The sequence below is a fragment of the Neofelis nebulosa genome, chromosome 8, assembly GCF_028018385.1.
Source record: "Neofelis nebulosa isolate mNeoNeb1 chromosome 8, mNeoNeb1.pri, whole genome shotgun sequence".
NCBI lineage: Eukaryota > Metazoa > Chordata > Mammalia > Carnivora > Felidae > Neofelis > Neofelis nebulosa.
The window spans coordinates 18,955,673-19,244,030 of NC_080789.1; the positions used below are offsets into that span (position 1 = coordinate 18,955,673).

The 288,358-nt window shown below is 43.0% G+C and overlaps 2 protein-coding genes and 2 long non-coding RNA genes across 6 annotated transcripts; 1 reads left to right on the forward strand and 3 right to left on the reverse strand.

The window, feature by feature from the left end:
• Positions 1-33,503: 33,503 nt before the first annotated feature.
• On the reverse strand, positions 33,504-37,027 carry LOC131483938 (uncharacterized). The gene is made up of 3 exons (XR_009247947.1): positions 36,945-37,027; positions 35,232-35,429; positions 33,504-34,191 (listed from the first exon to the last, which is right to left on the reverse strand). It is a non-coding gene; the product is annotated as an uncharacterized LOC131483938 (long non-coding RNA).
• A 48,491-nt stretch (positions 37,028-85,518) lies between these two features.
• ASCL1 (achaete-scute family bHLH transcription factor 1) lies at positions 85,519-87,840 on the reverse strand. 2 transcript variants are annotated; one of them, XM_058741590.1, is made up of 2 exons: positions 87,034-87,840; positions 85,519-86,669 (listed from the first exon to the last, which is right to left on the reverse strand). In XM_058741590.1, exon 1 carries the CDS (start codon positions 87,838-87,840, stop codon positions 87,082-87,084), a length of 759 nt encoding a protein of 252 aa, XP_058597573.1. In that variant the 3' UTR covers positions 85,519-86,669; positions 87,034-87,081. The 2 variants fall into 2 exon arrangements, with proteins under 2 accessions (XP_058597573.1, XP_058597571.1); XM_058741588.1 differs by having other exon boundaries at positions 85,519-86,675.
• On the forward strand, positions 87,777-188,921 carry PAH (phenylalanine hydroxylase). 2 transcript variants are annotated; one of them, XM_058741586.1, is made up of 16 exons: positions 87,777-87,890; positions 106,423-106,498; positions 107,210-107,329; positions 118,554-118,702; positions 124,949-125,056; positions 141,746-141,929; positions 155,766-155,854; positions 167,361-167,428; positions 174,053-174,249; positions 176,406-176,541; positions 177,843-177,912; positions 180,122-180,178; positions 181,498-181,593; positions 182,372-182,505; positions 186,230-186,345; positions 188,379-188,921. In XM_058741586.1, exons 4-16 carry the CDS (start codon positions 118,646-118,648, stop codon positions 188,420-188,422), a joined length of 1,356 nt encoding a protein of 451 aa, XP_058597569.1. In that variant the 5' UTR covers positions 87,777-87,890; positions 106,423-106,498; positions 107,210-107,329; positions 118,554-118,645; the 3' UTR covers positions 188,423-188,921. The 2 variants fall into 2 exon arrangements, with proteins under 2 accessions (XP_058597569.1, XP_058597570.1); XM_058741587.1 differs by lacking the exon at positions 107,210-107,329.
• Positions 188,922-254,830: 65,909 nt separating this feature from the next.
• Positions 254,831-263,831, reverse strand: LOC131483939 (uncharacterized). The gene is made up of 3 exons (XR_009247948.1): positions 263,435-263,831; positions 256,360-256,410; positions 254,831-255,022 (listed from the first exon to the last, which is right to left on the reverse strand). It is a non-coding gene; the product is annotated as an uncharacterized LOC131483939 (long non-coding RNA).
• Between the last annotated feature and the right edge of the window lie 24,527 nt (positions 263,832-288,358).

A 288,358-nucleotide genomic window follows, 5' to 3' on the forward strand; every position in this document is an offset into this window, starting at 1 on the left:
TCTCTTTAGCCAAAGCACCAGGAAAAGGACAACTTAGCAAGACAGGAAACTTTTACACAATAACTTCTCTACATCACCCAAATACAAAAGATTAAACTGGGACCCCAATCTCACCAACAGCAACAAAGACTAAGAAGGAAACTTGCCGAGCTTTCTACCCATACTCGGCTGTTAGTGAGTTGCCTTGATCATCCTGCCCCATAACTTGGGGTTGTGCCAGAGAAGATTAGCTGGCTGGCTGTCTCCCCAGTTTCAGTGGAGATCATATGGGAAACTTGGACTTCCCTTCTACCTAGCAGTAATGAGGGTTCCTACTTACTTTTCCAGTTGGACAGTGCCAAAGGAGGCCAATGGAAAGCCAGGACCTTCACCACTAACCGGCAGTAAAGAGGGCATCTCTATCCATGGGGTCAGTTGAAGCAATACGGGGAGCAGTAATAAGACACACCTACTTCCCCCAGCAAAGGAAGTATCAGTGGAGGCCTACTGGGGAGCCAAAACTCTCATCACCACCTACCAGAAACCAGGAGCACCCCCCTCAAGTATTAACAGAGGATTAGAAAAATATGCAAAGAGGGACACCTGGGTGGCTCTGTTGGCTAAGTGTCCTACTTCAACTCAGGTCATGATCCCACGGTCCATGAGTTTGAGCCCTGCGTTGGGCTCTGTGCTGAGAGCTTGGAGCCTGGAGCCTGGAGCCTGCTTCAGATTCTGTGTCTCCCTCTCTCTCTACCCCTCTCCCACTCACACTCTGTCTCTCTCTCCCTCAAAAATAAGTAAACACTTAAAAAGTTTAAAAAAAAAGGAAAAGAAAAATATGCAAAGAAATGATGAAGAAAAATTCTAAACTTTGGCAAAAAACATAAGCCAAAAAACATTCAAGAAGTTGAACATAATCTATACATGATAAACTTAAAAGAAATTCCATCCAAAGCACATTATAGTCCATCTTTTGAAAACTAAAGACAGACAAAATATCTTGAATGCAATGAGAGAGAAATGACACCTTACCTACAGCAATAAAACAATGTAGATGACAGAGTATTTCTCATCAGAAACCACAGTGGCCAGAAATGGCACATTTTTCAAATGATAAAAGAAAAGATGACATCACAACCCTGCATGTGCATGTCCCAAACAAAGAGCCGCAAAATATGAGAAGCAAAAATTGCTTGAAGAGAAAGGATAAATAGTCAAGTCCACAATTAGAATTGAAGACTTTAACATACTTCTCTCTACACAAAAAATTAACAACACCATCACCAATAAGATCTAATGGACATTGACAAGACACTTGAACCAACAAAGCACAATACAGATTATTTCCAGTGTCCACAGAATATCTATCAATATCTATCAAGATATCCCATATCCTGAGCTATAAAACAAACTTCAACAAATTTAAAAGAATTAGAATCATTCAGAAAGTGCTTTCCAACCATGATGTAATCAAAACTAGAAATCAATGACAGAAAGATAATGAGAAAATCTCCAAACACTTGGAAACTAAAGAACAAGAGTCTAAATATTCAATGGGTTAAAGAAGTTTCAAGGGGAATTTAAAAATCCATTTAACTGGGGGCGCCTGGGTGGCGCAGTCGGTTAAGCGTCCGACTTCAGCCAGGTCACGATCTCACGGTCTGTGAGTTCGAGCCCCGCGTCAGGCTCTGGGCTGATGGCTCAGAGCCTGGAGCCTGTTTCCGATTCTGTGTCTCCCTCTCTCTCTGTCCCTCCCCCGTTCATGCTCTGTCTCTCTCTGTCCCAAAAAATAAAATAAACGTTGAAAAAAAAAAATCCATTTAACTGAATAAAAGTGCAGCATAATACAACTTCTGGGAGATAGCTAAAATGGTATTGAAAGGGAAATTTATAGCACATTAAATTCACACATTAGAAATTTATAGCACAATAAATTCACACATTAGAAAAGAGGAAAAATCTCAAATTAATAACCTAAGCTCCTCCTAAAATGCCCACATAGAGAAGAGCAAATAAGCCAAAAAACAAGCAGAAGGGAGAAAATGATAAAGTTAAGTGTAGAAATAAATGAAATTGAAAACAGAAGAACAATATAGAAAAACAACGAAACAAAGAACTGGTTTGAAAAGATCAACGACATTGACAAACCTCAAGCAGGACTGACACAATTTGCCAATATTAGGAATGAAATAGGAGGTATTACTACAGACCCTGCAGACATCAAAGAGGTAATAAGGATAGCGATGAGAAGCCCTGCATACATCCATTTTACAACTTAGATGGAATGGACCAAAAAGAAAGGATTTTTAAAAAGAATTAACCATAAAAGGCACAACTGATAAATTGGATTTAATAAAATTTAAGAACTTTTGTTTCTCATAAAATACCATGATGATAGTGCAGAGAAAAGCCACAGAGAGATTTCATAGTGTACATATTTGACAAAGGACTAATATCCAGAATATATAAATAACTCCATTGAATCAGGAAAAAAGACATTCAGACAACTGAGTAAAAGATGGACAAATGCCTTGAACAGGCTTTTTGGAGAAAAGGATTCTAAATGAGTGACAACCTATGCAAAGATGCTAAAGATCATTAGTTATCAGAGAGATGCAGACAAAACCACTACATATCCATCAGAGTGTCTAAAATAAAACACGTGGAAATACCAAGAATTGGTAAGGATTTAGGTCACCTGAACTCTTCACAGACTGCTGGCAGGAATATAAATTGCTGAAGCCACCTTGAAAAATCGCTTGGCAGCCTCCATAAAACCAATGATATGCAGACCCTGTGATGAGAACATTCACTGTTGGTATGAACCCAAGAGAAATATGTATTTAGGTATGCAAAAATATGTACCAAGCATTCATCGCAGCGTCATTTTTTCATAACCTAAAACTGAAAACAGCAAAAGTCCATGCACAAGAAAATGGAGAAACTGTAAATGTTTATAAATGAGATATTATAAAGCAATCAAAGAAATACATTACTGCTACACACAACATGATAAATGTCACACACCAGATGTTGAGGGCAAGAAGCCCCAGTCTCACCAGAATATGTACTATGTAATTCCATTTAATAAAGTTTAGAGACAGACAAAACTAGAGCCACATTTTGTAACTTGATTAACGACCGGGAAGAAGAAGGAAGGAAACTTCCAGGATACTGCTAATCCCCTGGGTTGTGGCTACATGGATGTGTATACTTCTTAAAATTCATTGACATGCTCGCTTTAGACTTGTAAACTTTTCTGCATGTACGTTATACTTGAATAAAAATGTTTTCAAAAATTATAGGGATTTGGCCATTCGTTGGATGCAGGCAGTAAGGAGAAGTGGCCATTGGTCTCTGGCATGAACAAGTGGGGCAATGGAAAAGTCGTCCAATGTACAAAGCAGGCTGGGAGGCAACACTGCTTAGTGGTTCACCGCATGGGCTCCAGAGCTACAACGCCTTGGTTTGAATCCTGGTTCTGTTACGAATTCTAGGAGTTTAGGTGAGTTGTATAACCTCTTTTGCCTCTGTTTCTGCAACTGTGAAAAGGTAAGGCTAATAGTAGCACTTATTCCATTCATTGGCTTAGTGTGATGATTAAATTATTCAATATTGGTATGGTACTTAAGTTAGTGCTTTACAGAAGTATATTTTATATATGTATTTTTTTTTTTATTTTAGAAAGAGAGCAGGGAAAGGGGGCAGAGAGAGAGAGAGAATGTCAAGCAGGCTCCATGCTCAGGGCAGAGTCCAACCTGGCGCTCGATCCCATGACTCTGGGATCATGACCTGAGCTGAAATCAAGAGTCAGACGCTCAGCTGACTGGGCCACCCAGGCACCCCTATATATGTATTTTTTTTTAATAAAATAAACATTCAGGGGTCCAGTTTAGGAAGGAATTAGGGAATTCAGTTTTGGACAAGTTGAGTTGGAAACATATCTCTCTCTCTCTATATATGGATACATATGACAGAGATCGTGGGGATACAGGTGTTGACTGAAACCCTATGAACGCACAAGAGTCCTCCAGGAAAAGCATATATTAGAACTACTGACAGAAAGAGGATAGAGCCATGGACAAGAATTACCCATGATGTGGAGGAAGAACGGAAAGACAGCTTCACGGACAGTCAGAAGTGCATGGTTTCTCGGGAGCCAAGGAAATAAGGCACGTCCTGCAGGGAGAAGAAAAATATAATTGGACTGTTGGTTAGAAAGTCAAGGGTTACCTTAGCAAGATTCGTATCACTCCAGCAGGGGGGTGGAAGGCAGCTCAGAGGGGCTCACGCAGGAACAGAAAGTGAGGAAGTGGGGAAATAAAACAGGTGTGACTTCACTTAGGAAAAGCTTGGAAGAGAAAGAGAAAGAAACTGGAGAGAAGTTGGTGTGGCCTCTAGGCTTGGGGAAGGAGCAAAGCTGTCTGCAGGAGGCTCAGGAGACAAGAGAGGGAGAGGAGGCCGGGGGGCTGGGTGGGGGGGGGGGGGGCGCTGTCTAGAAGGGGCAGACAGAAATGAGGTCAGGGCTTGCATTCACTGAAGCCCTTCTCACCGATGAGCGGGTGTCCTCATCCGACACCAGACTCAGGAAGCCAGCCTGCTCACACTAAATGCTGATGGCTTTTTATGATTGCTTTTGGCAGATCTTCAGTGGTGCTTGAATATAAATATCTCTAAAAGAAGAATATTTGTCTGTTAGGCGGCAATATCTGTGTCCTAAAAGGGAACAGAGGGAGCCGCAAAGAGTAAAATGGATGATGTGTTTCTGGATCTCCTGGGACAGGTTGCTGGGATGGTTGTCATTACCTCTCCTGAGGTCACCTCTCCAGAGCCTCAGCCTGTCCTGGCCTGCAAAGAGATAAAGAGGAGGGAGGTTCATCGGTTCCTTAAGGCGTGTAGACCGTCCAAGCCTTGAACGCCAACTACTCCAAGGGAGGGATGCCGGTGCCTTTGGCAAACACGTCCTCGGATCACCGCCTAAGCTCAGAGGTTTTACCACCCAGGAGTGTGGCTGACATCTAATCCCTGCCCTGTTCGTTCATCACAATCACCTATGGTTAATTGAGTATCTGGCCCCTTTTAGCACAAACCTGCTGGAGGTTTTTGTTTGTTTGTTGTTTGTTTTTGTTTTCTTGGTTGTTTTTTGGTTTTCCTCAGATTTGCTCACTTCATCCCTTCACTGGTCATTATGGGACACTTCTGGTTTTATCTTCTTTCAGGAAATCATGTTCTTCAGGCCTCTGAAGGAGCTCCACTAAAGGAAATACAACCAAGGGGCCATTCAGAAATGTACAGAAAATATTTGACTGTCGGTACAGGAAGCAGAGCTGGGTAAGTGGGAAAGGCAGTGAGAGCAGAGTAGTTTTTAAGCCTGTCGCTTCCGATGCTATGTGTAGGACATGAATAATAATGCTTCTTCTACTAATTTTGGAAACTGGAGGAATTCACATAAATTGATTTTTTTAGAGTCTTAAAGCTTCCTCATGTAAGATTCGAAAATGAGTTTCTATAAAATTTTGACCATTTGGTATGAAAACCTTTCGGAAACATATTACATTTCCTTTTCTTGATGCCTCGTGTCACGAGACCTCCGGCCTTTACTGAACGGCTGAGTTTTGTTTCTCCAGGTCTCCACAGACAGACAGCTGCCGAGGTACCTGCGACCGCTTGCCGCGGCACTCGGTGACCTCAGGTGGCCATGCTCTCTCCATCCTTGTGGCTATTCTGTGTAGGATTTATCTCTCATATACAGCCATGAGGACACAATCAAAACATTTACTCTCATTTTAAACATAATTAAAATTACGCAGTCATCTGGATTTCTAGCCCGCAACAGATAAGAAGCCGGGGCTGTCCCAGTGTCTGTTTCTGGCAGCAATCCCATCTAAATCTCTGCTCGAAACCCATGTGGGCTAAATACAGGCGCCGTGATAAACACAACAATAAAGGTAGTAGTGTCTTAGGATTGTGTAACGTTTTATACAAACACACCCTGTTTCTTCATTCAATACACTATTTGGTCCTAACAAAGACCCTGGGAGAAATAAAATAGCATTTGTGGAACATCTGCTGTGTACCAGGAACAGAGTTAAGCTTGTTGCATTCGTTATTTCATTTCTTCACTCGGTAAATTTTCACTGATTGGCTACTCTGTGCCAGGCACTGCTCTAGGCCCAGGGAACACTGCAGGGAACAAAACAACCAAAGTCCCTACCCTTGTGTAGCTCATATTTTAGTGGAGTGACAGATAACAACTAACCAGCCAAATAAATACATATGTGGTGCATCAGATGGAAAGAGTGCTCTGGAGAAAAATAAAGCAGGGACAGAGGTAAAGGATTCAAGAGAGGGGGGACAGGAGCCATTCTGAGCAGGGGGATTGGGAAGGACTCACTAGAAGGGAACATCTGAGCAAAGAACTGATGGAGATCAGGGAATCATCCAAGGAGAGTATCTAGGGAAAAAACATCCTGGTCAGAGGAAAACAGCAAGTGCAAAGGTCCTGTGGTGGGAATGAGATTTGTGCCCCAGGAGTAACAAGGAGCCAGTGTGACTGAAATAGAGTAAACAAGAAAAAGAATAGTAAGAGATGATTATAAAGGGTCATTGAGAGAACTTTGGCTTTTCTTCCGAAAAAGAAGGGGAAGCATTGGAGAGTTTTTGAGCAGAAGAGGAGTTAAGACCTGACTATATTTAAATAAGATCATACTGATTTCCGTGATGAACTCTGAAGATATAGACTCAAGGGGGATTATTGATGAATCAGATGTGGGATTTGAGAATCAAGGCCCACTCCTACGTTGGTGGCCTGATCAATCAAAAGAATAGTTTTGCTCTTCCTAGAAATGTCAAAGATAAGGGGAGGGGAGGAGAAGATCTGGGGGGGAAAGCATAAGATCTTTGTTCTGGACATGCTCCTTTTGAGATGGCTTTCCCACATTCAAATGGGAATATCAAGGAGACAGTGGCTGTATGCATTTTATTGGCGTTTATTTTTTTTCAAATCAGAGGCGGATGCGAGAAGATTGGATCGAGAGTAGGCAGGGAGAAGTTAGCTTTGGAGAAAGAGCATTTCTTTTTCCCTTGAGATACTTGCTAGTTGAGATAGTTGAGAAGCTCGGTGAAGACAGAAGGAAATAAGGAAGTAGAGTGTAAGTCAGAGAGCTCATTCAGGTGGCCTCAGACTTCAAATGAAAGAATAGGCAAGTGTAAGAAACATACCATAACCTCTCAGGAAGGACTTGCAAACATGTAGCGAATGTGCAACCAGGGTCTGTTCTAGCCCTCGAGGAAGACATCACTAATCGACCACAGCGCTCTTTCCTGCTGATCTGGGAAGCAGCCTCCATCAGATCTGGCTCTACCCTTAGCTCTACCCTTGCCAGTCCCAGCACAGCACTTAGGTCTTGAAACTAGACCAATTGCCAAACCTACTCCAGAGTGAGCTCCAGGCTTTCCCCTCTACTCACTCCATCCCGAAAAAGAAGCAGTTTGGATAAGAGTCAAGTATGAACTGGAGTTGTCGTGGACACAAAATTAGGTTTCCTTAGTAAAGGGTGACATTTGCTGTCGGAAGATGGAAGGTGTTGGAACAGAACCGGATGGCAGCTCTTTTCCTCAGTATCTTGCCCATCCTGCTCTCTACTGGAGAGACGCAGACATATCGCCTCCCCTTGGAAGGCCAACGGAGAACTTCTTCTTCATTATTTTCTTGAAATTTTGCCCCTGCTGTAAGTAGACCCACTTTACTGTAAGTACCATTTATCCTTGGGCATATAACAACCTGGAGTTAGAAGAGGCAGAGAATTCTTCTGGGCCACTCAAGAAGGGCTTCCTGGAGGAAGAATATTTTGAGCACTTGTTCATTAGGTGGACCAATGAGAAAGGAAAAGTCTAGACAGGGAGGATGCATGTAAGACTGTGTGTGAGGACGGGGCACAAGCAAAGAGGCATCAAGGAATGGTGGACCCATCACCATTCGTGAGCGGCAAGGTGATGTTGGAAGGGAATGTGAGGACGTGAAGGCAGCAAAAGCACAATTAAACAGGAAGGTTGTAGTCAGACTACTAAAAACACTGATGCTCGAACAGGATGCTGTAACTTCTACAAAGCTGAAGAATAGCGAAAGGGGGTTTCATTTTCTTATAATACAAATATCCACCCATTTAAAGCCTTCCTAGAAACTATGGGCTTCACAGACATTACTCATTTCATTCTGCAACAACCCTGTGAGGTAGGGAGTTAGTATACCCATTTTACAGATGAGAAAACAGAGGCACAGAAAGGTTATGTGATCCAAGGTAACACAGTTAGGAACTGATTGAATCAGAATTTATAGCTGAATCATCTAGCTCTTTAAATTCCTTGGGACAAGACCCATGTTGGGTGTTATTATTTTTTAATACCCCCCCCCCCCCCACTTCCTGATGTGGGCAAAAAAATCCATCATGGTACCTGGTATATCTCAGGCACTCAGTAACCTTTGCTGATATCAGCCAGAGACCTCTCTGTCTTACCTTCACATAGTCTTCCTCCCCCATAACCTAAGAGAGCCTCAGAGCACCATTTTATAATGAAGACTGGCAATTCTAGCAAATGTGGCTGAGTTCGGTGCATGACTCAAGTGGCAGTGTAACAGCCCTATGCGTTAGCCACCGTCTCCAGCTGAGGCTCAGCAAGGCTAAATAACTTACCCGGAGTCACACAGTAAGTTGCAAGGATCCTGAGGGATCTGGCCACCTCTAGCACCCACTCCCCACCGCCTCCCCCCACCTGCCTCCCTTCCCACCTCGTCCCAGTAGAAATGAGCCTGCCTCGGCAGGCCCCAAAGACAGCTCGCTTCCTGACGGTCCCCCACAGTGGAGGATGGATTTGCTAGGCTCTGGCTGGGCTGTTTTGTGCAGTGACCAAGGGCACACATTTTGTTAGACATTCGGCCTGAATGAGGGGCTCAGGCCTTTAGTTTGTGGCTGTGGAACAGAGAAAAGCCAACTGACCCAGAAGGGGATTGAACTTGTGACCCAGATTTCAGAGCACCGGGCTCTAACCGCTGGGCTGCAGACACAGCACCTCCAGAGCGAGGTTTTTAAGGGAGACCTGCCTTGCATTTTAAATCCCGTGCCCTTCTCTCCAATGCCCCCGCCTCGGCGCTGAAGATTAAGAAACTGAGGTTCATGCGAGAGCAGAGCGAGAAGAAAATAAATCGTGATTTAAATTCATGCCCCTGGACGCGTAGCTTAGCCCGCTGAACCCCTCTCGCTTCATCTCTGCCACCTCCATTCTGTGATTTATTTCAGGCGATGGCCCTCTGTGTATGTGTAAAAATCCCCCTGAATGCTTTCCCCTGAGGGCAGTCAATGCGTCTCTCTGAAGTTTAGCGCCAATGCTGATGTGTGCAAAGGGATGAAAAACGTACATTTTCAAGTCTCCCCAAAGCTTCGAGCCAAAAGAAAAAAAAAAGAAAAAGAAAAAAAAAAGTTGTCCATTCCCCTTTTTCAGCCCTCGCACTTCAAATGCTAATGAAAAGTGTGTTGTCTTGGGCCGTGAATAGGTCTAAAATGCTCTGGTTTGGAAGTATTTGCATACCCTCCTGAATAGGGAGGCAGCCAGCAGACAGGATTAGCTCTACACATCAACTCCTCCGAAAAGGAGCTGACAGGGCTGAAGAAAATTGAGTGTCGGCAAAAGCCTGACTGGAAGGTGGGGTGGGGGAGACAAGTATCTTCTCCGGAGACTCATCCTTTCCTTCTTTCTCTCTCTCCAAAAAAAAAAAAAAAAAAGGGGGGGGTGGAGTGGGGGAAATACACCGAGTAGGTGAACTATTCCAAGTAAAGGAATTTGGAAAAAAGGGGGGGGGGGGATCTTAACCCATCACTCAAAAACAATTGGCAACTTCTTAATTTTGCAGTTCACCACATGCATGCAGTTTTTATTTTTATGTCTTTATGTTTCTTTCATTGAAGCGTAGTTGACATACAGCATGCGGTTTTTAAATAGCTGCAACTGTTTTGCATTTCTGATGTTCATTTGATATCATGCCTTCTTCCGGTTTTCCTATCTATGTAGCTCTGTAAAGTGTTTTTATTGGCCGCTTAGTCTTCCTTTGTTGTGTAATGCGTTCCTCTTCCTTAATTACAGTAAGTGTCCTCTTGCTGATCACGCTTGATTCTGATGAGATGTGTCTTTAGAATTAATCTCTCCAGGGTTTTTTCAGGCCCAAATGGCATGAACATCTTCATAATTTTTCTCCTCTTATTGATTTGTGAATTACTGACTCAGGGTGGTATCAGAAGTGTGTGAATTTCCCAGTTTCCCTTCAAACGTGCAATCTGTCCCAATGATCATTCTTATTGAATGTTAGAGTTCCTAAGATCTCCACTTTGATATGCTTTAGCGTCTCTGAGTTGGTATCTTTTTCCTATCCATCTCTTTAATACCTATCTCTTTGATCACTAACAAGAATTAAAATGTTTTCATTTGCGCGTTTCCTATGTGTATTTTCTCTTGGAGGAATTACCTGGTTTTTGCTCATTTATCAAATGGGATGTGGACTTCTTTTATAAACCTGAATTGGTCTTTGCAAATATTAATACGAGCACTTTAGATGCAAATAAATAGTTCCAGTCTGCTGCTTTGTTGATGTTTTGTTCTTTAGCATGGTATAAGCACATTTGAGACTTTATATATTCCAACTAAACTGTCCTGTTGTTTGTGGTTTCTACAAATATTTTGTATAGAACACTGAGCTGCAGCCTAAATGCAAGACAACGTGCCAACTTACACTGTAGCTGAAGGTGGAGAGAGTAGTGAAGGACACGGGACAGCTCTGAGCTGAGAATTAAATGAAGCACATCTCCAAGCCCGATATCCTGGATTCTATGACATACCTGCCCTTCTTTGTCCATCTATGGAACCCAGTGATCAACAGCCATTGGACGATTGCAGGACAGTCTGATGTGAGCTCTCAGGGATTCCTGCTTTCCAGACAAGGATGGCCAGGGCTCATTTCTCTGGCCACTGTTTTGTTAGCATCACAGTACAAAAGAAATTAACCATACTGCACCAAAAACTTACTTCTTGTTAGTACTGAACCACAGATTAATTCATTAAAGACATTTTTGCTCTTCGTATCTAACATAAAGGCTATGAGCTTGCCTGAAAAATGCACTAGATTTATGACAACTTTTTGTCATTAGAGCATTAGAGGTGAATCAAAAACTGTCAGACTCTAAGGAGCAGGTGAATTCGGCATCTGCCTTTGACTTTGTTGAGTTTTGGAGTTAAATTTTCTATCAAGGAAGCTCAGAAGATGCAAAAAATTCATCTTCCTCCTTACAAGAATGGCATACAGGGTTGTATTAAAGAAACATTATGCACAACGGAAACACTTACTGGGAGTTTTTAAATCTCTGTCCCAAGAGATCTTTAGAAGCAAGACACTACAAACAAGTTTGCTGATGTGCAGGTGCAACTCTTCGTTTTAAAAGAACTTATTTAAAAGGTTTCTAAAACTATTATTTTGTGTTTTTGTGTCTATCATAAACATTATGCTCTGTAATAGTTATCCTCATTTTGAAAACTTTTTAAAGAAGCGTTTTTATTTCCTTGTTAAAAACTCTCAAGGGGCGCCTGGGTGGCGCAGTCGGTTAAGCGTCCGACTTCAGCCAGGTCACGATCTCACGGCCTGTGAGTTCGAGCCCCGCGTCAGGCCCTGGGCTGATGGCTCGGAGCCTGGAGCCTGTTTCCGATTCTGTGTCTCCCTCTCTCTCTGCCCCTCCCCCGTTCATGCTCTGTCTCTCTCTGTCCCAAAAAATAAATAAAAAGCATTGAAAAAAAAAAAATTAAAAAATAAATAAATAAATAAAATAAAAACTCTCAAAACTTTGAGCCAAGTAGGCATATAAACTTTGAGCCAAGAAGGGATATAAAAGGGAAAATAATGCAAATGTGTGTGTGCGTGCGTGCGTGCGTGCGTGTTTAATAAAGTTCTACCTACCTATCTACTTCCCTCCCTCTCTCCCTTCCTACCTCCCTACCTTCCTACCTATCATCTACCTATCAGATGTGTGCACATCAGCACACATTCTTTCATTGAGCATCTAACCAATACAGTGTTTTTTCTCCTAGGTATTTCAAGGACACGGATAGAGATCACTTGCTTTCATGAAAATGAAGATAAATCACAATAAATGATCATATATGCTACATACTAAATTTGTGGCAATATGTAGCTCATGCCAGTCCCCAGAGTGTTCCGGTCTGAGGTGATACAAATACAGAAATGGAGACTCTGCATTTAGAAACTTTCATAGAAATTTGACAAGGTGATTTTATGTTTGTTGAGTCTCGTAATTATGTATCTGGCCTTGTATTTCATATGGCTTTGGGTTTTTTTATTCCTTTATTCTAGTTGTTTATTTTTATTATATTTTGCAAAAACAGAAGTCTGTGAATGGTAATTTTATTTTTTTATTTAAAAAAATTTTTTTTTAATGTTTATTTATTTTTGAGACAGGGAGAGACAGCATGAATGGGGGAGGGTCAGAGAGAGAAGGAGACACAGAATCAGAAACAGGCTCCGGCTCTGAGCTGTCAGCACAGAGCCTGATGTGGGGCTCGAACTCACGGACTGCGAGATCATGGCCTGAGCTGAAGTCGGATGCTTAACCGACTGAGCCACCCAGGCACCCCTGTGAATGGTAATTTTAAAAACAAAGCTTGGTCCTTCACTCTGAATAGCACTGAGACAGAACATATGCACTTACATATCCACGCACGGCTAAGTGTCCTGTCTGCAGGAGAGAAATACCCTGTGGGGGAGTGTGCATGTGAGTTTCCCTTGTCCTCAGTTGTGGTCAGAAAAGGAAGTTCTTGGGGAGCCTGGGTGAGTCAGTCGGTTGAGCGTCCAACTTCGAGTCAGGTCATGATTTCATGGTTCGTGGGTTCGAGCCCCACATCAGGCTCTGTGCTCACAGTGCAGAGCCTGCTTGGGATTCTCTCTCTCCCTCTCTCTCTCTTTCTCTCTCTCTCTCTCTCTCTCTCAAAATAAATAAACTTTTTTTAAAGGTGAAATTTTTAAAAAGATAAAAAGAAAAGAAAAGGAAATTCTTTCTTTGAAACTCTACCTCTTCTTTCTGTCCCCTAAGAAATCTTTCTCTACCTTTGTATCTTCAGAAGCTGTTATCTTTCAAGATAATGATTATCACCATATGGTCTTGATGGTTTAGTACCAAAGAATGAAGGTCACATTTCCTGCTGAAACACAAGTATCTGGATGAAGTCCCAATGGTTTACTTTTGCTTTTGTTTCCCTTGCCTCAGGAGACATAATCTAGTAAGACGTTGCTACGGCTCATGTCAGAGAAGTTACTGCCTGTGTTCTCCTCTAGGATTTCAGTGGTTCCATTTCTCAAATTTAGGTCTTTAATCTATTTTCAATTTATTTTTTTGTAAGAAAAACAGTTTCTTTTGCTTGTTGCTGTCCAATTTTCCCAACACCATTTGTCGAAGAGATTTTTTTTTCCCATTGGATATTCTTTCCTGATTTTTCAAGGATTACTTGACCGTATAGTTGTGGGTTCATTTCTGGGATTTCTATTCTGTCCCATTGACCTATGTGTCTATTTTTGTGCCAGGACCATACTGTCTTGATCACTACAGCTTTGTAATATAGCTTGAAGTTAGTAATTGTGATGCCTCCAGCTTTGCTTTTCTTTTTCAAGGTTGCTTTGGCTATTTGGGGTCTTTTGGTTTTATAATTTAAAAAAATTTTTTTAATGTTTATTTATTTTTGATAGAGAGAGAGAGAGAGAGAGCATGAGCAGGGGAGGGGCAGAGAGAGGGAGACACAGAATCCGAAGCAGGCTCCAGGCTCTGAGCTGTCAGCGCAGAGCCCAACCCAAGGCTCAAACTCATGAACCATGAGATCACGACCTGAGCCAAAGTGGGGCCCTTAACTGACTGAGCCACCCAGGTGTCCCTATTTGGGGTCTTTTGTGGTTCCATACAAATATTAGGATTGTTTGTTCTAGTTCTGTGAAAAAATACTGTTGGTATTTTGACAGGGATTGCATTAAATGTAGCATAGATTGCTTTGGGTACAAACATTTTAACAATATTTGCTCTTCAGATTCATGAGCAGGGAATGACTTTCCATCTCTTTGTGCCATCTTCAGTTTCTTTCATCACCATGTGATGGTTTTCAGAGTACGGGTCTTTCACCTCTTTAGTTAGGTTTATTCCTTAGGTATCTTGTAATTTTTGGTGCAGTTGTAAATGGTATTGATTCCTTGATTTCTCTTTCTGTTACTTCATTATTTATGTACAGAAATACAGCAGACTTTTGTACCTTGATTTTCTGTCCTGCAACTTTACTGAATTTGTGTATCAGTCCTAGCAGTGTTTTGGTGGAGTCATTCTAGTTTTCTATGTATAGTATCATGTTATCTGTGAATAATGAAAGTTTGACTTCTTCCTTGCCAATGTGAATGCCTTTTATTTCTTTTTGTTGTCTGATTGCTGTGGCTAGAACTTCTAGCACTATGTTAAATAATTGTGGTGAGAGTGGACATCCTTGTCTTGTTCCTGACCTTAGAGGGAAAGCTCTCAGTTTTTCCCCCAATCAAGAGGATATTAGCTGTAGGTTTTTCATATCTGGCCTTTATTATGTTGAGTTATGTTCCCTCTAAACCTACTTTGTTGAGGGTTTTTTATCATGAATGGATGTTGCACTTTGTCAAATGCTTTTTCTACATCTATTAAAAGGATCATATGGCTCTTATCCTTTCTTTTATTAATGTGGTGTATCACATTGATTGATTTGCCAATACTGAACCACTCTTGCAACTCAGGAATATATCCCATTTGATCATGGGAAATGAAACTTATAATGTATCATTGGATTTGGTTTCTTAGTATTTTATTGGAAATTTTTGCATCCATGGTCATCAAGGATATTGGCCTGTAGTTCTCTTTTGTCGTAGAGTCTTTATCTGGTTTTGGTATCAGGGTAATAATAGCCTCATAGAATGAATTTGGAAGTATTCTTTCTTTCTCTCTCCATTTTTTTGGAATAGGTTGAAAAGAATATGTATTAACTCTTCTTTAAATGTTTGGTAGGATTCACCTGTGAAACCACCTGGCCTTGGACTTTTGTATGTTGGGAGATTTTTTTTTTATTATTATTACTGATTCAGTTTCTTTGCTTGTTACTGGTCTGTTCAAGTTTTCTATTTCATCAAAATAAAAAGCCTGTGCACAGTGAAGGAAACAATCAATAAAACTAAAAAGCAACCTATGGAATGGGAGAAGATATTTGCAAATGACATATCTGATAAAGGGTTAGTATCCAAAATCTATAACTTATAATACTGAACACCAAAATACAAATAATCCAATTAAACATGGGCAGAAGACATGAATAGACAATTTTCCAAAGAATATACACAGATGGTCAACAGACACATGAAAAGATGCTCAACATCACTCATCATCAGGGAAATGCAAATCAAAACTACAGTGAGATATCACCTTACACTGTCAGCATGGCTAAAACCAACAACACGGGGAACAACAGGTGTTGGCGAGGATGTGGAGAAAAGGGGACCCTCCTATACTGTTGGTAGAAGTGCAAACTAGTGTAACCACTGGGGAAAACAGTGTGAAGTTTCCTCAAAAAGTTAAAAATAGAACTACTCTATGATCCAGCAATTGCACTACTAGGGATTTACCCAAAGAAGACAAAAATACTGATTCAAAGGGATTCGTGCACCCTGGTGTTTATAGCAGCAACATCTACAATAGGCAAACTATGGAAATAGCCCAAGTGTCCCTTCGACTGATGAATGGATAAAGAAGATATGGCGCATATATACAACGGAGTATTACTCAGCCATAAAAAAGAATGAAATCTTGCCATTTGCAACAACATGGACGAAGCTAGGGAGTATTAGGCTAAGTGAAATAAATCAGTTGGAGAAAGACAACTAGCATAGGATTTCGCCCACATGTGGTATTTAAGAAACGAGACAGATGAGCCTAGAGGGGCAAAAAGAGAGAGAGTAAGAGGCAAACCAAGAAACAGACTCTTAACTCTAGATAACAAACTGCTGGTTACCAGAGGGGAGGTGGGTGGGGGGATGCGTGAAAGAGGTGATGGGGATTCAGGGGGGCACTAGTTGTGATGAGCAGCAGGTGTTATATGCAAGTATTGAATCACCGTGTTGTGCACCCGAAACTAATATTACCCTGTACCTTAACTATCTGGCATTTAAATAAAAACTTTAAAAAACCCACACAAGCATCTTACAAAAGCCTTAAGATAAAGAAAGCTAGAAGAAAGCTGGAAGAAAAATTTAAAAGATATCCTGTCAAAGTCTGTCATGTGATTTTTCCAACTTATTTGGGTTTTCAAAAGGAAAATTTCCATTTGCATATCTGCCTGACAAACTTCCTATAAAGCTAAGGGAAAATGATTAAAAGCCTATACCTTTATAAGCTAAAGATATCTTTATGCATATATATTATAGGTTTTTATGTATGTTAAGTATTATATATTCTTTTATACAGGCTTTATATTATTATTATATACTATAAATATGTAACATACATTGATTATATTACACATATAATATTTTATAATACATGGACTATATGTAACAAAAGCATAATTAGTTATATAATTTTACAGATGGCTAATATTGATACAAGCACAGATGTATGAAAATCTGGAATTGAAGGAAATCTTAAAGGTTCTGCCAGGTATTTTACAAAATACGTTACATGGAAATATTGTGAATGGTCATGCTGAGGGAAAAAGGCTTCTGTGCTTAAATAAGTTTGGATACTTTTGAGTTAAATAAGAAGTTACCACTGCTGGATTTCTCAGAGCCTGTAGTAAAATTTTCTGAACAAAGGGTCCCTGCATTTCTGTTTTGCACTGAGTCCCACAGATTATGTAGCCAGTCCCACTGGGAAGGCTGAACCACGAAGGGAACTTTTGCACAAAAATGTGAGGGAGGCATGAAGGAATGTGTGCAGCTATGGGGGGAGGGGGGGCGGGGAGCATCCTGGGCAGACGGAAGGGCAAGTACAAAGCCTCTGAGTGGAAACATGCCCAGTGTGTTGTAGGCACAGCAAGGGGAACAGAAAAAATGACCAAAAGAGAGAGGAGAATCAGCTGAGGTCATAGTGGTTTGAGTCGGGGGAAGAGGGGCTGGGACTCGGGTAGGGCCCCGGAAGGCCACTGGGAAGATATTCAGCTTTTCTCTGAGTGAGAAAGAAACACAGGAGAGGAAGGTTTTGAGCAGAGACTTGACATGATCTGATCTACCTTTAAATAGGACCACCTTTGCTACAGGGTTGAAGGTGGATTCCAACGGGGATGTGAGGGTGGGGAACGGGCAGGGACAACATTAAAGGCAAAGCAGGGACACCACTTCAGAGGCCCTGCAATGGTCCTGGCAAGACCTGATGGTGGCTGGGAGGTATTCTTAGAGGGTCACAAACAGTCCGAGCCAAACGGTTGGCTGTGGATGTCAGAGAGGGTCAAGATGACCACAGGGGTTTGGGCTTGCAGCAAACAGAAGAATGGAAGCAAAAATAAGATAAAAAGAGAGAGGCAAACTGTAAGAGACTCTGAAATACAGAAACAGACTCAGCATTGCTGGAGGGGAGATGGATAGGGGATGGGCTAAATAGGCAATGGGCATTAAGGAGGGCACTTTTTGGTATGAGCGCTGGGTGTTATATGTAAGTGATCACTAAATTCTATCGCTGAAACCATTATTATACTCTATGTTAACTAACTTGGATTTAAAATAAAAATAAAATAACATAAAATAAAAGGTGGGGGAAAGGGATTGTTAGTGCTTAGTATAAAAATAAGTGAATTTCTTTCAAAAATTAAAAAAAATTTAAAAAATTTTTGAAAAAGAATGGAATTGCCAATAATAAGGATATGTTATTATTAAGCATTAGGACTTAAGCATTAGGACTCAGGCAAGATGGTGTGGCTGAAAAATATCAATTTGAAAGTAGTCAATTTATAGATTGTATATAAAGTTATGGGACTGGATGTGATTCTAAGGGAGGGGGAACTGACCAAGTCAAGGAGAGCCCAGATATGAACCTTGGGATACATGAAAAGTAAAGTGACCAGGGAGATGAACACATTCTTGCCTAGAAAAGGCTTAGAGTTTTCAGGAATATCCTGGATTTGCATCTTTTCAATCATCCTTATGCTTTTTTGATACCCATAATATTATAATAGGTACTTTGTAAGGATTTCATGGCATTATTTGGATATTTAAAACAATCTCTGGCCTGCAGTAAGATTCAATAAATCATCGATATTTATTATTATTTAAGGATTGCTCTTTTTTTTTTTTTTTTTTTAATTCATTCATTTCTTTGGAGAGAAAGAGTGCCCACGCGAGTAGGACAGGGGCAGAAAGAGAGGGAGAGAGAGAATCCCAAGCAGCCTCCACGTCGTCAGTGCAGAGCCCGACACAGGTCTTAATCCCATGGACCCATGTGATCACAACCTGAGCTAAAACCAAGAATTGGACACTTAACCCACTGAGCCACCCAGGAGCCCCAGGGTTGCTCTTGTTATTTCACCAATGAGGAAACTGAGGTTTAGTGATTCCCAGAAGTTTCCTGGGCTAACGATTGGCAGAACCAGAGTTACATCCAAGTCCTTGGGTCTCCACAAATCTATGCCTTTTTCCACTGCTTGTCCTATATGACTTTGCTCCCAAATATTTTTACCTAAGGGGCGCCTGGGTGGCTCAGTCGGTTGGGCGTCCGACTTCGGCTCAGGTCACGACCTCGTGGTCCGCGAGTTCGAGCCCCACGTCGGGCTCTGGGCTGATGGCTCGGAGCCTGGAGCTTGCTTCCGATTCTGTCTCCCTCTCTCTCTGCCCCTCCCCCATTCATGCTGTGTCTCTCTCTGTCTCAAAAATAAATAAGCATTAAAAAAAATTAAAAAAAAAAACAAAAACAAATGCTGAAAGCTATTTTCCCTCTTCATCTTTTTCCACAACCTAACCGAAAGAATAAAGAAAACAGGTACTACCGTAGGTCTTTCGTAAAAGCAAACTGGCATAAGGCAAACTTTCGGAAAGCAGGGAATACCTGTACGGCAGCTTGCCTATTTATGTGATCTGTGCTACCCTGGAAGCCCCAGAAGGGCTGGGACCAGGCTTTTCAATAACTAAAAGCCTTGTTTGGAAAAATAGTGAGGAGCCCAGTAAATGGGTAATACAGCAGAGTGGTTAAGAAAGTGGGGTCTGCGGATTGAATGCAAAAGATTGAACTGGGGGCGGGGGGGGCATGCCTGGGTGGCTCAGTCGGTTGAGCGCCTGACTTCAGCTCGGGTCATGATCTCACAGTTTGTGAGTTTGAGCCCCGCGTTGGGCTCTGTGTTGAGAGCTTAGAGCCTGGAGCCTGCTTCGGATTCTGTGTCTCCCTCTCTCTCTGCCCTTCCCCTACTCACACTCTGTTTCTCCCTCTCTCAAAAACAAATAAACATTAAAAAAAATTAAAAAAAAAAAGATTGAACTGGGTTCTGTCACTTACCAGCTTTATGACCATGGACAAATCATTTAACCTCCCTGAGCCTCGGTTTCCACATCTCTAAAAAAGAGATAATAGAACCTCTTCTTCCGGGTTATTAGGAACTGACGCATGTGGCACATGATGCTAATCCCTCTTCCTGAAACACTTTCCCCAGGTGGCTGCAAGGCAAATTGCCTTGTCTCCTTCAAGAATCTGGACACCATCTTTGCAGCGAGCGATATCCTGACCATCCTATTGAAATTACAATGCCCTCTGTCCCTTGCTTGGTCTCCCAATTCCCTTGTGACGATTGTACTTATTGTGTAGCATGTATCATTTTCTGACATACTGTGTGGTTTACATGTTCACTATGGGCTATGTTCTAAGCTGGAAATTCAGTAGGTGGGACCTAAGGAACTTCCAGTCTAAAACAGCTCTGCCTGATTACATGTCTGACCCCTTCCTGAAGTGTGACATTAGCATGCAATGCTTACGGTTGGCTTCATTTGAAGTAAGTCCTTGAACACTAAACCTTCTTAGTATTTGTTCCTGAGAAACTAAAGGAATACTCTCCTGGATGTTTGTGGGCAGGATTATGTACAAATGTTAGTCTCAAACATTCCAACTAGCCTGCCCTTTTGGCCGTGGCTGGGTAGTTCCTTTAGGACTGACTGTCCTACACATATCAGTATAAAGTCTGGAAAGAATATAAGAAACAATTGCCTGAAGGCCCCGGAAAGTTACCTCAAATGGGCAGATTCTGGATGGAGGGGAATTGATAATTGGAAAAAGGGAGTGGCACTGGATGAGTTCCTGTTCTTACAGCAGTCCGTGGTGTTACTGGTCTGAGGCAGCAGAGGACAGATTTCAGAGCAATTACAGGAAGAAGAGAGATTCTCTGGATGAACACGACAGAGACAGAGCCATAAATTCTGCATATAAACTTTGCTTACATCCCTGGCTGATCTCTACACTGTACGTAGGGAAGTTAGTGGCAAACTCCTAAAGGCTCATCCAAAGCAAGAGAGAACTGAATTAAAATCTTAGCTACTGCTCACTGTAGGGAGACAAAAGTTTGCAGCCGAGCTCAGCCAAATTAACTGCTTGATAGATCAAACAAACATCAATACTCCTCGTAGGAATATAACACTATCAAGTGTCCAGACAATGTATCAATTACAATTTCCAGGACACAACCTCAAATTATTTGACACTGAAAGAAACAGGAAAACGTGATTCACAGGGAAGAGACAGTCCATGAAGACTGACTTTGAGATGACCCAGAATTTGGAATTATTGGATAACAATTTTAAATCATCTGTGATACTCATAACCAGCTAAAGACAGAAAATATCAACAAAAAAAATAGAAATCATAAAATTCAAATGGAAATTTCATGACTGGGAAATGTAATGTAGGTAACAAAAAGTCACTGGATAGATTGAAGATGAAAAATAGTTGATCAGTTTAAAGATAAATCCATAGAGATATTCCAACAAAAGAATGGCAATTTAAAAAACCAGGACTCATTGGTGGGGGCGGGGGTTATTTGTTTGCGGACTACGGCCAGGCAGTCTGGAGCCCTATTATGGGGCCCTTTCAGAACCTACAGTCTGAATTTGGTGGGTTTACCTGCAGGGGCTCTGAGACCACAGCTGAAAGGAGCTGGAGCCAGTTCACAGGCCACTTAAGGGTCCACAGCCTGGATGGAATTCTGTATGCTTATTACTCAATGCACAGGTAGTTGTGGTTCCTGAGTCCCTTGGCATACGTTGCTGGTGACAGCAGCAAGCCCAATGGGGCTATAGCTGAGTCCCCAGGGTATGGAGTTGTTCCTAGGTCTGTAGCTAAGACCACAGCCACGGTCGGCAACCTGGGTGCGGGCCTGTGTTCTCATAATGGCTTACCTCAGTCTTAGACTACACCAGGGTTTCATGATCTCCTACCTGGATCCCAACGCCCCCATAAAAGCACGTTGTCTATGGACGGATGTCACGTTACTATTGCTCAGAGGGAATGTGAGAGGGGGACATCTTAGTCGACCATCTTGCTGTCATCACTCTCTGCAATCTTGGCTTTTGATCTAGCCTTTTCTATGGTGTATTAGTTAGGTCTTCCCACAGACATAAAACCAATAGGATATGTACATAGAGAGAAAGAGATTTATTTTAAGAAATTGTCTCACTCAGTCATGAAGGATGGCAAGCCCAAATCTTCAGTGTGAGCCAGGAGGCTCAGGAAAGTTGATGGTGCAGAGGAGATCTAAATCGAAAGCAGTCTGATAGAGAATTTCTTCTTGGTCTAGAAAGCTGATATTTTGGTTCTATTTGGACCTTCAGCTGACTGGATGAGGCCCACCCACATTATAGAGGGTGATCTGCCTACCCAAAATTCACCAATTTAAATGTTGATCCCATCCAAAAACATCATCCAGGTTGACATGTCAAAGTAACCACCATAGATGACAGCCTATAGCTTCACTGTGTTTAAGAGTCTTAGTGTCACCCAGTAATAATGTTTACATTATCCTGAAGTCTGATAGCAGTGTAAGGGAAGAAACTCTTCAACCCGGTTCTCATCAAATCATAATTCTCATTTCCCTGATGTTAGTTATACAAAATGACCATCCATCCCGAGATGATTATGGCCACATTGACAAAATCACGTGGAGATTTAAGGTATTATCTGATCAATTTTATCAATTTCAGCAGCTGGCACAGTTCATTAGAGCAAGAAGAAAACCTCTTCTTTTTCTCAAAGGTATGTCTTTTGGTTTAAATAGTTCATGTCACAGCTTTACAGCTTCCCTTTGCTTGATGGATACACCTATTTTTTCTTAAGCCACAGATCTTATTACCTAGATAGCTCAATAACTTTTTAACTTTAGCCACCATTTTTACTGGGAAGAACATTTTCATGGGTAAAATTATTCATTCTAGGGAATACAAGGCCAAAATTGAATCTGGCATTTTACCCTATGAGACCAGAGTTTATATGGAAGAGATCTATATACTATGCAAATTGTTTTTTGTTTTTCCGTGTAATCTTCATAAAGCTTGCTCCCCCTACTCTTAAATAATATGCTTGGGTTTGAGATAGGTTAATTCACTGCAAGGTCTCCTTTCTTTTCTGAGAGCATGTGACACACTCACTCAGAGGGGCCCAATGCTGCTGTGTTATTGACACATAATCTGACTCATTTATCAGTTTTTGCTCTGTAATCTGACTCATTTATCAGTTTTTGCTCAGGAGGACCTGGAACAGAGCTAATGTAGAGACTGAATTATCTCTGGCCCTCAGAACCAGATGGCAAGTTCCTGTGAAGGTGGGAAATATTGCGTCCAGCCATTATTGGAAAGTAATCTCCACACCTGCCGTAGCCTATAGAGCAGACTGATAAAAACAGAACATTCTACATGCCTCCCGCCAACCCACGGCCCCAAACAAACACTTCTCAGTAGCCAGAATCAACTTCAGCATGAAATGTAGAAGTTATCAGTCCCTTTGCTTCTAAGTCCCATTTGACCTAAACTCTCTCAAACACTGACTCTATGTTTTCAAGCATAAAACTTGGGTTAGCTATCACTTTCCATCCAGGTGCTTAAGTAAGTCTTTTCTTCTTCTCGTCGTTATGAAACAACATGGTCAAAGGCAAAGGAGAATGAAGAATGGGGAAAACACTCATGTGTAGGTTTACAGGAGTATTATTAAAGAGAAGGAATTACTTTGCTTCAAAGGAAGAGATTTACAACACCTGTATAATGTTTCTAAAAGGGATAATGGAAGGTTTGACCAGAGTTTTACTTTTTGCACTGATGGGTTTTTTGACCTGCGTGTGCATATTCAGACACACACACACACACACACACACACACACTTCTGTGTGATATGTGGATTCTGTATATTCTTCCTGCCTCAAAAGCCCATGTTCTCCCTTGCCTCTAGGAACTTTCCTTATCTTTCCTTATTAACTTAATACATACAGCCAGAGGAACATAATAAGAAACATTCATGCTGAAAATGATAAAATGTTGTGGGTAGACTACAAAAAACCCTGAAAAATGTCAACTCAACTTGTTACTATAAACCATAATGCCTCTTGGCATTATTAAGAAAGCGATTCACTCATTTTCTCACTTAATAACTCTGTTTGAGGGCAGCGATGCAAACATGGAGAAGACACGGTCTAGTTTCTGAAGGAATCCATCTTGGAAAAAGGATTAGATCATGTAATAATACGGATAGTCATTAATATTATTTAAGAAAGTTGCTATTGTGCTAATACTAATATTATTTAAGAAAGTTGTTATTGTGCTAATACGTTTTCATAGTTGGAGGCCTTTTATTTTCATCTAGAAATGCCAAATATGGGCATGTTCAGAATTATTGGAGTAAAATGGTTTATAGTAACATGTGAGTTGACATTTTTCATGGGTTTTCGTAGTCCACCCACAACATTTTATCATTTTCAACATGCATGTTTCTTATTATGTTCCTTTGGCTGTATTAAGACAATAAAGAAACGTTCCTAGAGGCAAGGGAGAACTTGGGCTTTTGAGCTAGTAAGACCTGTCATTGACTCTTAGTTTCACCAGTGAGTCACTGGGTGACTTTGGGAAAATCACATAAACTCTGACCTTTATTGTCCTCATAGGGATAACAATCGTTAATTCTCAAAGTGTTTTTTTTATAAGAGTTATATATGATTCCGTATTTAAAAAGCACCAAAGAGAGTAAGTGTTTCTATAAATGGCAAAAGTAAATGGTGGCCAGATTTTGTTTCATATAAAACCTGATTATTATAATATGACAAATTAATTGAAGACCTCAAAGTCATACCTTTCCCAACCCAACTCTAGGGAATCATCTCAAGGAGGTCTTAAAAAATTGTTAAAGCCATCTATGACTGTCCTAAGAGATTTTTGCCATAATAAATAAAGAAGTCTAGAAAGTCATTCATATGACATCCTTCTCAGCCTGCTAGAGTAAAATAAAATGCTAAATCCAAAAAGGGGATGAGGACTTCAGGCTGCTGCTTTTTTTTTCCTTCCAAGAGGGATAGCTCTTAATCAGAGTGCATTCTCCATTCAAAATAATCTGTGAAGACTGGCATGAAAATGCAGATTCCTAATTGAACAAAGACAATTATTTCCAGATTGAAGTACAGTGGTGAATAGCTCTGTGCTCTAATTATCGTCAGACTTTTATTTCAAATGGGAGGCTGAAATCACAGATGAGTTAGCCTTAATTGGGAGAAATGGCTGCAATTGTACTTTTAATACCCTACTGTAACATCGTCTATGTAGGTCACCTTTTCTCATGTATGCACAACAGTGCCCTGCTTATGTCCATTTGGGGCAGCAAACTGTAATGGCAAAAGGGATAGCCTTCTCTCAAACAAAGGTAAAAGCATGCAGAAGTTACTCAGAGCCATAAAACTGTAAGGATTTTGAATAAAGGAATCGAAGAGCACATTATTATTATAGCTATGTGTAAAACCAGACTGATGTGAAAACCTAACTCAAGATAGTATTCGTTCAAGCAACATTTTCCTTGATCCTGACTATTGTTTCATAATATAGCCATTTCAAGCTATCAGAGGTACCCCAGTTGTGAATGTATGCCTCCCCCCAAAATTAAGGCAGGTCTAACAGATGAAGAAAAGATGACTGAAAAAAGAAATTTAATGAAAAGGGTATACAGAGTCCATGCTTCTCAAACAACCCGTGAACATTAATGGAGTGTCTGCCTCATGGCCGAGTTGGAAGTGGTGGTAGGTTGGGAGAGATGAGGGTGTAGAAACTGTGTTAGTCAAGATTCTTCTTCTTAGGTTCTTCTTTCACGCCAGCTGGGTACTCTAGACTCGGACATGTGCGGCCATGTCACCAAAACACCATGGATCGTTTGTATTTGTGTAGACATCCCCAGTTTCCAATGGGATTTCACAAACTGCATTTCATTCGATCCTCAGCCCTCCAAGCTAGGTGTGGTGGATATCATCATCTCATTCTATGAATGAAGAAACAGGCCCAGATCCTTGCTGAGGGTTTCAGAATGAATGAGTGCAGAGCTGGGATTAGGACCCAGCCTTTGATTAATGACAACTATCCCAAGGTGTAACATGTCACTTGAGGAACTGTAAATGACTTCAACACATTAACATGGGGACCACAACATGCCACTATTTATCAGGCCATAGATACAACAATAAAGGAGAGCCACCAACAAAAGATACCTGGGTGGCTCAGTCGGCTGAGCGTCTCACTCTTGATTTCAGCTCAGGTCGTGGTTCCAGAGTTGTGGGATCAAGCCCTGCATTGGGATCTGTGCTGAGCATGGAGCCTACTTAAGATTCTCTAGAAAGAAAAGAAAGAAAGAAAGAAAGAAAGAAAGAAAGAAAGAAAGAAAGAAAGAAAGACACCTGTGCTGTCTATTGCCTTACATTCATTAGCATTTATAATTAACAAGATATTACGATCCCCATTTTGCAGATGTGGCTACTGGGACACACAAAGATTAAGTGACTCTTCCAAAGTCACAACTATTTAAGTGCTGGAGCTAGATGCAAACCCAGACTCACTGACCCAGTTTTTTACCTCCAGCCCTTCTGCTACTATTCACAGAATGTATTCATTCATTCAACAAAAATCACAGCAGTAGACAAAACAGAGCCAAACCTCTGCCCCTATAGAGCTTACATCCTAGTAAGAGAGACAGACAATATACAAAGCAAGTAAAAAGATATTGTGTATTTGATGATGGTAAGTGCTATAGAGAAAAATAAGGCTGAAAAGGATTTGCTGGGGACAGAGAAGTTCCCACTTTAGGTTGGGTGGCTCATGGAGGCCTTTCTGAAAGGTGACATTCGAGCAAAGACTTGACGAAGGGAGGGAGTGAACCTCCAGGTGTCTGCATTTCAAGCAGAGGGAGGGGGAAGCAATCCTGAGGTCACACTTGCCTGGCTTATTCAAGGAATAGCACAAAAGCTAATGTGGCTGGTGCTGAGCAGACAAGGGGCAAAGTAGTAACCGAGGAGGTCCTAGGAGGTCAAAAAGAGCCAGACTTCAGGCCAACATGAGGTCTTTTCTGGGCAAAATAGAAACTCTTAGAGGGTTTTGAATAAAGGATTATCATCAGTGGACACGTCAAAAAAATAGCTGTAGGTCTGTGCAGAGAACGGATTGAACCAAGTTCAGGTCAGAAGCAGGAAAATCAATGAGGAGACAAATAATAAAAAACAGGCAAAAGCTGACACTTGGCTCAGCTCAGGGAGATGGTGAGAAATGTTCAGAAAGATGAAAAATAGGTCTGACTCAACCCCTGTGCTGCCTGTTTACCTTGGTGGCTAAGTATCCTGGAGATCCTGAGTAGGAAAAAGCCCTCACAGGAAAATGCTGTGGTCACAGCTGAGGGAGTAGGTGCTCAGATCTTTCTTCAAGAGAGAACCTGGTGTGAGAAGTGGAGGTAGCTGAGGGCGCCCAGCTGCTGAGCCTTCAAGATCCACTAAGAGGGCTCGCTCCCTGGGGCTGAATTCTCCCCAGGCTGCTCCCAGCCAGTGATGGAACCCAGTGGAGGCAAAGGAGCCAGGTTCCTGCCAGAGGCAGGGGTCTTCTCACAGATAATCCTTGCTGTGGACGGAGACTTCCTCAAGGCTGCATTGCAGTTCCAGATTCTTCCTGTCTAATCCTCCTCGTCTCCTCTCTCCCTTCACAGACATCACACCTGCGATGTGCTCTGAAGGTCCTCCCACCTATTCCTGTTCCCTCTCCCCTTAATCCTTCCTACGGATTCCACCCCCCCCCCAATAAATGTCTTGCACTTCAAATTCCACCTGGCATCTGCCTCTCAGGGGACCCCAACTGACACACAAGGCCTCTCTCATCAGCCCTAAACTTCAGTAGTTCTGTCTTTCTCTGTGCCGAGGTTCTTGGAGCCCCAAATAGCATATCCAATTGTTTGTTCTAGCCAATAACAAAAATGATACTAATAATAATCGTGAATATTAAATTGAGCTCTTACTATGTGCCAAAAACTGTGCTAAGTGCTTTACGTGGAATATATGTTGTTAATCTTTATTACAATTTAATGAGGAATGTACTATTTTATGGATGAGAAACTTTGTCTAGAAAGGGTAATGGATTTGTCCAAATTCAAACAGCTGGTAAGTGAAGGATTTTCCATGAAGTTGGTCAACTTAGGTATAGAATCTAAACTCTTGCTACTGTATCAACCTCAGGACAGGGTCTTCCCAATGCGGAGACCCATTGGCTTCTTGGCTATGTGATGCCAGTCTCCAAATATCAACATAAGATTTTAATTAAACCTGTCCCTGGTAGTCAGCAAGAAATCAGAGCACCACCCTAATGGCTAGGCTTCTAACCAACTTCCCAGGAGTATACAATTCCACCTCTCTAGGAGAGAACTATTCTCATTTCTCTGCAAATATTAGTCTGATGCCTGGCTGATGTATTTGTTACCATATTTCATTTATCCTTTATTAATATCAAGTCACTACTTTATAAACTGTCATGAGGTGTGGGAAGAAGCACTAAATTGGGGTGTGAAGACCTGAATTATAGTCCCAATACCAACACTAAGATAGTTCAAGACTTTTTCAGTTGCAAGTCACAAAACTCCATCTGAAGTAGCCAAAGCAAAAGGGGAAGTTCAAAAGGTACCCTAACTCCATACATGACTATCAGGGATTGAAATAACAGCATTAGGACTCTGTCTCAGTGCATTGATCACCTCTGTCTGCCATTTGTTTTGGCTTTATTCTTAGTAGACCCATCTTGTTTGACCGTAAACATGGCTCCCCTTAATTCCATACTACATTTTCTTTCACACTGCAGATTGCAAAAGAAGAGAAACTGTCTCCCAGTATCCGTAAAAATCCCCAAATAAGGACTTGATTGGGCCTGTGTGGGCCGGTGCTTGACCATGAACTGGTTATTGGTTCCAGGGTAATGACGTACTCTCATGCACCAGCCTGAATCATGAGTGCATCTTTGCAGTGGGGAATGAGGGACCAAGTGATGAGACAACCCATGAGTGGAAAACATTTCTTTCTGCAAAAAAAAAAAAAATAAATAAAAAGGATGCTAAGCAAGTAAATGTAACAAGTCTATCAACAACCCCCAAGGCTCTTCCAAATATAAAACCCACGCATGCCCCTCCCCAAGGCAGGCAACCCCAAACCTCATCTATATGCCACATCCAGCTCAAAGACCCAAACTTCTGGCTGATATGCAGTCTTCTTCATCAGGTCCAGATATAAAACTAAAAATAAGTTATCTGACCCCATGTATGCCTTCCCCCACATGCACATACATATAAAACACTCAGTATACAATGGTGAAAGAGGGACAGGCTACTTGCGGCAAAAAGCCTTCATTCCAGACAGAGAGGGATGGTGAACTAGCAACCTCTAGTCTGCAGCTGGGAGGAAACCCTTGCTCTGGTGTCAGAAGAAGTTCTTTTATTTGATCCTGGAGATAAGCTCTAGGATCTATTTGCCTTCAGCCAGTTCTAAGTGTCAGTAACCAAACCCAGAGTTCTTTCCTAGACTTGTCCTTAAAGCCTGCTTTATTTATTTGCTTTCTCACCTTCCACCTCTCTCTTCCTGTCAGCTCAACATTGGCCAACTGGAGGCCAAATCAAACAATAACCAAGGCTAGGAAGGCAATGCAATCTGAATTCTGCTACAAACCCAAATCCTTTAACTGCAGAAATCTCTAGGGTCTTTGTCATTTAACATCTTTCTGTTATTTCCTGCCATTTAGGTCAAGAAGTAGATGACTCTTCACCTCTATGGGGCTTTCTATTTCTAGATCTTTTTTCTGTTTTCTTTCTTGTCTTTGCAATTCTTTCCTGAGGGCGTTTAATTCTTGGAGTCCTTGGAATATACCCAGAATCATCTGGCTCTTCCAAATTCTTCATGTAACGATATAGACTCCAAAAGTATTTCTTCTGCCTTCCAATTGCTGCAGACGGCAGTTTTATCAAGTGTTTTTCTTTAGCATTAGATCTCTGGTCTCTGGGACCTCTGTTTTCTCAACATCTGACAGCCAAATACTAAACCATTGCCATATATTTTAGGTTTTAATTACAACATAACACCACTTCAAGTATTAATTAGTAAAGCAAGATACATGGCTGTGACAAATACATCTAAAATAAATATATAGAGATTTATTTCTCATTTATATGCCAGTCTGGGAGTCAATCGTCCTAGCTTTTGGGTGGCTCTTCTCCATGTTGTCATTCAGGGACCCAGGTTCTTTAGATTATTTTCATCTCACAGATCCATTATCCCCTAAAGCTCTGTTGTCATCTTTATTCAGTCAACAGAATGGGGGGTGGGGAAAGAGCATAAAGGACCTACATACTTCTTAAAAACTTTGGCTCAGACATGGCACATGTTGCTTCAACTCACATTCCATTGACTAAAACTTAGGACTCACTTAACTGCAAAAGAGACTGGAAAATGTAGTCTAGATGTATGGCCAGGAAGAAAAGGAAACAGATTATTGGTAAACAACTAGGAGTCTCCTTTGTGTTAAGTAAAGAAAAAGTGTGTCTAAAGAGAGGGAGTGTTTAACTCTGCCAGATGAAGCTTAGGGCCTGCAGATTACACACACACACACACATATATATCTATCTATATCTATATATAGACATATATATCATTACCCCTCTCTCTCTCTCTCTCATATATATATATATATATATATATATATATATATAATCCCTTGGGATTTTCTGAGCAATTAAGAATAATAGAAGTACCTTTTGTTATAATATTTGGTCTCTTGACCTCAGTTTATGGCTCTATTTATGGCTTCAGAGCCATAAAGATGAAATGGATGTCTTGTTATTCATAACCCCTTCCCACCACAGCCGGGTTTATATTGATGAATTTAATTTTGGAAAGCACCTAAAAATGGGGGCTGTTTGCCAGGGGAACCAACCAACCATGATTAGAGGGTTGGAACTTTCAATCCCAACCCCTGATTTCTCGGGAGGAGAGAAGGGCTAGAGGTTCAATCAAACACCAATGACCGAGTTAGTCAAGCATCTGTAATAAAGTCTTTCATAAAAACCCAAAAGGATGGGGTTTGGGGTGCTCTCGGGTTGTGAACATGTGGAAATGTTGGGGAAATGGCACTGAGAAATGTCCCAGGGGAGATGGAAGTGCCCAGAAAAGGTCCATATAAAATGGAAGTGATTTTTCTAGGATCATGCTGCCTGGGGATTGCAAGGAGATACTCATAAGCAGGGATCCTCTTGTCCCCTAGGGCTGTCCCTGAAATTGCATGGGTTGCTGCTGGATTCTCCAATCATTTGTGCAGTGCCCTAAAAACCTCTCTCTACTGACCAACCAAGAGCTGCTTGGCTTATAAACAGCAGTTCCAAGGTGAGTGGATAACGTCCTGTTTGGAAGTCCACCGCTTCTAAATCAAAGAAGGTAAAAAAAAAAAAAAAAAAAAAAAAAAAAAAAAAATCAGCTCAGCGGGCTGAATTGCATGCTGTTTTTCCTAGCATTGGTGGAGAAACTGAACAGCGGTGAAAGCCTCCATGTTTGGATTTTTCCTGACTTGTAGGCAGTAGCCACTAACCTGCCTCCCTGGCAGGAGGGCAATGGAAGCCTGTTCTGTTACAGGGATGCCTGGGTGGGGCACAACCCGATGGAAATTTGAGGGTGCTTTAAAATGGAACACGCCAGTGCCCACAAGAACCCTTTCCAGGTTTGGAAGGTGATCAGAGCAAGCAAGCAGATATCCTTGTGTGCGTGCTTGAGGTGGCCCCCTGGGTCCATGAAGTGAGTGAACACTGGGGGTCCGTGGCAATACAGGGATGGGCTGAGTCTAGACATTCCTCTTGCACCCCCTTGGTCTGAAACGCCAGTAAGAACTGTTCTGTCTGCCAACAGATAGAGAGTAAAGATGTGGCAGATTCCCTGCTGGGAAAGCCCTAAACACAGCTGGCAAGTGAGACTGCTGGTAGCTGGTGGACCACAAAAAGGTCTTGACAAGAACAGACACTGACTCTGGACTGGGCTCTGCTTACCTGGTGATGGATGCAAATACTCAGAATGTTACAGAATACTGTACGAAACAAAACAAAACAGCCAGAAGAGAAGATATTGTTCCTGTTTGAATCGCTTTTGCACTGCCGGTTTTTCAGAACAAGGAGTACATTTTACAGCCCAAAATATCAGGCAATGGACAGAGATAATCTCCTCAGGGTACTAGTCTGATAAAGAACTGGAATGGGTCATTGCAAGATTGGTTGTCTAAAGCGGGGCGGGGGGAAATAAAGGCATGAAGGACTGGCTTACACACCTTCGTATGTGTATGCACACACTTAACGTGAGTGTCCCCACTGGCGAGATTTCCATGTATTCCTGGTGGATCTGGGGAAAAGGACATGGGAAGGGTGCTGGTAGTCTTTCCAGCCCACGTCACTTCAATTTTTCTCCCTACCTGATGAAGCGATCATGGGACCCGCGCTGCAACTACAAGGGGTGTAAACAAGGATGTTTCCCAAGCAAGAACCTGTAACTGTGATTTAAGCTTCATGTAAGAATTTCTAAGGACCTGAGGGGGCGGGATGTGCCTTCACTTCATCGGCCAAAGGGAGGCTAACAACGAATGCTGAATTGCCTGGTGGTAAAGACAGGCTTGTAGTCCAGCACCTATGTAACCCGATCTTGATCTTACCTAAATAGAAGTGGATGAGGCAGAGACACTTGCTAGACTATTATTGCTGTCTGTGATCTAGAGCAGCACAATGACCAAACCTCATGTGCCTTTCAAAGGTGGAAGAGGTTGGGTATAATGGAGAGGAAATGAGAGAAGTAGCTGAATAAATGGGTTACGTAATGAGGGAAATTAACACCTCGAAAGAGGCTCAAAGCAAAGGATGGTATTGTCTGTTAGCTCAATTACACCAGATCTCTCAAAAGGTGAAGTCATTTTTTGCCAAGACCACTCTTGCTTTTAGAATCTGACAAGATCAAATGGAAGCCTGTCGATCTAACCTAAGCGCACGCCGGGCGACCTATTCATGTGCTATGGCGATGAACTAGATAGTTTGCAATGACTGAACGGGATTCCAGTAATGTGCCAGTAGCCTTAGACTTTTATGAATGTTTTGCTATAAGGGATCAATGTTTGAAGGCCAGGGGATGGACTATGATATTGTAATTTATTATAAATTATATTATAATAAATAAAAATTTATTATAAAAAATTATTATAATTTATTATCGTATTTGCCTTTTGCCCATGTTTCTGGCACATAGCTCCCAAAACCCTTGGAATTTCTTAAGTGTTTAAAGTGATAAACGCATCTTTTGTCATGTTAATTAGGTGACTTTGAGGAGGGGTGGGGGAAAGCCCCCAAGAATGGAGGATGGTTGCCAATCCTGTGATGAGAAGGTTGGAACTTTCCATCCCACCCTCTGGACTCTGGAGAAGGGAGAAGGGCTGGAGATGGAGTTGTCACCAAGGGTGGGTGACTTAATCAGTCATGCCTATGTAATGAAGCCTCCATAAAAACCTAAAAGGATAGGGTTCGGAGAGCTTCTGGGTGGGTGAACCCATGGAGATCTGTGGAGAGTAGTGCATTCGGAGAGGGCCTGGAAGCCCTGCTCTTTCCCCATACCTCGTCCTATGTGTCTCTTCCATCGGCCTGTTCTGAGCTTTTATAATAAACTGGTTATCTAGTGAATTCTCACAGAACTCTGGAGTTCTGGGAGCTGCTCTGGCAAATTAATCAAACCCAAGGAGGGGGCCCTGGGAACCTCTGATTTACAGCCAGTTGGTCGGAAGAACAGGTAACAACCTAGACTTGCAACTGGCGTCTGAAGTTCAAAGAGGGTATTGTCAAAACCCCCAATCTATACAGCACAGGTGAGAACCTGGGTTTGCAACTAGCATCTCAAGTTTGTGAATAGGGGGAGCAGTCTCTTAAGACCAAGTGGAATCTGATTCAATATCCAGTAGTAGTGTCGGAATTGAGTCGAATTATAGGACATCTGGTGTCAGAGCATTGTTTGTTGTATGTGTGAGGAATCCCCACCCCCAAATCGGAATTGGTCAGAACCTATTTAGGGATCAAATAAGCTAAGAGCTGGTTTACAACCAATTTGGATAGTGGTGATTTGAATGAGAGTTTCCACGCAATTAATAAGATACTAGCTGGCTTGCCAATGGCTGAGAAATGAGAAATAAAGTAATGAAGGCAGCAAATGTAGTCAACCCTTTCAAGACCCCTGGTTAAGAAGGGCAGGAAAAAGCTGGATAAGGTGGGGTGGGAGTAGGCAGAGGATTTTCATTTTTTTTTAACTGAGAAGAATCAAGTATGTGTAAATACTGACCGAGAGGCTACCAACAGAGAGGTAGGTGTTTGTAATTCAGCAAAAAAGGGGTAATAACAGATGGTGTAGGAACCCCAAAAAGGCAGGAATAGGCTTCTAGAGCAGGAATCATCTCGCTTGCTTACTCTTACTTTCCTTCCCATTCTCACACTTGCTTTCTCTTCTATGCATTTTCCTTGCAGTCTTCCCTCTTGTCAGATGAGAAAAGAATGAAAATAACGGTCGTTTTCACTTTGCAAATGTTTGCAACAAATTTGTTACTGGCTCTTCCTCCTGCAAAAACATGCAACAAACAGGAAAATCAGATGAGCACTTGTTAAAGATGTCATGTTACAGGATAAGAATCCCTTTCATCGAGTACTTGCTATACTGTATGCAAGGTGCAAAGCTAAACAATGTCTCATGGACCCCAATAATTCCATAAGGAGGTTATTATTAGCTCTAATTTTTACAGATGGGGGAACTTAGGCTTCAATGAGTTAAATATAGGATCAGTCATCAATCAGTACAGGAACAGAACCCTCTTAGTTATCTTAAGCAGAAAGAGATTTCATTTAGGGATCTGATTACTTAATAAATCACTTAGTATATCAGTTGAAGAAGAGAACTTTAGGCTGGGCCTCCAGGACTGACTCCCAGAAAACTGCGTGCCAAAGAAGTGGCAACGTTTGCCACATTCTCTGGAATTGTTGATTCAAGAACACACAGTGGTGGTTATGCAGGGGAAAACAAGAGCCCAGCGATGCCACCACAATTTAACATCCAGAAGCTAAATTAGACATTGGGATATTGCTTCAGGAGAAAATTTTTTAAAAACACAGGATTTTTTTTTTTTTTGCCGCCAACAAAAACACGGGCCCTGCCTCACTTTCACATTCTAAATCTCACACATCTAAATGGTGGAATTTAATTTGCATCCAAAAAAAGGGTTTCAAGGGAGTCTGAGAAACATAGTGTTTAGCTTTCCAGTCTCTACATTATCAGGAAGTCCAGAGCATAAGGTTGAAATGGATGCTGGGAGCCAATTCACTGTTAACAACAGAGATGGTTGTCAATAGCCTAGGATTCACACAAAACCTTTCTACTACTTTCAGGTTTTCCCTAAGTAAGTCCATGGAAGAATTTCCCAATCTGAAGTTGTGCAACATTGTTCTGCAGGATGTTAATTGTTATGCCAGAAAAATACATTTGGGAAGCCCTAGCTTATCCCAAGTAAAAATATGTTTCTTGGAAACATGGACTTCCATGGACTTCTTAGAACCTTTGATACGCATGTAGGTTATCTATTACCACAACAATGTTAAGTAACTCACCTCATAACTTGATGGTTTAAAACAACACCATCTATTATTGCTGATAAGGCTACCAGGTGGCTAGATGGTACCACAGATTTTGACTGGGCTTGCTCACGTGTCTGGGAACCGGCCGGTGGTTGACTTCTCTAGCATGGCCTCTGTCATGATGACATCAGCTTGGTCCTGCTCCACGTACTGCGTTTTCCAACAGCCTAGCTGGAAGAGAAAAGCAAGGAGCAAACATGGAGTAGAAAAGCACAGCACATCGAATCTGCTAACATCACGTTATCCAAAGTGAGTCACAGAGCCAAACAAGGGATGGATCAAGGGGCAGGGGAGCGTACTCTACCTTTTGATGGAAGGACCTACAAAGTTCCATTGTAAAGGACACGGATGTAGGGAGAACTGAATATGTGGGGGCAGTGACGCAATCACTCTACCATGATAGGCTAACATGCATCGAATGTCTTTAAAAGAGGGATAATTGTAGAGCACTTTCCAAATGTATTTGACTAGGGAATACTCTTATGGAGAGTCTCCTAGAAACATCAATTGTGGAAAAACAAAACTATTGCACAGTTACCTTGTACACATTTATTTATATATCATACCCCTTTCCCCAAACACATATCTACATTTTAAGAAAAACTGTTTCCTTTAAATGATTTACATTACATTCTTTGGACTTGGAGGGTATAATGTCAGGGAGGCACCCTATCTGCTACTAAGCAGTAGCACACATTCTAGGTAAAAGGCATTTCCTGTAGTAAAGGGTTAAATCAAGGGATCAGAGGCTTTTAGACCAGGAAATAAAGTATCTATTGTAGAGGCATGTTATGGGTTGAATTGTGTCCCCCCCGAAAAAGATAGGTTGGAGTCCTAACCCCCAACACCTAAGAGTGTAACTGTGTTTGGAAAGTGTCTTTACAGAGGTAATCAAGTTAAAATGAAGTCATCGGAGTGTGCCCTGTCTCATTACAGGTTCTCCATAAGAAGAGGATACTTGGACAAACATATATATAGGGAGAATGCCAAGTGAACACAAAGATGACCATCTATAAGTCAAGGAGAAAGGCTTGAAACAGGTCCTTCTCTCACAGTCCTTGGTTTCTGGGAAGAAACCAACCCTTACTGACACTTTCAATTTCAGACTTTGAGTCTCCAGAACTCAGACAATAAATTTTTGTTTGTTTGAGCCCCCAGTTTGCAGTAGTTTGTTACAGCAGCCCTTGAAAAAGAGTACCAGGTGTCTATTGTTTTTGTCTGCCTGTCATCCATTCCTCCTGTGGTTCTTCTGGGGACCCTCTCCTTCATGCCTCTCAGTCTGGATCTGATCCAATCCATAGTTCCAGGAGTTAGCACAATCAATCCAGGCGCCCACAGTGATTGGTTAGTGAAGACAGGCAGGGATTTTTGCCAAAATCTTTATCAGGAGGTGCTATACTGATAAGATGCAGGCCTGGAGCTAGCAGTGGTCACCTTGCTAACAGGAGGGGACAACCTTTTTGAGAGTGCAGCCAATGCAGAGAAAAGCCAGTTGAGGAGAGGGGGATAAAAAGAGTTCTGATAACATATAATTTGAGCACCTGGATACAACTATTCCTGATGCTGCATACTCTTCTACTTTGTCATATACGACCAACAGCTTCTCTTTTCTTTGGATTTGATTTGGGTTTCTTTCACTAGCAAGTGAAATAGTTCTGATTAAATGATACAGCTAGTTATTCCTACCTGCATCCAACTGCCTCTTTACTTTCTCTAGTCACATTTTCCTTTGCTTCTTAACCCCATCCTGAATTCTCCAGGCAGGAGGTGTACTTTAGTACTTTAGTACAGAGGTGAGAGTTAAGGAACCTCTATACACTTCCTATCTTCTTTAGTCTACATGAAACTTGAAAGAAAACATAATCCTAATCCATTCTTTGGATACTCCCCTCTTCCCTACATTCCCCATTAAGCACACATTCAAACTCAGAGAAAGTTTTGCTTTAAAGTGTCAAGAACATTTTGCAGGAAGGATATAAGAAAAATCTAATCTTGGTTAATTTTATCATTCATTGCTGAGTAACATCAAGTGAGTAAAATTGAGAATGGAATACCAAAAATGAATGAAAGTAAGATTAACTAAAGATCTACTGTCCCCAAACATGTGTTGTTCTTTTAGAGTAAAAATATAGCTTTGAAAATAGAGATTGTACAAGCAGACTGCATATATAATTTTACTTTTGATCATGAAATGAAGCATATTGGGCAGAAGGTGGACCTAAAATATTCTGAGCTGTCTGTGGTCCTGAAAATGGTTATTAAAAACATGGATACTCTTTATTATTTATTCTTATTGCAAGTAATAATGAGGCCTTTCCCCATAAATACAAAATGATCCTTAAAGATTTCTGAATACAGGCAGAAAATTTAATTCCATTTTCATTGACTTTACTCCTAATCACATAAATTAATGGAGCAAATTGCTTTTCTTATTCTGGCAGAGAGTTTTAAATTACAATAATGTACAACTACAATATAATAATAAATACAAACAGAAAAAAAAATCACTAAACAGGAACTAGAATGCCTAATCTTCTTGGTCTTAATTATGTTTTTCTTGCAAAGAAAAACGTCCAACTCTCATCAGAGCTTAAATATTGCCACATAATCTTTGTTAGATTTTTTCTTTCTAATATTTATAAACAAGAGCCCTTTCGCAATTATGTTTTTTCTTTCTATCATGAATAGTCCAAAAAATAAACGTAGTTATATATTCTTGATGTTCTTCCTATTTGCAACACATTTTAGGGTTTGGTTTGTTGTATTTTGGGTTTGGTATTGTTTGGTTTGGTTATTGTTAAGGTTAGAGGGCAAAGAATTATTTCTGCAATGTAACTGTCCATCTAGGCCACTAATCTTTCTATAATATGGCTTCCCACAGGGTGGAGGGCAGAAGTGTGTCTGTGAAGAAGGTATTACCCACTCAAATTATCACTGAGGAAAGCTGAGATTCAGAGCACCTAACACTAAATAAGTAGCGGGATCTGTACTTAACGCTGTCTGCCTTCATGTCTGCGATTAGCCTTCCTCAAGCAGTCTTCCTGCTAATTTACTGATATACTATGCTCTTGGTTACTTTGCACTTTGTGGTTCTTTTCCATCATTGTAAGGGTGTGTTTTGTCTCCAGAGCCAGATGGGAAGCTCCTAAAGACCTCAACTTCTGTTGCATCTTCTTTGATGAAGATAAGCCATGCAGCCTGTGGCTCCAAGCATGGGTTTTGCAACTGGACAGGCCAGCTTTCAAAGCTTGGATTGCTAGACCTCTCTGAGCCTCATTTTCCTCATTTGTGAAACAAAGTTAACAGTACCTGCCTTGTACAAATGTGTACGAAGAGTTTTAGCAAAATATCTGATGCATCATAATGTTCAACAAATGTTAACTTTTCTGTACGTTACATATGCGTAAGATATAAAGATGGATGGATGCAGTAATGGATACTTGGCACAAAGCTTGAATTTTTAGTAAGCAAACAAACAAAAAAGAATCTTTTTTGGGCGTTGTGGAAAATACATTATATGATGACTTAGGTACTCGAGTAATATCAAATGCCAATAAAGGAAAGTATAATGGTCTCTCTAGTTCCCAGTAAGGACTCAATATATTTTTGTTGAATTTGACTTAAAGATTGGTTTGCATCCATACACTTTTCTTTGCCTCATCTCTGCCCTATCTCTTGGCAATTTCTTTTATTCCTGGGAGTCAGCAGTGATTTTTAGGTGTATTTATAAACCAGAAAGGTTATTGTCCTTAGAGCTCTGGACCTGTGTGCCACACTGCCTAATAGACTCTTCTGTGCCTCAAGGTCAGCATGTCCCAAAATGAGCTCATTCTCATTCTTCCCCCACCCATTGTACTTCAAACCCATTCCTTAACCCAGGATATGAGACTTCAGTTGACTTACTAGAAACCCCAATTCTTCCTTACCCTTCCATCCAATCAGCCCCCAACTGCTATTAATACTACCTACAGAATACCTCTTCCTCCACATCCCTTCTCTTTCTCCACTCAAATCCACCACTGCCACTGCTTTCCATTCACACTCTGCCAATAATCCCTTTCCTCCGGGATAGATCCTAACCTCTTTAGTTGGCCTTGACATTTAGAGGGACTAAAAATTCGTATCCATGTTATTTGCTCAGCTGAAAGGAACCAAAAACAGAGATACAAATGTCAGCTTTATTAATGAAAATACAGCCGAAGAACCAGACTCAGGTCTGGGGGAAATGATAGCTTCGTAATACTATACCCCTAAATTAGATCACCTAACAGGGGACATCCATGGATATTCTCACCCTGTAAGGACAGACTCCTTTTGCAGTGTGGCCAAGAACAGATCAGAAGGACTGCCCTGTATAGGATCAAAGAAATGGAGCTGAACTCCCTGCTCCTGAACAGGAGTGAGTGAGGAGGCAGAGAGCCCTGGGGAGTAATGCTAATAGAGGTCTCCCTACACATGGAAATAAGAAGCCAGGAGAAATAAGGTTCCTTCTCATCACACCATCTTTGAGAGTAGCCACATCAACAAAGCCCTTTATGTTGTTGCCCCCCAATTACTTCTCCAACACCTCTCTCCCAGCTCCTTTCTCTGACTTCCATACCCTGAAGCCATTCTTGTTGAAGGACTTGCAGGGGCTGGAACACACCAAGCCTTCTCTTGCTGCCATGCCTTTGTACATATCCCCCTCTAGGTCTCTGTCCAGGAAAATTTTCTCTGGTACCCATCCTTCAAGTCACAGGCATCTCTTCTTGAAGTCTCCTTTGCCCTTCCCATTCACAATTGCACCAAGAAGCATAAAATACCTAGGAATAAATCTAACCAAAGATGTAAAAGATCTGTATGCTGAAAACTATAGAAAGCTTATGCAGGTAATTGAAGAAGATTGAAGTCTCCTTTGCCTTACTCCCGCAGAGCCCTTCTCTGGTCCTCCCATTGTATATTGTACACATGCCCACCTGCCTGCCCCTAGGTCTGGGAATCTCTCCCTTGCAAGGTTGGAAGTTTTTTTTTGAGGACAGAGACTGGCACTTTGATCTTTGAATTCCCAGGACCTAGGACAGTGCTTGACCTACAGAGTAACCTCCAATACACATGCAACAATTGAAAAATGTATAGTGTGTGCTTCCATTACTTTGCTTGTTCAGCATCCCATTCTCCTTTCTTATAGAAACAGCAGCTTGGCTTTCCTTTGGAGAGCTAACACCCTCCTCCCCTGTCCCATACAGGAGCCCAACAGACCCAATTTGAATCTTGAGCTTTGGGACACAAAAATTGAAAAAGACCAGAGTTTACTCACTTTCACAATGGTGCCCAAGTGCACCTAGTTGATAATGAATGATGAATGTTGGTTCAAGGAAGGAAGAAGAGAGAAAAAGGGAGAGAAGAAGGGAGGGATGGAAGGAGGGAAGGAAGGGGAGGGAGGGGAAAGAGGGAAGGAAGGAAGGAAGGAAGGAAGGAAGGAAGGAAGGAAGAAGGGAGGGAAGGAGGGAAGGAGGAATAGCTAGAAAGAATCAGCCTAGCTGAGCTACAGACAGGGAGCTGTAAACCCTGGGGACTGGAAGCCTCCTACCTTCTCTACTAAAGGACTCTGTATTTAAACCACCGCTTCCTCCCCTGGACTATTTTGGTACATCTATTATTGGCTCCCATTTAGTGTCTGTTTATTTAAATCTGCTTTCAACTAGAACATAATTCTCTTGATTATCAGTTGATGCTGCGACACAGTAGGAATACAGATAATTGTCACTGTGCACATTCTGCTGGAAATATAAAATTATTCTCTTTAGAGCCGTTGAGTAGGGTGTTTGAGCATAGACGTTATGCAGTGCAGGCACGTGGGATTTGTAGAGCGCTAATTTGCTGGCTCCTTTGCCTTCCTCCCGGGCTGTCATCTGAGCCTCCCCAGAAACTCAAGCAGACACGCAGCCCCTCAGCCTCCTGCGAGGAGAGAGCAGGAGTGCAGTCTCCCCTCACTCAGAAAGTTGGGGCTTCCTTCACGGTGATCAGGGACCAAGGGGCCGGAGACACAGACCCTGGGTGCCGGTCACTGCCTCAGGCTCCACTGCCTTTTTGGGATTGCCTGACCCAGGGCACAAAATCTGAGCAGAGGGGGCAGCTGCACAGCCTACATAAGGCTCCAGAGCGGCCTGGAGGCCGTTGTTACAGCAGGGAGTCGGCTGTGGCTCTGGGTTCCATCCCTCCGCTCCTCACTTGCCTCCTCTGCCCCTCAATCACTCCCCACCTCACCCCTACCCCTCACCTGCTCCCTTTCTCCCCCCACCCTCTGCCCCACGCACCTACCTCCAGCCCACAGCTCCCCACCCCAAGCGGGCTGCCTCTTCATTTACAAGCGGCATCACTAATTGCTTTTTAGGGTCCCTTTTCTGCTCTCTGTTCAAAATTCACGGGGCGTTCCCCAGCCCCTTTTATGCTACTTTTCTGAACCTTTTCAGCCTCTTTTACAAACTTAGCACTTTCTGTGCCTCTTTTAGTCTTTGCGAGAAGAAAGAGACTTGAGAGGGTTTTTTTTTTTTTTGGCAGTAAAGCTCCTTCTCCCGTACTCCCTCCCCCGCCCGCTCCCCACTCCCCGTCTCCACACCCCCCCCCCCAAAAGCACACGCATTGGCCCTCCTCCCACTGAATGGGGCTTTGTGCAGGGAATTTCCGGAACATAGCCCAGTGCCCAGGCCTCTGTGTGAGGAGAGGAGGGGCCCAGCCGGGCAAGGAGACCCTTAAGCCCACCCCATTACCACGGTCACTGTTTGCCCTGGATTCTCTAAAAGGCCTATTGTTGCCGGTTGCCAGGTATTCCTTAGCAACACTTAAGCCAAGCTGCCTACCCTATTTAGGCCCAAAACTTTTCAATGGCCTCCAAAACCCGTGCTTGTCAGCGCTGCAGACCGCTCCTCAAACAGCCTCGGAGGGGAGGGAGAAGCCACACCACTGCCCTCCCCCCCCCACCCCCCCGCACCCCAGCCGACTCTGCCTTTCAAATATCTGTGTTTGAGGCAGCTTGAAGGCTTCTTGTCATTTGCCTAGGATCAGCAGGCCAAACAATCGCAATTAAAATTTCTCTCTCCCCAACCCTGGCATCTCCCTTCTCTCTCCAGCCCCCACCGCCGGTGGCAGACAGACCTCTAACTTAATATTCGGCTGGGACTGGGTTTCATCATTTTCCGCAAGGGCCCCCTGACTTTTCTTCTCAACCATTTCAAAGGAAATTGCTTTATCATTTTAGGAGAGTTTCGGTGAGCTTGCATGCAGGGTTTTATACTCTTCCCCATCTCTGGTGAGGAGGAAAATAATAGAATCACAGAGTCTGTACTCTAGAAGGAATCTTAATGATGGTCCAACAGATGAGGGTCTGGGAATGGACTTGCCCAGGTCACAGAGTTATTTAGTAACAGATGGGGCTCTGGAGCCCAGCGTCCCTGGCCACCAATCCTGTGCTATTCCCTACTACACAGCTCCAAGTTAACATAAGAGGCAGACTGGCAGACTAAGAAAAAACACAGTCTGTGCATCTCAAAACTCGAAAGTGGAAGGAAAGCACATTCTGATTTCAGAAGAAGATAGTGTCCTGGGTTCTTTCCACTCCTTTCTTTCCAGAAGAAACATAAATTTGTCCGAGTCCAGTGATGAGCATTCTTGGAGTGTAGGAGTTTTATTTGCCGCCTTACTCACTGTAGAGATTTGAGGCATCTCTCCCAGGTCCTGAATTAGATGGGGCTGGACTTAACTAGAACATGACGGCCTTTCAGTTGCTTCGTGTGAATCCTGCTGCCCCAGGCTTGCCTTTTGAGAGAAATTGAATGACCCGCCCATCATCACACAGCACTTAGAATAAAATCAAGATGACTCGCCCATCGTCACACAGCACTTAGAATCAAATCAAGCTCCTTCACACCGCCTGCATTGCCCTGCTTGCTCAGGCCCACCCAGTCTCCCGCCTCATCCTCCACCTCTGCCCACTGACTCGGTTTATTCCAGCCACATCTACCCACCCTCTGCCCCTCTGCACAGCAAGGTCACTCCTGCCTTGAGATCATCCTTACTCTTCTCTCTGCCTGGAAAGCTCTGCCCTCAGATCTTTGTGGGGCCAACTCTTCTTACCATTCAACACTCAGCTTCTATGTCTCCATCTCAGGAAGACCATCTCTGTTCACACTCTGCCAGCTTAACTTTTCCTGTTTTCCTTTTTAAATTCCTTTATAGCAGGTTCTAGTATACATTTTTACAATTGATTATTTGCTATAAAATGTCTATTATATTTACCATCATCATTATTATTGATAGACATCTGGGCTTATTCATTATCTGTTCCATTCCCAAACAGAAACTGTATCAGACCTCTACGCTTTGTTTATCATTATACTTCTAGGGTCTAGTACAGTGCCCGGAGCATAGACAGTTCTAAGAAAATATTTAATGAATAGATAAAAGAATGAATGTGCTCATGAGTGGTAGACAGGAAAATCAGAACGCAAGTCTCTTTGCTCCCACTGTGATATTCTTTTGTTTGGGGCACTATGAGGCTGAGTGAGTGTATTTTTAAGCACTTCCTTATAACCCAGTGTAATAGTTTTTTTAAAAAACTATTGTTATTTTGCTCCACTAAGGAGCCTTTTTAGGCACTTTTTTGCCTAATTGGCCTCCATGAAATTTTCAAAGCTATACTGTATATATATTTGTGTTCTGTGGTCCTTTGAAAGGCTACAAACCACCATAATGTCCAAGATTCTCCCATGCCAAGAACCAATTTTTACCTCCTGGAGAGTGACATAACCTCCTTTGAGAATGTGAGTGATAGCCAATACAGTCAGTCAGAGTAAAAGCATACGGATTTCTAATGGTGCTATAAAACCAGGGGATGAATTCTGTCCCAGATAGAAATGGAGGAGAGCTGTCTCAGAGCTTAGGTGTAGAAGAATTCTAAACATAGAAAATGACAAAAATGGGCAAAAAAGATGGTGTACGTGTTCACTTTGGGCTTAGCTCAGCCTTCATATTACATACTTCACAAAGGTTTTTTGCTTTTTGGTTTTTTTAAAGATCTTTAGAAAAACCCTTTTCAGCTTAGGTAAATGTGTTAAACCACTAATCGTTACCCCTTGCCTCTTCTTATTCAGCTCTTAATCAGATTACACAAAAGCTTTCAGATGTTCTTGGTTTCCAAAGCCAGTGTGTGAGGCTGAAGTAGTTTCTAAAATGCTGGCTTGGAAGTTGGAATTTTAAACTTTTACTACTGGATGTAGGTCCGCAAAATAAATCCTTCATTAGAGGAAACTCAGTATCTCCTCCTAAAAGCACTCATAGAGTAAGGGCTGACATAACTATATTCAGTGTTTTCATTTATGCATTCATTAATTCAACAAATGTTCGTTGAGTCCTTCCTGTGTGCCAATCGTCACGCTAGGACCCACAGAGATGTGTTTTCACAGCATTTATACGTGAGTGCCAGGTACTAGGGAATGAAGTCTATTCTTTGTAGGCTGTATAATTGAAGGCATGATCATTATGTGGCCTCTCATATTGATTGCCTATGCATAGAATTCTTAACGATGCTACATGAATTCCATGATCTCCTTAGTAGAAAAGTTAGGCATCTATTCCCAGTTTAGTGGACATCTGTTTTGTGGCCTTTCTGTCTTATAGTTATAATAACCCCCTGTCATTAAGGGAACTAAGCTCCCTTTTCCATGTGGTTCTGGAACTATTGCAATTCAGAGTATCCCTCTCTGCACCTGGGTGGAAGGCAGATAACCTAGGTACAGATATTCCCTGACCCGTTGATTGCCCCAGAGATGGAACACATGGCCCCAAATTAATCAAGAAGGGCCTTTCTCTGGATGCTTGTATGTTTTAAAGATAGGAAATCCCAAATGACCACTTCAGATCCCATGCATCTACCATTTCTTACTGAGGGGAGGAAAATACCAATTCTAGAAGTTGAAGGTACCTAGAGGTCTTGAAGGGTGTTGTTACTCACTGTAGCCACATTGAAAAAAAGAATGAAACCTGAAGTCAGATGAACCTCAATCCCAAAAAGGAAGGTCAAGGACCACATTCCTGAAAATCAAGTCTCGATTTAGACCTAGGAGTCAAGCCAGGAGTTTAGAGCTGATTATGGAAGGCTTGGAGAGCAAATAAATCAGAAACTGGCAAATGGGGCCTGGATGATTGCACCCTACACCATTTGGTCTTTTTGTTGACTTTGTAGGCCAGCAAGGTGAACCTAGTGACTGGCACGTTTACAGGAACCAAGGCAGAGAAGACTCTTAGAGGGTTTTAATTCCTCAGTTTAAAAATTCCTTGATCCAGGGGTGCCTGGGTGGCTCAGTCAGTTAAGCATCTGACTTTGGCTCAGGTCATGATCTCACAGTTCATGGGTTCAAGCCCTGCATCGGGCTCTGTGCTGACAGCTCAAGGCCTGGATCCTACTCCAGATTCTGTGTCTCCCTTTCTCTCTGCCCCTGCCCTGCTCACACTCTGTCTCTCTCTCATACAAATAAATAAACATTTAAAAAATTAAAAAAAAAAAGAAATTTCTTGATCCATTGACTTCTCAGAAACATTTATTATCCAGGGATCTTCCTTCCTCTTTCTGCATAAAAATTCCCCAGATTTTTACATTCAGTTCTTCTCTTTCCTCATTCCACCAGACTTTCCTCATCTATCCCTATAGTAGGCTGCACAATGCCCCTCCTCCAAAGATATCCATGACCTAATCCTTGGAAGCTATGAGTATGTTACCTTCCATGGCAATTCTGCATTTACCTTAAATGAGATTCTGCAGTATGATTAAGTTAAATATCTTGGAATAAGAGGATGATCTTGGATTATCTAGATTGGCCGGCAGGTCAGATTCAGAGAAGGAGACGTGACAGTGGAAACATAGGTTGGTGATACACTTTGAAAATGGAGGAAGGGGCCATGAGCCAAGGAATGAAGCAGCTTCTAGAAGCTGGAAAGGGTAAGGAAACAAATGTCTTCCCTTGAAACCTCCAGAAAAAACACGGCCCTGCTCACACCTTGATTTCAGTCCTGAAAACTCATTTCAGACTTCTGAAAGATAATAAATCGGTGTGGTGTTAAGTCCCTAAGTTGGTGGTACTTTTTTATAGCAGCACTAGGAAGCTAACATAATCCCATTTTCTAAGGATTCCCAGATCGATTACCCTTCCATTCTGACCCCTGTCCTGAGCTCCAGTAGTCATTTGTAACCGACAACTTGCACATCTCCACCTTAGCGTTTTCTAGGTTCTTTAAAGTCAACACATGAGGATCTTCTCCCCTCTTGCTTCTCTACCTGTGCACTCTCACAGTGCACAGTAGGTGGTGATGTTAGCAGTATCACCACCTACCTGGGAGAGGCTCATTCAGGAAACTTTAAGAATTCTTTGGTTCTTCTTTTAGTCCTTCTTTTCTATGAAACATTGTTCCATCATGTTCTCTATACATACCTGTCACTCCCAAATACCCTAGTTCAGATCTCCGAAAAGTAGATTATCCTGACACCCACGTGTCTCTCTGCCCCCGTCTCTCCCCAAGAAGTCATGCTCAGCAATGCCCACAAGGTTATCTCTGATAACGGAACATATCATGATCCTCCTTGAGATGTTAATCTCAACACATCTACAAACTGAAGCCTGAAGTTATTAGCACATCCAAATATCTTTGGCATCTTGCTCTACCTGTTTGAGTCTCATCCCTTACCACTCTTTCGCCCATCAAATGCACACATGCACACACACACATACACATGCGCTCTAGTCATGGTAGACCACATACAGTTCCCCATTTAAAGAAAATATCTGGTTTTCTGTACCTCACATGCCCTTTACCCTCACTCTTCTTTGACAGCAGACTTTTAATCTTTCACTGCCAATACAAGTGTGGAGCCTTCCCCAAACCCTCTGCATTCCCAGCCAGAATGAAGGGTTTTTTTCTGTGATCCCACACCATTTGCTTTATGCCCTGTTATGGTATTTATCACCTTGTGTCATGGTCTTTCCTTTATACACCTGTGTTTTCCCTACTAACAGGTGAGCTCCTCAGTACAGGGACTGTGTCTCATTTCATTTCTCTAGTCTTTAACACCTGAATCCCAGTACACTGCATTACCAGGCCTGTCCCTGCACAAGACTGAAGGAGTGAAATGGGCCAGCAGTGGGCGTATTTCTTATTTCTGGAAAGCATGAGGGCATATAATCTAAGAATAATGGGTAAAGCAAAGGAACCCACTTTTCTGCCTGACAATAAAGCTTTCTGACTCCATGGCAAAAGGTACTTTGCAAGTTATAAAACCATTAGATAAATATTTTGTTCCTCATTTTGGGTTTAGGGTTCTGGCGCTGAGAATTAATGTCTGTCCTTCTGAAGTACATTTATGTACTTAATGAAATGGGTTAATGTTTACATGCAAAATATAAAAGAGAATAAATAGGTGTGACTATAATCTTCACTGATGGGGAGATCTCAACGGAGACTAGACCTGGGAGGTTTCTACAATTTTCTGTACAGCTGAGAGCCCCAAACACCCTTAGTCCAGTCTCATTGGCAGAATTGAGGGTGTGAAAAGCCATCAATATATGTCCAAATAATTCTCCATCTTACACACATCTCATCTAGAGTGTGACTTAAGCAGAATAATATGAAATTGAGGAAACAGACTACAGAAAGAAGGAATGTCGGAGGCTAGGATCCCTTCTGGAGTGTAGAGTAGAAGTTCACATTAGCGAGGTTAGAAAAAACAGGTTATTTGGGAGAGAATAAAAACTGAGAATACGAAAGCCAAATTAAAATCTTCAGATGTGTCTACTTTTAGATGGCTTTAACACCATGGTTAGCACGTAATAAATGTCACACAAATAGTTTTTGAATTTCAGAAGTGAAGGACTTGGTGTTTTATATGCTTTCCCTTGGACTCTGGGAAAGTCATAATTATCATACAGCTTTTATATTTCTCCTTCCAACATTATAATTTTCTCTAATTACTCCTCAACTATTCATTAAGGGAAGCCATAATCACTGCTGCAGCTTGTGTGGAGTGATGCTGGGAGGTTAAAGGGGCAGGACAGTTAGGGAGGAGAGTGGCCGGCCCTCACCCATTTCTCTGTGCTTTTCCACAGTAAATCAAACAGTGACCCGGGGTGGAACTGGGAGTGACAGAGAAAATAAGACACTGAGAAGCAGATTCCGAGACTCAGTTTTAGTGAAACGTAAGAGGAAAACTCCCACTGTTCCAACTACATACTCCAAGATGGCCCTAGAAAGGCGGGTTGGGGGAGTGGTAGGTAAAACATAATGGGGCATTGGAGTTGGCTGATACTGGCTTACAAAGAGCCAATTGCTAAATTTTCCTAAATTTTGTAAGCCGGTTTTTAAACATAGCCATTATGAAACATTAAATAAACTTAAACCAAATTAATTATATTAAAAACAAATATGGGGCACCTGGGTGGCTCAGTCAGTTAAGCATCCGCTCTTGATTTAGGCTCAAGTCATGATCTCATGGTCATGAGATCAAGCCCTGTGACTGGCTCTGTGCATGGAGCCTGCATAAGATTCTCTCTCTCTCTCTCTCTCTCTCTCTCTCTCTCTCCCTCTGCTCCTCCTCCCCTCAAAAAAACAACAAAAATAATGGTAACCAAAACTCATCACATCTCATTTTACTTCATCTTATTATTATCTATGCTCTTGAGGTGATCAGCATGTATTGTATCTGAATCTGTATGATGGAAATCTTGTATAACAGTGTGTTACTATTCATTTCTTCCCAAGTCTATGTTCAGTGATGTCATACTGATTGCTTGAAGTCAGCTGGGGTGGAGTTTTCACTCAGATAATGGCAAATACTACCAATCAGGTGCCTTTCCCCCCCTGTAGAGCCGGTTGTTAAATACTTTGCAGTATATTCTCAGTGAATCCTGACTACAGTGCTATAGAAACATTGACTGGAATCATTACTATGAATGAGAGAAAAGTTAACTCATTTTGTGAAAACCATACTGTGTTAAGGCACTAATATATACTTTTGGTAAAGGATGACATTTAATAATCCTCCATAACCCAATGCTATTCTCTCCCTTTTAATAGACTAGGAAACTGAGATTCAGAGATGTTTCCTAAAAAGTTGCCCATGTCACTCAGCTACTTACTGCTTTTAGTTGCCAAGAGAGACACAAAGAAGTTATATCTGGTCCTTGACCTATAGAAGTTAGGCTTTAAGTGAGAAGTTAAGTGCATACGAGTAGAAAAAGTTTAGTCTAAACTTTTATCCTCAGTTGAACGTCAAGAGATAAAAACTACAATGCTTCAGGTAAAAATAAAAACACTGCTAGGATTAATAGCAAACTAGACACTGAAGATTACTGAAATTGAAGACAGCAGTAGAAACTGTCTAAAATGAGATGAGAGGGAAAAAGACTATTAAAAGTGAATAGAATATCAATGAGCTGTGAGGCAACGTACACGTCCATGGATGTGTAACTGGAGTCCCCAGATTGCAAGGGTTTGTGTGTGAGTAGGACAGTGTCTAGAGAAAAATATTTAAATAAAGAATGGCTAACATTTTTCCAAATTCGAAGAAAACTACAAACTCAAAATTCTAGAATCTCAAGTGCCAAGTCAAGAAAAATGAAGAAAAGTATACCAAGGCACATCATGATCAAACTGCCTAAAATCAGTTATGAGAAGAAAATCTTAAAATCAGAGGAGAAAGAAATGTGTACAGAGGTACAAAGGTTAGGATTCCAGCACACACCTCAGCAGAAAGGGACATAAATGAGAAGATAACGGGGCACTATCATCAGAAAACTGGAAAAAGAAAACAACCTGCCAACCTAGAATTTTGCCCTTGGTAAAAATATTATTCAGAAACAAAGATGAAATAAAGAACTTTTCAGGCATACAAATAGAAAAGATGTATCACCAGAAAAAAAAAAAGTTAAAAGGAATGCTAAAGTGGAAGGACAGTGGTACCAGGTGACAATCTGGATTTGCCAAAGGAATTGAGCATCAGAAATGGTAGCTATGAGGGAAGAGTAAATGCATTGAAAGGGTTTCAGAAGTCTTGCGTATAGACTTCTTCTTTCCTCTACCACCGGATCAGGTTATGTAGGGCATACATAATCTTCACAACTCAAACTACCACTAACATTGTGCAAGCATCTCAGTACAAGAAAACCAAAAGCCTGTTGATGGTGGGCTTCTTCTGCAGTTGACTGGTCACATAAACACATCCTAGTTCTGTGGGCTGACCAGGCTTTAACCATTGAAACCCCCAGGATCCACTGAAACCCCACTGAAATCCTGAGTCCAATCATCAGCACTTAAAACTGCTGACAATCTGGGGCGCCTGGGTGGCTCAGTTGGTTAAGCGTCCACCTTCGGCTCAGGTCATGATCTTGCAGTTTGTGAGTTGGAGCCCCGCATCCGGCTCTGTGCTGACAGCTCAGCCTGGAGCCTGCTTCGGATTCTGTGTCTCCCTTTCTCTCTGCCCCTCCCCTGCTCACACTGTCTCTCTGTCTCAAAAATAAAGAAACATTAAAAAAAAAAAAACTGCTGACAATCTGATATACCCTGTTATGAAATAACTCACCCAAGGTTGCAAAATAGGATTAGCCAAGAGTTAGCATCTCTGGAGACAAGCATGTGGTCAATCCAGACCAGCTGAAATTAATCCATTATATATAGCCCTATCAATTAAAGAAATTGATTTTGTAGTTAGGAAATACTTCCTACACAGAAAACTCTGAATCCAGATGGTTTCACTCATATGAAATAGTTAAGAAAACAATGTTTATTCTGCCCAAAACTCCCAGAAAAGTGAAAATCAGAGAAAACGGAATATTCACCAACTCATTCTTTCAGGCCAGCATTATTTTGATACCAAAATCAGACAAGGACGTTACAAGAAAACTGTAGATCAACATCTCCAAAATTTAAAGATGATAAATGTATCATGACCAAGTGGGATTTATCCCAGAAATGCAAGGTGGGTTTAACACCTTAAACTTTATCAATGTAATTAACCGTATTAACAGACTAAAATTGTAAAAAATATGATAATCTTATTAGATGGAAAAAAGCATTTGGCAAAATTTAACATTCATTCCCGATTAAAAAAAAAAAAACTCTCAGAAACCTGGAAATAAGAGGAACTTCCTAAACTTGATAAATGGCATCTATAAAACACTTTCAACTGATGTCACACTTAAGGAGGAAAAACTACATGCTTTTTCACTAAGATCAGAAAAAAAGCGGGGCACCTGGGTGGCTCAGTCAGTTGGGTGGCCGACTACAGCTCAGGTCATGATCTCGCGGTCTGTGAGTTCGAGCCCCGCGTCGGGCTCTGTCCTGAGCGCTCAGAGCCTGGAGCTTGCTTCCTATTCTGGGTCTCCCTCTCTCTCTGCCCCTTCCTTGCTTGCTCTCTGTCTCTCTGTCTCTCTCACTCTCAAAAATAATAAACAATAAACAAATTTTTAAAAAAGTTTTCTATTCAACACTGTACTGTAATTTCTAGCAAGTGCACTAAAGCAAGAAGAAAAAAGACATCTACATTAAGAAGGGTAAGATAAAACTGCTATTATTTGAAGATGACACGATCATCAGTGAAGAAAACCTATGTGGAAAATTAAATGGAATTTGCAACATAGCAACTAGAACTATTAAGTGGCAGAATGTAAGATCAAAATACAGAAATCAATTTTATTTCCACATATGAGCGATGAACAATTGGAAATTGACATTTTTACAGAATCAATACCATTTATAATCCTATAAAAATTGTATCAACAGATACAATGATTATAGAACAGAGTAGTAGTGAGCACAAGTCAGAAACCTGTGGACTAATAACAAAGATCCAATATTTACATCATTATAGTGCCAGAAGAAAAGGAGAAAAAGAGGGAACTGAAACAGGATTTGAAGAAATATTCACTGAAAATGTCCCAAAAGACACAAAACTACAGATCCAAGAAACCTAGTGAACTCCAAAGAGAATAATCCCAAAGAATCCCATGCTGAGACACAACATAATTCAACTTTGGAAAACTAAAGACAAAGGAAAAAAAAATTGAAATGACACACTGTCTCTAGGGAATAGAACTTGAATGGCCAATCTGAATGACAATGGCTTTCTCATCTGAAACCACTGAGGCCAGGAGGAAGTGACACAACATTTCTCAAGTGCTGAAAGGAAAAAAAAACTGTCAAGTATGAATTCTGAACTCTAGAATAGGTGAAATGATCTTGATAAAGAAGAATAAAATAGAAATTACCACTCTACCCAGTAGTAAGTTTCACTATTTACCTACAGTAATCAAGACAGTGTGGTACTGATGGATCACTACATAGTTAAATGGAACAGAAGAGAGAACCCAGAAATAGTTTCACATAAATATGCCAGACTAATTTTTGACAAGGGCGCAAAAACAACACAAGGGAGAAAAGAACTTCGCAACAAATGATGCTAGAGCAATTAGATGTCCATCGTCACAAGAATGAACTTCAATCTAAGATAAAAACAGAGAGGGAAGCAAACTATGAGACTCTTAAATACAGAAAACAAACTGAGGGTTGCTGGAGGGGAGGTGGGTGGGGGGATGGGCTAAATGGGTGATGGGCATTAAGGAGGGCACTTTTCAGGGTGAGCACTGGGTGTCATATGCAAGAGATAAATCACTGGGTTCTACTCTTGAAGCCAAGACTACACTGTATGTTAACTAACTTGAATATAAATTAAAAAAAAAAGAATATATGAAAAAAAGAATGAACTTCAACCTATACCGTACGCTTTATAGAAAAATTAACTCAAAATAGATCATGAACTTAAACATAAAATGTAAAACTGTAAAACTTTTTAGAATAAAAATAAGAGAAAACTTTGGGGACCTAAGGCTAGGCAAGGAGTTCTTAGATCTGTACAAGGAAAGATTAATAAATAAAACTGCAACAATATTAGACATTTTTACTTTGTGAAAGTCTATGTGAAGAGAAGGAAAAGATAAGCTACGGCTTGGGAGAAAAATCTTTGCAAAACCACACACCTGACAAAAGATAAGTACCTAGACTATATAAGCAACTTCCAAAACTTAACAGGAAAGAAAAATTTAAATTAGAAGGCAAGAGATATGAACAGACATTTCACAGAAAAGGATATGTATATGGCAAATAAGCCCATGGGAAAACAGTCCACATAATTAGCCATCGGAAGATGAGTGTTAAAACCATCATGGGATATCACCGCATACCTATTAGGATGGCTAAAATTTAATTTTTTTTTTATGTTTTATTTTATTTTTGAGACAGAGAGAGACAGAGCATGAGTGGGGGAGGGTCAGAGAGAGAGGGAGACACAGAATCCGAAACAGGCTCCAGGCTCTGGGCTGTCAGCACAGAGCCCGACGCGGGGCTCGAACTCACAGAGGGTGAGATCATGACCTGGGCCGAAGTCGGAAGCGCAACCGACTGAGCCACCCAGGCGCCCCTAGGATGGCTAAAATTGAAAATAGTTAAAACACCAAATGATGGTGAGGGTGTGGAGAAACTGGTTAACTCATGCGTTGCTTGTGGGAATATAAGATGGTCCAGCCACTCAGGAAAGGAATTATTTATTTTAGTTTCTAATAAAGCTAAACATTCAATTATGACACAATCCAGCATTGTACTTTTGGGGATTTACCCCAGAGAAATAAAAACCTACGTCTACACACACACACACACACACACACACACACACACAACCTGTATACAAATGTTCATAGCAGCTTTATTTATAACAGCCAACGACTGAAATAAGATTGCATGTCCTTCAACAGGTGAATGGTTAAATGGGTGTGGTACATATACACTATGGAATACAACCCAGCAATAAACAAAGAGCAGGCTACCGGTACACAGAACAACGTGGACAAATCTTCAGGGAAGTATACTGATTGGGAAAAAAGAAAGCCAAGCCAAAAAGATTAGATTCTACACAATTGCATTTACATAACTTCTTTAAAAATTACAAAATTGTATAACTGAAGGGACAATTTATAGCTACCAGGGATTAGGGATGTAGGGAAAGAGGAGGGTCTATAAAGGGCAACAAGAGAGATACTTGTGGTGATGTGACCAGTCAGTATCTTGACTGTGGTAGTGGATACAAAATCCTGCACAGGGGATAAGATTGCACAGAATTAAAGACACACAGAACTGAATATGAGAATAATCACACTCATAAATGAGTGCATTGAATAAGATTGGTGGATTATAGCAATGTCAATATCCTGGTTGTGATATTATACTATAGTTTTGTAAAAGGTTACCATTTGTGCAAACTGGGAAGAGCATACATGGGATCTCTATTATTATTTACAACCACAAGTCAATCTACCACCATCTCAGTAAAAATTTCAATTAAAAATCAAACCAAATCATACACTTACCCTACAATCCAACCGTTCACTTCTCAGGTATTTGCCCAAGAGAATTGAAAGCGTTTGTCATACAAAGACTTTTACATCAATATTTATACCAGTCACAGTCAAAAGCTGTTAACAACTTCAATGTCCATCAACAGGTGAATGGATAAACAGAGCTATGTTGCATCCGTACAATGGGAAACTACTCAGAACTGAAAAAGAATGAGCTACTGATATACACAACAACACGGATGAATCTCAAAATAATTATGCTGAGTGGAAGAACCCAAACAAACAAACAAGATGAATACATGCCGTATGTTTCCATTTCACAAAAATTCTAGGAAATGTAAACTAGTCTACACTGACAGAGAGCAGATCAACTGTTGCCTGGGGAGGGAAGAGGGGTTGAGGTAAAAACAAAAACAAAACAAAACAAAAAAAAACAACAACAAAAAAAAAAACAAAAAAAAAGGAGGACTTACAAAAAGGCCCCAGGAAACTTTTCTGGGTGATAGATCTGTTCATTACCTTAACTGTGATGATAGTTCACAGCTGTACATATATGTCAAGCTTATTCTATTATCCACATTACACACATGTAATTCATTGTATATCAATTATTCCTGAATGAAGGTGTTTTAAAAAGATGATTTAGGAAAAGGGAAGCGAGGAAGAGATTATTATTTCCATTAGCCTAAGAACCGAGGCTCAAAGAGGTTTCCCCCAAAGTCCCACAGCTAGTAAATATTTGGAATTCAGGATGCTAAACTAAGTCTATCTTATTCACAAATCTATATTATTTCCATGGCATCTTATTGAATGGCAAGATGTACGCATGAGTTATCACCACGATAATTCTGTGTAACAAACCATCCCCAAATTAAACATATATCCTTGCTCATTCATCGGCAAGTCAGCTGGAGGTCTGCTGATCCAGGTTAAGTTCAACTGGGCTTGGCTCCTAGGTGCAAGTTTCATGCAGGTGGGTTCCACAGAAGGTGCTGTCTTCCAGGCAATGTCAGCAGGGCAAGTGTACAAAGCCCAGCTGCTTAAGCATGACTCAAGCCCCTGCTTCTATCCCATCCCATTGCTGGAAGCAAGTCACCTCCACAGGAGGGGCAGGAAACACGCTCCACCTCAAGTGGGAGGAGCTGGAAAGCCACATGGCAAAAGCAGTTGATACAAAAAGTACAAAGGGAATGAGAACAATAATGCAATCTACCCGGGCGCCTGGGTGGCTCAGTTGGTTAAGCCTCCGGCTTCGGCTCAGAGCCTGATCCCACAGTTGGTGGATTCAAGCCCCGTGTCCAGGCTCTGTGCTGCCAGCTCAGAGCCTGGAGCCTGCTTGGGCTTCTGTGTCCCCCTCTCTCTCTGCCCCTCCCCTGCTCACACTCTGTCTCTCAAAAATAAAGAAATGTTAAAAAAAAAAAAAATTCATTAATTAATTAAAAAATAACGCAATCCCAACGCTTGATCAATAAAAGGAAGAAAAAATGAATACCATTTCAAGATAGAGGCAACACTGGAGTGGATCAAGGAGGACCACTTCTGTGATGGTGACCTCAGGTGCTGGGGGGTGGCAGCAGGAACCGGAAGCCAGGGTCGGGAGCCTGACACAGCCATACCTGAAAGGACGAGATGACTATTTCTTTTTTCCCTACAAGCATCCAGCCGGCCCATACTTCAGTTATAAAGAAGCCTAATTTCCATCAAACGAAATTTCCTTCCACTCCCTCTCGGCAAGTAGGGCCACGGCAACGCATTCAGACTATCTCTGTGATGCTTTAACTCTTGAGTGGAGTGAGGTCCCAGTCTTGCCGGACTCACCGCAGCAGAGAACCCAGGAGGCCCTTGCGTCCTGGCCCTCAAAGATGTCTCTCCCCTGCTCTCCACCAAACCTGCTTCTTTGACTGTTCTCTAGTTTTATGAGCCTCCCCACAGCTTTCCAACGCGTTTCCTTTTTCCTCACGTCATCAGAGTTAACTGGCTTGCAGCCCAAAGAACAGAGTAACAGAGTCCACGTTCCTGTTTGCGGTGCCCCAAAGACCACAAGGTCTGAATCAAGTCTCCGGTGGTTCCACAGCCACGGTAGCAACTGCCCCCTCAGATGGTCTTCATCACAACTCCTCTGTACTCAGGACTCAGTCCCTCTCTCTGCCTCCACTCCACCTTCTCCTCCAGACGGGCCTTCCCTCCACCAGTCAGCTGATTCCCCTTCCTGGTCCATATTTCCCTTAGGGTGTCTCTAGTCCGACGTCCTCAAAAGAGAAGAGCTGTCTGGGCGCTGAGGTCACCAAGAGGCACTGAGCCCCCTTGCTGGCCAGAAGTCATAAGCCACCGCCCTCCTTCTTAGGCTGCCTATAGATGGCTTCTCCTGGGGCAGACACCTGTGGTCAAAGTCGTGCGGCTAGAAAGCATCAAGACTTACGCATAAAGTGACCTCCCTCGGGAAGGGCTGTAGGCACGCCAGCACCGGGAGCCCTGCCCACGTACCAGCCTTTGTCTGAGTGATGAAGCAGCTAGCGCGAGATGCGGGGAAGGGATGAGAAGGGGAGCTAGAAGGCTAACGTTACAAATGAGGGATCCCCAGGGGTGTGGGCGAGGGAGCCAGGCAAGAGTTTTCGCGGCCCATTAGAATACCCCGGTGAAGACCTTGACAGAGGTTCTGTCTTGCCCCCAGCTGCTCGAGCTGAAACAGGTCTAGGGAAGCCAGCCGCGCGGCAGCTCGGAGCCACCTCTGAGCCACGCTCTGATGCGCGCTGTCGGGTCACGGAGTGTGCAGACGAGGATGAGCTAATGAGGGATGTGTCAAGAGACCCTGAGATCTTACAGAGCCTAAACCAGGCTGCTGGCGCTCCCCCTATTTGGGGAGTGGTGCATCCAGGAACTCTTGTCCCGCTCCCTGCTCCCTCGTGGTGGGAGCTTTTGTCCTCCCTCCCTAGTGGCAAATCTCCAGCCAAGAGAGTGGCTCTGCCTTTAGGGCTGCGCGGAGGCTTAATTACAGCTGGGGTCAGACCTGGGTGATGTTCAGTTGGAAAAAAAAACAGGGAAATCACCCTGCCTTTTGAGAGCACCTGATGCAAATCAGCCCCAAAATAAAATGCAATTTTAATAACTGGCATTAATTAAAACTTTGCACTTCAGAAAATGCTTTTAAATACCTAACTATAGATCATCTTTGAGGTCTCGCTTACTATTGGCAGATACGGAGCTAAATGTGTTAAATATATAATCTTATTCAATCTTTTCAATAAATCCTTAAAGTAGAGGATATTATCTCCCTTTTACAGATAAAAAAAAAAAAAATCAAGGGCTTGGGAAGCTTATACAATATGCCCAGAATCACACAGAGCCAAGACTCTAACTTAAGGTCGTTTAAACCCAAAACCTAGCCCTTACCACTACATTCTACTTCAATTTTCTAGAGACTCATAAAAATCAGTGAAGATGACATTTATTAGCTCCATTTTAAAGAGGAGAGATTTCAGCAAAATTAAGAGATCGAGAGACTTACTCCAGGTCACATCACTTAGTAGAAAATGGATCAGGACTAGACCCTGGGTCTGACACCAAAGACAATGCACCAGGTACAGTAGAAAGATCATGTGCTTGAAATCAGACAGACTTGATTCAAATGTTTGTTGCAGAATGTATTTACTGTGTGACGTAGGCAAATTTCTCGACATCTCTGAGTTATAAGACAGAATTTTTATACCTACACCAAAGGGGAATTGTAAGGATTCAATGAGGTAACTTACATGCTATCAATGTTAGCTTCCTTTTTCCTCTCCAAAATGATATAATCTCCCTTGGTGATCTTTTCACCAAGCTGGTAAAAAATGGCATACTCCCAGCTTAAACCCACAAATATATTCATAAAAACTAGAAGCTTAACTTATCAATGATGGTATTCAAAAGATTCCTTTAGCAGGTATTATTTAGAACCCTGGATGGATTTTCCAATAGAAGTAATTCAACAGTGGGTTAAATTGTGTCTCCCCAAAAAGATACATTGAAACTTCTACCCCTGAAACCTGTGAATGCGACCTCACTGGAAATAGAGTTTTTGAAGATGTAATTAAGATGAGGTTGTACTGGATTGAGGTGGATCTTAATTCAATGTCTGGGGTTCTTCTAAGATGAGGGAAGTTTAGAGGCACAGAGAAGAGAACACCATGTGGTGACACAGGCAGACCCGGGGCGGAGGGGGGGGTGGGGAGACAATGCATCCACAAAGCCAAGGAACATCAAGGATTGCAGGTAAGGATCAGAAGCTAGGAAACCCGGCAGGAAACAGATTGTCCCTCAGCATCTCCAGAAAACACGAACTCGCCAATTTCAGACTCCTAGTCTCCAGAATAGCAGAGAATAAATTTCTGTTGTTTTAAGCCACCTTGCATATGCTACATTGTTACAGAAGCCCTAGGAGAGAACACAGTATGTTACATGGAGTGTCAGCTTCTGCTGCCTAAAATATAAAACCAGCATGAAGCTTCCTGGCCTAAAGCAACAGGTATTTATGTAGCCCATGCTTAGTGAGTCAGCAATTTAGACTGGGTTCTGCCGAGCAGTTCTTCTGGTGCTGGCTGGGCTTTTTCATGCATCTGCTGTCAGCAGGGAAGTCAGCCCGGAAACAGCTGATCTCTGTTCCAGCCACCGCTGGGATGGCTGGCTTGCCTGGCTACTTCTGATGGGGGCAGGACAACGTTCTAGAGGTGCACAGGGTAGAAACATACAAAGCCTTTTGGGACCTAGATTTGGAATTGGTACACCACTCTTGCCATATTTGGCCATATTTGGCCAAACAAGTCATAACTCCAGTCCAGATTCAAACTGGGGAAAGAAACTCTATCTGTTGGTGGGAGATCTGAAAGTCAAGCATCAAGGGGGCTTGGTCACCTGGAGGGGAATAATGGTGGCCATTTTTACCAACAACTCCCCTGAAAGGCAGAGAAAGCCACTATCCCCACTCAGGAGGAATCCCTAGTAGGTTCTGATGAGGACCTCTCCTCCTAACAAGTTACAGGACAAGGGGATTTTCCTTTGCCTTCCCCCTTCCCGCAGTAGCTCTGTTGGGCATCTGAGGCCTCACCCTCCCTCTCTCGGGTTTACAAGCATCCTGGGATACCTGGGAGAGAGCTGTCCTGATAGATGGGCAAGATGGGAATGGAGAAAGTCTTGGGACACAGCTCTCTCCCCACTGCCCCACCTGTGCAATGCAAGGTGCTGGGGCTATAGAAAGGATGTCCACGTCAGAGGCTGACCATAAAATAAGCTCTCTCGGTCTTGGGACACCGAGGATGGCAGATAATGCTCACTCATGGGAGGGCTTGGCAGGCTATAGGTGATTCCATTTCTGGGTACTCCATAGAGGCCCTGCATCTCTAATTCCTGAATGCATGGTATTAGGGTCCCATTGACCTTTGTCACTCTTCTAAACATTTCATTTTACCCAGAATTTCCTCCGTTACTGAATGTGCAGGTGGGTGGAAATGAGTCAATTGGACCAGGTAGGGGCTGTGGCCCACAGGGGACCCTGTCTCTGCCATGTGGGAGGGTAGGCCGTTGTACCCAGACTATCCAAGTTTTTAACGTTTATTTATTTTGAGACAGAGAGAGACAGAGCATGAACAGGGGAGGGGCAGAGAGAGAGCGAGACACAGAATCGGAAGCAGGCTCCAGGCTCTGGGCCATCAGCCCAGAGCCCAACGCGGGGCTCGAACTCAAGGACCGCGAGATCGTGACCTGAGCTGAAGTCGGACGCCCAACCGACTGAGCCACCCAGGCGCCCCTATCCAAGTTTTTAAAAGAAGACAGCAATCTGAATTTGTATGTGAAATCCAACTATTTTTACATATTAAAACAGTTAAAATTCTAAGCATGTGTTAATATAAAATTCTAAGATGTGTTAATTGGAACCTATCTTCAGGATAGATTTGGCCTGAGGGGCACCAGATTGTGAAATTTCAGAAAGGAATATTCCTTTACTTCTGTTTCCAGTCTTCTCAATCCTTTCCCTGAGGCGGAGTACAGAACTGACTCTCTTTTTCACTAAGACCTGATGGGGGCTGGAGGGGAACAGGGGATGTTGGAAAATTGTGGACCATGAGGACCAAAGCATATGATATTATCACTGGTGAAGCCTAGTGTGAAGTCAGCCTGTGGGAGTTGAAGGCATGGCCCAACCCCCTTCAGAACCTGGCATCTGGCAAGTGGATTGATCCCTTGTTAATCAAAGTGTGGTCCAGGAACCAGCAGAATCAGCACCATCTGGGAGCTTGTTAGAAATCTCAAGCCCAACCTAGCTAGGCCTACTGAACAGGAACCCACATTTAAAAAAAAATCCTTGATTCTTATGCACATTAAAGTTTGAGAAGGACTGAATTAATACATCTAAGTCTCAGGCTCCCATTAATAAAATGGGGAGAACCATAGTAGCCTCATAGGATATAGAAAGATTGAATGAGTTAATGAGTGTAAAACATTCAGCGCAATGCCTTGCAAACACCACACGCTCAGTCATCTTAAACAAACAAGGCTTAGATTTCTAGACCTCCGTAAAATGAATGATAAGAATGATAAAAAGAGTCATATGTGAGAAGCTAACTCCACCGCCCCACCCCCCACCATTGCCAATGTTTTTTGGTATTCTGAATTCTGGCTGAGAACACAGGGATTTGTCTTTTTCTTCCCTTCTCTGTGTGGCAGCCCCAGGTCCCACCAGAGAGGACCTAGCAGAGGGGGCCCCTGGATAGGACTGCAGTGGGGGTTCAGCAGCCAAAGTGAAATACTGTTTACCAAGTGCCCAACATCCTGCCTGGCACATAAAGGGTGCTCAATAAATGGCATTTTTATATCCCATCATTAACTTCCTATGAATGAATCTGTGAATCAAACCCAGCTTTATTCTGGGCTTTGTGAGTCAAAAAAAAACCCCAGACTCTGAAAAAGTACTTATTCCCTAAATCATTTATGATGCATACTGGGGAGTAGGGAAGGAGGGAAAGGGAGGTTGCTTGTTTGTCTACCTGTTGCTAGATTTCATACCATTTGCATTTTCCTGTTTATATAAATAAAATGCACTCTCACATAGGAAATGCTTAAAAAGATAATTAAAACCATTTGAAATCCTGCTACCCAGGAATGTTAGCATGCTGTTTCTTTTCTTTTCTACTCTCTCTGGGTGGTTGTATATACCATATTTATACAGTTGGGTGGGGGACGTACTGAATATGCAGTTTCTGGATCCCTCTTTTCACGTTTCACTTCACATTTTATTGTGATCATCTCCATGTTAATAAATAGACTTCAAACAAACACTTTTTTTTAACATTTACTTATTTTTGAGAGACAGAGAGAGACAGAGCAGGAGTAGGGCAGAGTCAGAGAAAGGAGACACAGAATCCAAAGCAGGCTCCAGGCTCTGAGCTGTCAGCACAGAGCCCGACGTGGGGCTCAAACCCATGAACTGTGAGATCATGACCTGAGCCAAAGTCCAACGCTTAACCGACCCAGCCACCCAGGCGTCCAAAACAAACACTTTTTGATGGAGACCCTAATAGTTCTCGTTATGGCTCCACCATCATTTATGTTACGATTCCTCTGTTGTTGGTCACTGAGCTTATTTCCAGGTTTTTGCTATGACAAACAGTCCTTCAATTATGGTCTTTATAGATAAATCTTTGGCTGTATTTCTGATTGTTTCTTTCTGATTGTTTTCTTGGATGTTAATCCCAATGAATGGTATTTCTGTTTTACAGGGTATGAGATTGTCAAAATACTTTTTTTAAATATTTACATTTATTTTGAGAAAGAGAGAGAGAGAATACACATGTGTGAGCAGGGGAGGAACAGAGAGAGGGAGAGAACCCCAAGCAGGCTCTGAACTGTCAGCTCAGAGCCCAATCGGGGCTCCATCTCACAAACCATGAGATCATGATCTGAGCTGATATCAAGAGTCATCTTGACCAACTGAGGCACCCCAATTGTCAAAATTCTTGAATGTGTGTTGTAAAATTACTTTCCAAAGGGCTACATCAACTTGGATTCCCACTTGCTGTTGTGAAATATTTATTCCCATGGGCTGAATTGAGTCTTACCAGTTTTTTAAACTTTATATTTTAGGGGTGCCTGGGTAGCTCAGTGGGTTGAATGTGTCCTTTATCTATTTTCTGTTGTAAATTTTTGGTAGTCTATTGGTTTATAAAAACTCTTTTCCTTGGACAGAAGACATAAATAGACATTTTCCCAAAGAAGACATCCAGATGGCTAACAGACACGTGAAAAGATGCTCAACATCACTCATCATCAGGGAAATACAAATCAAAACCACTGTGAGAAACCACCTCACACCTGTCAGAGTGGCTAAAATTAACAACACAAGAAACAGCAGGTGTTGGTGACGATACAAAGAAAGGGGAACCCTCTTGCCCTGCTGATGGGATTGCAAACTGGTGCAGCCACTCTGGAAAACAGTATGGCGGTCCCTCAAGAGACTGAAAATAGAACTACCCTACAATCCAGCAATTGCACTATTAGGTATTTACCCAAAGGATACAAAAATACAGACTTGAAGGGGTACACGCACCCCAATGTTTATAGCAACATTATCAACAATAGCCAAACTGTGGAGAGAGCCCAAATGTCCATCGACTGATGAACAGATAAAGAAGAGATGGTGTATATACTTGCAGTGGAATATTGCTCAGTCATCCAAAAGAATGAAATCCTGCCATTGCAATGACGTGGATGGACCTAGATGGCCCATGTAGGATGGACATGTTTCACTTACTAAGTGAAATAAGTCAATCAGAGTTAAGACCATACCATATGATTCCACTCATATGTGGAATTTAAGAAACGAAACAGATGAACATATGGGAAGGGGGAAAGAAAGAAGAGAGAAGGAAAAAAACCCGCAAGAGACTCTTAAGTATAGAGAACAAACTGAGGGTTGACAGAGGAAGGCTGGTGGAAATGGGTTAGGTGGGTGAGGGGTACTAAGGAGGGCACTGATTGTGATGAGCACTGGGTGTTGTAAGTAAGTGATGAATCACTGAATTCCATTCCTGAAACCAATATTGCACTGTATGTTAACTAGCTAGAATTTAAATTTAAAAAGCTCTTTTCTTATTGAAAGTACCAAATATTTATAATATGCGTTGCAAATGTTTTTTCCAGATTGTCTTTCACTTTTTAATGTGATGATGACAATTTAATATACTGAATTTTAAATTGTCCTTACAGTCTAATTTATTTATTTTTGTCTCATGTGTTTTCTTTTCGTCTTTGTGCTGAAAAATGTCTTCACATTCCACAAATCAATTAAATGAGGATGTACTTTGTCTTTTAATTATTCACGGCTCTATTTTTTTTTTATATTCCCTCCAGTCCCTCGCCCAAGCCAGATTTTATTGCGTTATAGAGTAAGTAAGGTCAGAAGGTCACTTACTGTTTTCTCCTCAGCCAATTTTACCATCATATGTTGAATAAAGCATCCATTCCCAACTGATTTATAGTGTTCCACTATCTCATACTACTTTCTTTTTTGAAATATTGTTTCAAGATGCTGTATTCCATTCCACTGATTCATTTGTTAACTTGTGGATTATTACCATACTGTTTTCATTATTGTAGCTTTCCAAGAATCTTTAACTTCTGGCGGTTGCACTCAGACTTTTGATATAATTACTCAGTTAGAACTTCTAAACATTCTGGTAACACATGAAAAATAACCACTAACCATCAACTCCGACATATAAGAGCCCTTGTGTCTTAACTCGCTAAACAGACAAGTTTATTCATGTAAAAAAAAAAAAAAAGCTGAAATAACTTGCCCAAGATTTCTGAGCTCACTAGAAGCAGGGCTAGAATTTGACCCCAGGCTGCTACAACCAGTCTAGAGTACTTTCCACCAGTTCATACGATGTTTTGCTTTTATGAGGCATCAACAAAATGCAATATTGAATGGTTTCAGTTCAGCCAGAGTGAGCGTTAAGCAAGATGCAAGCACTGTAATATGGTTCCTGACGCCGGAAGCCCTACTATTCTACAAGTTTCTTCAATAAAGTATCCAAGTGTGGGAAGTGTTGAAGGAAGGGTAGAGAGAGAGGGAGAGAGTCATTCCAGCTGGAGGTTGGAGGTTTCCAACAAGGGATGGCCTCTGTATGGAGGCTCGAAGGATGGGTGGGACTGAGATAGAAAGGAGACAATGAACAGTACAGAATGGACGAAAGCATAAAGCATAAAGCAACAGGATTTTCGGGGGCTCTTTTATTCTGTTCCCTCACCCTAACGCCACTCAGCCAGTCCATGAGCTCCACTGATGACTCCACTTTCAAAGTAAATCCTGTGCCAGCTCATCATCATGTTAGTGATCATCTCAGATAATTGTGTTCCTTCAAAATGAGGGGCGCCTGGGTGGCTTTGTCGGTTGAGCGTCCGACTTGGGCTCAGGTCACGATCTCATGGTCCGTGGGTTCGAGCCCGGCATCGGGCTCTGTGCTGACAGCTCGGTGCCCAAAGCCTGCTTCCGATTCTGTGTCTCCCTCTTTCTCTGACCCTCCCCCGCTCACGCTCTGTCTCTCTTTCTCTCAAAAATAAATAAACATCAAAATGCTGCTTATCCCTGTGGTCCTGTCTGGCTGCTGAGCTCCCAGAGCTGCCTCCCTGCATCCTCCACCTTTCCTCTTTACCTCGTTATTCCAATAAGCTTTCATTTTTGCATCTGAAAAAAAAAAGAAAAGAAAAGAAAAGATCTTCACTTCTCTCAGGAAACCCATTCTCTGCAGAATCAACCGTTTGGGATAATAAGAGTGTATTTCATTAATGACCCAATGAGGCTTTTAAATTAAGTACAGCAGGTGACAATGCTTACTCGTAATGTAATTTTCCAAACCATCCATTTTGTCAGATTCTTGAGCCCGCTTTTCCAATTCACCAGCTTACATGACAGCAAAATGAGACAACATATATGAGAACACTTCTTAAAACATAAGTGGCTGTAGAGATGTGAACTGCGATTGTTCCACGGTTGTGAAAATCCTGTGCAACGGCCCTTTTGACATGTACAGCAAGCCATTGTCTATCAACATCTGATCTCGCTTTCTCTTTCATAGTAATGGAACCATTGTTGGTGGGTTTTTGTAGCTGAATGCTTGACTATATTAAAAAACAAAACAGCTCAACATTTCCCAGACACCTTTGCAGATAGATGTGGCCACGTGACTAAATTTTGTGCATGAGCAGCGAATGTGACTTCAGGGTGCATGCTCCTCCTGTCCTTGGCTGGAAGGTGGATGTGGCCATGGGCCATCTTGGACAAGATGGAACAAGACAACACCTTAAGACAAGTGAAGTAAGATAAAAGGCTCTGCGTTCCTACCACGATGGATCTTCAGAGCCACCCCTGGACTTATTACATATTGATAGTTATGTGTGAGAACTCATTTTCCAAACTTAGTTTAGCCACTATTATTTTGGATCCCGGTTCTCCACCCTAAGTGATGCAACATGGATGGGCCAGAGGTTTTACAGTTTCTGTCATTTTCAACCCCTTAGTCTGAAATGCTGGACCTCTGCTTAGCTCAGTTGGTCAAAGCACAGTGCTCAAGTAAGAAGTACCACCCCTGCCTGGGTCAGGTAATTCCACAGTTTCCAACCACCTCTAACGGACTTCTCCTGTGTTGGAAATGAGAGTGTGGATAGATCTAGGCAAATATATCCCTTCCATCGTGGGTGAGAAGATTTCAATGAATACAGCACCTACAAACAGTAGTACTCTGAAAGACACAACCAAGAAATGGTACATGATCCTATAGTCTGGTATAAGTTGGTTAGGTTATTGAGGAGGCTAATTTGGCAGTATTTATTAAAATTAAAATGCTGATGCCCTGTAACCCAGTAATTTCACTTTTCAGTAGCTATCCCAGAGACAGACTCGTTGATGTATGACAAAGAGGTATGCAAAGTATTTTCATGGACAGTCAGGCAACATTGACAGACGACGGATGTCTTTAGAATGTAGATGCATACTTTGAAACTCTGTGCAGCCATTTCTTGAATCAGGTGATTCATGTATACCAATTTCACAGATATTATTGATTAGGGCTAGAGTAAAGTAAGAATTTAAACAAAAGGCATGAGTCCATTTTACACATCTGTGGCAAATATAATGAAGTCATAATTTGAATGAGTTATGTTTGTGATAGATACACTGACAGTCAGCATCCCACAACAGGCTTTACTATTCTGTGCCGAGCTCAGTGTCTGAAGAATGGTTATCATGTGTCTTGTCTCCCCAACGGCACAGACCTTGCTCTCCTTTGCATGGCCACTGCTGTGCATATAGCCTGTGCACAGAGAGCTCTTAATGAGATATTGCCTTTGAACCAAGTGACAGCTAGTTGCTTCCATATTGTAAATTGTAAGATGGCTTTCCTCAGTGACAAACAGCCCCTGGGAGGGTTATGTTGGGGCTGACCTGCTTGCTGTAGGTCAGCAGTTCTTGACCTTGAATGCACATAAGAAACACCTGTGGAGGTTTGTAATCTCTCCATGCCTAGGCTGCACCCCAGACCAATTAAATCAGAATCTCTGGCCAGGGGGACGAGGCCTCTGTACTTTTGTAGTTCCCAGGGGACTTTTGACATGTAGCCAAACTTGAAAACCACGAATCTGTGATAAAGCTGCCACCAGCTAGCTCAGTGACTGAAGGACAGTTGATCTTAAAGAAAATGACGGGCCTCAATAGATTCTTAGACTGTGAAGGACTTCACTGTAGGATGTTCTCTCTGCTAGAATGCTTTGCCTTTGTATAAATGCGTCGCTGACTCTCTCATTTCCTAAAGGTCGCCACCAAATCCCACTTTCTCACTGAGACTTACTCTGACCACCATATTTCATACTTCAGTCTGCCTCCAACCCCACCCCGTGGGGTTCCTGTGCCCCTTATTCTGCCCTCCTCTTTCTTTATTACCTTATAAAATGTACACTTTACTCATTAATTGCTTTTATTGCTTATGATTGGCTCATCCCTCTAGGATATAAGCTTCTGGGGCACAGGGATCTTTGTCTGCTTTCTTCCCTACATATCTCAAGAGTCTGGAAGAGTGCTGTGTACATGGTGGGCACTCAGTAAATATTTGCTAACTGAACAAAACTCAGAGCCAGCAAAGGCCTGTGAGATCGTTTGCTCAACCCAACCTTCTCATTGAACTGATAATAAAACCGCTGCCCAGAGAAGGGAAGAAAATGCATCCAGGGCCACAGAGCAAGGCAGTGGCCGAACTGGGACTGGACCCCAGTCCCATGATGCCCAGCCCAATCCTCCCTCAATCCAGTAAGCAGATTTTCTGTTTATAAGTGTGCATGCAGGTGCACCTGGGTGGCTCTGCCGGTTAAGTATCAGACTCTTGGTTTCAGCTCGGGTAACAACTCACTGTGAGTTTGAGCCCCACATTGGGCTCTGCACTGACAGCAAGGAGACTGCTTGGAATTCTCTCTCCCTCTCTCTCTGCCCCTTCCCGGATCTCTCTCTCTCTCTCTCTCTCTCTCTCTCTCTCTCAAAATAAATAAATAAACACTAAAAAATTTTTAAATAAATAAAAGGACGTGTGCATGCGAACAAGTTCCAAACTGTGAACCATGAAGAGAAGGCTTTGTTTCTGCCAGCATTTGCAAAAATCTCTTTGCTTTGAGAGGGCATCATTGGCATTAGGCCTTGATGAATGTGATTCAAAATTTGGGAACACCACTGTATGCTGTCTATGTAATCACTCAGAACCTAGAGACCGTATAGACAGATTGGTTTTTACCAGGCTTTTCTCCCTCCCTCCCTTCCTTCCTTCCTTCCTTCCTTCCTTCCTTCCTTCCTTCCTTCCTTCCTTCCTTCCTTCCTCTTTCTTTCTTTCTTTCTTTCTTTCTTTCTTTCTTTCTTTCTTTCTTTCTTTCTTTCTCTCCTCTCCTCTCCTCTCCTCTCCTCTCCTCTCCTCTCCTCTCCTCTCCTCTCCTCTCCTCTCCTCTCCTTTCTTTTGTGATTTTTGTTTGTTTTTTGTTTTCCCTAATCTGGGCTGAAATAAAGAAGCCCTGAGATCTGCTCTTTGGATGTTGTAAATGAGCCCGCCGCTCATCGCACTTTCCAGCAAGATAAGGCACAAATGGCATTTGCAGAAATGCTTCGCTATCTCTCAAGCAATCCGGCTCCAGTGTGGGCCCCTTGGTAACAGCTTGGCAAATCCGCAAAAGGAATGCGACTATATAGTTTGTGTGTGGACTGCGGAGTTATTATGGCTTCCAAATTGCCTAGCAGGTCATTAATCATAGGCCAAGATAGGCCATCGCCGCGGCAGTGGAGTGAAAGCGTCCAGCATAATGCCAGCGAAATCATGTTTAACATGCAGCTCTTGGCGGTGTAGATATGGAAGGGGGAGAGGCAAGGAAAAAAATCACTCCCCTTTTAGGAAAGAAAACTTCTACTTATCTTTGATTTGCATTCAGTCTTCCCTCAATAGTCCTTAAGCCTGTTATTTAATTCATTTTGGTGCCAGGGTTCATCACAAAGCAAAAACCCTAAGCGAGACCTATGCAGTCTGTGACCTCCAAACCCCCTGTCTTTTCTTGTCAGTTCTATGTCATTTGTGCAGTTGAACTCCACCAATTTGAAATGCTGACCTCTTCCATAGACAACCTTATTCTCCTCCAGTGAAAGAAAGGCCCAGGGCCGACAAACCACTCAAGCGGAGATGGCAAGAAAAGAGAAAAGTGGTTGACTCGTAAATCAATTTCCACAGCCCACCCAAAACCCACACACACATTGAATTTGTATAAATTAAAAAAAAAAAATTGCTGAATGGATCTATAAAGAAGAGGGCTCCAAGAACAAAATAAAAAAAATTATGAATCAGGGCCAGAAAGAATGGGAGTCGGATCCCCGCTCCCCGTGGGCCCAAACAGCACTGAGCCTCCCCCCACCCCCACTTCTTTTACACCTGGACTTCCTTCCTGAGGTTGTTTGAAAAGAAAAGTTGAAAATAAAATGCAGGAATAAAGTTCCATGTCACTGGCAAAGGCAACAAAAGAAAGGGGGTGGGGAAAGTGCTGGAAAAACAGAACTTGAGTTGTGGAACCCAGAACTGCTAGGCACAAGACCTGGGAAGTGCGTACGGCCCCCGTGCACCGTGTTCCATGTATGCACAGGTAAGACAAATTCCCCAGGGCTGTGCACGGGTCCTGTCTACCCACAAACACAGAACTAGATCATCCCCTGTGGCCTGTGATTTTGCACAGCCAGTGTTTTTGGGTTTTTTTTCTTGCCATGTCTACCACTTCCTTTAGATTTTAGATCTTTTCCCATCAAAACCAATCACCAGCTAGATAATGTTATTTAATTACAATCGGCACTTACTGAGCACAGACTGTGTTTCTGCAGTAGGCATTGAGGATATAAACCACAGTTGCTTTCCCAAATATCCAACAATCTATTGCGAAAACAAAATTCAAAAGCCCCTCTTATGGGAAAAAAATATTATGAGAATAGAAATATGAGTTTCTCTTTTAACATGTGAATCCGTTTTTCGTAGATTCTTTCCATACCCCCCATATTCTTGCTACCTGGATTTTTTAGGCTGAGAAGAAAAGCCCAAAGTCAGTTTGCATTTTGCTACAGACTGTTCTTTCTGCTCTCTTCTGACACTTAAAGAGAAAAAAAGAAAGAATGAACGAACGAACGAAAGAAAGAAAGAAAGGAAAGGAAAAGGAAAAAAATAGTTATCTTCTTGTGTTCTGAAAATTGAGGGTTTCTCCCTAATTTGAAGCACACACTAATACCCCTTATATTCAGCTACTTTTAAAACTTGTGAAGCATTGGTAGACAATTAATGAGGGTTCACAAATTGTTATAGTTGAGAAGCATCATGGAGTTTCCTGGCTCCTTTTCTTAAGAGCTATTGTTCTCAGAGCTACAAAATGCTCATTGTAACTCCTGGTGGTCAATATGAAAATTGTCATCATTTCCCTTGTTGATACAGCAGAGTCTACTTAATAAAAGTGATTAAGGCAGTTTTTCTGAATTTTAAACACAATTCAAAGTCCTTTTGTTTTAATCATTTCTTTACCAAAAAAAAAAAAAAAGGGAAGATCCATAGTCAAATAAAGGAGGGAACATTGTGATAAGGGCAACTAAATAACAACAGCATATGTAAGAGTTCCAGAGAAAAAGTGATTCATCTGTGTAAGGTGAGGTCAAGGAAAGCTTCCTGGAGGAGGCAGTGTCTGAGCTGGAACGTAAAGGGTAAACGAATACACCAGACTAACAAAGAGGGCATGTGCAAAGGTAGTGAGAGGAGAAAAAGCAGGAGCATGCAAGGGATCAGAAACTGATTGGTGCTGCTGGGGTTTCAAGGTCCACGGGGATGACTGGAGATCTGGATGGGGCTGCAGGCAGAAGCAAGGTTTATCAACCATTCATAAGTGAGGCACTATCATGGGCAGAGGGAAAACCATAGAAGTGTCTTAAACAAGAAAGATACATGGTCACACTTCAGAATGGTCACTTCGGTGGCAGGGGTGTGGTCTGCATATTATGTTTAAAGTACTCAGTTGTGCACAGTACTGATTGGATGTGACACAACAAGGGGTGAGGCAGAGACCCAGGGAGAAAAGAGAAGGTCTTAAACAAAGGTAGGAGCAATGGGGCTGGGAAAGCAGGAGCTGAATCGAAGAGATCAATCTAGGGTGTCTAAAAAGTCTGGAAACGGAGAAAAAAAATTATGTCTAAACAATAGATTTGCTACATTTTCAAATAACATGCTCTGTATGTTTCCTTCAACTGCTAGATGCCTTTACAGGCAAAATATCTCTAAATTAAAGCCTAATGGGTCTAACTTTTAATCTGAGGAGTTCAATAACAATTCGGGTATGTTCCCTGTTTTTATAGATCTTTCAGATATTATATAGCATCTTTTGGATTTAGTGATGCTCCCTGGGTGCCAGTTGGAGAGAATGTGAGAGAGAGTCTTGCAAATGACTCTTGGGTTTCCAGTGGAAGACACGGGGTGTGTGGCAATATCAGCCACGCAGATTTGGAAACTAAGTTCCGTATGTTCTTTCAATGAACATATTCAAACCTCCTAAACACCTAATGACCCTTAGAGGCTCTAGGAATGGAAAAAAATAGGAAGAACTGAACATGGAGTTCCAAACATCAAGGTCAGTGCCATGGGCTTAAACGTAGAATCCAGCAGCAAAAGGAACTAGTTAGAAAAGACGCCAGCTGGTCTTGATGGTTTGAGATTCTTGCCATCTTGAAATCTGAGAACATGACCCTTTGAAAGGATATACCTGGCATTCTGTCCATGTGTTCTAATCTTGGAAATACTCTTTCCTAGCTGTGTGGTGTCAGGCAAGTCAGTATCTCTGGGCCTCCGTTTCATCATCTGTAGCTCACAGGACTGAAAGAGGACACCTTCAAATATTCAGTGACTCCACAAATGAAATTGGTGATGCTGTATCGAGAAATCTGATCTAGTTTCCAACTTAAAAGTAGAGACAAATAAGGGAGGCTGAAAGGACTGAGAACAGATGCGTGCTTGGCGTGGGCCCCAGGAATCAGTAAAAAGCGACTCTTGGGGTAGAATCTACTGTAGAGGGACCTTGAGTGCCTTTGAGACCCAATGGGCCCCAGGAATCAGTAAAAAGCGACTCTTGGGGTAGAATCTACTGTAGAGGGACCTTGAGTGCCTTTGAGACCCAATGTTCAGCCTCGTCTTGTTGGTTAACAGAATCCCATTTGTGTTTGAAGCAGCCACATTCCCGGCTTAAAAAGTTGATTTCTGGCTTTTTTTTTTTTCTCCCATTCCATAAGCCATTTGATATAGTTCTGGCCAAAGGGATAAAATCGGGGCTATGAGAAGAGGTTTCAGGAAAGTACTTCAGAGGAGAACAGCTTCGGTGGGCACAGCCCTCCTTCTCCTTACGCTCCCCTCTGCTTGCCTTAGAAAGCAGACATGATCTGGAGGTGGAAGGGCCATCCTGGGGCCACAGGGCACCGAGCCAAATGCTAAGTAAGGATGGAAAGGTAGTCAGCACGGGTGGCCTGGGAGCACCATGAACTATCACCCCAACCCTAATTCCAACAGCCAGACTTCTTGCTCAGAGAGAAAGGAAAGGAGGGAGGGAAGGAGGAAGGAAGGGAGGGAAGGTGGGAGGGAGGGAGGCAGAGGAAGGGAGGGAGGGGCAAGCCCCTCGTGTCTGGCTCACCATCATGGGTTGGCTATTTTGCACATATGCTGCCAAACCTACTTCTGATAAAAGTGACGCCTGAGCTCCCTCCTATCGTGATGAATAAGCGCATTTCCCTGCAGCATTTAGTAGGCTTGGGAGACCCAGATATAATAAATGACTGCTTCTGGAAAAGAGCTTGCTTATAAAGATAAAACTAATTGCAATCCTCCAGGACAGAGACGCTATTTTATTCATCTTTACAGCCCCAGTGCCCAATGTGGACATGACATACTTTAGGATCACAGTCCCCGAGTTAAATGAATGATGAAGAGGAGACGATCTTTTTCCATCAAGGAGTTATTCTATCTATATGACAGCAAACATTCCCCTGTGATGATTTGTCAGTGAGTCCATGGCACTGACTTTCAGGCCCCCCACCCTCCAGGTCACATAAACCAGCCTATGGGAATGTCACGTAGAAAATATAAGAAGCTATTGATTTTTTTCGCCAGTGTGGTTGACAAGCCTCAGGAAGAAATGAATCTCTAGGCTCCTGGAGTAAACTAAAGGCTCTTCTGGTACCATCATGGCAAGCAATGATGACGCTTGCCCTAAAAGATGTAGCAGAGCTGCAGAGAGAAGCACCTGGGAGAGCCAGGGGGCCCCTGGGGTGACCGTGCAGGAAGGCAGAGACAAAGAAGGCTCTTCTTTTGCTGCCTCTCCTCTGCCACACTCCTCACCTGGACAGTGTCTCATCTAAGGCTTAGATCTGAACTTCAATTCTATTCAGATGCAAACCGTTTCTGTGTTTTTAACCCCCCAAACTAGGAAACAATTTTCAGAGAAACCAACAGTTTCCAGTGGCAGAGGCACCGATTGAGGGGAGATATCCTGCGAGAGCACGATGTAAATATTGCTCCTCTCTCCACCTGCATCCATTTCCAGCCAGGACCCGAAGGACAGTTTCTAAAGTTACCCTAGTTGTCACCATCAGCATCGCTCTAGAGCAAGTAGCTGCAAAGTATGATCTGAAAGCCAAATCCCGTCTTTGCAAATAAAGTTTTATTGGAACACAGCCACCTTTTCATTTCCATATTGTTCCTGCTGCTCTTAAACTGCGATTGCAGAACCCATCTGCTTGTTACTCTTTACAGATAGTTTCATGATCCCTGCCCTAAAAGCTGTTTGTTGGTTTTTATTGTTACTTTTTGTTTGTTTGCCGGTTTGTTCTTTTGTTTTTTTGGTCTTTGTGTTGTGCTACCCAGCATCTGAGTGTCCTTCCTTGCATGCTGTTAAGCATTTTGGTCGAAAGCAAAGCCTATCTGCTGCTCTAAAAGCTGGCGAGGCCAGACGCTGCCTTCCTGTCTCCCCTGCATCTAGGTCTCAACCAATCAGAAGCTCCTACTCCAGCTGTGGACTTGACAGCTAGTGGCACAAAGAAGCAGGGCCGGCAGAGAATTCATCTTTATCACAATCGCAGCTGGGGCTATGGCCGCGGCCGGCCAATTTCACAACCAATATCTAGCGCCGGAGATGGTGTCAGCATCAATGGTGGTATCCAGAGGCTGGAGGCAGAAGGGGCTGCCGCTTTACCCAACTATTATGGAGAAATACGTTGGCCATGATCTTGACTTCTGTCAGCCTCATTTTCTGACCCCCGGAATCAGCCTTTCCAATAACTCTGTGAACAACTGAGAGCCTTTCAGTAAATTTCTTTTCAGTGTAAGCCACCCAATGCATCTCTGTAGCTTGCAACTGAGAGCTCTGACCAATGAAACCATCTTGGGTATTTTGGGGTTTTTTTTTTTACACTAGTAGAGCCACTAGCAGATTACAAATCACCATCACATAACCTGTTTTGTTCTTAAGACAATCCTGTGAAGTGTGTTTTTATGCCCTCTTCACAAATGAAGAAACTGAGGCTAGGTGAGGTCAAGCAATCTCTTTGAGTCAGTCGACCCTTGGAATCCCTTTTGCTGCAATCTCTTTCTATTGTGCAAAGCAGGCAGAGCTGTTTTATAACATCAGGGACATGCTCATTGGTTATACTTACAAATTAAACAAGTCGCATCTCAGCCTCAAAGGGCACAGAGGGTTGAAAGCTCTGTTAATCTTGTCAACTTTTGCCTCCTTTATTCCAGTCCAGGTGGCTTTATTTTTGCATTTGAAAATGTCATCACTGCGTCATTAGCAATGCACTGTTACCTGGCAGTAGGAAGAAGCATCCTGGGCCATATGGCTGAGTTTAATCTACATGGTCACGGTGTAATCCCGTTGAAATGGCTTCCCTTTGCAATCAAAACCGAATTTCACACTTTACCAAGATGGGGACAGCTCTTGTCTTCCCCAGAGTAATATAGATCTCCCCAGGCAGCCAAGGCCAATGGAAATGGCTTTCTTCTCTAGGCCAGCAGCAGGTGGGGAGCAGGGCTGGGAGGTCAGCATGAATGGGAAGAAGCTGGAAAGGAGAGAGGTGGGAACACTTGGGGAGTCAGAATCCAAAGTAATCCTTCACGTTCCCCACCTATGGATTACCATTGGGAACATGCAATCTCTGGAACTTCAGAAAAGTAATTTTGGGATATAAATCACTTTTATGCTATTGGTGGTTTTATCCCATTCACCGTTGTCATTTCTAATGTTGGTTCTCTGACTTACCTCCCCAGGAGGGCTCTAACATTAAAATCACTGTCCACAAACAGGCCTTATATCAGAATCATTTAGTTCATCAGAATCTCCAGGAATATGTATGTTAGGCAGATATGCCCCCATTTCTTATAATGCAGCTTCATTATAATGCAGTCTAGTATATGAGAAACACTGGTGTAAATAAATATGGAAAAAAATTGAATGTCACTAATGATGTAAGACAAGCAGAATGCAAGAAAGAGATGTTGCTTTAAAAAAAGCAATTGGTAAGGTTGTTTGTTTGTTTGTTTGTTTGTTTAAAATATAATAATATCTAGTGAGGTCATGGTATTCATCATTGCTGGTGAAATTGCAACTGATTCAGCCTTTCTGAAGGCAATTATGTAACATGAATCCAAAAGTCTTCAGAAAACACATTTCCTTTAACAGAACCATTCTCCTTCCCATATGTCCTGAGGATATAATTATGTTTGGTTATAAAGTTTTTCATCACAGGATTTAGTCACACATGGCAAAAATAAAAAAATAAAATAAAATAAAGAAAAAGAAATCTCTTTGTGTAAAATTACACAGATTAGTTAAGATGTTATGGGACATTCAGTCAATATTTGAAATGATGTTGTGGAAGACTGTGATGAATCAGAAATATGTAACTACAAGATTTTTTTCATGTCTTTCTTACCGCGCAGACTGTAAGGGCTGGGGTCATGTTGGTCTCTCATTATGGTATCCTGAGGGTCTAGAATAGGGCGTGGGAAAATACGTGTGGAATTAATAGCTAAACTGATTAACGTTCATATTTTAAGTAAAAGTGTGAATTATATGAAACCACTTTGCCAAAGAATATATAGATAATTGTACATTGACTGGTTTTCTCTGGCTGGTAAAAGTATAGATGATGGCTATTCGTTTTACTTACAAGATAGTTATATCACGGATTTACCAACCTACATAAATTTCCTAAATATATATCACTATTTACAATTCTGCACAATATACTATCGTAGAATCCTACCAATATGTATTTGAACCAAAACTCCAACATAAAAGTTTTGGGTTGTTTTAAATTCTTCAACACTATAAAAAAATAATAATACTACTACAACACTCTTTGCTGTGTGTCTTTTGAGCATATCTGATTTTTTTTTTCCTTAGGAAAAGTACCTAGAATTAAAATTAGCCTGTTTTTTTTTTTTTCATCTCTAGAGGATCTCTGTCAACATATAAGCTGTTCACTGAAATGTTTACCCTATTTAGGTGCCACGGAAAAAACTGCCCTTTGTTTGTGTATCTCAGTGAAGCAGGGGAATATTCCTGAGGGTGGGAAGGTAGGTACAGAGCAAGCTTCTTGGCCACTCTGACAGGAAAAGACCGGGAAAAGAACATGCCCGGGGGGGTCTGCCTTCTCCCCAAGCCTTTGCCTCCATCCCCTTGGAAAGTGGAGACATTAGGAACTGTCTGAATCCTGAAGCTGGTCTGGTCCAGCCTGGCCCCTCCAAGGGCTGCGATGTTTGCTCATTCTGGTTTTTTTTGTTTGTTTGTTTTTTGTTTTTTTTTTTCACAGAAAAGATATCATCATCAGTTTATATAAACCACTACTGGCTGTATCCCTGCAGTAAAAGAAACCAGTCTTCACTTCACCCATCTTCGATCATGTGCTTGAGGAGGGGGGGCGCTCCTAAAGATTGGCCTGCCTTTCAACATGACTGCATTCTGAACATACTCAGGCAACACAATATTGTCATAAAATATGCTCAGAGTAGACCCTGTGTTTACACTCCTCCATGATCACGGCCGGCAGTCCATGAGGTAATGATTATTTATCAAGGACAGACTCTGTCTTCTGGAAGATGGAGAAGGCTGTTCAGAGAATGAGTGAAAATGAAAATGTGGGAGAGACAAAGGACGTGACAATCATTCACTCCTGTTCTCTGGAAACCAAAACATCCCCACAAGAAATCGGAGGAAAAACAATGATGGAGAAGCTGACCAACTGTTGCAGAATTATTAAACATTCCTGGGCTTATAAAAAAGCTTCACTGGTTTCCTTTCTTTCTTTTCCTTTTCTTCCTTCCTTCATTCATTTTCTTCCTTCCTTCTTTCCTTTCTTTCTTTCTTCCTTTCTTTTTCTTTCTCTCTCTCTCTCTCCTCCCTCCCTTCTTTCCTTCCTTCCTTCCTTCTTCCTCCCTCCCTCCCTCCCTCCCCCCTCCTCTCTTTCTTTCTCAAATTGGTGGTTAGGAGCCTGGAAGAACTGATTGGTGGAATTACAGAGATTTGAGAGTTGATACAAATGTAAGCAATCTCAGGAGGCCCAGGTGGCTCAGTTGGTTAAGCAGCTGACTCTTGATTTCAGCTCAGGTCATGATCTCACGGTTTGTGGGATTGAGCTCCCTGTCAGGCTCTGCAATGACAATGCAATGATTCTCTCTCTCAAACTAAATAAACCTGAGAAAAAAATTAAGTCATCTCACCAGTGCCAGATGCAATGGCAGTGATGGCCATCCTTGAATTTCTACGAATGAAATGTGCTTCCTTTCTCCTGGCAAAGCGATCACTTCTTGGAGCTACATTTTCGCCTTCCACAAAATGGGCTGATGATTTCCTGCCTGTCTCGCTGGGGAGCAATAAGCCACAGCCAAACCATTCAGCTCTTACTAGACGGTGACTGCTCTCTTCTTGGGGGCCCTGGAATTCTTTCCCACCACCAGACAGTCTCCCTAAGACCCATCTGCGTGGATCCTGCTGTAGCTCATACCTTCCTGTGGTAGGAGCACCACAGAGCAACAGTACAGAACCGCCTGATGGCTTAGCTATAGCCGTCATCACATCCAAAGGTCATTTTTGTTTCACGGATGTAATTGCACACGCATTTTTCTCCTGGCCCACAAAAATAAAGGACTCAATCCTGCTTAACTTTCACCTGAATTTTCTTGAGCAGCCTACTGTGTGCTTCATACCAAGCTAGGCACTTTTACGTAGTTTATCCTATTCTGTCTTTGTAGTTACCCTCACGGATAACTGTTGTTATCTCCGCTTCTGCAGATGAAGAAATGGAGATTCAAGTCCCTAGCTAATTGATGATGGTACATGGAGAACCCCAGCCTGATTTCTTGACCCCAAAATCAAACACCTGGAACAAAATCATGTTCAATGAAAATCAGAAGGACCATTCTAAGGAATCCCACCCTCCCTTCCTCCTTTCATTTCTTCCTTCCTTCGTCTTTCTTTCCTTCCACAAGGTTTTGAGTGCCAAGATGTGGGCCAGATGCTGTTCTACAAGCAGGAAGTGTTCTTGGGAATACAAGAAAGAACATGCTTGCGTCTTGGTCATGTTTTCAGAAGCAGACAAACGGAAAGTTGGTCTCTGGATCTTATTGGAAAGACTACGTATGGGCTAGATTATGGTTGAAAGCCTGGAATTGGGAGTCAGGCAAAACTGGGTTCACATCCTGACTCTGCCACTACTTAGCTTTGTGATCATGGAGAAGTCATAGAGCTTTCTCTGAGCCCCTCATTTTTTTCCATCCGTAAGGTAAATATAATAACACAACACCTTACAGGATTGCTCTCATTATGAACAAAAGGAGACGCCTGGCACTTGGAAAATGCTCAGTCAGAAGAAATGAGGGTCTGGCCACGTGCGCCCAGCCGCACCACGGCCATTGCCAGAAAAGGGCCTCCTCCACTGCCCTCGTCCAGGAGGTCCGTGTGCTCACCCACGGGACTATCTCCTATGACCTCTCCCAGGCATCTGGTGCTGACTCTTAGGAAGAAGAAGCCGGAGGTATCTTTGCACACCCCGACACTGAAGGAACCCCACTTAGGACCCATCTCCTTCCGCTTTCAAATCTGCGCCCCTTCGGCCCGGCGGGTGCTTCACCGGGTAGACGGGCCAATTCGCCATGGCGGTTTGTATCTGCAGCACGCCTGACAGGCTGGGAGAGGAAGGCGTTAATGTTTTCTGACAGGCGACCCCTAATTGTGGGAGCTTTTCTTCTCCGGCTTTCTGTGAAATTCTGACTTAGGCGAGCAGCATAACAAAGTGGTAGGGCATTGAGTGGGGCTTGCACTACACTGAGCTGGGGGGGGGGGGTAGGGGGGGTTGGCCCAGCATTATTCATGAAGACTTTCAGCTGTTTTTGTCTTTTAACTAACCTTTGAGTTTGATCAGAGGCCTGGCCGGCCTCCCTTTCGCCAAAGGCCTTGCTGGCATCTGCACAATGGGGACAGACTGTTTTTCCTAGTAAAGAGCGATAGCTGGGGGAGGCCAGGGCTGTACGTGTACTGGAGGTGGGAGGAGAGGGGGAAGCCAGCTTTACTTCTGTCCTGGTCTTAGGAGAGGGGTGATTACTGATAGATAGAATTTCCAAGCCCCAGCACTAGCGGCCACTCTGATGGCTCCGCGACTTTACCCAGGAAAATGCACACAGTGGGCTGTTTTTCCCATTTGATTTTCAAATGCCACACTCCCTTTCGCCCCAAATATTTTTCTTCCTCATCCACTCCCTCCTTCCAAAGGGCCCATTGGCTGGAGCAGGGGTCCCATCTAGAAGTGTTTGGGTGTTGTTAATTGAAAATAATGATGGGGGAAAGAGGAGACAGCAAATGAGGGAAGAAAGGCGAGGGGAAGGAAGAAATAAGGGGAGAAAGGGAAATGAGAATGGAGAGGGAGAAAGTGACTCAAAAGACAGGGGAAGACCCAACGGAAGGCTGGCCGAGGGACCCTGCCAGGCAGGGTCTGCGAGGGCGGGCTGAGCGGCGGCAGAGTCCACAGGCGGCGGGGCTGGGCAGCGCCGAGCCCAGAGGCGCAGCCTCCCCGCCCTCCTTCCCGCAGGGGAGTGGGGGGGGGGGGCGTCGCGACGCGAGGGGGGAGGTGCCCTCCAAGCGCTCTTGCGTTTGGCAGGTGCCGCGCTTTTGTCCCCGGAGTCCACTTCCTGCCCCGACTGCCCGGACCAGGGCCCAGTCCTCTCCAACGTACTTTGCAGAAAGTGACTCCCGTCAAGGAGTGTGGGTTGGCGCCTTTTCCCCCCCATCTCATTCCCAAAATAGCCCTGGTAGCCAGCGCATCAAAGGCGGCTTTGTGAGCGGCCGCCTGCAGGCTGCCTGGAGGGGGGCGCACGTGGGACGTTCTGGGAGCGCTTCCCACTCCCCTCTCCAGCCTCTCTCGATTCTCTCATTCATTTCTCCCCTCTGCTTCTTTGTCTCTTTTCCCCCTCTGGTTTTCTCCTCTTCTGTCCCCTCTCACCTCTCGCTCTCGCCTCCCCTCTCTACCCCGGACTTCATTCTAGAGTTTTTCTTCCTCCTCTCTCCTGCCTCCCCGCCTTCTCCCCCCTCCCCCCCATCCCAATCTCTCTTCCCCTTGTTCTCTCCCTCTCCTCTCCCCCCACATCCCCCCGTCTCTCTCTTCTCCTCTCGCTCACCTTCTGCCTCTTCCGCCCTTTCACACCTCCGGGCTCCGGCGCCCCGCCCCCTCCCCACTCGCCTCCGGCCCCCACCGCACCCCTGCAGTCAGGTAGCTGGGCGAGGCCGGCGCGCGCAGCTGACAGCGGACGCATGCCTGGAGCCAATCAGCGCCCGGATGCTCTGCAGCTTGAATAAATCATTAAACCTGACACGCGCTCGGGGCCCGCGCTCCGCGCTGCAACTTGCTTCCTGCCATTAACCTACACACCCTCTTTTGTAACAACCTAATCTTGCATACAAAGGAAGAAGGAATATAACTTCGACCTGCCTTAGAGCCCAGCCCTTTGCACGCGCAGCGGGAAAAGAACGTTAGCGTCAGTGAAACCACGTCCCTCCCTCCCGTTGACTCGGATAACCTGGAGTTTCTGGGGGAATCCGAAAACGGATGATTTCTTGGCCCGGGAGTGGAAAGAGGGAGAAAAAAAAAAGTTCAGAGCCTTCTCGACAGTGGGAAAAGGAACATAGGATTGAGGGCATTCAATACTATCAGGGACGCATCCACAGTGTTCTGAAAGGAGGTTGCAATAAAACAAGCTTCTCAGAGAGTTCACTCTAGCAGATACAAGTTAGGACAATGAAGTCCTAGAAATGTGGGCTAAATTTAGTAACTTGTTCCTCCATTTCCTGGAGGACATAAATGGCTGAGTGAGTGAGCGAGTGGCTCCCCCACCTTAAGCATGGCCTTTGTCTTGTGGCAAGCCTCCAGCACCACCTTTCTATCTGGTTCAGGAAGATAGGAGAAACGGTTATTTCTTGCAGTGACATTTCTTGTGCTGTCAGCTCTAAAGCCCTTACGTTTTCTATTTACCAAGAGAGGGTGTTATCCTCATTTTCCAGAAGAGCAAACTATAATTGACTTCTTTTGCCAACGCTCTGCTAAGTCATTCCTAGCTCAGAAAGATGAAGTGATTCTCCAAAGTTAGGTCCTGAACAGACCTAGGTCCACCTCTGACCTAAGAAGTTTCTTACTGACAGACCTACGAGTCCCTGGAAATCTTAAAATGAACACATCCTGGAGATCCTGTAGAATAACCAGTGTACCAGCCAAGGTCAACAGGACCGAATGGCACACTTGAAAAGGTAAATGAAAGGAGTTTAACGGGGAGACAGAGTTGTGGGTGGGACTAAGGGAAGCAAAACCGTGCAGCACCCTGAAGACTCCCAACAAGGGGGAGCCATTACCACCTTACTACATCCCAGCAAGATCTGCTGTCGTGGGAGGGAGGCCTCCTGACAAGAGCCATGGGCTTAGACCAAGGAGCAGAGCCACTGCCAGAGCAACTGAGCCCAAGCAGTGAGGAGCAGGTCTATAAACCTCCCAGCCTACCTCCCCTACTACCTCTCAATCTCCTCTTGGTGCCTCCCACTGGCCACACCCAGCAGAAAGCCGGAGGGCAAGGGAGCCCTCCTGAGGAAGTCCACAGCAACCAGCCTCCTCAAACACAAAGCACAGCAGAGAGGGGGAGGGGGGAGACTGGAGGAGGAAAGGAAGGTTAAGTAGCTCGGCTATGAATCCAACAGGGCAGACCATTCAGTCAGCAAATACCTATCTCCACAGCAGGGGCTGTGGAGATTCCAGTGCGCAAGACGGGTAAGGTCCCTGTCCTCATGGAGCTTACTGTCTAGCAGGGGGCGACTGACAGCAATCATATAAACAAAGATATAGCTTTCTCACATAGTAGTAAATGCCAGGAAGGAGAAATAGCGTAATGGGTAGAGAGTGACTAGGGCCAGCGGAGAGCTGCTTTAGATAGAGTGTTCAGGGAAACTTCTTGGAGGAGGTGGCATTTGAAGTAAGGTGACCCGAACTTCCCGGTAAAGCGGACCTTAACTGCATGTCGACTCCCAGACTTCTTTCTGTTTTATGGGTAAGCCTCAAATCTAGGCTGTGATTTACACGCATCAGCTGACCGTTCCTGTGGAAACTAGAGGCAGGACTGGAAGTCAAGAATTCACAACCACAGGCTCTGCCATTTCCATATAGTTTGTAAACTCCCCCACAAGGCAAATGCTAACTGCTTTCCATTGTCTCCTCTTGCTGCTGTGGGGACCATAACACCAGGTTACAAACAAGAATACTGAAACTCAGAAGGAATCGAATTGCCCTGGCTTCTGTGTTCCACCAGCCCCAGCCCTGCAAAAACAGCCAAGTGGGAATGCACAGCCACTCCTTTCTTATTACATCTCAGCCCTATTCCTTTGATGCTCTGTGCAGAGAACAGACCCATTTCTTCACTCTCCCTTGGGCCAGCCTGATGTGAACTAGAGATAAGTTCTCCACACACACACAGTCGTACTGCCAATTAAAAAAAAATTTCTTTTTTAAGGCTTTGTTTGCCAGGGAGGTGCAAAGTGTGTCCCAGCAGCTCCAGCTCAGCCTATAATACTCGCGTTCAACAGTTCGGCCGCCAGCGAAAGTCTGCTTTTTTCTTTAGCTCCAGCATTTTGCACTCCTCCTCGTCAATTTCAGGCGTGCCTCCAGTCTTAACTCGGTGGTCTCCAGGCTATTCTTTGAATAGGTAAGATTTCTCAGTCAATAAAGTCAAGGCAGTTTTCTTCTCCAGTTACCCCTCTCCAAAAAAAAAAAAAAAAAAAAAAAAGTGAGGTGGGGGCTAGGACGGGGGAGAGGCCGCGATTGCTAGTCGCTGGGGTCCACATTTTGTATTTCGCTGACAGCCCAGGGCCGCTGCAAAGCCCGCGGCGCAGCCAATGGGCAGCGGTGATTTATGGAGCTGACTAATGCTGGCTGAATGCGGCCTGTCAGAGCAGTGTGAATGGCTTCCCTTCCCCGCACAAGCCCCGGCTTTGTGTTGCTAAGCGATTAGAGCAGATGTAATGAGATTTTGCCCAATCCCCGCTTTGCCCTTTCCTAGCTTCGGCAAAATTGTGTGTGTTTTTGTGAATTTTTAGAGTTTGCCTTCGCATTGTGGCAAACAACGGCTAACTTTGCCTCGAGTTTAACGAGACTGGATATTTCCCATTCAGAAGTGAGTAAAAGAACACCTGTCTTCACGAGGAGAAGGGGGGAAAAATCCCCTTTGTGGGTGCTGAAACATTATCCTAATGTTATATTCATAGCCATAAATGACTTGCTACACTTTCTTTGCATACCTTATCTGGAAACTTGCAAAGGAGCTAAATTAAAAGAAAAAGAAATTGGGGGGGGGGACCCCAGCTCTGGTCCTCCAAATGAGAAGATAAAAATAAAAGCAGGCATCACAAAGGCATTACTTCCCTCAAGTAAGCTCTAAATTGGCCCACTGCTGGCAGAAAGTCCGATTATTTATGGCGATGAGGAATTTACTGATTTTTTTTTCCCCTTAATTACGCTCATCTCTTTGAAAAGGACTGAAGCTTCAATGTGCATTCTATAGAGGGTCATTTACCAAAATGACATCAGACGCTGTGGCGTGCTCCGTGCATCGCGGCTTTAAAAAATGATTATTCTGTGCACTAAATGGTATAGATGTACCAACACAGACTAGATTTTTAACTCTGGAAGACATGCTGGCTCTCCGTTCTTTGTTGGGTTTTGTAAGATGCATTTTGCGCTAGGCTTTCCGCTTGGCTGGAGACACGCAAACTGAATCTGCAAGTAATGCAGGCAGCGAGCGAGGAGCCAACGAGAGAGGGGGTAGGATTCTGATCACGTCCTTGCTAACTGACAAGAAGCAAGCCAGCCAAAAACCCACCAATTTCTTTTTGAATCTTGGTAATTGGGTACTTTTACACGCAGCTCACGCTATTCGGATAGAGTCACAAACGTAGATAGGCCAGTGTCTCAAAGCGACCACACATTTCTAAGGCTTTTATTCATTTAAATCTAACTCCTTCTGCAAAGAATTCATATCATAGGTGCTCCTTACTTAAAATCAATATGGGAAGTGTGTGGAGTGGGGAAAAGGAACAGAAAATGTGTGCCTAGAAGTGAAGGAAGAACACATCCACCACTGGGAGCACAGCAAAGACTGCCTCCCCCCCACCCCTGCCCTGCACAAGCTCCAGTAACAGCAGCTTTACGCCCACCCCTAATATCCATTATCTCATCCAGCTTTTCCATGGTTTCACAATGAGAAACTCTCCAAATGGGGCTAAGGGTTAGAAAGTGAAGGTGAGGATCCTCTCCTTCCAGTTCATTTTTCTGGGAGATTTTTTAAATATACAATCATTTCATCAAAAGACATTGCAGTCATTACTCACCACCTGTTCTCTAGGTGTGTGTGTGTGTGTGTGTGTGTGTGTGTGTGTGTGTGTATGTGTGTGTGTGTGTGTGCACGCTTGCACGTTTGCAGCATAAAAGTGGAAGAAAGTTGTCTTTACTTACCTATCTTTTCCCTCTGCGTTTGTCATAGAGTCACCTTGGGTAGGACTGGTTATAGCACTTATCTTTGTCAATTCTGCCACTTAGCATGCTGTATACCACCCTCTTCTCCCCCACCCACTCCTCCCCTTTGGCATTTCAAAAATAACTTGTACAGGGACCGTGGAGTCAAGGAAGACGTGGAGGAGGCTGATTATTTTCATTTGTAAAAAAAGAAAAAAGTTTTATTACGAAACTAGTTTGTATAAAACAGGGTTATACACGTTTCTTGTAAGTCTGTAATAAAACAGTAAGGAAAAAAAAAAGGCAGTGATAGAAATTTCCCAAAAGGCAACCTATCAAAACCAACTGGCTGCCACTTTACGTTTGGACAGTAGCTGCATAAACTTTGTTCTTCTTGAACAGTATTTAATAACATCATTAATACATTAACAAAGTTTCTATAAAGTAAGACACATTGGTGCTGAAGGACATCTGGTGGCCTCTTGATCTCACCTGTGAGGAGAGTTCTTTACAAAACCACGTGGGGAAAATGGCAGTTGTAAGGTGAACTACACATCTAAGATAGGCAGAGGTAATAGCATTACATGTTAAAGTATCAAGATATACACATTTTAAACCATTTGTACAAAACTCTATAAATTTTTTCTCTCTTTCTCTCTTATGTACAAAAATATCTTAATATATCCCCAAACTGGTTAGGATAGATACAAATAGATTTTTCTTATAATAAAAAAATTCACAAAAGATTGGAAGCATTCTATGATGAAAATGGTAGAAAAGATGGTGTGAGGAAATGGGGTTTGGGGAGCCCCCCCCCCCCCGGGGAGGATCTGGGTTTCAAAGGACTGAGTATAGCATAATTTCACTGCAGACAAATGTCCACAGCATATTGGGATGGGGATAATGAGAAGAAAGACACCAACCCATTTCTACAGGGCTTAGAACTGCACTTTCAGAGAGGGCGGGGAGGTGAGGGCACCCTAGCAAGTGCTTTCAGTTCTGCCTGTTACTGGTGGGTGGGAGTTTTCTCTAGGGCTGTGCTGCTCCCTTCCGCCAGAAGCCCACTGCTTTTGCACGCAAGCTGCATTCTGCACTTTGACTCAGGTCCTAGTCACCCTTCATATCTCCGTAAAGAATTGGGAGTGCAAAGATAGAGTTCTGAGCGCATCCCTGTTTCGAGAGAGCCTTGCTTCTCAGGCATGCGCTGCTTAGTTGGTCTTGCGGTTGGTTGCCTGAATTTATTTTTTTCTTTCCTTCTTCTCTTCTTTTTTCTTTTTTTTTTTTCCTCCCTTCCAACATCGCTGACAAGAAAGCACTAAAGATGTAGGTTGTGCGGTGACCCTATAACTTGAGAAGAAGGGGAGAGGTTAGTATGAACTTGGAGGCTGGCAGTGGAGGAAAGTGGAGGTTTGAGGGAGGATCTGTCAGGTGCAACACCTCTTTTGACAGGTCCTAGTACTCGGTTCTCCATCGTTCGCAAAACGCCCCCCCCCTTATCCCCCCCCCCAGCCACTCTTAGAGGCCAATACTGAAACTAACAAACCAGGGTTTGAAACCGACAAACTTTAAATTAATTTACAAATTCTTTAAATCAACCCCCTCCCCCCCATCTCCGTGGAGACAGTCCCCCTCCTACAGACACTAAGACGGAGGAAAAAGAATGAAGGTAAGAATATCACACCGTTCACTCCCAAATGCAACCCACCTGCTTCCAAAGTCCACTCGCACCGGGGCCAGGACAAGGCCGAGCCCCTCAGAACCAGTTGGTGAAGTCGAGCAGCTCTTGCTCCTCGGGGCTGAGTGGGTCGTAAGAGCCCTCGTCGGACGAGTAGGAGGAGACCGGCGAGCCGGCCATGGAGTTCATGTCGTTGGAGTAGTTGGGGGAGATGGTGGGCGACAGGACGCCAGCCTGGAAGGCGGCGCTCACCGCATCGTGTTCGTCCAGCAGCTGCTGTAGCGCGCGGATGTACTCGACCGCGGAGCGCAGCGTCTCCACCTTGCTCATCTTCTTGTTGGCCGCGCCGTTGGGGACGTGCTCCCGGAGCGTGGCAAAGCCCAGGTTGACCAGTTTGACGCGGTTGCGCTCGCGCTCGTTGCGGCGCGCCACGGCGGCCGGCTGCTGCTGCGGCAGGCTGTAGCCGAAGCCGCTGAAGTTGAGCCGGCGTTTGCAGCGCATCAGTTCGGGCGAGGACGAGCGCTGTCGCTTGACTTGCTTGGACGCTGACTTGTGACCGCCCCCTGAGGGCTGGCCGTCGGCCGCCGGGCTCAGCTGCGGCGCCTGCTGCTGCTGCTGCTGCTGCTGCTGCTGTTGCTGCTGCTGTGCGCTCTGCGCCGCCGCCGCCGCTGCCGCCGCCGCCGCCGCCGCGGCCGTGGCAAAGAAGCAGGCTGCGGGCGGCAGGAAGGGCTGCTGCGGCTGCGGCTGCGGCTGCGGCTGCGGCTGCGGCTGCGGCTGCGGCTGCGGCTGCGGCTGCTGGCCGGCGCTGCCGCTCTCCATCTTGGCAGAGCTCTCCATGCGCAGCGGCCGCCAAAGAGTCGCCGAAGGGGAGCAAGCGGGGACGCGAGGTGCGGGCGCGCGAGGGGACACAGACAGGACTTGGGTGCACGAACAGAGAGGGAAAGAAGGGGAGAGATGAAGAGGCAGCCCGGAGGGAAGTTAAAAAAACAAAACAACAACAACAAAAAAAACCCAAACAAAATCCCAGGGAGACTTCTTTGGGTGGGAGCAGCGAAGGTGCAAACGCTTTTCCTCCTCCCTCCACTCCTCCTCCTCCTCCCTCCCCTCCTCCCTTCGCGGGTTGGCTTCTGGAGCCTCGCGTGGCGCTCGCGTGTGAGCCTGCCGCTCGCGCCTTCTTGTTTTTTTTGTTGTTGTTTTTGTTTTGTTTTGTTTTGTTTTGTTTTAAAGGCAGAAGGAGCAAAAGTCAGTGGTGAGCACGCTCTGCTGAGTCTCCCGTTCCTCGCCCCCTAGGGCTGCGCTCGCTTGCGCCGGGGTCTCGGTCTCTCCAGCCGTGGCTCAGGCTGTTTTTGTTTTGTTTTGTTTTTTTAAATTTTGTTAACTCCCTTTCTTTCTTATTTCCTTCTTGCCCTCGCCCTCCCTGGCCGGTGCCCTGTCGGTGCGCCTTCCACGTTCCCTGGCCAGAAGTGAGAGAGTGCTGGGCGGCCGGAGTGCGGCCGCCTTTTCAATGGGACACCCAGCCCCACGCGCAGCGCTGGCCCCGCCTCGCCCCCCACTCCCCGCTGCTGTAGCGAGCGGCTGCAGCCCCCACTCCCCCCTCCTCCTCCCTCCTCCTCCCACCCACTCCCTAAACTCTCCCTCCTCCTCTCCCCTCCCCCCGCCCGGTCCCTGCGCCGGCTCCTTGCAAACTCTCCATTCAGCCGGGTTTGTTGTTGCAGTGCGTGCGCCTGGCGCGTGCCGGACTCCCGGCTGAATAAACAGGCGGCGCGCTTAGGGCGGGCTGCAGCCGGGGGTGGCTCTAGAAAGGGGGGGCCGGCGTGTCTGGACGGGCGAATGGCCCTGGGAATTGGGGGTGTATGGGTGGAAAGGTTTGGGGTGAAGTGCCTCGGGATTCTCCTGAGAACTTGGAGCAAAGCTCAGGGAAGGCTTTGAGCAGAAAAAGTGCCACGAGGCGGTGTGCGGGTTGACGAGACTGGGGCTCCATTTTTCCTGCTTTCTTCTACCTACTGTCATTCTCTTGCGGGGGGGGGGGTCTTCGCCTTTCTTGGGAGCTGAAGCAAATTTGGGATCGAAGGTTAGAAAGATGGGGAGAACTCCGTGGGAATTATTGGACTGCGAAAGTAAATAAAAGTACCGTTAAGGCTGGGTTCTAGTCCCAAAGCATCCTCTCGCTAGCTCTGTGGCCCTTGGTGAGTGGAATCCGCTCCGAGCCTCAGTTTCCTCGTCTGTAGCAACAGAAGTTTGGATTGGATGGTCTCTAATGTCCCATACAGGTATAAAAACTAGGATATGCTCCTCACGACTGAACAACTGTGGAGGGGGCCGATAAAGACGGGAGGTGATCTCCTTGAGGGTTGGTTGGGATCAGAACTATACGTAGGTGTTTGGCCGCGATGCCCCCCAGGATGACCTCAGTGGCTTTATCCCAGAGGATGATTTCCGGACCGGCTGGGGGATGCATAAAGAGCGGGGCGCTCTGGGGTTTCCCAAAGTGGGTCTGAGAAAAGAGTTGGGGGTGGAGGTTGAGGGGCCAGAGGAGTTTCTCTGGTCGTTGGGCACCGCCGCAGTTACCTCGGCTGCCTTGGCGCAGCCTCCATCCCGCCCCAGGCGTGTGCCCGGCGGGCCGGTGGCAGGCGACTGGGAGCGGAGCCCGGCGGGGCCGCGTGCTGGCGCCGCGAGGGAGGGGGAGTCGCTTGCAGCCGTCGCTCGGCCGCTGGGACTGCGCCCACCCAGGCGCCCTTCCTGGGCCTCGGCCCTGGCGCTCTCCGGCCGGAGCCGGGTCCAGCTTCGGGGCGCCTTGGGAAGCGGCCCTTTGGAGAATGCGGACCCAGCCGCCGCTCCCATCTCTGCACCGCTCTGCTGGAGGCGGGGGAAGGAGGCTGGGGGCACGTCTCAGGTCGCGTCGTAGACAGAAGAAGAGGGAATCGTCCGGCTGATCTGTGCAGTAGAAATAGACAGTTTTGATCGGAGACCTGCAAGCAGGGACGATTGTGGAGAATTACCCAAATAATTGCTTCTCATTGGACTTCCCTTTGGGGAGATGGGTCTTTCTAAAGGATCTATGGGGGTGACCCAAGGAGCCACCTTTGGTTTGTGTGCCTAGCTTCCAGGGTTGCCAGAACAGTAGCGGTGGCGGTGATGGGCAGTGAGGACGAATGGCTCCGAGATGAAGCACCTGTCTTCTCTGCCTCAGTTTCCTCTTTGAAAACGTGTGGGTTTGGGAAGCACGGGACCTAACCGTGCCAACAGAGACCAGTTCTGTAACCCTCTTTCCCCACCCAGCCTCCTTCCTCACAGTAACCTGTGGCTTGTCGACCCCACAGGACTGATGGACTCCGTGGCATATACACTTCTGTCCTCTCCCCTCACCCCCAACCCCCGCCCCCCACCCCGGGAAAGGAGTTGAGAGGACTCCAAGATAACTTTTGTCTTCATTTCTGGGAAGTATAGGAGGCTGTGAGGCCTAAAACAGCCACATCACCAATTTGGTACCCGAAGAAGCCCCTGGTAGACCACCTGAGGAAATAGCGGTTATTCAGGCGTGTCTCCCCACCCACACGCCCCGGCGGTGAGCCCCGGGTGCAGGCCGCTAGGAGGCGTCCACGAAAAGCCGCCTGTGCCCCATTCACTCCTCTTGAGCAAAATGAGCGGAGTCGCCAACACGGACCCATCCAAGTGCGTTTTCTTTCGCAGGCTGATTCAAGCGCCCTTCCAATTCAGACTCTATCACTCCTCATTTGACAAAGCCTGTGGTCCTGGCTCTAGCACTGTTTCTGCGTTTTAACCTAGAACAAGCTCCTCTTTCTCTACGGCCCTCAGTTTCTCCATCAGTGCAAGAGCGGCGACCACCAGCCCATTTCCAGTGGTGTGTCTAGGGGTGCGGAAAAGTTGCCAATAGCCCGAGCGCGTCCTCGGTTTCTTTTTCGGGTGCGGACTTCACTCGTGCGCGGAGATCCTAATTGTCAGAGACTTCAAGGCCACAGCCTAAGTCCAACCCCCAGCCCCCCCCCCCCCACTCCATCACATGGGCTCCCGAATACTCCGACTAGTGAAGCCATGCATTGTAGTGGTCCTGCGTGTTGGCCTCCGCCCAGGAGAAAAGACAGCGGGCGCTGGGATCCTTCCGGCCAAAGCCACCGGAACGTTTGTCCCTTTTCTCCCCGCTCCAGCCCAGAGCCAGCTCCCATTCTCAACCCGCCCCACTCCCGCATCCTCAGCCTGAGTCCTTACCGGCTTTGCAAAATCTCCAAAAACCCAGGCGTTCCCTTCTGCCTACTTGAGTGAGCGCAAAGCAGGCTCCTCCTGCCACCCACCCTTCCCAGCCCGGCAGTGTCCTCTCCATCTTCTCCGACCGCAAGGTTGAGTGGGCTAGCTTCCCTTTCGAGGGGCTTGGCCTCTGTCTTTGGGGATTGTGCACCACCAGCAAGAGTTTGCCACGGAAATTGCCCTTCTGGTTGTTTCATCAGTTTGAAACAAACACCGAGGCTTAAAAGGCCATTGGAATCCTGCTTCTGACCCTGTGACCTAGATTAGGACCCACCCCTGCACACACACACACACATACACACACACACACCCCTGAGAGAACTGCCATATACTCTCTGAGGCCCAGGGAACCTAGACTTTGCACTGGCAGATAGAACAAATGGATTTGATTTGGTATCCAGGCTCTATTGCTTAACAGCTATGACTTTGAGCAAATAGCCTCTGTTCTAGTCCTCATAGCTAGGACTTGATATAGTCCTCACCTGCCCCATACTCGGAGTTATGGTACCTACGTCCAAGAGTTGTGAGGTTTCAACCAGATGTATGTGGAGCGCTCTGGGCCAGGGGTAAATAGGAAGGGATTAATGAGAATAGCCTTTCTAAAACTATGAGGAAGTCACTGCTCACACAGCCCATCCAGGAAAGGGATTGTGGGAGGATGCTTCCTGGTACCACGCTGTGATAATCGCTGTAGCCATTGTCCAGCCATCGGATCTTCATCACCACCCTGTCCCACTGTCCCAGCATCTGGAAATGGGTAATTCCTGTCATTTTAGAGGAATGGGGTGATGCTCAAAAATCAAGGTGGCACTGAACCCAACATTTTAACGTAAAACAGAAGCAAGTGAGGTCAGATACGGACAAGCTTCACGGCTTGCGCATGTAGGGGCTTTAGCAGAACCACTGGCCCTGACCTCTAGCTTTCTGTGGCTCTCTTGGCAACCAGGGGGCCTGCCTCTGAGCAAGTCCCCTGGGCTTTACTTGACTAGGACACTCAAAATGCCATTTATCTAGATGCGGAGGGAGAAGAAAACTCACAAAAGGAGTGTTTAATACCTTCATCCATAAATGGAGTAGTGACACTTTCTTTGCTCATCTGTCAAGGCTGTCAGGAGAATTAAATCTGATGTTTGTGAATTCACTTTGTAAATCCCTCCACACATATCAGGGATTGCCATTCTTGTAATGGGGTGGCAGGACATTGACCGCCTTTGGTGTGTATTACCCAGAATATAGACATCCCAGAAAAATGGGAAGGTTTCTCTTTCTCCTGCAAAACAATGAAAGCCGTTCTGTTCTAGCATTGCAGGCCCCTCTTCTATGTTAGGGAATCCTGGAACTGGACCATACTTTAGTTTAATCCCGGTCTGCCTTCAGCACTGGTATCTACATGGGGAGCCGGCTTTCCTGGTGATACAGGAGGATCTGCTGGCCCAGAGGCCTGAGGCCCTGGTACCCCAAGTCTGTTACCGTAATTTCCACTCACAGTTAAAGGCCAGACCAGTGCTGCCTTTGCTCACACACTCTCCTCAAGCTCCAGAACTGTGCACCTTCTCTCCATGGAAAGGAGATATGCCTTATGTCTTTTAAAAGGTTCCATCCATCCTTTTTGTTTGGGGGGAAGAGAGTTAACATTAAAAGTAAAACTAGATCTTCCACTGAACAGATCACTTAACAAAATTACATTTAAGTACAAAGATGAACACAGGCCTTGATTCTTGATTTGGAGACAATAGTTTTAGCATAAACCTCAATTTCAGTGAGTGCTAAGTCCCAGAAGTCACAGATGCTTCAGGAAAAGTGGGTATACAGAGTATTCATGGCCTGTACTCGACACTGTCCTATCCAGGAAAAATGAAAAGTTTATTAGTGCTTAATCTGTTGTCTCCAAGCTCACCCTTCCCAAGGTAACTTCAGAAACTGTTGCTGCCCAGCCCCGAGTTAGGTCTGACCGGCCTGGGATGGCCTGGGGAAGCGGGGTGGTGGTGGTGGGGGGGGGGGGGTGGGTGTGTGAGGCAGAATAGCGTGAACCACAGATTTGGCTTGGCTTCTTGGTCACAGCAGCCAGGCCTGCACCTGCATTAAGGAATCCAGGCTTCAAACAAATCTATTTGCTTTTTCAATACGCCTTAAAAAGGAGAAAAAGAAAAGCTGGAAAAAAAAAAACAAAACAATAAAAGCACAAACTATTATTTTATTGTGGCTTTTTGGTTAGGGAGGGGGGGTTTCGGGCGGGGTGAGGGAGTAATTTGCAGCCACTCTCACAAGTCCTTTTGAAGTTCTCCAAATAGGAGAACTAACGCTGCTAAGTCTTTATTTTTTCTAAAGCCCCATTTACATTATGATTAAATACCTTCCTGGGATAAGCATAAAGAAAGTCGTTAATCTATATAGCTCTCCAAAGAATCAATACATTCTAAACTTTTGTAGGATTTGTTACACTCTATTTTGTTACAGTAGGCCAGCTCTTCCCCGTCTAGGCACATGGCTCTCTGTCCCTCCCCCCCACCCCACCTCCTCCAAGAATGAAAATAAAGTAAAGGTCTTTCACGGTAAACAAAACCAGCTGATTCTTCACAGAGACCCCATGAATAGCTGCAGAAGAAAAAAAAAAAACTTACAATAAATGGTGCATTTTTTTCTCTGCTGGGTATAGTATTCAAGGATCAGGGCAGTATTCAAACAGAGGTCCATTTTTTGCTCAGCAAGAGAGTTTAGAAAAGAAGCGTGGGGTCCATTCAGAGCTTTCCCCCCTTCACAATCGCTGGGTTCTATGAAACCTATATTCCATGCCTTGTCGGAGTGTTTCTGGGGACCAATTATTGCTTTGTTGCACGGCTTCTTTGCTGAATCTTTGAGCAGCAAGAAAAAGAGCTCTCGAGTCTACCCTTATTTTGACCATTTCAGTCATTACTCAGTGTAATAATTAATATGACAACTGGACGCTTGAGTTTGTATAGAAACACCTCAGCTACAGGAGCGAGCGTGCAGTGGGTGGTAACGAGCCGCACATCAGCCAGGGAAGCCACATACACAAAAAAAGGAATGAATGGCTAAAGAGAAAGAGAAGGAATAAAGATAAAATAGTTGGCACAACGCAGAGGAACATAAAACAGACTCGAATGGAGGGCGGGAGGGGGAGGGGGGGACAATTAGAAGGGGAGATGGGGGGCACCCTACCGAGGTTAACTTATTTTGAAACTGTTTTCTGAATAGAGCCCTGGACATGAGTGGCCGGCTTGCAGCCGGGCGCCTTTCCCCCCAATTTACCAACTCTCTCGGAACGCGGCGGGGGTAGCGGTGGGGGAGAGGGGGAAGAGGGCTCCCCCAACCTTCGGGTTCTCCCCAGGGTCCTTCTGGGCGGTGCACCCAACATACCACCCAACCCAAGCTCCAGCTCCTTGTTCTTTTGCAAAAATCCTTTTTCCTTCCCACCAACTTCGGTCTTTAGATTTGCTAATTCAGAGGACCGGGCGCAAGTATAGACTCGAGAGGTGAGGGCTGCACCACGTCACTGGGAAGGATGCGGGGGGGAGGGGGGGGGCTTTCTGGTAGGCCCCAATAATTCTGCCGCGTTGCCCTGAGGAACAGCTCCCCGCGGGGCTCCGTGCAAGGAGGATCTCACCCTGGTAGCTTGGAGTCGCACTGGGCGCTGCGCCCCAGCGGCGCGCAGTGTCCGCCTCTGCGGGTCCCCGCAAGGGCGCCCCGGGGTTGCGACCTGCTCCGTGACGGCATAATAAATAATTAGAGGGTTTAAGCGCGTTCTTCACAGCTCATGCTAATGAGCCAGATAAGGGCTCACGCTAACCCGAAGTGACAGTTTGCATATAAGGAGGGAAGAAAAAAAAAAAAAGCCTTGCTATTTTTTTCCCAACTTGATCGCTCCTTCTCAAATTCATACGGCCTCCACTCCCATCCCCCCCTTCCTCTCGGTTGCCTCTCCTCCTATCCCTCCCCCCCTCCCCCCCACCTCCCACAACACCCTCTCCACCCTCTTTTGGCCTTTCCTCTGTCTTTCGCCCTGCCCGGCCGCGAGGAGGCGTCACCTAGTCCCTGGGTGCCGGCATCTGACACGCGGGGAAAGTTCGTTCCCAGCACGTCCTGGCCAGAATCAGCCCCAAGAGGAAATGGTCCTTGTGCCTGTCTTCACACAGTGTGCACCGCATCAAGGCTCCCGTGCTCCAGGAAAGGCTTTACAGCTCAGGGTGAGGGGCCTCTCAGAGCTCTGGAGGGGGGGGGGGGGGTGGGGATGAGCGCCCTTGGGTGCTCTCTGCTCTCAACAGGGTGACACGAGCTACGGGCTGGGGCGAAGGACGCAGGCGCCCAGGGTTCCGGAGCTCCTGAAGCTTTCCTGCCGCTCTCCGAAAGCAGGGGCAGTTTGCCGAAGTGACTGAGGTCAGTCGTGTGTCCCCATTGTGTGGCCACGTGTCCTGTGTCCATCATCACCTCCCAAAGTCCGAGCTCAGCCCGACTCCTTGCGGCGCGGCCCGGGAATGCGCTGGCCTATAAATCAGCCAGGCGGCTGTGAGCCGTCTCCACCTCGGTGCAGACCTGGCCGGCTGCCCCAAGGGCCAAGGGCGTTTGCTCACTTGAGGTGAGGAAGGAGGCCACCGCCAGGGTCCCGGAGTCTATTTGGGAAACTGAGCCCCCAGGTGGGCCACTTAACTCTTTCCTTTCCCCCCAACACTTTCCCCTATGCCCAGTATTGCAGGGTCTTTTGGGGGGGAGGAGGAGGGAGAGGAAGAGGGTGATTTCTGACACATGGATATTTATTGACAGGGAACCTTAGAGAAACAGCAACAGAAACGAAATGAAATGAGTTAATATTTGTAACATTCTGAGAACAGTGCTTGGCACAGAGTGAACACTATATGCATTTGCTAAATAAGTGTGAGCATACTGAGTACATAACAGGAGGAATATGCTATTCATCTAAGGTGTTAGAAAATGCCACTTTGATCCCAAAGTGATCAGGGTCGATATGCTCATTGATGCATCAACTAACTATAGAACATAGTTAGAGGTAACTAAGACAAAGCATTGTCTTCACTAAGCTTGTAGTTTAGCAGGCAGAAAAGGAGGTGTGTAAGAAAAGGAGGTCTATTAAAAAGTCAAGGTGGGAAAACAATGGCGAGCCCTCTGACTCAAGTTCCATTAGTCTAGACTCTCACCCTCCCTCATCCGCCAGCCTACCCCCATTGGGTAAATACACAATCTAGTTAGGAAGGGGAGATTCTTCTTGGAATCCTAAAGTCAAACAGCTTCTCTTCCCCAACCAAATGGTCATCCCTAGCTTCTCCCATATGGCAAGTCATGAGCAGACACTGGTGAACTGCAGACACATGCATACCCGTAGTGTTAAGGACAGTGCAAAAGCAAGCCACTTGAATTCAAAGAGATAGACTCCAGGTTCTGGAACTTTCTAGTGCTGTGTCCTCAGGCAAATTGCTCACCTTCTTCCTAGACTGGTTTTCATCTACAAAATGAGGGACTGAGTAAGATACCTCCCCTCCGGCTCTGACTATATAGACAATACAGACATCACCACGTGACCCTTTCGTGGTCATGGCTCGCTTCTTTGAGCAGACAAACATCTTTTCCAGTTTTTTATGGAAAGAACCTTCAGGGGGCAAATGATCTCATCCACAACCTCATGATGTAGACCAGTACCTACGGATACCAGTACCTGCCAGACCAGTACCTGCTGGCTCGTGGGGAAAGGGAAAGACGTGGGTGGGCCATTGCTTATCAGGAATCTGGTGTAAAGGGAAGTAACTCACCTTATCACTAACAGCTTTGCTTAGGAAACAGGATTCTTCTTTATAGGCCTGAGCAGTTTTTGGTCAGGGATTTGGGGACCAGGAAAACTCACAGTCCTCCACTGCGGGTTGTGTGAGTCGCTCGCCACCTGCCGGTTGTTTCTAAATCTGCAGGGAGTACTGCGTGAAAAACCTTGGCAATTCGATCCATTCTACTGATTCTACTCTGTACAATTGACTTCCACCATAGAGTTCTGTGCGGCTTGTATCGGGTCCCCACAATACCCACATTAGAAACACACGAGGGGCGCCTGGGTAGCTCAGTAGGTTAAGCGTCCCACTCTTGATTTCCGCGCAGGTCATGATCTCACCGTTTGTGAGTTCGAGCCCTGAAATGGGCTCTGTGCTGACATTGCAGAATCTGCTTGGGATCCTCTCTCTATATATATGTGTTCCTCCCCCACTTGTGCTCTCTCTCTCTCTCTCTCTCTTTCTTTCTGTCTCTCAAAGTAAATAAATGAACTTTAAAAAAAAAGAAACATACGCGGTGATTGTTAACGTTCAGATTCTGAAACTTCATTCCTGACCCATCAAGTTATAATCTGGGGCCAACTGGCCTTTTTAAAAAATGTTTATTTTTATTTTTTTTAGAGAGAGAGAGAGACAGAGAGAACAAGGGAGGGGCAGAGAGAGGGAGACAGAGAATCCAACACGGTCAGCACAGAGTCCAACGTGGGGCTCAAACTCAGGAACTGTGAGATCATGACCTCAGCTGAAATCAGGACTCTGGTGCTCAATTGACTGAGCCACCCAGGTGCCCTCCAATTGGCCTTTTTGACAAGTTATAGAGTGAAATTTTTGTACTCTGAAAATGGAGTACTCTAGAGGTATTCGAGATCATGAGACACAGTCCATTATTCAGAGCTGTGAAGAAGGAATCTCTTCTGGTAAAGAAATTACACTAGTCCCATAGATACACTCTCTTTGGGTAAAGGGGATGCCCTGGTGACTTCTGAAGGGGGTGGAGAGGTTTGGTAAGTTATTACAGAGATAGTCTTTGATGACGGCATGAAGAATGGTCAGAACTATTCAGTCTGAATAAAAGGGCCATGGGAACACCCAGTACCCAGCTTCCTTGACTTTTGAAACTCAAGCAAACTTCACTTCCCCTTTGGCCACTCCTTTTGAGGCTACATCTTGGACTTTGCACCCAGAACAGCTCCACCTTGGAAACCTTAGCTTTCCATTCTCCACTTTGATTCCTTCTCATCCTTATTCCTACTGGATGTCTCTCCAACCTCCTTTCCCAAGTTCTATTTCTTCCCAATCTGGTCTCTCCCCAGCTGAGTCTGGAAGGTGTGATTGATTATTTCATAAACCTGTAGCATAAAATGCTTACCTTCCCATCCTAAAAATCAGCCAACCCACTCCTTGATCTTATGACCACCCTAAGCTGTCAATCATATTTCTTAGAACAGTAGTCTACACCACAGTTCCATTTATTTAATTCCAACTGATGCTCCGAGGTTGGTCCCCAATATAGATGGGGAGCACCCAATTCACTGAAGGCCAGAATAGAACAAAAAGGGTAAGTAAGGGAGAGTTCCCCCCCACCCCCCTCTCTCGTACTCTCCCTGATCGTCTTCAAGCTAGAACATTGGTTTTCTCCTATCTCTAGACTTGGACTTGTACTGGCACTTACACCATTTGTTTTGCTAATTCTCAGGCCCTTGGATGCAGGCTGGAACTACCCCATTCTGTTCTCCTGGGTTTCTAGCTTGCTGACTGCAGGTTTGAGGACTTTTCAGCCTTCATAACCACTGACCAATTTCTTATAGTGTCTCTCTCTCTCTCTCTCTCTCTCTCTCTTTCAGTATTTACCTATCATCTGTCTATCTATCTATCTAATCTAATCTATCATCTATTTACTAGTATAGATATAGATAGATACATATATAGATACAGATCTCTCCTACTGGTTCTGTTTCTCTGAAGAATACAGACTAACACACTCACCAGTACTCCACTTTGTTGAATGTAATAGCTACTTCCGGTCCTACATTACTTGGCTGTCCCAATGTCCTTGGCCTTGTTGATTGCTCCCCTCTTCTTAATGTTCTCTCCTCCTTTGGCTACCGTGATTCTTATCCCTTGGGTAATTTTTTCTCAGTACTAGTTTTTAGTTTCCCATCTCCAGTTTCCCAAGGACACATGTTATCTGTAGATTTGAGCTTCCACATCTTTTGCTGACGACTCTCAAATTCCTTTTAAACTTTTAAAAATATTTTTAATGTATGTTTATTTTTAAAATTTGTCTTTTTTGAGAGAGAGAGAGAGAGAGCATGAGTGGGGAAGAATGGCAGAGGGAAAGAGGGAGAGAGAGAGAGAGAGAGAGAATCTTTTTTATTTTTTTAGGTGAATTCTACGAAACATTCATTTATTTTTTTCAGGTCTTTAGATTTTAACTTTTTTAATTTAACTAATCAATTAATCTTTAATTTTATTTTAAAATAAATAAAATTTATTTTTAATAAATAAATATAGTGTAATAATGGTTTCAGGAGTAGAATTTAGTGATTCATCACTTACATATAACACCCCGTGCTCATCCCAACAAGTGCCCTCCTTAATGCCCATCACCCATTTAGCCCGTCCTCCACACCTAACACCCCTCCAGCAACCCTCAGTCTGTTCTCTGTATTTAAAAGACTCTTATGGTTTGGGGCACCTGAGTGGCTCAGTTGGTTAAGCTCCTGACTTGGCTCAGGTTATGATCTCACAGTTCCTGGGTTCAATCTCCACATCAGGCTCTGTGCTGACGGCTCAGAACCTGCAGCCTGCTTTGGATTCTGTGTCTCCCTCTCTCTCTGCTCCTCCCCTCTTGCACTCTGTCTCTCTCTCAAAAATAAATAAACATTTAAAAAATGTTTAAAGAGACTCTTATGGTTTGCCCTCCTCTCTGTTTTTATCTTATTTTTCCTTCCCTTCCCCTATACTCATCTGTTTTGTTTCCTAAATTCCACATATGAGTGAGATCATACGATATTTATCTTTCTCTGACTGACTTATTTCACTTAGCATAATATACTCTAGTTCCATCTATGTTATTGCAAATGGGAAGATTTCATTCTTTTTGACCCCTGAGTAATATTCTGTTGTGTGTGTGTATATATATATCTCTATATCTCTATATCTCTATATCTCTATATCTCTATATATCTATATATCTATATATCTATATATCTATATCTATACAGAGATATATATATACCACATCTTTATCCATTCATCAGTCAATGGACATTTGAGCTCTTTCCATAATTTGCCTATTGTCAATAGCACTACTATAAACATGGGGGTGCATGTGCCCCTTCAAAACAGCACACCTGTATCCTTTGGATAAATACCTAGTAGTGCAATTGCTGGGTCATAAAGTAGCTCTATTTTTAATTTTTAATTTTTTTTTTGGGGGGGGGGACAGAGAGAGACAGAGCATGAACGGGGGAGGGGCAGAGAGAGAGGGAGACACAGAATCGGAAACAGGCTCCAGGCTCCGAGCCATCGGCCCAGAGCCTGACGCGGGGCTCGAACTCACTGACCGCGAGATCGTGACCTGGCTGAAGTCGGACGCTTAACCGACTGCGCCACCCAGGCGCCCCTATTTTTAATTTTTTGAGGAGACTCCATACTGTTTTCCAGAGCGGCTGCACCAGCTTGCATTCCCATCAGCGGTGCAAGAGGGTTCCTCTTTCTCCGCATCCTGACCCACATCTGTTGTTTCCTGAGTTGTTAATTGTAGCCATTCTGACAGGTGTGAGGCAGTAGAGAGAGAATCTTAAGCAGGCTTCACACGTGAAGCCTGACGCAGGGCTCAATCCCATGACCCTGGGATCATGACCTGCGCCGAAATCAAGAGTGTGACGCTCAACCAAGTGAGCCATCCAGATGCCCTGACTCTCAAATTCTTATTTCTACCCTGGACCTCTCCCTGGGATCTCAAAGTGCGCCACCAACATGGCTACTGGGGTGTTCCCCTGGTGTATCCACTACAACACGTGTAACACTGGGCTCATCATTCCGACTCCCTCAAATCCTTACCTCCTTTTTGTTCCATAATTCAGGGCTTGGCATCATCCGTCCACGCACTCAAAACAGAATCATGGGAGTCGTCCTACATTCTCACTGCTCTCTCACGCCCTCTCCACAATGGCCAAGTCTTAACTATATATAACCTCTTTCATCGTCTGTTTGTATAATTTATATATCGTTATATCGATCAAGGTATATATTTAATTATGTATTTATATGGATTTAAAAATATATATTTATATAAATAAATATTTCCCTCCCGTCTAGTGCTAATATCATTGCCCTATGACGATAGTCTTCCAGTTGGTCAACCTGCTTCGGGTTTTTTCCTGCTTCCAGTATAATCTCCCTCAAACATCGTCACTGCTGCCAGAACGATGTAAGTAGATGACACAGTCAAATGCATAAAAGGCATCAGAGTGCAAACAAATGGTACTTTATGTCGCAGCTCAGGCAAAGTAAGTTTTTCAAAGTGTAACGTAACCTATTGCTCCTCTATTCAAACCTTTCAATAGCCTCCCAATTTTCTTAGGACAAGAATCCACTGCCCTGACTGCTCCATAATAGTAGGGGTTCTGCTTGGCCTCCTTTTGCATGCTCAGCATGGTATCTGGAACAAGGCAGGTGCTCAATAAATGCTTGTTGATTGAATGAATGGACTTGGTGGAACTAAAGCTGCTTGAATGTGTGCATCTGTGATACAGAGAGTGGCATGCAAAATGCTCTTAATGAAGAATTTAAAGGATTCAGAGAAACCATCCCCCTCCTTTGGGGTGTCTGTCCCCTCACTTCCACTTGCCCTAGGCTCCCTAGAGTCAGCAGTGATCTTTTATGTGAATAGCTTCCTCGCCTCTAGGAAAGCAATCAGATCTTCTCTCCAAGGAACACAGAACCTGGTATTTAGCAGGTACTTAGGATTCGGCGTACTTGACATTGATGGGGTCACATAATGAGGGTTGTTAACGTGTCAGAACTCTTCGTGTCTGTTTTCACACACGTGTGAGCAGGGGAAGATAGGGAGGAGCGGGGGCCATGTTATGGTGAGTGGTAAGGGCTGGGTTGGGTTGGTTTGGGCAGGGTAGGCTGGGCTATGGGAAGCCTTGAATGACCTACTGATGGTCTAAGTGTGGTGGTCTGGGACATTTTAAAACAGGAGAGTGACACCATCATATCCATGGGGTCAGTCTGGAGCTAAGGAAGAGAGATGTGTGGGGACAGACTTTGATTAGCTCAGTTCCTTTTCCTAACATCTCTTTTAGTGAGCTGTTTTAACATACACAGTACCATTCATTCATTCTTTCAACAGATACTAGAATGTAGGCCCCAGGAGGGCAGGGATTTTGCCTGTTCCGTTTATTAGTGGGTTTTGGTGTCCAGAACAGGGCCTGACACATGACGGGGCTGAATAAATATTATTTGCAAAAACATTTATTGAATACCTCCTCTATGCCAAGCATGTAGTATGCTCCAGGATGCAAAACTTGAAAAAAGACTCAGTTCCTGTGTTCTGAGAGCTCACGTAATATTCCTTTTTGCAAGAGGGCAAGCAAAAAGGCAGTTTTCAATGCAAGACCAGACCGAAGGAAGGGGCAGTTGACTCTCCTTGGTGAAGTTGGGCCAGATAATTCAGGGAAGCAGTAAAGGAGGAGGAGCTCCCAAGCTATTTCGAGTCATCAAAGCTTTCATTAAAAGCCATTCATGAACCTTAGATCAGCTAGTGAAGATTTCATGTCACACTTATGTGAGCTCAGGCTCTTCTTTCTACCTAGGAAATTCTCACCTCACCTTGCTGCTTGGGTACCAGGGTATCCCCTTCCTTTCCTAACCATTCCCATGGACCGTAAACACGGTAGGGCGCTTCCGATGCTCTCCCACACCACTTGGCCTTCACCTAGCCTAACTTGTACTCACCTGCTGCTACTGCTTGTTTCATGGTCTATTTTCTTACTAGACTTTACGTTGGATCCAGGCAGGGCACTTTTTTTTCCTGTCTTAACTACGTAATTCCTATGCAGGGACAGATCCAGATTAGGGGACTCTGATGCATATAAAACTTTGGGGGCTCTATTTAGGAAAAAGATAAAAAAAAATTATAAATATTATGTAGAAAAATGAATATACCTTTAGAGCAGAAATATAAACAAATAACACATTACATAAAGCTAGCAAAATGCCACACAGTTCAGACAAATTAACATATTTTTATAAATTAAGTGCCTGATAAACTTCTACAACTTGTTCTATATTTTTGGTGAACACCCTTATCATCTCATCAAAATGTTTACTCTTACCTACAGAGCAAATGAAAAGATAAATCATTTTTTTTCTATAACATATGGTTGATGTTTGTTCTTTAGTTTTGATAGTTTGGAAGCTTAAAGCATATTACTTTACAAACTAAAGTTTACAGAACCGCTGTAGATTTGTGCCATATAAACACGAGAAGTCTGATAAATTTATTTCACAAAATTCTTATTGAAAAAGGAAAAAATGATGTGTTAATAATTTTCATGCTTTACTGTCAAGTATATTCCTAATAAGGAAGGAAATTCTGATTTTTTTAAATTAGGGGAGGGGTTATCCAGGCATATGATATTTTTCTTCAGCTTTATTGAGATATAATTGACAAATAAATATGGTGTATATTAAAAGTACACAACTTGATGCTTGGATATTTGTAACACCACAATCAAGTTAATTAACATACTCAACATGTCACATAGTTACCACTTTCTTTCTCTTTTGTTCTCCTTTTTTCTGTGTGTGTGTGTGTGTGTGTGTGAGAGAGAGAGAGAGAGAGAGAGAACACTTAAGATCCACCCTCTTAGTAAATTTCGTGTATACAACACAGTATTACTAACTGTCGTCACGTTGTTGTATGTTAGATCTCCAGAAAGGAAATTGTTTTGACCAGGGTTGGAAGAAAACTGGACACTTAGAACATAGCCTCAAGACTTCTGTTCCCAAACCTTAAGACTCCCTGACTTAAGAGGGTGGACAGTGGGAGTGTTCCTGGAAACCCTTCTTATATCCAGACAACCAGCAATAAATCTCCATGAAAGCGACCACAAAGATAATAAATGCATCCACCAAATGCAGATAAAATGCACCTTCATCTTAACTTCTCCTTAGGTCGATCTCAAAGATGTCTGGACCACTGGACACAACAAGTGTGATACAGAGGATGTCAGAGTAGAAAGACAGGGCAGTCTTGTCTGACTGTGGTATAAGTATCTTTGGAAAGCTTTACAAAAATAGAAGCCCACTTATGGCCAGATGAAACTATTGCTAGGGTCCCTTCCAGGGCCGTGGAGGGGTGTTTGTAGGTGCAGAGCCCCGATGGAGCTTTAGCGACATTAGCTCTGTGACAAATCTGCCTTTGGTGCCTGTGAGTAGGTGGTAAACATAGAGAATGAATGGCTGAAACAAAGTTTTAAAAGCATGGAATTTGGATTCAGATGGCCTGTGTGACTTTGAACAAATCACTTATATATTCAGGGTTTATTTCCTAAATTTTTAAAACAGGAAGAGTACTTCATATCTTACTGATAATGTGTGTGAAAGTACTCTAGAAATAATAAAAGCAAAATACACATAGAAAACTTGTTTTTAGAAATACAGCAAGTAAAGGGAGATCTAGCTTCTCCACCTTTAATTTAATATCCCAATGAGTTCCAGTTCCACAGGGATCTTCTCAGTGGCTAGCTAGAGAGTCCAACTCTGATAGATCTCCTTGGTCTGTCAAGAGCAGGGACACAACACCTCCAAGAATGGTACTATCTTGGTCGACTCGGCAGCTCAGGATTCATCTTTGACCTGTTACTCCCCTTCACGCCTCGTATCTAAGCTGACTCCTTTTTTCAATCTTCTGACTCTCAAATCCATCCCATTTTCTTCATCTCCGCCATCCGTCATCGATGCCACTTTAATCTGAGGAACCATGGCCATTTCTCACCTGGACAACTCTATTCATTTCTTAACTGCTCTTGTTGCCCTCCCTCCACTCTCCACACTGAAGCCAGAGTGGCCTTTTGACCACTTATGGTCAAATCTCAGAGAAGCACCTTCTAATTATATACCTTGCTGGCTTCCCAACTTTCTCAAGATAAAGGTTTTTAAAAAACCAAAAAAACATGGAGTTCCTCGGTGGTTCAGTTGGTTAAGCATCCGACGTTGGCTCAGGTAACGATCTCATGGTTTGTGAGTTGGAGCCCCACATCAGGCTCTCTGCTCTCAGCACAGAGCCTGCTTCAGATCCTCTGTCCCTCTCTCTTTCTGCCCCTCCCTTGCTCATTCTCTCTCTCTCTCTCTCTGTCTCAAAGTAAATAAATAAACTTAAAACAAAAAACCCTCAACATGGTCTACAAAGCTGTCCCTAGTTCTCCAGTGGCATCTTCAACCATGAATCCTATCGTTTATACCACATGAATTTTGCATACACTGCTTATTTTGTCTGGAGGTGCCAGGCAGTTCCAGGTTCTTCTCTTTCCCTTTTGTTTGGGGATTTTCTACTTCCTAAGTTTAGACTGAGAGCACTTCCTGTGGTGAAGTTCTTACAACAGCATGCACATCTCCTTCATGCCATTCATTGCAGTTGTAAATTTAAATGTATTCCTATGGTTTGATTAATATCCATTCTAAAAGAGTATTCTAAAAAAGAATATAAATTCAGGGAGGCGGTTACATCCTTGAACCTAGAACAGTGTTTGTCTTATAGCACAAGCTTCATAGATATTTTTAGGTTGGATGGATGAATATCACTTACTTCTAGTTCCCCAAATGTCTTCTCAATCTTAGAGTTCATCCACCTGCCCCCCTGATGAGACAGAGGCAGAAGAATCCAAGCTGCAGAGCACATATTTGTCTTATCAAGAAACCGAGCATTCCATGGTCTGGTGGGTTGAGTGCCTCAGTAGATGTTTCCCAAAGTTATTACTCAATGAGTAGCGACAGCGGCCTCCAAGACTTAGATTTCAAATGGTCAAACCTACTGAGGAGGCTCCACAGGGGCCAGGAGTGTTTCAATGGACAGGGATGTTTATACCACCGTCTTCTTCTGCAGAGGAAGGATTCATGCAGGAGTCAGAGAGAAAGGATAGGAGGTAATTTTCCCAACCCTAACATCACCGCCCCAGGTCTTTTGCCCCCTATCCCACAAGACCACAATATCCTCATTCATCCAGTGAGAATACTAAAAATCTATCTCATTGGATTGTAGAAAGCATTAAATAAGATGACCTCTGCAGTATGCCTGGTACTAAATAAATATTTAAGTGCTGAATAAATATTTATCCCTTTCTCTCCCCAGAGAGGATGAGATGGAAAGAATAATGCTGAGGGATGGCTAACTAGAAATCCAGTATGGCTTTGGGCAAATTCTTTAGGTAAGCTACTTTTTCTCTTTGCAACTTTTCTTCCATACAAATATAAACGTGAAAGCATAAAGATAACAAAAAAAACCTCTTTCCTAATCCTACAATCTAAAGAAAACACCTCTTTCCCCTCCTTTTTTGTGGTTGTATGCCTCTTTACATATTTGCACAATGGGAAATACAAGACTTTATATTTTATCAATCACCAATTGAATTGTGAGCGTTTTGAGATACGCAAATTTTTAGTGATTTAAAAAATAATTTTTATGGCTGAATCTGAGAATGAACTGTAATTTAATTATTCCCTTACTGCTGAAGTTTTAATTTCTCCTTAAGCTTTTTTGTCCCAGACATTTTTGTGTATGTTTTTCTACATTTCTGATTAAACTAATATGAATTGGGTGCTTAGTATGCACTAAGCATCATGTTTAGTCTTGGAATTTGAAAAGACTAAGATTTGGTCTCTGGTCTGAGAGCTCTTTATCTAGAAGGAGGAGACAGAAAAGTGAAAATAAGACATGAAAGTTGATGAGTTTAGTTATAGCGGAAATTTCAAGATGCTGTCTGAGTTGACTGGGGGCAGTGACAGAGAAGGCTTTTTGGAAGAGGTCGTACTTGGGTTACGAATTGGAGTACTAATTACCTACTTGGTGTACTAAGCCTTCCTCCTGAGTCCCACCATTGAGGTGCCTTCCCTAGCTTTGACTTTGGATTTTTCTTCAGACTGAATCTCACCCTGATCTTCTTAGATTTGATGGTGTTACTCCACTGACCGGTGACTGAGTTCATTCTGCCCTAAAATGTCTTCAATCACTGAGTGACATTGCTGTCCTGCCCTCTGAGGTATCTGGCTTCAATCCGGTTCTACTTGTGGTTTTGCTGCCATAGTTATGGTCAGTGGGATGTGGTAAATGTTTATTTAGCAAACCACTGACTCTACCCCTGATTTGTAGCGTTGGCTGATTTCCCTGGTGTAAATATTCCCGCTATGGCAGATTTCACGCTACCAATATGAACACGAAACTGAGAAGGGGTATGCAGTAGCATTTAATATAGTATTTCTACCACACAGATATCATAGGCATAAATAACCTTAAGAGCATGGACAATTAAATTGGTAAAATAATTGTGAAATAATGAATTTTGAGTATTTATTACCTCTGTTTTTAATACACTCCATTCAATTATAAGTTTACGTAATTTAGTTTTTAATCATGGGTATGTTTAGCAACAGGCTCACCAAAAAATCAGCTCTCTGAAATCACTGAAAAATCAGCTCTCACAAGTCTGTATGAGCTGACCTTCAGACACCACTGGTCATAAATACAGGAACTGGTTCTGCTCCCTCTCCAAACTCAGTGCACACTTCTTTCCCCTCCATTCTTTCTACTTCAACCACAACTGGCCTCTGTCTGCCCTTCAAAGAAGTCCCACATGTTCAATATCTCAGAGATTTTGTACAGAAGTTCCCTCCACTGGGAGCCTCTTCCCCCAGATCTTTTTATCTAGAGTGAAGCCTTCTCATAATTCAGTTCTCAGCTCCAACAATGCCTTCTTGAATAGGTCTTCCTTGTGCGTCCCGCTGAAATCAGCCTCCCCAAAACAGTCAATCTCTTTTACAATACCTCTTTTTAAAACTTTATTTCTACTCGGTGCATCTTGCTTTTTTTTTTTTTTTTTTTTAATACTGCTTGTTCACTGGTCATGTTCCCTAATAGAATCAATGAGAGCTTTGACTGTCGTGCTCGTTACTATGTGGAATGGTTTCTGACACCTAGTACATTCTCAACAGATATTTGTTGAATCAAGTGAACGTATGAATGACAACACTCAGTGACCTTATGCTGATGTTGCCAAGAATGAAGGCTAATGTAATGACTTCAGAGTCTTCAGACTACACATTCATTCTCACACACACACACACACACACACACACACTAAACCTCTGATCAAATACACTTGATTTACCAGCTGATTTTATTATAATCTGAAGAAATGTCTAAGTTTTCCTAAGAATTCCAGGAAGAGCCTGCTTTAAATTTTATTTTGGTTAAAACCACAACTTCACATGTTAATTGCATTTAGTTTGTGTGGGCACCGGTCGGCGGTGATCTTCAGATTTCTGGATCGTCTACGTGGGAAAAGCTAGACGAAGAAGAAGTATGCCACAGAAACGAGGATCTGAAGAAGCTCACAGTTAACTGATTTTGCTGGGTGGGAATTTCCCAAGTTCTTCCAATGAGACATTGCATTGTTCTCTAAATTCTGATGACAAAAGAGTGGTTCTTGGACAGAGAAATCCATCTGAAGTATCATTTCCATGCTTCTCATATTCTTAGAATTAGATTTGGCTGTGAGTGACAAAAATTTCAAAATAAAGGCTTGAACAAAACAGAAGTTAATTTTTTTCCTATATCAAATAAGTCAAAAGTCCAAGGCTGCCGGAGTGATGCTCCATGATGTCAAGAACCAAGCTTCTTTTACCCTTATCCTTCTCTCTTCTTACTCTGAAAAGCACAGCCCCCACTCCTACATTTACCTCATAATCCAACACGGCTGTTCCGATTCCAGTTAGCACTTCTGCCTTCCAACCTGCAAGAAGGAAACCATAGAAGGAGAAAGGCATGCCTCCTGCAGATACACCTCTCCGATGTTGCACAGACCTCTATTCCTTGCGTTTCTTTGGTCAGATATGAGACCTGCAGTACGTCTAGCTTCAGGGAAGGCTGGGAGGTGTGGGTTTTTATTCTGGGAAGTCTTGGGGATGGCTAGCTAAAATTTAGAGCTTTTGTTTCCATGAGAGAGAAGGAAGGAAAATGCTAGCCATCATATGCCACATCTCTGTGCTTTCTCTGTCAAGTAGGTCAAGTGGTTCCTAAACATCAGTGTGACTGTTGGGATATTTGCCACACTTCCATGAAATTGGCCAGCAGGGGATAATGAGCCCAGTCGTTTAAACAGTTTATTGTTCAGAGCACAACAGACAACGTGTGCGTCATATTTACATGACTCATCGCCCACGTCCCATGGATGTCAAAGCACAGTGGATCTGGTGAATGCTGAGCACCCACTGGATCTGTGTCACAGATGAGGAACACTGAGCTTAGGAAAGTTACATCTTCTCTGGGGCTGCTGGCAACTTCTACAACCTTCTCTCCAAAGAGAGGCGTTTTCTTTACTCTGGGATGTAAGCACATTTTCTTCAGGGAGAGGGGAAAGACTTTATTACCATGGGATACTTTGGGGGATGGATATCTTCTCTATCTTTCACACTGGTCAGGAACCAAATCTGCCCTTTGACCCAGAAGGAAATACCATCTCCTCCTTCCAAGGCTGTTTCTGCACAAAGATTCTTGAAAAAATGGTCCAAGATGGGTACAAATGCCAGGGAAAGTATGTCTCAACTTTCACCTTCTCTAAATTCTGCATAACTGCATAGACTTCACTAAATATTTAAGGGAAAACCTCAAATTTAAAAACATCCATCAGTCCAGTTAATACTCCAATTATATGTTAAATGTGATTGTTTTGGAATATGAGACTTTCTATACAGGACATGGGGAAGCCCATTTTGCAATCCTTGGCTCAACACTTATTGTAAAGATTTATAAAAGGAGACTAAGACACTAACACAGATGACTGGAAAGAGAGAATTTTATTAAAGAGAGTTCTGTTAGTGTGCTGTGATATTTCTCTTTCCTTTCCAGAAATCCCTCTCCTTCCCCTGGTACCAGATTAAGGAGGGTAAAAAGAACCTATCAGAGAACAGCCTATGTCCTCTGAAATTTGAGGGCCGTAGGGATTCTACCTAAGTCATGTATAAAGGCAAGAAACTGTCTAGCTTCTCTGAATATTAAATATAGACAGATGGCCACAGTGAGGACAAGCTGTACTTCACCATTGGCAAGAGAAAGGTATATAGTTTATTGTGAGATGGACGTCTCTTAGTGTGGATCACAGAACTGTGTTTCAAAGTCCCTAGTGAGTAATTTCCAAGGCACATACAAAATTCCCCATTAGAGAAATAACCAGAAAGCAGACATATTTTTTTGGTACCAAATGACAACAATGCTACATTGTAACTGTAGATGCTTCCATGTAGAGCACGTACCTTCCGTGGTTTAGTGTATCTGATTTTGGGGGTGGAGGTTAGGGATGAAGCCTAGGCCAACGTGCCGCCTGATGATTTTAAAAATAAGTGGCAGGGATATAATCCAAGGAATAGATGGTCCACGGAAAAGTAAACGCAAAGACAAACCTTGCTCAAAATAAAAGATATTGTAATGAAAAGTATGATGAGTTTTTTGTTCTCCAGATGGTCAGGGATTTAAACATTTGGTAAGTGCAGGAGCCTCATGACTGGTCTAACGGCCACATGTCTGGGCATCTAACATTTGTTCTGGTCCCACAACGATAAATTCTTAAGTGTTCTTAGCTCGAGCGGTTTATGTTGTTAGTGTAAGGAGTTTGAATGTGATACATGGGAAATTGGTTCTGAGTTTTGTGCTATATATAGCCTCTCCATCAGCCTGTGGAATGTATGGCTGAGATTAATGAGTTATGTCTATTTTAGAAAAGACTCTGTCCAGAACTGCTTTAATCTCATGGCCATTAGTTGGGTATAAAGGTGGTGGTGGCGTTGAGCTTCCAGAAGGGGTGATACATCTCTCATTCCCTCCGGTGTTACCATCCACAAGTGTGTGCTCCTTGGTGAGGGTTATGGGCTGGAAACGTAGACTCCTGCTTGTCCCTAGATAATGTTGACGATCTTTTTGCTGTGACTGTTGACTCAGCAGGCTTGTTTGATTTACCCAAGTGATATCTGGTCTTTTTGTGTATCTGAACCGATCTGTTGACCTTTCTTTTTTCTTTAAACAGAAAAGCACTACATATGCTTGTTGACATTTCTTAATACTGAGGTAAGCAACCTCCCATGGGGTGGAAACATTATAAAGAAATAGAAGCTGTCATATTTTTGTTGTCGTGTGTAAATTGGCAGAACACGTGTGTATTGGGAGACCATCCATAACAGTTTGCCTGTGATAGTCCCAATTTATACCCATTGTCTCACTATATATACCACGAGCACTTCTTTTCACTCTCAAAAAACTCCAGTTTGGATACTAAATTATATGGGCACCCTCTGGAGGATTATTTGTCAATATCTACTAAAGTGGTAAATGCCCATATCCTTTGACGCGGAAATTCTGCTTACAGTATGTTTTCATACAGACATATCCTTCCATGTATATAAAATGTGCACACATGTGCACACATGAAATTATTCATCACAGCATTAGTCGTAATAGCAAACGATGGGAAACAATAACATTAACAAGTACTGATTAAATTATGACAACCCATACAAAGAAACACAATGGAGCTATTAAAACAGATCGAGGAAGATTTGCATGTAGCAAGCAGGTGATCTCAAGATATATAAATTAAAAGTTTGACGTGGCGAGGTACATAACCGTGGCCGCTATGCTGCCATTTGAAAGGGAGAGGAACACAGGCGCCAAACATGAACACAGATGTGCTTAAAAATCTCTGAAAGAAACTGATAGCACTCGTTGTCTTTGGGGAAGAGAATCGGGTGTCTGAAGGACAGGGAAGCGTGAGAGAATTTTCACTATGTATGTTATAACTTTTTTCTTTTTGATTCATATGAGTATTTAACTCTTCAAAAATAAATAAATGACATAAAAATTATGTCTCACTTAAAAAATGAATAAAGACTTAGAGATAACCAGTTTCTTTTTTTTTTTTTTTTTTTTAAATTTTTTCAACGTTTTTTATTTATTTTTGGGACAGAGAGAGACATAGCATGAACGGGGGAGGGGCAGAGAGAGAGGGAGACACAGAATCGGAAACAGGCTCCAGGCTCCGAGCCATCAGCCCAGAGCCTGACGCGGGGCTCGAACCCACGGACCGCGAGATCGTGACCTGGCTGAAGTCGGACGCTTAACCGACTGCGCCACCCAGGCGCCCCGAGATAACCAGTTTCTTAAGCAGCGTGGGATGGCACGTTTAAACAACAAACATTTATTTCCCACCGTTGTGGAGGCCACCAAATCGGAGACTGAGTCGCTTGCAGATCCACCCTTTGGTGAGGGGCCCCCATCTGGTTGGCAGATGGCCATCTTCTTGTATCCTCAGACAGAGAGAGAGGAAGAGCAGAGGGAGAGGAAGCAAGTTGTCTCTACTGGGAAGGGCACTAATCCCATTTATAAGGGCTCTGCCCTCATGACCTAATTACTTCCCAAAGTCCTCAAATACCATCACACTGGAGATTATACTTTCAACAGAGAAATTTGGTGGGGTCAGGGGACAAACATTTCAGTCCATCATGACCAGCAAAGGAATTAAAATAGAAAGGAGAACTTTCAAATCAGCAAAAGAAAACTTGACCTATTCCTCCAGTGGAAGGCTTAAAAAGAGAAAATGAAGCAAATGAAGTGTGGGAAGTGGAAAATATGAAATAAAATGGCAGAAATATGTACTAGCATAAAAGTTTTTATAACAAAGTAATGGGCTAAACTTACCAGTAAAAAGAAACTATCAGATTAGATTAAAATACAAGTTATACACACACACACACACACACACACACACACACACACACACACATTTGTATCTATGTATAAATGCATGTTCTCCAACTTTTTTCTGATTTATATATTAATTTATGAAATAGGGATTTTAAAATATAATAGATATATGTACACACACACACACACAGACACACACACACACCACATATATACCTTCAAGAAATAAAGAATACCCATTCTTTGCTAGTATACCTGAACATTTACACAAATGGACCATATGTGCCTGGTCACAAAGCTTTGATAAATTGCAAAGAGTAAAATCATGAAGACTGGCTTTTTAACTATAATGTAATATAGTTAGAAGTTAAAAAAAAAAGAAAGAGAACCAACAATATCCCAAATACCTTGACTTTAAATAATACACTTTTAATAACTCTTAGGTTATTGAGAGAATTACATTCCAAACTTAGAACTAAACAATGATAAAAACACTAACTGTATCAAATTAATGAGACACAGCCAAAATGGTACTAATAGTACTTAAAAAATATTTCATTTTAAATGTTTTCTTCAGGAAACAAAGAACTTTGAAAACAAATAAGCCAAGGGTTCAACTCAAGAAGTTGGGAGCACTGCAGTAAATAAAGCAAGCTCAAGTAAGGAAATAATAAAGAAAACTGGGGAGAAACAATTCAATAGAAAACAGCACAAACACTAAAGAAAATCAGTCTTATGAATGCTGAGTCTTCACGGACAAACATCTGGCAAATGGGGAAAGACACAAATAAAATATGGAATTAGAAAGAGAGAATAAAGCAGACAATATAACTTTTAAAAACAAGGAAAGAATGTTATGAACAGGAATATGTCCGTTTTGTTGAGACCTTGATGGACTGAATTAATTTTGGAAAAATATAGAATGAGAAGAAATAGAAAGCATAACTAGGTCAATAATAGTTAAGTAAATTGAAATATAATCTACTACTTTCTTTTCCTGGCCCTTCAAATTTTAGATCCATTGTATTTATAAAAAATATTACCAAATTTTCAAGAAACAAATAATTTGCATCTTCTGTAGTTGTTCCCAAAATTATAAAAACAGGGAAATTTTTTTTTTACAACTCCTTGTGTAAGGCTACTGTAATCTTGATTTCAAAATAAAATAATGATGGAACAAGTAGTAAAATGGTTTATCTTAGTATGCAAGGAGAGCTTAACATCCAAAAGTTTTGCCAGTATAATTTTCCATCTTAATAGACTAGAAGGAAGCCATCGCATAATTTTCTCAGTAGATGCAGAAAAGGCGCTTGCTAAGTTCAACACTTTGTGATGAAAACAAACAAACCTCAGCACACGAGGGACAGAGAGGATTTCATAAATTTAATGATGGTTCCGACACCAAAACCCTATAACACACATAATAGGAATGGAGAAACTTTGGCTGCATTCATAATAAGCTTTGGCTAGCATGTATGTCTGCCATTAATGCTATTGTTTAACACAAGCATCCCCTGATGAAGCCAAATCAGAACCAAATTCAGAGCCAAATCAATAAAAATTTCAGCTGGAATATGGAAGAATAAATGTGCATAACAGATAAGTACACTTCGGGAAAAATAAGAGAAGAAGGGGGACTTGCCAACTTGATATTAAGATACATTACCAAACCATACTGTGATATTAATAAATGCAGCAGGATAATGACACAAAAGGAGGCATAATAGAATAAACCAATGGAATAAAAATTAAATCTCAGAGACAGACTCAAATATAAACGGCAATTTGGAAAACTGTACATGTGGTACCAAAAGTCAAAGGGGTGTCTCTTATTATGCATCTCTGAGAAGGAGTCATTTCATCTCAGCTGAGAAAGTTCTGACATAAAAAGTCAATGAAGAAAAGTCTTTGTCCATGTTGTTGAAAAACTGACTCATGACATGAAGAGAGGAGAGACAGAAAAACAAAAACAAAAACAACTCTGGGTCAGTACTCTATCCCACCCACAAAGAGATACAGATAGATTAAAGATCCAAATGTGAAAGATAAAACCAGTGATGATGAAAGGAGAGAATATTTTTGTAACTTAGAGATGAAGAAGGACTTCTTAAACAAGACACTAAGAGTACAAACCACAAAAATTTTAAAAGATCGATCTTTATTACATCAGAATTATTTTTTTTCTCAAGGAAGAACACCAGTTGACGACTGATGGTGATAGATTAGTGACTGAGAAAGGCATATGGCTGACATCTAGACTATACAAGTTATGCCTGCAAGTCAACATGGAAAGACAGGAGTCCTAGTAGAAAAATAGGCAAAGGATATAACGAACTATTGACAGCATGGGAAATCTAAGTGGCATAAGTGTCTAAAGAGATATTCAAACTCAGTTGTCACAAGAGAAATGCAAAATAAAAACAGCAAAGGCATACTTTTTTCAAACTGACCAGATTGACAAAGAATCAGACATTTAGAAGATGCCAGGTACTGGGGATGCTCAGCAACAGGAACTATTTGGCCCTTTTGGTAGGGATGTGGGCCAGTACAAGCCTTTCTAGTGGGCAATCTGGCAGTAGTTTGTGCAGTTAAGAATGCATGTTCCTTAGGATCTAGGATCCCACCCCTCTATCCAAGACAAATTCTCACACAGGTCTCTAAGGGGACAAGGAGGAAGGTGTTTCTTGCAGAATTGTTTGGGGTGGAGGAAAGTTAGAGACAGCCGAGGTGTGCATCACTGGGGAATGGAGGAATCAAATATGGTGGAGTAGTCCACACCAGTTAGGAAAGCAAAGAACTAGATGTACATTCACAGCATGGTTAGATCCTAAGGATATGGTCAAAGAAAAAGTTAGAAACTGTGAAATCTATAGTCCATCTATGTTCTATAGTAATACTATACCACAACATCACTCATATCCACGAAAAGTACATACAAGCACCAATATTTGCATACATTCTAAAAATCCAAGGCTAGGGGTGCCTGGCTGGGTGGCTCAGTTGGTTAAGCGTCAGACTTCAGCTCAGGTCATGATCTTGAAGTTTGTGGGTTCGCCCCCCGAACGTCAGGCTCTGTGCTGACAGCTCGGAGCCTGGATCCTGCTTCAGATTCTGTGTCTCCCTCTCTCTCTGCTCCTCCCTCACCCACGCTCTGTCTCTTTCAAAAATAAATAAACATTAAAAAATTAAAAAAAATAAAAATCCAAGGCTAAGTATTAAACACAAGGATGATACCTCCGGGGGAAGGGAGTAGAGGTAGGGAATGAAGATGAAAAAGAATGAATAAATTAAACAAGACAGGACCTTGTAGGTTTTGATTATGTGCCATGAATTCATAGATTATGATTAACTCAGCTCTCCGCATATGAGGTTAAATAAAAGAGATTGATAACCTGCAGTGGTTGGGAAATCTTCACCTTCCAAATCGGTGAAGGTCAGCTCTAAGTGTGCCATATACACAACTTGCGACATGGTGGACCTTTCTGTGGCCATTCACAATATCTCAATGGTCTGCACACTGCATTCTTGGATGCTCCTTCTAGACCTGCACTGGGGTCCAAAGCAATTTTTTTTAGGACTCAGCACCACCCTTGTTATAAGAGCAACACATTATATTCCACACACACTTAACAAGAAGACAGCTGAAAAATCACCTACAAAATTTATATAACAACCATTGGGAGTTTTTATCTTAGTGCATAGAGAAATGTTCTCTTTTTTGCCAGAATAATATTTTTAAAAGAAGGCATTAGTGTTTTTCTCTGAAGTAACTGAAAATTAAGTGTGCTCTAAAACCCAGGTCTGGGGCATTTTTATGTGGGACTAGCTGTCATTGTTTGCTTTTATTTATGGCATGCCTGTTATATGGCAGTTGCCATCACATCCATTGCTGTCCTTAGGATGCCAACAACATCAATGGATGAAATGATGCTTGTGACGCAGTCCTGGGGCTGAAGAAAACTCTTCATCTCATGTCTACGGTGCTAAAAAAAATATTGACATTAGATAAAGGATAGATTCTCCTGAGGGTGGAAGTCAGGGTTTGCCCTTTCAGGTTCAACAACATTGATCTTCCAGTTTACCGTAGGAAATTCCAATCAGACACTCAAAGACTCCTTTTGGACCGAAGTCACATTTAATTATGTCTATATTCTTAGCAGCCAGTAGAAAGCCTGGCACATCATAGAGGCTCAAGGAACCCTAAACAACAACCCTTAAAACCCCCATTTTGAAGACGAAGAAACTGAGCCATGGATTTGTCCAAAGCTACATAGCATGGCTAATCAGTGATGGAACCAGGAGTTAGTCCATTTGTTTTGGATCTCAAATAGGAGATTTTTTTTTTTTTTTTTTTTTTTTTGCAGATGTTTGGTCGTTCTGTCACAGCATCGTGGGATAGGAGGGGGTGGATCTCTAGCAACCTCTATCATTGGCTTATTTTCTCTCCTGGGTAAATATTAGGCAGGCCCTCCAGGCCTTGATGCCCCGATTTTTTCACATCTCTTCTGAACCTCTGACGTGGCTGTGTCCTCGTTATTTTGTTTTCCCGCTGGCAACGAATGCTTCATCTCAGATTCCTGCTCTGAAAATATGGGAGTGAATGACATCTTCCTGCTCATTTGAAGGAGTCCAGTCTCCAGTACCCACCAGCTCTGTCCTAGCCCGTCTCCTTGTTTTATATTCTTCAGAAGGCTTAGCTCTGCCTAAATTTATTTATTAACGTATTCTCTGTCTCGCTCACAGAAAGGCAGCTTGGCGGGGGAGGCGGGGGGCCTCTGTTTCATTCACTGCTTCACCCTCAGTGCGGAGAATACCTCCCCACACACAGTACAGGCGTTCGATGATTATTTGTGGTCACATACTTTTAAACAGGATCTTCCATTTATTGAGGGTTCAACTCTATGGCGAGAACTGTACTCAGTGCGTAATACGGTACCTCGTTCTCATTCTTACCCCTATTCTCACAGCATCCCGGCCAGGTGGCTCTCCCACTCTCCTTTGGGCGCTCCCGGCACTTGCGTGAACAGCTCGAGGGCGTGCGAATGCATTTCTGAAGTCCCAGCACAGAAAGTCTTGCTTTCTGAAGTCCCAGCACAGAAAGATGGTTGGCTTAATGGTGAATAGAAAGGACCCCGCCCCCCACCAATGTAAATCTAAATTAAGATCCTGGCTGTGCTCCTATGGGGAGGGGGGTTGGGGAAGAAAGGATTATTTCTTACAGGTTTTGTCATCAGGGGATCGCGGGGTTCTTCGCACTGCACAGAACCCGCTTCCCATGCTCTTGCGTCCTGGAGGTGCCAACCCTGTCTCATCGCCAGCGCGGAGGCGGCCCCGCGCCCCACCGAGGGCGGGCAGCCAAGTCCTGCCTCCCCGCATCCGCCACACCCTCCCCTCTGGGCGGTCGGGCCAGGTGACCCGGAGCCCACTACGTCAGGACAACGCCTACCTGGGGCTTCACTGTGGCCGGTACGTGGCAGGGGACATCCTTGCAATCTCTCCTCTCCTCCTAACGCCAGGTTAAAAACCTCAGGAGCAGCACTTGCTGTTTGCGAAACCGCCTGCCACCGACGCCCCGGAGTTAGACGCCTCACTCGCACGGGGAGCCAGCATGTCGGCTGTGGTCCTGGAAAACCGAGGTTTTGGCAGGAAACTCTCTGACGGACAGGTGAGCCGGGGCTGGCCTCAGGGAGGGAGGGACGTCTGGTCCCCCATAGGAAAGGGTCTGAGGAATGTTGTTCTTTCCTACTCCCTTAAGATCACCGAGAATTTGAAGAATGATGGAAATGTCCAGGAAGGCAACAGATAACACGTGTCCTCAAGGACCGTTCCCTAGGGAAGGACATCTGTCCTGTGTGGCTTTCAGGGAAAGAGCACTGCTTTAGGAGATGGGGATCTGGCTTCCAGAGCTGCCCCCAAGTAGCTGTGTGTCTTTTGACAAGTCACTGGCCCTCTCTGTTGCCTGCTTTCTCTTTCCTACAGTGAAGGGGCTGGTTCTCAATGATCCGGTATGGGAGATGGGATTCTTCTAGATCTGCTCTCCTGTGATGTTTATGTAGCGCTCTCAGCCAGCTTTCAAAATGGCAACGTTGTAAGAAATTGTATTCTTTTTTTCACCTTTGGGAGAAAAGGAGGCATGAAGAAGTCTTGGACTTACTCAGACCTGGGGAAGGAGAAAAATTAAACAGAGAGGGAGATGAACAGGACTTAGCCTTGGACTTGAAATGTGAGAGAACCCTAAACGTGACTTGGGGATAATACTCAGGGTGCATTCTGTTCTTCGGGACCCGTTGCCTTTCTCTTGAGGTGAAAAATGGCAGCATACATTCTTGAATTGACTTATCACACTTGCAGACTCTGGGGTTCAGACGTAAAGCCCAGCCCTGGGAGATAACGTGAGCTTACAGACAGCTGTCATTTACAAGATCAATGAGACCCGTCTAGAGAACAGAAGCTGGAGGGGAGAGGATAGTCGATGTTTTAGCATAACTAGAGAGACCACAGAACTTTGGACTGACTTTTTTTTTTTTTTTTTTTTTTTTTTTTTTTTTTTTGAGTCCTGTGAGAAAGACTTCCTTTGGAAAGGTAGCACTTGGGAGACAGTTTGTGTTGAGGAGGGACAGTGTGGTTGTCAGATGGATCACAGAATAGATTCTGGCCCGGTCATCATTCAGTCCTGGTGTTTCTGGCAGTGGGGCCCCTACAACCATGGGAGGAAGTTAGGGGCTATGATCTGGTTAGGGAGCCATGGGGGCTTAAAGCTTTCTTCATAGAACACTTAGAAGATTGAGAACCACAGATGATCGCTCTTGATGACTGGGGGGTAAAAAGTGAGAGTTTACAGCATGTCTTACCTTTGCATGGAAAGCAGGGTATTTAACTTTGCAAAGCTGCAGGCTTATTCATTTGAAAAATTAGGATAAAAATACCCATGTCCTAGGGTTAGGATGAGAATGAAAGGAAATAGTGTCTGTCAAGCTTTTAGCACAGTTCCTGGAACACCGTGTCTAGCCAGAACCGACTGACGTGTTCCACAAACTGGGTATGGAACATTGGCAAGAGACACAGGCACTGAGTCAAGCACAGTGGTTGGTATGGCTACACCATGGAAGGATGCTGGACGTGGAGTCAGCGGACATGGGCTCTTGCCTTTGGTTTACTGAAGCTGTGTATCGGGGAAGTCGTCTAACTGGGGCAAAGAGGCTCAGTTTGGTATTTGTAAAACTGAGGGCGGGGGAGTTGGACCGGAATAGTCTCAAGCATTCCTTCCAGCTCTGAAAGTCTGCAAGAAAGACCTACTTTCTGCCCTCTCGAAGCTCCCGACCCAGATGAACAGCACGTGCTGGACGTAATGCTGACATAAGGCTGGAGAGCATGTGATGTGTCAAGTGCTTTACCCACGCCACAGGCACAACAACCCTGCAAGAGGTGTTCGGCTCATTCATTCACCCAGTGGACCTAGTGTGCACCTACTCTGTGCCAGGCGCAGTGGAATTTCTGCGCTAGTGAAACTTACATTCTAGTGGAGGACAAAAGTAATACTAAACTAACCAAATGAACAAATAATTTCGTGTAGGGGAAAGAGCTGTGAAGGAAAATAGAACAGGGCAGTGGAATACGGGATAAGAGGAACTCAGAAATCATAGCTCTGAATGGTGAAGCCAGTGTTCAAATGTAGATCACACTTCAACACCCTGGGCGCTCGCTGCCACACTTCTTCCTCCTGTAGAAACACGCTGGAATACGGGGTGTAGTGTGTCCATGGCAGGATGTCTGCATCCTTTTTTCCGGTTGTCTTACACTGTGCCTGTGTATACATATAATCACACTTGCAAATACAGGCCTCCTACCATGACACTAAGATTGAAGGTGCCCTTAGAATACCTTGCTAAAGAGTATTATTGTTTGCAATTTTGAAAAATGCTCTTTTCCAAGGATAACAGAATGCATTTGTTAGATACAACCATAGGGAATATATTTCTGCTGTTAAACGTATTGCCCAATGATCAAAACTCTTTCCATCCTGGGCGCTAGTAAAGTTCATTTTCCCTGCACTATTTCTTCCTATCTGGTGTCTGAGCTACTTTTCTCTACCTTTGCCCATCCCGGGTCTACATGCGTTTCTAAGCCAACTCATACGCTTTTGGGAAACAAATAAGGCATGGATGATGAGCCAATACAAATATATTCTGGAAGAGACTTGCCCAAGGTCCCATGCTGGATCCACATAGTGATGTTGGAATCAGAATCTACCCAAGGCCACCTTATTTCACAAACTCCCTTGAGCTTCTTTTCATTTAAAGTCCCTCAAGTTTTGCAAAGGGGAGCTATATGTTGTCTCCCTCGGGTCTGTCACTGGGAGGCAGAATACGGATTTTGGAACTGTTGGACTCATGTTCAAATCCAGGCTCTGCCACCATTGGCGGGCTGTCCTTGGACGATCCACTTAAGCTGGCAGAGTCTGTGTCCTCCTTTGCAAAATAACATCACCCACCTCATGGGGCTATTGTGAAGACCAGATGAGCTACTACTTGTAGACTCTTATAACAGTACTAGCTGCTGGCAATGATGATGCTTATTAACTATAAAAATCACCAAGTATGGCTCCTGGCACATAGTGGGGATTCATTCAATGCCACATCCTACTATTAATATTAATAACCATAAAGAGTAGTACCTTTCCATATGGCAAATGTGAATTTGCAGACGTATTTGGGAAAAGTCATAATTAAAAACATTGGGCTGTATATTTATCAGTGGTTTCAAAATCTTCCACGGTGAAGTATCATCTGGGACCTTTTGAAAATGCAGATTCTAAGATCCTACCCCACATACTCAGATGTGATGGGCTAGGGCAGGGCCCAGGAATCTGCATTTGAACAAAGACTCCCCAGGTAATTTTGGAATGGAGAAAAAAGGAACACTCATTGACAATCTGATCTAGAAAGTGAACCGGGGGAAAGAAGAAAGTGAAGGGGGCAGGTGGGGATTAGTATGGGCTGTCAGGAATGATATTGGATAACTGGTCTGCAAGACACAGAGGCTTTAATGTGGACATAAGGCACATAGCGGAAGGAATTGTACAGAATGATACTTAGGAGCCTGGGTTTTTGACCTGCTACCCACCACCTGTGTGACTTCAGAGGAGTCACACCTTTCTCTCTCTGGCCCACAGGTTCCCCATCTGCAAAATAAGGGGGTGGAGCTAGATCAACTCTAAAGACAGGGCCAGCTCTGCCAGTCAAGTCCCACATGGACATCAGAAGCCAAATGGAACGCATAGGTCAAGGAGGGAGTATTCGCTTCCGCTGGGGAGGACCGAGGTCTTCTGACAGAAGTGAGACCCAAGAGGGCTTTAGAGGCAGACTTAGATATTTGAAAGGGGAGCGTGGAGACTGGGGCAGAGCATCTGTTCTAATGAGCTGAAAAGGCAAGAAGAAAGATGATTTGCTAGAGAGGCAGTTCCTGAGGGCGGCCTCGGGAGATAAGGTACCAAGGAACTCTTGAATATCAGAAAGAGGTATTTTCTCCTGCTGGCCTTGGGAGCCTTTGGGGAATTCTGAGTAGTAGAAGGACACAAGCAAAATTCTGTTAGAACCAGACTGATACAGATCACTAAGGCTGGATCACAGCGGTGGCAATAGAACAAAAGAAGGACCTGACCCCAAGGGTCACTTCTAGAGGTCAGGTGGGACTTGGACAGGTACAGGAGCGGGAAGGTGGTGGTGACAGAGTTTTGAGCCCAGGTGCCTTCAGGTCTGAATTGTCCCAGTTATGGGTGGCACCTGTTGAGGTATATCCGGAATGTGTTTTTTTCTTGGAGGCCAACAGAAGAGAACGTTGCCAAGTGAACCAGAAATGGAAATCTTTTGTCGTTTCAAAGAAATCAGAAAAGACTAAGGACTCAGTGTTCTCTGGGAGGAAGAAGATGTATATCAGACACTCCTCTGCATGTCTGTGGCGGGGTTTAAAAGAGGGAGAGGCAGGATAGAGTCTTACAAGAAGCCGTGATTCATGGATGAATGCTGGGCTCAAATGGCGTGGGGTCTCACCCTGCTGACTGTATATCTCTGAGATTTCATTTTGTCATCAGTAAAAGCAGACACCTGCTGGATAATAAAACCTGCCTCCTAATTGTATCAAAATTAAATGAGATAATCCAAATCAAGTGCCTATTATAATGCCTGGGACATTACAGGCTCTTAATAAATGGTAGATTAACTCTACTGGAATTTTTTAAAAAGACAAAACAAATGTTTTTTAAGAAAGATAATATCATGGTCCATATAGGGATATATAACGGTTCAGTCTTCCAGTTCATTTGAAGCCCTCTCTAATTACACCTGCTGATAATTTAGAGCCTGGGTTATTGACCTGCTACCCAACACCTGTGTGGCTTTAGAGGCATTACACCTTTCTCTCTCTGGCCCACAGTTTCCCCATCTGCAAAATAAGGGGGTGGTTGCCCCACCTCTGTGAGGCTCTGGGAAAATCTGAAATTTCTGAATGAAAAGAATTTCATCCTAAAGGTCATCAATATTCATGCAAGGGTTATTATGCCGTCACTGGTAGAGTCTGCCCAACACAGCCTTCTCATTAAGATGATGTAACATCCATCCCACCAATTTCATTAACTTGATTATAAGAGAGTAATTGTTCTGCATGGCTTTTCCTTCATAGTTTGGGGTATGTGCTATTTATTTGTCGGTACACATGGAGCTTTGTATATTATTATTGCAAACTTTATAATTTTTAAAGGTTTCAGCTAACCCTGAGACGCCAACCCTAATCCCACATTAGTTTGCTGACATGTGCATGTAGAAAGTGCTAGATCCTTGAGAAGCTTTGCTATATAGTTTAGGACATCCCTCTTCTGGTAGGTTATTTGTGTTTCTTTTATGCATTTTGTGACTTTTTCAGTAATTGGATATCATAGATCCCAGCATGCAGGACAATGGTTTCCTGAGCATAATGCTTCCCTGGGATCTTTGCCAAGGCTAAAGAGTCATTCTTGTGTATTTACAATATTTCCATCATTAAAAAAATTTTATTGTTATTTATTTTATTTTAGAGAGAGTGTGTGTGAGAACAGAGGAGAGGGGCAGAGGGAGAGAGAGAGAGAGAGAGAGAGAGAGAGAGAATCCCAAGCAGGCTCTGTGTTCAGCACGGAGCCTGACATGGGGCTTAATCCCATGACCCTGGGATCATGACCTGAGTTGAAATCAAGAGTTGGACGCTCAACCAACTGATCCACCCAGGTGCCCCGTATTTCCATCATTTTTATATGTAAACTGTTTTATCTTTTTTTTTCATCATGTGAATATTGCTTTGACAGGGTTTACTATTAGCATGATTTTCCAGATAAGGAAACTAAAAAGGCCAAGCTATTGCCCAAAGCGTTTCAGCTGATAACTGGAAGACAGAGGGCTCCAACCGAGGTCTTTGGTCTCAACCACCCATTTTTAGTACTTTCCACACCGTATTTTTCAGTGTTTTTCTGGACACTTTTTGAATTGTATTATACTACCTCTAAGGCTCTTTGTGTTATGTGTCTATTAAGCCAAATATTGAGCTCCTGAAGGATGGGAATTGTTTTATTCATTTTTGTATCTCAGAGCCCTAGTAGTGCCTGGCACTTGGTAGATACTCATTAAAAGGTACTGGGTCTATAGGGTGACTGGTGATATCAGTGAATAATGAGAGTTTTCTAAAAGTGAATCCTGACCTAGGAGCATCATTGTAAATATCACTCCCCTTGACTTACATATTTTCTACCAGAAATCATATACTTACTGTGTAGAATATATGTAACTCATCGCATTCCAAGCCTTAACTAGAAGAGAGGGTTTATGCCGGCCTCTTGCTTGCAGATTTCATAGGAAAACATTTTAACCAGGAGCACTTCATCTTGTAGGAAACAAGCTATATTGAAGACAATTCCAATCAAGATGGTGCCATATCACTGATCTTCTCGCTCAAGGAAGAAGTTGGTGCCCTGGCCAAGGTCTTGCGCTTGTTTGAGGTAAGTATTCATTTCCACCTTGGATAATGCAGAGCAGGCTTCTGTGTTATTTCCTAGTTGGATGCAGCGAAAAGAACATGGGATCTGGAATTGGAAGACTTGCTTTTCAGCTCAGGCGCTCACGTTAACCAACTATGAGACCTTAGTGAAGTCTTTCATTCTCCCTGGGCTTCAGTTTCTCCGTTCATAGTCAGAATCGTTCAGACTCACTGGTTGCACACATGGGAAGCTGGCCCTGATTTCAGACTTCTTTTACCGAGCTTTCCTTGAATGAATTACTATCTTCTCAGTGTTCCCAAAGCACTTTACTTTTAACCGCAGCACGTATTTGCCTGGTTATGCATGCACATTTTCTGTCCGGGCCTGTTTCTTCAGGCAGGGAACCTTGGCTCAGCCATCTTATATCCTCTACAGACCAGTGTTATATATATTAAATGTTCAATTAAGAGTGAAATTAAATTTAAATACAAGAAAAGTCAATTAGGCTTTATTTTTTTCTTAAATTTTTTTTTTGTCCTGGATTTTAAGAAGGAATGTTTTTGAACCAATTAACTTTTACCCCAGGTAAATTTTATTCTTTAATAAAATTATATCTGGTGACTGGATACATAAGTAAATGGGGGTACAGACACATGTCCACGCAGAAGATTTCAAATAATCTAAATAGATATTCTGTACTTACAGAAGAAGAGTATATGCACTCTTTAAATGTGAGTGGCACAGTGTGACTTTCTTCCAAACCAGATGGGATGGAAAGGGCATGGGAAGCCCAACAAACAGTAGCTCAGCCAGGTAATCAAGGTCAATACCAGCAATGATGAGTCATGTAGATCGTAGGAACCTTTGATACGACATGATGAAAATGGCACTTTACCTCTGTGGTCTTCCTCCCCTAAAACCATAACCCAGTCTAGCTATGAGAAAAACATCACACAACTCAGTTAAAGGACATCATACAAAATACCTGACCCATACTTCTCAAAACTGTCAAGGTCATCAAAAATAAGAAGTGTCTGAGGAATTGTCACAATCAAGGGGAGCCTAGAGGAATGTAACATCTGAATGTAATGTGGTGTCTGGAATGAGATCCTACTGCAGAAAAAAGGACATTAGATACAAACTAAAAAAATTCAAATACATTATGGTCTTTAGTTTATGAAAAGGCATAAGTGTTGGGCGCCCAGGTGGCTCAGTTGGTTGAACGACCAACTTGGGCTCAGGTCATGATCTCATGGTTTGTGAGTTCGAGCCCTGCATCGGGCTCTGTGCTGACAGCTCGGAGCCTGGAGGCTGCTTCAGATTCTGTGTCTCCCTCTCTCTCTCTGCCCCTCCCCCATTCATGCTCTGTCTCTCTCTCTCAGAAATAAATAAATGTAAAAAAAAATTTTTTTTAAAGAAAATGCATAAGTGTTAATGCATTAACTCTGACACATTCCACACTAACACGAGATGCTAATAATAGGGGGGTCTGGGTACAGAGTGTGTGGAAATTTTTCATACTATCTTTTCAATTTTTCTATAAATCTAAAATCTACCTAAAAAGTAGGGTCTATTTTTAAAAATACTGAACTTGGCTATCCAAAGGAGGCAGGGGTGGGTTGGGGAGGGGAAGGTCTGCCTGAGTGAGAGCAAGAAATGAGAAAGAACAGAGAAGAGAGACTGAGTACTTTCTGAATGACAAACTGTTCACGAGAAAGAATGTATCTGTAAAATGCTCCTATGCAACATTTTAGCCTTTGTATTATATAGTTAATCAGCATTTTCCCCTTGAGAGGTCAGGCCTTAATCAGTTAATAAATTAAATAATAGCAAATTAACAGGATGTTTTCAACCTAATTAATAAACAACAAGTAACTAAATTACCAGGACTAGATAAAATACACCCAAAGGGTCTGTGTGTGTGTGTGTGTGTGTGTGTACTCTGGGTGAACTTTTTAAAGCATTATCCCAAGTCTCAACTTCCATGGTCAGTAAGTGGTATTATTCTACACATTCACAGAGGAGGAAACAGAGGTCTCTCTATCAGTGATTGGTGAAGGGTTTTTGTTGCTGTTATTGTTAGTGTGTGTTGATTTTTTTTCCCAAATATACTTTCAGAAGCTGCTCTAGACATTGTATAGGCCAGCATGCCTTCAACCCTTCTTTTTTTTTTTTTTTTTTTTTAAATTTTTTTTTTTAACATTTTATTTATTTTTGAGACAGGGAGAGACTGAGCATGAACAGGGGAGGGTCAGAGAGAGAGGGAGACACAGAATCTGAAACAGGCTCCAGGCTCTGAGCTGTCAGCACAGAGCCCGACGCGGGGCTCGAACTCACGGACCGTGAGATCATGACCTGAGCCAAAGTCGGATGCTTAACCGACTGAGCCACCCAGGCGCCCCACCTTCTACCCTTCTTAACAGCCCGGCAAAAAGCACAGTTAAGTTACAATCATTCAAAGTGTTGAGGGAAGATAGAAAGTCAAATTCTAGTGTCCGTGGAACCACAGTATGTGACAAACCAGACACGGAGCGGGCGGGATTTGGGTCCCATTCAATTTGGTAGAGGAGGTATTACTCCATTTTACGCATGGAGGAGCTGAGGTTCTGAGAGGCTAATTTGTTCAAGATCACGCAGGTAATGTGTAGTGATGATGGGAGACGGGATCCCGGTTTTCAAAGCCGTGAGCTTTCCCTAGAGCCCCACACCTCTGCCAAATACAGCTGTCCCTGCCATCTGAATACCTCTGGATGGTTTTTTTAATGCAGATATCCTGGCGCCATCTATGGGGACAGGGATGCTTTCCTATTCTTTGGGGAAAGGGATCTGTCACCAAGTATTCTTTTCTTTTTTTTTTTAATGTTTCTTATTTATTTTTGAGAGACAGTGAGAAAGCTCAAGCCGGGGGGGGGGGGGGGGCAGAGAGAGGGGCCGGGGACAGAAGATCTGAAGCAGGCTCTGTGCTCATAGCAGAGAGCCCGATGTGGGGCTGGAACTCATGAACCTCGAGATCATGACCTGAGAGGAAGTTGGACGCTTAACTGACTGAGTCACCCAGGCGCCCCACCAAGTATTCTTTCTTTCTTTCAAATTGAGCCATGTATCAAAGTGCAAAAAAAATAAAAATAAAAATAAATAAATAAATAAATAAATAACTATCCATATTGCCCTCATCTGTGTCAACCACTGTTAAAATTTTGCCAAGTTCATTTTCATTTTTTTCATGTTTGATTATGGTTTCAAAAATTACAAATTAACATACTGTTTCTTAAAAAAAGAAATATAATGTTAAAGATACTGCTGTAGTCCTTTCTGATTTCTCCTCAATCCCGTCACGCTGCAAACTTCCTGGCCAAGGCAGCATGAAAATGAGTTTAGTATACTTCTTCCCATATTTCAGTTCCTTTAAAAAATGATATTGATACTAACAAGTACTGTCCTGTGCATACGGTTTTGCAACCTCTTTGGGTCAGGTGAGTAGAGTCGTCAAAGGCATGGACTCTGGAGAGACAGAGCTGTGACTTTGGGAAAGTCGCTTGACATGTCTGTGCTTTGGTTCCTCATAATAATGATAGTATCTGCTTGAAATAGTAGATCTGAGTATCAAACAACTTAATGCATGTAAAACCCTCAGAGTAGGTACACATTAAGTGTCCAAGAAGAATTGCTACATATATTTTTTCTGAATGCAGTGTTTTCGAGATTTATACAAATTAAGTTAAAAACTTCTGAAGAGTTGTTCTTAAAATGCACGGACCATATTTTATTTATCCAGACCCCGATTTTTTACATCTATGGTGTTTCCTATTTTCTGAAGTCACAGACAATTCTGCAGTACTTTGTTCTCTTTTTTTTTGTATGCAATGTGCAAATATTTCTCGAGGGTAGATAGCAAGAATTTTGATTGCTGGTCCTAGGTCATGGACATTTTTAGTTTTAAAAGAAACTACTAAGTCGTTCTCCAAATGTTCTTTAACAATTTATGCTCCCATTAGTTCACTGTGGGAATACTTATACTTCTAAAGTTATTCACGTATTATTGCTTTTTAATCATGGACAATATAATGGGTGGGATGTGGTGATTTATTTTTTAATTGTTTTTTTTAATGTTTATTTATTTTTGAGAGAGAGAGACACACAGAGTGTGAGTGGGGGAGGGGAGGAAAGAGAGGGAGACACAGAATCTGAAGCAGGCTCTAGGCTCTGAGCTGTCAGCACAGAGCCTGACGTGGGGCTCCAACTCACGAACGAGCCGTGAGATCACGACCTGAGCCAAAGTCGGGACGCTTAACTGACTGAGCCACCCAGGCACCCCGGGATGCGGTAATTTATTGTTTTAATTTTCGTTTCTCTGATTATGAATGAAATGATGGGGTGTCTTCACATTACATGACATTGGATTTTATTCTTTTGTAAATTGTGACATGTCCATTCAGGTTTTAATCTTTTTCTGCTACAAATGTATCTTTTTCTTACCAATTTCTTGACATTTTATATAATCTGAATACCATTGTTTGTGACAAGTATTTTCTCCCTGTCTCTTTGTGTTACTTGGGTTTATCATATTATTTGTCATACTGAACTTTCAAGTTCTACTGTGATTAATATTTTCAGTCATTTCCTTTATGAGTTTTGGATTTCTTTGTTTGTCTGTTTGTTCTTGAGTTTTCCTTAAATTCCACTGGTGACTCTGATGCCCAATCAGGAATGAGAACCACTGCTCTAAGCTGTTGCCGGGGAAGGAGTTCCTGCTGTCACCAGGGACTGTACCCTCTACTTTCCATGAAATAAATCATATTTAGCACTCAGAATATTTTAATATTTTCCATAAATTAAATAACTTAGTGGAGGTGAGTGATACCATACTCATTATAGAGACAAGGAAACTAAAGTTCAGGGGGCTCAATAGCTCGTCTCAGGTGAACACATAATGTGGTAGAACCTCAGAAATTGACTAGGATTCTAAAATGCCAAGCTTATCATTTTTATCAGAGTACAATCAGTTGTTTATGAGAAAGCAGAACAACTTAGCCTTTATCTTGCATGTGTTCTTTTCAAGACAACGGTCTTTGAGCTGGGAACGCTGGAATAAAGTACTGAAAACCAAGAGAAACATGGCTGGGCTTTAGTATTTCAGGATCTGGGTCCATGGTGAAGTCACTTTATCCTATCATCCATCTGACACTTACAAATAGGTGGATTAGGGAACTTTCCGGGGCCAAGACTTTATGAGGATTCAAGGGATCACTCATTTGCCTTTAGATGAGATCCTGTCTTTGGTTCTAAATAGCATACTAGCTACATGTTGTGATATAAGGCGTATAAGGAGCAGCAGTTTTGCCCTGTGCAATTTAGATCCCAGATATCACTGACTTTGGCAGATAATTTAACATATGTGCCTGTGTTTATTCATCTATAAAGTGGGGCTAATGATCTACCTCCAGGGGGCTATGAGATTTTACATGGTACATAAAATGTGTGATACAAGTTGAGCTTGCAGAAGATGCTCATACAATGTCTTTTCCTTTATCCCTTCCACATGTGATCTCTGAACCCTATTAGAAACCTTGGAAAAGACACAATGATGGGGAGGCTGCTAGAAGACTAGAGGGAGTCAGAAGCCTTGATGTTTAATTTTTCTTTTCAAAACAAAGTGAAAAACCTAGAACGAATGACTTAATATAGCCTGTGAGCATGCACAGGCAAATGGCAATGGGTTGGGGCAGGGCCATTAAAGAAGGCAGAGTAGCTTGGTAGAGCGGAGAGATTGTGGTGGCCAGAGAGCGTTTGTGTATTTATATCTCTCATCATATCTTTGCGAATGAGGCGTACGAGCAAGCATTAGGTGAAAATACAGACAAACCCCCTAAAGTGTGTCATTGACACTGAACCTCCGGACCATGTATAAGGAAACCAAAGGTAATAAAAAGAAAAGCCAAGGAAGGAATCTAAACTACACCTTACGCAGCGTTTCCGAAACAATAGTCTATCACATTCTACACATTAGTAGGTGTTTTATTAGAAAAGAGTTCTGAGAGGGGCTATGTCTGGAAAATTCTACATTTAGATTTTGGAAATCCATTGTATGCGTAAACAGATTAAAGGCTCTGAGAAGCCCTGCAGAGAGGAAATTTATCCAATGTTATGTTGCTTGGTATTTCCCAAATGTATTTGGCCAGGAGGTATTGTTCAAGAAAGGCCTATCAACATGTTTGCAGGCATGAGCGTTCCACTAAGCTTATGCTGTTTCAGAGTTATGAGCTCCAGACCATCAGTTGTAACCTAAGTTTGGGGCCCTGAGGAGTAGAACAGGACTGGGTCAAGTGTACTGTTGGGAACCAAACTGAGTTCAACACCCTGTTGCACCACCTGTGAGCTGGATGGCCTTGAAAAAGTTATTTATCCCTTGGTAGCTTTGTTTCCTTATTTTTATTTATCTATTTTTAAACACAAGCTGTTTGTTTTAAGTTTCTTTATTTATTTTGAGAGAGAGAGGGAAGGACAGAGAGAGAGAGAGAGGGAGAGAGAATCCCAATCAGGCTCCATGCTGACAGTGCACAGCCTGACGTAGGGCTTCATCTGACCAACTGAGAGATCATGACCTGAGCCGAAATCAAGAGTTGCACATGTAACCGACTGAGCCACCTAGGTGCCCCTTCTGTATATCCTGTTTCCTTATTTTTCAAATAAAGGAAATACTAAGCCTGTATTAGAGGGTTGCTGTGAGACAGGGATTAACACATGTAAAATATTTGTCACAGTGTCAGACACAGGGTAAGAGCTCTATTAACTGTCATTCTATGCACCACATTTTTAGAGTGCCTAGAACTTCAGGAACTCTTAAATTCTTAGCAATATGAAAAGGAGTTAAAGGATTAGAATTGTTTGCCTTGAAGAGGGAAGATGGGGCAATGAAATCTCTTTTTTTCTTCCCAAATATTCGAAGGACCATTATGGAAGAAAAACCCTGCTTACTTTCCATTACTTCAGACGTAAAAGGGCAAGGTGTTGCAATTATAAGAAGCATATTTTAAATCAAGTAAAGGCAATATCTCTGTGGTGGAAGAGTGCTAGAAGGCACTAGTTTCGAGCATTACTACTATGAAAACAGGCAGCAAAAGGCAGGGCAGAGTCAAAGCAGACATTATGGTGTAAACAAACCTACTTTCCCTTAATAGAGTCAAAGGATACAAATCTCTCCAGCTCCCCCAAGACTGGCAGTAGAAGGAGAACATTCCGTATGGGAGAATCACCTGTACCCTGTGAATCCTTCACTGCAGTTCCGTCCATGTTTAATGAGCTGGACCATCCTTTGACGCCTTGTAGCAGAGATACATCGGGGACTTTTAACTAAACCTTAATACGTGCTCAGAGTAATAAATGAAAGGCTAACAATCATGGGAGCCTAGCCCATCTTACCCCCCCCCCCCCCACCCTGGCCTGACTCCATATGGTGAAAACTTTCTTAACCCCCGAGCTACCAGGAGCACACACGGACATGCCAGCCCCTCAAACAAGAAATGAGATCTGCAGAGTGAGCGCAGATTTGTCCCTGCATTGCCAGGCTTCATTCTTTGCCCAAGAGCCTGTTCTTTTCCTCAGGTGCTTAGCACCAAAGTCACCATTCCATTAAGATGTCACCGGGCAGTGGACGTGTGTCCTTGTAAACCTCAGCCAGGGACTACATCAGAATGTAACACAATCAGTTTGGTATTTATCATAAAGATACAGAAGAACTGTGTTTACGTATGTTGTCTGGGTGGTGAGACAGGGAAGCAGATGTTCTAGTAATTGGGGTCCAGCATCCCCTGTCCCCAGTTGTTTTAACTTTCAATTCTTTATGCATTTATTTAAGCATTTTCTGTAGCTCTCTATATTTTTAGCCTCTGCTGGCTCATGTCTGTGCCTTCTTAGAAAAATAGTCTCCTGAGAGTCTTTGCTGCAAGTGGCTTAGTAATGGGCTATAAAATTAGATGCCAGCTCCCTGGGGAAGCTGCAAAGAGGTCTCCCTCCACCAGTCAGCGTTCCACTAATCACCTTACCTGAGATCCTCTAGGGAAAAGAACAAGCAAATGCATGGGTATACAGAGTGCTGAAGTTCATGGGTATGCTCAATTAGCATCATTTAGTTGATGGAGACACAGAGGTTCTGACTAAGCAAGCTGCCCAAGGCTAGACACTTAGAGCCAAAAGTGCCTCAGAGTTCACCCTCTGTATTCACAGTAGCCTGGGCTTTTGGAAACAAATGGAAAGGGCCAGTCAGTGTTTGTCACGTTCCCGTCCTATGCTCTGCCTCTGCCCAGCTGACCCATGTCTTTTCCCCATCGGATATTCAGTGAGCTCATCCCCCCTCATTTACGTGTTCAATTAATATTTTTTGAGTATCTACCATTGTCAGACCCTATATGGGTGCTGGAGAGCCTGGGGTGAATCAGATAGTCATTCTCTGACTCTACAGTAATTAGAGAAGCTCAGGGCTCCGTGAAACAGAGTCAGCCAGGGAAGGCTTCTTGCAGATGGGATGCTCAAGCTGAAGCTTGAAAGCGGTGACCGGGGGAGAGGAAAGGGGAAGTTCATTCTAGAACAAAGAAACGAATGGCTTGACGTGAGTGAACAAACAAGTGGTCAGGTCACAGAATCCTGAAATCCTTTCTGTCTCGCCACCTCAGCATTCCTGGGGACAGAGGCTGGGTTGCAGAGGGGACATCTAAGCAGATATTCAATGTTTACTACTCTAAAGTTCGGACTTTAAGGTCGCGCCTGTGACCCCTGGGGCCTGGTGAGCGGGGCAGGATCTAGAATGACCCACAAGGGTTGCCTTAACCCCTCTGGGCTTAGGTCCGGAGCAGTCGTGAGCAGTACAGCGTTTCCTGGAACACTGCTTCTTTCATCAAAATAAGAAGAACTTTGAGTTTCACCAGAAGAAAAAAAGTTCTTACAGCCAGGATGACTTTCAGAATTTTCTTTAAAACCCCTAGTACAGATAATGATGTAAAGAACACCCATGGGGGCGCCTGGGTGGCTCAGTTGGTTCAGCGTCTGACTTCGGCTCAGGTCATGATCTCACAGTTTGTGAGTTCAAGCCCCGCATCGGGCTCTGTGCTGACAGCTCGGAGCCTGGAGCCTGCTTGGATTCTGTGTCTCCCTCTCTCTCTGACCCTCCCCCCGTTCATGCTCTGTCTCTGTCTCAAAAATAAATAAAAATTAAAAAAAAAAAAAAAAAAGAACACCCATGTAACTCCTTGCTTAAGAAATGAAACCTTGCAAAGGGATCACTTCTATAGTTCGTTACTAGAGAAGTTTCTCTGAATGTGTAGAAATGAAACATGGCATAAATGACTGAAGCCCCTGAGGACCCTTCCCCATGAACTTCCTCTTCACGTGTAGCTGTTAATCTGAATTCGATGTTCCTCCCACTTATCTTTTTATGCTTTGCTGTATAGAGCCACCCATTAATGATCTACGGCATAGTTTTGCAGACTTTGACTCTTCATAAAATTGGAATCATATTACAGCTCTCTTTTTGCAGTTTTCTTTCCCGATGACAGAGAGGCGAGCATTGTTTTTGAGGTTTGTCCGTGATGTCCTGGCTCATTCATTTCCTCCTCTGTATGTTCACTGGGTGACTATACTTTACCTCTCCTGTTGGTGGGATATTTAGGTCATGATCGTTGTTTACCCCAGGAATGGTGCCACACTAAACTTTTTGTGCAGCCAGATGACTGTATTGACTAGAAGAGCCTCTAATTGAAAATCAGTGCTGTTTTTAGCTGTTAATAGTTTAGAGTTGGACGTATTGGAGAATTAGCAACACAGAGCTTACGTTTTGAACTTTTATTATGAAGTTTATTATGAAGTGGAAATTTGAAGCGTGCCATGACCCCCTGATGGCACGTGAGTTTGGATTGCTCTTCAGTAGCTTGGACTGAAACAGGACACAGGGGCTTTTAGATCTTATGACTCTGGTGGCAAGAAAAGGGGTACAAAGAGGAACACACAGACAAAAAGGCTCTTTTCTCCAAAGCCTCGAAAAGAGCCTGGATTGAGCTGCTTCCCCAGTTATCCCCAGGCTGGGGTCTTCCCTGAGGTGGATGCAACCCCAATAAGTGGAGGGGAGGGTGGAGAAGAAATAATCTGACAAAGGGGGAAGGCTGAGGAAGAAAAGGTCCAGAGATCACAACAGAGACACTTCCAGAGGAGGCAAGAGTGTGTCCCAAAAGATGGTCTCCAGGGTGTGAATCCTGCTTGAACCCATCCGAGAACGCTCTTCCAGAGCAGAGCAGGGAACAATCTGGAGCTCGCTCCAGGATTTAACTGTGCTGCCCGTACTTTCCTGAATGTTTTTGGTTTCCTGTTCACCCCAGTGGGTTTAATTTCTAGATTCTTGGTCAACCAAGGCCGTTCCTGGCCCCCTCACAAGAGGAGATCAGTAAAATACATAAGCAGCCTTGCCCGCGTCTCCATGAGACCTCTTCTCTAATCTTTTAACTGTCGTTTCTTACCCCAAATAGTGTAGCGGCCTCCAGACTGGTTCTGCCTTTGCCTCATATGGTCTATTCTTAAAACAGCTGCCAGAGCGGCCCCTTTTGAAACGTGAGTCGAAGACCGTATCTTCTCTGCCTGATTACCTTCCATAGCTTCTTAACATCACTCTGTGTGAAAAGCTCAGTTCAGGTAATGGCCGATAGGTCACGCTCGGTTACTGCTCTGCCTCAGTCCTGTTGCCCGACCTCTTGCTCATTCTGCTCCAGTCATGCCAGTCTGCTTGGGGTTCCTCAGTCATGTTGTACACTGTCTTGCCCCAGGACCCTTGCACTTGCTGTTCCCTCATGGCTTGCTCTCTCATTGACTTCAGGTCTGTGCTTAAATGTCACTTGTTTATTTTTTGAGAACTTCCTGACCACACCGTTTCAAATAGCACCTTCATGGCACCCCCGGGATATCCAATCCCTCTTTCTGGCTCTGTTTTTCTCCATTCCATCTGAAGACTGTAAATTCTACTTATTTTTCATAGTTACTGTTTGTCTCCTGCTTTGAGAATATAAGCTCCAGAAAGGCAGGGATTTTTCCCTCTCTGTTCACTGTTGTATCCCAGCACCTGGAACAGCGTTTGGCACATGGAAGGTGCTTCATTAAATAAGTTCTCGAAAGCTACTGTCTGTTTACTTGAGACCAATGATTTGGGGAATTCTTTGTGAACATCTTTGATGTTGCCCCCAGAAATCTCTGAATAGGCCAGAACATAACTTCATTTAAGTTTATTCTAAGGCAACAGCACGGAGTTCGTCCAAAAGATCTTCCTTTTCCAGCCTAGTACCATCTGAAAATACCCTCAGCTTTTCCTTCTCCTTTTTGAAACATGCTCTCAGGAAAGGACCTGAGAAAAATTTAAGGTAAAGCAAATATTAAAGGGTAAAATAACTCATAAAACATAATGTGTTTTGCCTCCCAGGAAAGTGTGTTTATCTATACCAAATTGAGAGAGGCAGAGTATGGTAAGTCCTTAGTGGGTCTCCAGCAGCAAAGCCAAAATCATATGAGGTGAATTTCCCTTTTTTGTTACTGAGATGCCATGTAATATGATTAGTTTTACTTTAAACACAAGCAAACAGAAGTTTAGAATGACCAACTAATGTATTCAAAGATGGTGAGCAGCTGAACCAGACCTTGAGCTAAGATTGGCTCCAAAGCCCACACTCTCTTCATTATACCATTCTCCTTTTCTTGAGGAATGAAATTAAGATGCAAAGGATGGGCCCTAAGCCTGAAAAGATCCAGAAGGATAGATCCATTTTGCACCATTGTGAATTCTGTATCTGTAATTTTATTCACCAGTTGACCAAACCCCCTTTAGAAAGGTTTTCCTCAAGGGCGGGAACAGAAAGGGATTTCTGGCCAATCCCGATTGAAATAGGCTCTTCATTTCTATTTACTTTTCTCTGAGTCCTCAATCTCTGCTCAAGAGACCTGATTAATTAAGGTGTTACACGGCTGTCTTTTATGCATAAATTAGCTATTGGACAAATTATGAAATTGTCTTCGAAATATTTAACTCTAAACCTTTCTTGCCTCTATCCAGATGTCCATGTGGAGTAACAGGCAGGGTTCTTTGTCCCTCACCCAAAGATGTGGTGATGTTAGATGGGTCGATTTGTAAACCTACACAGACCCCTTGTTTAAAAATAAAAATTCATTTACTAAATGGTAATTATGATCATAATCAGGTTTAGAGGTTCGTTTCTAAAGCCTCTCTTAGCAACCAAAATTAATGGTATCTAAGGATCCACACTGATAAGCTGGAAAAACTCCAATAAGGAAATTGCATGCCAAACTTGAGAGTTAATTATTAACAAATTGATTCAAAAGGGAGAGAAATGGTTTAGAGAATTTGGCTGAGTGTTCTTAGCCAAAAACTTCACTCACATTTTAAAAGATATATTTTTCTTTTCATTATGTGCATAATATTATTTTTAAATTATTTTTTAATTTTTTTAGAGCAAGACCAAAGGAGTGCAAGTGGGGGGAGAGGGGCAGAGGGAGAGAGAGAGAGAGAGAGAGAGAGGGAGAGAGAGAGGGAGAGGGAGAGAGAGAGGGAGAGAGAGAGGGAGAGGGAGAGGGGGAGGGAGAGAGATGGAGAGAGATAGCAAGAAGGAGAGAGGGAGAGGGAGGGTGAGGGAGTGGGAGGGAGAGAGAGGGAGAAAGGGAGAGGGAGAGAGAGGGAGGGAGAGGAAGAGGGAAAGAGAGAGAGAGAGAGAGAGAGAGAGAGAGAGAGAGAGAGAGAGGGAGAGAGAGAGAGAGAATGCCAACAGGCTCTGTGCTGGGCTTAATCCCATGACCCTGGGATCATGACCTGAGCTGAAATCAAGAATCAGACCTTCTAGGTCCATCCATGTTATTGCAAATGGCCGGATTTTTTCTTTATTTTTTTATGACTGAGTAACATTCCTATATATATTCCTACACACACACACATATACATATACATATACACACATGCACACACACCCTATCTTCTTTAGCCATTCACCCATTGATGGACACAGGTTGTTGGCATATCTTGGCTCTTGTAAATAACACTACAATGAACATATGTGTGCATATATCTTTTCAAATTGATGTTTTTTTTTCCCAGATAAATACCTAGAGGTGGAATTGCTAGACTGTGTGGTAGTTCTATTTTTAATTTTTTGAGGAACCTCCATACTGTTTTCCATAGTGGTTGTACCAGTTTTCATTCCCACCAATGCTATACAAGGGTTCTCTTTTCTCCACATCCTTGCCAACACTTACTTCTTATCTTTTTGATAATAGCCAATCTGACTGGTGTGAGGTGATACTTCATGGTGGTTTTGATTTGCATTCCCTTGAGGATTAATGCTGTTCAGCATCTTTTCATGTACCCGTTGGCCAACTGTATGTCTTCTTTGGAAACAGGTCCTTTCAAGTCCTCTGCTCATTTTTTAATTAGGGTGTTTGCTTTTTGACATTAAGTTGTGTAAGTTCTTTATATATTTTGGATATTAATCCCTTATTGGATACACAATTTGCAAATATCTTCTCCTATTCAGTTGCTTTTTTGTTTGGTTTCCTTTGCTATGCAAAAGCTTTCCAGTTTGACACAGTCCCATTTGTTTATTTTAGCTTTTGTTGAACTTGCCTTGAGGAGTTGGCAAGTTCAAAAAATATTGCTAAGACAAAGGTCAAAGAGCTTACTGTCTATGTTTTCTTCTAGGAGATTTATGGTTTCAGATCCTACATTCAAGTCTTTAATCTATTTTGAATTTATTTTTGTGTATGGTGTAAGATAGTGGCCCAGTTTCATTCTTTTGCATGTGACTGTCCAGTTTTTCCCAGAACCATTTATGGAAGAGATTGTCCTTTCCCCCATTGTCTTCCTCCATATTCTTTCTCCATTGTCATAGATGAATTACTATATATCCATGGGTTTGTTTTTGGGCTCTCTGTTCTATTTCAGTGATCTGTGTGTCTATTTTTGTACCAGTACCATACTGTTTTGATTGCTACAGCTTTGTAGTGTAGTTTAAAATCAAGAAATATAATAGTTCCAGTTTTGTTCTTCCTTCTCAATTGCCCTGGCTACTTAGGGTGTTTCGTGGGTCCATACAAATTTTAGGATTTGTTGTTCTAGTTCTGTGAAGAATGACACTGGTATTTTGATGGGGATTTCATTTATTTAACCTGTTGATTGCTTTGGGTAGTGTGGACATTTTAACAATATTAATTCTTCCAATTCATGAATACAGTATAGCTCTCCATTTCTTTGATCAGTTTCTTTTATCAATGTCTTATAGTTTTCAGAGTACAGGTCTTTCACATCCTTGGTTAAATTTATTCCTAAGTATTTTATTCTGCTTGATGCAATTGTAAATGGGATTGTTTTCTTAATTTCTCTTCCTGACAGCTCATTATTAGCATATGGAAACTCAACTGATTTCTGAATGTTAATTTTATATTCCATAATTTTACTGAATATATTTATTTGTTCCAGTTGTTTCTGGGTGGAATCTTTAGAGTTTTCTTCATGTTGCATTATGTCATCTGAAAATGGTGATAGTTTTACTTCTTCATTTCCAATTTAGATGCCTTTTATTTATTTTTCTTGCCTAATTGCTTGGCTAGGACTTCCATGTTTTGTTTTGTTCCAGATCTTACAGGAGAAGCTTTCAATTTTTCACTGTTGAGTAAGATGTTGGCCATATATGGGCTTTATTATGTGGAGTTATGTTCCTTCTGTACCCTACTTTGTTGAGAGTTCTTATGATAAATGGATATTGTATATTGTCATATGCTTTTTCTATGTCTATTGAGATGATTGTGTGGTTTTATCCTTTGTTTTGTTAATGTGTTAATGGTGTACCATGCTGATTGACTTGTGATTGTTACTTGCTTTTCATTGGTTGCATAATCTCCACGGAGTGATTCCACTGCAATTCACCTAATCATTCTCCCATAGCAGGAGTTTAGTTAGCTTATGGATTTTGGTGAAAATTTCCCCCATATGTTAGATCTCCAGAATTATAAAAACTGAGTCATGGCTATTGCGAAAGTGAGAGACTTCTCTCTGGAAGTGCTTTTGCTGAGGGTAGAGTGTGGGTGTTGAACATTAACAGCCTATAGTCTGTCTGCCAGCCCTCCCAGCCCCTTTTCCACCTCCCACCCCTTCCTACCCCTCCCACCCCTGCTGTACTCTTGTAAATAAGCATGCCAGAGGTGTGTCCACTCTCAGTTCTTGGCTTTGATGTATTCTCTGGTCTACACAAGGCAGGAATTGGTTATCTCTTCTTTTAAACTTTCAACTTAGGCAAATACTAGATGAAACTTATCCCTTTTCTTTCTTTCTGAGCCAAGAGGATGACGTTGCTCTTTGCTTTGTTTAGGAAGTCACCTCTGTTTGTCTAGAAAGCTTCAGAGCGACCGCTATCTCTCTGACCTTCCCTCCTCTAAGCACTCTCTCTCTCTCTTTAGTTGGGGCCCTCAAATTGGGCTACCTGGCCATCACTGTTAGGGGTATATTTTCTGCAGTTGGTGCCCATAAACAATGGCTCCATCATGTGCCTTCGGGGATTATGAGGAAGAAAGTTCAGGAAGAGTACCTGTATGGGGTTACTTATTGCTGTGCTTGCTATTTCCAGAGGGTTTCATTTCTTGTGCTTGCCACACTAGTAGTAATAATGATAATAGCTAGTGCTTGCAGAATTCTCACCGTATCTGGCAGGAAAGGCAGTGTAGTCAGAACACCATGACTCCCAGGTTGGAAAAAAATGGTCCTCTCTCTCCAGCTGCTTTCGGCAAAGCACCATCATCTCTGATTTCACATATTACATCCCCCTTAACCTACTCTAAGGCTTGTTGGGAAGGTCATAGAACATAATTCTAAACTGTGAAGTAATACTCAAAATGGAAATGTTATTGGGTCACCTGGGTGGCTTGGTCAGTTAAGCTTCTGACTTTGGCTCAGGTCATGATCTTGTGATTCGTGGGTTCAAGTGCTGCATCAGGCTCTGTGCTGACAGCTCGGAGCCTGGAGCCTGCTTCACATTCTGTGTCTCCCTCTCTGTCTGCCCTTTCCCTGCTCACACTCTGTCTCTCTCTCTTTCTCAAAAATAAATAAACATTAAACAATTTTTTAAAAAATTCAAAATGAAAAGGTATCATCATTGTAATTATCCATATTTTCTCTTCAACCCTATGCTACTAACAATCAAGGAGAAAGATACACTTCCCGAACTACAAGGGATTTAAACCCAATAAGCCTGACTCCCCTGGACCCTATTTAAAACCAGGCAATGTTGCTTCTGTATTGTTAATTTAATGAGATATTATTATTGAGATTCTATGGGATTTTATTTGGGAAAGGAGGTTTCCTTATGTAAACATTTTTGGCAACGCTGCTCTAGTCATTTGAACCAAACCAAAATCTTAGGTTTGCAACACTAGGCTTTTAGCAGATTTCCATGTGATTAGATTCTGTCATTTGCACTGTTTCCCCGACCTTTTGTTACTTGGTTTTGCCGAAGAAAAGTAAACAACTTTTGCTACTTGAAGGACTTGCTTCTACTCCGTGTAACAAAAGTCCTGTTCCTCCTCTCTCTGCGTTGTATCATGTTGTGCGTTTTGCTCTGTTTTGCAGGTTTTGTCTGTGTTAATTCCACTGACTGGCCCCTCGGCCCTCCTACTTCTCTCTTTTAGGAGAATGATATAAACCTGACCCACATTGAATCCAGACCTTCGCGCTTGAAGAAAGATGAGTATGAATTTTTTACCTATCTGGATAAACGTAGCATGCCTGTCCTGGCAAACATCATCAAGATCTTGAGGCATGACATCGGTGCCACCGTCCATGAACTTTCCCGGGATAAGAAGAAAGACACAGGTAACAAACAGAGGGATTTTGCAACACCAGCAGTTTGACGCTCTCTTCAAGAAACAGTGGCAAAAATACCATCCACTCTGGTAGACCATTGTGGGGGATTAATCTGGAAGGTGTATGTTAGGGACCTGGAGGAACCCCTGGATATTTTAGACATTGAGTAAATGTTAGTTCTTTCTTCACTTTCTCAAGATAGAGATTTCTTATATTAATAATTTTCTTCCTCTTGCTGCAATTTTTTTATGTTCTAAATTTTGGTGATCACGAGTAAAGCTATTATAAAAATTCGCGTGCAGGGTTTGTGTGGACGTGAGTCAAAAACTCATTTGGGTAAATACTTGGGAGTGCGATTGCCGAGATGAACTATTTTTTCTCTTAAATAATCAAAACGCTTTTTCCTACCATAAAATCAAAAGTTTTGCATTTGTTTTTGTTTTGTTTTGTTTTTGTTTTTTTGCCAACACTGAAGAATTTACGTCAGGAGGATTTCAAACGTTATTTTAAATAACAATTTGAATGGGCAGAGATGCTTTCAAATGAGACCCACCTCTTCGCAGAGGCCTTTGAAACATTTTCTAAAACATACCCCCAGGGCCTTCCTAGGAGACCTCTCTTGTTTTCCTGCCCCCATCCTTCTGTGGCTATCACCAGGACAAGGAAGTTTATTCCCAGATTCTGCCCCTGTGGAGCCCAGACGGCCGCGCACATGGGCTCAGGTCACCGAGGGGCGGCCACTTGGAATTCCTCCTCAGTTCAACCCGTTCTGCCCTCCTTCTCTTCCACCTCCCGAGCTGCTTCGCTGATGACTGCCTTCTCTTGCTTTTCCGGCCACCTGCTCCCAACAGGAGCTGCAGGCCCTCAGGACAAAGGGCCTGCCGGATCCTGGGGCTAACTGCCTGGCTTGGAGCAGGTGGAGGCTGGGCCGGCTGGAGCCCTGGGGTAAGAAATCAAAGCAATTGACAAGCAGGCAGGCAGCCCCTTGGGGAGCCAGGGAAAATGTATGTAGATCAGCTGAAGGGCTGGTAGCCTGAACTGGAGGCTCAGAAAGGAGGTTCTTAACGGGGACGTGCAACACTAGTTAGGAGCCCAGACCCCTGAACCAGGGGTGACTTTGGGCAGATGACTGACCTTCACAATCTCCCGCTGCATCCAATGGGAGTAACAAGAGTGTCTGCCTCGTAGGGTTAATGAAACACCACCGGTGGAGCATCGAGAACGGTGCAGAGCATGTTTAAGGGCTTAGTACCTGTTCTCTATTCTTAACCGTTATCATCACTGTTACTGTAAATAATGGCCCCAGCGCAGGAGCCGTGAAAAGCCAGCCTGTACACAGCAACTTTTCCAGAGAATCTGAGACCTGGCAAATGACCTCAAAGGTCGTGCGGCCCAACAGACGTCTTCATTTTTCATTGGAAAAAACGGAGGCCATGACTTGCCTTAAGGCACAGAGTGAATTCTGTGCCGCTGTGGGTAAGCATGTGTCGCGCGCTTCTCTGCGCCAGGCCTGGTGATGCGAGCTGCGGGGAGAGAGGCCCAACACTACCCGTTCTTAAGGTGCTCACAGGCTGACCAGGGCGACAAGACACCCAGGTGAATACAGTCCAGGGACAAGTTCTGTAACGAGGACAAGGTGATGGAATCTGGCGGGGGCTGACCTTTGAAACCGGGTTGACATCTGACCTGTGAAGACAATCCTGGAGGGACTAACCCTTGACAACAACACGTTTCATTTTATTTATTCATGTGGTCGGTCATCCCATCCCATACTGGCTGTCCCTACCTGACACAGTTTCCTGGGCCCAATGTGCACATAACGGAAGGGCTGCTAAGGGTGCTGGTCCTGCTCGAACAGCACAGCCTCACCCCTGCAGGGAGGGGCGGCTCTTGGGTTTCTCGGTTTTGAGAATTGCAGTCTGGGCCCAGAAAGATTTTTTTTAGGGAAAACAACCCATCCCTTTGCAGAGTCGTTCTTGCCATGGAACTCAGTGGGAGAATGATTAGAGGGAGAAAGCCGTCCTGGTAGATCTGAATCTTTGATTCTGTTACTTGACAAAATGCCCTTTCTTTTGAGGGGCTAAGATCTCAGGAGCGAGTCTGACAGCAGGTTGAAGTGGGAGATCTGAACCCCTCGAATCAATTAGGCTAAATCACTTTTCACTCTAGTTTTTAAGCCATTCAAAAGGCCATGTGGATGATAGAGAATGAAAGTTTCCAGTTTCTTAATTGCCAAAGTTCCCCACCCAAAACAGCTTAAGGGAAGGTTAATTATGGTGACATGTTAAAGAGACTCCAACCTTCTAAAATGCCTCCTGGAGGAGCTGATGTGACTTTAATAGGATTTTAATCCAGAGAGTCTTTTGAATACTTGAGATCTATTCTCTTGCTACCCTCTCTCCTGATGACCTCAAATCCTTCTTCAACCCAACATGAAAGAGCATTAATATCTTCCATCGATCAATCTACTAATCCTTTTACCTTTCCCTTTGAGTCTTCTGCATGACATTACATTTAGAGGGGGATGGAAAATTCCTACATGGAGGCAGATTGCAGCCAGGAGAAGCAGACGGACAGAATGTCTTGGCTAGACGGAGGTATAGGATTATCACCTTCTTAGAAATGTATCTGTTTGGGGTTATTTTCCAAGAGCAAATGGACATCTGGTGGATTTTGTTCAAGTTGTGGTAACGATGGGAATCCTGGTGTGGAAGCAGAGGGAGTCCAGACTTCCGGTACAACTGTATTTTCTGTGGGGAGTGGAAGGGCTATTTATATATTTATTCGTCTGTCTGTTTACCTGTTTCTATCTGTCTGGCCTGGGGGCATTTCTGATTTTGTCTTTTTTATTTGGATCAATGCCTGAAGCAATGATTTAAGGGAACATATGTTGTGAGAAGACAAGAGCAGCATTATTACTCAGTCCTACCCCGGACACTGCCCCTCCGCCCCTGCTCCCAGCTCCGTCTTCGGGCCCCCTTACTGCTCCAGTAGTGCTCCCCTGAGAAGCCTGAGGTCTCAGACCGATCGACGGTGGAGGAAGGATGGGACTCCATGCAGGAGTCTGAAAAGCCCCTGGGGTTGTGGGCAAGACGGTACACATACGTGTGCATGCATATTTTTCAAGAGTGATTTTCCAAGGGGTCGTGGTCCCCAAGGAGTTAAGGACCCTTAGAGAGAAGCCAGTTTAGGGCTGGTGGGGGGTCCAGATGGCTGGAAGTTTCCCCATTCCCACTGCCTGTGGCAGCCTTTCCTTTCTCCCTTCCTTTGCTCTTCTGTTCTGTGCTTCCGCCTTCCCTCTGTCCTCTTCCCCCTTCCAAATCATCTCTGGTGCATTTCCCTTCGCCCCAAAGGGCACATCTCAGGGCTATAGGTGCTTGTGGCCCTGGGTCTGCATGGGACCAAGGATCTTTATGTTTGTAAAATCACACAGGATTGATAGCCTTTTTCAGTCTACCTGGAAGCTTGCAGGATGCATTGATGTTGTCATAAGTCATGGCAGCTGGGGATGAGACTTTTATTCCAGCAAAATGCCTCATTGATACAAGCCGACACACTCCTAAGAGAGTAAGCAAAGCAGGGGGTGTGTACCAAGCCCTGAGCTGAAGCAGAAGCTCTTGGGGTTGTCAGCATAGGGCGGTTCCTTTGCAGTGGGTTAGAGGCAGCTCCATTCACCTGTGAGGGAAGGTCCAGGGCAAATGCTCTTTCTACAGCCCAGTCCATTTGCCAGGCTGGGAAATGCTAATGAAGATCAGAAATTTAGAAGCAGGCTCTCTTTCTAAGGTGGGATCCCTCATTTGCATGCCAAGTCCAGTGTTTTCAAAATTCTTTCCTGTTAGGTTGTTTCAGTTAAGCTTTGCAACGGCCACCTCAGCTAGAGCAAGCAGATGACATTATTGTCATTTTCCATATTAGGAGATGAGACGCAGTGCATCTTTCGGAACAATGAAGACTCCACACTCCAGGCAGCCATTCAAGTTTACCCTGTCAAATATCTTTCCTCTGGGTGGCAGGTGTGTTCCCTCGGTTGGAGGAGGTACTAAGAGAATATGAAATGATTGTAACAGTGTTGATTGGCCATTCATGTTGGACTGAGGGACCATGATAGCAACTCAGGAAAAGCCATGAATTTAGAGGCAAGAATTAGGATTTGGACTCCTATTCTGTATACCGCCTGCTAGATTTGACTCCCGTGTGACCCCCTGACAGCTGGGTGGCCTCATTACCTCTTCTTTCTCATAGGTGAAGTAGAACTGAGACCGACCTGGCCATTTTTTAGAACTTATGGGGAAGATCATGCAAGATACTCTGAAGGTTATGGTTTGCTATGGGTTGAACTTGCTTGAGTTGAATAGCCCCTGAACTTAGACATCCTTAAGCCTCGGTAGGGAGGGGCTCTATGATTTACAACGCCAGCCTACTCTCGGGCTATTTGACACCCCCAGCTCCGTGGGTCTGGACACTGGCCAGGCTAATAATATATAGAGAGTTGGTGGCAGCCACCCCCTTGCTGGGTCCAGCCTCACCTGGCAGCCAGGGAGACAACTTCATGTGTGAGATGATAGGAGGGGCGCTGGGAAGACCTCTCATTTCCAAGTATCACTTCCTATGAACGTGATTGTGATGCTTACCATAATCCGCTTGGCTGTGTGTTATATTGGAAATAGCACTGTTCTAAGAGACAGAAGGCCAGCTTCTCATACGGGTTCCCTCCTTCTTCCCTCCCTCCCTCCCTCCCTCTTTTCTCCCTTCCTTCTTTTTTCTTCTCTTCTTCCTTACCATTCTAACAACACCCATTACCCAAACCAGTAGCCTCTTTTTTTGTTGTTTTCACTCCTTTTGAAACTTTTGTAGTGCTTGACCATGCTACCCCTGGCATTCTCTCTTTCCTTAGCATTTTGTAAATTAGGTGGCTCTTACTTATTAAGATTCTGACTCTTGGGGTTTCCTTTCATATTCTTTTACTACTCTTTCTCAAAAATCACAGTCAGCTTTGCCACCTTCTCCTCTTTCATTCACATTTATGCCCTAATTCAGTTGATCATTCATTTGCGCAATTCATATTCATTGAGCCCCCATTCGGTGCCAGTCACAGGATGGGGAGGGTGGGAAAAAGGATACACACGGTGCTGAGACCCGTGTGTCTTATAATCTAGTAGGTGGTTCCTATGTGGCACGATGCGGGCAGGATTAGGAAAGTGTGGTTTGCATCAGGAGCACTTAAGAGGTGCACTGAAGCCAGTTTGGGGCGTGGTGGGGAGAAGGGGGAGCAGGGTCAGGGAGGGACACGTGAGGGAGACAGACATACTGTGGAAGAGGCTTTAGATGTAGTCTGTTCGTCTCAAGGTAGGTCGGCCATAACTGCAGGGGTAGGTGGCAGGTGTGCAAGGAAGGCTCTCAGAAAACACGACTCGGTATCTGGGGACATAGTGGGCAACTCGCCAGTGGATATGTTTATAAGATACATGGAATCTTAGAGAGGATATTGCGAGGATAGTTCCAGCTTAAGGTGGAGATTGGAATAAAGGATTCTGCAGGCCGTTCTTTTATTTATTCATGATTTCACGCGTATCCATTCACTCATTCCATCACTGATTTATTTGAACAGCCTTTCACCCCTTTTTGCCCCTTTGCTTCATGCCTGGGTCCTTTTATTTGCCTGGTTCTCATTCTCATTTTAACGTGGGGACGCAGAGGTCAGAAGCTTTGCCATCATGTCACCAATACAGGTGCACCCTGAGCCCTCCGCGCCTCCGATCTGCCCAGGAGGACGCAGGAACTAACTCGGCACCGTCAGCCAGCATTTGGCTCACCCGTTCTTGCCAAGACCTTTCTGCGGGGCATTCCTTACCGGGAAAGAAAGTCGAAGCACCTTAAAAGAGAAAAAATAAAACCCTCCAAAGCCTTCATCCCGCAGGGTGTTGGCACTCTACCTTCTCCCTGTTGGGACCGGCACACCAACGCTTCTCTGCGAGGCTGGAGGCCATTGCCTCAGAGGAGACATCCAGGAGCCTGGGAAGAGGGAGTGAAAACACCCTTCTATTTTGGGCCCAGGAAAGGAGGATTTATTGCCCTCCCTGAGCTGGCTGGAGGCAGAAGTCTGGGGCAAGGCTGGGTGCCTCACTGGCTGGACCCTGGGGCTGGTGAACGTCTGGTGGACGGAGGGGGTTCGTGGGACTCAGCCTGCACCTTGAACTGCTATAAATTTAATAGACCTCCTCTGACCCGTTGGCCAGGAAGCAGGCTCCCTCCAGGCCCGCGGGGGCCTGTTGCTCAGGAATACTCCTGAGCCAGCCACCCCTTGGCGTCCGGGCTGAGCAGTTGACCCCGACTTAACGAGACCACGACGTGGGTGTCCAGGGCCGGCTCTCCTGCAGGCTGCTTCCCCTGGAGCCAAATCAATATTTATTAATGATCTGCACCCCCTCCAGTGCCTCTGACTTCACAGAGGGTCTCTGTTGCACCAGCCTGCCCAAGTCATTCATTAACGCCGAGCCCAGCGGCCCGTGAGGCAGGCGAGGGGCCCGCAGAGGCCAGCCCACCACGGAGATATTTGCAAAGGTCATTAATGAGCTAATCTGATTTAACTTTTCAAGACGGAGGCGTGGGTCGCTGGGGTCAGTCTCTATTCCCAGCACTGGCCGGGGTGGGGGAGAGGCCCGCCGCCGACCCTGAAGAAGAGAATGGAAAAGTGAAGGTGTCTTTGAGGAGCTGAGAACTTTGGTGTTAAAGATTTCCTATCCCCAAATCCAGGGAGGTTTGGGATGGGAGATGGGGAGGACCTGAGGCTGTCCGAGGGATTTGCTTCAAGCGCTTTAGATTCCTGCTTTAGCTCGTTGCCCCCTTTCCCTCTCCAGGTGGAAGATCTGGAATCTAAGACACAGCACCCGCCCCCCTCCCCACCTTATTCTCAGCTTGCCCAGCACAGCGGGAGTTGCAGAGTCCTCATTTCCAGTGAGCTCCGTCATCTCGAAAAAGTCCCTTTCCCTCCGCGAGCCTCAGTTTGCTCATCAGTAAGGTGGAAATAATGTCTACCTCCTAGCATTGTTTTGAGAATGAAAACAGACAATGGAAGTGAAGCGCTTAGCACAGTATCTGGTGCAGACTCAGCTCTTAAAAAATTAACTTCGGGGGCACCTGGGTGGCTCAGTCGGTTGAGCGTCGGGCTCAGGTTATGGTCTCATGGTTTGTGAGTTCGAGCCCCAAAGAATCGGGCTCACTGCTGTCAGTACAGAGCCTGCTTTGGATCCTCTGTTTCCCTCTCTCCACCCCTCCCCTGCTCACGGGCTGTCTCTCAAGGATAAATAAACATTAAAAAAATTAACCTCAAAGGGAAAAATGTAGCTGTAACTTTTGGCTGGGAATATCGGAAGATCCCAGGTGTAGAGGACAGGGGCACAGGTGTGAACTCTGACCCTCCCGCCAGTGGCCTGTGCGACCCTGCTTAACCAGACAGGTGTCTCTGGGTTCTGCTTGTGAATTCACGTGTAAGGGTGACAGATCGACCTACGGTGAGCCGGTTGCTTCTCCCCTCAACCGAAGAAGCCAGCCAGGGTTTGGCTGTCTCGCCCATTTCACAGATGAGAAGCCAGAGGCTTGGGAACCAAGTGACTTGCTCAGAGTCACAGAGCTTATGGGTGGGAGAGATGAAATTTGAACACAGACCTGCTGGCTTCAAGTCCAGGATGTGCACGCCCTTTGCACGGTATGCGATGTAGGCTTTCCAGCTGGGTTTGCAACCAGTCCGCCTTCCCTGGATCCTGACAGCCTCTCTGACTCCTGGGCCGGGTGAGTGTCATCAGCTGTAGACAAGGGACCCCTGCTCCTGCAGGACACCTGCTTCATCAAGGTCGAGGCACTTAGATGTATAGACATGTAATGGCTCTGAACTCTGATACATACATAAATATATGTGACTTATGTATGTAAATATATATGTAATAGTGCAAGAAATAAACACAATAGACTGTAAAAAGAAAAAGTGTAGGGGCGCCTGGGTAACTCAGTCGGTTAAGCGTCTGACTTCGGCTCAGGTCATGATGTCGCGGTTCCTAGGTTTGAGCCCTGTGTCAGGCGCTGTGCTGACAGCTCGGAGCCTGGAGCCTGTTTCGGATTCTGTGTCTCCCTCCCTCTCTCTGCCCCTCCCCCTTTCATGCTCTGTTTCTCTCTGTCTCAAAAGTAAATAAACAATTTTTTTTTTAATTGTAGGCTTCATATAAAAATGTAAAGGCTTGGTCCTGTTTTGTCTGGGGTCCGCTTTAGTCTCCTTTAGGACCTGGTGTCCCTCTGCCACACTGCTTGCTTCCGGCCTTGCTGAGTGGGCCTCTTCCCCAGGAAGTGAGCCATGTCAGAACCTTGCTTCCCCCATTCCCAACAGCTTGCACTCGCCTCTCTTGGGTCTCATTTCCTTAAACCTTGTCCTGCTCTCCAAGGTGGTGGCTGGTGAACTCCTCTTAGTTGTGAGGCCTGGCCTGTGTCTTCCTTCCACCTCAGATGACACATTGGCTGTACTGAGCGGCCTCTGGGAGGTGATGCTTTAACCTCACGTGGGACCTGGGGAGGGGACGGGGAACAGATTTAAAGGTAGGGCTGGGCTGCTGCCTGGAGAGAGACTGTACCGGACTTATCGCTCCTTGTCACTTGGCCTCCTACAATGATTATAATAAAACCAAATCCTTACAAAGCACTTGCTGTGTGCCAAGCCCGGTTCTGAGCACTATTCGTGCATTAGCTCATTTAATCCTCACACACTCTGAAGTGCATACATTTACTCTAGTCTTTTTACCAATGGGACACTGGAGGACTTTGCCGGAAGTCCCGAAGTTTCACAGTAGCAGAGGCCAGGTTTGGACCCAAGCAGTTTGGCTCTGAAGCCGATATGATTAGCCAACCGAGCTTTGCTGCTGCTCCAACCTGGCTGTGTCCTGGGCCTTTTCTGGGTGGTGACAAGGCCCAGAAGGTACCAGAGGCCCCTGGACATGGGTGAGCGCCCCACAGGCTCATGGCGCTGTCTGGGGGTCCCTCACAGTCTCTGTGACGAGGGCTTGGGGCCTGGTGGGTGGCTTCTGCCTTTGTCTTCTCTTGGCCAAACCTTGAATCCTTTGAGGTCTTGCCACCTTCTCAGGTTCTCTGATTATTTTTTCGTTTCGACCAAGAAGTCTGAACTGAGCCATGTGGTCCAACAAGTGTTCTCCCTTTGGAGGAGGGGGTGGGGGGGGGGGGGGGGGGGAAGAAATCAGCCAGAGCTAAAAATATACTGATTCTGCTGCCCTCTGGCGTTCAGTGGGGAGCCTGCAGGCTCGCACAGCTCTGAATCAAGGTAGGAAAAGGCTTCTGTGGAGTAGAACCTTGTTCTCTTGGTGAGAGGAGCCAGGGAAATGGGAGGTGCAATGCATTTTGGGAACCGTGGTTATGCTTCCAGAAGCAAGCAAGATTGACCCAGTAAGTCCCTGGAAGCATGTCTCCATGTCCCCTCTCACCAGCCTCAGCCCTTCACCGGCATTCTGTGGGGCTGAAAACCCAAACCCAAAGAGGATTCCAGCCAGGATTCCAGAAGGGGAAACTGAGGCCCAAGATTAGAAAGCCTATTAATACTGGGGCTTGATTGCCAATGGGCTTCTGACTCCAGTTTCCCTTCTCTCCTCTTCCTCCTCCTCCTCTCCCTCCTTCCCTTCCCCCTCCTGCTCTTCTTCCTCCTTTTTCTTCCTTTTTATCATCATCACTAAAATCTCTGTCACCCTAATGGTTAATACAGATAAGCACTTGCTGTGGACCACTTAACTGTATCGCATTGGCTGTAGTATTTAATGCAACAATATAGAAAGATGCTTCTAACCGATATGGTGGAATAAAAACTAAGGCTCCGAGAGATAAAATACTTGCACAATTACACAACAAAATAAGTGGCCTACTTTCTAGTCCTGCTGGAAGACTTTCAACTCTGCTCTCTGTGCTACGCTGAACTAAGGACAGAGTGTTAAAAAAATTCCTGGAGCCTGCAGGTGAACAATAATAGTATTTACTATGTGCCAGTACTGTGCTCAGTGAATCACGTATATTAACTCATTCAACCTTGTACCGTTCCTATAAAGTGGTACTTTATAGTGCTATTATTATCTCCATTTTACAGGTAGGGAGACCGAGGCACAAAAAGATTTAATAATTTGTTCTGAGTGGCACAGATAGTAAGTAGAGTGACAACATTCCAGCCTAAGCTGTCTGGCTTTGTTGCCCAGGCCCCTGACGATTGCTAGACTGACTCTCCCTAAGTCAGACGGGGAGCCAGCTCTGAACTGACGACAGACTCTAGCTCTCCCAGATCCCCTTGAGCAATGGGAGGACGACATCAAGTTGCCAAGGCCCTCGTTCTGGGGTCTGGAGCCACAGGATGACGTAGGAAGTAGTGTCCCCCTTCCTCTCCATCTCCTGAGTTCAGGAACTTCCTGGCATTGGTATCTATTTAAATTTCTTTATAATTTCTTTCTTGTCACCCATACCCACTAGAATGGAAGCACCACAGGAGTGAAGACTCCCTCAGTGTCTAGTGTCTGGTAGCAGTCGGTGCTGAACACATATTTGTAGAATCTACTTCGACGAGGTTAAGGGTGACCAGAGTCAGAAAGTGGGGGAGCAAGACAGGGCTGGCTTGTCCTGTCTCTGGGGCAACTGTGACCGCTGGAGCTATGGATGACTCCCAAGCAAGAGAGATAATGATGACATGGGGAAAAGATGCCTTGGGAGAGAGCTGATGGGACGGCAACATTCTGGGGAAGCAGGAATGGTCTCAGAGGGGATCCCGAGCCCTACAATAAGGTGTCCTTTCTGAAGTCCTTCCAAACCTGAGTAAGGGATAGACCCCATTTTCAGTGCCAACAACAGAGATCCATTGTACAGGGGGAAGCAGTGGACTCAAAGAGAAAGGAAAGCCTGGAGAAAAGTTCAGGAGACAAAGTGGGAAGCCAGGTGCCATGCTGGGTGAGCCGCGCCTGGTGATGTCGTCCCAGACTCCAAAGTCCGGCAGTTGGGACTCAGAAGGTCTTATCCTCTGAGACTCTGGGACTCAGAGACTTATCCTCTCTGTTCCTCCTTGTCCTCATCTGTGAAATGGGGATAATAATAACGCCTACCTCTTGGGGTTATTATGCGGATTGGGTGAGGTGCTACATGTAGTGTGTCTAAGACAGCGCCTGGCACAAAGCAAGTGCTGTATAAGCCTTAGCTCCTGGAATATTCCTGCAGTGTCTGTTCCTGTGCCTATCACCACAGAGAGCCACCCTTGAGCAGTGGGCTGGGCTGTAAGGGCATGGAAACCTCCAGCTGGGAAACTGAAAGGACAATCAGGCAGTCAGGCTCCGGAGGCCAGCTAACAATGTGCTCCGTGTAACTCCCCAAAGCGGCAGGATGGATTCATGGTCAGGACGGAAGGCACCAAGTCATCCAGGCCTGAGTTTGAATCCTGAACCTCCTCTGTTTCCTGGCAGTTAGGTATTTGGGTTTACCACTTAACCTCTCTGTACCTCAGTTTCCTCATTTGTAACGTGGGAGACTACCCGCCTCACAGGTTAAATATTTAGAATGGCACTCAGTGCTAGTTTTTAGCACTACCATAGGCAGTAGAGAGCTTTGCACCTCTTATCTATGGAAACAGCTCTCTAAATGGATCTTTATTAATGCTGTTGAAGTAAGCGTCTTGTTTTGGTGGAATGTGGAAGATTCTTGCCTGATGCTTCTATGTATAGATCATGGCTGGCATTTCCCCAGGCTGGCCACTAGATGGCATGCATGCCCTTTCCCTCCTGACCTGAGCTGGGCCAGAATCAGAAAGAAGGTGCCAGAGATGGAAAGCTACCTTTTATGGGCTAGACACTGGGCCAGCCCTTTGCCTACATTCTTATTGACTCCTCACTGTAATACTCAGATTAAAAGAGATATTGAACCAAAATAGTAAGCATAGTGGATGCCACATGGTTAGGCCTCAAGAAACATCTTCTTCCTATTACTGTTGTTATTATTGCCATTTTTACAGTTAGGACTGAGGCACAGAGAGGAAAAGTAGGTAGATGGAGCCTGGATTCCAAGCCAGACCTTACTGACTACAAGTTCGGCATCTTTTCTCTAAACCTCATTTCAGGGGAAGCATTGGATGGCTGGACCTCACTTCACAGCTCTCCCTGCCTCCCATGTCCTCTTTGGCTCTGTTTTTCTGTCTCTTACTTCCTGTGTGGTCTTCAACTAGTTATTTGGACTTTCAGAGCTGTGCAGTCTGTACCATAGGGGTCACTGTGCCTTCCTTATTTTGGAGATACTTCAGAAATAGCAACTAGATCAGAGTTGATGCTCCATGGATGACAGTTACTGTTGTGAGTTACCTTACAGGTTAGCACAACCAGGCTTCCTTCCTTCCTTCCTTCCTTCCTTCCTTCCTTCCTTCCTTCCTTCCTTCCTTCCTTTCTCCTTTCCTTCCTTCCTTCCTTCCTTCCTTCCTTCCTTCCTTCCTTTCTTCCTTCCTTTTCCTTCCTTCCTTCCTTCCTTCCTTCCTTCCTTCCTTCCTTCCTTCCTCCTTTCCTTCCTTCCATTCATCCTTCCTTCCATCTTTCCTTCCTCCTGCCTCTACTGCTCCTTCCCTTTCTTTCTTCTTTCTTTTCTTCCTTGCTCTCTCCCTCCCTCCCTCATGACCTCCCTCTCCTCCATGCAGTTGAACTACAGTGCACTTATGGTTCCTACCCTCATGGACCTTACAATCCAAATGTCCTAGTCTCTGTTTATTCCCGGGGCAATTCCACCCCCAGGGGTCTTCTCTGTAGACCACAAGCCCAGGCCTGATCTACTCCCCCACTAGGCTGCTCCAAAAGCAAGCCTGCAGATTCTCTAGGTACAATGAAGTGCTGTCTGATCCTAGACTGACTGACTCCATTCTGTTTCACCAGTGACTTTCAAATTGGCTTTGGCATCAAAAGATTCTGCCAGGATGCCTGGAAGTCTTTGTGAGGGAAGCATGTGTTAGGAAGATGGGGTCATGAGATAGGGTCCCTTGCTTAAGACAGAACAGCTCTGGTTTTATCTAATTTATATTCTGGGGTTACATGCAATACTCTGCCACTAAAGAAAACTATAAAAAACCACTCCCCTTTGCTATTAGAGGTAGGAGGGAGGCAAATTTTGAGGAAATTCAGAGAAAATCTCCAGGAAAGAGAATATGCTTGAGAATATGTTTTCAAATTATTTTTCCAAGGTGCTAAGTGAAATAAGTCAGAGAAACACAAATAATGCATGGTATCTCTTACGTATGGAACCTTTAAAAAAAAGGCACGAAACTCATAGAAACAGACAACAGATTAGTGATTGCCAAGGGCTGGGGGCTGGGGAAAATAGGGAGAGGTTGGTAAAAGGGTATATTTCAGCTATAAGGTAGATAAGGTCTGAGGACCTACTGTAAAACGTGGTGACTGTGGTTGATAACACTGTATTATATAACTGAAATTTGCTAAGAGAGTAGAGCTTAAATATTTGTACTAACCCCCAAAGGTAAATATGTGTGAGTTGACAGATATGTTAATTGACTAGATGGGGGAAATGCTTTCACAATGTATACCTATGTCAAATCACAACGATGTACACTTTAAATATCTTATAATTTTATCTGTCAGTTACACTTGAACAAGGCTGAAATTTTAAGAAATTAGTTTCCAAAGAAAATGGGAGTCAACTTTTGAATTATAGTAATTTGGGGAGCCCACTTGCCCCCTCACTGGTTTGTCTAATTGGGGCTGATCCCATGCTTCTGACCTTCGGCCGGCCATGTCCTGCCAATCCCCTACTCAGGATGTTGCCCTCTCTGTGTTTCAGTGCCCTGGTTCCCAAGAACCATTCAAGAGCTCGACAGATTTGCCAACCAGATCCTCAGCTATGGAGCAGAACTGGATGCAGACCACCCTGTGAGTCCCCGTGTCTGTGGTCCTTCCCATGAGATCCTTTCAGCCCACCCCTCCCTGCCCCTACTCCCCTCCCTGATCCCCAGCAATGTGTCTTCATTTGTTTGCTTGTACTACAGACATCTGGAGGATGTCTTCTTGTACATCATCAGCACCATCATTATCATGGTCATTTTTATTGTTGGAGCAAATATGGATCGGCCTCCAGAAGCTATTGTTTATGTATAATATATGGATGTAGGTGTGTGTTTGCACACACACACATACACACACACACATGTAAATCATCTTTCTGGCTTTGTACAATTAAAGAGGTTCAGTTCAAGTGTTTGGGAAACAGTAAACCACTAACAACTCTGCCAGGTACAGCAGGGCAGTGAAGAGAGGTGACATTGGAACTGGATCCCCCAAACTGAGTAGAAGATGCTGAGGGAACAGTATATGTGAAGGCTCAGAGTCCTGAAGGTATCTGGAATATTTTGGAATGGCTGACTGGTGCATGAGGTGTGAGGGTCAGATTTTAAAAGGTCTGATATACCAGACAAAGAAGTCAGACTGCATCCCATGTCCTGTGGGCAGGGGAGCAGGTTGTTCTTTACTGGTTTCTGAGAAAAGGCCCAGGGTGGGGGGACTTTATCACCATTTTTGTGTGTGGTGCAGGGGTTTGGGGAGGGGGAGCAGCTCAGGCTGCACTCAGGGTCAGGACCAGTTCTGACAGCCTCCATAGATGAAAAGTGCCACAGTCATATCGTCTGTCACTTACTCTCTGCCCAGGTAGATGGCTCCTTAATCTTTAAATGACTTGGTAGCTGTTTCATTACAGTGGTTTAGTGGAACTCAGTGAGAGTGTCTGCATTTCAGCGGTTTTCTTACATCTCTGTGGGTCTTTACAGTTGAGTGAATCGTGAACTTGCTCTTCACAAAGGCTCTTTGCAGTAAGCAAAGTAGATGTTCCCATTTTACAGGTAGATTCATTGAGGTCCAGTGAGAGTAAATGACTTTTCCAAGGTCCCATGCTAAGCTTTGGGTTTTAAGATTCCTAATCCAGTCCTCATGGTGCCAAAGACAAAGGTCTAGCCAGTGGCAGAAACGCTGGTGCTTTCTCAGAGACAAAGAGAGACCTATTTCTGGAGTAGGCTGGCCTTTTCAAATATGATCAAGTGTTGCTTATTCTAACTCAAATAGTAAACCCCTGATAGTGGACTCAAAAATACAGAAAAGCATGAGAGGAAAATGACGATCACCCATAATTCCAGTTATTTCCCTTTTTCTCTTGGTAGTATTCTGCATTTTTTTTTACAATGAGAAACTATTTTAGAAACAGAGGTGGGTTCCCTCCTGACACCCACACATCAAAATTGAAAAAAATTATCCCCTATTGTCACACTGTCTGGAAACAATCAGTGTTAATTTTGGTGTGCTCCCTTTCTCTTCTCCACATCTCCTTCCCCCTCTTTTTCTATTATTTAGAAATTAATACATATTATTAAATTATATATATCATAAAATTATTATATATATAATTTTTTGTGCATTGCCGTAACTTACTAAGCAGCCCCCAATGGCAAGCATTTAGGAAGTTTCTAGTCTTTCCCTAGGACAATAATTTGCTTGCCTGGGTATCTTGATGTGGGCTCTCCATAGCTTCCTTGATGCTTCCTTGTGAAACTACTTAGTCTAGGGATAGAAATTGTAGTTCAGTCTCCTAATATATATACTTCAGTACCTTATGCCCCCCAACATAAAGCTGGATCCCCATTCACCTTCCTGGGGATGGTGCAGCCTTCTCCTGTGGCTCCTGGGGGCGGCAGACCTGAGCCAAGAGAGGTTCTAGATCCCCACTGACAGGTCTTCGGCCGTGGACCTTGGGAGCAAAGCATCTGCAAAGATATTGTTCCCCTGGAAGACCTGTCTGGCCACCTTGACCCAGTCAATGGAAAATTAGCCCATCTTACCAGCCTCCATACCTCCTGCCGTGACCCAAGACCCTTCTGCTGGTCACACTCACCGCTCACTTGGGGGAACGAGTATGGCCAGGAAAGAGGGAAGAGGTCACAGACATGGACATTTCCCTCCCTTTATCCTTGTGTCTCCTCAGGTAGATAAGCTGGTCTTAGAATTCTCTAGAATTCATTTCTCCTTACAGACCCAGCCCCTATCTTTGTTTCCCTGGCCTCTCACTGTGATGAATTTTATCATAAAAAAACCCCGTCTGTCTGGTACACGGTCCTCCCGATGAGGAGGCCAGGCTCTCTCTGTTCCTTCTTGTGGCTTTTCATCAGATCCTGGGAACTGATGGGCCAAGGACAGAGTAAACCCTCCAGAGTGCTCACAGGCCCTGGCTGCCATGTGTGAGGAGTGGCGGTGTTCTTCCCAAAAGGACCCTCTGTTCCGCTCTGTACCAGGTTCGCAGCATGCTCCCCTGCCCTTGGCAGTGTGCACTGACGTTTGACCCAATATCTCACTTCAAGGCCTCCAAAACAGCCACTCTGAAGAATGCGGCCAAGGAAGGATTGTTCCTGCCCCAGAGGGTAAAGGGCATCTGCCTGTGTGCGTTGGCCAAGTGGGAAAATAAATTAAGAGCTGCATTCCACCCCGTGCACACTGCCTTCTTTCCTTTGTTGCCTGTGTCTCCCCTTTCTTCCTTCCCCAGGCATTTACTAAGCGAGTGACATTCATAGCAAATGTTTCTTGAGCGTGGACTGTGTGCCGGCACTGTGCTAAATGCTCTCCCTGCATTTTTAAAATTTCGGTGTTATAACCATCCATCCTGGGAGGGTTGCGCTTTCCGATTTTCAGAGAAGTCTCAGATAGAGACGGCCGTGTGGCCTCACGTATACGTGAGCCGCCTCCCAGGCTATGTAAAGGAAAGGGGGCTGAAATGATTAATACGGCATGACCTCTGCCCTCCTGGGGCCTCCAGTTGTGGGGTGGAGGGAAAAGGGGTGTCCGCTCTTCCCAAAGGGGTGCCAGAGGTGACGGGGATACAACTGTAAGCTTGGTAGACAGAATCCAAGTGGTCTGTTTGATTTCCGTTCTCAAACGGACTCTTTCTCTGCCTGTTCCCCAGCGTCTGTGGTCCTGTCCCTGTTGTCTCCTTCACCTGGGGTAATTTTCCTTATCCTCTCACCTGTTCTTGCCCTGCTGGCAAACCTCTATTCGTTTTCTACGGCCTAGCTCATATGCTGGCCTCCCTGAAGACGTCGCTTCCACTGGCCCCTTCCCCAGGCTAAGTTTTCTGACACTGATGTCATAGAACTGTGTGTGCTGTGCTTTATACTTTGAGCACAGACTGTCAGAGAAAAATAAATTCACTTCCTCATGACTTGTAAAGGCATAAGACAGATACACATGCGTGCGCGCACACACACACACACACACACACACACACACACACACACACGTGAAAGGGGCATATGCATGTTTCCCAAACTATAATCTATGAAAAAATTTTTCCATGATCAAAGGGAGAAACAGTATATGCTAGAGCCCCATTTGAAGCATATGCAAGTCCCGTGATCTCATTAGGGATGTTGGAAAGTCCCGTAAACATGAACTCGTTCAACCTAATGTTTCTCAAACTTTTTTTTACTGATGGAACCCCTTTTTAATGGAATACCTAGCGATATTATCTAAAATGGTAGTGTTCCATGGAACGCAGTTCGGGTAATATTTAGTTTAAATCATAACACACAAAAAGTAGACGATTAAACACCAGGTTTAATGAGTCAGACGGCATGTACTATCACTGTGGACCGGAATGGTTAGGGAGGACTTCTGGAAAGAGGGAGAGGTGAGTGGAGTCTTCTAACAACTAGGGTAGGCTAACCGCTGATCAAACAATCCCCAAATCACCATGGATTAACTGAAGGTGTATTTCCAGCGTAAGCCAGTAGGGAGATTTCTCCACACAGTCTTGCAGAGACTAAGCCCCTTCCACTTCAGGGCCATACCTTCCTCCAAGTCTCAGACCCTTTTATTTTTCTGCCAGCACCTGGGAAAAGAGAGACAATTGCTCCCAGGAGGTTTCTGTGGGCCATGTCTGGAGGTGACTCACATCCTTCACTCAAATTTCATCGACTGCAGCCCAGTCACATAGCTGCTAGGAACTTCAAAGAAGACTGAGAAATGTGGGTTAGCAGTGTTCTCTGAAAGAGGGATGAGACACAGACCTTCGGAGCACCAGCAGCCTTGGCCACACAGATCCTAACCCCAGAGCTCCCTATGCCAGCTCCACTGGCACCTACACCAGTGTCTAGACTTAAGATTCACATGAGGGGGTGCTTTCTGGTGGAGAAAACATCAATCAGCAGTGCTGTGCATCTGTGTTATTTCTTCTACTATCCAAAGGTCTCAAACTGTTTTTCAGTCTTTCAGATGTAGGTACGGAGTTTCTCTTCTCTCCAGAAAGAGCCTTGCTCTTCCCTGAGTGGAGGCCTATCATTCTAGTACTCCTCTCCTCTTCCTTTCTGCCAATTAAAATTCTCCACCCGAAGGCCCCATTAAAGTCTATTCTAAAGATGCCGGCCAGTTATCAAAGACTTGTGGCCCTCCTACTAAGTTGCTCTGTCCAAACATAATCTTCAAAAAAGTAAAAACAACTATCATGCAGGTATGTAGTCAACATCGGTCAAAAATCTATTAGCGCATTAACGAGGGAACCAGCAAGATGACGATGTTGGTGCAAAGGAAGCTATAAGAGAGTAAATTATGGACGGTCATTGAAAAATTGAGTGCTGGAGCAAGACCACGGAGATGGAGATACAAGTGATTAATGCTCTCAAAGGCAAGAAAGCCATAACTGTGAGTGTTTTTATCTACTGGACATAAATCATTTGCAACTTGATCATAAAATAAATCTTCTGCTACTTGCCCATCTTCTGTAAGTTGGCATCTAACCCTGAAGAATCTGGGCCTTACTAAGTAGTAAATTGCCCACCAGACAGATATACATGCCTCTAGAGCTTACCGTGAACTTGTTAGGCAATGATCTAATGTGACTTTGGAAAGGCGCATGGTAATTTTTTTGCGTAATTTTTTAACAGCTCCTACCCAGAAGTACGCTGAGTTATGCCATGCACTTAAAATCTAGTGATAAGTAAGACTAACAGAGTCCTGAGTTTAATGATATTAACAAGTATAATGATTGTCTGAAAGGAGAAACACCCAGGTTGTTGAGAAAGTGTATTGTAAGGGAAAATCAATAAGTTTGGAAAAAAGCAAAGAAGGTCTATAAACTGCAATTGAACCAGATGGAAAGGCCAATTAGTAGCTTATTGGTCTAGAAGAATGGGGAAGGGTATTTCAATAACAGGGAACAGCATGTGTAAAGGCCTTGATGTGGCAAAAAGCCTGGTGGGTTTAAAGAATAAAAATAAAACCAACTGGGACAAATTTGGGACATAGTATGCAGGACTACCACTGTAGTTCAACACAGAATTGGAAATGTAGGAAAAGCCAGATTGCATAACGCCTTGTGGACTGGGTTAAAAATTTTGGACTTTACCCTTAAATTGATGAGAAGCCATTGAGAGTTTTTAAAGATGAGAGTGACTGCACCAGATCTGTACTTTGCAAATCTACCGGGGCTGCATGAGGGGGGAGGTATGGAAAGGACACAAAGAAAGTCCACTTGGAAAGCAGTTGTGCTAGCCCAGGCAAGAAGTGATGGGGTCCTGAACGAAGGGACAGCAGTGAGGATAAAGTAAAAAGGACAGACTTAAGATATTTGGAAGGAAGAATGGACAAAGATTGGTTATGGGATGTGAAGGAAGAGAGGAGGAGAGAAGTAAAACAATGACTCTCAGGTTATTGGCTTGGGCAACCAGGTATCTGAGTCCTTTCCAAAACAGACTTTGTGGCTTTATAGGTGGTAGGCACGGCCGGCAACAGAGAGTGGGCAAGGGGCGGGGCTGTTGTTGGTGCTGCCCTGGTCTATTGGTTTGCACGTCTCTGGGCGGGGTCTGCAGGATGGCAATGGCAGTTACTAAACCACTTTGAGACTCTTGTCTCCTGTGTACCATCCTTTCTCCACTTGGTGTGGGGCTGATGGAATGCAAAACGTCTCTCATTGTTGGCATAGATGGAATATAAATAGGAAAGAAAGAATTGCACAGATGCTGTTTAGAAGGCCCAACCATGGGTGATGGGGCTCAATGACCCTTTCCAGACTCTATCCTTTTTATGTTCTGAACCAGACTTCTCAGCTTTTGAATTTTCCACCATTTTGCACAGATGTGTCATTTTTTGATTGTCTCCTTTGTGTTCAGAGTTTTACTTGGTGCCCTGCGTACCTTACCTACTCTAACCCACCCAACACCACGAGGGAACTGGAGCTAACAGTCTCACTTTACTGATGAAGAAACGTAGGCTCTGAGAATCGAACTGGCCAACCTCAAGCCAAGCTCCTAGTGACTGGGGTTAGTAATCCACCCAGCCTGCCTGACTTGAAAACCCCTGTTCTTGCTAGTCTAAAGATGGCATTTCTGAGATTTAACCTCAGCCATGATATCAAGAAAGGGTAACATGAAAAGCTCAGTATGAAATACCCAGAAGACTTTTCCATACGGTTACCTGCTCCCTGAAATCCCCGCAAAAACAGAACCACACACGTCAACACCCAAGTCACAAAAATGCTGAGATTTAGGAAAGTGATTGCATGTAGACTGCCTCCTGTAGAATTCCCTCCACTTTGTCCCTTCCATGCCTCCCCCCCCCTTCCCCACTCCTCCTTCACCAACAATATATTTTCCTGTCAAAACATACTTGGTTACACGCAGTGCAACCAAAATTGCTGCTATTAGCTTAATTGAGACAGGGTGATTATAAATAAATTACATGCAGTGCTACTGAAATTGCTGCTATTAGCTTAATTGAGACAGGATGATTAGTCATCATCAACTGAAGCTTAATTCAGAGTGTACTGTGCATGGCTGCAGAGATCCTGTGGTCATTTGGCTGCCCAAAGGATCAAGACCAAACCGCCAACAGATGGACTTCAGGGCCACAGCTCCCTTTCCCTGGCAACCGAGAGAACAAAAGTCCTTGCAGCCTGGTTGGTGGTGGTGGTGGTGGTGGGGGTGGGGGGGTTCTTGACGGCTGATAATGAACTTCTTAGGCACTTTGAGCTGGAAGGGACTGTGGTTAGAAACGTTCCCTGTGGAAAATCTGTGTAGAAAAGTATATATGTACGTGTATCGATGTATCTCAGCATGTGAATCTTCTGTCGCTTCCTCACAATGATTTGAGATGGGATTTCTAATGCTATTTTACTTTTTTTTACTAATTATAAAAGAAATCCATACTCACAGTACAAAACCTCAAAAGCATAAATAGTATAGAAAAATCAAAGTTACTCTCTCATTTTTGTAACGTTTGTTAGGCCCTGGTGTACTTTTTCCATCACTTCATTTGTACATTCCCTCCATCATAGTTGATACCTCCTGGATATGCAATTTTATATTAAGCTTTTTTTTCCACTGATGAAAATATCTTCAAACTACCTAGACAACGTACATTACAGATCAAAGATAAAGAGCCGAATAGGGCAGAGAGATTGTCATGGGCTTCTCACTCCTGGAGGCAGCATGATGAAGTGAAAATCCACTGGTTAAGGGAGATCTTCCCTCATCCCTCTGGTTTCCTGCCGCAACCCTCAAACCTCAGCTCGTCAGCCATGGTGCAAGCAGAAAACTCCCATGGAGGTGCTCCGTGGGCTTCATTTTTCTCATATCTTGATCAAAATATAGAAATATTCTCCGAGACGGCTTATAGGTGCAAAAGTCTATGCTGTATACTTAAGGGCTGGGGAGAGCCATTTATTACAGACTGTTATTTTTTTAAATTTTTTTTATGTTTATTTATTTCTCAGACAGAGAGAGACAGAGCATGAGTGGGGGAGGGGCAGAGAGAGAGGGAGACACAGAATCAGAAGCAGGCTCCAGACTGTGAGCTGTCAGCACAGAGCCTGACGTGGGGCTCGAACTCACAAACCGTGAGATCATGACCTGAGCCGAAGTCGGTCGCTCAACCGACTGAGCTACCCAGGCGCCCCCATTTCAGACTGTTAAATAAGACTTGTAGGTGAGGATGACTGTGGTCCACCAAACCTTAATGATTGGCAAGTATTAAGTTCATATTTTGAGTCCTAACTATGGAGATGTGTTCTTCCTTTAGCCCGGTAGGCAGGCTCCTAAAGGGATGCATTCAGTGCTGCTTGGAAATCAAATCATGGTGCGCAGTTTACTTACTGCATCATCCCAAGGCAACTTATCTTCATCCAATAGAAGGGCACCAAGGGTAGTTTTAAGTTTTCAGATTCCTAAGCCTTCCTTCCTGTAATTAATGACTCCAAACCATTCAGCACTGTGAGGAAAACTGAAGAGCTGTATTTTGTAATAACTGTGTCATGGAATGTTTTCCAAACTGAATAATCACGTAATTTACTTGGGATTTGAATTTGGAATAAGAATACGTAGTAATTTTAATTTTCTGCTGTGAAACATTTAGATTTCTCTTTCTCAAAATATATCTTAAGAAGCAAACTAAGAAATTCTTTCTTCCCTCCCTCCCTCTGATCATCCCTTCCTCCTTCCTTCTTTCCCTCTTTCAACAAGTGTTTGTAGTTCTTTCTGTGTGGCGGACTCTATGCTACAGACTCTCAGATTACATATATATATATATATATGGACCCTGGTTCTTTGGAACTGCTGGCAGACGGATTGAAACCAATGACGACAACAACAACAAAATAACCAACCAACTAGCCAATCAGACGAGACAAAACAAGAAAACAATATCTAAAAATCAGGGAGTACTTATCCTTTAAAAATACTTCTCTAAATATGACACTCCGTGATGCAAGCCCTTGTTTATGATTCATCAACACCTTGGTTTGAAGGGAAGGTGGGGCAGGTGGTAGAGGTCCTCCCTTATTGGGAAATTCTTGGAATGAACAAAGTAAGTTCTAGTGGTGATGCTAGTCTCTTGTTTTTCTAAAATTCAGATACTATCATTTTTTTGGTAAAATACCCCCCCTCCCTTTCCAGGTTTATTAAGTATAATTCACACATAACATTGTGTAACTTTAAAGTGTATAACGTGATGATTTGATACACATATATATCGCAAAATGATTATAACAGTAAGGTTAGTTAACACCTCTGTCGCTTCACATGATTGCCATTTGTGTGTGTGTGTGTGTGTGTGTGTGTGTGTGTGTGTGTGTGTGTGTGTGATGAGAATATTTAAGATCTACTCTGTTACCAACTTCCAAGAATATAATACAGTATTATTAATTATAGCTACTATGCTGTACATTACATTTCCAGAACTTACTCATCTTACAGTTGCAAGTCTGTACCCTTTGACCAACATCTGCTCATTTCTCCCACCCCAGCCCCTGGCAACCACCATTCGACTTTGCTTCTATGAATTCAGCTTTTTTTCAATTTTACATAGAAGTAAGATAATGCAGTATTTGTATTTCTCTGTCTGACTTACTTAGCATAATAACTTCACAAGTCATCCATGTTGTCAGAAGTGGCAGGGTTTCCTTCTTTTATGGTTGAGTGGTAGGATATATATCTGTATGATATTACTATACTATATATTATATATTATAATACATGTGATATATATGGGTACATCTTCTTCATCCTTTTGTCTATTGACAGACACTTAGGTTGTTTCCATATGTTGGCTATTGTGAGTAATGCTACAGTGAACATGGAATATAGATATCTCTTCAAGATCTTATTTTCATTTCCTCTAGATGGAAACCCAGAAGTGAGACTGCTGGTTCATATGGTAGTTCTGTATTTAATTTTTTGAGGAACCTTCATACTGTTTTCCATAGTGGCTACACCAATATACATTCCCATATGCAGTACGTGAGGGTTCCCTTTCTTCCATATCCTCACTCATTCTCTCTTGTCTTTATGATGATAGCCATTCTAAAAGGTGTCAGGTGGTATCTCATTGTGGTTTAGATTTACATTTCCCTGAAGATGAGTGTTGGGCGTCTTCTCAGGTACTTACTGACTACGTGTATTTCGTCTTTAGAAAATGTCTATTCGGTTCTATGGCTTATTTTTTAAATGGAAAACTTAGGGCTGCGTTGTATGAGTTACTTATATATTTTAGGTATTTACCTTATGTTAGATATACGGTTTGCAATATTTTTTTCATGTTCCGTTGGTTGCCTTTTCATTTGGTTGGTTGTTTCTTTTACAGTGCAAAAGTATTAGTTTGACATAGTCCTACTGGTTGACTTTTACTTTGTTGCTTGTACTTCTGGAGTTATATCCAGAAAAATTATTGTCAAGAAGCAATCCTTCTTGAGAAAGAAGAACAAAGGTGGAGGTGTCACATGTCTTGATTTCAAATTATATTACAAAGCTATACAAATCAAAACAGTATGGTACCGGCATAAATTGACCAATGGAACAGAGTTGAGAGCCCAGAAGTAAAGCCATGCATATGCAGACAGCTAATAGTTGACAAGGGAGCCAAGAATACTCAATGGGGAATGGATGATAGTCTCTTCAGTAAATGGAGTTGGGAAAACCAGATGTTCACATGCAAAAGAATGAAATTAGATGCCTATCTGACACCCCTTGCAAAAATTAACTTGAAATGGATTAAAGACTTAAGTGCAAGACCTTAAACCATAGGACTCCTAGAAGAAAGTGCAGGGAAAATGCCCTTTTAATTCATTGGGCTCATCTCTGACTAAGGTATATGCCCCACCAACACTGAAAGACACCCTTGGCTTCTTTCCACTCTTCAGAAATATGCTGCTTATGGGGGTGCCCGGGTGATTCAGTCAGTTGAGCATCTGACTCTTGATCTTGGCTCCAGTCATGATCTCACGGTTTGTGGGATCGAGCCCCGCGTCAGGCTCCGTGCTGAGTGTGGAGCCCGCTTGGGAGTCTCTCTCTCTTCCTCTCTCTCTGCCCCTCCCCCACTCACATGCCCCCCCCCCCTCAAATAAATTATATATATGTGAAACATGCTGCTTATGATTGTTGGGGGAAAGGCTGCCTGCCGGTGGGTGAGCCTCAAAGGAGAAATGATTATCTTCATTTTTCTATATTGAGATTGATTTCTCAGGTGAGCCCCTGCTGTGGGATAAAGGTTGACCCTGAACTGTAATGAAAACAGCATGAAACTGGGTGCTTCAAACCCTCGTCTCATCTTTGCTTGACTCCTTTTCCTGGGCCACTGTTTATGCTGGATGCATGAGGATAATCATACTGAGCTACCATGCAAGATTTTTGTGGGACTTACAGTAAGTCCCTAGCACACATAGACAGGCATATAATAACGACCCAATAAATACTATTTTAAAAAATTGCAATAGCAGCAAGCATGTACCTGTTTGTTTATCAAGAAGCTGAGGAAGGAGAGCGGGGCTGTCAGAGCTCACGAGCCCCCATTCAAATCCCGCAGGGACATGCTAGGCCTCTCTGCCCAAGCCTTGAGAAGTCAAGTGTCTCCTCTCTCCTAGGGTTTTAAGGATCCTGTGTATCGAGCAAGACGGAAGCAGTTTGCTGACATTGCCTACAGCTACCGACAGTAAGTCCACTTTGCTGGTCTTGGGGAAGAGAGAAGCGCACGCTCCTGGCTTACCTTTTCCTTGCCCAAGTTTGGAAAATACCAGCATAGAGAGTCCTGCCTTCGGCGTGTGTGTGTGTGTGTGTGTGTGTGTGTGTGTGTGTGTGTGTGTGCGCGCGCGCGCATGTGTGTTTAAACCCTCCCTTTAATAACACATGTTTCAAAAAAAAATTGCTGCTAGACAAAACAAAATTACCCACCGTGCCGGCCGGCCTTCTTCCCAGCTTTGTTGTGTCCTTATGCGCTAACGTCTGAAGTAATTACAAAAGGCCTCGGCCCTGAATAACACAGCCTCTGGTATTCTCCACATTAAACAGGGAAGAAGGAAAAAGAGAATCATTTACATTCAAGGAGGAGTTGGCTGCTTTACTGAAATAATGAATCATTTGAGGTTTTAGATGAGCCGTGCCTCAGCGTTCTTCTTTGATCTGATCTGACCCAGCTGCGAAGGGCAATTTTCAGAGGAGTTTATTGTTTTCTGCTGGGATTCTACCCTATTTTAGCCAAAGGAAAATGCAAATATCAAAGATGTCAGTTTGGGAAGGGAGCTGTTTTTGCTGTTTTGAGCCCTCAGGAACTACAGAAATGCTACCATGGGGAAACTTAGCGTTTGAGGCCTGAGCTCCATTCCTGAGTTAAGACGTGAGAAAAGACATGCTCAAGATGAGACATAAATGTTGACCAGGATCCGGGACACCTGGGTGGCTCAGTCGGTTAAGCATCTGACTATTGATTTCAGCTTAGGCCATGACTTCATGGTTCGTGGGTTTGAGCCCCATGTCAGGCTCTGTGCTGGAGCCTGCTTGGGATCCTCTCTCTCTCTCTCTCTCTCTCTCTCTCTCTCTCTCTCTCTCTCTCTCTCTCTCTCTCTGTCTCATTCTCTCTCCGCCCCCCCCCCACCCGCCCATCTCATTCTCTCTCTAAATAAATAAATAAAAATTTTTAAAAAGTTGACCAGAACCCCGAGGGATGGTACTTTAACAGCTTTGATAGATTCTGAGGGCGATGAAAATAATAGGGCTCTGTTGACTAAATACAAAGTTACCATCCAGATGGAAAGACCTCCGGAGAAAATAAGACAATTCCCTTCTCTGAATGACTCCCGGCAGTGGAAAGATCCAGAACTTTGGTTAAACCTGATTTTGGTTAAACCTAGGCCCATTTGGGTTTGGGGCCTTGGCTTGTGACAAACAGGAACCACAGAACATGGCAACCTCTCCCCACTTTGCCTTTGCCCTAACATGGTCAGGTGAACACCATCAAATCGGGTACAGACAGGAGCCTTTTTCAGGTAGCCAATAATAATAACTTAAATTTATGATCTCCTTGCTCTGTCTGGGGCTTTGCTAAATGCTTTGCTTACATTATTTCATTATCTTATTTAGTCTTAATAATAATTCCCTGGTTTTCAGATGGGAAAAGTAATGCTCAATACAGTTAAGTAACCTACCAAGGTCATAATATAACTAGTAGGTGGCATCATCCCCTTTTGAATTCAGATTTCTCTAACTCCAAAGTCATTCTTACCCACTTCCCTGAGTGCCAGGATTCTCAGCGTCAAGAGACCACACTTCTCCATATAATCCAGGAGCTGCTTAGGAAGGACATTCACTTACTGCCTGGCTCTTGCGATTTGAGGAGAGAAACTGATCCCCTAACCTCCTTTCCATAAAAATGTTAAACCTGGGCCACCTGGGTGGCTCAGTCAGTTAAATGTCTGACATCAGCTCAGGTCATAATCTCACAGTTTGTGAGTTCAAGCACCACATCTGGCCGTCTGCTGTCAGCGCAGAGCCCGCTTCAGATTCTCCGTCCACCTCCCTCTGTCTGTCCCTCTCCTGCTCACGCTTTCTCTCTCTCAAACATAAGTAAACATTTAAAAAAAATAAATAAAAATGTGAAACCTAATGGAGAAGCCTGGAATGGATTGAATGCCTCACCATTCTCCATGTTTATCAAGTAAGTTAAATTGATTATTGAAAACCATCCATGGATGCCTGGCTCTCTGAGAATCGTTAGAGATCTTCTAGTCAATTTCCCCATTTTTACAAATGAATCTCAGATGGTTAAGTGATGTGGCCAAGGTCATGTGGCTAGTAGGGCTGAACTTGTTCTCAAATTCAAAGCCTATTTCAGAACTCATTTTAGCTCCTCTCTTTTAAACTTTTGACCCTGTTTACCATCCCTTTCTTCTTTGAAATGGTCTCTTAGCTCAGTATCTGGCACAGTGGATTTTCATTATTCGAGGATTACTTGCTTCATTTATTTGAGACCTCCAATTCAATTCTTGTGGCACTTTTGCAATCATTCCCAGACATGCACAGAGTGGGGGAAGATTGGAGTTGCCTGATGCACGAGGTCTCAGACTGAACAAGGTGACACTGCCTTCTTATTTCAGCTTCTATACTATAAACAACTATTCTTATTGAAGTCTATTTAGATTAGAGACCCGGTTGCCGAATTTTTGCATTTTTTTGTTGATCATTTTCCTGTTTAAAATGCCCCCCTCCCCCCAGCACAGTGGTAAAGTGCCGTCTAGGGTTCCTAAGTGTGAGAAGGCTGTAATGTGTTTATGGAGAAAATGCGTGTGTTAGATAAGCTTCGTTCAGGCAGGAGTTATAGTGCTGTCGAGATCAACGTTAATGAATCAGCCGTATATATTAAATAAGATTTCTTTATACAGAAGCCCACACAAAACGAAGTTAGGTGTTATCAGTTGATGAAAATGTGACAAGAGCTCATGGGACCCTAGTCCTGTATTTTCTTCTGGACCAGTGGTTCTGCGTTCAGAGTCCAGCTCAGAGCTCATGGTGACCTTATGTAGCACAACTACCACATGTAAAGAGAATCAAATGTATTCTACTCTCTACTGATTTCCCTCCCTCCTTTCTGAGGTTTGTTCCCAGTTCTCCCTGGCCTGTTCATCTCACCCCAGAGCTTGTAATGTCTTTCAGACTCAACTTTGGCCCTCTTCCTTGGTTTCTCCCACCCTCCATACCAATAGCTCCCACGTTCAGATCTCTGGCACTTTCCGCATGGGGAATGAGGCCCAAGCTCCTGCGTTATGAGTCATGGAACCACAGGATATTGATCACATGACAGAAGGTATCTACTAAGTTCCAGGGCCCACCCCAAGAGCAAGACCCCCAGAGCCCATGCCCTCTGGGGAATACGGGAAGGCAGTGACAAAAGTAACAGTAAACGAGATAGGTGTTCCCAAAGTTAAAACTTGGCTGTCCGGAGGCCATATAATTAGGAGTTGGAATGTAGATTGGGCAACTAGGTCAGCAGGAAGTAAAGTTTAGGCTGAGAATTAAAGATTGAGCTGGAGTTTACAGCCAAAGAGAATGGGAGTAGTGAAGGAGAGAGGGTGGCCCGTTTAGCTACAGGGCTTTTGTTTTCAGATGTGAATATTGGGGGCCAGAGTCAATTCCTATAGAGAGTAAAGAAGCAACTAACCCCCACCACTGCTAACTAATGACCTCTTCTCCGCCCATCTGCCGTGTGGTGCTCCGACTCTCCTGCCCAAGAACATTTAATGAAAGTCTTAAAACATCAGATTGAAGAGGCGCTGAAAAATGGCAGTTGCAGTTCTGAGGCACCAAATTATTTTTCTTGTAATAATTACCTCTGTGGGAAGATCTGGTGTAAAATAAGACTCCAAGGAGACGGAAGGCTATGCCAGGTGCTGGAGTATCTTGAATGCCGTATTTGGTTGGTGAAATAATTCAGAAACAACGTCGTCTACTTAAAACACTTTTTTGAAGAAGGATCCTAATTGGCTTAACTAGATATCTCTTCCTTATTTCAAACTAAATGGACACTCTACCTAAAATGTCTTAGTTTAGTTTACTTAATGAGACCATGACTTGATGAGAATAATTGACAATTTCTTCAAAGATCAAGGATCTTATGAAACTTCAGGTCTCTTGATGGAAGTGGAAGATGGAATAAAATGTGCTGTGTTTACTTTCTAAGTTAGTGTGTACGTATGAGACAGAGAGAGAAAATAAATTCTGAAATGTTTACTACATCCAGACAGCACTTCAGAGATGACTTATTTGATTCTTATTACAACATTACAAGATGGATTTGACTGTCCTTATGTTGAATATATATATGGCTCAGAAAGTGGCAATAACTTGCTCAAGTTGCCACATGCTTCTGTCCCTCCCACCCTCCCTCTCTCTCTCTGACTCTGGAGTCCTCTGCATTGGCCCTGCTCTCTGGCCATCAGTGGCATCTCTCTTGGAGGTGGGCCCAGCACCACAGGCTGACACCTCAACACAATTAGAGGTTCTATCTCCTTCCAACAGGTTCCACAAAAGTTTTCTCTGTGAGTCTCATTGGCTCTGATTAGAACATGGGCCCGTCTCTCCGCCACTGTCTATGACCAGGGAAATGAGATGCTCTAAATAGCCAGGCCTGGTCACATGCCCAGGTAAGAGTGGTGGAGTCTCCTCCCACCTGAACCTGAGGCTGGGAGGGGAGGAGGCTGCTTTACTGGAAGAAAGGGGAAGGGACATGGCACACCCTGGAAAGGTAACTATTAACCAAAGGGACATCATGGTACCCAGGATGTTACTATCTCTTTTTTAAAAAAATTTTTTTTAGCATTTATTTATTTTTGAGACAGAGAGAGACAGAGCATGAACAGGGGAGGGGCAGAGAGAGAGGGAGACACAGAATCTGAAATAGGCTCCAGGCTCTGAGCTGTCAGCACAGAGCCCGACACGGGGCTCGAACACACGGACCGTGAGATCATGACCTGAGCCAAAGTCGGACGCTTAACCGACCGAGCCACCCAGGCACCCCTGTTATTATCTCTTAAAATTGTATTACCAAATAGCAAATCACCTTTCTTTTTAAATAAGACTCAGTTATGATAATTATCCATTACCCAGTGGTATTATTATTTGTCAGCACCAATATTTGGTACTTTGTACATAGTATTTCACCTAATTCTCCTCTATGCCTCCCAAATAGTTACTTATCAGCCTATGTACCAGCGGCACAGACTAGATTTAGAGAGGTTTACTAAATTGCCCGAGCAGTTATTCAGCTAGGAACTTGTAGAGCCAAGTAGTGAACCCTTCTCTGTCCATGTTCGAAGCCTGCTTCCCTCCATCAGCACTTAGCCCGGAAATAATGGTGCATCCTCAGGCAGGAGCTTGCCTGATGTTTTCTTTTCACAAACCCTGCTGGCCATTATAGGGTCTTCTGAGTTTGTGTTGCTTCCAATGCATCAGCAAAAATCTGCCCTAATCTCTGCCCACCTTTCTGTGGAACATAACACTGACTTTGCTTTAATGGCCTTGGATGAGCTACAGCTTTGAAAGGGCAGGAGAAACCTAGTTTGGAGCCTGAAGATGATCCAGCCTGAGAATGATCCAGATTCTTAAGCAAAAGTTCTGCCTCGTCCTGGACACTGTGTACCCTGTTAGGAAACAGGTCTGTAGTGCAAAGAACAGTCGCTAGATTTTTAAAAGTCAGGCTCTGTTTGATTTTCATTTGTTTTTACTCTTGAGAACACAGCTCATTCTTAGATGTTTTTCAAAAGGACCTTTTGAACTACTGACTCTCAAACTATAGTGTATCCCCTGGAAGCTTATTGCAGTCCAGATGCCTGGGCTTTCTCCTCCCCCACAGAATCAGGATCTATGGGACAGGGTCCAACATATGTATTTTAACCAGCTCCCTGTAGCTCTGTTATGTCATAACAGAAGATGCTACAAAAGCAGATCTTATACCTGGCATGGGTTTAAATACCGAAGGTCAGAAATATCAAATCTAGGGGCACCTGAGTGGCTCAGTCTGTTAAGCGTCCAACTTCGGCTCAGCTCATAATCTCACGGTTCATGAGTTTGAGCCTCATGTCGGACTCTGCGCTGACAGCTCAGAGCCTGGAGCTTGTTTCAGATTCTGTCTGTCTGTCTGTCTGTCTCTCTGCCCCTCCCCCACTCATGCTCTGTCTGTCTGTCTCTGTCTCTCAAAAATAAATAAAACATTAAAAAAATTAAAAAAAAGAAATATCAAATCTAGCAAGTGCATGCCCACTAAACAAGGGTCTCAGGCTCACAGTCCATATGTTAAATCCACTTTAGACCGCAGATATAATTGCGTTAGTTGACATAATGCAAAACACGATATTGCTTTACTTGAACTTGGATGCCTTTGTTTAGAAAGAGGATGTGTCTTTCAGTTGTCTTGGCTGCCACCCTCCACTGTCCATACCCACTACTTTGCCCATTTATGTTACCCGCTGGGCCCTTGCAGTTAAGTGAATTTCCACTCTGGGTAAACAATTGGAGAGAGAGAAGAGCAGAAAGGCCAAGTGATTTTCCAAAGTGAGAACAAATCTCTGGTGTGGTTGGTGAGTTGACAGCTTGTATCGTGGCTTAGCCAAATTGCATGAATGTTTCCTATATCAAGAAGTGGAACTTTCTTCTTTCGAATATCTTAAGAAACCCCCTGTAGTCTGTGACAGTTCACAGGTTCTGGACCTCCCTCCCTCTGCTAATGCTCCTTCTTCCTCTGCTTTACACCTGCCTTTCTGGAGACAAATCTTTCATGCCTATATTCCAGTGGGCAGCCCATCCCTCGAGTGGAATACACAGAGGAAGAAAAGAAAACCTGGGGGACGGTGTTCAGGACCCTGAAGTCCTTGTATAAAACTCATGCTTGCTATGAGCACAATCACATCTTCCCACTTCTGGAAAAGTACTGTGGCTTCCGCGAAGATAACATTCCCCAGCTGGAAGAGGTTTCTCAATTTCTGCAGAGTAAGTCTACTTCAGGGACAAAAGTGGGGGGAGCAGGAGGGAAGGGAAAGGGAAGAAAGTAAATCACGGCTAGTACCAGGGTATGTGTGGTGATGCAGGCAGGTTGATGGTCGGAAAAACAAATCTCACTGCTGGGCTCTGCCTCACCACCAGCTTCCACTGTTAATCCACTCTCATCCAAGACAAGGCATCGTGTGTGGGTTTTGCCGTATCCCTGTCCCTGAAAAGCTTTTTTTCCCCATTCTTAAAGTCCCAGGTGCCCAGGCAGGGTTCTCCTTGCAGTTCCCGCTGGGTTATAGATGGCTGCAGTGTGCTTTGTGTACGAAATGTGTTATTTGTGGCAGTACCAAGAGCCCTGAGCTCTAAGTCCATGCCTCTGACTAGTAGGAATCTTGCTTTGACCCCATCTAGTTAGGGGAACCTGCCTCAGTTTGCTCACCTGTCAAATAGAGACCGTCTCGTAGGGAAATTGTGGGAATGAAAAAAGACGTAGTAAGTAAAAACACCCAGCATGGTGCTACATATACTGGGGGTGCTCAGTGAATTTGGGCTGAATTGGAATCTGAGTAACTCTTGTGGGGAAAACATTATTGGGATGCCTGGCCTCTGCACATCATTTCCAAGTGAGGTAAGTGTTTTCCTTTCTGCCTGGAGACATTAATTTGGCAAAACCAAGATAAGACCCACCAGCTAACGCATACTAAACACCTAGTATGTGGCAGGTAGAATGAGAGAAAGTAGGAGGACAGACCACAAGTTTACAGAAATGAAGAAGTTTCTATGGCTCTGAGCTCTGTGGAAATGGTATGGCCAGCTCTGGGGCAAGGAGCCAGGGAAATTATGTGACAGGGAAGGAAGTGGCAGCTGGGATAGACTGGGGATGAGCTAGATGAGCTTTGGGTCCCTTCTATCTAGAGGGTCTCTACTTGCCAGTTGAAGAGGGAAATGAGAGGCCAAGCAGAGTGAATTTCAGCCTGCAGGTCCAAGGAACATAGGCAGATGGACAGCAGGTCCTAAAGGCATGCTCTGGCTAAATATCCATTTTGCCATGACCAATAGTGAGATAATAAAGTGGTAACACTAGCAGCTGGGGAGTTACAGAGAAGTCATTCAGAGAACAGACTTTGGAGCCAGACTGACTGTAGATGTAACCTTGGACAAGAAATTAAACTTCTCTGTGTCTCAGCTTTCCCATCTGTAAAGTGGGAATAATACAAGTATCTACCTCGTAGGGTTATTAGGAGGATTAGTTAGTAGATATAAAGTGCTTAGAACAGTATGGCAGGTAGTATATGGTGCTAGCTATCATTACCATCATCATCGTTGTCGTCATCATCATCATCATCACCATCATCACTGATTATTATTCTCCTTCCAAGTTTGAAACAAATTGGGAGACAGATAATTGGAACCAGAGAGAGGATCAAAATGTCAACTTTATTACTGATAAAAGCTACTTAGAGAATGCGGTGTGGATGTACAAACAAAATGAACTTCCTAATATTTCACCTCTGAATTATGTAAACTTATCTACCAATTCATGGTCAAGTGTATATTCCATTGCATGGCCAAGAGCAGACCAGAATGTGCACCTCTGTGAGCAGACAGGCGAGAAAGGACCAAAGAGGTCACACAGGGAGCATTCGTTTTCTCTTCCCAAAGGCTCCAATCAGACAAGTCCTTGCTCTTTGGGGGGGGGGGGGTGTATGTGTGAAGGGCAGTAAAGAAGCTGGAAGTATTCCTTTCATCCTTTTCCCTTCTGGAAGTGGAGTGAAAAGTCCCTTTCAACTCTAGAGACATGAGAAATAGGGAATAAGTGTTTCATCCTAATAAACAAGAATGAAAGCTAAATTTATTAAATGTCTCCAACGTGCTAAGGACTTTATATTTACTAGCTCGTTTGATTCTTGGAATAAAGCTAGTAAACATCTATCTACATTTTGCAGATGAGGAAATGAAGCTCAGAGAAATGAAGTTACTTGATGCAAATCGCCCAGCTACAAAGCGTAGGGACAGAGCTGTGAAGCCAAGTCTACTTGGCATCGGTGTCTATTCTCCTAGGCAGTTGGGTCTACTGCTCCCTTGCCTAAAGCTTTTCAGGCTCCTCTGCCTCTGCCATGATGGGCGTTGAGTTTTCTTTCTCTTTTGCTTCCCAGCTTGCACTGGATTCCGCCTCCGACCTGTGGCTGGCCTGCTTTCCTCTCGGGATTTCTTGGGTGGCCTGGCCTTCCGAGTCTTCCACTGCACTCAATACATCAGACATGGGTCCAAGCCCATGTACACGCCTGAACCGTGAGTATTCTCCTCCTGCTACCAGTATCCAGCCACCATGAGTGCCATTGATCCCTGCTCCAGGACTGAGGTTTGGCTTCATCGTGGGCTGATCCACAGGACTAGTTTTCTGGATTGTTTGATGGTAGTACAAAGAGAGAGATTCATCTCTTCTGGGGATTTTCTCTGTCCAGATAGACCTTACTGATTGGAGATTTGGGCATCTTATGAATCACATATTCAGATCTTCTCTGGCTGTGGGAATAAGAGGTCACAGTCAACCTCCAAAGGGATTGTAGGAATCAGAGCTATGAAGCTCCAAATGTGAACAGGAGCAAGTGGTGGCCAGGTGATCTCAGCACCTCCTGAATACACATCTGGATGATTCTGATCTTTCTATGTCTAGATATGTTTGTATGGAGGTAGAGAATGGCCTTACTTTGACAGTTAGCCATCTTCTTAATCAAATCAAATAGAACTTATGCAATTTATACAAAAAGTAGTACACCTGGGGCACCTGGGTGGCTCAGTCAGTTTAGTGTCTGACTTTGGCTCAGGGCATGATCTCACAGTTGGTGGGTTCGAGCCCCGTGTTGGGCTCTGTGCTGACAGCTCGGAGCCTGGAGCCTGCTTTGGATTCTGTGTCTCCTTTTCTCTTTGCCCCTCCCCTGCTCATGCTCTGTCTCTGTCTCTGTCTCTCTCAAAAATGAAGTAAAAAAAAATGTTTTTTAATAGGACACCCAAAATATTTTTTGACTGTCCACAAAGTTTATAACTACAAATCAGAAAAGACCTATTTCTAATGGGCCTGGCACATTAAGTGTTAAATAAATGTAAATTTTCTCCTCTGAATGACTTTTGCCCCTCTCTTGAATAAATAAGCAAAGAACAGCACTATTTTTTAACTTTAACTTTTATTTCTCATGGGGAATAACTGAACACATTGCATTTGCCCATGATGTCACTACCAAGATGAAGACTTGGGATGGGAAGTGTTTGTGACCTACAGCTCACTCAGGTGTATGGGAGGAGGTCCATGGGAATATTGGCTCTTCTGTTCTGCACCCCACTGAGGATATATCTAAGGCCCTCTGGCGTTTGTTCCCTGATTTGCTCCTTACTTTTCTTTTCCCTTCTTCCTTTTCTCTTGTATCTTGCCTCATTTGATCCCAAGCTTTGCATGCCACTAATGCTTGGGAGTGAGGTCATAAACCTGAATGGCTTACCTCCTTTCTACCTGCCTATTTCTCATGTAGAAAGAATGCATCTGGCTTGACTTATAACCTTCCTCACTTCCAAGCTCTGTCCTTTGTATCTTTCAGTGACATCTGCCATGAGCTGCTGGGACATGTGCCCTTGTTTTCAGATCGCAGCTTTGCCCAGTTTTCCCAGGTGAGGAGTGAATCTTTTTGGCCTTTTAATTATAGAATGAGATCTGGATTGCTCAATGAATTGAACATATGGAGGGGTCCTTGTGTCCTCTGCAAGGGTGGAAAGCAGACACAGTTCTGTGATCCCACTAGAGATGGGCATATGGTCTCATGGAGATGGCTAAATACCCTTTCAGGGACCCCAGCATGATAAATCCCTCATCCTTGGAATTATATATGTGCTGTTGAATTTGCTAATCTCATTCATCCTACCAGGTTTAACTTAAGGGTCTTTTTGTCCATGAAATCTTGCCTGATCCTCACAAAGAAGTAACCTTACCTTCTTCCAAGTTCTCCTGGTATCTTTCCTCTCCTCTAGGGTCTTGTCACTTCCAGGCAGCCATTTTTGTATATGCTTTAATTAGATAAGATAATATTTGCTAATAATCCAATGCTAGTAGCCCAACTCATAGTTGGCAAAACTAACTAACTAACTAACTAACTAACTAACTAACTAACTAACTAAAGTGGCAAATGTCTTGCCATTATAATAAAAGCTGCAGTCTAGGCCTTGATTCATCTATCACTGTAGTGAGCTTTCTAGATGAGTGACAGGATCCTAGTAATAGCTTCAGGGCACTCAGAGGATAAACTGGTTGGGGAGAATTGAGTGATGCACCCACATGTCCCACCCTGACTCTAACCAGCAATGTGACCTGTGTGCCTCAGTCTCCACAAATGTGAACCAATACAAAGCTTTGCCTGCCAATCTTCTTCCTCACAGGGAAGAATAAAGATCAACTGGAATAAAGATAAACTTGAGATCACATACTGCAGCAAATGTGAATTATGGGTTTGTGTGTATTGGGATTGTGTGTAAATTTCATAAGTTTTCCCTCAGCTGGAAGAAATAAATATTTCTATTGTGGATTGAAGAGGCGATCACTTAATACCTGAAACAAACAAACAAACAAACAAACAAAAAAGCTGAATTAACTGCCTGCTAGGTAAGGGAGAACTGCACTTGTAAGACACAATCTCTCTAAACAAAGAAAACTATTGCTTTTATATGGGATTTTGGGAGCTGTGGTGTTCAGAGATTGTTGGACTTTTGTAAATGGAAGTGTTTGAGGATTAGCTAAACTTTAACTCACAAGTGTCACCATTGGATTGAGGCTATTGTTGACCAGCTGACCTTCAGAAAAATCGTTCCTGTTGTCAAGTTGTCATTGATTGCTTTGGACAGCTTTAAAACTGGGTTTTGTTCTTATGGCCAAAGAAAAATCAGTTTCTTCCTTAGAACATAGGAACTTTTTATTCTCACTACCAGAAGCTATTCTGCCCAGTCAGAGGCTAAGTGACAATCCTCCATATGCCATTACCAGAGGAGTGAACAATTACTTGAGTTGATAGATGGATGCTACTGGGCCATCAGTGTCACATGCTCCAACCTATGCCTGGATAGTCCCAAGGCAGGGTGTCATTTTGAAAGTTCCCTGAGCACATTCTTTTTGGATCTAAAAGGAGGACTTACTTTCCACTTCAATGTAAACACCAGGAGGTCTAGGATCTTTATTGATCTTGTACACTGCCATCCACACAGAAGGCATTCAATAAATATTTTGGAATAAATAAATGCATATAGTAGAGAAGGCAGCATATACCTTTATAGTATCTACACTGTCTGATACAAGACAGGCTGGAGCTCTGATGAGAAGTGGTCCATAGCATTTCAGACTCTCCAGCTATGTATTTACCTGGGTGGCTGTCAAGCACTTCTCTGCAGTTCTCCTGTGGTATCTTCAGGGTACATGACTAAGACACTCCTCTTGTATTCCATACATGTTCCACTTGAGCTATGGGGGGATAATCACTGAGCTGGAATCAAGGAATGAAGCTTCATACACAACTTACTGTGTGAATTTGAGTAGATCACCTCCCTTCTCTGTGCCTCAGTTTTCTTATTTGTAAAGTAAATACAAAGGGCCAAGTGATGAAGTAAGATTTCCCTGCTCTTGAGATCTGTGATTGTATGATGTGTGCCTAGGGAAGACTTGAAAGAATAATCAGGGTCTGTCTGAGCCGTTGTGAAGGCAGGTTGTCAGCCGTCACCTTCCTGTGGTCAAGTACGAGGTTGGAGCTGAGGGTGAAGGTTGGTCAGAAGTTGAGGGTGAGGTTGAAGATAGGCAGACCCCAGCCATGCCAGTGACTCTGTTTCTCTATAATTACAGGAAATTGGCCTTGCCTCTCTGGGTGCGCCTGATGAGTACATTGAGAAACTGGCCACGGTAAGTCCCCTCTCTCCCTGGCAGGTAGTGGGAGTGCTATAGACTATAGCCCTCAGATCTTCAAAGCTTTGATCCTCCCACGCCAATTGGGGGAAATATCAGAATGTGCTGACTTACATGAACACAAATGAAATTTCACATTTTGATTTTTCCTTAGTGGTTTGATTTTGAAATCAGCAGCATGCAAATATTTACATGTGATTTTAAACAAAGAATCTTAAACACAAATAGGCTGTAATGACAGCACTTGAGAACCTTTGGGCATAAAGTGTGTGTGGGGGGAAATAGCTTGGATTCATGGCTTTGAATAGGAAATATTTACTCTCTACCTTTGCACTGGAGCCAGCGTGAGGATCTTTCCTTTATTAGATAGGAGGTGGAAGTGGGGGTGGGCTTTCCTCTTCTTGTCAAGCACTTCTCCCTCCCCAGTGAATGTGATAACACTCATCCATTGAAGCATGGAATCCATGACTCTGTACAGCAGGGGGTTTTCTTCCTACAGACTTCTTTCCAACTTGAGTGCATCCCTCCCCAGCCTCTGAGTCACATTTCTTATAACTTTCTCAGCCTGGAAGATGAAAAAGAAAGCTTTGTAAGGATATTAGAACACGAATGAATGCAAATTTATCATTAAGCTATATCAGTTTAGTAGTTTATTCTCTAGGGTAATAAACCGACTTAACTAGTAACCCACCCTTAATTCTCCAAGACCATGACTGTCTCCAGCAGCTAACGGGGACCTGGGTTCCTCTTGGCCCTGGTCAGTAGGGTTATGCCAGAATTCCAGGACCATCTTTCCCAGGCCAGGCATCTAAGACATGTTGGGGTTGGCTATTTGGAGAGGATAGGTGCAGTGGTTGGCAGTACATCAGAAACCGCCCCCCCCAAGTTTTAGCACAATGATGGGATACCCCCTCAATGATTTTATCACTACTGATCTCCTACCTCCCATGACTGATGGGATTGTTGGCAAGTCTGACCAACTAAAGGGAACATCTCACTGCAGTCATGCCACAGAGAAGAAAGCAAAAGGGGTTGAGGAGTTCCTGTCCAATAGACTTACTGTTGGGGGTATCTTCTTTGGGCTTCCTCAGTACTCCCTCACTGCTTCCCAACACATCTTGCATTCAGCCAACTCTTGATTCAGCCAGTGACTGGATAGGGTGGGACATAGGACACAGAGAAGCGACCCCAGGTCATGGTGATTCAGAGAAGAGACCTGCACAAACTCCCACCTGGGAAGTCCTGTCTTTAGCCCTGGGGCATTTGCTGCTTTTCCCCTCCTTGGGGTGTGCTCTCAACTTGACTTTCCATTCCAGATTTATTGGTTTACTGTGGAGTTTGGCCTCTGCAAACAAGGAGACTCCATAAAGGCATATGGTGCTGGGCTCCTGTCATCCTTTGGTGAATTACAGGTAAGACTCCACTTATATCCATTTTGAGATTCAACCCAGGGGTTAATCCTCAAGTGTACACCTGTGTTTACATTGGTATGTAAACCCCAGGAGGTCCAGGATCTTTATCCATCTTGTACACTGCCATCCACACAGAAGTCATCCAATAAACATTTTGGAATAAATAAATGCATATAGTAGAGAAGGCAGTATATACCTTTATAGTATCTACACTGTGTCTGATACCAGACAGGCTGGAGCTCTGATGAGAAGTGGTCCATAGTATTTCAGACTCTCCAGCTACGTATTGACCTGGATGGCTGTCAAACACTTCTCTGCAGTTCTCCTGTGGATACATGATTTCTTCAGGGCACATGATTAAGGCGCTCCTCTTGTATCCTCAAGTGATTGGTACCTTAGCAGCTATGATTTGTTCATGACTTTGGGTATTAGATGTAAACTTGAACTGCAAGCACACGGGTCTCCAGGACAGAGGGGCCTCCCGATCCCAAGGCTGAATTGTGCACACAGATGTATGGAAATACATGCCAAAAAATGTGGTTGGCTCTCATATCCTCTATTGATCATCTCACATGAAAATGGCTAGTGTGAATTCCTCCTTTCTACCTTGACTACAGATTTTAGATGGGCTTTGAAGGGTAGGATCTTCTATATGCAAAATAACTCAGTTCACTGCATTTGGGCTGGGGTGTGGAAGGAATCAGGGCGAGATGACAGAAGGTATACAGACAGCCTGACCCTGATTTAACTGTGAACATTTTCCACTCGGGGCCCGCAGTACTGCTTGTCGGGCGAGCCAAAGCTCCTCCCCCTGGAGCTGGAGAAGACAGCCGTCCAGGAGTACACTGTCACGGAGTTCCAGCCCCTCTATTATGTGGCTGAGAGTTTTAATGATGCCAAGGAGAAAGTGAGGTGAGGTGGTGACTAAGGTGGGTCAGCGGCTCTTGGGGCCTCCTGATTTGTCTGGTGCCGCTGATCTGTGGGTGGTTGGCCAGAAGAGTGGATTCCAGTGCTTACAACAACAGTGTGCAGCAGACGGAGTCTCCCCACCTTTGTCCCTTTCACTCTCCATTTTGGAGAGGTTCCTTAGTGGGACCCCATTTCACAGCTAATTGTCTGGATATGCTGACCCCTGCAGAAACTCTGCCACTGGATCCTTGCTTGAATGTAGCCACGAAGTCCAGGTACTGAACTCTTCTGTGTACATAGTAGCCACAGAAGGCCCCCAACAAATCATTCCAGAAATCTTCTAACCTGGGGGAATCCCTTGTTCACTTTATTCTCCCAACACCTGCATCATTCACTTGCTCAACTCCTTCAAGTCTTTTTGACCTTTTTGACCCTTTGACCTTTTGATCTTTTAACCTTCTCTGTGTGTCTTTCTCTAACCAATTTACTTTGTTTGCTTGTTTGTTTGTTTGTTCGTTTGTTTGTTTGAGAGAGAAGGTGTGCAAGTGGAGGAGAGCGGCAGAGAGAGACAGAGAGAGAGACAGAAAATCTTAAGCAGGCTTGATCCCAGAGTTGTGGGATCTGAGCCAAAATCAAGAGTCAGACATTCAACTGATGGAGCCACCCAGGCACCCTGTAACAAACTTATTTAAAATTCCCACACAGGGGCACCTGGGTGGCTCAGATGGTTAAACCTCTGATTTGAACTCAGGTCATGATCTCATGGTTTGTGAGTTCAAGCCCTGCGTTGGGCTCTGTGCTAAAAGCTCGGAGTCTGGAGCCTGCTTCAGATTCTGTGTCTCCTTCTCTCTCTGCCCCTCCCCTGCTTGTGCTCTCTCTCTCTCTCTCTCTCTCTCTCTCTCTCTCTCTCTCTGTCTCTCTGTCTCTCAAAAATAAATAAACATTAAAAAAATTTTTTTTAAATCCCTACCCAGCCCCACCTCACATCCTTACCCCTTTCTGCAGTTTGTTTTTCTGCTTACCACTTGCTAATGTTTAATACACCAAATGATTTAAGCTCCATTTCCATAGGAATTTTTGTCCTTTCTGTTTTCCTGTTCTCTCCCCCAGCTCTAGAACAGTGCCTGATACATAGTGAACATGCAATAAGTAATAGGCAAATGCATCTGTCTCAGAGGCAATTCAGCAAGAGGCTGACGGTGATGGAAAGGTAGCAAGACTCAGGCTCAGCCTTCTGAGCTGACCGCCCTGTCTATAATCTGCTTGAGTGTCTCTCCTCCCAGCAGGAGACAGGCTGGGCAGAGGCCTCCCTGGACGTGGCTATCCTGATACTCAGTGTTTGTTACCACCTCTTGTTTTATATCTGATGAGTGAGGGGTGAGAGACATGGATACAGAAGTTTCTGGGACCCTATGAAGCTGAGTATGCAGCTTCCACTGCGTTGAACTTAGATGATAGATGGTAAAACGTTGGCTCCCGGGTCCACATGGTTTGGCCTAAGATGACTTCCTTCCTCCTAATCTCTCCAGGGCCTTCAGGTTTTTTCAGTTACTCCTTTCTAGTTATTTCTTAAATCTCCACCCCTCCCTGGGAGCCTAGCCTTCCCCTAGCCCCTAAAGGCTATACTCTGCCATTTTTGGGACCTTTTGCGAGTTATGGATTTCAGTGGATTAGTGTATTACCCCACTTGGGTAATAATAATGGTAATAATAATAATAATAAGCAGGTTAGATGTCTAATATCTATTATGTACCAAACACTGTTCTAAGTGCTTTTCATGTATTAATTTATTCAAGCTTCAAATAAAACTACAAAGTTTGAGGGTGGGGGTTAGAAGCACAGAGGTGGTTAGTAACTCACCCAGGGTCATACAGCTAGTAAGGGACTGACCCAGGGTTTGGATTCAGGTGTGGGGCTCAGAACCAGTACTCATAACCATTCTGTCAAACCAGGGTCACATTTAAATGGGTCCCTTCTGGTGGTGAGTTTCTAACCCAAGAAGTGATCTGCTCCAGACCAGCAGGAAGAGCTTGCCAGAACCTGGGTTTCTCAGGCCTTTGAAATCCCACCCATTTTGTCAGTGCCCTCCGCCCAGAGGGGACACCCACAAAAACTCCATTCTGTTGAGAGGTGACTCGGGGTCAAAGGGAATGCTGAAGAACAGGGTTCAGAGAAGGAAGGGATGTCCTCAGAGCATCTCAGCTAAGAGAAATCAACTTTGACCATTTTCAGCGTCAAGAGTCAAGCTCTAGGCAGAAAGAAACAATGCCGAGTGTGGTCACGTGCCCATTCTCTCTGTCTGTCTGTCTGTCTGTCTCTCTTTCTCTCACTCACTATGCATCAGGCACTGTTCTCTGGCTAGAGGAGGGATGGCCCCAAGACTGACTGCCTAACTGAAGCATTTCTAGTGGTGTGGAGGCAGATTGCCCAGAGCAAAGATGAGGTAAACTATGTAAGAGGGACGAGGTGCAGAGCAGGCCACATCACAGATATGCGCTCTATGCATCATGTCACCAGCAGGGCTGAGAAAGCTCTCTTCAGAGAAATAGAGGTGGAGAGACATACTTAACCACTTGTTCCTCTTGAGTCCCCGGTCGCTGATGAAAGAGAACAGCTATCGCACATGTAGCAACTTTACTCTATTTTATAACAGCGTTGGCTACGACCCTGTGAAGTAGCACTGCTCTCGTTCCAGTTTTATAGAGGAATGAGGACACCAAGGTGCGGCCCACAAGGGCTGTCACTAGCAGAGGCAGGATTTGAGTCCAGGCGGCCTGGCTCTGGAACTTGGGTTTCCAGCCACTATAATCTACCGCTTTTGCCAAACTTGGAAAACCCACTAGTTTCCCTTAGAGTTTGTCTTCTTGGGATGGCAGCTTTGAATCTTACCAGCAGCCAACTTAGAAATATCATTTGTGATGCCGTTGCAATCTATAGGCCATTTTTGGAGTATCTTGTTCATTACATCGCTTGAAGTTCTTCATAAGGCCCTCCTGGTACTTTCCCAGATCCGGGAGTAATGCATCAAGAAGGCAAAGCAGTGAAGGGCACAGGCCAAAGTCAGACTACCTGGGTCCCTTCTCAGCTGCACGATTTATTGCCAGTGTGACCTTGGTATTCACTGAAACTTCCCAAGCCTCAGTTTTCTCATCGGTAAAATAGGGATAGTAATAGTACCTTCCTCCTAAGGTTTTCATGAAGACTAAATTAGGAATGATAGTTGTAAAGCGTATACAACAATTGGGATTTCATATAGTTCTTGGTACATAGGAGGCACTCAATCCATGTTAAATTTCATTAATAGCATGGTGTTTTCTTCCACTCTTGAGAGAGGTGCTTCCCTTTCTGCATTGATTGTCAAGCATCTCGGAACTTCTTTTATTCTATAGCATTCTTTGGCTAGATTTATTTACTCTTTTGGTTTTATTTGATGGCAAGAATTTTGGCCTTAATGTATTCTGTGCTTTTACCATAAGCTACCTCTCTCTTTTTGGAGGTAGGTAACTAAATAAATATGTGCCTACGTGTGTTTGTATATACACCTCAGCACATACACAGCACACAAAAGCTGCCCAACAGGATCCCACTAAAACTCCATTTCCCTTCTCAGTCTGCTTTCTAAAGCCCCGGTTCTAGTAAGATTGAAGTGAAATGCCACCGGGAAATCTTTTAGAATGATTTTTCCCCAAATGGTGCCCTTCACTGAGCTCTGTGGATTTGCTTTCAGGAATTTTGCTGCTACAATCCCACGGCCCTTCTCAGTTCGTTATGATCCATACACCCAAAGGATTGAGGTCTTGGACAATACCCAGCAACTTAAGATTTTGGCTGACTCCATCAACAGTAAGTAACTTACACCTCAAGAGGCCACTCCGTTCACTAGAAAGAGAAAGTTGGATTTTCTTACCTTCACCATAGGAACAATAAGAAATTTATTAAATATTGAATTAGGGAGAAACGTATCTCCAGGTAAGCTATTTGTTTGTTGAATGAGGAAAACTTGGCAAAAAGGCCACGGTTGCCTTGAGTGTCTTTTCTTCTTTGACTTTCCTAGATTCCACCCTACCTCCTCCCATCATAACATCCTGGCTTGTCAGTGCCATGTTCCTCTTCCTCCTTTGCCTCTCCACTCTGTTTCCTCTAAGGGTCCAATGCATATTTCTATGCCTGGGCTTTCAACCCCTACAAGACAGATTCTCACTATTTTAATAGCCATCTACTAGCTCATCTGTGGGCCTTCTACCCTTCCAGGACAATGACGATATTATAACAGTTGCTCATAAAAATGTCACAGTGTTACATTGTTCTTCACTGGACTCCCTCTCCAGTGCTTCAGGCTCCCCTCCAACGACACTGGCCAGCTTTTAGTTCCCACGCTTCCTCCTGGCTTCTGGCCTTTGCTCATGCAGTTCTTTATGTTTAAAATATTCTTATTCCCGCTCTCATTTAGAAGTCCCCAACTCTAGCTCATCTTTTAAGTCTTTCATAGACATCTCTTCTTGTAGGAAGACTCGTCCGGGTGTCCTTCCTATGTCTTGGCATCCACACAGATCCCTCTCCCAGAGCATGTACCACTATATTGTTTTGTAATTATTTACTTGTCTGACTCCCCAACAAGACATGAGCAGAGGGCCAGGTTGGGTTCACCGTCAAATCCCTAGGGGTTAGCCCTAGTCCTAAAAAAGTATATTAGGTGCTCAAGAGTTGTCAAATGGATGGATGAAACTACTGAAGGGGTGAGCAGCCTAAACAGAGGAATTCTAGACCAGGTGGAGGCTCCTACCTCACGTAACGCTAACAAAGGCCAAAAATGAAAGTAGGCTTGAAGTATCCCTCTAATACCCCACTGATGTTGCCTGAGGCCACATCCAGTAGTAGAGCTGTCCCTGGCCATTATAGTCATTCTTCATTAGGTATGGCCACCTGTGACCAGACATTTTGAAATAGTTCAAGGTTGATTCCCCACCCCTGCCCCATAGACTCCATTTTGGATACTCAGCTGGAATAGATCTGTTCACGAAAAAGGCCAGCCAACTGCTCCAGAGGCTGGGATGTAAGACAGAGGGGTCAGCCCATAACTTTTTTTGTCTCTCTTATTTACCTTTGAAAGGCAAGAGTAACTCTTGTTTTTAAGAGAGTTTTTTAAATCACAGAATAACAGATTTAGGAATTGAAGTGTCCTTAGAGCAATGTGACTTTATGTAAGACTCCATCACCTCTCTATACTTGTTTCCTCAGGATCTAGGAGAGCAAGGCTTGTCCATCTCCAAGATTCCTTCCACTTCTCTGAAATGTCTATGTTCCTGTGGCCTCTTGGCATGTGAGAACATGGCATGAATGGGAGTGGACTCCGTCATAGTCCAGTGGTCTAGCAATCTAGGCTGAGTTATCTGCTCAAACCAGGCATTCTCATGAATCAGAATGAGTACATCAGAATCATTGGAGAGCTGGTTAAAAACGAACAGTCCTGAGTCATAACCCCAAACTAAATTTGCTAAATTTGTGGTAAGGCTGAGAAGTTTGTATTTGTAATAAGGCCCTAGGTGATGTTGCCACAGGAGGTTTGTGTGAACCACATTTTTAGGTTTCATGGCTTAGATCCTTGCAAGCATGTATAGATGTCCCTATAAAAGAAAAAGAAAGAAAACGAACTCTTTCTATGGAAAGGTGAAGCTAACTACATTAAAACTTGTAAGGCCCTATGCTATAACTGCCCAAATACTATCACCATAACTATTCTGTAAGCTCCTTGAAGGTTGGGGTGGCGCCCAGAATATCCATACATCCCACGCATCCTCTAACATGTTGCACATTGTAGACATTTAAAGGGTATTTTCTTAAGATATGTGTGGCTTTTTTTTTTTTTAAATTTGTAGGTGAAGTTGGAATCCTTTGTAGTGCCCTTCAGAAAATAAAGTGAAGCCATGGACAAAACCTGTCAACTGAGAATCTGTTGATGGAAATCCAACTACTTTCATTTCATCTGAAAAAGTCTGAAAAGCAAACCTTAATTTGAATTGAGAGCCTTAAATCCTTTTTTGGAACAAGATGGAGCACAAACAAATAAATCAAACTAAGTTGAAATGACAGTGTATTAAGACACACCCAAAAGCCTAATCTTTTGGGGTCCTCTTTGATTTAAAGATGGTAATCCCATACCCTCAATTCAGTTAAAATCAATAGTATGTCACATTTCATCAGTTAATTAAAATTTGGGACCTGATTTATTCAAGCTTCTATATGTCACTCGATGTAAAACACAAGCCTGTCATTAGAATTGAATTTGTTGATTTAATCTAAATCTTAACCTACGCAAGTAATTTTTTATTTCAGTGAACTATGATTCTACTATTGCTGTGTTTTACCCATGTAGATTTCCTTTAATTCAAGAGCCCATTAAAATACTTATAAAGGTTGAAGTTCATAGCATAATATCGAAGCATTTCTTATATTTTATTGTAATCGTACATACTACTGTGGAAAGTAGTAGAAGTTCTCACCTGACTCCCACAACTTTGAAGCTCATCTTCCAGTTAATTGTCAAGTCCGTTTTGGGAGATATTTTGCAGACATGTGTGATGCAACAGATGTTGACTGAAGGCCTGGCTGGTAGATATTCAGTAAATATTCATTCAAAGAATAAGGGAATACATTATTAACTAGCAAATCCTCAACAAAAATGAGAATTTTAGTTATGTTAAAAAAAAAGTCTAGTGGTTATAAAATTTTGCAGTCTCAACTTCATTCTTGGAATGAACTATTCCTCTCCATTCCCCTAGAAATACATTAACTGGATAATCTTGTGACATGAAAAAAATGATCAAAGATTTCCAACCCATTATAGGAGCGCATTGTGATAATCGATGCTATGTCTGGATAGTCAACAGATTTTGACTTCTTATTGCTTGTGCATTTTGCACAAACACATGAAAATCCAGGAAATGGTGGGGAAAATAACAGTGTCTTCAAAGCTATGCTTTGAAATTCTCAACCACTTTAACACTTTATTTTGGAAATAGTTCAGTGTTAAAGAACTTGCATAATATGTCTTCACATGTGATTCTCAGGCCAGCTGTATCATCATCAATGATAAATCCTGGGCACATCCCAGTTCTGTCCAACTAGAATCTCTGGGTATGGGGCCACTGAGACTTGCATTTTTAAGTACCCCAGCTGATTTTTTTTTTATGCCCAGCCAAATCTATCAGGTACGTTAAATTTGAGAAAACCTGACTTCCGGTGGCCAGTTCTGCCACTTATCAATTATGTCACTTTGTATAATTCACTTTGGATCTCGGTTTTACTCGAACAACGAAGGAGTTTAACTGGAGGAATCAAGGTTTCTTCCAGCCTGGAAATACAATTCAAATGCTACCATGTGTCTTTAAACAGATGTCCCTGATCCACCAATAGTGTGTAATAATACCAGCCCAAGTATGCTAGCCAGGTGGGAAGAGCAATTTGGTCTGATTGTGTCTGAGATCTCATTGCTTTGGAGTTGGGTTTTCACGTCTGTGTTTAGTTCCTCATGGCTCTGTAGAACCCACTGACAAACGCTGATTCTAAAAGGGACAGCGTTCTTTTTTTCCGTTTCTTTAGGCCCCAAATACTCTGCAAAGGGACTTTTTTTTTGGTAAATGTTTCTTTACACTAAATGTAAATCCGAGAATCTCTTGATTTGGGAACTAAAATGTTTTATAGTACTTTAGACTGGGTATTTTATTTTATAGTGATTTTTAGTCTAACTGAAAGTCGTTTTGTGCGTTTGAAGTTAAATCTTAGGTTTAGGTTGCAATTTTGCAGCAAGAAATTACATACTGAAAGATGATCTTTAAGTGTTTAGTAATGTGTTACTCAGCACTTAGCTCTTTTTATCTGGATGTAAAAGCCCAACCTACAGCGATGGATTCAACATGTTTTCATGGGTTAGTATTATTATCTGCCTAATAATTAATAAATGAGCTGTTTTTTAAAAAAACAATAGTAATGCTTTACTGATAGCTATCCTGTTGTATCCAAAAAAGAGAGATAAATGTAAGAACATTACAAATTTTTATTATTAGTGTTCAATAAGTTTCTAAAAGGATGAATCTAAATTTCAATTATAGGTTCCTAAGTTATATAGTTTAACTGTATCAAATAATCTACCACTAAAATGTCAACTTCATAAAAATGTGAACCTTGCCTATCTTCACCTCTAAAAGCCTTAGCATATAATACATAGTAGGTGCTTCATAATCTTTAAAAAAATTCTGAGTGAGTTGAATCACAGGGAGTGTAGTGAAGATTGTCTCTCACACATAAGCTATTTTTCAAGAAAAACTTGGGAAACAACTAAATCTGCAATTTTCCGTTTTAAATTCTGTTGAAAATGTTGCATCTTAATCTAAATTATGACCTTACTTTAAAAATATATGTATTAGCCCTTTAGACTAGATTATGGCTAGGTAGTTTGTATTTATACTGCTTTGATAATAACTGACATATGAAAGTGCTTAATAAATGTAATAAAGGAAGCAAAATGGCATCAATGAAATGTCTCAGTTATCCATGGTGGGGCTGAAATGGTCAGAGAGCATTACCTATGACCAGAGGGTCAGAGAGGCTTACCCTGACCAGAGAGAGAGGTCAGAATGGCTTACCTAACAACTGCAAAAAATGACAGAGGAGACAAAATAGGAAAGGCTATAAATATGGACTCCGCAAAGGGAAGAGAAAAAAAGTGATCAAAGCTTCTTCTCTTCAGTAGAGTGTGTACCCACCTCCCTGCCCCCACACAACATCCCTGCCTTCTAATAGCTTTCTTGTGCAGTTTCAAAAACTATAAACAGTAGTAGATTTGTTATGTGCTAGTAATGGCTCTAACAGTTTGTGTGCTGTGAATTTTCTCATTTATAATCTTACTTTAAGTTCTGCTAGTTCCAAGGTACAGTTTACCTTCTCATATGTATTAAGCTTAAAGAATAAGCTCAGAGAAATAAGCAATAGCAGAGAAGACTGAATCTAACCCTCCAGCGTATATATACAACTCTTCTTACAATATAATTCATAGTTGTTCAGGGTTGCTCTTCAACAGTACTTCTTTTGTATGTTTCTTGCATTTTGTTTGTTTTATGACACCAGTCTCTAAATAATAGAACATTAATGGAAAAAAAGACAAGAAGGTGTACCTCCCTGAGATATGGATAGACTTCTTACGTCTCTTAGTAGATGATGTTGCTGCAGAAAACGTAGCACCCGCTTATTTTCCAGTTTGCCCAAATGGATAAAAAAAAAAATAAATGATTATAGCTTGAACTGCAGCCTTTATTTTTTTCAGACCATTCTTTGGAAAAAGGTGATGCCAAAAGAAAGCAAGTGTATCAGTATCCCTTATTGAAATTATAAAAATTGGTGCATACTTTGACGTTTATGATTTATTCTTCCCAGAAGTGAATTAAGGAATATCTACTTAAAAAGAAAGAGACTTGGTCTTCCCTGAGATGTCTTTATTCCTAAAGGTTCTCAAAGAAATGCCAGTTGCATCCTGTCCTTTTGTGCAATAACCTTGCAAGTGGAGATGTTTGTGTGGCAAAGGGCTGATTTCTACTATTCCTTGTGAGTGGTCAAGGGAGAGTGGTGTTTGGACTTAGAAAAGAAGGTTAGGAATGTATCTTTGTGTCGTTGAGTTTTTCCCTTATGTCTCTCCCTTCAAAAGTGTGGGTTTCTTTGAGAAGTCACTCATCCAGTCACACACACACACACACACACACACACGCACACACATGCACAAACCATCCCTTTGACCTCTGAGAGGACATAAGATGATTTGGGAATGAGTTGAGGGCTCTGGCAACAAGGATAGAGAGGCTGGCCTTTCCCATAAACCTCTACTGACCCTGTTGGAGAATAATGCAGTTTGAAGCCATTCTTTGGAAGGCCTTCCGCGATTGGCACCACCCAGAAGTAGAGAATCAGCCTGGAACAACAGCATTACTTGCAAAGGGTAACTGTTGGACCATGAAGGCTTTTAAGCTCCTTCAGGGTCCTAATACTCCTCTCCACCACCATCCCTGATGCTGTGGTGTCCGAAGAGCTCTGTTTCCTTGGCCTAACAAAAAGTCAGACTTGGGAGTAAGGAAGGAGAAAACAGAATCTTTCCAAAACTTTCAATTCCCTGGATGTCCTTGGGAAAGCCGGAGAAACGAGAGGCTCCCTGCAGAGTCTCTCTTGGGAAAAAGAAAGTTTCCTACAGTGGAGGGCAGTCTGGGACTAAACAATCATGGTTTTATGACTTGACTCTTCAGAAGAGAGTGTGCTGAGGCTGGAGAGCAATGAGAGGATAAGACCATTTGAGCCTTTCAGAGCAGAGTTTCTCAGCATTGCCGACAGTTCCCATGACCAGCAAGGTGTTGTGGGCACAGAGGGGAGTGGTAAAACCCCAAAGCCTATCCTTTTATAGAACAAAAGTCGGAATGGCGTAAGGCCATGAAGAAGTTAGTACCCAGACCAGGAAACACGATTCTGATGATTTTCTCTGCTCACTGCAGACTTTGAATACATTTTGGCTGAATAACGGAAAGACAGAATAGATATGTGTGATATTTATTCCCTTGGTGGTAATGACCAGTTTTTTGCACTTTATACAGAGGAAAGCCAGGTGATTTTCCTTCTTTTCTTTTTTCTTTCTTTTTTCTTTTTTTTTGTGATGCACTCCCACATGATACTGTTTGAAATGGAAGGAGTAACATGTCTCAGTAACACTGCTCTGGAGATCCTGATTCAAATGCCAGTTTTTCCATCAAGCTGAACCTCTCCCTGAGCCTCAGTTTCCTCCTCTGTAATATGGGGAAGATGCATGCCTACCTCATAAGATTGTCACAAAGATCAAGCAGCATATTGTGTGTATAGAAGCCTCTCAATTACTTTCAGCTGCATCTAGCAATTTTAGATGTTTATTATTCTGTTACAAAGCACAAATGGGCTCCCATAAGAATTGGTTATTACTTGTTTTTTGGTCGTCTTGGCCCAGCAACATGATCTCAGATGGCCCCTCTTTCAAAAAAAGAAAGAAAGAAAGAAAGAAAGAAAGAAAGAAAGAAAGAAAAAAGACAGTTGTTGGAGTGTCCTACATAAAGAGTTTGTCTTCCACTTGAGAAAAGAGTTTGACCAAAGCAAAATTTAAACCTTTCAGCACAGCCCAAATCTAGATGTACACATAAATTAATGTTGTGAGCAATAAAAAGGAAATTTGCATCAATTTGAAGTTAAAATTGTATCATGAAAAAGACAACTTTGGAGATTGAAATGGAAATGTCCTGTTTGAAGCTAAAGGCAATAGAACTCCACTTTACACCTTCATTTCTGACATTAACACACCATTAGGCATTTCCCTTCTTCCTGAGCTCTACCATTATCAGTAAAGTTTTAAATCATAATATCCAGAAAGCCAGCATTTGCTCTGCTGCTAAGGACACTATTTTTCAGCAGAAAATATCATGTGTGCTCATTTTATGAAATAGTTAACATAAACAAGATTGATTTAAAAACCGATCATTCTCCATACATGTTGTTTTGCTGAGGAACTAATATATGAAAACATGGCTTCACTTTGCTGCCTAATTTTAAGGTCACCTTAGGAAATGAGGTTTGGGAAGGTATTTGTCTTTCCGGAGGCAGGAAGTGAATACCAACTTTAAAATTAAAGTCGTTGGAACTGTGGTCAAGCCATTTCCCCCTCTGCGCACTTTGCTCCAAAGCTAGCCCTATAAAACACCAATGTATAAGGCAAAGTGTAAATAAAGATCCTTGCAAAATGGGGTAGGACAAATTAGCCCTTCAAATAAGGGGATGTGATAAGGAATTTTGCTCCTCTAAGAGTATTATTCCATTCCCATTCATTACAAGAGGGTAGAATAAATACCAGCAGAAATCTGCCATTAGCTGTATAGTTTGGGGAAAGAGAAGCAATTAAAATGATTAAAATAGCAATTTATTCCTTTTTTTTTTTTTTGGATTAATTCAACAAGTACTTGTTTGACTGTCTATTTCCTGCTCAGCCTGAGAACAGGAACATTGAAACGTTTACTGTGAGGGCGACCCAGCAGCTCCTCTGTGGCCCCACTGCACAGAGTTGATTTTAGCAGATCTATATCTCCACCTGTACACCACCTCATCCTTCAACCTTCTTTTTCCTTCCCTCACCTGGAACTCTCTGAACTAAAAAGGGGGCAACTTCCATCTTTCAGTCCTAGTTCAGAATCAGCTCAGATGAAACTGCAAGGATACAATCCATTTAAGGAGGTTTAAACCTCATCGTTCCAAAGACCCAGTTTCTATTTGACGACATTAAAGTTCCATCATCTCCACAAACAGGCCAGGTTAGTGGGTTTTAAGCCAATCCCGGCCTCAGTCTGCCCTGAAATGATCAGTATCAACTTGATGTCTTGGGGATCCGGAGTGAAGATGAAATGAGCACGTGGCTCCGCAGTCTTCACCTCTTGCTTTTCCACTTAGTTCCAGAGGTGGGCCAGGGGAGGGAGCTGGAGGAGGAATAGATTCCGGGAAAGGGGAGAGTGAGAGGATGGGAGGCATCAAAAGAGTTAAAGTCTTTAAACCCAAAAGGTCTGGCACTGAAAGGAAACGTGAAAAGAAACTTTCAGATTTGCCCAGACAATGACTTACTCTCCGGAGGGTGCTGAAACGCGACTCTCAGACTCTCAGACCTTGCATGCGTGGGGGTTCATGAAAACCAATTCCAGCCGCACAGTCCAGGACTCCATCCTCTGTACTGTATGACGGGCGGGCTGCTCTTTGCCTTAAATATCCACGCGTTGACGTAGGGCAGGACCACGGACAGCTCCCGCCCCGAGGTCTCTGCTGCTCCGGTTCCACCCGCGACAACAGGGAGAGCGGCTGCCCGAATCGGCCTCCTCTGGCTCTGCTCCCTCCACAGCCATCCCTGGGTGTCTTCTAGGAGCCCGGAATTCCTTCTTGAGCTAGGGGCCCACAAAGGGCCAAAGCCCGAGAACCGAGAAAGGGGCGCCGCATGAAGACCGAGGTCCGCAGCTTTCTGGGAGCTTAGGCTCATCTCCCGAGAGGCAGCACCCAGGAAGATGACTTCGGGGAGAAGGCGGCTGCGGGGCCCCGGGAGACGACAGGGAGGAGGTGACCTTGCTTTTTCTCCCCGTGGGAGGCTGGCTCCTGCAAGCCAGCCCAAGTCATCGAGGTACCGCTTTGCTTTAGGTCCGTTTTCGCTTCCAAGTTGAGGGAAAGGGGAGACGTGTCAGAAGCCTCTCTGCACAGTGGAGCTGAGATTTCCCAGGGCGAAAAGTTCAGTCACCCTCTGCTTCCCCCTCCACCCCTAGCCTCCAGCCCTTCCTCACTTGGCTCTTTGGGGGGAGGGGCTGGCCAGATGTGTAATGCTCTCACTCCTAGTCTCCCTTTCCAGTGGCCCAGATTCACCAACCACTGGGTGGTCTCCACACGCCCCACCTCCCTTCTTCCAGATCTGGCAATCTCGAGGTCTTGTGGAAACTGCTGAGAGGAAGGTCGGTGACCAAACCAGGCTGGGGCTGAGGCCCGGGGATTCTTGCCTTCTGCTGAAAACTGGGGAAAGAATGTGAGCAGTCTTCTCTGCTGGCTTCCACTGTAAATGTTGAGGCAGAGTGCAAGGAAATAAAAGGTCTTCCTGTTTCTCCCAGACTGGAGAACCGTTTCACAGATACAGCCTTTGTTCAAGGAACTGGACCTTTTGAGGGGGCAAAGTGGGGATGGAGGGAGGCATGGAAAGCATATTTCAATACAACGGAGCAATAGCTTTCAAGGCTGGAATCCAAAAAGACTTAGGGCTAGTCCTGTCGACAGCGGTCAGGATGGAAGCCTGGGAGATGAAGGACAGAAGATGGAGGAAGGAAGAGGGAAGGTGCCTACCAGGTTTTCTTCTTGGCTGGATATTGGAACGGGAATGCAGACACACAATTAATTGCCTTTAAGAATTCTTAATTTAAATCATTGTTACTGGTGGTAGGAGTTAAACTAGAACCAGAAGCAGGAAGTATTAATAGAAGGGAGTTGGGAATCAGAAAACCAAATACCCAGTTAGACTACTTGGTTAGTTCAAAGGGGAAAATTCCCCACCATCTGACATCTTTCATGCCGAATGGTCTAAAAAGACACCAGCTGGGCAGTGTAGGAAGATACACCAAGATGGTCTTTGCAGCACTTTTTGTATCAGCAAACAAGTCAAATGTCCATCGGTAAGAGGTTGTTTAGATAAATTATAATCTGTATAATGAAATATTGTGCAGGAGCTAAAAAAATGAGGTGAACCTGCAAACTATAAATACTGAGGATCAATGAAGTCTAGGAGGTATTGTTAAATGAGAAAAATCATGATCACATTTTTTTAAAGCTGTCAGTCGTGCATATGTATGGCCTGTAAGTGTATTTCTATAATCACAGAAGAAAGATAAAAGACTAGGGCTGGAGCGGGGCTTGGAGATTACTCTCACTCTTTACCTTACTTATGTTGTAAAGAGAAGAAAAATGATGTGATTAAAAATAATTTGAACTTTGTTTTTCCACTGTTCTTTTCCTTGTTTCAATATGTTCTGTTACAAACAAATGCTACTAAAATCAGAAATAAACCAAGTACATGAAAGTGTCAATTACTGATCTTTCTCTTTTAGTCCTTTTGTAAAAAATATTTTTAAAAAACGTTTTTCTTTATTTTTGAGAGAAAGAGAGAGACAGAGCACGAGTCGGGGAGAGGCAGAGAGAGAGAGGGAGACGCAGAATCTGAAGCAGGCTCCAGGCTCTGATCTGTCAGCACAAATCATGACCTGAGCCAAAGTCAGACACTTAACTGAGCCACGCAGGCGCCCCTCCCTTTTAGTCCTTTGAAACAAAGCTCCACCATCTATCATCCAGATCTGCTCCCCTTGGCCCAGCTGGAAATTTACATAAATATAACATTTCTAAGTCCAGTATTATCCTGGTTATTGATACCTTAAAACAAAGGTTCAGAGATGTGGATGTTTACCCAGAAGAATTTTCCTATTCAGACTTTGTAAATCAAAACTGACCAGGGAGGTTCTGCTATTTCCCTGAATTTGTTACATTCGTTAACCTTGTCTCCTTTTAAAGGTAGTTCCTGGAATTGCCAAGCACCACCATCTACTCAAAACTTTGTTCTTTTAAAACTTTCTGATGAAGGAGACAGCACAACATAGTGATCAAGCAAGGGAACTGAAATCGGACTGAACCTCGGTTTTCCCACTCACTGAGTAAACGGCCTCATGCAAGTTCTTTACCACCTTGTGCTTCTGCTGCCTCATCCTTAATGTGGGGATATAATAGCACCTACTGCATAAGTTTGGTAAGAGCATTAACTAAGATAAACCCATACAAAAACTTAGAAGAGTGTGAAATGTCAGCAGTTATTATCACTAATTTCTGTCTAGAAAATGCAATCAAGGGGTAATGGAGACCTGTTAAAGCAACTTAGATCTTTTCTGGAAAAAACTACTGTGGGCAAGAGCGATACATTTGGAGAATGAGAATAGCCTCAGGAGCTTGAATCTACAGTCTGCATACTTACATGGAAGACAGTGGTAAGTTTCAAGAGTCAGACCCCCTGGATTCAATGCCTGACTTTATCATTTCCCAGATATTTGAACATAAACAATGATGTTACTTTTTGTTTGCTCGTTTTAAATGTTTGTTTATTTATTTTGAGGGAGAGAAGACACACACACGTGCACAGGTGTGCAAGGGCGTGCAAACATGAATGGGGGGTGGGGCAGAGAGCAAGGGTGAGAGAGAATCGCAAGCAGACTCCACGCCGTCAGTGCAGAGCCCAATGAGGGGCTTGAACCCACGAAATGTGAATCATGACCTAAGCTGAGACCAAAATTTGGCCTTTAACCAACTAAGCCCCCCAGGTGCCCCTGTTTACTTTCTGTTAACTACAAAGTGCCAACAATAATAGTGCCCAGTTTATATGGTGGCTGTGATAATTAAATTAATTCCAAGCACTCAGTATATGCTAGCTTCTGTTTGTCTCTTGCCCTCTGAAAGCAAAACTGCTTTACATGCTGTCAGTAACACAACCTATCCCTTTACCTTTTCTACTTTGGGGCAGAAAGCTAACTTCCAACTGCCAGCTCCTGCGTGTTTCTTTCGAAAGCTTTATCTGGATTCTAAGGTACTTTGCATGCCCTTATGGTAGGCCAAAAGTGTCTGGAAATTAACAGCCTCCCATCAGTCTTCTACCAAGACACTAGCTCCCAGAGTGTCCTCATTGGGATTAAGCTCAGTTGCCCACAGTAATAGCTGCTTGATAACACTCCCTTTAATTATTGCCTTTCCTTCTCCGTTTCTTTTTCCTACTTTTCTAACTTCAGCTCTTAGGCTAGAACCCAAAGTAGGACAGAGGTACACGGTGTTTTGTGATGATCATGGCAGCATCTGTTGCTCATACAAGCTTCTGCATTATTTCCTTCCAAGGCTGTCATTCAGAATCAGATATCTTAACGCAGATGTCTTCACTGTGCTTTCTTACAGTTCCCTGGTTTCCAAGAAAAAAGACAAGCTCTTGACCACTGCCACCATCTGGTAACCAAGAACAGACCCAATTTGGACCACTATTACCCTGAAAGTGAAATGCTCTTGTTTATACGAATTCCATTCTATGACTTACTATTTATACTCTCCAAAATTTCAAAAGAGGCTTTTCTTCTGCACTGAAAAAAAATACCATCGCTGTCACTGTCACCGCAGGAATCTGAGAGGCAAACTTCTATCTTTTCAAGGAATATGGCTGGAAATCTGAATGTGGATTTAGGCTAGTATACATGTTGCACTGCAAGAATTCTGACTCCAATACACCAACAAAGGTAAATTGAACTCTCCTGTTCGTGAGTACTGTGGGCAGAGCAATTGCCCACGGTAGAGCGGGCAGCCCAGGTTAGACAAGCTGGGCTCTCATCCTGGCTCTGCCACTATTAACTGTGTAACCTTTAGAAACGGCATTCGGGGCGCCTGGGCGGCTCAGTCGGTTGAGCCTCCGACTTCGGCTCAGGTCATGATCTCGAGGTTTGTGGGTTCGAGCGCCGCGTCGGGCTCTGTGCTGACAGCTCAGAGCCTGGAGCCTGCTTCGGATTCTATGTCTCCTCCTCTCTCTGCCCCTCCCATGCTCATGCTTTGTCTCTCTGTGTCTCTCAATAATAAATAAACGTTAAGAAAAAAACAATTAGAAATGGCATTTAATCTCTTTAAACTGGTTTTCTTATTCACAAATTGGGGACGAAAATACATTCATACATACATATACCTACCTCACGGGCTTTTTCTTCCTAGGGATTTAGTATATGCTACTGTATAGTAAGCACTTAATACAACAGCATATAGTATAAGTTCAAGGAAAATCGTCCCTCTTTTTCCCTATTGATAATAACAACAACATTTTATAAAGGAAACATAAGGGCTATATAGTATGCACTGAATTTGTAGATTCTGGAAGCTGAAAAGAGATCATAGACACCTTGCAGGACAGCTATCCTCTAACCAAGGTAAGGCGAGGTGACATTCTGCAGAATACACCATCGTTTTCAGCAAAGCAAACGCAATCATTGTTCACTACATGTTAGATATGATTGTTAGAATTGGTGCTGCCATTGGAACTACAGGCAAACGGACAGCTAGTTGTTGGGAGGCTTTAAGGTTATAGGTCAGTGCAGAGCCTACTCATTGTTACCTAGAACATGGCCATGGGTTACACCTAACACGATAGGGGACCATTTCTCTCCTCCAAACCAAGAATGTGGACAGGGACCTACCCACCTTGGAAGAAGAGGTGGGACTTCCTGGATACAGTTTCCCAGAGGGAAGAATGGGTTTTATTAGTATGACACTGAGATGGAAGTCCATAGAGACAGAGAAAGGAGCATGACTTCTGCCTAGATACTCGCAGTGGGTTGATATCTTGATGGTCCAGTTAACCAGTTCTCAGGGTAGAATGAGTATTCACAGTCTGCAGGTCACATTGCTGCTGGGGGCACACACTGTGGCATTTGCCTTGGAAATTTCTGCCACGCCCACATTGGAGGCCTTATCCTGAGTGAACTGCTGGAACTTTTTCAGAGATTTTAACCTAAACAAAGCTGTACCCCTTGTGGCCTAGCTCATCACAATATTCCTTTCTAAAGAAACAAAGCATTTTTGAGCAATAATTCTTTACTGGAATCTTTGGAAGGGGGAAATTCCACTTCATTACAGCAAAATATTCTGATAATGTGCAAATTTGTCTTCTTTCTCTTACCCGTACTTTCTATCTCAAACTTTCAGCCAGTGAAGCTTTTCTTTCTTTCATACTTACCTTCTTATCTCCTGACTTTTTTGGTTCTAAAAATAACATCATGATGTGGTTCAGAGCATGTTTTCTGGAATCAAATTGATGAGTTTTGAACCTAGCATTGCTCCTGTTTGCTTGTGGCCTTGGAAAGGTTGCCTAATATGAGTGGACACGTATTGACCTCTACCTTGTGCCAGAAATGTATTAAGTAACTTGTCCAAAGTCACTAGCTAACTGGTGATAGAACCAGGACTCGAGCTCAGGCAGCTTGACTCCAAAGTACACACTGTTGGTGGTGATACTATTCTGTCATGCTATGCCTCAGTTTTCTCATCTTTAAAATGGGGATTATAATGCCTCCCCATGGCAGGAAAGGCAATATACTGTTAAGTGGTAAGACCGTAAATATAGTAATTTCCTCCTGACATCAAATGGCCTTAAATGGTTCCATTTTACTGAGTTCACTGAAGTTCAGAGAAGTCAAGTTACTTTCCTATAGTCACACTAGTAAATTGCTAAAGCAGGCTGGATTTAAATTCAAGTCTATCCTACTTCTAGAGTAGGTAGATATTCAAACATATACTCTGCCACCTGCTAATATCACTGGGCATATTTGTCTATCTCCCTGGGCCTCAGTTTTCTCGTCATTAAATTAAGGGATGACAATACCTGTCCTGCCCTCTTCACAAAGCTGAGGTAAGAATAAAAACAAAATATGTAAATGTAATTCACAAGCTTTCAAATGGCATGGAGCTGTAAATTAAGGTACTGCTGCAGATTTCTTTTTTTTTTTTTTTTAATTTTTTTTAACATTTATTTATTTTTGAGACAGAGAGAGACAGAGCATGAACAGGGGAGGGGCAGAGAGAGAGGGAGACACAGAATCTGAAACAGGCTCCAGGCTCTAAGCTGTCAGCACAGAGCCCCACGCGGGGCTCGAACTCACGGACCGTGAGATCATGACCTGAGCCGAAGTCGGACGCTTAACCAACCAAGCCACCCAGGCGCCCCTACCGCTGCAGATTTCTATAAGCTTCCTCTTATGTTGCACACAGCTAAGGAATGAGCAAAGTTTGATAGACACACTAGACACACGAAAACTACCCAAGGGCACCATAGATGGTCATTCAGTCTGCTGGACATCTATTAAGAGATCCTAGTGAAGGGAGGACAGAGGGATGGCCACCAAGATACCTGGGACCAGAGGTATCTTGGAATCATTTAAGGCCATTTGATGTCAGGAGGAAATTACTATATTTACAGTCTTAGAGGTATAGGAGAGCCGGGGAGAATCCCCTGCTACATATTTTGGGGATGGAAGAAGAATCTATGTTCTACTGAGACAAGAGTGTACTTCGATTCATGGAGAAAAAAAGGGAGCTCGACAGTTGAGCTCATGGAGAATCCAGTCACCTCCACATCCAATCTTCCTTCCTTGTCCTTGCCCTAACAGCATCACTAGGATTACCTTCCGTCTGGGGGCAGGTGGCTTCAGTCATTTGTTCAACAAATATTTGTTAATCGCCTATTATGTGCCAGACACTATTCCAAACAATAGAAGTAAATTTCCTGTTTTGTGAATCCTGCATCCTGGTATATGTGTAGGGGGACAGGAAGGGAGACACAAAATAAAGAACTCAAGAAAAATAATTATTTTGTGTGATAAGTGCTGTGAAGAAAACAAACATCTGACTGCTCACTAAAATAATTTCTGATGATAGATATATACTTTTGTCAAATAATCTGAAGGTGTTCAAGGAGTCAAATGACATTACTATAATAAACCTTATATTCTCATTTCCCTATTTATGTCAATAAGGTTTCTCAGCACCTACAATTATAAAACATTAAAAATCACCCACAGAAGTAGAATCAATAAATCAATATTAGTTCCTATCTTATTCTAGCTATAAATAAATCCATTATGAACTAATAGAGGTTAAAGCATATATATCTAATCAAAAAATACATTTGCAATTGAAATATACTTTTTTGGTTAATAATTACTTCTAAATTGTATACTAATGATATTTGTGCATTTTACCAAGTCCAAAAGAAATACTTTAACCTTTAGGACATTATGGCCATAGGAATTTTTTTTTTAAAAACTTACTTTTAATTTATATTTTTATTGTCAAGATAAACAAATCGCTTTTAGAAATAAAATATGTTGCATTGGGGTAAAATTCTGTTTGCAGTTTGTAATATAAATAGGATTTAAGAAAATATGAAGACATAAAATTATAAAGTTTCTAACTATTATCAAAGTGGTTATTCACATATTTTGAATGGATTATGGTGGATATCATACTGAAGTGGAATTCAGATTCCATTGGCCACCTACAGAATGATCTACAGTTTTATTTTAAGAGTCTATATTTTAATACACCAGGAATTACATTCTTTGCAACCTATGATAACAAAATATATAAGGTATATGTATATAATTTTTTATAAAATTGTTTTAAGGAGTGTATGAGATATGTTTGAATACCATGTGTTATCTGTATGCTGCAACCACGCTTAGTGGCCCCTAGAGGGAGTCATTTCTCACACATTGTCTCAGTCCCACTTCAAGGACAATTTGGAGGGGTAAAGAATTCTTACTTGCATTGATTGCTCCATAAACTATTAGAAAGGCCCTAGATGGGAAGCCTAGTGACAGGGAAATGTGGCATAGTGGAAATAGCACTAACAGGGAAATAGATAATAAATCTAATGTGAGTCCTGGGTCTTCTATCACTTTAGCTCTCTGAACAGTGGCTTCCCCACTTGGAAAATGGGCATAAGAAAACCTATCCTTTCTAATCCACATGCAGTAGAACATAGTGATAAAGAACAAAGACTATGGAATTTGATTGCATGGATTCAAATTCCAACTTTTCCATTTAACAGCTGGGTGACCTGATGTATATTTTTGATTTCTCTCTGCCCTCTGTCGTCTAATAATAGCTGTAATGTGTATAATAATAGTACCTACTGAATAGAGTTGTTGTGGTGATTAACCAAATTAATATTTATAGACAAAATGCTTTGAAAGGTGCATGGCACATAGCTATTATTATTACTTAGTACCTTAGCTATCACTATTACAATCATTTCACATGGTTATTGAAAAAGTCAAATAAAACAATATATGGGAAATGCTTTAAAATCTATGGCTGCTATACAAATAAAAGAAATGCTGGTAAAATTATATTGGTTGTGGTGCTTTCAGTAGCAAATTACAGAAAAACAAAACCAAAAACCCAACTAAAATTGGCTTAACCTATAAGGAGATTTACTATTCCCCATAACAGTAAGTCTATACATGTGATAGTTGGGGTCCCTGTGCCATTACACCGGGCTCTGCCCTGTGAATGTGCTCAGTGTTCATAGTGACTTTCCTCATGATCACAGGATGGCTACTGGCAGGAAATGAGGTTAGGTGCTTCCCTTCCGCTGTGGTCTGAATGTTTGCATCTCCCCAAAATTCATACGTTGAAACCCTCACACCCGAAGATGATGGTATTAGGCCACGACACCTTCGGGAGTTTCTTGGGTCATGAAGATGGGGCCCTCAGGAATGGGATCAGTGCCCTCATAAAAGACACCTCAAAGAGATTCATCTCCCTTCCACATGTGAAGACAATGAGAAAATGCCAGCTATGAACCAGGAAGAGGGCCTTCACCAGATTTCAAACATGCTGGTGCCTTGACACTAAAACTTCCCAGCCTCCAGAACTGTGAAAAATAAATTATTGTTTATAAACTACCCAGTCTGTGGTATTTTGTTATTATAGCCTGAAAGGACTAAGGTATCCTCCACCTAACTGGCCAGCTTAAGTCGGGTGCCCATCTCTGGATCAAAAACATTTCTTAAGGGAATACCGTGCACTGATTGCCTTAGTGCTGGCTGTCTGAACTGATTACTGGTGGCAAATGGGATACTGTGACTAGACTACACGATCAGGATCCAGCCCTTGAAACTGGGGATGTGAGTCTTAGGATGTCTTAGGATCCCAGCAGGAAGTGATAATAGATTGAAACTAAATAGGAAAATTTAATAAAGCGATTATTTTTGAAGTTGTAGGCAATGTTAGGAACTCAATAGTGGAGGGGTGCCCAAGAGCTAGCAACAACAAGGAGCCATTATTACTCCCCAGGCCAAGGATAGTGTTGCCCAAAAGGGTCTTTGCCCATTCCTAGAGAAATGCTATCAATCTGCAACTGCTTAACAATGGAAAATACCAGTGGAATAAATACCCCAACTGTTGTGCCACTTGCTGAAAGCCACAGTGCACGGGAGCCATTGATGCCAGTGTGCACGCCTATCATCAGGTCAAGCACCCAGGCCCTCGGTCAGACTAGAGAAAGATAAAGATGTATTTGGAGGAGCACATGAGATAGTGAGCACAAGTGAATATTGAGCACACAGGGCTGCACAGAACAGGGGAGTGATGTCTAAAAAGATCATGCCTTGGAAAGGGGAGGGGGGAAGCTGGATAGCTATCTCACAGGATTCCTATAGGCATCCTTGTTCAAAATAAAATTGTTCGGTCTCCTTTTTCAAATGTAAACTATCTAAAATTGCAGACATCTCTTATTTGTAAGCAGAATTCATCCTCAAGGGAGCTGCACAAGAAGATAACAAAAGGCTGAGCTGCCGCTACTTGATGAAGAATTCAGGGCAAGGGGGATGTCCTGACCTTTCAGGGAAAAGTGAAGAAATCCATTCCCAGAAGGGGGATTGCAAAGGGAAGTGGCTGTTCCCTTAATAAAGCCAAAGAGGGCAAGCCTAATGAGGCCTAAGCCAGTTACATGGTGTAATTTACTGAATGGTGTTGGCTGTCTTGCAATATTTTAAGGCGATTTTTTTGTAATACATGATTAGTAGGAAAAGATTTGGATGTTGCCATTTTCCAAAGGAAACTTGACTACTCTTAGTAATAGAGAAGAATGTTCTCCTTGGAAAGTCTCATATTTCAATGCAAAGTGGTGTCCCATGTCAGAATTTACACAATTTATTATTGCCTAGCATATGAGGATCATCTAATTAGCTCTGAACTAAATGTCAAGATAAACAAACCCAATCTCTAAGGGACTCCGAGAAGCTCTATGACTAAGTGGCACCATCAAGTGCCCACCAAGGGTGAGGAGAGTCTACACCAGTGGTTCTCAACATTGGCTGCACATTAGAACTACCTGGGGAGCTTTAAAAAATTTTTCATACCCAGACTCCACCCCGGAGTAATTAAGAAACTTTTAGTGAGGTCCAGACATTGGTACTTTTTGAAAACCTCTCTAAGCGATTCTAATATTCCACCATAGTTGAGAATTTCTGGTCTACAGGACACTTATTGATAGACGTTGCATGCCCAAATCAAGCAAGCGGTTGGTTAACTCACCAGTATAGTTCAAACAGCTGTTCCCGCATGTGGAATGTGTGGGTCTCTTGCCTTTCAGCCAGATATTGAGGCAGTACAATAGATGGATTAGGAATGAGGTCTCTGTGATCAGGCTGTCTGGATCAGAAGTCTGAGCCTGCATGACTTTGAGAAAGTCACTTAACCCTTTGGAACCCTTAGTTTTATAATCTCCAAAATGGGGGCCACAGTAGAAATTATGACTATAATAATTTCGAGGATCAATTTAGAAAACATGTATAGATGTTTTAGTGCAGGGTCTGACATAGATTGAACTCTTAATAAATGCAAACTATTATTATGTGTCCAGATCTAAGCCAGCTGGAAGTCTCAGAAGGATCATTCCATACATGTTGACCTCCCTGGGGCACAGAACATGGTATATAAGGTGGAGAATGGACTGGAGGGGCAACCAGAAAATATTCAGCGCATATCTGATCTTGGGCCAATCAACTCCTCTCTCTCTCTAGAGTTTGAGATTGGAAACAGAAAGCCACATAAACTGTCATTAGAAACTGTTCAGGGGCGCCTGGGTGGCGCAGTCGGTTAAGCGTCCGACTTCAGCCAGGTCACGATCTCGCGGTCCGTGAGTTCGAGCCCCGCGTCAGGCTCTGGGCTGATGGCTCGGAGCCTGGAGCCTGTTTCCGACTCTGTGTCTCCCTCTCTCTCTGCCCCTCCCCTGTTCATGCTCTGTCTCTCTCTGTCCCAGAAATAAATAAAAAAAAAAAAAAAAAAAAAAAAAAAAACGTTGAAAAAAAAGAAACTGTTCATGGTTTGTGACAGAATGTCCATGAATTTCTGCTGCTGAGGAATCTTGAGCTTTCTGCTTCCATCCCTTCTACACACTGGTTGCTCAGCTCCCTGGGTTGTTTCTGGTAAGTTCCTTACCTCTGCTTAACCCAAGCAAAGTCACTTTTGGTTGTTTGTAACCCGAGGGTCCCTAACTCAACAATGCCCAAGAGTCTTCTTCAGCATTACAATTTAGATCACTGCATTTATATCTATAATTCCCACTATATTCAACAAAACCTCCTATTGGAGAAGGAGAAGGGGAAGGGGAAGAGGAACAGAGTGGGAAAGGAGGAGGACAAGAGTAAGGGATTTTCAAAACTTTGCAAGTAAGATCACATCTTTGACATGATCCTGTTGAGAATCATTGGTCCCACCTTCCACTTGCTTATGCTGCTGTTCCAGAGAAAAGCTTAATTATAGGATTGCAACTTTTTTTTTTTTATGGATTTAGCTATTCTGGTTAATTAAATTTGCTATTTAACCATTCAGACCTTTGAATTTTAATTCTAGTTGGCATCTTTGTTAAAATGTTATTAGCTTACTTTCCCTCTTTAGTGAATACTGAATCATCTATCCCTGAGAAAAAGTTCCAAGCCATATTACCTGGAATTTTACGTCCATCTGCAGCAGTTTTCTTGAGTTCCCTAAAAAGTGGATTGGAAAGACCACAGTCACTCAAATTTCCTGTCCCTCTTTGTAGAAAAACCAATCAGCCACTCATTAATTCTGCAAATGTATGTTGACCACCCATGTTGTACCTGTCCGGGCAGTGTTATAATCAGGGAATATAAAAATGCAAAGACAATGTCTTTCCACAGGGGGCAACTTAAAGCCTTAGCTCTTGCTGTTCCTTCTGCCTGGTAATATTTAGTTTTATACTTAGTATTTTAATTAAAAGCTCTTCTTCAAACTATTTAAAAATACATCTTAGCAGAAAAACCAGTTGTTTGTCTTACTGTTCTTAACTGCACCTGTGAAGAACTTGGCTCTTCAGACTTTAGGTTTCTGGCCAAGACCTTTCAATCCACCTGGGGGCAGCATATCCTTACATAGAAAAGCACCTTGAAGGAAATGACAGGCTTTCTGAGCTCCTAGTTTTTAAACACAAGCTTTTAGAGTAGTGTTTCCTGAATGATTGATCCCATAAATATTAATTCTGAAGAATTATACTTGAATGAAAGGTTCCATAATCAAATAAGTTCTGGGTAACTCTGGCTTAAGCAAAGTTAAAACTTGTTCTCCCTGCAGGACTCCTCAGAACCTTTAATATGCTTTTGCGGTACGAATCAACATTAGGATATGCTCACACTGTGCCTGGCACTGTGCTAAGAGCTTCATCTATAATTGACCTATTTAATCCTCAGAATGACCCTATGAGGGAAGCATTAATACAATTCTTCATCTTACAAATGAAGAAAGCAGAGGTACAGAGATCCCGAGTGGTGGCTGAGTTTCAAACCCAAGCCATCTAGCTACAGACCTTTCATGTCTGACCACTACAGTATAATGCTTTCCAATGTGAGACTCCAGGAGGGGCGATTTAATAGTCAGGGTTTCCTGAATTTATTTGGCTTTGAAACTCTTTTCTTCCCTCTGGTCATCACAGAGGACTAGTGTTTAATAGAACACATTGTGAGAAATGCTTCCTTCCATCATGTGATGACTAATGTTATCCCTCTTTAAAATTTAACTGGAAATATAAATCCACAGGCCCATTATGTAATTGAATGGTTAACATTCAGTTGAATTTTGATTTGATGGGAAGGCTCCTTACAGGTTCATCTCTGCTCTCAAAGCTAGTGTCACTGAATCCAGACTATTTCCTTTATTTAATGTCAAACACCAGTCAGAATTGGGTCTTCAGGAAGAGAAGAAGGTGTGGGGTGGAAAGGTATGACTAAAAAGACATAGGATGTGGCAGGGAAGCCAACTATAGTGGGGAATGTTCTGGGAAATTGAGGAAATGCGGGCTTTTTTGTGGGAATCCAAAAATAAGATTCTAAATAACGTTGGAGAATTACAGCTGGAACCAAAGTGGTACCTCTGACCAGAACAAGGCCTTTCTGGAATAAAGTTAAAAGAGTTAAGGGATAATCTACCAGATGTTAAGTTTTAAAATATAATTATACTTTTTCTACTATATAAATTTAAAAATCAGTAATTGCCTGTGTTCCATCTAAAGTGGTATGCGTACCAGTCTACGGAAACGCTTTTCTAAAGGACAAAAAACCTGCCAGCATTGCGAAAAAAGAAAATGGTAGAACTGAGACTCAGGTAAAGGTAAAAGTAAATTTGAAGAATAAGACTAAAGGTGAGTGATGAAGTCTATCGCCACTTTGACATCACAACTTCAAATTCTTTTATAGTGTGTTTTAAAATTTTTGATTGCTTGTTATTAATTATTTTAATAAATTATTAAAATTATTGTTCTTTTGCTTATATTTTAATACAGTGATTGAATAAATAGATTATCTTTTCCTCGGTTCTAATAACTATAACAAAAATATCAAATATAATTCGTATAAATTGCCAAATCAAAAAAAAAACCAAATTGCACGCAGTATTTTATTTATGACAATCTGCACTGAAGTTTCGTGTTAACATTAGCTTTATGGTTGTTTAGTAATCGATCTTGGATTTTTAAAAACTCATCTTTTGCTTCTAACAAGTACAAGATATATTAAAATACTACAAAGTTCACTTCATCAAACAACATTTCATCAATGTATAGATAACCCAAGGCACCAAATAGTTTCTCATATAGGTACTTGACACAGAAATTAAAACTCAGCAAGTTAAGACTGCTCCAACAAAATATGACACAGCAAATTATTTGATAAAAACAAGAGATATTCCCTATAGCAATACTATCCAACAGAACTTTCTATGATGATGGAAAAGTTATGTATTTGCATGTGCAACAAGTAGCTATTGAATTGGAAATGACATAGTTTGATGTAACCATGACTAAAGCATGAACAATGATAGTCACATACATGTCACATAATGCCAAACCAAAAATCTACCTGAATAACCTATTTTATGTTTGGACCCCAGATTTATAGAGCAAAGGCCAACCTGATTTGGGCAGAATTATATATGTGTCTCTGTTGGTGATGTTATTTTCATATTTCCAGGTGATGGCTTAAAAACTATTTATTTTCTTTATTGCCACTTGGTAACAGTATAAATATTGCAAAAGCAACTTGAATTTATTCATTTGATAAACATTTATTGCAAGCTTACTATTGGCAAGATCCTGGAGATGTAGTACTAAACAAGACAGACATGATTCCTGCCTTCATGGAATTTAAATTCTAGCTGGGTGAGGCTTGTTGGGACCAGTAATCTTCACCAGTGAGCAAACAACCTCATGAGAGCATTGCCCAGATAATCCAGGAACTAAGGTGCACAGAACTCCTTAGACATGTCCACTAAATTCCAGTATCCATGTGAGAGGAAACTAAATCAGAAAGTGAGACTCTATTTACAAAGTGTGTTTTCCCTTTCTCCCTACTTTCCAAGTGATGACCCTTTTCCAGGAGTGAATTATGTACCCCAGGAGATTTCAACTTGGTGAACAGACCCCATTTTTTTATATTCTTTTTTTCCTTCCTCTCTCCCTCCTTCTTTCCCTCCCTCCCTTTTTCCCTTCCTTCCTTCCTTCCCTTCCTCCTTCCTTTATCATTGTCTTTCTTCATTCCTTTATTTATAGATATTTATTCCTTTTATTTATAGATACAGGATTTATAGATTCCTTTATTCATGAAGAGAGTTTCTGAAATCATCATGAACATATTAGTTGTATAATTTTTTATTGATAATTCTGCCATGCAGGTATGGAGAATTCATTGCTCTAGATGTCAATCCCCTTGGCATTTTTAAGCAAGTGAGTAGGGAAGTTAAGGCTTGGCTCTAGCCAAACATTCACTCTCTATCACAAATAGAAAATCTTAAATAATCAAAGAGAGCCAACTGTATTCCTCAGATCTATGGCTGATTTATGTTTCAGAGCTATGGTTTGTAGGCAGGGAATTACAATTTATGAAATAACAAGAATTGGGGCTGGAAGGCATGTTAAAATTTTTCTCATGAAAGATAATGAGCAACAACTCCAAGGCCAGGTAGATAATACAAACGTGTGAAATGAATGGTATGTGAGACCCAGAGGCTAAGCAGCTTGTATTCCTACCAAGTTAGCTCCTGGCCAGTTTTATTGCTTGTTAAAACACCTATTGGCCAAAAGAAATTAGAGTAGTTTCATCTATTAGGTATTTCTGAAGACTCAATATCTAGATCCCAAGTTTTTTAGAGCCTATCAATATATATGTATGCGTGTGTGTATGTGAGTGTGTGTATGCTTCAAAATATAAAAAGAAAATATCAAAATCAAAATTAACATTTAATTAGATACCTATACAATGTAACATTCCTACTCAGCAACAAACTTTAATTCAATTGTTTTGTAGCTAAATCACATTTCCATTTGGAAAGTGGAATATGATTGATTTTAACATGCTTGATAGATTTGATGGGCCTACAAGAATAGGAGTATTTAGAGCTCTGACAAAATGCCAATACAAAACTTTTTTGGATGCCATATTGAGTCCCCAAGTTGCCAGTTTACAAGCCCTGAATTATGTGCTCATTGTCCAGTGAAGAAAGTCATGTCCAGGGAGATTAAATGAATTGGATAAGTTCTCACAGCTACACAGACACATGTCCCCAACTAGAACTTTTATCTTTTGACTTCTACATTGGGGCTTTTGTACCCAATGTCATCTGTATTGGATTGACCAGGATGCTGGTGAAAATGCATATTCACAGGCTCTACTGCAGTTTTATTGAATTAGAACCTCTGGGGCTCAAACCCATGCATCTGCATTTTGCCTTATATAATGCTGCCTTCATTTTACCCCTTTCCATTTAACTATTTAGCTAGTCAGCTCTGGTCAGGTCATTGAACCAATTTGTTACCAGTGAGATGATGAATTATATTCAGTTGACCTGTTGGTAAGGCGGACATAAGTCTAAAAGTGGTTTCCTTTTTTTTTTTAATGACCCTAGAATGCAGAAATAATAATGCTTAGGTTTTAGCAAAGCTCTCTTGGGAGAAGAACCTTGGACCTCCTGGTCAAAATGCTAGGAGATATCTGTGAAGGAGGAGAACTGAAAACAGAGATGCTTATGCTGACTCAGTAAATGCTCAGGGCTAACCACTGCAGCCACTCAACCTTTTGGTCTCTCTGCGTCTTGACTTCTTCGTTTTTCTAAATACATTAGTTTAAAATGGTGGATGTATGGATGTTCCATGTATGTAAGTGCCAAGCACTGTCCTAGGTGCTGAGGGATCCATGATGAGCAAGTCAGACACAGTCCTTACCTTAAATTTGTTTATAGTCTAGCCAGAATAGGACAAACAAAAATTTAATTCTAGCCCTGCCACTAACAAGCTACATGACCTTGGATAAGACAATTTTCCACCGTCTTATTTTAACTTCTAGTTCAGCATTGCCCCTTTAGGAGCACCAGTAACCTTAGAGAGCGGTGGGCTACCATCTACACTGGTATTTCACCAGGGCTTGTGCCTCTGTCTTCCTGCCAGTCAATTATTGTTTAATTCCAAGTTAAGCCATGCCAGCCCCGTGAAAAGGCTGTCTTCTCCACATGGCCCCACCCAAGGACCCCTGGGGCCAATTACCTCAACTCTTTCTCGAAATTTGCTCTCCAAATTAGCTCTTATGTGCTCTGGCTATGTGAGACGGTCACATCCATTACCTCATGGATGTGATGACTCCAGCAAAGCCCCCAGGGAGCTGTGCAGCCCACTGCAACCTCCTCCAAGGGCTTTCAGAGGAGTGGCGGCAGGATGCTTTCCCTCTGTAGTGTCACTGGTCCATAAAAAAGGAAAAAAATAATCCCAGAGTCAAAAGATTCCCTTCCAAAACAGCCCCAGGGCTAAAACAAACAGTGGTGGCAGACTGGTGGGAAGGAGATAGAATGATACCCATGGGAAGACAGTGACATTTGTGGATAAGGGAAACTATGCATCTTCTGATTACAAGCCTAACCACGTCTGGCAAGTTCTGATGGGGGCATTTTTATGAACGTTTAGTTTTAATCTGGGCTCCCTATTACTAAATTAGCCCAGAATATACATTCGGGGTAACATATAGGGTGTAATAGTAAGGCATAATTACTGTTGATTTAACTTATATTGAGCAATATTGACATCATTGTGCACTGGGACCCATGTATGAACGAAACATCTTTGCCCTCATGGTACATGCATTCTAGTTACAGAAGACAAAATAAAAACAGATTTTACATATATATGTATGTGTGTGTGTGTGTGTGTGTGTGTGTGTGTATGAAACACAATTTCAGTTAAAGATAAGTGCTTTGAAGGAAAAGGAAGCAGGGAAGGGGGTAGAGAATGAAGAAAAAAAGGACTGCTCATTAGCCTGGGGGTCAGGGAAGACTTCTTATCCGAAGTGATATAAATGAAGGAAGGGGGTGATCTAGGCAGATATCTGGGGAAAGAACATTCCACACAAAGGAAAGAGCCCTATCAAATGTCTGGCCGGCTGCTATGTATTTTACACCCTTTATAAATACTTGCCGAACTAGTTCATAAAATATCAGACAGGTATTTTTAGGGACATTTGAGAAACCGAGGTTCAGAGAGGTTAAGTGATATGTCCAGAGCCACACAGCAAGTTAAGTGGCAGAGCTGGAAGGTGATTCTACCTAAGTGCTCTTCATTCTTATGCTGAATTGTTCCTCAAACTGATCATTCCTAAACTTCACTTGGGTCTGATTCTCTGTTCCCTCCACCTAAGGCATACTCTCCCAGCATCCTAAGTTTCTACCAAGCTTTGTCCCTAGGGGTTTGCATCAAATTCCAGAACTCAGAGCTGACAGAAGCTCTGTCTCATGTGCCCAAAGATGTCTGGGTCTACAAGCATCTAGAAGCATTGTTGGAATTTGTTCTTGTTGTGCCATGAGGAGGCCAGCCTCTCCCGGGCGCTCGGTTAGGCTGCTGACTCCGTTTCCTTCTTTCCGGGGAGAACTTGGTGTGGAGGGGGTGTCAGTCACACCCGCCCTAAGGAAATGCGCAGAATGGAAAGACAGCCATTACCCCCGGCTGGCTATCGCCTCCTTAGCAACAATAGCTGTGTACACATTCACACACAAACACTGCACCAAAACAAGCAAAGGTCACTCTCTCTGGGCACTTCCAAGAATGATCTCAATTTTTCATAAAACAATGTTTATAAATTAGATGGAACCCCGGAGCAGTCCGGGAATAGAAGTAACCATTTTATGAGGCTTCCTGCCATTACATTACTGCTTATTTGCTTTGAATGAGCAAAATACAGTGTGCAGCCCACCCCTTCCAGAGCCAAGCAAAGATCTCTTTACAAAAACCCCAGCCAAGCAAGCCCAAAGGGGAAGGTATCCTTGGTTCTCGTAGGGACTTCCATTCATGGCCTTTTGACTAGGAACATCTCAAAGGCAGAGTGTTTCATCCTAGCACTAAGCACAGTTCTAGCACACATGAGCATTTAAGAAATGATTGTTGAATGAGTGAATATGTGACTGAATCCATGAGTGGAAGAAGAAATGAATAATCTGACCTCCCGGGGCTTGTGCTAAAGAAAGTGGGATAGATACCCAATAAGACTACGAACTCTTCTGAGCCCTTGTTACATGTCACAGCTTTATATGTGATGATGTTGAAGAAGCGTCTCATGTTCTTCAACCTGCTTCCTGCTCTTACTGGCTTTTCTTCAGTTCCTCCGGGCCTCCATACTGCTTACTACAGCCCTTGTCCCAGGCTGCTCTCCAGCCCTAACTCCAGGATTTACTTTCTCTCTTTACCTATAAAAAAGTCCTACTATCACAGTCCCTTGATGTAACTGGCTGGCATGAAGAAAAGAATTTGAAAAACTAAGTGCCTTGGTTGAGTTCCCTCAGAAGCAGAGCCTGAGGCAAGAATTCAAGTTCATGTGATTTATTTGGGAAGGGAAGCTGGAAGGGAAGACAGCCAATAAAGGGTATATTCTCAAGTGAGTTACCAGTATGGGCAACCGGACTTTAGCTCCATGTGGAAACTCTGAAAAATTATGTGAGAAATATGCTACCTTAACTCCAAGGCATCCCACTCAGGGCAAAGAGCTGGGATATTTATACACCATCTTGTCAGTCACTGGTTGAGAGGTATTAATTTTCACTTCCAGGCTTCCTTGCACACAGGCAATTGGCTTTTCTCTGTTTTAGAGAAAGCACTCAGGGAAAGAAATGCTGATACCTACATCTGAAAATAACTTGGGCACATTGCAGGGGTAAAGGTGAAGGGTTGTGGGTGGGGCACTGACAGCATTGGCCACCCTAACTCTTAAGGGTGAAATGGCTGATGGCGTTTATCACAAATACCCTAAAGATCGGACTTTCTAAAGAAGAGCTTGGATGGAATAATGCCTTAACTCAAATGATTGCCTCTTATATTTAGGTTGGAAGATAAGAGAGGAAGTTGAGATTTGTGTAAATGAAAGGAAAGAGCAAATGAGCTTCGTTTAGATATGGCAGATCGTGAGCTTTTCTTGGGATCTTGGGTGAGGTGAGCTCCACTTTCATAAAGGAGTGATAACGCAACTAGTATTCTTTCCAGGAGAGAAGTCTATATCACACACTGAGTTGTCTGTATCAAACCCATGCCTGTAAGCAAGTTTGCCTCTCAGCTACTGGAAAATTCAGTGGCTACTCAGAGGACCATATCCCTCACCTGCAGGACATGTTTAGACGCTTTTGAGAGAGGGACAAGCTTCCCTTGCCTTCACCCCTGTGCTCACAAACGCATGAGAGAGAACTTATAGTTTCGAGGAGTTTCACTGATGTTAAAATCAGAAGGAATCCGGGCGGTTATATCCTCCAAACCCTTTATTTTTTTCAGAGCAGAAGCTGACACCCAGAATGGCAAAGTCACCTGTCACAATCACACAAGTGTTGAGTGGCAGGCTGGTTTCATCAGGCAGAATTCAGAAAAGAAAAGAAAACCCTCTAGATTTAAATACTTTAAAAAAGTATTTACCATGAGGAAATAAGCACTTACAAAACCATTTAAGGCTAACAGGGCAAGAGTCAGGAGGACTGCCACTAGCTTTTAAATTGTGGTTTCAAGAGTCATAGAACTTTGGAAGCTGTCCAGAGCTTGGAAACCAATTTCTTCCCATGCCTGAGGCATGTAAATTTCAAGAGACCACTACAAAACCTTCCATCTGCATGGCATCACACGCTGCTCCTTCCAGAAGAAAATGATGGCTGCAAACCTCTTTTCTACCTTCCACATCTTATGCCAGTGGATCTCACTAGCAAGCTGGAAATCGCATTTAAACTGGAAATCACATTTAGATAACACTAAAGGCAAGGGAGTCTGGGAAATGTAGTTCTCTGGCTCCCAGCTGTTGAGATTCACAGGAGAGCATAAAACTAGTAACAACGAACGCTGATGGTCCCAAACGAAACAAAACAATATCTAGAACTATGGTGAGCCCCAGTTTGTAGGTATAGGTGTGAACGGGGGTAATAAAAGGGACATCCGCTTCATGGTGTATGGTTCTCCCAAAGAGTAAGTGGGGAACAGGAACAGGAAAGAGGACCAGCACAGGCCAGAATTCTGTGCCTGGTCCTGCCCCTGGCAGCAGTTATAGAGATCCTGCTGAAGAATCATTTCCAACGTCATTTTTCAGTCCATCGTGTTCATTATCTTTGTTTTGCTGCCTCCCCCACAACCGTCCGTCTATCATGCCACACCATGAATATGTAGTGACAGACCTCAGGGGGAAACTGGGGGTCCTCAGGGTCTGTGCGACTACACAGAGAGCAACAAGATACAAGCATTCAGAAAACTCCCATTTGTGGAATCTGCTGAGGTTCCTCAACAACTCTTATTTGAGCTTCATTGCTGTATATGAGTTTGGGGAAAAGTGACTGGTTACTATCCAACCGTTTGGAGCAAGTTGGTTGGGGTTATGGCTTTTACACTGATCCGATGTATGAATTTGCGCAAATTACCTGAGATTCTTCATCTCTAGGGCAAATGTTGTTGGGCTGTATTATGTGTGTTCTCAGTCCTGACATTCTAGTGTCTTTACATCAAAGCATCTTAATTGTAACGTTGCAACATCGTCCTCAACCCTAGGGTATGGCAAAGTTTCATTAGGATCTGGAACTTTCTATCCTAAGGGAGAAATTTCTATTTAGGCAATTCCCTCCTTATCTTCTCTCCATTAACCAGAATTAGGACTGACCTGTTGAGGCCAACAAGATCACTATAGTATCTGGGTCACAAACAAATGTGTAAGTTATAGTGCGCAACAGAATTGTGAGTTTTCCATTAGAAAACACCCCAGGGCCCTGAATCCTGTGCCCAGAGAAACCCTGGTGCCAAACTCTGAGACAAGGCATTTTGGAGGACAAAGTTTCTATCTCCTTTTAGGCTTCCTGGGCTTTCCTATTGCTCCCCTGATTCAAGCTCTCCTGGTGTGGAGGCATTCCATGTTGCTCACCTGTCTATTACTAATCAACATTTGTCCAGCATCATTCCTTCCTAGGCTATTGCTCTCTGTTTTGAGATGGGAACAGCATTAATCAGATAATATCCCTGAACTAATGTGCTATCTCAGCTAATCTATCGAATATTCGAATCAGTTGGAAATGTGACATTCATGGTGTATTTATTAGGAGTACTATTATCATTATTATTACCAAATAACACTTAAATATTTTATTTATTTATTTAGAGAGTGTGAGTGGGAGAGGGGCTGAAGGGGGGGGGAGAGAGAGAGAGAGAGAAAGAGAGAGAGAGAGAATGGTAAGCAGGCCCCACATCCAGCATGGACCCCATGTTCTGCGGGGCTCGATCTCAGGACCAACTGTAAGATCATGACCTGAGCAAAATAGAGTCAGATGCTTAACTGACCAAGCCATCCAGGTGCCTTAAATATTTTAAACATAATTATTAGTATTTGGTGATAATAATTATTATTGATGATAATGATAATGTTGATAATGGCAGCACTTTATCTTCCCAGAGAGTTTTGTGATCTTCAAATTGTTTTGTTGTTAATTTTCTAAGGATGGAACTGAGACTCAGATAAGTGAAGAGATTTTCCCAGGATCACCCAAATGATTGGTGGTACAGCTGGAAATAAAAACCAAGTCTCTTGGCTTCCAGTTCATGCTCTTTTTACCGCATCTTTCATTGTTGGAAAGAAAAGCCTTACAGAAGTCCCAGAGTAAGGATGATTGAGGAGGCTGGGTGAGCCAAGTAAAGAGACTGATGTTGTGTCCCAGTGTGTCCTTAGACAGATTCTCAGTCCTTCACAACAAAATACCCTTCCAGACCGAGCAGCAGGCACACGTGATGTTCTGATTTCCAAGCTTCAGAGTTGGTAAAACACCTATTTCTAAATATATCAGTTTGACTTCCTGCCTTAGGAAGTGCAGCCAGGCTGCCATGGGTAGTGTGTAGGTTGGACACTGCACAACCCCTGGGAGTACCACTGACGTGATAGGCACTATATATTTATATACTTGCTATTAAACATTTGCAGAAGATGATAGTAAATTGTTTAGCCCTATCGAAATCAATGCACTATGACAATTTTTTGAGAGTTGGAGGTGAAGTATCTTGAGGAGGTGAGCTCTTTCAAATTCACTCAAAGCCTGATAGGTAAGTGAGTATCACGGCTGTAATCCAGGGTCCAGATCAATGGAAGAGAAATTCGGCTTTCATTTATGTACTGATTGATTGAATGACTGATTGAGTCATTCATTCATATATTGTGCACTCCTTTAGAAAGTATACTTTGGGGTCTATTCTGTTAGACATTGTGTCTGACCCTGGGATGCTTAAGACCAAATTACTGCTGTCAGGGTACTCAGTCTGATAACAGAATCAGACAAGTAAATAAAATATCTTAGAGTAGTGTATGGTTTCATGCAGACCCAGAGACAGGAAATAACCCAGGCTTATAGGAACAGACAAGGTGGGAGAGTCAGCAAAAGTCACTTTTCTGCCCAGATGGCATGAGGGTGTTTCAGGCCGAAAGAGCAGCATGTTCATAACCCTGGAGGTCATAGGCTATGTCCTCCGCACTTAACATGTATGTCTTCATTTAAACCTCCTAACCACCCTATCAGACAGGCTCTATTATACCCATTTAACAGATGAGGAAACAAGGCACGGAGAGATTAAATAACTTGCTCAAAGTTACACAGCTGGTAAAAAATCGACTTGGCATTTGAACCCAGAGAATCCAGCTACTGAGTTTATACTTCTTCCCTCTGCTTCTTTCTTGAGAGAATGGGTGCTTTAGGAAAACCCAACTGAGTAGAGGCTCAGCACCGGGGTTGGAGATAATGAGACACAAGGTTGCAGAAGCCCGTGGGTGCGAGTTAAAAAGGAGCTTTCATGCCTGGGATGATCTGATTCAGAGCTGGTTGTAAGAGCACAAGCCTTGTCTCTTGGTTAGTTCCAGCTGGTGACTCCACTTTTTCTTCTGGCTGCTTCCCGGAATCGCTGCCCCAATCCCCCAAGGGGAATATACCTAACAAACTGTGGGGACCCCAGGAAATTACTCATCTTCCCCTTTCCTTGTCTGTACTGACTCAAGAGACATTTTCCAGAAGTTGCTTTGTCAATTTTTAAACTAAATTTCCATCTGCTTATTTTGTTGCTATGAGGCTCTTTTCCCTACATGTTGAGGGATGGGAAAGGGAACCTGAAAGCTGAATTTCAGCCCATGAGAGGGCTGATTCCAGCTTAATTGGGAGTTGACTCTGCTGTGTTAGTATATTATTTAAGTTCCAAAAATGCTAAGAAGAATGCATACATGTCAAAGTATCTGTTATTTGCTCTCCTAAGAACTTTTGCTCATTTGGGGAAGAGTCAAAATTTATCCTTGAGAGATCATTAAGAAAAAAATTAAAATTTTACTGAAAAAAATTAACTTCTTCTGTATCTGATGTATGTGTAATGGCACATTGAAATCACTACGCAAGTTCTTGCCACTGTCCACAGTGTTTGATCAAATGAGCAGAGAGCTTTTTTTTCTCTATCTTGGATTTGATGACAAAAATACTCAACTTTGAAAATACCAGATCATTGCACACACAAGTTACAAAATATGTTTTAGCAAACACCGGAGTATTTCCATGCAAGACATAGCAAAAAGATCTTAATCAAATGTCCCTTCTGCAAACCAGGTCGATGTGGGTGTTTTGTTATTGATCATGGAAAGCAAAGCCTTGTCTATCATTTTGGCCTGTTTATGTGTGGATGACCCCCCCCATGCTGGGGCAGCAGCCATATTTTTAGCAGAAAGGGTACTGGCCTCAGAGTCAGGGGCCTGGGGAAGGGGACTCAATACTAATCCCACCTCAACCATTACCTAACCCTGAATGAGCCCCTTTACTTTGGGAACCTTGGTTTTTTTCATCTAAAATGGATTAAACTCTGTGATCTCTGAAGACACTTGTTCCCCCAATTCTATGGTAAAATAAAGCCACAGCTTTGATACTGATATAGACAGACAAGCCTCAAGCAGCCTTACATTTTGTTTAAGCAGGGCTCCACAACCTTTTTTCTGTAAAGGACCAGGTGGGGAATATATTGGACTTCACAGATCGTATTCTCTCTGTCAGTTGCATAGTTATTCAACTCCAAGGTAGCAGGAAAGCAGCCACAGACGGTACCTTAGCGACAGTACAGGACACTCTATTGACAAACACAGTCAACAGGCAACCTGCAAAATTTGGCCAGCAGCCTTCTGACTGAGATGGCGGCTGTAATAGGGTCGGGGGTACGTAGTGAGGAACCTAACTGGCATGGGGGAGCTACATGCACCTGCTTCAGGCCCACCTTGGGAAGGCCACCAGAGCCTCTCAGCCCATGCCACGTCTAAGGACCAAAGAACAGACCTGAGTGTCTCTCCCACAGGGATGAAAGAGTTAAGGAGACAGGGGCAGACACAGTTGTTTCTTTCTAGGGAAACTATTCGGACTTGGGAATTTGCTCTGCCACACAGCTGGAACTCATTACTGCTGAAGTTTTTTAAGTTAAAAAGTTTTATTTAGGCCCCTGCAAAGGTTTTCTCAGGCCAAGAGTGAAACCCTGTGCTCACACTGCAAGCTCTCCCCAGCCAAGTGCTTCAGTCAGCCCTCCCATCATTCTCTTGCCCTCCTTGTCTTCCTGCTGACCCTGCCACCTTGCCTTGTCGCTCTTTCTTTCTTCTAGGCTCTTTCATCAATTACCGGTCCACACGGATCCTCTCTGGCAAGCAGGACTTGCCTGTTTCAGCAATATGGAAAATTGCATAGCTGAACAATAGTAACATTCACCTTCTTGTTAGCTCGGATCCAAAAATGCTAAAGTTTCGGTGGCCTCTAGGATCTCTCACCCAGAGCCTTGGGTACAGACACAAAGGGCGGGGTCCACAGACCATCGGAAGGCAGATCAACACACACTGAAAATCGAGTGAAGAAAGTAGACTCTTCTCTCTTCATTAAGGTTGATTCAGACAAAGAAGGCAAAGCGGTGATTTGCCTGGTGTGAGTGGTAAACCTTAGCTAACCAAAACCTAATAAGCAATAGCCCTTAGTTAACTAAACACCTTTTTTCTTCTTGTTTCTTTACTTGTAGGCTAAAGAAGTAAGGATGAGAAGGCAGCTGGTGTCAGGGCTTGATAAATGGGATGTTTACAGTTAACTTCCTTGTGTCATTGTTTCTGGAATCCTCTATACAGCCCAGAGTAGCGACAGTGAACACAACTGGAAATAAATAATTCAGGTTCACGGTAACCCCTTTTAGCGCTGTCTGTAGGTTCAGAATCACTGCAATTCAACTGCACTCCCCCTCCTGTGGATCATCAAAGGCCGGTACCCCCAGACTCCTGATAGGATCGTCTGTAAGTCTGGACAGAGGGTTTCTCTGATGAAGCCCTTAATTCATCAGAAACCTTGTAAGAGGAGCAGCTCTTTTCCCAAGCACTGTGTTAAAGATCTACTAACTTTAGGTAACCGTGAGTAACCCCGGTCAGGTCAGTCAACATTTTGGAAGTTGGGTAGCAGAGCTGACTGTGGCTGGAGTAGAAAGAGGACATAGAGGGAAGCCTGGGTGGCTCAGTCAGTTGGGCGTGGGACTTCAGCTGAGGTCATGGTCTCCCAGCTTGTGCGTTTGGGCCCCGCATCGGGCTCTGTGATGACAGCTCAGAGCCTGGAGCCTGCTTCGCATTCTGCGTCTCCCTCTCTCTCTCTCTCTCTGCCCCTCCCGTGCTTGTGTTCTCTCTCTTTCTCTCTCAAAAATAAATAAATAAACTAAAAAGAAAAGAAAAGAAAAGAAATAGGATACAGAGGTTTGAGACGCAAAGATTTGGGTCCGAATCCTCACCAAATAAATTCAGCATTTAGTATGTAAATTTGGAGTAGCCAAACAAAATATTCTGGAGTTGAAATAGATCATAATAGCAGTCATATTAGAGAAGACTAATGTTTGCTGAATCCTTACAACGTGCTAAGTGCTTTCCAAGCATTATGTGAGGCAGATATAGCTGCTCCCATTTTACAGGCCAGAAAACTGAGGCGCAGAGGTAGAATGGCTTTCTCAGTGACGCTGGGCTATCTCACAGCTGAACCAGGATGTGGGCCGAGGGCTGGCTAGTTGAAGTGCCCAGGAGGAAGGCACCTAAATTGTACCTGCAACTTGCATTCTAGTGGAGGGTCCGCCTGTGGCCGGGTAAACAATGTAGCCAGGTGCCAGGGCAACTGCGGTGAGTGAGACAGGTCCCTCCACGCCTGGAGCTTCCTTGCTTATGGAGCGACAAGCGACAAACACAAAACACCCACGTGAATACGAGAGCAGTAGAGAGCCGTGTGTGCAATGCAGAAATGAAAATACAGTTAAGGAATAACTGGGGGAGGGGACTTGAAGTTCAAGCTCTTCGACTATGGCCTCTCTGAGGAGGGATATTTAGAGTGAGACATTTATTAGGAGCCAGCCAGACGAAGATGTGGTGAGCTGGAAGTCAGGGAGCAGGGGCACTCGGCAAGTCCCAGTGATGCCAGAGCCCAGGGGCGGAGCACGTACATAACAGCCTTGGGGCCCCAGGGCCTCAAGGCCTGCAGGGGAGAGGTGGCATTTACTTGGGCTATGTCTTAGAGGGTGCATTAAGTTCACCAGGAAGAGGACCTGAGGGACAGAGAGAGGGAGAGAGAATCCCAAGCAGGCTCAGCACTGTCAACACAGAGCCCAACGTGGGGCTTGAACTCATGAACCGTGAGATCGTGACCTGAGCTGAAGTCCACGCCCAACTGACTAAGCCACCCAGGCACCCTTCTACATCCTCTTTCTACTCCAGCCACAGGTAGCTCTGCTACCCAACTTCCAAAAGGGTGGCTGACCTGACCAGGGTTACCCACGGTTACCTAAAGTTAGCACATCTTTAATACAGTGCTTGGGAAAACAACTGCTGCTTTTAGAAGGTTTCTGATGAGCCCGATACGGGGCTTGAACTCATGAACTGTGAGATCATGACCTGAGCAGAAGCCAAGAGTCCAATGCTTGACTGACTGAGCCACCGAGGTTGGGGGGGAGGAAGGGGCGCCCCAAAGCACTTTTTGATAATGGACAACCGTCTGGAGCATTTTGTGGTGTTTGGGGTGGGGGTTGGGAGAAGGTCATGAGAAGCTAGACAAGAAAGCAGAGGCCAGAGGCAAGGTAACTAAATGACCCTCCTTCCAAGCCATCCTGTGTGTCCCAGCACAGGCCTGCTGCAGCCGGGGAGGCCATTCTGCACATGGCTGTGTCTTATCCGACATCCTTGGAGGCTCATGACGGGACTCAACCCCGTGTCCTGAGGCGTTGAAGAGTCCACGGTTCTCCCCTCTGTGAGGTCTCTTGGAAATCACTTTCAATGCCCTCCTTCTGCAGAAGCGAGGACCGAAGCTCAGAGAGGTGAAGCAACTCACCCAAGATCACACGCCCAGCACCCGGTCTCCCCCAACACTGCCCACGTCAGCCCTCATATTCCTTCAAGCTGCTTATTATCCAAACCACAGGTTCATTGTCTAAAGCAGTTGTTCCAAATTTGTTTCCTGCCAAAGCACACGTGGTGGGTGTCACTTGAGTTTCTGACAGATGCCCTGAGATGTGCCAAGATCAAACACTGTGAAATAGATGAGCTCCATTGTGGGGCATGTATAATGTGTGTGCAATTCACGGCCGAGACCCAGACACCACCCCTTCCACACTCCAGAAAGCACATTGCTATGCAAATGAGCGAGAGGGAGGCTATTACAAAAGCGGCCAATTTTGAAAATCATTAATGTGTTTTTTCTTTGCATTCTAATTGCAGCATTCCTAATTTCTCCCCTCTGCAGATGGATCTGCTGAGCCATGTACAGAAAAGCAAGAGTATAAAGCACATTATTATTTTCAAAATATTACGCGACTTCACTCCCTCCTTGGTAAACCTTGGCATACTCATAGATAATTTTTACTTACGTGTAGGGGCCACCTTCTTCAAGTTGGTTGGGCTCAGGTCTGTTTTGAAAATCTGTTTTTCTCTCCATCCTCCAAGCTCTCCAATGCTGCCTTGGTAAACCCTGGTGTTGATGATATCTTACCTCCTACCACTAGGGGTCACTCCTCAAACCCTGAAGAGGTTTGGCTCTCCCCTTGGCGTTGACCCCATGACTCCCCCAAGTTGCTCATCACTGGAGCAGATAGAGTATACTTAGCGGAACTAAACCATAGCGGGTCCAATAGTATTGGGAGTAGCTTGTTTGTTGTAGCAAGTATGGGCTGATAATTCAACCCAATCGTCCATCACGTTCCCCTCCCAACCTCCTTGAATGATCCAGGCTCCTGCTTGCCTGGCTTGAGAGAGGAAGTGGTACTAGACGACTAGCCTTTGCAAGGTCCATGTGACTCTCACTCTGCCTCCCAGGGATTTCTTAAACAGGTCCTGGTGTTTATATTACTACCTGCATTCTTTCTGACCTTGTTATGGAGTCCCATCCTTTTCTCCAGTGTCTCAGAAGTCCCAAGCCAGTGACTTAGTGGTCTGAGCTCAGGTGGAATTGGAATTGTTTCTTTGCTTGTTTGTGGAATAAAAATTAGTCTTTCAGGGGGTTTTCAGAATTGAAGGAAGAGCTTCATGATAACTTATCTTGTTCCTTCCATCTGCTGATTATTCTACATCTGTCTCTGACCTTGGCATGACATGCTTCCCTAAGTTTAGTTTTTTAATCTTCCTAAAATGTAGACATAAGATGTCCACAGACCCTTGAAACCCTAGTTGATTTCAGCACTACCCCCCCCCCCCATGGAGCTGGCCATAATTTACTCATCCAACAACTCAAATGTGTAAGGATAATGCAACTTTATTTCTTTATCTGTAACTAATTCCAGCCTATTTCTGATAGCAGGGGGTGGGGGTGGGGGTGGATAAGTTTCTGTCCTAGCTACTTGAAACTTTAACAACATCCGTTTACTAAAATAGTCCCTTTAGATAGTGCTCAGTGTCTCAGAGTTTTTGGTTTTCTGATCATCTCTCCGATTCTTCTGCAAGAGGAATCTGGGGGTACAGAGGGCAAGGGGTGGCTCATATGACCTTGTGCAGTAGGGGGAAAGCTGGCTTCCAATGCAAAGTATTCTTTGACCTGGGCAGTGCTCTTAGGGAGGGTCATGCATTCTCTTCTTTGCTAACTTGGCTTCTTCTTATTTCCTTGTATAAAGGCCCACCTAGCATCTGTTGCAGGGTCATTTCACTCACCAGCCATGGAAAGGACCCCACCACAGTCCTCCTGGCTCTCAATGCCATATTTACCCCAAATGGGAACAAAAGGTAGCCTAAAAAAAATTTCAACTCAAGGCCACCTTCAGCCTGACCACACTGTCTCTCAAGCCTATTTTGTTGCAGCTGTGTCTCAGGATGCCATGGGAATGCCTGTGATTTGACACCTTCCCAGAGCCTCAAAAGGGGAGTGAAAGATCAGAGATCCCCTCTTTCTTCAGGGTTATCTCCATCTTCCTAATGTACCTTCCCTTTTCCAAGCCAAAGTTAGGGGGAAGAGAATATCAGGGCACATAGTCTATCTGCTTTGCTTTCTGTCTCTACTTTCTTTTTTTCCTGAGAGTATTGGGAGAGGTATATGACTTTTATTTGGACCTTTTTATCATACTCTATTACTATGAATTCCAAGTTCTATAACATACAGAAGAGGCATATTCACCACCCTTCAGGAGATATCTTAGGGCTGAGTCTTCTGGGAATGGCCCATGCTAAAAGGGAGACAGAAGGACTGGAAAGCCTTCTGAACAAAAACCCCAATACAACACCCTCTTTCTTGCTTTGAAATCTTATTTTTAATGAACGTTAACTGCGAACTCCTTTGTGACATCCCCATTTCCCCATCAAATGAATGACCAGTCAAGCAGGGTGAGGGTCAAGACCGTAGAAGAAAAAGACAGTAAAGTACATTAGATTTTAAAAAAATATTATCTCCATCTTGCTATGATAGAGATGATCTTGTATCCCACTTTTAGCTGTTATGAGTAACAAACCATTTGTTAACCGATAGTATCTATCAGTGTGATTATGTCATGCTAGGGAAATGTGTCTAGCTAATTTGTCGCCTAGCCTCATAAAACCTCATAGGCCTCCCAGTTATCTCAAGACATGATGCAAAGCTTTCAATAATAAATTGTACCTCTTAACTTCCTAAGATGCATAAGGAGTTGGCAAGTTCTCTGAATCATCATTTTGAGCCATAATTGCTACTCTATCCATTGCACTCAACACAGCAAGTACAGAAGACCGGGTTGAGAGATATGGATATTCTCTGTAAGTGTCCTTTCTCTTGTATGGAATTGTTTGTGTCACTTGGTTTCCCTATCACTTCATTTTTTAAGTGTAGGATAAAAAGTGTCTGTCCAACTGAAAGGTTTTTTGGCTTTGGTTCTAGTTCATCCAAGATGTTGCTGTAATTCAGATATAAGCAATCTTCTTGCTCCAAAATTTGAGGCAAACCTCCTGCACTCTTCTTATGAAAGCTGGTCTGGACTGTTGCTCAAAATCTGCCAGCCATAGAATAAGCCTGCTTTAAAACTGTTGAAAGTCCCAGGGCCAGCTCCAGAAAATGTTGGGCAGAAAGCCCCATCATCATCTTTGAGTCTCAATATTCTCATAATTTTAGCTTTCATAATATTGGCACTGGCAAAAGGTCCCCCATTCCGATGATAATCTCAGGGTTTTTTGCTTCTCTCTGGTTATCGTGGCTTGAGAGGGTAGCTCGAGGAAGAAGGGAGCTTAGCAGTCCTGTCTATAAATTTGATTTGACACAACTCCATTAAAGAGACACTTCAAGCGTCTGGGTTTCCAAAGCACATTTTCTGTTCAAACAGCACTTTCTGCCATGTCTTCAGGCAATCTGATGGTTGGAGAATAGATATGAACTTATTAGCCGTCTGGGGCTGTGCTGAATTCTTCCTTTTCATAAATGTTCCTTGGCTACAAGTGAAGAACACCACTGGGCCAGGCCAGGCCTATGAGAACTAATTTTAAGCCGACAGACTTCCTGCATTCTAAAAATACCTGAGATTTTGGCTGTCTGTAGGAAATGGATATTTCCTTTCAAGACCATCAAACTTGGGATGGATACTCTTTTTCTTGACAGCTACCTAATTTGAGCCACAGGGATAGTATACACATTCACTCGGATGAATACAATATTCTATTTCTGTAATGCGCAGAGACATGATCTATAATCCAATCGGGAGTATATTTTTATTACCTATTTCCTTTTATAAATATTGGAATCATTCAGCAAATAGTTTTCGAAGTCAACTCTATGCCAGCACTGATTCCAAGCCAGTTTCTCAAACTTTTTGGTCTCAGGATCCCCCTTACACACTTAAAAATTATTGAGGACCCCAAAGAGCTTTTGTTTATGTGAGTTATATCTATCAATATTTATCAATGTAGAAGTTAAAACCAAAAAATGTTTAAAAATTGATCAGTTGACTTTAACAATAATAAATTGATTATATGTTAATGCAAATGATATTTATAAATATCATATTATGCCTTTGTTTTTCAAAACCACAAAAAGTAGTTAGAAAAGTGACATTGTTTTACTTTTTTTTTTTTTTAATTTTTTTTCAACGTTTTTTATTTATTTTTGGGACAGAGAGAGACAGAGCATGAACGGGGGAGGGGCAGAGAGAGAGGGAGACACAGAATCTGAAACAGGCTCCAGGCTCCGAGCCATCAGCCCAGAGCCTGACGCGGGGCTGGAACTCACGGACCACGAGATCGTGGCCTGGTTGAAGTCGGACGCTTAACCGACTGTGCCACCCAGGCGCCCCCATTGTTTTACATTTTTAAAAATTTCTTTAGGGGCGCCTGAGTGGCTTAGTCGGTTGAACATCTGACTCTTGATTTCGACTCAGGTCATGATCTCACAGTGCATGAGATCAAACCCCACATCAGGCTCTGTGCTGACAGCATGGAGACTGCTTGGGATTCTCTCTCTCCCTCTCTCTTTCCCCCTGTCCCTACTCATACGCACTTGCATGCACACTTTCTCTCTAAATAAATAAATAAACATTAAAAAAAAAACAAATTTCTTTATTATCTGGCTTCATCTGATAACTGCATTCAATCTGATGATACATGTTTTGGTTAAAGTATATAAAGGAAATCTGTTTCTCATATAGTTATGTAAGTTGGAAAAGGGAAAGTATTTTATTTAAAAAAAATTTTTTTTAACATTTATTTATTTTTGAGACAGAGAGAGACAGAGCATGAACAGGGGAGGGACAGAGAGAGAGGGAGACACAGAATCTGAAACAGGCTCCAGGCTCTGAGCTATCAGCACAGAGCCCGACGCGGGGCTCGAACTCACGGACCGTGAGATCATGACCTGAGCCAAAGTCGGACGCTTAACCGACCAAGCCACCCAGGCGCCCCGGGAAAGTATTTTAATAGCCTTTTTAGATCATTGTAGATAATCTTCTTTGATGCTAAAATAAGCTCAATTCATAGTATGTTTTTAAAACTTAGTTGCAATGAAGAGTTTAAAACCATAGCAATTAACTTTTCATACTCTATTGCATTAAAATCCATTGGTCTGAGGGGCCTGGGTGGCTCAGTAGGTTGAGCATCTGACTCTTGGCTTCCACCCAGGTTGTGATCTCACAGCTCACATCGGGCTCCACACTGGCATCTCAGAGCTTGTTTGGGATTCTCTCTCTCTGCCTCTACCCCACTCACATGGTCTCTGTCTCTCTCTCTCAAAAAAAAATAAAATTAAAAATTAAAAAAAAATCCATTGTTCTATCTACTTGGAATTGATCTTTTAACCATGCATAATTTTGTAACTTTATGCATTCTTCACTTGGAAAATGATAGTTCACTGAGTTATTCAGATAGTCTAAAAGTTGACACATTACAAAAGATTATGTGTACTATATTTTTAAAATCACATATTTGTTAATATCACTATCGGTTTCATCAGTAAAGTTTTTAAGTGTCCAGAAGCTGTCAGAATGATAGTGGTAGATGCCATTTTCCAAAATTCTCATTTTCACTTGAAAATTTTAATTGTATCATCAGCAAGTGTACTGTCAGTTATTTTCCTCAAAGTGGCATTTTCATTCATTTTTGAGAAAATATCTACCATTTACCCAAATGTAATAACCATAGTTTAACTATTGGTTGTTCTTTCAAGTAATAATGGGGTTCCATGAAAAATAGAGCCAGTGAAGCTTATAACCACACAATCATACAAAAAGGCTTTTCCTCAAGACAGTCATTATGCTTTGTTATTGAGGGAGTATGCCTTACCGGTGCTTTCCTTTAATCACATGGAATTTAATTTTTTTAAAGTTTATTTATTTATTTTGAGAGAGAGAGAGAGAGCATGAGCAGGGGAGGGGCAGAGAGAGGGAGAGAGAGAAAATACCAAGCAGGCTCCCCAACAGCAGCGAGGAGCCTGACGGGGGTCTCGAACCCACAAACCATGAGATCACGACCTGAGCTGAAACTGACAGTGGCTGCTTAACCAACTGAGCCACCCAGGTGCCTCACATGAGATGGAATGTTAAAAGAATGTGTACTCCAGAATCACAAGTTTTAAACAATTTTTATTGCCTTATCAAGGACACTCTTTAATGAAGCTGCCTTTTGTTTGTTTGTTTTTTTTTTCCTGTGAGGACATTACAAAGAAGGAATGACTATCTGTGAGGCTTAATGGCCACTGCATGATTTGTGCTAAGAAACCAGCAGTTTTACCTACCATTGTTTTCCCACAATCCCTGCAAAATGTCAACACAGTAAAAAAAAAAGACATTTAATGTCTTATTATTATGAAAATGATTTGATCAGGGGTTTCTGGATCACACTCTGAGAGCCACTATTCAAAAGCACTGAGAATACTCATAAAGGCCCTTCTTTCACGGGGATTACTTTTTTATGGAGATCAGGCACTAAGGGAGAAGACAATACACACAAAAAAGAATAAGATAATGTCAGAGTAGTAAGTGCTAATATGAATACGTAGCAGAGAGTGTGTTAAGGAAGAAAGACTAGAATAGGAAGGCTACCTTATGTGGCCAGGGAAGGCATCTTTGATATGTCCCTGGATCTGAGCCCTGAGTAATGAGAAAGAGTCAGTCATGTAATAATTTGGAGGAAGACATTTCCAGATGGAGGGAAAAGGAGATGCAAAGCCCTAAGTTGGGATTGGGTGTGGCGTCATGTTCAAAGAAGGCAAAGGAGGCCAGTGTGACGGGAGTTAGCAAATAAGGTGTCTAATGGCAGGAGATGTGGGTACAGGGGTCACCATCCATTCATAGGTCCACATAGGTCCACAGCACAGCAGATCGCTGTGCTGATAGATCATGGAATGTGCATTCTGGTTCTGTTATTTGCTAGGAGGGTGACTTTAGTCAGGTTAGTTGTAGTCATTAGGTTTGGTTCCCCAGGCACCAGGTTGTGCGGTGGAGATTTGCATGCAGGAATTTAACTGGGGAAGCACTGAGCATCTATACCTAAGAGGGAGTGAGGACTGGGATGAAGTAAAAAGGGTATCGTGGCACAGTTTAAGAACAGTGAATCTGGGGTGGCCCTTTAGAGATGTTCTGAATGGAGGCAAGGGGGACACTTTATACCCTTTTCTTGATAGGTCAGTGGATGGGGGCTATCTTGGGAGGGGGACATTGACTTTGTATGAGGCAGCTTTCTCTCCTGGGGAGGGGCTCAGCTATGATCCATTGGCAGCTTACAATGTTGGCTGATGAGGGGAGTCTTGGGACTAAGGGGAATGAGGGTAGCACACCCCATCCACTATACTTAGCCTCTCTGAGTTTTCACTTCTTTATAAACTGGAAGTAAAAGTCAGAATGGCTGAGTGACTCAAACATGATAATGTATAAGAAAAAACTTTATTGACTACATGGTTTTGCAAATGGGGGTTGTTCATATCACAGGGAATTTATTTGACTTTGGTGTTTCTGCTGTGAATCCTTTGTGATATTTGAACCTATTTGTACAAATGTAGTAATATTTGTTTTAAATAGGAATTTATCTTCAGAATACCTGGACTTTCTAGGACAACATTATTTTAGCAAGCTAGAAGGTGAGCTGTTCTGGAATCATTTCTGAATGTCAAAACATAAGTCATGTTTAGCTTTTTCCATACACACCCCTTCATATAGCCTTTCCTATGTGACTACAGATTATATTTATCACGTCCTGTTTTTCTCCTCTAGAGACTGCTGACAACTGGATCATGTTTCCTTGTTAGCAGATAAAGAATTTTCCCTGTTCTACAGGTAATTATTCTTTTGTTTTTTACTCATTGTTGTCTTACTGATAAATTTAGGAAAACTAGGCTAAGAATTTCTTAAGGGGAAAGAAAGGATGCCATGATGAACTAAGTCTAGGCGACAGCTGCTTGAGCAGAGCTTACTTAGTGTCGACCTTCTTGGGGCCTTTAATAAGCTAATGCATTGTGATGTGTAAGTATGGGATATAGTATCCCATGAGATACATGAGAGCGTGGACAGAGCAAGACTGCATAGACCTAACGACTAAAATTCTGAAAAGCTGATTGTGACATATGTTGGTTAAAATTTAATAAAGTTATTATAAGGCTTCAATGTGTCTCAAAGACCATCCTCTCATCTAGTTCAATCACTTACTGGCCCACCCCTATGTTATAGACGTACAAACAAAAGCACAACCAAGGGTTCAGTACAGTGAGGTTATTTTGTTTCCAGGAAATAATTTCTGGAGAAACATTCTGTGTCTTCACCCGATCCCCATCCAGCATCCAGCCTATCACAATGCCAGGTCCATCATCACCTCTCGGTCCAGGCAAATCACATTCCCATGTGGTTCCTCGGCCATGTGGAAGGACAACAATTTCGCTATCAACTTCTTATTTGGCTCCTCTCAACACACCAAGCAGAAGTGTAGATTTTATTTCAATATGTAAGTTTTAAAAACAAATTTTATTCCAATCAAGGCCTAATCAATTCTAGTTTCTTAAAACAACAACAACAACAACAACAACAACAACAACAACAACTTGGGTATTAGCAAGCCAGGACCTAGTCACAGGCTTAGACATGATGTAGACAGGGCCTGCAATTAAGACCTTCTTATTGAATAGTGGGTGAGGGGAAGAGATGGAATTTCAAGGGGAAGTGAAGCAAATGTGAAGCAAAAGCAGGTGTCATTTGACTTCAGGCTATTGGAAAGGCAAGCATAGATGGCTGTGTTAACTCTTGTTCCTCTCTTTTGCTCACTAGAATACTAGACTTGATTATCTTAGACCATTTAATGCTGATTTTAAAATTCAGCAATATGATGGGGTACCTGGGTGGCTCAGTCGGTTGAGCGTCTGACTCTTGATCTCAGATCAGGTCATCATCTCAGAGTTCATGAGTTCAAACCCTGTGTTGGGCTCTTCACTGGCAGCACGGAGCTTGTTTGGGTCCTCTCTCTCTCTCTCTCTCTGTCCCTTCTCTGCTTGGACTCTCTCTCAAAAATAAACTTTAAAGAATAGAATAGAATAGAATGGAATGAAATGAAACCAAATAAAATAAAATTTAGCAATAAGAAGTGTACATTGCTCATTGTTTCACATATAAGGAGATAGGATGAGAGATATAAGATTTTTTTTGGTTTCATGACTTTTAAAATTAGTCATGGATGCACTGCCCTTTTATGAAGATGACATGGTAGAAAGAATACCAGACTAGGAGACAGAGACCGAAGTTGAGGTCTTGGTGTTGCATTGGATTGACTGACGTGGTCCCTTGGTCAAGTCACTTCCTTGTTTCTGGATCTCAATTTCCTCCTGACCCTCAACTGGATGAGGTGACTTCCAGCTCCAACATTCCAAGTTTCTTGATTCCATGTCATTCTTCTTAAACATTGACCCACTCTCCCATTTCTTGTAAGATTAAGACTAAAGTTCTTCAGCTGTTATTCAAGGCCTTCTAGCTTCTGACTCCATCCTTCCTTTTCAGCCTCACCTTTCAGGCTAACCTATTCTTCCAATGACGCACCTGCTTTCCTGCTGCCTATTCAGATCCAGTTTCCGTGTAAGCTAGCCCAAAGTATCACCTCTACTCTGAATCCTCATTTTCTGGAAAAGATCTCTACCCCTTTAATGCTGATGGCTATTGCTGTTACCTTTGGCCCTACCCATTTACTGTAGGGTACTCTTAGTCTTTCATTCCCTCATAAGCATTTATCTCTGCAAATACACTAATATACTGTAAGATTCATGAGAATTCTTTTTAAATTCAGGACTTGGTAATGAAGACAACATAGTAGAAGTTTGTTAACATTTTTGATTGATTTATGATTTGATGATTTCCTGTTATTTTTAGCCATGGTGATGGATTAACTCACATTGGACCAATGTGTCAACAGTGGATTCATTTATGAGTTAGGTTTTCTGGAATCAAGGGTGTGGCTGTAACTATGGAATGATGACAAGCCACCAGTTCATGGGGACATCTTTAGATTCCTATTCTGGACAATTATGCTACATGTCCTTATTATATTGAAATGTTCTGTGCATTCTCATCACATTCACCAAGGCTTCAGGAATATAATCTCATTCATTCCTTACAATCATCCTCTGTGGTAAAAAAAACTATTTTATTGGTTAAGAAGTCTTGTCAAAAATATATCTAAGTAGTTTGCCCTTGGTCACTCAGTGAGTATAGCACAGAATTGATATTTGAATTAGGTATTTCTGAGTCTAGGGTCAACATTCTTACCTGGAGTAGTCAGGAAGAATACACAAGAAGAAAGCTTTATAAAGTCTTTTTTATGCCCAATATGCTACAGAAAGTGTACCTAGAATGTTATCATTTGTAGGATTTCCTTTTAGTATCAGCCCGGACTAGGCTAAAAGAGAGCTCTTTATCTCATTGGCCCGTTGAGGACAGAGAATGAGTTACACCATGGAAATGTATGACTCTACTTTGGAAGGCCTAAGAGAAGTTACGGTCAAATGCTGATAACTTTAGTCTCTAGGAATTGGTGCGGAAGGGACTAGGTAAGACTATACCTGAAAGCTACCAATTTTAGAAGTATTACATATTATGCATTCTGGCAGGAGAAGAAGTATAGTGATACCCTGCAGTTAAGTGATCAGGGCAAAGAAACATTAATGACCATCAGTGTGACCTTGGGTAAGTCACTTAACCTCTCTAAGCCTTACTTTCTTCATCTGTAAAATGAACATAGCAGAACCTGCTTCACAAGTTTTTTGAGAATTTTAAATAATATAATTGATTTATTGGACACATATTTGCTGAGTGCTTACAACAGACACACTTTAGATCATGGAAGCTCAACAGAGAACAAATTAGACAAAAATCCTTGCTCCCAGAGATTGTTTGTCCAGAAAAGACAAATGATAAATGAAACAGATGAGTGAAATTTATAGTATGTTAGACATTGATAAATGCTAAGGTGAAAAATTAAACAAGGAAATGGAAGGTGGTTCTGGTAGGTTAGGAAGGTCAGAAAAGGTTCACTGAGAAGATTGTATTGAAACAAATCAAGCACAACTCATATAGTTAGGCAATGAGAAAGTGACAATGAGGACCCAGAGGCAGGAATGTGCCCAAGAAAGAGCAAGGAGACCAGTGTGGTTAAGCAAAGAAGATGAAAGAAAAGAGCAGTGGGAGATGAGGTTAGAATCAATAAGGCCTTATAAGTTATCGTGAGGACTTTGGCTTTTAATTTACTCTGAGTGGTGTGTGAAGCCTTTGGAAGGTTCTGGACAGAGCAGTGACATGATCTGACTTAGGTCTGAACAGCATGACTTTGGCTGCTATGCTGAGAACAGACTGAGGGCATAAGAGGGGAAGAAGGGAATCATTAGGAGATTGTGGCAATAATTCCAGCCAGAGAAGGGGAAGGGCATCATAACAGTCACTCCCATCGTATTGTCTGGACATCTTCTAAGTACACCTTAATTTCCATGTGTATCAGGGCACATTGGGCAGCTGTGGAGACGGACTTCCCTTGCTGTTGGGTTGGGGACAGATATGGAACCCCCAATGCCAATCCCCAGAGGCTAAAGAAAGTTCTCTGAGCTTTCCATCCCACCATCCCAACAGGTTGGTTCGTGGTTTCAGAGACATCCATCTAAAGCAGGAAAGATTCACTTACTGGGCGGAGGGACCACACCCAGAGGGATGCTGACCTAAGTCTTTCATTAAGGCTGCCTGAGGGCGTTCTGTTTGTTCTAGCAACCAAGCAGATCACGTTATAAATCAAATAAGATTTCAGGTTCTCTGGGACTCCAGGCTGGCACTGGCATCATTGATGTGGTACATTCTGGGAAGTCTCACCCTGATCTCTCTGCAGAGCGTAGTTCCTGGATCACAGAAGAAAACAATGTGTATAAGACAGTTTCCACTGTAAGGAAATTCTCCCTAGTTATGTATACTTGGCTTCTCTGCTATTTAGAAGCAGGTGGAGAGTTGTTTTAATAAAATTATTATTAAAAAATGTTTTAGATTACCTTAAACAAGCATTGGTAGATGACTGGCTCTCTCCCACACTGACCAGCCATCTGGTCTGACCAACTCGTTCCATGCTTTCAGCTGGACATACCTTGCATGAGATCTTTGACATGGCAGCTATATTGTTGGCTTTGCCAACCATGACAGAAAAGTCAGGAGAGTTTATCCTGTGTTCCCGTTGCTGAAGCACTTCATTTAAGGATTTGGTGAGCAATGCAGCCTGCCCCAGGTTATCCCAGACCTAGCAACCCACAACCATGCAAAAACACAGAGGCTCCCCCAGAGGCCTTCTGCAACGGTTCCATGGCCAAGTGCATTTTTGGCACCCAGAAACACAGCCTTCTACTGGAAAAGTTTGCTTGCTACCCACCCTCTAAGAGCTAGAAAATAGGGCCAAGGTTGCAGAGAGGCTGTACCCATTGAAAAGCAGCCATCTCAACTCTCTCCCAAAGGGGTGAATGAATATCCAGTAACTGAAGTCCATATGGCACAGCCAGTAGCTTGTCTTTCCTTTGGGAGCCATCAGTCTCCTACGTCGCTTTGAAATGGTTCCCATGTTGATTGGCCCTCTGTAGCCTCTGTAGGATGGGATGAAGAATGCAACCCTGTTTCTAGGACAGCAACTCTTAAGGGAAAAGAGCTGGATTGCAGATGTGTCCACGAATGTGGTTGGAGAAGTCCCGGGGTTAGAGATGGCATTACTGGGTTACTCATCCAGTAGAAGCAAGACAGTGGCAGCTACAGCGGCCCCAGCTGTGGGATTGGGGGATCAAGTCAGAAAACATTTATTTCTTCTTCCTATGGAATTGTGTCACAGTTAAAGACTGCAGATAAACTCACTTTAAATTTCGCTTTCTGGCTTAGCGCACCAGCCTTTAGAAGCATCACTCTAATGTGCAAAACAAACATGCACCCCTCCTGATGTTGTCCTCTGCTCCTAGCTTCCACACAGAGACTCCGCACAAGGTGGACAAGGGCAGAGTATGCCTCATATTCACTTCTTTTTTTTTTTTTTATGTTTTAAATGTTTGTTTATTTTTGAGAGAGAAAGAGAGAGAGAGAGAGAGCGAGCGAGCAGGGGAGAGGGTGAGAGACAGAGGAAGACACACAACCCAAAGCAGGCTCCAGGCTCCGAGTTGTCAGCACACAGCCCAATGTGGGGCTTGAACCGCAAGCAACGAGATCATGACCTGAGCCTAAGTCAGACGCTTAACTGACTGAGCCACCCAGGCACCCCTCCTCATCCTCACTTCTATATAAGCCTCTCTTCTGTGCAGATTTTCTGAGTAAGGGCTTCAATGTTTCCGTATCAAGCCGCTTAGCATAGGATTTAATATTTTTCAAGGTAGCTGTTACATATTAGCTTTGCCAATGCAGAAACTATCAGGCAAACCCGAGAGCAGACATGCCCACTCTCCAAACCCAATTTCCATTCTGAGCCTACCATCTTAGAACAGAAATGGATCGTGCTTTGATGTCAGACAGACCCCTCTCTGAATCTCAGTCTCTCCACCTACTGTATAGGCTACTTTGATGGTTTTATAACCTTTCAGAAACCCTTCCTCTGTATCTTAAGGACAGTAATGACTTAAGTTGATTGTATTTTAATTAATTAAATAATTAATTTTAAAAATATTTGTTTTTGAGAGAGAGAAGGCACATGCAGGGGAGGGACAGACAGAGGGAGGAGGGCACAAGATCCGAAGTGAGCTTTGCACTGACAGCAGAGAGCCCAATGCAGGGCTCGAACTAACAAACCATGAGATCATGACCTGAGCCGAAGCTGGGCCCTTCAAGGCTGAACCAACAGAGCCACCCAGTCACCCCATGAGTCAATTATATTTCCAAATGCTCAGTTTACGTCAAGAGGTTGGTTGAGTGAGTGAGTAGCCAGGTACTCAATAAACCTTATTTGTAACACCCAGGGATGAATGGTCTTTAAAAAATTCTTTAATAATCTTAAAAAAATCAAAGTACATATGGAGCAGTATTTAAGTATGTCTGAGTCATTACCAGAGGATTATATACGTCATTACTAAATAATGAGAAGTCTAATAATGAAAAAACACGGATTCAGTTATAGAACTCAGTACTCAAAGTAAGATGATTGATGGATTAATATCAACCTAGAAGTAAGTTCCTAGGTCCACATGCCTGTCAATGATTTGGATGAAGATATAGAATGCATGTTTATCAAATCTGTAGATAGCTAGAGGCCAGGAGAGAGAACCAACAGAATCAAAACCAACATATACCTTTACAGGTTAAATTGATAGGTCAAGATAAGATACAGTAAGGACCAAATGCAAGCTCTTGTACTTGCTTCCAAAGGAATGAAAAGGTCCATCCATGTTCTTGCAAGTAGCAGGATCTCCTTTCTCATGGCTGAATGATCTTCCGTTGCGTAGACATACACCACATCTTCTTTAGCCATTCACGCATTCGTGAGCACTTCAGTTATTCCCATAGTTCGGTTGTTTTGAAAAATGCTGCAAAGAGCATGAAGTGCAGATTCTGTCTTCAGGATTCTGATTTTATTTCCTTTGGATAATATATGCCAAGTGGAATTGCTGCATCATACGGTAGTTGTATTTTTAATTTTTACGGGAACCTCCGTGCTATCGTCTATGGGAGCCATACACCAACAGTGCGCAAGGCCTCCTTTTCTCCCCGTACCTTCACCAGCACTTGCTATGTCTTGTCTTTTTGATGGGAGCCACTCTAAGAGGTGAGATGATATCTTGTTGCGGTTTCGACTTGCATTTCCTTGATGGTACACCTATTAGTGTATTTATTGGCCATTTGTATGTCTTCTTTGGAGAAATGCCTATTTAGGCCTTGTGACTATTTTAATTGGATTGTTTTGGGATTTTGCTATTGAGTTGTAGAAGTTCCTAACATATTTCAGGTATTAACTTCCTATCAGATGTATCATTGGCAAATATCTTCTTCCTTCCCATAGGTTGCATTTGCATTTCATTGATTGTTTCTTTCGCTGTACTGAAGCTTTTCAGTTTGATGTAGTCCCGCGTGTTTATTTTTGCTTTTGTGGCTTGGGCTTTTGGTGTCATGGCAACGGGCTTTACCCCTATGTTTTCTTTTAGGAGTTTTATGGTTTCAGGTGTTATGTTTAAGTCTGTAATGCATTTTAAGTTAATTTTTGTGAATGGTGTAACATAGGGACCCAATTTCATTCTTCTGCATGTGAATATCTATCCTTCCTAGTGCCATTTATTGAAGAGACTATGCTTTTTCACTTAGTGTTCTTGGCCGTCTTATCAAATATTAGTTGATGGTATATGTAAGAGTTTTCTTCGAGGCTCTCAATTCTGTTCCATTGATCTACATGTTTATTTTTATGCCAATACCATACTGTTTTGATTGCAACCGATTTTTGGTTTAGTTTGAAATCAAGAAGTGTGATTCCTCAAACTTTGATCTTCTTTCTCAGGATTGCACTGGCTATTCATGGGCTTTTGCGGTTCCACACAAGTTTTAGAATTACTTTTCTATTTCTGTGAAAAATGCCATTGGGATTTTTATAGAGATTACATTAAATCTCTCGATGGTTTTGGGTAATTTAGACTTTTTAACAATATTTATTCTTGAAATCCTGGAACACAAAATCTTTTAATTGATTTATATCTCCTTCCATTTGGCACTAAACTAGGTAAAATAAGTCAGAAAGAGAAAGACAACATATGACATCACTGTGTGCTATCACTTACATGTGGAATCTGAAAAAGCTGAAATCATAGAAACAAGAGAATGAAATAGTGGTTTGCCAGGAGCTGGGAGGATGAGGGAAATGGGGAGATGACAGTCAAAGGAAACAAACTTCCAATTATAAGATGAATAAGTTCTGGAGATCTAACATGCAGCATGGGGATTGTAGTGAACAATATTGAATTATGTTGTTGAAAGTGTTAAGAGAGTAGACCTTAAACCACAAAAAGAAATGATAATTATGTGAGGTGTTGAAGATGTCAGCTTTTGCAATAAGTGTACCAAATCAAAATATTGTACACCGCAAAGTTACACAACATTATATATCAATTATATCAAGATGCTATAACACTGACATGGATAAAATAAGGCTTAGAGATGTTAAGGACCAGTGAAGTCTTTAGAAATACATACAGTAGTTTGACTGCTAAAAAAGCTAATGAAAATACAGATTGTATTGACGAAATCAACCATAAGTAATGAGAGAATTTTATGAGACTGGCCTTCCCAAACCTAAATAGGCATATGGACAAACTGAAGGCAAATAACCAAGGTAGTAAATTAATTTTCCATAATGCTGGGGATATTTGTTCTAATGAAACCTCTGGTAGTTATTTTCAAATACCGTATAGTCCTCCACTAATCCATAGTTTTGCTTTTCATGGTTTCAGTTACACATGGCCAGCCACGGTCCAGAAGCAGATGGTCCTTCCGACATATTCTCAGAAGGTCAATAGCCCAAAATAAGTCACAATACCTACATCATTCACTTCATTTCATCTCATCACATAGGCATTTCATCATCTCACATCATTATAAGAAGAAGGGTGAATACAGTACAGTGAGATACAGTAAAACCTTGGTTTGCGAGTGTAATTCATTCTGGAAACATGCTTGTAATCCAAAGCACTTGTATATTAAAGCTAATTTCAAGAACCATTGGGTTTAGTACTATCTGCTGTTTCAGGCATCCACTGGGGGTCTTGGAATGTATCCCCCATGGATAAAGAGGGGACTACTGTATAGAGAAGGGACACGTATGGTGTTTCCCAAAATGAGATATCCATACACCATTAACACATTAATAATACACTAATACAGATAATACATGTAATTAATAAAATGCTGATAATATAATTAATATTTATTAGAAAAATATAGAATGAACATATCAAACCTATGATTTCACAGATGTTATTGCTTAATTTTTTTATAAAAAATTGTTCATGTTTTTATTTGTTTTTGAGAGAGAGAGAGACAGACAGAACGTGAGTGGGGGAGGGGCAGAGAGAGAGGGAGACACAGAATGTGAAGCAGGCACCAGGCTCCGAGCTGTCAGCACACAGCCCAACGCAGGGCTCAAACTCACAAACTGCGAGACCATGACCTGAGCCGAAGTCGGACGCTTAACCCACTGATTCACCCAGGCACACCTCGTTGCTTAATTTTTGAGATTAAAACAGGTGTTTAAGTTACAATGAGTTGAAAGAATAATTATTAAGTGTATAATTGTTTTAGTGCGTGGTATGACAAGGAGTGTGAGAACAATATGGAAACACTAATCATGTGAATAGCACATCAGATTTCTGGGTGACCCCAAAATTAAAACCAACGAGTAGAAGCCACCTGGAGCAGGTCTCAGCTCAACATACGGCAGACTTTCCAGCTCCAGGGGTGTGAGAACACAGGCCAGGAGGCAGTTGGTGGGGACGGATGCATCAAGCAAACGGTTGACTATGTGACTTTCAACCTCCTTTCACCCCGTTATTGTGGCACTGAGGTCTGCATCCAGTCTCATCACAGAGACTCCTGGCCTTTTGGTGTCAAGGAACATGTTGTATGTTTCACTTTATTGGGAAAATGTTGGAGGGAATCAAGACTGCATTATCAGAGCTGCCCTGGCTTCCTATTAGGCTGGGGCTGGTAACGATTGCCTTCAGGGCATTAATTTCAGCTGCCACGGTACCCACCTTCAGCTGCAACACATTAGGTAGAATGCACCATTCATCCATTCTCAGTTTAGTCTGAAAAAGAAGACCGTGTTCCCCAATAACAAAAATAGGATCTGAGGAAAGAATGAAATTTCCCCTTAAAGGGAAGGAAAAGGTGAATGTGTTCTCAGGCCACTGGTTCCTTTACTATCTGTTCTTATAGCTTTGAAGCCCTGGAAAAGTCGCTTAGTATCCTTGAACTTCATTTTTTCTCATATCTAAAATGAGAATATGATACTGAATGCTAAGAGGACAATGATTATAAAGTATGTGGTATCATGTTTATCACATAACAGAAGCTCATTAATTCACACACATTGTTGATTATTCCCCTTCTTTTCATCATTATTACTACTTACGTAGCAAGTGGAATTTCAGTAATAATACTTCTAATTGATTCCTCCATTCATTAACTCATTCAGCAGACGTTTCTGAAGGTGCCTATGAAACCAGACATAATGCCAAGTAAGCACAGTGATATTCGCCATTCCAGAAACAGGAGGCCAAGCTTAACAGGTGGGCAGAGACCATATTGGTCTAGTTTATTACTATATTCTCTGTTCCTAGCAGGAACTCCAGCATATGTTGAGAACTCCATAAGTACTTGGTTTAATGAATGAAGAAAAAAAAGTCATGAATCAATGAAATCAGCCAAAAAGAGAGTTATTGGTAGCATCGTTCTGCAGGTAGAGAAATAAAGTGTCATTGGCTTTGGTATTTACCAGTCACCGAGTAAAGGAGTGACTTAACCAACTAAACCACTTGTGGAGTAGCTTAGCATCTCACCCTTCTATTTTCTTGGACAGCAAATGAGAATAAAACAATTCAAAATAAATGTAACATGATATATTAGTAGTAATAACAACAACAATGAAAGCTAATATCTACAGAATGCTTACCATGAACTAGGCTTTGTTCTAGGCGCTCCATGCGACCACAGTGAGTACCCTATTGGATGTGCTTTAAAAGACAACGTATTTGCAACGTACTCTACCTTCATCTATCGAGGTCATCTTCAGAACTTGTGTCTTCCGCTCTTCATGTCTCCTTGAGAGTACCCTCTTTGTTTTTTTCAGATCTGTGTTTCTGGTGCCATGTTATGCACATAGCAGTGTTCCGTATGGCTTTGCTGAATAAATGAAAGGGTAACCTATCTGAAAAAGACATACTCAGTGGGGCCGAGTCGTGAGAAAATTTAAAGAGGACACTTAAACTCAGCCTCAGTTGAACGGAGATAGATAGAGAGTATAACGTATTAGGAGAAGTGAGAAGCTTGTGTCATGCCTAAAGACTAAGATGGAGTGGGGATTGGGGAGAACTAGATGACCTCTCAGCCTCTTGTAGGATCTCCCAGTCCTCGGTGCCCTGGACTAGGTATTTGGTTTCAGTCGTCACCCTGTTCTGCCCTTTCGTACGTTAGTCAGCTCTACTGGTTTGCTATTGAGTTCAATCTCTGCAAGTGAAGTGAAGCCATCAAAGACTATGGGACAGGAATTCTTTCATCATATAGGAAGCTTAAGGCAAGAACCTTGTGGTTGTTCCTCTAGCATTGCCCAAAGTACGTTCCATGAACAGTTGTCCAAAGGGATGGCATGGATTTATAAGAAAACAAAACAAAAAAATGTTCAGTGGTCACACGCATCTGTGTGGGAAATAGGATTTCATCACTTGTATAACTTCCCAGAGCCTGTACGGTCTGAGCTTTTACTAAACACTTTGATTCTGTAGTGGGTGCTTGGGAGCATGGTGTGCAGAAAACTCCTTACTTAACCATGCATGGGTCCTCAGAGGGGCTGTATAAATGGATTATCACGTGGGACTAGTGGGAACATTATATTCTATCGGAAGCACCATAACAGACGTTTTTAGCTGTACATTTTTAGGGCACTTGGATATTTATTAATTCATGGACCTTCTGCAGCTACAAGAACGTTGCTTCCCTCTTCTCTAGCCTTCCACCTAGCTTTGGCAGGAACGCTCCAGGATTCCCACGGCTGTCCCTTTTTTCACACTAGAGGGCAGTGTTGAGCCTGTTTAGAATTTCCCGCTCTTGGGACGCAGCAAAAGTATGATGAAATTGCCCTTCCTTTTTACATAAATCAGGAGGGCGAAGTACCCAGCAGCTGTTGCTCTTACTGTAAAAATCATTGTGATGGGCAGGATTTTGTTCAAAATCCCTAAATTCATAAGTTCTTGAAAACCACAGGCCAACTCTCCTCGGAAATGTCTCCGTCTGTATTTCTGTGCCCTGGAGGATCAAGTCCTCATGGGGTTCTCTAGGGGTTTGTGAGTGGGTGCAAAATAATAACAGGGTACACAAAACTAAAAATAAATAAAGTAAAGATATTTCCTTATTTTGTCCTGTCTGGAGAATTACAAAGGTTGGAATGGAATTAAAACATCCAATAGAGTTCTGTCACAGAGATGCTTCTTAGTCTTTAACTTCTCATAAACACTTCGTGTTTCTCTAGCTGTCTCCAATGCCAGCCTTCCTGTCTTCTCAGTCCTCAAGACTCAGTCCAAACCCCACTCCTTCTTAATAATTTAAGACCCGAAGGAGTCACCCTCTCCGAACTGTTATGCTCAGCCGTGGATTAGTAAAGTCTTAGCATCATCTTTTAAGCGTTTGCATTAATACTCTTTTTTTTCTATCCACTGTATTCTGAGGGCTTCAAGAATCAGGGCTGTATGTTACACTTGTCTCTATTCCCCAGTAAGGATTTAGAATCTTGACTGAAGGACACAGACATCTGTTGAGTTCCTACCACGTAGCGGGTCCTGAGCTAGGTCCTCTCACGTTTTTGCTCAGTTGAGCTGGACCACAACTAGCTGCAAAGGCTGTGCCCTTTCCACATAGTTGTGTTTGTAGACCACTCAGAGTACACTGAAATGACAGAACGCATAGAACCTTATGTCATAGTTTGCCTGCGAGGGTCCTGACTTACACCTGTTGTCTAGATGGAATTATTAATAGGGTCTCGTTTTGCTCTCCGAAGGGTCCCCAGTTGGTTTGTGCATGCTAGGACAAACAGCCTCTGCAGTCAGACCCTTTGGATTTGAATTCCGACTCTGCCACTCACTGTGTGGCTTTGAGCAAGTTACTTAACTTCTCTGGGCTGAAGAGCTGGCACGCGGTAAGCACGCAGCAGTGACAGGATCGCCAAACTGTGCCGGATCACGTGAGCCACCCCGGAAAGGCTCAGACTGAGTGCCGCTGAAGTGACTCAGAACGAGAGAGAAGCGAAGGGCCGAGTGCTGCCCTGAAGGGAAAGAAAACATGTTAGGTAGTGAGTGGTTCTCTAAGTGCCGACCCTGAGCAGTAGCAAGGGCAGCATCACCCAGGATCCTGTCAAAGGTGCAAATTCCCAGGCCCTAGCTTAGATCTTCTGACTCAGAAACTTTGGGGGTTGGGCCAAGCAATTTGTGTTTTAACAAGCCCTCCGTGTGATTTCGATGTGTGCTAAGGTTTGAGAACCACTGGTCTAGCACCTCCCGGCAATCAGATACCCAGTGTCTGGGGCTGCGGGCTGGGTAGCCAGCAACTTTGGTTTTCCTGGAAAGGAGAGGGAAGAGCAGAGACTCTCCGACCCGCAAGAGAACAACTTATTCAGCCAGGGAGGTTCAGGGTCAGCACAACTCAGAACCCTCGTGCCAAAGGCCACCCTAAGGAGCTCTGGTCTAGAGGTTGCAAATGTGGGCTCACAGCCTGAATGTGCCCTGTACATGCATTTTGTTTGGCCCCTTAAAATTTTTTTTATCCAGCAATTAAACATGAGAACAACTTGTATAAAAACCTAGATTCCTGGCATCCCTTAAAAATTCAGGTCATTTGGCATCTCTATGTGGCACCCCCACCCAGCTGCAACTGACTACAAGGAGGAGCAGTGGCCCCTTAGAGCGTGCAGCCTCTAGCTTCCCCTAAGTCCCAGCAGGCTAGCAGCACTCCTGTGCTCATCACCTGTCCTGCCCTGTTTCTCTTCATGATTTAGGCGCGGCCTCCTGCTTTTAGATGAGAAAGGGTAGGGCGGGTGTGTTTCAGTGATTTGTGTACGTGTGTATAGCCCAGGGTCTGGACATAACACTGCGTATTGGGGGAAGGGAGGTCTCTGATCTTTGGAGTCTTGAAGAAGAAAGAATTTGGGAAGCCTGAAGCACCAGTCTGAGGTTTTCTGTGTATCAGAATCATCCGGGTCAGAGATTAAAAACGCAGCTATCTGGGGCACCTGGGCGGTTCAGTCCCTTAAGTGTCCAACTCGTGATTCCGGCTCAGGTTCGTGAGTTTGAGCCCCTTGTCAGGCTCTGTGCTGACAGTGTAGAGCCTGCTTAGGATTCTCTGTCTCCCTCTCTCTCTGCCTCTCCCGTGCTTGCGTACTCTCTCTCTCTCTCAAAATAAATAAACATTAAAAAAACAAGCCCGCAGCTTTCTGAAGTTCCTCCTCCCATTCTGGTTTGGTGGGGTTGGGTGGACTGGACCCAAGAATCTGCATGTAAAAAAAAAGACAAAAAACCTCCTTTCTTCTTCTTCTTTTACTCCTACTCCTGTGATTCTGAGGCAGCTGGTCCAGGGCACACATTTTGGGAGACAGGGAGCTATTGGTAACATTCCGTGTGATGTCTAAACCTCGGAGGGCCTGGGGAGGTATGGGCAGCCAGGATGAGATCTTATCACAGGCTGCCTGAAGGCAAGGTGGGGAATTCAGTAAAGAGAGGTCAGTGTGACAGGGTCAGGTAAAGGTTAATAGCCTGAGGAAGTTTCGTGTTTATTGAAAGGTATTTGACATAGAGCACTGTGTAAATTTAAGATGTACAACATGTTGATTTCAAACATTTATGAATTATAACATGATTGCCACTGTAGCAGTAATTAGCACCTCTATCGCATCAATAATTATTTCTTTCCAGCCAATCTTGTAAAAGACAGAGTAAAATGGTTACCAGGAAGGTGTCTGGGTGGCTCAATCAGTTAAGCATCTGACTTAGGCTCAGGTCATGATCTCACAGTTTGTGGGTTTGAGCCCTGCGTGGGGCTCTGTGCTGACAGCTCGGAGCCTGGAGCCTGCTTCGGATTCTGTGTCTCCCTCTCTGCCCCTCCCCCACTCGTGCTGCCTCTCTCTCTCTCTCACAAATAAAATATATATATATATATATATATATATATATATATATATATATAATTAAAAAAAAAATGGGTACCAGGGGATCCAGGGTGGGGGGATAGGTTGGATGCAGTTTAAGGATACACGCTTGCAACAGATAGTAAGTAAGTCCTAGAGGTCTAATGCACAGTGTAGGGAATATAGGTTACAATATTGTGTTATAACTGTCAAACTTGCTAAGAGACTATATCTTCATTTTTTCCAAACACTAAGACTTTTAACCCATAAAATGTAAGTGTCCCTGAGCCAGAAAGTGAGAGCGGTGAGGGTGAGGGGGGCAGGAAAAAATACAGGAGAGCGTTTATGGTGAGCACTGGAAATGAGTGATCAGGGCTGAGGGCAGGACCCGACATCTAGTTCTGTGCCTCCCATAGGACTTAAGGGGAGTCCGGGAAGTACCTTTTGAAGGATACATTGACCATCCTTGAGTACAAAGAAGCAAAAAGAAGGGGGAACCCTGGCATGGGGTCCTCCTTCCCTCTGTCCTCACCTGACTCACCACACTTTTCCCTTCTGTTGTTCTCTGCCTTTGCCCATCTACTTGCAACCGTCTTTCTTTTTCTTCCTCTTTCCCTTCTCTCTTTATCTCTCTGTGTGTGTTTCTCTGTCTCTTTCTGGGGGCTTTCTCTCTCTGTGTTCCTTTCTCTCCCCTGACCCTGTCCCAATTTGTAACTCACAAACCACACAAAGAGTCGTAGTATCAAAAAATATTCTGGAAAAAAAACATCCATCACCACGCAAGGAGAATCCAGGGGAAGAAACCAAATCCCTGAAAAAAGCTTCTAAAGTAATCAGTCCTTGTCAGATTCTAACCAGCCTGGGCCTCCAAATGGAGAGACAAGAGGTATTTTTCTCCTGTTCCAAAGGCGTGAGCAACGGCCCGCAGAGCTGTTCGGCCCCCACTGTGCTTTTTCCTTTGACTGTTGCTGTCAAATGTGCGTCTTCATGTCATTTTAGCACCAGACCTGGCGCGCTCTCTCTATAGTAAAAGCTAATGAACCGTATGGCTTTTGGCAGCCTCGGGCAATATACATGCTCCATTTGGAGCAGAATCAGTCCTTGGAGTCTCTAGCTGTGTGCGCAAGCTCAGGCTGTCCCCTGTGCTTCATGGGTCTGTAAATACCATAGCTGTGGTCACTGCTCAGAATTATTAATATTCCAGAGGCCTGCTTTGACCTTACCCCCTACAGCGCAGGCTTTGGTAACACACAGCTTCGCATTGGCCCTCATCCAGTTGGAATTTATGACTGGAAGTGGCAGAAGGCCTGCATTATAGCAATGCCTCACCTTCAGCCGGCTCCACGGCGTGGGCCCTAAGGACATCGTGGTATTTATTCAATTCAAAGCCCATTTATCGTGCCCCTAATGTGCTGAGCACTGTGTGAAGATGGAAAGATGTAGAGAGAACAAAGACCTAATCCCTGCCCTGAAAAATGATCTGGTAAGGGGAGAGGGACGTGTAAATAAGGTCCCTGGATGCTAATAGATTTCAGGTACACCCTTTGGCAGATTTTGGAGAAAAGCCACTCATTCTTTCGTTTGCATTTCCCGAACTTTACTACTCAATGTGTGGTTCTCAGAGAGCCTCGGCACCTCGGGGCTTTTTGGACTAGCAGAATCTCAGGCCCCATTCCAGGCTGGATCACATTAGCCTGAGACGAACAAATCTAAATCAGGGCTTGGGGAATCAAACCTATCAAATAACAAAATACCAAATATCACCTGGTGCTTCCATTTCTGTTTTCAAGTGCCAGGAGAAGTTTTTAAAAGTACCCATTCTTGGGACTCAGCCTCAGAAATTTTGACACACTAGGTCTGGTAGAGGCCTGGAGATTTCTTTTTTCTTTCTTCCCTCCCTTCTTTCTTTCTTTCTTTCTTTCTTTCTTTCTTTCTTTCTTTCTTTCTTTCATCTTTCTTTCAATTGAGGTGCAATTGCGATACAACATTTTATTAGTTTCACGTGTACCACATAATGGTTCGACATTTGTATACATTGTGCCATGATCTACAGAGTAAGTCTATTTACCATCCGTCACCATACACATTGGTGACATTTTTTTTCTTGTGATGAGAACTTTTAAGATTACTTTCTTAGCAACTGACAAATTTACAATGCAATTTTATTGACTATAGTCACCACGCTGTATATCACAACCCGTGACTTATTTATTGTATAACTGGAAGTTCATACCTCTTGAACACCTTCACTCATTTTGCCTAACTCCCACCCCCCTCCCCTGTGCCAGCCACCAATCTGATCTCTGTATCTATGAGTTTTGTGTTGTTCTGTTTATTTGTTTTGTGTTTTGGATTCTAGGTATAAAATAAATTATATGCTGTTTGTCTTTTTCGGACTTATTCCCCTTACCTTAATACTCTTGAGGTCCATCCATGTTGTCACAATGGCAAGATTTCACTCTTTTTTATAGCAGATTACTATTGTGTGTGTGTGTGTTTGTGTGTGTGTGTGTGTGTGTGTGTGTATATATATATATACCAATAGTATCTATCTATATAGATATAGAGATAGAGATAGATAGATAGATAGATATCTACCGCATCTTTATTCATTCACCCATCAATGGGCATTTAGGTTATTTTCATATCTTGGCTATTGTAATGATGCTGTAGTAAACATAGGGGTGCATGTATCTTTTTGAATTAGTGTTTTTGTTTTCTTTACATAAATGTCCAGAAATAGAATTGCTTGATTTTATGGTCATTCTATTTTTAGTTTTTTGAGGTACTTCCACACTGTATTCCATAGTGGTTGCACCAGTGTTACACTGTTTCCTTGTGGTTTCGATTTGCATTAAACACATCATCCATTTTTTCATCCCTTCACTTTCAGGCTTTATGTGTCCTTATATCTGAAGTGAGTCTCTTGTAGGCAGCATAGAGATAGATCTTGTGTTTTGTTTGGTTTTGGTTTTTGTTGTTATTGTTGTTTATGTTGTTTTCTTTCTTTCTTTTTTAATTTTATCCATTCAGCCACTCTGTGTTTTTGATTAGAGAGTTCAGTTCACTTACATTCCAAGTGATTATGGATAGGTATGCACATATTGTCATTTTGTTCATTGTTTTCTGGTTGTTTTGCAGCTCCTCTCTGTTCCTTTTTTCCTCTTCTGGTTTCTTCCCTTGTGGTTTGCTGATTTCTTACACTGTTACGCTTAGATGCCTGATTCATTATCTTTTGTGTATCTACTATGTGTTTTTGCTTTGTGGTTACCAGGAGGTCCATAAATAACAGCTTCTGTATATAAAACAACCTATTCTAAGTTGATAGCAGGTTAAATATGAGTGCATTTTAGATCTCTACATTTAGCTGCCCTGCATTTTGTTTTGGCGTTACATTTTACATCTCTTTGCGTATGCTTTAATTAACTATTGTTGTGATAGCTACTTTTCCTACTTTGGCTTCTTAACCTTCATACTAGCTTAATAAGTGATTAATCCACTGCCTTTGCTGTGCACTTACCTTTACCAGTGAGATTTTTACTTCTGTATTTTTCGAGTTACAATTAGTGCCCCTTCTTTTCAGTTTAAAGAAGTCCCTTTAACATTAATTATAAGACCAGGTTAGTGTTTTGGCTTTTTTAGCTTTAGTTTTTGTTTTTTTCCTGGAAAGCTCTTTATCTCTCCTTCAATTCTGACTGATAACTTTCCATGTAGAGTATCCTTGGAAGTTTTTCCCTTTCAACGCTTTGACTATGTTGTGCACTCCCTCTTGGCCTGAAAAGTTTTTACTGTGCGATCTTCTAATAGTCTTATGGGGGGTTCCCTTGTGTATACCAAGCCGTTTTTCTTTTGCTTCTTTTAAGATTCTCTTTTGGGGGCGCCTGGGTGGCTCAGTCGGTTGAGCATCTGACTTCAGCGGCTCATGTCATGATCTCACAGCTTGTGGTTTGAGACCCTCGTTGGGCTTTGTGCTCACAGCTCTGGAGCCTGCTTCGGATTTCTGTGACTCCCTCTCTCTCTCTGCCCCTCCCCCACTTGCACTCTGTCTCTCTCTGTCTCTCTCTCTCTCTCTGTCTCTCTCTCTCTCACCCTCTCTCAAAAATAAATAAACGTTAGCAAAAATTCTCTCTTCATCCTGAACTTTTGATGTTTTAATTATAATGTGTCTTGTGTGGGTCTCTTTGGGGTCATCTTGTTTGAAACTTCTTGGGCTTCCTGGATCTGGATGTCTGTGTTCTCTCCCAGGTTAGGGAAGTTTTCAGCCATTGGCTCTTCAAATAAGTTTTCTGCCCCTTTCTCTCTCTCTTCTTCCCCTGGGAGCCCTATAATAATGTGAGTTATTACACTTGATGCTGTCCCCTAGGTCTCTTAGGCTACCTTCGCTTTTTAAAACTCTTTTTTTTTCTTTTTGCTGCCCTTTTTGGGTGAATTCTATGCCCTGTGGCTTTCCTGGATGTACGCTGTGTAGGTTGTCACCCTAGACATTTTGGGGGCTCATCTCTTTGGGTGCAGTCTCGAGGGTTGGGGTTGGGTGCCCGGTGTGGGGCAGAAACCCCTCACTTCTCAGGGATTAGTTCCATATTTTTGAGCTCTCCCCTGAGGGTTGCCACAGCACGGGCAAGGTCTTGGGAAAACCACGTCTCTGCCTCTCCTACCCATCTCGATGTGTCCCTTTTATCCTTTGTTGTGTTAGAGCTCATTCAGGTAGTTTTCAGGTCTTTTTCATAGGGAACACGTCCATATGTAGCTGATTTTTTGTGTCCGTGGAAGGAGATGGCTTCAGGATCTTCCTACACAGCCATCTTGAACCGCCTTGCTGAAATATTAGGACTCAAAGCCTCCTCATGGACATTCCGTGTAAGTTTAATTTCCTCCATGGCCATGATTTTGTTAATGTTACTACTATCTTAATAGCCACACGTCCTTTCCTTGTTGGGCAACTCTCCACCAAAACTTTCTTCTTTAAAAAGGAGATTTAAGATTTAAGATTTAAGATTCTCTTTTTGGGGCTCCTGGGTGGCTCAGTGGGTTGAGCATCTGATTCTTGGTTTCGGCTCAGGTCATGGGATCGAGACCCATGTGGGGCTCCACGCTGAGCGTGAAGCCTGCTTCAGATTCTCTCCCTCTCCCTCTGTCCCTCTCCCCTGCTTGCGGGTGCTTTCTCTCTCTAAAAATAAATTTTGAAAACAGGAGAATTCACCTTCAGTGGTAAGCATGCCAGGAAATGGGGTACACTGGTGAGGAAGCTGGGGAATCACTGCTCGTCTGAATGTCTTCAAAGGGTTAGGTGGTTCAACCTCACCACTACAGAGCTTTGCAAGAAAGGACAGTTACATGGCCAGGAAAACCATCACAAGAACTCAGCGCGCCTGACTGGTGCTTGGCTGGCAGAGTGACTGGACAGTGACAGATGGTCCTGTGCGGGCTCCAGATGCAGCCCACGGCCTCAGGCTTCTCTGCAGCACCAGCAGCCTCCGTAGTGGTACCAGTCACACTAGAGATTTCTTTACAAGTCCTCCAGGCGCTTCTGATACAGCTGACATTCGGGAACTAGTCTCTAAAGCTGTTGTTCTCAAACTTGGTTGAACATTAGAATCACCCGGGGAGCTTTTACAACGTTTGATGCTCAGCCTGTACTCCCAGCAATTAAATCGGAAGCCATAGGCATCGGGCTGAGGCAGCAGTAATTTCAAGGCCCCTTCAGGTGAGGCTTCCGCGCAGCTAAGGTTGAAGCCCGTGGCTGTAAACCAATGTTGCAAAAATTTCAGCTTGTGCAAGAATCACTCAACGTGCAATCTCGTAGCGTCCCAGGGCCAAGTAGGGCCCCAATGGTTCCTAATTGAAAAGGAGGTAGAAATAGGGCTGAAACCCAATTTTCCTGGCCCCTCATCAGGGTATTTGCCACCCGCAAACCCTCCAGGCAGGGTAGTGAGAGCTACATTGGGACTACCTGCGTCCCTACTATGGGATATGTTGAGGAAGTTCAGACACATAGTTCAATGGCTTACTCCTTCCAGTCTTAGCTTGGACACAATTCCCAATGGCTCATTCCCTATCTTGTTCTTCAGGGTTGAGACCCTTATCCAAAGAGCCCCAGCTCTTCTGAGACAGAGGTGTTTTTCTCAGCATACGGGGCTCTAGACATAATGGCTTTCTTTCTGCATCCTCTTCCTCCCACCTCAGGACCCTTGCACAAGCTGTTCCCTCTGCCAGGAATGCTCACTCTTCTTCCCTCTCTCCAGTCATTTCTTCAAGAAAACTCTTCCTGATCCCCCCACCAACAAGCCCAAATTCCCCCTACTGTATATTTGTATGGTACCCGTGCCTTTCCAACATCACACTTGTCACAGTTTTAAAATGACGTATTATGTTGATATTTGAGTAATTTCTCCGAACAATTCCCACTAAGACAGAAACGACATCTCTGACTCAGAACCGCATCCCAGCCACTCGCACTGTGCGTGGAACACAGTAGGAACTCAATGAATTCTTGACTAAATATAAATCACTCCTCCCAGGCACTGGAGGCCACAGGTCCCTTACATATTCTCCCCACTCCACCCAAGACGATCACCATTTGCCTCAAACAGACAGGCACCCCTATTCTCATTTCATTTGCCAAGACGACTCCTGTAGCCCCTGCTAATCTTCTGGGCACGTACTTCCTCCTTGGATTACTATCCATCCCCAAATTCTGGACACTGTCAGCCCATCTGAGGACCCTCCTTCATGTCTGGGTACAAGTATTAGCATCCTCTGCGCAACCCCCCAAGGGACTGAGCCTCCATAGACTTCTTTTGGTGCTACTCTGGCACTGAACTTGCAGAATTCTCCGAGTGTTTTGGTTCTAACACAGTATAAAGCAGGAGGTATTATTAGCAATGTTCTAGTATATCTTATACTCCTCTTGTCTAAAGTGGGAATAATAATACCTACCTCAGAGGGTTGATGGAGAATTAAGTGAGGTAATCTGCACCTACAATACAAGGCCCAGTCAGTAAATATTTAGGATTTTTGTTACCACTAATAACTTCAAAAATCCCAGTGGACCTCCCAAAATGTATCTGTGCTTCTGGGTGTACTTAGCGAGTAAGATGATGGGAAATTAATGTGGATTCGATAACAATTTTAAATGAGCTCACGTTTTATTGGTTATGAAAGGATTACAATCCAATAGTCACCTAGGAATGGAGAATAATGTTTATTTCCACTTTCAGAAAATGTGTGGCATGTCTGAGGATGTAAAGGTCCTTCGTAACCCTTCCATGCCCTACCCTTCCCACGCTGGGTCCTCAGGCTTCAGGTTGGAAAGTAGCTTGAAACTGTAAGCTGAAGGCACACACTTTGGCAAATATTACACACGTGGTCTCTCCTCTCATTTTATTTTTCCTTTAAGCACACTTTGTCAAACAAGCCAGAATACTAGCCCTATTGTCAGCAGTTGCTACTGTTCATCTGTAGAAAGATCAGGACTTTCGGGCTATTTATTTTGTGGCAGAGAACTTGGAAGATATCAGGGCTGGATCCTGAGTATGGGGGCGGGAGGTAGGGGAAAGGAATCTCAGTGTGGCTTCGATCCCATCAGAGAAGGTGTGGGCAGACTGGAGAGGAAAGTAACTCATACATTTATTCTTTGACTCAACCAACCTTTATTGAACACCCTACTATGTGCCAGGAACTGAATTTGGCCTAAGGACTCCCTAGCAGTGTGACCTGAGGCAAGTTAATTAATTTTCCCATCGTTAGACTGTCAGCTGTGACATTGGCATGTAGATTAGCTAAAACAGATTAGCTAAAATAGATTAGCCAAGATAACATGCACAGGGAGAGACACACAGTCAGCGATGTAATGAATTTTAATTGCTGCTGCTGCTGTTCATGTTGAACACAGTGGATGCAGTGTTACTATCATGACATTTGGGATCAAATGGAACACGGAGAAAAGTGCACAGGAAATTAACAACAGCGATTAAGAGGAGAAGTAGAGGGAGTGCTGTGAGCCCGTAGGAGAGGCATCTAATGCAGACCTCCTAGAAGAAAAAGAATTTTAGGTTTACAGTGAGACATGAAGGGTGGGTAGTACCTGTTGAAGAAAAATCATCCTGGCGCTTGTTAAAGATGGCCAGGAAGACTTTTTTCAAGGGGGACCACTGCAGTGTGGGTTCTGCAGTGGGAGACGTCAGGTTCAACTCTGAATAGTTAAGGGAGCGGGGATATAACCAAGGAGCTGGACGGAGGTCAGTGGATGGAAAACTACCCAGACGGGTAGGATAATTCTGGCTAAACTGACCAAACAGGATTCTTGCTGAAGGCAGGTCAAGGTGATCAGATGTCACCTGGGAATGATAAGGGATAAGGATGGTGATCAGATATTGAGGGGAGGGATCCTGGCTAAACTGACACGGCAGGATTCTTGCTAAAAGCGGGCTCTGCAAGGACAGAGGCGGAAGCTCCAGTCAGGCTAGCCAAGCAGAGGGCTTAGAGGAATCTGATTAAAGTCTGGTTAAGGAGAGAATCTTTGTCAGCAGTTCCCCGGGGTAAAGGGGGTCAGATAGAAAGACAATCTCATGTGAAAAGACTCAAGGCAAATGGAATCACATTCACACCTCTCTCACGGTCAATAACCCATCTCCAAGAGAAGGATTAACTTTTGCTGCATATTGGAATCACCGAGGGATCCTTTAAAAATACTGATGCCTCGATCCCACCCCCAGAGATTCTGAATTAATTAGTATTGTAAGCAGCCTGGGGTCTGGGTTTGGTTCTTTCCCTAGCTTTATTGAGATATTATTGGCATAGAGAACGTGAGAACATCGTGTAAGTTGAAGGTGTACGATGTGATGATTTGATACATGTATATACTGCAAAATGTTTACCACAATAAGATCAGCTAACATATCCTTCACCTCACATAACTGCCATTCTTTTTCTTCTTTGTATTATTATTACGGTGAGAACATGTGAGATCCACTGTCTTGGCAGCTTTCAAGTCTATAATACAGTATCTTAAACTATGGTCGCCCTGCTGTACATTAGATCCCCAGAACGTATTCCTCCTATAACTGGAAATGTAAACACCATCTCCTCATGTTCCCCATCCCCAGGCCCTAGAAGCACCAATCTCCTCTGTTTCTATGAGTTCAGCTTTTTCAGATTCTACATGTAAGTGAGATCACACAGTATTTTTCTCTGACTTATTGAACTTAGCGTAATGCCATCAAGATTCATCCATCCTGGCAGGATTTACTTCTTTTTATGACTGAATAATATTCCATTGTGTGTATGTGTCCACTCATCTGTCAGCGGACACAGAGGTTGTTTTCATGTCTTTACTGCTGAGAATAATATAAACAGAGGGTGCAGATACCTTTATGAGGTAGTGACTTCCTTCCCTTCAGATACAGGTTTCCCCAGCCATCTGAAAGTAAAACATTCCTTTAGTAAGCTGAAATGGCATCAAGTGAAAAAGCAATTACTATTAATTCGCATGCAAATATTCTTGAGCATTCCCAGACCCCAAAAATAACCTCTTTTAGCTTTTTTAATATTTTAGAACACACATCTTGCTAACGAATGCACAAAAGAAGTGCAGAGAAAGCACAGATACTCACAGACACAGTGCAAAACTCTGGGGGCTTGGTGCTGAGATGCTGAGTGTGGAAGGGGATGGACAAGGCCACAGTTTTGCTGCGCGGGGTGGGCAGCTGACTCTAGAACAGCTTACTGCGAAACAAACGCTGAATGCTACATTTGCTTCTTGCTTTTATTGAAAAAGCGAAAATCCTCTTCGGATTTCTTTCAGTTTGCAAGAACAAGTAATGATGTAGGTCCTTCATAAATGGGGAGAGATGTAACATAAACTTTTGAAAATCACAAGATTCCTGGGTGCCTGGGTGGCTCAGTCGGTTAGGCGTCTGACTTTGGCTCAGGTCATGATCTTGTGGTCCATGACTTTGAGCCCCGCATGGGGCTCTGTGCTAACAGCTCAGAGCCTGGAGCCTGCTTTGGATTCTGTGTCTCCCTCTCTCTCTCTTCCCCTTCCCCGCTCGTGCTCTGTCCCTATCTCTCTCTCTCTCTCTCTCTCTCAAAAATAAAGATTGAAAAAATTAAAAAAAGAAAGAAAATCAGAGGATTCCTTTATATAGCTAGAAGTGGAAACTATGGAAGGCACAGTATTTCTATTTTTAACTTTTGGAAGAACCAGCATACTGTGTTGCGCAGTGGCTGTACCAGTTTGCATTCCCAACAACAGTGCACAAGGGTTTCCTTTCCTCCACCTCCTCACCAGCATTTGTTTCTCTTGCCTTGCCATTCTAACACGTATGAGGTAATGTCTCATCGTGACTTTGGTTTGCGTTTCCCTAGTGATTAGTGATGTTAAACACGTTTTCATGTACTTATTGGCCATTTGTATGTGTCCTTTGGACTTCAGAAAAATGTCTATTCAAATATTTGGCTGATAGATAGATAGATAGATAGTTATGGCATAGAAATAAAAGTATGAAAATTCATATAGAAGAAACATACTCCAACAGAATAAAAGCCTATATGACAAGCCCGAGGTTAACATCATATTTGATGGTGAAAGGCTGAAAGCTTTCTTTCTAAGATGAGGAACGAGACAAGGGTGCTCACTCTCATCATTCCTATTCAACATAGTGCTAGAAATCCTGGCCAGAACACTCAGGAAAGACAAATAAAGTAAAATAAATAAAATAAAATAAAATAAAGTGAAATAAAATAAAATATATCCAAATTGGGGAAAAGGCGTAAAATTACGACATGATCAAATGTCGTTAAGTGACAAATGACATGATCTTCTATCTAAAAAAAATTTTTTTAAACATTTATTTATTTCTTTTTAGAGAGATAGAGGCAGAGTGCAAGAGCAAGAGAGAGAAATAGAGAGAGAGAAAGAATCCCAAACAGCTCCGAGCTGTCAGCACAGAGCCTGATGTGGGGCTCAATCTCACAAACCGTGAGATCATAACCTGAACTTAAACCAAGAGTCAGACACTCAGTCGACTGAGCCACCCAGGAGCCCCACATGATCTTATATATAGAAAATCATAGGGGCGCGTGGGTGGCTCAGTCGGTTGTGCGTTCGCCTTGGGCTCAGGTGATGTCACGGTTTGTGAGTTGGAGCCCCAGGCCAGGCTCTGTGCTGCTAGCTGGGAGTGTGGAGCCTGCTTCAGATTCTGTGTCTCCCTCTCTCTCTGCCCCTCCTCTGCTTGTGCTCTGTCTCTCAAAAATGAATAAATGTAAAAAAAAAAAAAAAAAATTAAAAAAAAAAAAAAGAAAGAAAATCGTAAAGACTCTACCAAACAACTGTTTGAACTAAAAAATGAATTCGGTGAAGTTTCAGGATTCAAACCTGACATGGAAAAATTAGTTGTGATTCTATACAGAAAACCAAACTATCTGAAAAAGGAAATAAAGCAACCCCATTTACAATAGCATCAAAAACGATAAAATCCTTAGGAACAATTTAACCAATGAAATGAGAAAGTTGTACACTAAAACTATAAGACTTTGATGAAAGAAACTGAAGAAGGCACAAATACATGGAAAGACATCCTGTGCTCATGGATCAGAAGAGTTAATATTCTCAAAATGTTTGTACTACACAAAACCATCTATAAATTCAGTGCAATACCTGTCAAAATTCCAAAGACATTTTTCACAGAAATAGAAAAACAAAACAAAACAAAACTAAAATTCGAGTGGAACCACAAAAGATCCTGAATAGCTCTGGGGTTTTTAAAAGCTCCCTAGGCGATCCTATTGTGCAGTCAAGGCTATGAACAACTAGCTCTTTTCACTGCAAGGATGGGGCCTTTACCCTCCGCATATCAAGGTTTTATCAGCTCGACTCCTATTATTTCTGTAGGTATTAAATTAGTATCTGTTTTGGGGAACCAGTGATAATCATACTGTAGTGGCACAGGCCACGTTTCTCAGACTTTAAACTGGTAAGATTCACCTGCCCATCTTGTTAACATGCAGATTCTGTTTTAATAGGCCTGGGGTGGGGCCTAATAGTCTATAATTCTTTTTTTTTTTTTTTTTACTATTTTTAAAAACGTTTATTTATTTATTTTTGAGAAAGAGATAGCAAGAGCGAGGGAACAGCGAGGTGGGGGTAGGGGTGGTAGACCGAGAATCCGAAGCAGGCTCAGAGCTGTTAGCCCAGAGCCTGATTCAAGGTTCAAACTCACAAACCACGAGATCACGACCTGAGATGAAGTTGGACATTTAAGCGATGGGGCCACCAGGGCTCCCCTAAGATTCTGTATTTCTAACAAGCTTCCAGGTGATATTAATGTTGTGGACCTCAGACTGAAATTGGAATCTCAAGAACCTATATGTAAAGATTTTCTAGTTTTTCTACATTTGAAATAATATATATACTCTCTCTATACTTTTTAACGTTTATTTATTTATTGGGAGGGGGAGGGGCAGAGAGAGAGAGAGTCCCAAATAGGCTCAAAGGGACATGTGGCTTGATCTCACAAACCGTGAGATCATGACCTAAGCTGAAATCAGGAGTCGGATGCTTAACTGACTGAACCACCCAGGTGCGCCTGAAATAATATATTTTTAAGTACACAGCATAACTGGATAGGTCATTCCTAAGGAGTACTGGAAGTACAAAGACAATATAGTATGACTATCCCTGATCAAATGATGTGCTTTACTAGACAGAGGCCAGTTATAGTGATTTGGCTGTAAAATGAATAGCTAAACAACAAACTAGATTTGGACTATTGGTTTTCATTAGAAGAGTGGAAACATACATTTTCAGGGAACAGCTCCCCATGGAATCTGGAAAACTACTGAGGAAGATGAGGTTATATATACAGCCACAGAGAGACCAATATAGCATAATTATTACCAGTTTTGCCTCTGGATTCAGACTCCCTAGGTCTAAACTTGATTCTCTCATTTTCTAGCTGTGTATACTGGTTCAGAGAATTAAACTTCTCTGAGCTGCAGTTTTCTCCCTTGTGGAATTAAGAGAGTAAACTATTTCCTTGAGTTGTGAAGATTAAGGAAGCAAATGGTTGCAAGAAGCTGAGGGGAGTGCATCTATGGCACATAATTTGTAATCAGTAGAAGTCAGCCAGGATTACGTGACTCCCCCTGGGTTGTGTAGTGATGCTGTGATTCTTGAGAATTTACTGCTAGTTCACTCTGTCTTTGAGAGAGGATTCTGCCCAAACCTCTGTTGTGGCCACATTACTCTCTCTTCCTGTGTTTGATTCTTCAACTTTTTGCCGCAGAGCTCTTTATTCAGCTACTACTATGTGACAATCACTGCCTAAGCACCAGGGTACAAAAACCAATCTTCTGTTATCAAGAAACCCAGAAAGGAGGGGCACCTGGGTGGCTCAGTCGCTTAAGCTGACTTTGGCTCAGATCATGATCTCACGGTTCAGTGAGTGGTTCGTGAGTTTGAGCCCCAACAGCTCAGAGCCTGGAGCCTGCTTCAGACTCTGTGTCTCCCTCTCTTTCTGCCCCTCCCCTGCTCACACTCTGTCTCTCTCCTTCTCTCAGAAATAAATAAACATTAAAACAAAATTTAAAAAAAAAGAAAAGAAAAGAAACCCAGAAAGGAAAGTGAAACAACATCAAGAATAATCATGATGATTATTTGTGTGGTTTTTTTTTAAGCCTATTTATTTATTTTGAGAGAGAGAGAGAGACATAAAGAGAGCAAGTTGGAGAGGGACAGAGAGAGAGGGAAGGAGAGAGAATCCCAGGCAGGCTCCGTATTCTGCGTGGAGACCACTGCAAGGCTCAATTTCACCACTGTTCACAACTGTGAGATCACGACCTGAGTGGAAATCAAGAGTCAGTAGCTCAACCACCTGAGCCACCCAGGCGCCCCAATCATGATGATTATTTGTGATTAGAACTATCAGACAGGAATGGACAGAGGGTTGGAAGATCACAGAGTACTCATTCTACCTTAGTTAGGAATTGCCTTTGGCTTTCAAACTAAGAACTGCAACGATGCTTTATTGTAAGTGTTTGCCCTTTGATCTGTAAACCTCTTATTTGCAGTTTTGGGCCATCTAAAACTAAGCAGTGTTAAATTGAATTAATAATGTACCATTGAAGTTCTACATTTTGAGTCTGCTGAAAATAACAGATATAAGCTAAGATCCGCTTTCGGAATATAATTCTATTTTCTGTCTTCTAAGTCAGGGATCAGAAAGTTGTTTTCTATAAAGAGCCAGATGGTAAATACATCAGATTTTGTGGGCCACACATATATTCAATTCTACCCACGGATAATCCATAAGTGATTGGGTGTGGCCGTGTTCCAATAAAACTTTATTGACAAAAGCAGGCATCTGGCCTAAGGTCTCACTTTGTGCACCCTCCCATCTAAATGCTCCTATTCACATGGCACACATTAAAGACAAAAAAGGATTCCATACTTTCAAAGAAAAAAATGACCTCACTGTTTCATTTTCATTTATTATCTTCATCTAGTCATGAAATGCTTGTTTTTCATAAATCTATAAATTGCCTATCTAGAAAAGTGTTTTCATCATCATTTTTGATACTATAATTTTCTTTAGTATCTACAGCTGTTTCCTACAGCAGCCAGAAAAACTATAGAAGGAAAACTTTAAATATTGTAAAAGAATTCTTTATTCTTCTTCATCTTTCTTTCTTTCTTTCATTCTTTTTCTTCTTCTTTTTCTTCTTCTTCTTCTTCTTCTTCTTCTCTCTCTCTCTCTCTCTCTCTCTCTCTCTCTCTCTCTTTCTCTCTTTTACCTTAATAGGCCTCAGAAAACAATGGTTAAGAACATGAACTTTTGCTAACCACCCAGGGTCAAAGTCCTGGCTCCACCATTTATTAGCTTGTGACCTTGGGGGAGTTCTTAACCATTTGGTGCCTCAATTCTTCATCTATAAAATAAGAATATTAATAGTTTTTACCTAGTAAGTCTATAGCAGAGACTGATTCAGATGACATACATTATATGAATAGAACGTAATAAGCACTCAATAAACATAGCTATTACTTTTGTTCTTTCCCCCCTTCTGCATATGGAGGGCATCTGTACCACGTGCTTGCTTCTGTTTCTGCCAAGAAATATGCTCTGAAGCATGAGAGGACCTTCTCAGCATGCTACAGTCCCATCAACTGCAGCAAAGATGTGTGGGACTCACCCTAGAAAGTCAAGATGGTCCTCAAACAAATGGAAGCAAATTTGTAATAACCCTGCTTTAACCTTGAAGAAATTCCTTAAGCCTCAGCTACACATCTTGGGGCAACCTCCATCTACTCTGAGGTGTTTAGTTCCAAGGCAGTTAAATGAAACATCAGGAGGGTCATAAGCGTGTTCCCACAAGTCCCCTTAGACTCTTCACATCACGTTTAAAGCGTGAGTATTTGACGGTTATTCTTACAAGGTTGTTTGGTTTCATTGTTGTTGATTCTGCTTCATTTCTACTGTCATTTTTACCTCTACTAAGATGGGTTACGCGGTTGGAGTCAAAGCCTCTCACACATACATTTGGAATATACATATGCATTTTCACTAAAGGCCTATAAATCCTCTCTTTTGCACATTCTCCAATTTTCCAGCAATCACCATGCTTTGTGGCCTTGAGCCAGGTTAGAACACCATAGAGAGAGACAGTCTTGTCCAAGAGACTGTCAAAGGACATTCCAACTTTCCCGGACGGGTAGTCCTTCAGTCAGGTCCTAGGTATGAAAGTGCTTTGAAAACTAGGAAGCAGGAAGCAACAATTATGTATAAAGTACCTTCTTTGTGTTTGGCATCCTCTAGAATATACCGTCCAATTGAACTTTCCACAATAATGGAAGTGTTCAATATCTGTGCTACCCGATATAGTAGCCACAAGCCCCACGTGGCTCCTGAACATTTGAAACGGAGCTAAAGTTTTCATTGATTTAATTTAACTCATTTAAATTTAATTAGCCGCGATGAAGTTATACAGCATGCTGCATGTGTTAAAACAAAACAACTTGTAAGGCAAGTAGTGTATACCTATTCTCCTTTACACAAGAGGGGGAGATCTCAGAGAAGTTGAGGAACTTTCCAAGAATCGCAGACACGCAAGTACCACATGGTCAGGCAGGATTTATTACCTCCCTCTCCATGCCATTTCCAGGGTTTTTACTTGCATATCAAACTGTATAGCCTTGTGCTAGAGCATTAGATGAGATGAGATTAGATTAGATGATTACCATTATTTTTTTGAAATCTGTCATTACATCAACTGAATACTGTTTATGCAGATAGAATCACTCTAACCCATTCTCTCCAGCAAAACAAGGTTAGTTAACATGACTTGGACCTACGGAGAGAACTCACAACTGCCTACGGATAATCCAGTACCTACTCCCCTTGGAAGACACTTCAGAGTAGGTCTTACCCTTGTGTTTCCATACTCACCACTGAGACAATGGATGATGACCTCAAAAAAACAGTTAGCTATCACAGCAAGCTGGTAGTTTGGGGGCAGCAGCTCATTCCTTCCAACAAAGTTACACTGAATTGATTTCCCAACACATGTTTATAGATGTGCTCTCCTGAGTTCCACACACAGAGAGCCATTTCCCTTTTCAACAGCTTGTCTGGTTACATCTTGTAGTAATTTATCTGTGTGCTCCCTGCCAACTGGTTCGTAGGGAAAACATGTTTGATGCATAACAATAGATCATTTGGGGATAAATCAAACTCTTAATGAAGTCCTGCTTCTCTTCAGCAAGGCATTTCACTCAGAAGAGTCTCTTGGGATCCAGTGACGTGAGGAAAGGGAATGTGGGTGCCCCAATCTGTGAAACAAGTAGGTGCATAGAAAGCTGGTTTTCTCCAAGACAAGACTAACGACACAGCATCCCTGGGGTCCCTTCTCATGGAGTCCAACTGAAACCACTGAAGTTGGATTGGAGACTGGAGCCTGGAGACAGTTCAGATTAGACCTATGTTTGGAAGAAATGAGAGATCTATTTTGCCCAAAGCCTCACACTTTCCTTGGAGGGACGCCATGGCCGCCCACACACCCTTGTCTTTCCCAGTTCCTGTAAGGAAAAAGAAAGTTACAAGGAGATAGAAAGTAAAAAGAAAAAGGAGGAAAGAGAAATGAAGAAACAGTGAGCAGGAAGAAAGGGAGAAAGAAAGGAGAGAAGAAATACGTAAATAGGTGAATTAGGTTTAATAAAATTTAAGTAGGTTTCCATTTCCATTTAAAACCGTACTATCATAAACATCATTACCAATCGGTTGTAGTTGCATCCCTGCCAAGTGCCAGACGCGATGTGAGGTATTCCTAGACTCTAAAGACCAAATGAGACTTAGAAAGCTTGAGAAAGCAGCAGTTAATTCCTACAGAGTCCTTAACCTGAGAATCTACACCACACATGCTACTAAGAAAGTCTCTGATCTTACAGCCATTTTCCTCTGGATATCCAGAAGTGAAGGAGTCGGAGGCTAAACAGTGGAGAGCAAAGGCATGAGAGAGTCAAAATAACCGATATGAAATTTTTAATCATATCAGTCTGTCCTCATTTGAGGACACACATCACCCATAGACACGCTTAAATGCCAAATAAAACACATCTTGTGCTTTGAGTCTGAACTCATGAACTTCCCCTGGGAGCCATGCAGGGGCTGGTATATGCTTTTCACAGAGTTGGGGGTGCATTTAAAGCTAAATTCTGAGATTGTTTTCTAAGGAGAAAAATGAGCTGTGCTGGTGCTTTTCTTTAGTGAATGAGGAACTCTTTCATCAAGTCAACCCCTTTCCCCAGTCTTCTCTGGCTCCCACTGTCTCCAGGATCAAGTCCAAACCCTTTGTCCTGAAATCCAAGGCCTTGCACAGGCTGGCCCCAGACGGCCTTATCAACCATATTTTTCTACCACTCTCCACTGTGAACTATCAACTGCAGTAAGGCTGGTCACGAACATACACATTCTGCCCCTGACAGGACAAAGCATGACTCCTTCAGCTTCCAGTGCCTTTGCTCCCATCGTTCTTTTCACCTGGAGTGCCCTTGTGCCTCTCACCCTTCCATAACTCCTACATAAAGTTCAAGGCTCCATTGGAGGCCAATCTCCTTAGGAAGGATTCCTTGACCACCCAAATAAATCCACAATGATCTCTCCCTACTCTGTCTTTCGTGATATTCAGTTTTGGGACTACTGTGATGGCAACTATAGATTGTCATTCAGCTATGCCCCACGTCCTTATGGAGGGGATTGTTTTTGCTTGTTTTTTGTCCTGCTGTGCTTCTGGTTCTCTTGTATTCCTTTTCTGTCTCCTCCCATCATGGCCATCAACACTGCCCATTGTCAATGTTCCTTGTAAATTGCTCTCCGTCTATCATCTCTCCTCACTTGCCAGGAAGCCGGATTATTAATCTGCCCCACCCCCAATGGAGAGAAGTACTTCCTCCCCTCTCTTCCCTAAGGACTCTGACCATCTGCCAGTATTTACTGCAGGGTTTATTTCATTCCTCTGTTAGGCTACAGCAATTCATGTACATTCCCATCTTCTCTATTAGATTGTAAACTCCTTGGGCGTAGGGATTTGGGTCATCTTTGTTTCCCTCTCAGTGCCCACCACAGTGAATTGTATATAGATAATACCCAGTAAATGCTTAGGAAATATATTTTCATCACTATTGCACTTCTCACTGGTACCTTAAATACAGGCAAATATGCTGAATGAAGACTTAAAGAACACAACCATTTTGGGAAAAATGAGAAACATCTGAAATATTTGGGGGTGGAAGTGGGGTTCTTTTCTCCCTTATTGGTAGGGTTCATTCTCAGATGGGCTTTTCTCTCATGGGGAGATGTTTCACTTAAGGAAATTCAGGTATTATTTCCCTAAAAAGAAGGGTGGATATAGGACAAGTGGGGGCAAGTTTCCCCTAACTCAAGGACACCCAAAGATTAGAAGCCAAGTATATCAGGGTCTCACCAGAAGCAGATTTGAGAATGACATCAAGCTTTAAGCTCTCAACCTTTCAGGGCCACCTGGTGTCTTCTCATTGCCTCTTTTGGTGAGAAAGATATTCTCCCCTCTCAATGGCTTTTCCTCACCCCCGTAACTCAGCTTGCACAGGGCTTTGTCTTGCTACGATGCTAACTGCAGTGAATAGTCTCTCCAATTTTTTCCCCTGCTAGCCGGCAATAGTTACTCAGCTTTCTAATTCCAACGTTCTGAGCGAAAAACGTGAATACCCTTGCTAGCTTTTCTTTGCCAGGCCAGAAGTCCCTTCTGGCTTCAGGATGGGCCACTTCTGAATCAGTTGCCCTCCGTGGTGGCACCAGCCACAGCGGAGAAACGGAGGGCTGGTGGCAGGTAACGTCTTAGAAAATAAGGCTGCCTGAGCCCATCTCGCTAGCAGGTACAACCACCTTTCATTGGACTTGTCTATGACAACAGACACTTTCATAACAGGGTAGAAAACACACACCCCTAGAGAGGTGAGGCAAAGAATATAGATGAAGAGAACAGTCTGGTGTAAAGTGATGGGAAATAGTGGCTCCGGCAGTTGTAAACATGAGGACATGTTTCCGGATCTTTCCGTTTTTAAAGCGAAAGTATAAGTATACTATAGTATAGTATAGTATAGTATAAGTATAAGTATAGATTTTAGTGTAAACTCCCTGAGTTTTAAAACATTGTGCAACCCAAACCAAGCTTAGCCGTGGGCCATATTAGGCCCACAGGCTGTCAGTTTGTGGGTCCTACTTGAAAAAGTGATGTGCAGGAGAGATCGGAAAGTAAGCGATGTGTGAGCAACTGACCCATTACGGAAATTTATTTCCTTCCACTACAGTTATTTGCATATTAATCCCTCATTAGATACCTCTGACTTATTAAACTAAGTTATTTGCTCTGGATTGTTTTGAGATTAACACACTTGCATCATTTCTGAACTGTTCCAACTTCTTGCCCGAGCTCACATGACACTATGTTCAAGTAGGAGAAAACAAGGCTCTGGCAGAACTTCAGCTTGAGGTTTTCATCAAAGGTCAATTTGGGGAAACGATCCCTTATTAATGACCTTCTCCTCAGATTTCTGAAAGACCACCCAGGCCCCTGGCTCGAGGATAAATCCCAAACTAAGGACCAGCAGGGTAATCAGGAACAAACAAACCTCATGCCCTTGGAGGTGTAGAAGGTAGATTCGGCAGGGTTGGGCACAGAAGCCAGAATGATGGGCATGTCTCCTATGTCAGGAGGTGATGGATACATAAGATGGGGCTAACGATCCCCACCGCATAGAGATGCCATGAGGATTCATGAACTACCTAAGTACCTGCTTCAGAGTAAGTGCTTACCCACTGATAGCAATTTGCTTTTCACAGCACTTGGCACAATAACAAGGACTTGAAATGCTGCCCTACTACTGGTCTTGGAGGAGGTGGTCCACATAACATTATTCTGATTAATTTTGTTAATGTTTATTTCTTTCTGAGAGAAAGAGAGACGCAGAGTGTGAGAGGGGAAGGGGCAGAGAGAGAGAGGGAGACACAAAACTCAAAGCAGACTCCAGGCTTGGCTCTGTCTGCACAGAGCCTGACGTGGGGCTCGAGCCCATGAACCATGAGATCATGACCTGGGTCGAAGTCGGATGTTTAACTGACTGAACCACCCAGGTTCCCCAATAACATTATTATTAATAATCTCAAGGGGCTTACAATCTAGGAGAAGGTGACAAGGCAAACCGTAAGAACTTTAAAGAAGATGAGGGGCACCTGGGTGGCTCAGTCAGTTAAGCATCGACTTTGGCTCAGGTCATGATCTCACAGCCATGAGTTCAAGCCCCACATCGGGTGAGCTTGAGTCCTGCTTTGGACTTCACGCTAACAGTGTGGAGCCTGAGTGGGGGTTCCTTCTCTCTCCCTCTCTCTTTCCCCCTCTCTCTCCCCTCGTGGGATTCTTTCTCTCCATCTCTCTCTACCCTTCACTCACTCATGCTCTCTTTCTCTCTCTCTCAAAAATAAATAAAAACTTAAAAAAAAAAACTTAAAGAAGATGAAAAATTGTTCTTATAAAAGGATCCCTCTCCGAGCTGGAGGCCCTATAAAAATTAGGATTCTAAGAAGGTAAGCACTAAATGTAGTTCAGAACAGATCAGCTAACATTTCTAAGCACTTGGCTTATACCAGGCATAGATAGAACATTGTCTCTTTCCATACACCCAACTATGAAGGAGATAGGTACCATTCAAATTATCCCCATTTTATAAAATGAAACCGTGAAGTCCCATGATGTCAAGTAACTTGCCCAAAGTCACCTGAATATTAATTGGTGGAGCCAACATTTGCCCCTCTGACTTCGGAGCACATGCTCTTTACCATTTACTCTTTTAGGAAGCTATGGAGACTAGAGTGACCAGTTGTCACAGTCTGCTTGCAATGGAAGAGTTTCCCAAGATGCAGGAAAGTCCCCAGTAAACCAGGACAAACAAACTGGCCACCCTGATAGGGACTTAATCACAAAATCTATGCTTGCACCAAGATGCCTTGTCTGACTGAAGCAAGGGTTTCTGGTGCTAAGTGGAGAGTACTGTTCTGTCCAGTCAGAGATCTGGTACTCCTCAGCTTGCCCTCAACCTGCTCCCTGCTATTCCCAGTGATATGATAGCTATGGGGACAGGCCTTCCTCCTCCGAGTGTGGACTACATTCCAAATTTTCCTCTCTGCCCCTCAGAACCTGCATTGAGAGTAGGCCAGCATTTTTCAACCTTTAGCGTACAAATTGCCTGGGGGTCTTGTTAAAAGGCAGATTCTGATTAGGACTGAGGTGAAGTCCAAGACTCTGCATTTTCCATAAATTCTCTGATGAGAATTTTGCTGGCTCGTGGCCACACTTCGTAGAGTAAAGGATGCCCATTTTGAAAACGGGCACAGGAATCCTCACTCTTACACAGTGTTTAAATCGGGTGACTCCAAGTAAACAGTTTATTTAACTCTCCTCTGAGACCTTCCCCTGGTGTCTTATAAGTTCAAGCTTCATCTCACATAAATCTGTATTCAAATCTATTCCTCACTGATTAGGCTACTTTAGACAAGTTGTTTGATTTCTCTGAGCTCCAGGTCTCTCACCTGTCAAGTCAACTCCTACTCTTCCCAGTCTTCTCATGAAAAATAAAGATAAGGTCTACGAAGTGTGTACTACATTCCCAAATAAACAGGGATTGTCTTTACTGTTCACAAAAGACTACAGTTAATGCTATTGTTAAAAGTCTCCTTGGGTCAGAAGGACGAAATAAGTTTGTAAAGTCCACAGGGTCATGAGTTGGGAAGGCTGAAAGCATTACCCATATCTCAGAGATAATTGCCTCTAAGCTCTGATGGACGACCCAAAGAAATGAATGTCAAAATGGCAGCATTTCTGGTTTCCTTCATCCATTTATTCAACAAGTATTTTCTAGGTCACATGACATGCAGACACAGTAATAATAAACAGAACCGGTAAGATTCTTGCATTTACAGAGCTTACTTTCTTAGCAAGGGCTTTCACAATTTCAGGTCGAGAGAGACTCAGGGAAGAAAAGAGCCTTCAAATCATACTACACAGGCTTCCTGACACCCAGAAATGGATCCTCCTTCTAATACTGGGGGTGCCTTTGCATAAAAAGGCATTGTCCTCACACTGCTTCATGATCTGACTACTGAATACTCCAGCAGAGAAGTCGACAGGTAGACTTTTACTTTCCCAACAGACCATAATAAATGAGGTGAATAGGGCATCTTAACACTGTTGAAAAGGGAATATTTCTTGGGAGCAAATTGTTCTCCCAGCCCTCACTTTACACTACATGTATATGAGCACGGCAGCTCTGTTGGATACTTTTCCATGTGGGAAATGACAGGCAAAACTCGCGTATGTGTCACACGGGGTGGCTAAATGGTGGCACAGGCAGAATGCCACCCACAGTGCTGGGAACTCCTGATCAGGGAGGTCAGGCTGTTTTGGTTCCTCTGCTTCTCCCAGGAGTTATAGGTTTAAACATATGACTCCCACGATGTCTTTATGGACGAGAATCGAATGATCACATTCGTGCGTTCCTGGCAGCGACATTAGCAACAACCGGAAGACTCATCCCAGCAAACAGGGAGGATCCATTTCAAGTTCCACGAGCGACTGAAGCTTGGCACTCCCTGACAAATGTATTCCAGCTGGTTTCAACCCACACGAGACACGAGTGTGTGTGTGTGTGTGTGTGTGTGTGTGCGCATGCATGTTGACGCGTCCACATGTTAAAGAAAATGCGCCCAGTAAGCGGGAGATCTAGCTCCCAGGGAGAGGGAGCCATTAAATGTCAGAGAAGATTGTAACTCCAGGCAGTCCAAGGAAATGAGGTAGGTAGTTGGCCTTTGCAGGAGGGAATTTAGAAGATTATCAGAACACCTAATTAGAAGAGATTTTGTTAAGCAACTCCTGCCAACTTGCCTGCAGATAATGGTTAAGCTGTGGGGCCCTGCTCTAGACCACGAGGGAAGCAGGCAGCCATGGCCTCCTCTCGGCATGACGCACCCTTCAAGTTAGCGGAATCTAAGTAAACAACTGATTTCACTCATCTTGGAGGCCTCCCCCTGGTGCCTAATAAGTACAGTCTTCCTCTCAGCATTCGCCTCTTCTCCATGGCTCCCTTATGAAATGTGAGGCTAGCTGCAGAGTTGGAAGGACAAAGGAACTGAGTAAGTGTAATTTATTATCCAGGATTGTTTTCAACCTTTTTCCAATTATACACATTTTTCTTTTGGCTTTGGCAGACCTGGGTTTATGAGGCTGTTCTTCTGATCACTAATGGGCTGAAAAAAACGGGCCCCAAGTATTCCTTGAAGGATGTGTTATGGCCTTTAGTAATTTGCCATGGCTATAGGTCTGTTGAATATGGTTAATTAAATGAGAAAACGAATACTGACTCCTGCTTCTCCCCTACTGCCTGCCTCCTGCCCCCCATGTACACCAAGCCTTAATATGAGATCATTTCATTTAAAGAGCAGAAAGCTGTCAGACCAATAGAGGTGGAAACCCAGACTGGGTGGGAGTGCTCTCCTGGGGATTGATCTATTTGTTCTCACCTGATGGGGAGAAAATTGACTTAGGGAAGACAGAGGCCTCCACTTTCAGATTGTGGACAAAAAGCAATGAGCAGAGGGACAGGGACCCTAGTTTCTGGCCTGGGTCGTGTGTTTATTTGATGTGTAACTTTGAACACGTCACTTTGCTCTCTGTGTTTCAGCTTTTTGATTTGTAAAAGGTGAGGGGTACTGATACCTGCCTTTTGGCTTTTGGAATGGTTGTGGATCAGAGACTCATTTCTGTATCCTACCCACTTGCTGGTGGGCATTCTTCAGGATGTAGGGTTTGTACTTCATTCTTTCCATGCCACCCCTTGATGATGGCACCCCTTCTCATAGCTTTAGATCTGACATCTATGCGGGTGACCACAAAATCTATATTAACAGCTTCGACTTCTGCCCCAAGTTCCAGTCTTATAGAGCTGGACACTTTCTAGGTGACTGTTTTTTGCTTTATCAAATTTACTCCTATTTTACCAGAACTCACCGAGGCCACACTTCAGTCTCTATATGAGAACCACATACATGGCATAATAGAGTATAGGCTTTGGGTTCTAATCTAGTACTTCTAACTTTGTGACTTGGGTGAGCCACCTAATGCACACCAAGTTTGGAATGGTGATAATCAGGCTACTGTATATGGAGAAGTCTTGGCAGATTGGCTATTATTTCACAGACATTCAAGAAATAATATTATTCTTTCTATTCTGGAACTGTTTTGGAATTCCTATAACCCTCACAGTATCCTTTATGTCTATTACACAAACTTTTCAAATACAGAACAAAGAAGTCTCCAAAAACTTGACCTCACAGTAATGTTCTAGACCTTGAGTCTTGTTTCCCCATTGAGTTCCACTATTAATTTGGAGATAAGTTCTTCTGGTGACAAGAAGCACTTTAAATTATCCTAAATCTGGGATGCGTGGGTGGCTCAGTCGGTTAAGTGTCCCACTTCAGCTCAAGTCATGATCTTGTGACCTGTGGGTTCGAGCCCTGCATCAGGCTCTATGCTGACAGTTAGGAGCCTGGAGCCTGCTCCAATTCTGTGCCTCCCTCTCTCTCTGCCACTTCCCCACTCACTCTCTTTTTCTCAAAAATAAATGAACACTAAATTATCCTAAATCTATCTGTAAGAATGCAACAAAGTCTTCTTAAGCACAGAAGAACCCTGATAATGTTGTGACAAAATGCTAGTATTAGCATTCAAAAGATTCACCATTCACATAAAAATAGATGGCCACTTATAAAATAAATAAGTGCTGGGGATATCATGTACAGCATGGTGACCATAGTTAAAAATAATGTATTGCTTATTTGAAATGTCCTAAGAAAGTAGAAGTTCTCATCACAAGAAAAAACATGTTTTGAACTATGTGTGGCGACAGCTGTCAGCTAGGTTTATCATGTGATCATTTTGCAATATACACAAATGGCCAATCATTACATCGTACACTAGAAGCTGATCAAATATAGCTAATTCGCTAATATAGCTAATACAGCACTAGGAACTAATATAATTTAGTTAATATAGTTTCAACTAATATAATAATAAATACATAGAGAGAAAGCAATCAAAAATACCAAGTCCAAATTGTGGAAAACAGTGCAGTGCAGAAGGTTTCTTCTTCTCATCAGACTTGGGTCATTTTCTTATTAATTTTAAAGCGTTTTGGTATTGGTGGTTTAAAAGCACAGTTTATCAGGACACAGCTTATATCCAGCCTTTCTTTCAAAGCTTCCTCAGACCTTTTAAAGTAAGGGTCTGTCCTCAGAGGCTGCACTTATACTTTTGGCCACAAGGTGTAATGAAAACACACAACAGCAACAACAACCTAAGGACCCCAGAGGAAGTAAGTCAAGCAAATCAAAACACGGAGACAAGTGGAGCTGGTCTGGAAAGCCAACAGTTGCTGAAGTGTGGTAAGTAACCTTCCTTCCTTTCCTTCCTTCCTTCCTTCCTTTCTTCCTTCCTTCCTTCCTTCCTTCCTTCCTTCCTTCCTTCCTTCCCTCCTTCCTTCCCTCCTTGCAGAGAGAAAGAGAGAGAGAGAGCCCATGAAAGTTGGGGAGGGTCAGAGGAAGAGGGAGAAAATCATAAGCAGGCTCCACACTCAGAACAGATCCCAGTGTGGGGCTCAATCCCAAAACCCCAGCATCACCACCTGAGCCAAATCGGATGCTCAATAGACTGAGCCGCTCAGGCGCCCAGATGGTAACATTTCTAATTCTCGCCTGTGCGCCCTGGAGCTGGCTGGGAACCAATACCTGTCCAGGCATCATCTATCTTTGTCACTGTTGTAGTCAACATTGTCATTGTGTCGTGGGTTTAGAGCGCTTCCATTTGCAGAAACTCCATGCTTCCACAGTGACTGTGAAGTGAGGGTGGACATATTTCTTTGGAAATCAGTTCTGCCTCTATTGTTTATGCAGTGTCATAATAGCAATGTAAATACTGAGCTTAGTGAACTGATGAGAGATAGTGGTATCATAAGCTTTGAAATATCTCTATGGAGGATACAGAAGACATAAATTACTCCATTTTATACACCTAAGAAGACTATGAAAGACCAGTTATGTATTTTTTACTTACAATAAAAATGAGCCTGATGCGGCCTCCTCAAGTTGTGCCTTGCCACTGGGATCAACTTGGGGGAAGGGGGAGTCTTAATTTCCCTATGAGGAAGAATCCACAGAACATGCACACACACACACACACACACACACACACACTTGCCCTAAATTCCTAGCTTAGATGTGATGGCTTAAAAGAAGAATTGATGGAATAAAACAGATCCTTAGTTTGTGGTAGATATCTTCCTTCTCTAAGAGATGAAATAACTTTTAACACTGGGAAGTTCTAACTTCAGAAGGTCTTCTGAGGTCCAGTGGGCATGGGAGCAATTCGGCATAGGGTAAATAGGCTAGGACTTCTACCCCAAGAGAAGAAGACTGGCATTTACAGAAGCTTCCATAGAGATTCTCTGATGACTAGTCTAATTTTGCTAATCTCTCTTTGTGTTAATAACAACAAAAAGATCTATGGAAATATGTACTGGAAATCTCCTGCTTCTCTGTCTTTCACATGGATCCCATTGCCAGTGCTTTCTTACATCCTGGGAGGAAATGTTCAAAGAGTGGCTGGATATTGTACAAGCGATTCAAGCATTATGAGAGTCATTGGGTTCGATAAACTTGAAGGTCCTTGTCCACCCTAAGACGCTGTGATTCTATAATTTCTTCTTTCATTCAGCTGTGGTGACAGCAATTGTGCTTCCACATTCTAGAATGTCATTCCTTTTGCACCATGATGAGTGGGAAATTTATGTATATGTGTGTGTGGAGTGTGTGGGCCATTCTGGAGAAAAATAACTAATTTTTACATACATTAGAAACTAACTGATTGATAAATTTCTATTGGCATTAACGCATGCAACTCCATAGGACACTGTGTTAAACTAATGCTGTCAACATCACCCAAAACCCATGTGTCCAATTCAAGGTGGCCAGAATCATCTTGTAACTAGAAAAATAAAAACTAAATGCAAGAGTCAAAGGCAAAGGTTATATGAGGACCCAGATCTCTCTGGTAATTGTGTTCCACAAGTGTCTCAGTAAACTCTCATTTCTTCACGTACATACACCTGATCTGTTGACAAAGGTCATTCAGGGTCAAAATTCCAAATTGCACAGGTTGGTCATCATGATGGCAGATGGTAGGCCAGGACCAGTTAGGTGTTAACTACATTTCAGAGGAAAGTAGTCTTGAGTATATTTCAGTGTTATTTGTATTTTGTCCACAAGATGGTAGCGTACCCTTTCCATTTAATGTAAAGCTGGCCTGTGATCCCAATTTCCCGTAAAGTAGAGAATAGTTTGTGTTGAACCAAGGTCAGCCACTCTGGATATCATTTAGGGTTTTCTTCTTCTTCTTTTTTTTTTTGTGATGAATTGTTGATTTGGAGTATATGAACTCTGCCATAACAAGGTGGGGATTCATCTGAAATAAAGAAAGCCCAGAAATGCATCACATTCCAGCTTCTTAAAGGGAATTTGAGAAGTGGGAATACTTTGGACATCTAAAAACCACACACCAAGAATCAGATACTGACATTTTTCAAAAACACTACCTTAGTACATCATGCAGAAGACATTCAGGATGTCAACTTCAATTAATCTTGGGTGAAATTCTGCACAGTAACCAAGTTCCTGCCATGAAACTAGTTCAAGAGGGCTATAGGTAGTTTTCCCCTCAAATCCAGGGGGAAAGTTAGACCTTAGATGCTATGAAATTTCCGTGAGCTAAATAAGAGGGCGGCATCAGCAAATTGGCATGTTCTTCTGCTGTGTGCTTCCTTCCCTCATCTGGCCTCCATGCCAGAAGGAACGAGACACAGATGGGGAAAACATCTGCCCCCTCTCTGCCTCCATTGACCAGAGGGCCTTCTTTAAGGTTCAGGTCTCAGACTCACATCATCTTTTTGTTTGAACTCTTTTTAAAATGAGGAGCTCAAGTGGGATTTCCTTTCATCTTACTATATTATTTTCAAATTAAATTAGGTCTAATGCTGTGTATCAGAACCACAAAAGCAAAGCTCCAGGGTGTCTCAGTCACTTCCCATTCTGTTGTCCAGAACAGCTGAGCCCCCCACCTAAGAAGAGAAGGAGACGAGCCAGGAGCAGAAGTTGAGACAATGTAATGGCAGAGGAGCAGGAGAGGAAAGGCTGCTGTTGCAACTGTATGGTTGTCTTTCCAATGAGCCACAGAACCAAGTCAAGATTCCTTGGCCTTCCACAGTGTGGACCCGTCTTAGCTATCTTTTTTATTACCACCCCCCCAACCCTCCAACAGGCATCCTCTGATCCAACCCAGAGAGGCCACCTCACTGTGTCTTTGATTCTCACTGTCTTCATTCTTATACCTTGTCTTTCATAGTCTTTTTGGCTCCAGAAACTCTGTCCTGAATCAGAAACCCCATGTCTCCAGCTTGCACAGGAGGAAGATTTGTACATCAAACTTTTTCTAAGAAGCAAAGCAAAGGGTGAAAGTGGTGATTTTTCCCCCCAGAAGATAAAAAAGCATAAAATGATGATTAAGAGAGAGAAAAGAGTAAGGCAATAGAAATAAGCAAATTTCAAGGCTATGTTGTGATTGAGTAACTTCCGTTCTCCATAAACTGGATATCTTATCTTCTAGATTAACCACTTTCATCATTACATCTGCTTAATTATATGGCAAATTCAAGGTGACCTAATGGAATTTTCTGCTCTAATTACTCTTGGTAGGTTTTTTTTTTTTACTATAAATAATAAATTATATATTATGGAATAAATATTAGCAAGAAGAGTTCACTTCAATAATGCCTTACTTGGAGACTTCTGGAAGCCCAAGCCTACTCTTGTGGAGGATTGTAAGCATCTGTTTATTCCAGAGTGGAGTTGGGTTGCTGCAGAAATGTATACAAAGATGGAAAAACTATGGTGATAGAGAGGAAGCAAAGAGAGAAGACCAGAGCAAGAAGGGCTCCCAGTGACCCTCAGCGGCCCATTGAATTGACTAGAAGGAAACTATGGTGCTGTGCCATTCCCTGAATTCTCTGCATTTGCATTTTTGTATTTGAGTAATAGTAGGATTGTTTTCCTCCTAGAAATGCTCTGTGTCTACTTGTCTTTCTAGATAGTGTAAAGGAAAACAGGTTATAGAAACCTGTTCTATATAGTTCCTCAGAGAAGAATTAAGTGTTTTGAAGAGTTCCGTAGTATTTTGAAGCACTCATCTTTCATGCTTACTTGCCCTATCTATCTATCTATTTAACCTATCTATCATCTATCTATCTATCCATCCATCTATCTATCTGTCATCTAATCTATCTATCTGGATTTACTACACATATTGTCGTATGAACTTCCTCTTCATTTAGCTGAAGCTGTCTGGAGATGGTGAATGGCATTGTTACCTCCTTGCCCAGGGAGAAAGGAAAACATAGGCTGGACCATGCTTAGTGAGGAGGAACTTTAGCCCTGGGTGGTTGAGAAGGCCATGCCTTCTGACACTGAGAAACTGAGATTCCAGCTGACTGAATGAGCTTCAGTCACCCAAGCTGGAAAAAGCAGGAGGAAAAAGCAGACAAGCAACATTTCTGTGAGCTGTTACTCAGCTTTCTCATACTGTGGCCTCTTTCCCATTGGAAAGGGAGTCTTGGTTTTATGCTCAAAAGGACAACATGTGCTTGGCCTCACAATCACCTATGAAGGCAAGTATCAGTTGACCTAAGTTCACACAGAGATTTATGTGTGGGAAAGTGCTGTGGGTACTGCTTGAAGCCTACACTTAAGATTCGCAGATGTTCTACATGTAGTATTCTTCTGTGTGGTGGAAATTAAGAAAATGTTCGGCTCCTAATTCAGAGTCTAAGTGGAGTCACCCAGCAGGAGGTATGACCCAAAGAGAGCCCACGGACATGGGAAGTGGGCCAGTGCCTGGACTGAATCACTTGTGCGAGGGAATGACAGCACGATTAATAAGGCTGTTTGTGCTACACAGAAGGTGGGACAGATTCTAAATCATTTTATATTATGATTAGGTGCCTTTATTTCCTCCCTCACCCCAAATCTTATCTTTTTCAATAAAATATAATTTGTCCTCCATAGTACTTAAGATGAGGCATGCAAACAGGCAACCAACAGGTTCCCATCTGTCTGTATTCCCTCCCCTCCCCTGGGGCGCTGTGCTGAGCTGGGAAAGGGAAGCAGCAGGGAAAATCTCAGGTGGGCTTAGTAGGCTTTTCACACTCACTCAGAAACAGAGGACTTTAGTGCCAAGAAGAATGAAGCACCATGACCTGCCATGACCCCCATCCTTTAAATCCAAGCTTAGTTCGAATCAGTGTTAACTAAGCACCAATTCTATGTCCTGACCGCCATGAACTTGGTGTTTGTGCCTCCCCAGAATTCCTATGTTGAGATCCCAGTCTCAATGTGATGGTATTTGGAGCTGGGGCCTTTGGGAGATAGTCAGGTTTAGAGGAAGTCATGAGGGTAAAGCCTCCCATGACAGGATTAGTGCCATTATAAGAAGAGAAAGAGACCAGAGCTCTCTCTCTTTCTGCCACCTGAGGACACAGCAAGAAAGTGGTTGTCTGAAAACCGGGTGGAGGGCTCTCATCACACACCAAATCTACCAGAGCCTTGATCTTGGACTTCCAACTTCTAGCACTGTCAGAAATAAGCGTTTGTTATTTAAGGTATCCAGTCTATGGTACTTTTGTTACAGCAGCCTGATCAGACTCAAACAGGGACTGTACTAAAAAGCAATAATCAAACGATAAACTCATTTCTTTATTCATTCTGCAAACACTCCGTGACTGCCTACTGTATGCTAGGCACTGTGATGAGCACTGGGAAGACAATGTGGAAACCAATAGATGTAGGGGCTATGTTTTCATGAGACTTTCCATCTGGTAGGCAATAGAGATACTACATTAAAAGTAATTTTAGCATTTTAAGAAGTCATATCATACCTCTCTCTCACACAATTTCTGAATCAGATGAGAGAGAGAGATGAGCAGTCAGGTAGAAGTCACAGTGCTGGCTTTATGAATGACAAAACTGTCTGAGCATGTGGCTTCCTTAGTCATGTAGCTTTCTAATATTCCCCGGAACTGAATTTTCTCTACAAAACTGCAGGCTTTCTTCACAGTAGACGGAAAGTCCCTGAAGGAAGACAGAGCCAAAAATCATCCAGGTTTCCTGCCAATAGCATCGGCTACAATCTATGGCCACCTTTACCCTCTCCTATCTTCCCAGCAGCTAACCCAGAGTAGCCCTACCAGTTGGTTAGTCTCCTCCACTGAGGAAGAGAGCTACACTCATGGCTAAGCCCAGTGGTTAAGGGTACAAAAAGTTGGGAGGGGATATGAGACCAAGATTATCACTCTAATGGAGCTCTCTCCACATAACAAGCCGAAAAGTGAGGGCTAAAAATATTCCTTATACTTATGATGAGTCCTTCAGACAGGAAAGCCCAGGGTGTTATGGGAGAGCACAACATGGGGACCTAACTTATTCCAGGGGTGGGCTGTGTGAGCAAGGCACGGTTCCTATTCTCAGGTAATTTGCAATTTCATTAATGGGGAGAGAAGATCATCATAAAATAATGAGGATAAATTATATACTGCCACCATAAGTTAGACACACAAGAAACACTGAGGGAGTAACAAATTGATATTTGCTAACCATGTTTAGCCTTTACCGTCTACTTCTTACCCCTATTCTCACTGGTATTAGAGATAATGCCATGCAGAGACAGTCTCTCTGTTTTTGAAATAGGAGACTAAATCAGGGCACCTGGGTGACTTAGTCGGTTAAGTGTCTGACTCTTGATTACGGCTCAGGTCATGAACTCATTGTTCATGAGTTCAAGCCCCAGGTAGGGCTCTGTGCTGACAGCTCAGAGCCTGGAACCTGCTTCAGATTCAAAAAATGAGAATAAATCAATTATAAACTAGAGACTCCAATTATATTAGGGACAAATTTCAAGTCTGGGTGTTTGGGGTTTTTTGTTTGTTTTGTATTTTGCTGTTAGATCTGTGGATTGTCTAAGAAACTACCAAATCAATTGAGCTTTATGATACCATGTAAACAAAATCCTAAACCCACCACAAAGTGAAAACACATCTGAAAATACTTTCAAAAATCTGTTTTTTATTATGAAATTAGTGCATATTGGTTAAGTATTTTAGAAAATCCAGAAAAGTCCCACCATCTACGGCTGTCACTTTGATGTAGTACTTCCTTTGCTTTTATTAATTTTTTTTTTCTTCTGCAGAGTATTTATTTTGTTTTCTTAGTGGTTTTGTTTTGTATGTGTAACCAGCTCTCAATTATCTGCAGTAGATCAGCTAATTTGTAGATTGACTCTCCTTCCATCTAAGACAAATAATCTGTGGGAAAATATTAAAACTATCACTACTCAGCAAAAACCCAAAAACCAAAAAACAAAGCAAACAAACAAACAAAGAAACAAAACCCACTTTATTCCACAGATATCTAATGAATACCTATTCTGTGCCAAGCACATAACCACAGAGCACTCAGCTGGCACACGTGGAGGTGACCGCAATACAGAGAACACCCCATCTCCTCCTTCACCTACCAGCAAAGGAGCCACTTCAGAGCAGAAGCCCCTTTGCCCCCACACCCCGCCCTACACCGGTCAGTGGCCCAACAAAGAAAACACTTGAGAGGCTCTGACTTTTATAAGCTTAAGGTTAGAAATGGAAGGCTTAGGTAAAAAAGAAGAAAGAGGGAACACGCCTCCATCCCACTCCCGTATCTGAAGAAAGGCAAAGCAGAGATAACAATCTCCTTATTTCATTAGTTAACCTCTTGATCATTCCCCCCCCAAGTAATTAATAGGACATGATTCTTACTTTATTTAATAATTTTTAGCAGTTTTAGCATGTAGGATGCTACATGCTAAATAAATAAATAAATAAATAACTGGATTCCTAAATATAGAATGGGGTTTTAATCAAATAAACGTACAGTCAGTCCATTTCCTATATTCTGTGGCTGGTATAGTTTCAACCATGATTTGAATGTTCTCTATCAGTTGCTTTCCTAGAGCCCCACAAATAACTTTTATTGGAAGTTGGCTACAGTTGCAATTGTTGACACAGACTTTCTTTTCTCAAAATAACTTAGTATTACTGTAACCAGGTAAGATGCTAAGATCTCTTCCTAAAAAATTTTAAAAATAATGTTACCATTATTTCTGACTCCAAAGTAATATAATCTCATTAAAGATAATTTTGGAAAATACAGATATAGTGATGTATCTGGGGAGGTGGAAGTTTATTTTGTTAAATCTCCGTCTTTTCTCAAATGAAATGTTGATATTTGGAGGCTGAAGATTAATGCAGAGGGAAGAAAACATGTACAAGTAGTCCAAGGACTTTTAGGGTAAAGAGAAGATCAAGACCTCGACCGCCTTTCCCAGGGTTATGGTAATTTATCAGGGTGGCCCAGGGAGGGTCTATACTTGCCCCAGAGGCAGAGAAGTAGCCCAGGAAAATGGGGATTCCAGATAAAGGGGATTGTGGGTGCTGACATCTCACCAACCAATGAGATTTTTGCATTCTGGATGACTGTTATGATCATTTTGTTAAAATTTCCCCCTCTTCCTCCAAAACTCTCTGAACTTTAATCTGATTTATTTTAATTCTATACATTGATTTGTAAAGCAGCATCCCCCCCAGTATTTACTCTGTAACCGTACCCCCCGCCAGAACATAAGCTCTGAATTTATTCAAAGCTTCTGCTATGCCCCAAGTATGTTTGCATTTCTCTTTGTATAAATCCTTCTTAGTTCAGAACTTACATTATATATATATATATATATATATATATATATATATACATACACACACATATATATATATACATATACATATGTATATATGTATATATATATGTGTGTGTGTATAACATATATATAATATTATATCTCTATCTCTATATATATAATATTATAATATATATAATATATCTCTCTATATATAATATTATATCTCTATCTCTATATATAATATATATATAATATTGAGATATAATATATCTCTATATATATAATATATAATATATAATATCTCTCTCTATATATATAATATAATATAATATTATATATATAATATATAATATATAATATAATATAATATAATTATATATAATATAATAATATATAATATAATATAATATATAATATTATATATATAATATATAATATATAATCTCTATAATATAATATATATATATTATATCTCTATATAATATAATATTATCCTATATGTATAAGGATATATGGATAGTACACCAACATACATATGGATATTATACCAACATATATTTATTTATATGTTCATATATTTTATATATAACAATTGATGTATTTTTCACTATATTTTCAGATTATTTCATATTGAAAGGAATTTTGTTTATTTCTATTGTATATACCTTTTAAACCAACAGTTGTTTTTCAATTGACTTTTTGTGATTTGTAGGTAAGGTATCACGTCATCTCGTACGGCTGTGATCTTTATCATTTGGCCATTTGTTTTCTTTCCTTTCCTTCATCCGTGGGCAGCCAGGAGTGCCTGAGGAATATCACACATATGGGGGTGTGGGGGAGAGGCTGTGCTAGCTTGTATTTTGCCCTCAGCCTGCTTCAACCTTCCACATCAAAAATACTACTAGATCAAAGTGGAATTATAAAAAAGTAGAATTAAATTGATTGGTCTTTTATCTTTATATATATTGATTATATATTTATTATTTATAAATGTGTAAGTTATGGATTAGAAATTATCATTTATAATTAACTTAATTAATTTGTAATTAAATTTGTACTTGATTGTCTTCCTGCCTCCACACAATTGCTTGGAGTGCTGGCAGCCATCTTGAGGGGGTAACCGTCAGGCTTGCTGAGAGGAAAACTAAAAAGATACTGGGTCCTTGAATGATATTTTGGGCTGCCTTCCAGCTCACTGAACTGCCTATCACCATGCTTCTTTTACCTGCCAGGAAGATAAACCTTATCTTATTTAGGTCATCACTATTTTGGGTTTTCTGTTTTAGGTAGCCAAACAAATCCCTACCTAATCAGTGGATAATTGTTTTTATTGTCACATTCTTTGTCATATATATATATATATATATATATATATATATGTATGTATAAGGTTCACAAGTATACATTATACAATTATACAATGCCAGGGCTAAAACACCAAAGTAGCTACCCACTTCCGCCTAAGCCTGAGGCTCTTTAGCTAAGGTTCTAGTTCCCTCTGGCACACTGTTTCTTTTGCTTCTCAAAGTCAATTTTCAAGAAGAGAGCCAAAGGTAATTGTAGTAAATGTGACAAGGACTGAGAGAAGAGAGTTAATCTTTCCACTCCTACTTACATTTGCATTTTAATAGGAACAATGTTTTTAAACAAAGGGATTAGAATTTTTCTCCTTTTAAGTCTTCTTGGAGAGTTTGTGAGGAGTTCCTAGATGGGGCCAGGATCCTCTCTGGTCCCCTCTCCCTACACCTTCCTCATTTCTTACTGACTTCATATCCTATAGACATCTATCAATAATGCAGACAGCTAAAGGTGAATCCTGGTAAGCCATTTGCTAGATACGTTGTTAGGGCAAAGTCTTTAACCCGTCTCCGAACTTCACTCCGATCGTCTGTAAAATTAGTAAGGTCTAAATTCAGTAACATATAAGATGTTATAGCTGGCCCCTGATGTTAGCTCTTCATCATTCATGACAAGCATTTACTTTCCAGAAATGAATTGAGTGATTCCGATATCTACCCTGCAGCCAAAATAAAACTGTGTCTACCATCATTAATGCATTCTCCCACCTGCACGTACCAACAGTTTGCGACATACCTTTGCTTTCACGACCGTGAGAAACATAACGTGCTCAATGTTTGGGATACTAGGCATGACTTCAAAAAAGGCTCACAATCTTGGAGCAAGTTTTCATATCTGTTTACTTGGAATTTAGTGGGCCTTTGGAACAATGTGCTGAAGAGTTTCTCTAGGCCAAGAAAGTTCTAAGTGTTTTTGGTTTGACCTCTGTTCTCTGCCTTCTGCTTCCATCAGCTTCACTAGAAAGCATAACCGGAGTGCAGTTCATTTGCACAGCTTCTGGCCAGTGCTTATCAGGAGTTCACCTAGGTCAGTTCTCCTGGCCCAGGATGGAGGGCTTCTTACCTTTGTTGTTCAGGAACTGCATTACTTGTGTTTTTGCCTCAGCTCCTGGCTACCTGTTGCTGAATTCCTTACAATGCTTTGCTTGAGGGAACTCAACCCCCAGAATGCAAATGCACAGTGATAACCACTTTCACCACCATCCTACGGTCGCCTGTCTGGCTTTCTGGAAGGAACCCTCTGTAAAATGATATTGAAAGATATATCAGAGGTGCAATGGTGCCTTCACTCTGGCTGCTGTAACAAATACCATAGACCAGGAGACTTAAAAACATTCATTTCTCAGAGTTTTCAGGAGGCTGGAAGTCCAAGATCAAAGTGCCAGAGTGTCTGGTGAGGGCCTGTTCCTTGTGTCCTAACTTGGTGAACAATAAAGAGAGGAAGTGAACTCACTCTTCTCCCTTTACTAAGAGCGCCAATCCGACCATGGGGGTTCTACCCTCATGACCTAACTGTTTCCCAAAAGCCCACTTACAAATACCATCATGTAAGGGCTTTGCCAGATAAATTCTGGGAGGACATATTCAGTCCATAGCAGATGGGGAGTAATGCTTACCTAATTGAAGCATGGCTATCTGGTGTTTTGATTAGTAAAGGTCTGGAGTCACTTAGCCAGAGGGCATACAGTGGGGAAGAAATGAAATACCATTCCACCTATCCCAACAGTTTAGGATTTCTTAGTCTTTTTTTTTTTTTAATTTTTTTAAAAATATTTTATTTATTTTTGAAAGACAGAGAGAGAGAAAGAGAGTGAGAGCAGGGGAGGAACAGAGAGAGAGGGAGACAGAATCTGAAGCAGGCTCCAGGCTCTGAGCTGTCAGCACAGAGCCTGATGCAGGGGCTCAAACTCACAAACTGTGAGATCATGACCTGAGCCGAAGTCAGACACTTAACCGACTGAGCCACCCAGGCACCCCTGGGATTTCTTAGTTTTATTGGGTGATGTGTTGGTAGGCCACCGATTGTTTTTTGTCAATCAAGCTCCACTGACCAGAAAACCTATAGAAAATTGTCACAGATTCTGGCACTAGGTTGTTTCAGTAATCATGTTCAATATTATGATATTTTTTCTTCCAAGCATAACACCATAGATTTTAATATTGTTTTTTCTTGTAAAAATATGCCTCCCCCCACCATTAATGCTGTGATTTTTAAATACATTGTATAAGGTGTCATTGTGTTTTTAAAATTGAAAGAGACTCCACCAGGGACTGTAGAATTATAAACCCATATAAGTAACCCCTAATAACTCACAAAATAGCATCCTATTTTATCTAATCATTTAGTTAAGCATTCAGATTTTTTATAATTTTTGCTATCACAAAATAATCCTAAATAGTACCATATTACTTTCCTAGAGTGAGATCACTGGGTGAGAGTTAGGACTGTGTTTCAGGCTGGCAGCATATGTTAAATACAACTGATAATTGATTAATCACCTATTAAACTTATCATCTGTCATCACCTAAAGTCTTCTTGAGTTTTTACAAACTTGAGGGGAAGATGAAGTCTTTCTTGGTCAAGTTTATAATTCTCCTTTACTTAATTTAATCTCCTCAGTAGTGTCAGATTATTTCTATGTATGTTTCTCAGATAAAGAAACTGGTTTAGAGTGGCCATCTGTCTGAGATCACAAAATAAATATGTAGCAAGTTAGAGGCAACTGAGTTAGAGTTATCTTGGGAAACCCAATCTCCCAACCTCAAATCCAGCGCTCTTCTATGTGTCTATGCCAACTTTTCCCATATTCTCACTTCACAGGTGAAGACACGAGATAATAAAGTAGTTCTAGGTCTGCAATTTTTATTAAGAACATGATACTGGGGAGCCTGAATGGCTCAGCCGGTTGAGCATCTGACTCTTGACTTCAGCTCAGGTCACGATTTCATGGTTCATGAGATGGAGTCCCATGTCGGGCTCTGGGCTGACAGTACGGAGCCTGCTTGGGATTCTCTCTCTAGAGCCCCTGGGGCAGTTTCTCTCCACCCCTCCCTGTGCCCTACCCACTTCACTTCTCTTCTTTCAGCAGAACAACCCAGAGTTTGAGTTTATCCACCATCTGAGTTTTGAGTTCAAGGAAGGGGCAATCAAGAAAACAGATTTCAATGACAAAATAATGCTGAAAAGGAGAGCATCTTTCCTTTGTACCCTGTGACAGACCAGTTGCAGCTTTCCTGATGAAATATCTGTTCTTGGAACGCTTCCTACCACAAAGACTGGCTTTCTCATCTTCTATTCTAAATTCACTTACTCTTCATGTTTATTTGACTATGGTTGGGGTAAGAGGCAGTGTCTCCAGGCATGACTCCCCTTGTCTTTGTACTATCTCTGTGTACTCCACACCATGTTTTTTGAAAAGCCGGATTCCTGTTGGAATGAATGGCCATCAATTCCCAACGAGTGTTCATAGTTTCCCAATCATAAAACATAATAACTTTCCTATGCAAACGTCTTTACAAAGACATAAATTATTAGGAGGCTAATGTCACGATGACCGGATCCGCCCCTGCTGCTTTCCCCATCTTTTACATGGTTAACCGTAACAGTATCAGTTGTAAAAAAGTGAGTCATTCAGAAAGCCACAGTAGTTCCGATGAATGCTACCAGATAGGGGATTCCCACGTCATAGTTAAGAGTTTGGAGGTTTTTTGGTTTTTTTTTTCCCCTCTCTCTCTCTAGGACCCACCCACCACTCGCCTAACCTACTCCTTCTGTTCCCCCCACACACCAGATGTGGCAGCTGCACTGGGCAACTTAATGAGTGATTCCCATACTTTCTGCTTACTTTCCTGACTCCTTTGATCCTACTGAGTCTTCCTCTGAAATACCCACTGGTATCCACTGAACAAAATCTTACCTGTTGTGATGCTCAACCTAAATTTCATCTCCTCTTCTAAGGCTTCCTTAAAACTTTCATAGAAAGAACTGATCATTCCCTCCTTTATACTCTCATTCTCATGGTTCACTTGTCCACTATAGTTGGTCGTTGGGTTTTTTCCCATTGGTCAGCCTGGTCTGTAAACTCTGCTGGCAAGCACAATGATGTGTGTGTCTTTGTAGCTGGGGCACCTAGCACAGCAAACTTTTTCTGTAAAGGACCAGGCAGTAAATATTTTATGTTCCGTGGGCCATATGATCTCTGTTGCAACTACTCAATTCTACTGTTACACTGAGAAACATAAACAAATGGGTGTCATATACAATATTTTGTGACAACCTGGAAGATCAAACCAACCGATATTCATCCTTCTTTGGAACTGTGAGTTGTAAATCAGATTGTCTCATCCCAAATGGGACTGATACCAAATTTATTTGGAAGTGGTATTAGGGTAACAATTATGAGACAGATGAGTTGAGGTTTGTAAGGATACCGTGAAGACCAGTAGTCACTCCTGCTTGAGTTGAAAGATGGTTGTGACCCCCTGACACCGGCTAGTAAGGGGCAAAATCCCCAAATACAATGTATGGAAGCCATAGCTGAGAAACAGCCCTCTCAGCACCCAATGACTAATGATAATGATAATGACGACAATAATATCAGCAGTACTGATTATAGGAAACAAACACTGAGGGCTTTCTACGTGTCAGGCACCGTTCTGAGCACTTCACGTGCATTCATTCGTTGAACCCTCGCAAGAATCCTCTGGGGAAAAAAGTATTACTTGTGTCTCCATTTTACAGATGGAACTGAGACTCAGAGAGGTTAAGTAACTTACTCAAGGTACTACAGTTGGCAAGTGGTGACGCTGGCAATCTAAAACTGATGGACAGCACACACACTCTCTGGTGCTTAAATGCAGCTCCATGGTTGAGATGAACAAGAATCGCCTGAAGCCACAGACAGCTACACACCATCCTCTGAAATGCGAGTCAGAACGCACGGAATGAAATCAAGGAATCTCTCTCTCTTTCTCATTCTCTCTCTCTCTCTCTCTGTCTCTGTCTCTCTCCTTCTCTTTCAAAGAACCGCCCTATGGATTCGGATATGTAGCTGCAATGAGTGGAATGGTGGTTCCCAAAACGATGTGCCCGTGTTCTAGTCCCCCAAAACTGTGGGGATTACCTGATTTAGGAAAAGAGTTTCTTCAGAGGTATGAAGTTAAGAATTTTGGCACAAGGAGGGCCTTATATTATCACGTTGGCCCCAAACCCTATTTCAACTGTCCTTAGAAGAGGAACATGGAGGAGACAGAGAAGAGGAGGAGGGAGTGTGACCACAAGGCAGAGATTGGAGCGATGCAGTCACAAGTCAAGAAATGCTGGTAAGCAGCGGAGCCTGGAAGAGTCCTTAGAGCCTCCAGGAGTGGGGCCTGCCACTATCTTGATTTCAGACTTAGAGATTTCAGCACTGTGAGAGAACACGTCTCTGTTGTAAGCTACTGGGTTTGTGGCACATCATTATGGCAGCCCTGGGAAACTGACTCAGAGCCAGTCTTAGTTCCACTCCTTAATTCCTGACCCCGTGTCTGTGGAAAGTGGGGAAGGCAGCACATACAATGGTCTCT

Bases quoted from the DNA above. Each gene is read 5' to 3' on its own strand.
- ASCL1 (XM_058741590.1), bottom strand. From the start codon at position 87,840: ATGGAGAGCTCTGCCAAGATGGAGAGCGGCAGCGCCGGCCAGCAGCCG.
- PAH (XM_058741586.1), top strand. From the start codon at position 118,646: ATGTCGGCTGTGGTCCTGGAAAACCGAGGTTTTGGCAGGAAACTCTCT. The intron at 167,429-174,052 runs GTAAGTCCACTT...CCTATATTCCAG, and splicing joins ATTGCCTACAGCTACCGACA to TGGGCAGCCCATCCCTCGAG. The intron at 176,542-177,842 runs GTGAGTATTCTC...TGTATCTTTCAG, and splicing joins CCCATGTACACGCCTGAACC to TGACATCTGCCATGAGCTGC.